Here is a 288,358-nt window from a genome sequence, read left to right as displayed (position 1 = left end):
AGCTCTGTTGTTACTCCTAACCTCAGTCATCTAACTTACGTCATCTAAGGTAGAGCTTTGCGGCCTTTAACCCCCCCTTTCCTTGCATGGAGCATTGGGAATCCTAAATTCACTCCACCTAGCTTGCTCAGAGCTCTGTGCAGATCCTTCCCTATGCTACTCAGGCCTTGGGGTACCATATTTTACTCAAATATTAGAAGGTTTTACATTATAGTGATTTTTGTAACGTACTGTTTATAGAAAAGAGGATTTTCTAATAAAACTTGGTAGTGGAAGGAAACGATTCAGGAGTATAATTCTGTACCTGAGAGCATGAAGTGCGTAAGTCTCAAATCCTTGTTTTCCAGAAAACAGCAAAAACATTGACTTAAGCACTAAATACATATTGGACATACTGCATTATATACTTGATTAATTACGTCATCAACCCGTATAGAACAAACTATAAACAATCATTTGTTGCAGACCTCCGAAAGGTATACAAAATTGGTTTTAACTCATTTTCGCCAAAATTGGACTTAGACACTTCATGTTCTCAGGTACAGAATTTAGCTCTACCTATGGTCTACCTGTACTTGCATAAGTAGAATTTTACAATATATTCACCATAGTGAATTCGCTTGTTCCTCCTTGTTCGGTTTGGCGTAAGTTCGATGTCCATCTGCTACCAAAGATTTTAGATTTTTCGTATAGCTGAATCGGACATCAACAAAAATGAGAACTATTCTAGTGCACCAATATTTGTCTCACAATCGTGAACGGTCAAGCCTTTTTTCCTGGAGGTACAGTCGTGCGCCATTAATTTCCTCAAACACCCTACAACAGAGCCCAATAGCAGAAAAATGCGGACTACTGGCACTGAACAATAAAGGATCAGATTGTGTTGCGACGTCTTCTGTTGCATTTATTGAAAGTTGTTCCAACACTTCTGGGATTTCGTGAAAATGATTCTTCTTAAACTTAACCAAATCGTTTGGTGCATTCCAACGAGTTTCAATCAAGCGCTTAAACCTTCTCTTGTAACAGAAATAAGAGCAAGCCACGTATGGGTTGATGAAAAAAAAAATAATAAAGCACGGTCTGATGTTCAAAAAATGTAACAGAACCAACCATGACGGAAAAAACGTACCTGGGCAGATTTAGGGAATGATTAGTGCAGGCTACCTCCTGTGCTCTAGGATTCACCTCTTCAATGAGTTATTTGACTCCAGTATGTACAGAGAGCTTCTTCGTGGTTATATAGCTATCGTACGTGTCTTCCGCGAGGGAGACCCAGGTTTGATTCCCGACAGGAGCTCATGTGATTCGGATCCTGTGTTAAGCTGTAGGCCCATGTCTCATTTAGCCTCACAACTGAATGGGACGTTGAAAACTAATTCAACCAACAGCTCCAGTATGTGCCCTCCCCCAACTTTATCGTATGTTTATCCTCTACAGTCCTGAATATTTAATCCATTTTTCTTGATATTGTCCAGAACGAATATCGTCAGACCTTCTGCATTCTTTCCCTCCATTTCCATGGGGTAAAGCATAAACATAAAATCGATGGCGGGATAGCGTAAGTTCCACTTTCGCGCCATTCATTTTCACATGGCATAAAAATTGACATATTGTCAATATTGCTTCCTTTACTTGCTGGATAAACTATCTTTGTAATGTCGCCATTGTACTGTACCATCTTGATTTCAAATTGTTATTCTATTGTTATGTTACATAATTGTTAAAATGTTTCAGTGTAAAATGGCTTAGTGCTGTATCTGAAACCTATTATAAATAAATAAATAATGTTAATGGATAATGTTGCACTTCCTCCCCCCAACACATTGATAAAACAAATTCATAATTTTATTTATTTCAAACAAATTTACATAAAATGTCTAGAGTGTGAAACGAAACAAAACTTTATTTATTTTAAACAAATTTGCACAAAATCAAAAATGGAAAACAAATATAATGGATTTTTTTTTCAGAGGTACCGTATGTTCAATGTAGTCACTTATGAACCAAACTAACTGCTACGAAACTCCAAAGACTTTCAAGCGACCAGTCGACAATTTGAAAAAGCTCCTTAACGGTTCTGTCGACATTGGATGAACGGTTAAAACTGAACAGTTTCTTGCCCTCAACAATCTTTTAAATACTGACCAGACCTAATACTGTTTAAGTTCTGTCATTCTACGGAAAGAGAAAGATCAGTGCATTGCCTTTAAACTATTATTATTATTATTATTATTATTATTATTATTATTATTATTATTATTATTATTATTATTATTATTATTATTATTATTATTATTATTATCGAGCTTTCTGTATTGCTTCTATTACTTCGAATAAATAAAAAGAAAATAACCAGATGTTGATTTCGTCCTACGCCACATATGTTCTTTAAGTTTTTATTTTTTAAAACTTAATTTTAGAATCACTTCAGTAACGCAAGTAAAACAAATAATTATACAGTACGAAGTCAATTATAGTATACTGTTTATTACGTGTAAAGTGATGAAATCCGCATAGGTACTCGAGTTTATAACCGTGTGTTTGTAAATGTAGTGAAAGTATATCCACATACAGTATACATAATAACCAGACAATAGCCTTTTAAAAGATTTCACACCTGAGTTATTACTTAGCACCATGAAGTGTAAAATAGGCACATTATTTTTTTTTTACATAATGCTTAATTTAGCATTAAGTACAAGGACATGGTTTTATGAAATTAGATAAAAAAAAAAAAATAATAATAATAATAATTGGTTGATTCGGTTGGAGTGTAGCGTCCCTTTGAGCAGCATCGCTAAATGAGACATGGACTTACAGATTAAGGTAGAATCTGAAGCACCATATTCATCCAAATTTCACGGTTCTCATCAGCCAGGATGGGCTACTACTACTACTACTACTACTACTACTACTACTACTACTACTACTACTACTACTACTACTACTACTACTACCACTACTACTACTACTACTACTAACAATAATAATAATAATAATAATAATAATTAGTTGAACCTGCTCTGTCTACACAGCGCATCGTTCACATATGTGCATGAATCTCCTTGTCATTCCTCACAACATCTGTACATGTCCATTTACAGACACAAATGAAAGACGTCTTGATAAAAATCGGCAAGAGGTACTATAAAGGGGACATTTTTCGATTTTTTTCAATATCTCGCACTGTTTGCAAGATTTGAGCCTACTTCCGGTTGGAGTTGAGTTGATTTTGACTTTAACGTCCCTTTCAGCAGCTAGGCTATATGAGACAGGACCTAGTGATTAAAGTGGAATTTGAACTACATAATCTCCCGACGGGAATCAAACCTGGCTCTCCCACGCCATACTTCCGGTTGGAGTTTCTAATTCAATTATGTTCAAGTGTTTTCTTTCTACTTGCGTGCATTATGTAATAAGCAAACACATTACATACACAATTGATTATAATATCAGTGATATACGGTGTTCATTGGGCAAAACACTCCAAACGATAAAGATTCATCTTAGACTGGAGAAATGGTTATTCTTCGTTTTTTCATTATCATTTGGCCATGAATCAAACGCCTAAGAGATATACAACCCCAATATACAACTATGTTGTGTTCGAATGTATAACTCATAGAATATGATGCTTGACTATATTTCAACACTTCCAATGTACCCCTTAAAAAGGTAATAAAGAAATGACAGCCACGTTTTTAAAATATTCAAGTAGAACTGGGCAATCTACACAAAATTTGTAATCGACCAGAGAAAACGGCACGTTTCTTGCACTTCTGGTTTTCGAGATCTCATTGTTGAAGGATTGGAGACAAACATGTAAACTTAGCATTTTAATATATACTAGCCGAACATGCGCTCTCTACACAGCGCATCATTCACATATGAGCATGAGTCTCCTTGTCATTCCTCACAACATCTGTATATGTCTCTTTACAGACACAAGTGAAGGACGTCTTCATAAAAATCGGTAAGGGCCATAAAGGGGATATTTTTTTCGATTATTTTTTCAATATCTTGCACCATTTGCAAGACACGAGCCTACTTCCGATTGGAGTTCCTAATTCATGTGTGATCAGTTTTTCTTTCTTCTTGTGTGCGGTATGTAATAAGCAAATACATTACATAGACAGTTAGTTATAATGTCAGTGATATATGGTGTCATTGATCAAAACACTCTAAACAATAAAAATTCATCTTACAAGGGAACCTTCCGAAAATGATAGTTGCAGTGAAAGATGTGACCTATGCCAATTGAAAGAGTTGTGACAGAGATGTTCATTCCCCCAAAATTAGCTGCCCATAGCAATAGGTTCAAGAAATATAAGGGTGGAAATTCGGGAAACAGCAAGGTTGGACAAGGGGGAAAAGTGCAAATTCCGCAAAAAAGGGGGCAGGGCAAAATACAATGCTGACAAGTGATGTATAGAAAGAGACTTGCCACAATAGGGAACAAATGAAGGCCACAAGTGGGGTTAACAGTGTTGCCAACTGCAATGAAAAGTACATGTTTTGCAAAGAGCACTATATGAAGTGAGTGCAATATTCAGTGTCAACCTGTCATGTAGAACATAAGATATGGCCTGTATAATCAGTGGTACAATCTAACAAAAGAGAATAGAAAAAACAGAAGTACGAAAAATATGGAAAAGACGGAGTTGTCCACAATGCGCCACATTTAATCACGAGCTGTGCATATTAGGATGAACAAAACAAGTTCCAAATTTGGCAACACTGGCCATGAAAATCCAGACAATTCTAATATAGTTAGGCCACTCGCTTCACAAAAAGAAAATTCCGGTAACAGACAATAGTCTTCGCATCATTTGTACATGCTCGTCCACATTGTACTTGTAATTGTTCCATGAGACAATGGTCGAAACAGAAGATACTTTTGCAGTGAGCACAGCTGAATACTGCCAATCCGTCACACATGGTACAATGATCGCCTGTGAATGTCTCGAAACAGTACTCTAGAGGTGTCGGAACCTTTGGTGGTCTTTCTATCACATATCCACACCTGCAGAAAGCAAACATAATCAAAGGCTTGATCTGCTGTGTGTTGCTGTCTGCAGTACTATCACCGCCTATATGATATATCCAGAGTATCCCACCTAACTCTGCGACTGAAATAGTTTCAAAGCGAAAAAAATGTGACACATCCAGTTGTGCAGGAATGTACCCATGTCAGTGGGCGACAAACTTCTGTGAGACGCAAGTGCCCCCAAGTCCCCCATCATAGGGTCCCAGGGTCCAACTTCAAAATTTCAAATAACACAATCGGTCGAGTTATATTTCTTTCGATAAATCTTGGAATATGCAACAACGCATATCAGAAATATTTACTATATGGGATTTCAAAATGGCCGCCAAAAATATCTGCTCGGTGACAAGAACAACGTGCATTTTTGGCGGCCATTTTGAAACCGGTGCTTCATATAGCAAATGTTTCTTATAGGCGGTGTTGTATCTATCCAGAAAAATATCATCCGCCCCCTGTTCCCATTTGAAATGTTGCGGTTGACCCCTCGAGCCTTATGATGGGGGCCCTGGGGGACTTGCTTCTTACAAAGTTTTCTTGGCCATCGACATGTGTACATCCCTGTGCAATTGGATTTGCAACATCTCTTTTCGCTTCGCAGCAATTTGAGATCACAATGTTCGATGCCATGTTAAGAAACAACATATATTTGTGGCGGCCATTTTGAAAATATCTGTGGTGGCACTTGCTTCTCACAGATTTTTATCACCCACTGACATTGGTACATTCCTGCAGAATTGGATCCGTCACATTTTTCTTCGTTTCGCAAATATTTCAGGTCACAAAGTTTGGTGGGACACCCTGTATATTCCCACATACGACCCAACCATGACATAATGTTCACTACTTCTATTATCAGTTGTTGGCTCAACCCAATCATTTCATGTTCCCCGAATTGACATTGCCTCAATCACTCTAGCATTGATGCATTCCGAGTGATGCCTGTTGCCGGAATTTTCTTTTCGTGAAGCTAGTGGCCTAACTATTTTAGAATTGTCTGGATTTTCATGGCCAGTGTTGCCAACTTTGGAACTAGTTTCTTTTCGACTCTAGGTACGTCGGTTTCCTGCATAGTCGGTGCTTCTTGTTTTGTTTATCCTAATATGCACAGCTTGTGATTAAAGTGGCGCATTATGGACAACTCCGTCTTTTCCGTATTTTTCGTACTTCTGTTTTTCTATTCTCTTTTGTTAGATTGTACCACTGATTATACACGCCATATCTTATGTTCTACATGACAGGTTGACACTGAATATTGCACTCACTTCATATAGTGCTCTTTGCAAAACATGTATTTTCATTGCAGTTGGCAACACTGTTAACCCCACTGGTGGCCTTCATTTGTTCCCTATTGTGGCAAGCCTCTTTCTATACATCACTTGTCAGCATTGTATTTTGCCCTGCCCCCTTTTTTGCGGAATTTGCACTTTTCCCCCTTGTCCAACCTTGCTGTTTCCCGAACTTCCACCCTTATATTTCTTGAACCTATTGCTATGGGCAGCTAATTTTTTGGGAATGCTCATCTCTGTTACAGCTCTTTCAATTGGCATAGGTCACATCTTTCACTGCAACTATCATTTTCGGAAGGTTCCCTTGTTAGAGTGGGGAAATGGTTATCTTTTATTTTTCATCATTTGCCCATGAAACTAACGCCTGAGAGATATACAACCCCTCTATACAACAATGTGGTGTTGGAATGTATATCTCGTAGGATATGATGCTTAAAATTTGAACACTTCCAGTGTACCCCTAAAAATGTAATAACGACCATGCATTTTTAAAAATATTCAGTTAGTACTGGGACCATATGTATATTTTAAGTACTAAATAAAGGCCTACCTATATAATGTATTTGAGTATTAATTTTTCTTTTTAAAAAATGAGTTTAAAACATTAAAATCACTGTAATAAAATATAAAACTTAGGCTATGACTAGGGGGGTGACAAAAAGTCACTTTGGCCGGATGAAAATTTTTGCCTTGGTTCGCCCCAGGCGCCCGAGTAACCTTCCTGTTGGGATGACATGTTGCCAGTTTCGCAAAAAAAATTGTAAGAACAAGTGCTTCAGAAGTTTAAAAAATGACCTATCTAGTGGTTGTAACCAATGCGTACTATGATTCGGAAGACACAATAATATTACATCATTGTCTGACGCTATTTCCAACATGTCTGAATCAGTACAATGTGACGAGTTCCCATCCAACACCAAAACCACACGTCTGGGAGGTTTTCTGGAAATGAAGTGTGTTTTGCAACTAATGCATAAATATATCAGAATTAACATAAGCTGCTTTCTGATTCATAATGATTTGTGCATCGTTCGGAAGACCAGCTTCTCTCTTAGGTTTTTTATTCTTCCCCTTCAACAGCGGTAGAAAATAATCTGCATTACAACACACAATCAACCTTTTGCCATTGAAGTTCCTTGATTTACGTGTTTTTAACCATTTGCAGCAATTATTGTTTCAAGTTTGAAATTTGCCTGTAATCCCGTTTCGTCACAATTATAAATATGTCCAGCAATTTCCAACAAATTATTTTTTTTTGTAAGAACATCCAACAATAGCTCAGAATATTTCTCAACATGTTCCCGATTCATAGCTTCCCTCTGCTTGTGGAGAGTCCTTGTGTTTTCCGCTTTACAAGAAGAGAATAGCTCTTAAGAAATGTTTAACAAATCCTAGCCAGCCATACCTTTCTTTCGATTGAATCTGTGTGGTATCTGATTTCCTCCTGCAACATTGAGCGCAACCATTCTTAAATCTTGCAACATTTTGATGGTGCGCATAGGAGTTCCTCATTTTAATTTCCACGGGTACCTGTAATGAAAAATGATATGGAAATTAAATAGGCTGTATATATTGAAAACACTAGATTTCTCACTTGATCCTCCTAGACTACCTGTAATGCAGGTAAAATGGAAACTAAATAGCCTCTAGACGTTGACAGCTCAGAATCAGGTAACGTATAATTTCCACATTGACAGTAATATTATATTTTAAAAAGTCTTTCGACTTTATTTGAAACTAACTCACTAAGTCGGTTCCTAAAACTATTTATTTTATGTAAACTATATTTATATTAGGCAAAAATATTGAGAGGAGAGAAATGATGGAGAATTAAGAAAATCATAGAGATGAAAGTAATAGTCTTTACCGCTACCTTTCTCACCTTTTGAAAATGCTAGTATCATTCAACAAACGCATGTATCAGTTATAATACTAATATCTCTATTTGATCTATAATGTATATGATATTCATTCTAACTAGTAATCTTTTCATTATTTCTTCAATAATACTACTTTTAGTACATACCTTCTGGCCCCATTACATGCTCTCTGAGAAAATCTTTCTCTAGACGTCTTTTAAATGTTCGATAAGCAATCCCGTAGAAATTTGACAGCGTGGAACGCAGTCATTCCTCCTGTAGCAACTTTGCTCTGTAGTCATCTGAATTTTCATTTCACATCATTGGCCACGATTCGTAGTTGTGAGGCATTGTGGACTCGAGAACAACCTGTAATAAACACAGATAATCATAAAATGGACATCTGCTCTACACACGTACATTATTTTGGAATTTTAAATGATTTTGTGTTACTAATACTTACATTCAATATGATATATTTCGTCAATCAGAAAATGTGGGCTCCTACGACTATCTATGCAGTGTGTCTTTTCCTTTTCTAAAAAGATAATTGTTGTATCTTTCCCAACTGTCGGGTCAACACGCTACTATCGCCTACCGCACAATAGTGAAAAATCGACTGCTAGAAACATTACTAAAGGAACAGAACGATATTACATCTTTGGAACTTTATACAACCTGTTACTAACAATATTCACTATTTGGAAAAAATAATAACATTTTCTTTTTGCATTTATAGCACATCCTGGTGCATCCTGGTGCACCTATTGAACACTATTAACCCTTTGGGGATCTTATGGTACATTTTGTACCATACGCGTTTTTCATGGTACATTGCGTTATTTCTCTTCTATTTGAGCTTTTTCGTCTGGTTTTTTTTTTGTTGTTTTTTCAAGTCCAGAGACATTGTAAAAGACATTACGTATGGTTTCAGACCGTCCTGCGTCCAGACATGGGAGGTGATGACGTCATAATCTTAAAATGTATTTTTTTAAGCCTATGTTCATTATTTTTTGGCGGGCTTATTTTTGAACGTAGAAGATTGAAATTTTGCACAAACATTCAGTCCACCGAGTAGTATTTACCAGATTTTTTGTTCCGATGTCAGTGCTAAAACAGGGGGGGGGGGAACCAGAGGGGCAAAGGGGTAAAAAAAGGGATATTTTTACCCCCAAAATCCCGTTTGTCGTCATTTTCCCGCCTCACATACATGATAGGACCACGTGAGTCATACCGTCTGAAAGGCCGTTCCATTCTGAAGAGAACGACGGTCGAATTATTATTCTAGGGTAATTAGGGCCGTCTCAGTGAATTTTTATCCAAATATACTTCTGTATAGGGTAAAAGTGGGGCATGGTAGGGAAATTTTTTCTGGCGGGCCTATTTTTTCACGTAGAAGATTGAAATTTTGCACAAACATTCAGTCCACCGAGTAGTATTTACCAGAAGTTTTTTTTGCGATTTCTGCGTAAAAACAGAGGGGTCCAGAGGGGCAAAAGTTGAAAAAAGGGAAATTTTGCCCCCAAAAATCCCTTTTTCCAGGAATTTCCCGCCTTAGATACATGATGGAGACATGTGAATGGTACCGCCTGAAAGACAGTTCTATTCTGAAGAGAATGATGGCGGATTATAGTCCTAGGGTAATTAGGGATGTCTCAGGATTTTTTTTTCCTGAGATCATAGTGTTTTATGGTGATTTTATAACGAAATACTTTGGATAGGTTAATAATTACCTGTACCTTGGGCAGAAAGTGCTCATACATGTGCACTATACTTAATAGAATGTTAATTTAATAATAACAAAAGAAGAATGTTTTTAATATATGTAAAATTATTATTATGGGATAGTTGTTGCTATGTAAATGTTTTATGGATACCTAGTCAGCAAGTTTGTGTGCTTGACAGTTTGAAGGAAAATATATTATAAAGTATATCAGCTAATAAACCATTTTAGCAACGTTCATCGACGTTATCATTCTAATAGAAAAGGTGAGAATAATGGTATATAATTATTAAAGATAATTTTTACATGCAAACAAATACTACCACTTAAGATTTATATATCTTACTAAGCCGAACCAGGTTGACGACTACCCTTGGTGAGTCGTTATAAAAATTTTGGTGCCTTCACACCGGGATTAGATAAAAATTTTGGTTTACCTCACCCGGGATTTGTTGTAAATTCATATCCCGAAGCAGAGTAAGGTTGAATTTACTTTTGTCATAAAGTTAATGAGTACAAAGTTCACCATATTGAGAAGTGGTAGAATAATTATAAGGAAAATGGACACTGAAATAATGGAGAATGAATCCACTAATAGTGACAACGGTGAACCTAGTGTAACATCAGGATTGACATCAGAAGACCGAATCTTGCTAGTCTTACAGCGGCAATTGATGCAAATGTCTACCGAGTTAAAGCAGACGATGAAGCATAACTCTGAAGAATTAAGTAGACGAATAGAACAGAACTCTGATGAATCTAACAAGCAATACGAAGAATTGAAGCAGACGATAGAACAGAAGATGGAACAGAAGTCGGATGAAACGAAACAATTAATTATCCAGACGATGAGCGATATCACCTCGCAGTTCGAGGAAAAGTTAAAAGGAATATCGGAGGAATGCCAGGGTAATCACAATCACCTGAAACAAGAAATCAGTGATGTAAAAAAGGATTTAGAAGTAACAGAATCTTCTGTTCAACAACAAAAGATCCAGGTCATCAATAATTCTAACAATATACGTGCAAATACGCAATTGATAGCTACGTTACAGGAAGAAATTAGAATGCTACAGGTTAAGGACAACACATACCGTAATAACATGTGTAGTGATCGCATGGAGTTTCCCCACTCACCAGAGATGAACTCGCCTTCGCCGGTGTCTGATGAGGATATTATATTGGAAGAAATACATCCGAAGGGTACAGATGGGCGAAACATAGATGGTGTAACGACACATCACGTCATGGATAGGAACTATCACCCAATAAGTACACGGAATGATAAAAGGAAGGTAAAATTAAGTGTTAAGATGAGTGAAATTCGAGCTATGAGCAAATTCAGTGGTAAGTGTAACGAGAATGCTACTTCTTTCTTAGAGAAATTCCAGGACGAATGCAATATAATGTGTATAGATAGATCACAATATATGAAATTAATCCCTCATGTATTACTCCCACCTTGTTCATTATGGTTTAAAGCAGTACGTGATCACATCAGTACATATGAAGAATTCAAAGCGGCACTGATCGCCAATTATGAAAATGACTTTTTGCTTGCGAATAGAGATGCTACCATTAGAAATCAACACTTCAATCCTCGATTGCATAAATCTGTTGTAGAGTTTGTTGTAAATACCTACAACGAATTAAAGGTCGTTAATCCATTGCAATCGGAATCGAGAATAATAGCATCGATTCGAAATTTGCTTCCATTTAAATTACAACAGATCTTATTTTCCACACAGTGTATGAGTTTCAACCATTTATTAATGCTTGTCCAATGCTATGAAACTCAATACCATGCCATGAATCAACTAGCAGGAATAGGTAAAAATAAGAATAATTCAGATCATTTGGTGCCTGTTCGGAATTTAAATATCCGAAGTGTGAATAATACGGAACATAACCTAAGCCGAGTATACTCTAGCAATCAAAATGAGCAAAATAGGCAAAGTTATGTAGGGAATTCGCCTAACCTAATTAATCGTAGCAATCCATATGTTAGACCATATAATCAAAATAGGTTTAAAAATAGACGAAATGTATGGCGAAATTCCAGGAATACAGCGAACTTCGTGGATAGACGTAATGGAAGGACAAGAGATGGCACTTCGCATCAAGATCCAGGTATTGAAGTAATTTCTGTACAGAACAATAATACGGGACATAATCATGATTGTGCTGTGCAATGTACTTTATTAGAATCGTATGCAAGTACGAACGTAACCTGATTACCGTTAATGAAATTAGGTTAAATTCATATCAGCTATAGATTTTCATGAACATTTATTTTATTTTTATTCAATTTAATTTTCTTTAATTCTCATTAATCAATGATAATTCCCAAATGTTTTTAATATATGTAGGAATTATAATTTGATTCATAAATGATTAAAAGCAAAGGTTATTTATATTAGATTGATTTGTGTTGAAAACTTAACTGTCAAAGATTATGTTAAGAAGAAGATCTATTCTATAAAACTAATTATTCGACGACTGTTTTTATGAGCTATCCTATATATTATCCGAACAAGATTCTTCTTTATTTTGACTTCTTAGTGCTACAATGTATACATTATAATACAACATCTAACTTATTTGTTATTTAATGCGCCCTAAAAGATCAAAACTATTAATCATAGTAATTTGTGTTTCACCCTCGTTAATTATATTAATAAGCGACGATGTTTTTGATAATAATGAAATAAATATAATTAATGTAATAAAAGATAAGTATTAATGAAGCATAAGATTTGTTATAAATGTATCTATATATATATATGAAATGTAATGAAGATGTATACGAGGTGTGATCAAAATATGAAGAACATATGTAATTTAAGAACACTATTGTAAACGGACCAGTGGTTCTTGAAGATAAAAGCCAAGCTCACTCATGACTTTTATATTCAGTCCATTTGTCGGGAGACATTTTTATATAACGAAATACTTTGGATAGGTTAATAATTACCTGTACCTTGGGCAGAAAGTGCTCATACATGTGCACTATACTTAATAGAATGTTAATTTAATAATAACAAAAGAAGAATGTTTTTAATATATGTAAAATTATTATTATGGGATAGTTGTTGCTATGTAAATGTTTTATGGATACCTAGTCAGCAAGTTTGTGTGCTTGACAGTTTGAAGGAAAATATATTATAAAGTATATAAGCTAATAAACCATTTTAGCAACGTTCATCGACGTTATCATTCTAATAGAAAAGGTGAGAATAATGGTATATAATTATTAAAGATAATTTTTACATGCAAACAAATACTACCACTTAAGATTTATATATCTTACTAAGCCGAACCAGGTTGACGACTACCCTTGGTGAGTCGTTATAATTTGGGGCATTGTGGGAATTTTTGATAAAAATTCTCCCGCCCTTACTATTCAAGATAGAAACTTGAAATTTGGCACACACATTCAGTATACCAAGTACTATTTATTAGATTTTTTTTAGATGGCTACGATCACACAGGGGGGGTCCAGGGGGGGGGGCAAAGTTCGAGAAAAAAAATTTCCCTCCGAAATTTTCACGTTGACAATTTTTTCCCGCTTCTGGTATATGATATGAGCATGCAAGTGGTATCATTTGAAAGCCAGCTCTATTCTGAAGAGAATGAGGTATGAACCATGATCCTAGGATAAATAGTGAGAATGCAGTAGCTGCTTGACTGAAAGTCTCAAAAATAGCCCAAAAAGCCAAGATCTCCAAAGGGTTAATAGTGAAGGAGATAAAACAAGACATGTTACGTTTCTGTACAAATTCTGAACATCTAATTGCATTTTTGCATCTTTGAAAGAGATTAAATTTGTTTTTAACCGAATAAAAGCGTAAGCTTTTACTTACCAGCTAATGTAAATATCAGGTATTGTTATAATTTATTGTTTAATTTTAAATTTATAATATAACTGTTTTCTTAATCATTTATTATTTTCAATTTTTGTTTCATATTATACGTGATTGTTTCATATTAAAATTTAAAATTACAAAATAATAACAATATAAAATAACAATTAGAATTTATAACAATAATAATTATGACTTATCTCTTCCAGTCAACATCTGATGAAGATAACCTTAAATTATTGAAACTGTTTCACTTATTTTTATTTTAATAAATAATTATAAACTTTAGTCACAAAAGTATTAATTATTTATGTATTATTTTCACAGTTGAGATGGATTGAATAGATTTCATTTCATTTTATGCTCAACAATTTCAAATTTCATGTGTAGTACCGTGTAGTATAATCGATAACGCTCTCTTATTTGGTGCGAACGGTCTCGGGTTCGATTCCCGGTGGGAACACTCGGTCGAGAAAGTGTTGAAGCTTTTTCAGGACAACCATCCAGAGTGAAGTTTTCATTCACACCAGAAAAATGCAGGGATAGTATCTTACATACAGGTCCCAGATCGCTTCCTTCCGTTCCCAATTCTTTGTCCATTAACTTTCCTCAGATATTGTGACGTCATCCCTCATACGTGACGGATTAACATGGCCATAGATGCAGAAAGCCCAGAAATCCAATTTCTTATCCCTAATCCAAATTTCATGTCTTCACCTCTTGGCACTGCAGTTTCAGTGCTTGTGCATGGAAATGGTAATTTTATGTTATTTGTGTTCCTTGATTACCGGTACTAATTCAGTTCCTACTTTATATGTACGCAACCCATCCCCGTTCGACAGTTGTGAAGAACATACTAAAGATATGTTATTTACAGTATACATATATAAAGATTAATACCATATCATTAGGGTAGTTAAAACATGTTACTGTGCATTATTTATATAACCCGAAATGGCCGTCTATCATTATTTGATCTGTTCTGCACATTACGTGTACAGTGGATTATTCAAAAGTCTAAAGGTTATGGCATGAATAAACCTAAAGACCCGCAATTGCGTTGGGATAAGCACATTTTGTGAATTCAAGCTATGTAAACCTTTATTATCTGTGGTAGGTATTATATGTAATTTACACTTAATAATTAGTACTAAAAATTACTCTCCTACTTTAAAAAAAAGATGTTTCTTTTACTGTTAAGATGAAAATAAGTTTTCTTTTTATTTTCCGACAATAAATCTTGTTTTGAAATGATATACCGTTGTTTTCTTATAGGTGAATACGTAGTAACGTCCTTCACCTCATAACGTAATAGGTACCCTATAAAACACGCTCTTTTTTCAATAATTTTTTCATTGAAGAAGATTCAAATGTTGAAATTACCAGCCAAACTGTCAGCTACGGAGAAAGTAAATAATAGATATTTGATAATATGGAAATTTTATTATACAAGCATAGCAAATACGTAATAAAATTTTTGCCTTAAAATATTAATATATTGAACGAACTATGGAAGTTTCCAATCGGTGGTAGGCATCATGCGTTCATGCTTTGAATAAAAATAAAATTATCTTCTTCCTTTTATGCAAAGTCTAGTTGAAATACTCGTTTTTCGCACGGGAAGGATAAGGTTTATGCAATATATCATATTTGAAATTAATGAAATGAGTAGGAATGGGGACGAGTCGAGCTAAAACTCGACTCGACTCGAATTAAACTCGAGTTTTGAGTCGAGTCAAAGGTAATTTCTTCGAGTCGAATTCCGAGCCGCATCACTGTTTTTGAGGTCGAGTTTCGAGTCGAGTCAAGATTCATAAATGGCTCGCTCGTTCAGCTCGTTTTAACTTGTTTTGAAATCTTCGTCTGATTAGACTGGAAAGCGAAAGCTATGAAAAATGTAAGCAGCAATGTGGAATACTTTTAGTGTTGCTCACGATAGGGGACACTACACGTATCGTGTCTCGTACTTTTAGTGCACATCGTGTGGTACTTTCAGTGCATCTCGTCTTGTCTTGATAACTAGACGACAAGAGATTTTTTGTACTGAGACAGCCTCAAATGTCGTGAGCACCAATATAAGTACATACTGTAGTTCTTACCATCAAGGCTGAGACCTGTATGGTCGAATTTATGAGCAAAAGCAGAAGCCCAACCCCGGTAGTGAAGTCAGCTAGCTCGGCTAGATTCAACTGAGCGAACAGCTCGAGCCGGCTAGTTTGGAATGAGCTATCGACTCGGTTCAATTGAGCCGATGGCTTGAGCCGGCTCGGTTGGGTGAGCTGTTGGCTTGGTTCACTTCTCGGTTCGGCTTGTTGATGAATGAGCTGTGAGCCGAGCCGCATGAGCCATTGACGACCCAGGCCGAGCAGTTTCGAACATGTTTGGCTGGCGCCCTCATGTATAACTTTTAACAATTTTTGGCTCACGCTCGAATACTTGCTCCTCCGGAATTCAAACCCAGAACCTCCTGACCGATGTCCTTGCCTCCTGAAGACTTCTGGACTCCCGAGATCGACAGTCATCTAGTTTTTAGTATTCAGATGTAAACCGCCTATATTTCATGGTTATACACAGTATTGTTATAATAATAACAATAATGCGTAATATTAAGAGTACGTAATAACAATAACAATAACAATAATAATAATAATAATAATAATAATAATAATAATAATAATAATAATAATAATAATAATAATAATAAGTAGTAGTAGTAGTAGTAGTAGTAGTGGTATTGATAATTAGATTGTATTGTCTATGTAGGATACTTGAAGAGAGTACTTGGAACTACACACAGGATTCAATTCGAATTGGCTCGTTTTGGCTCGACTCGACTCGAAACTCTACCCGAATTCGAGTCAAGTTGGAGGAAATTTTTCGAGCCGAGTTCTCTAGTTGAGCTCAAATACGTATGTCTGTCGAGTCAAGTTTCAAAGAAAACTCCCTTGAAACTCGCTCGTGCTCATCCATAGAATTGAGTGAAATAAATAAATAAGGAAAAGCAGCGCCTCCGGCGATGCCAATGGTTAACATGAGTGAAATACATAAATAAGGAAGAGCAATACCTTCGACGTTGTCCCTGTCAATATCACCGAAATAAATTTAAGAAAGATTAACGCCTTTGTTATTACCCCATATCATATTTTTTATACCACATATATACATGTATATATATATATATATATATATATATATATATACAGGGTGGGCCATTTTAATTAATCCACGGAAATATCTGAAAAATGATAAAACATAGAAGAAATGTTTGAAGTAAACGTTATATATTGCTAAGGGGGAAAACCATTTCCGCCAAAAGTAACCCTCCCCATCCCCCGGAAATGGGGGTAACGGGGGGTAACTTTGAAATGTCAAATGGGAACATGGGTCGAGTAATACCTCGTTCGAAAGGTCTTGGAAAACTAAGTAACGCTGTACCAAAATTTGTTTCATATGGAGCACCAGTTTCAAAATGGCCGCCATGATATAGTTCGGAAACTTCAGTAGCCGTAGTATGAAAACCATGGGAGGTAAATGAATGGAACAAAATTGAAATACGTAAATATCATAGGGCATATCGAATGATGTGACTCCTGCGATCCCAGCGGCTTCCGTGAAGGGATCTTGTGAGCTAACTTCAAAATTTCAATGTCCGACCGGACAACGGTTCGGGCGTACGCTTGACCTACCCAATGCTGTTTGGAAAATAGACTTCAGGGATAGAGAATTAGTGCACTCAGTTAATGCGGATGGCCACAGTTAAGGGCGCCCATAAGGGCGGCTCTCGCCCCCCTAGAGGAAATTGTGCTTCGGAATATCGAAAACTCAATAGAATTTTTAGAATAGCTACAGCAAAATTTGAAACTATATTTGAAATGTCGCTTTTTCTTGCCTCCCTTGGAAACCACAACATGGACGCCCTTGGCCACAGTTACATTTTGATTAACTATTAGCACTCATCTCATATTGTGAGGTTGAGGGACGAAACAGTGTGTACGTATATCCCCGAAATGCTTTCCGAATAACCAGCTCGCATTGCATAAAAGTTTCTGTGGCGACGGAGATTAGCAAATTCACACGTTTGTAAGTTCCAGCAACTGCATTATTCGACAACTTCTTTCGTATAACGTTCCTTCTGTTTTCACATCAAATCATACTTAGCCATACAGATATGCGTTACCATTCAAATAAAATTTCACCTTTTTTTAGTCACTACAGCGTCATCCTTACAAACAAATGTTTCAATCATACCATACCTATTTGTAAGGTAGCCTTAATTTGCGAATTAAAGTAGAGTTCTCATTTGAACTTTCACTGTTACTTTCCACCCCACTCACATACAGAGCACAGGAAAAGATTATTTTGCAGGACTTGGATATCTCACTATACATTATGGCAATTTTACTCTAACATTTTTATCTCTGTTGTATCATTCTCGAGCCTTGGAACGCCTCCGTGGTTTTCCTATTTAATTTTCGTTATTTTCATTTATCTCTACCCGTATTCATACTATGGGCACTAGACGTTTTCTTAGACACATTCACCATGTCTTGGCGATCATTTTGAAAACGGTGTCTCATGTCGAAAATATTCTTACAGAAGCTGTTTGACATTCATTTGTCTATGTAACATGATGTTACTCGCTTCAAGTTGCTATTTGAAATTTTCAAGTTGGCCCCGGATACCTTTCAGTGGAGTCACCCCGACAACACCTCTCGATGTGCCTTACGTCAGCTACCTACTCCAGTTTTTCTTCTATTGATTTATCTCCAATCGCTTTCATACTATGGATACTAAACCTTTTCTCTGACACTGATACTATGTTTCGGCGGCTTTTTGAGAACACTGCCATTTCACCTCAATCGTTTTCTCCTGCAAGATGTTTGATTTTGCAAGATTTATCGAACGAGGTACCACTCGACTCATGTTACTATTTGAAATCTTGAAGTTAGCCCCCAAGACCCCTTCAGGGAAGCTACTGGGATCACAGGGACCACACCATTCGATATGCCCTATGATATTTACGTATTTCAATTTTGTTCCATTCATTTACCTCCCATGGTTTTCATACTACGGCTACTGGAGTTTCCGAACTATATCATGGCGGCCATTTTGTAACTGGTGCTCCATATGAAACAAATTTTGGTACAGCGTTACTTAGTTTTTTAAGACCTTTCGAACGAGGTATTACTCGACCCATGTTCCCATTTGAAATTTCAAAGTTACCCCCCGTTACCCCCATTTCCGGGGGGTGGGGAGGGTTACTTTTGGCGGAAATGGTTTTCCCCCTTAGCAATATATAACGTTTACTTCAAACATTTCTTCTATGTTTTATCATTTTTCAGATATTTCCGTGGATTAATTAAAATGGCCCACCCTGTATATATATATATATATAGGGCGAATCCAAGGGGTCTATAGCCCCCCCTGGACGCTCAGATTTACACTGGATAAAATGGGCTTCAATCGTGCTTTACACTGGATAAAATGGCAAATTATGGTTTACCCCCTCCCTTGATCATACCCTCGACCCGCCACTGTATATATATATATATATATATATATATATATATATATATATATATATATATATATATATATATGGTGACTGGTAATTCGATGCATTCTTTGCAAGGGGATATTCTACAAATACTTTGGAACATTTTCACCTATATGAGCCGGGGAAGCAATTTGAGAGGTGGGGGAGAAAGTTTTACCCATATTCAGTTCCACGTATCGTATAGCGATGAAATTTTACATGTATAATCTTGCATACCAATGTAGGCCATGTGGTAATATACAGGTTATAACTCTGCGCTGTTGCTGTGTTATAGGTCCGAACGTGAAGTAAGGTGTAGCGGTCCAAAATCCATTACTTCATCTCAGAAAGTGGCGTGGCAACATCGCAGAAATACGTGCCCCTAGGAAACGAGTGCATGGTTGGGAAGAGGTGGAATGAAGATAGTGTGCGGTCAAGAGAAAACGCGAAGTACGACGAATTTCATACCCACGGCCATGCATCTGTCTGGTCAACGTTCGAGCAATGAACGGGTGTGTTGATGTCCAGAAGAAGGATAACTTTTGTCAGCATGCCATGCTCCTGGATTTCACAGAGTCCCGCAACGCACTTAGCAGTGAGGTGTAGTATGCCCTCTTAATTGAGGTACCATTTGCCTGGAAAGCAAGTATTAATACCCCATGCCGATCCCAAATAAATGTAATCATCACTTTGGTCTCTTAGAGTTGAACACGGACTTCCTTTGGTGAAGATACATCGGCACACTGTCATTGGTTTGACTAGGTTTCCCTGGATTTCTTCACTCCTAGCAGGCGATGGCTGGGTGGTACCTCCTAGAAGGCAAGGGTCATTCCTTCCCAAATTCTAGACCCACCTAAAAGACCGATGTGATCTAGGAGTTGGAGGTTCGAACCCTTCCTTGAGTCCTTGCATAAACACATAAAGAAATAGCAATCAAATACACCGACGTACTACCACCAAAGGAAGTCTGTGTTCAACTTTAAATGACCAATGTGATGGTCACGTTTATTTGGGATCAGCATGCGGTATTACTACTAGCTTTCCAGGCAAAGGGTACCACAATTGCCATGATATATTATGCATCACTGCTGCGTTTGTTGCAGGGTTCTGTGAAGTCCCAGAGTGTGACATGCTCACCAATGGTGTCCACCTTCTGGAAAACAACGCATCCGTTCACTTTTCGAATGTTGGCCAGACAGATGCACGACCATAGGGAAGAAATCTTTCATAGTTCGCGTTTTCTCTTGATAGAACACCATCTTCATTCCACCTCTTCCCAACCATGCAGTCGTTTCCTAGGGGCACGTAATTCTACTCCACTACTCCACTTTCTGAGGTGTGGTAATAGATTTCGGACCACTACACCTTACTTCACGTTAGGTCCTATAACACAGCAACGGTGCAGAATTACAAGCTTTCCATTACCACATGGCCTACTTAAGTATGCAGAATTATACATGTAAAATTTCATCGCTATACAACACGTGGAAGTGAGTATGGGTAAAAGTTTCTCGCGCACCTCTCGTTAGCCGGCAAATTTCAAAGAAATCACACATGTACAAATTACTCAGAAACTATTGATCTGCGACCCCCGGTTCATGTACGTGAAAATATTCCAAATGTGCTTGTAGAATATCCTCTTGTAAGAAATACATCGAATTACTAATCACCCTGTATTTATTTATTTCAGTATCAGTTTCATCTTAATACGTATCTTAGTTATGATATTTTTAGATTTGGAAACAAAATTTGGTTATGTTGATTTTCTCGAGAACTCCACATGAGAATTTATGCTTATCTATATTATTATTATTATTATTATTATTATTATTATTATTATTATTATTATTATTATTATTATTATTATTATTATTATTATTATTATTATTATCTTAAGATCCTGTGATTATGCACCAAAGATATATGAGACGTCATTCTTACAACTTAACGTAGGATCCGAACCACATAAACTCCACCGGAAATCAAATCCAGGTCTCCCACGCCAAAGGTACGTATGCTAACCGCTTAGTCATGAGGAAATAAGAAGATGAGATGAATGATAATGCTGCAATGATGAAAGTGATTGAACCACGAGAGAACGTGTTTGTATACCACAAAGCGCACTCTTGGTACATGCTGGGAAAATACTATTTAGTATTGAAAATAAAAGACTCCTCTTATTGTATGATAAGGCATAATGATAAGGTATTCTAAATTATTTCAATTGAAACGAAAATAATCGTTGTTTAAGCATATTTATATTCAACACTTTCAACCACGGGCGTCGTTAGATAGGAGACGGGAGGGATATGTACCACCCAATAATTTTTTGTGTCATATCTAAGGTTGGCAACCGGCCGGTATTTTAAATATAGGGCCGGAGAAAACTATTGCTGCTACTTTGAGTAAGGCTGGTTTATATTATGAGCAATTTATTAGGGAGTGTCAACAATTTCACTTTCCAGAGTTAGCAACCATGTTCATAGCCCATGTCCATATCGACTTTGGACAATGTTTATAAGAAGGGGTCCAGCTATTTTCTCTAAAAAAGTATTACAATTTCGGTAGTTACTGTTCATATTACGTTAGTTTAGGTTATTTCAGGTTAATTTAGGTTAGGTTAGGTTATAGGTTAGTTTCAGTTAAATTATATTAGTGTAGGAGTCCTGCATAATTTTCGAAAAAAAAATATGAAATTTCGCTTATTTCTATTAATACTAGGTTAGTTTAGGTTAGTTCAGGTTAGTTTAAGTTAGTTTAGTATACTTTAGGTTAGATTTGGTTAGGTTATGCTATGCCTAAGTACTTGCATCTTCCATTTCTCCCATAAATTTTGCATTTTTTACGTACTTCTGGACCCCGTCTACTGAACATTTACCTGGACTTTTTTTTAACGATATTAGAAATAAATGTGGTTTGGGTAAATTATAGTACTGAAATTTGAAATAGACGAATCAGAATTTCGCCATAAAATTCGTTGTTCTGCGTCCCCATCTGCATATTCTGATATACTAGCTTATTTGTTTACCTGGTATTCTGAAACGTGCTATTGCCAGGAAGAAGTTTATAACTGAGTTTAGCCGGGTTAGGTTAGTAGTGAACTGCCATTTTTTTTTTTTTTTTAGATAGGTGAACAATATTCCATTTTAGGAGAAATTATTGCTTTGTAGAATGTCACTAAGGAAGAGAGGTTCTGTATTTCTGTTAATCTGTACAGAAATCTAGAAGATACATAGATTGCTTAGTGATACTGTTTTTTATGTTCAGTTAATGTTAGTTTTGTGTCACAAGTAACTCCAAGGTCCTTATGACTATTGAGTCTCGTGATGAGCGAACCGTTTATGTTATATGAGGTGTGTACAACATTTTTCCTTAGGGAAAATTTATGTCAGGATTCACTTTTAGGAGCCATGTCTCTACTAAGAGGAGAAATTATGTATGTCGTTTTGAAATAGGTCGGAATCTTCTATATCGTTTACTTTCCTGAAGATTTTACAGTCGTCTGCAAATAACAAGATTCTACTGGAGATTGAGTTGAAACAACAAGCCAGGTCAACCATGTACAATATGAATAAGAGTGGTCGAAGTATACTTCCTTGTGCTACTCCGGATGTTACAGGCATAGGGTTTGAAATTGATCCATCCAAGATGACTCTCTCGATGCAACTTTGTAGGTCCATGAATACTGAATCTCTTGGAGATTTAGTAAATTAGATAAAGATGGTTAATGAAATCGAAGGCTTTAGATAAATCGAAATAGATGGTGTCAAGTTGTGCATCGTTGGAAACACTATTTATAACATGATTAAGCATGTTACTTAGGTTAGTAAGTCTTGAGTTATTTGACACGAAACCATATTGGGCTGTGTTTATATAGGGAGAGATAAATTTGAAAAGTATGTCTTTGATAATTTTCTCGCAGACGACGTATATGTTTGAGAAAAGCGGAATAGGCCTATAGGATGACACGTGATCTTTCGGGCCTGATTTATAGATAGGGAAAACATGGGCTGCTTTCCAAGAGGAGGGAAAATATCCTTCTGTGAAACAACTGTTAAACATGGACGAAATCGGTTTTGATTTTTAAAAGAATTATTTTTTAAAAAATGCATTGAAGTCTTCAAAGAGAAAACAGAACAGCTTGTTTGCTTGCTATTAATGCTGTATTAATTATGCCTCTCAGTTAGAGGGCACTAGCACGATATTAGTCCAAAATTAAAATTAACTCTTATACTTACCATTTTTTAAACCATGATGTTGTCTAAAGATTAATTACACATGAAGACAAAGATTAGGATTAGTAACTAAATTTTTGGGCTTTTCAGCAGTTATGGCCATGTTAGTCAGTCATGTATGAGAAATGACGTTCCTTGGCGATCACACTACCCGGAGAAGTGGGAAAGAAAGGAAGGAAGGAAGCAGCCTTGGATTATTGTTAGGTACCATCCCAGCATTTACCTGGTGCGAAAGAAAAAACTAGGAAAATCTCACTCAGGATGGCTCGTCTGAATAAAGCTATTAACGTTTTTGACCGAGTGTTATTACGGGGAATCGAACCCAGGACCGCTCGCACCAAAAGGCAAGAATGTTAATGACCAAACTACGAGAGGTCACTCATCTAGATGAAGAAATGACACGCATTAAGTTAAATTCTCGTGTACTGTAGGTTTAAAGAAAAATTAATTTCTATGACTTTAAAAATAATATTGTTCTTTTCAATCTGATGCAACTGATATTTTTTATTCTGCTCGAATAGAGTATTCTATTTATTTTATTTACGCTTTTGTATGATTCCAACTTGATGCAAGTAATAGTTTTTATTATTCTGCTGGAATAGAGTATTTATTCTATTAGGCATTTGTATGATTCCAATCTGATACAAGTAATATTTTTTTATTCTGCTGGAATAGAGTATTTATTTTATTTACGCACTTGATTCATTTCTTCAAAAAGTGACAAACATAGTCCTAACAGTAACAGATATACTCTTAAGAGTGACAAATAATTCTAACAGTAACGCTTACACTACTTGTAAACAAAAAATAAATTTAGGCTTAAAAGAAGGTCTGTAGGATTTAACCAGGGGCGGATCCAGAACGGACTTCTGGGAGGGCGGTGAGTTGTAATACAGCTACTTTATAACAGTACATTGTATATTTGTAATTTTGGGCCATAAGATATTCTAAATATGTACTAGGCTGGCTGATTTTACTATCAGAAGAAGAGAAAGAAAAAGAAATACTGTATAATTATAATGTTAATATATATAAAGATATGCAAATGTTTTAGATAATAAGATTATCGATAGGAGGTCGTCAAGACAACCAGATATATATATACAGTAAATAAATGGAATCAAGAAAAAGGGACGGAGTGTGTATTATTTAATGGCTCAAATTTATTACAAAAGGGAACCAGTGAGTGATTTAATCGTTGTAACTTAGAGCTACTTTTAAGAGCTCCAAACTCTGGGATGAGTTTTATTTATATATAAAATAACAAAGTTTCCTCTTCTGAGGGGAGCGATCGCCCCGATCGCCCTCCCTGGATTTAACTCTTTGATTTGCACCTTAACATAGAATTAAATATATTGCATAAACTCTCTCTCTCTCAGCTTAATTTTCCATCTCTAGTAAGTATTCAGGTCTAATCGATGTAATTGGCATTTCGTGAACGAACTGTATTTATGCAAAGTTTTGCCCTTCCGGGAAAGTAATATAATCTCCATTTATTATTCAGATGGAGTGGATACCTTTTCTTCATTATTGTTGAAGGCAAATCCATCTCTCTCTCTCTTTCTTTTTAGAAGATAAAGATGAGGTGCATTTAATTCAACAGTTGCATCTCCCTAGAGTACTGCAAGTGATTGTATTGTGTGAAAGAACAGCTGTAGTAGTCGCACTCTGGTAACGTAAAGTTGAACAAAGTAGAACACTTTCCTACCTTTCAATCCCGAAGGCCCTCCTACGAATGCAGTCACGTCACAGCAAAGAAACAGCTAAGTCATTCGTCCTTGCCCCCTCCTCCCAACTCTCTTCATCACTGAAACGGTGAGAGTGAACGAGATGAGGGGAAAAAAAAGATATGAACTTAAGATTTCATACTTTCTTTTATGAAATTTTCAATATTAGAGCGCTCATCTTTGATTCGATCACTGATCATGTAAGTTTATTATTGATGATATCATGCTCATGTGTTTCATTCCTCCTTCGTCCCTCTCTCGTATTTATTAGGATCCAATAAATTAACGTTATTAGGATCACGCTATTGGGCCTTATAACATTATAATATTATTAGGATCATGCAAGTGGGCCCTATAAGTTATGAATATTATTAAAATTATGTTAGTGGACCTTATCAGATTGTAATGCTATTAGATTTGCGCTATTGACTTTATAAGATTATGAATGTTATTAAGATGACGCTAGTGAGCCTTATAAGTTATAAATATTATGAGGATTCTGCTAGTGGAACTTATAAGATTGTAGTGCTTTTAGGATTACGCTAGCGAGCCTTATAAGATTCTAATGTTATTAGGATCACCTTAGTGGGCCTTATAAGATCGTAATGTTATTAGGATAATGCTAGTGGGCCTTATAAGATTATAATGTTGGTAGGATCACACTAATGGGCCTTATAAGATTTTAAGGTTATTAGAATCACGCTAGTGGGTCTTATTTGCCTTATAAGATTGTAAGATTATTAGGATCACGCTAGTGGGTCTAATAAGATTGTACTGTTATTACGTAGAATTACACTAGTGGGCCTTATAAGATTATAATGTTATTAGAATCACATTAGTGGGCTCTGTAAGATTATAATGTTACTAGGATCACGCTAGTTGGTCTTGTGAGATTGTAATGTTATTAGGATCACGCTAGTAGGCCTTATAAGCTTGTAATTTATTAGGATCACGCTACTGGGCTTTACAAGATGATAGTGGTATTAGGATTACGCTAGTATATACATACAAAATGATCCAAAAGTATGGGTACACCTTGTAAGTTGTAAATACAGAGATTGGAATGAAATCTCCACTATGGCTATTGAGAACAGGGCTCTACGGAAACGCAACATAGCAAATAACCATCATGGCGGCAACCTCGAATTCCAACATATTTAATCTAATTGATTTCTCTTTGATGGAAAGAATATTATATGATTACATTGAGAGTGAATAGGATTCCACCCCAATAGCCATAGGGATTTCATCTTAATTCCTGCAGGAGCTACTTCCAACTTATTTGGATGTATCCAATCTTATCCTATATATATATAATATAATAAATAAAGTATTTATTTATTTAAGAAACCAAAGGTTACACACGAACAATTCATTTTAATCAAAACTATACCCAGAGCAGGGAGGAGGAAATTCGAAATAACAACCAATTACGCTCAAAAGCAGGAGCCATTCCTTTTTATTGTTGTTTCCTGGTACGTGGATTGGCAGACGAGGATCAATTGAATGGTCAGTCAGGTCACCAGATCTTACGCCACTTGATTTTTATCTTCCCCACAGGCAACCTTAAAGGCATGGTTTATGTTGTTCTGATGCGTAACACAATCACCGAATCACTGAGGTCTAGCATTCTATCATTCAAGAAACTTTGTTAAATGGTTGGCATTCATGGGAAGATTCGCTTACGTCTGTGGTTGCGAGTGCACGACAAGAACTGTGAATCAACAACTTTTCACAGAACAAAAGTATGTAGAAATTGATTTCACTATTGCATGTCTCATAAAAATTCTAGTAAAAAATATTTTATGTGGCCCTCTTCCCACTAAAAAGTGGACTTGAATCCATGATGGTGGTACCACAAAGCTTACCTACGCCAGCAATGTTCTTCCTTGCCAAAGCACCTTCCTACAATGTTATACGTATTACGATTATTTCTGACCTATAAGTCTCTAACAGTTCTTATGATACTTTTGGCATGCCCTCTCTCTCTCTCTCTCTCTCTCTCTCTCTCTCTCTCTATATATATATATATATATATATATATATATATATATATATATATATATATATATATATACAGGGTGTTAATAAACTATACCGACAAACTGTAAGAGGTGATTCCTTACACCAAAATAATAAGAGAAAAAGTTCATATGGACCTGTGGGGAAAAGTGCATAGTTTCAGAGCTAGGGTTGTCCAAAATCGCTGCTCCCGACTCCCGACAAACAACGTGTGCATAGGTTTCCTCGGGGTTCTCCCGTTCCCCCCCCCCACTTTCTTTCATTTTACCATTTCATTCATTGCTCATCATCACCATCTCCCTTAGCCTAGCTGGCATAACCATGGGACGTTAAAACTCAAAAATTTCATTTCCAATACATTGCAATGAAACTAATTTCTCATTGTTACTGCTGGTCACTGTTGCGCTGTTGTTCTATTATCTACAATTGTTTTTATTTCGCCTTATTTATAAATTTTAGATTCATTCAGTCAGAATTTTCTTTTTTTTCTTTTTTTTTTACCTGATCCTAGGTAAACAATTTGAATAAAGCTAGTATAACATAAATAAATATTTTATTAATAGCTCTACATTATAACATAAGTACAACAAGTACTGGATACTTGTAGAAATGTGGGTGTGGAAAAGACTCGAAAAAATTAGAACAGGAATCGGTTGTGTCATTAGCTGAAAATAAGCTGTATATTGTCACACGTGATAGTGGATAAGGTACGAAGGAAAAAGAATACAATGTGATATAATTATAACTACTGGATACTTGTAGAAATGTGAATATGGAAAAGAATCGAGAAAAATTTTGTACCCAATTTTTTTTCTTAATTTCGTCTAGAACTTATCAGAATCGTTTCACGTCACGACAAATCCACGAATGGTAAATTTATTACTGTAGTTTATTGTGTAATGACCTGAATATCTTCAAATGTTGTTAAATCCTCTTTATTATGTTCGTACGATCACGTTATCACTTTAGTTTTTAAACTATGAATTAGGTAACACTAAAACAGTGTTTGAGACCTAAATAATATCAATTGGGTGAAGTAGTGTAACTCACGGGACTTGTGAAATTTCTCGTTTCGTCTCGATTGTCATGTTTGTCTTATCATCTTGAATTTGAATATATACTTCTCGACTTATTTTCAAGAGGACACAAGAATTTTCTTATTTCATAGGCAACACTAATTGGATAAAATGAAATATTTCAGTTTAACGTCCCACGATTATGCCTTTTAGGCTTAGAGAGAATATGATTAACACAAGCAAATGATGAGGAAGAATTGGTGGAATGAGAAAGTGGGAGGAAACGGGAATACCCTGAACAACCCACGGACATGATGTTGTCCATTATAAACTTATTGGGCGGGGATCGAACTAGGTACCGCACGCACCAGAGGTAAACGCTCTACCACCGAGCCACCATGCCCCTACAACACTAATTGGGGCTTAGCAGTGAGATTATGTGGTACATGAACCTACATGGGATCCGAACCACTTGAATTCTCTCCAGGAGCCTGTATTGATGGAATATATCAGGGCGCAAAATTTCGAAGTCAGACGCACTTGCCAATCCAAAAATTATAGTCGCCAGTATCTCTCAACGTACAAATTATGAGAGGTACTCCCCCACCCCTACCCCACGGGATTTGATTTGACAAAGAGGTTATATCGGAGCATAAAATTTCAAAACCAGACAATTAGATTTAGGATAATCAATTTTGAATTGGATAATTCATATACATGTTAAAAATATATTTGTCTTTCGATTGAGGGTGGGAAAGGAGGGGTAAATTACAACGTTGTGAAGACTTCATTTTCCATGTCCGTTATGAAGATTTCACATTCCGTATTTTATCTCACTCAGTGACAATTATTTCGTGCGAAACAGAAACTACGCAGCCTTGTGAGTTTAAGCAGAAACCATTCCTACTGAACACTGGTCGCCAGCTCTAAATTTCTAGTCGCCAATGGCGACCTGTCGACCGGAAATTTTGCGCCCTGGAATATATATTTTGTTGATTATGATGTCATGCCATAATTTGTTTCTCTGGTAATAAAGCACCTAAATGATACTTTACTGGTAGTGTAGAGGTGTTCAGTTTTTCGAAGGATTGAACTAGAAAGTTAGGTCTACCGCTTACTGGCAACTTTCTTTCTGTCGAGCAACTATCTTGTTGCACTGGATAAATGCATTGAGTTATATGGAAATCCGCTCATTGACTGGACACTGACAGAGAAGTTGTCGAGGTGTCGCCAAACAGGGCAACAGCTAGGCAACGGAACAGTTGTGCAACAACTAAAACTGCATTGAGTCTTATGGGAGTCCGCCCACTGTGGCGACGGCGAGAGAAAAGTTGCCGAGGTGCTTCCAAGCAGGAAGATAAAATAATAATAATAATAATAATAATAATAATAATAATAATAATAATAATAATAATAATAATAATAATAATAATAATAATAATAATAATAATCATCATCATCATCATCATCATAATTATAATCATAATAATAATTTCTACAAGCTTTTCGCATAACAGTTCATTATGCAAACATGTCCTACTGTGTCCAACCCAGCCAAATTGTGATATCAAATGTCCGGCAACTTTTCTTTTGCCGTCATCAGTGAGTGCGGAGTTGGCAGCAAAAATGTTTTGTCTCCGTGAAGTTGCTGACTGTATACTACAGCGACGAAATAGTTGTGCAACTGTTTTGTCGCCAGGAGTGGTAGGCCTTAATATGGCCTTCTATTACTTTTTCTTTTAAATAATTTTCTACAAGAAGAGGGAGAAAGAAATTCCAAAAGATATTGCACATCTTTTATATATATAATTTCAAGCATCGAATGACAGCTTCAACATCTACAAAAGTCTCAACCAGAAGAAACGTGCTTAGCTATCTTTCACGCATATGTATTCAAGTGATCTGTAGTAAGTGTACAACCATATTCAAGCTTCAATTTTGTAATCAAGGAATTGACAGCACTGAGGTAAACCAAACCAAGAAACTCTTCTGTAAACGCCTTTATTGCCTTTCGTACACAGTACGCTGAATTTTCCATGGTTTACTGTTCCGAACCACACACACTCTTCATCATTCTGTTTGCTTATTAAGAAAAAAGAAATATATTCCACGCCTACGGTGTAAGAACTCATGACTTCACGTTGCATTAGTTTAATGACTAATGTGCTAACATACATACGGTTTGAGAAAGAGCTGGTGAAAGTGAGGGGTTCTCGTAATAGCTTGGATGTTAATTACACGTGCACTTGCAACAAGAACAAGAATTTTTGTTTCGGAAAACTCGTTTTGGAATTTAATTCCTTTCAATAACCTTTGACTTATTATAATCAAGACGACACTCTTTCTTTCGATTTATAACTCATGCTTATTTTGTTTAATCTATTTGTCATGTTGTATAAATGTGTTTAATCTATTGGTCATATTGTATAAATATAAATTAACAGAACATTGAATTCAGACAGCTTTTTATAACGCATGTTTATTTTCTTTAGTCTATTTGTCATATTGTATACAGATAAATTAATAGAACATTGGATTCAGACAGCTTATTATAATGCATGTTTATTTTCTTTAATCTATTTATCAAGTTATGTATAGATGTTTAATCTGTTTGTCATATTGTATAAAGATAAATTAATAGAACATTGGATTCAGACAAATTTTTATAACGCATGCTTGCTTTGTTTAATCTATTTGTCATATTGTATAAAAGATATGTAATCAATATTAACAGAGGAAAATCATATCCACGAAGAAATTAAATGTCGTCTAAAAGCAGGGAATTCGTGTTACTATTCGGTTCAAAATCTCTTGTCGTCGCGAATTCTGTCGAGGAATTTGAAGCTTAAAATATACAAAACGATAATCATGCCTGTTGTTTTGTATGGCTGCGAAACATGGTCACTTACTCTGAGGGAAGAGCATAGACTGAAAGTATTTGAGAACAAGATCCTGAGACGAATATTCGGACCCAAGAGGAACTGGAATGGGGAATGGCGGAAACTTCATAACGAGGAACTACATAATTTATACGGTTTACCCAACATTGTTAGGGTCGTCAAGTCTAGGAGGCTTAGGTGGGCGGGTCATGTAGCTAGAATGGAAGAAAGTAGAAACGCTTTCAAAGTATTGACTGGAAGACCAATCGGAAAACGACCATTAGGAAGACCTAGGCGCAGATGGGAGGACAATATTAAGATGGATCTCGCAGAGATTGGAATACAAAGTAGAAACTGGATGTAGTTAGCTAAGGATAGAAGTCAGTGGAGAGCTTTTGTGAACGGGCATTGAACCTCCGTGTTCCATAGGTCATAGAGTTAGTTAGTTAGTTAGTATAAAGATATGTAACCTATTTGTCATATTGTATAAAGATAAATTAATAGAACATTGGATTCAGGCAGCTCAGAAGCGGAGCTAGAAGAGGATAAGAAGGGGCAGTTTCCTCTTCCCAAAAGTTTTGATCTGTCTGGTAATTTTTTTTTTCAAAATTTTTATAAATATTTTCTATACATGTGTCTAATACATTGATTAACTTTGTTCAGTACCTGTGTCATATTTGTTCCTTTAGCCCATTGATTTATATGGAGAATTATTTCTCTCTTTCCTTTGAAATGAACTGGAATTGTGGTGATTTGGTTTTACTGACTTCTTCTTGAAACTTATTTAACCCTTTTGGGATTTTAAAGGCAAATTTTAGACTTTCAATGAAGCAGCTACTGCATCACCACTATTTATCCTAGAATCATGGTTCAAATCTCATTCTATTTAGAATAAAGCAACCTTCCAAATGGTATCCTTCGCATGCTTGTAACATATACCTGAAAAGGGGAATTCGAGGAAAATGGAGAAGTTTTTTTCTGAAAAAAAAAAAAAACTCTTTTTCAAAAATTTATACCTTTCAACGCTTTGGTGTTAGCATACAGATCTCAAAATCAATTTTGAAAAATAGAGGAGAGAAGAAGGTGGAAAGAAGCCATAACACGCTTACTCTGTCTGATAATCATGCCGACAACATATGTATGTGTTCTTGGATCCCATAAAACCTTTTAGACAATATTTGCGAGAAAACAAAATAAGCCTTTTGCATTGTACTTTTGAAGGCTAAACAGATGACGTCATGACCCTCACCAACTTGATGAGCTCCTTCTCAAAACACATGTGACCAGTTTCGAAATGTATGTACGACTGAACAATAAAAAACAATCCAGCAGTAATAGATATTATATGAGCGTTTTAAAACAATACACACGTATGGTATATGTATACTATAAATCTCGAAAGGGTTAAATTCTCCTGACTTTGTAAGAGTTAAATTTTGTTGTTTTAAACTTTAATACAATAGGAAAAGCAATTAAAATTTTAGGTTCATGACGGGCAACTAAAATTCTCAAGTGTTACCATTTTCAGGATTATAATTTGACGAAATATCTATTAGTATATCATTTTACTAAATTAACTTAAATTCCAGAATCTGAAGATCAGACAGTAATACGATACACAGAAGTTTGAGAATAAAGTAATAGGAAGTTAGAAATCAACTTGACCAATAGAGTAACAGTATTTTCCATGAAAACAACCGTTCTAAACTAGGACAGATAATCGGTGAGTATGTTAGTTATGATTAGAGGTGGTGACACACGCAAAAGTTCTGCCGGAATCCCTGAACAGGATTAGACATAATTATTAAAACTTTTTTTTTCCCACGGATGTTTCATGGAAAATCCTGCAGATAGCATTATTTGGCAACATTGCGAATGAGTAATAGGTAAGTCCAATGCAAAGAAAGTAAAAGTATTAATGGGGAGGAAGGGGCGAAAGGAGAGGAAAACCTGTAATTCTAGGTGTTGTTAGTCCACTACTGAGTAGATATATGATGCTTTGCTGGTTATAATGGAACAACGCTTTACTTAGCATCTAAAACACGTGCAAGGCATTTTGTGTTGTTCACGTAATGGATTGGTCACCAGTACATGTATCCGGATAGGTAAAACAATAAACAAAAGTAATGTTCTACAGTGAGTCTAAAGTGAGTCATTTTAACATTTATAATGGACTTGACTATATTCAAGTCAATCAAAAGAATCAAAGTTCCATTCCAAGAATTTTTGCTATTGTTTTTCGACAAGCCATATAAAATCCCTAATAATGTAAAAGAGAATATATAATTTCGTAGTAATGTCAAGAGCAGTTAATTATTGAACTTCTTCGTAACTAAGTATCGAGCAGTATGAGTTCTCATGTGGATTGAAATGAAATATTATGTAAATATACAAATATGTTCCTCACGATAAAACTTCTATGAATATTAAGTTTAGAAAATAAATTTAATGGTGGCGTGGCAAATTGATGGTACGATTGGGCTATATAGTAGAGTTATTTTAAATATGAAAAAGCTGTTCCTTAACATATTTGTTCCGTAATCGAGAGATCCTTAGATCGACTCCCGGAGCTACCCGTTCTAACTTGTGTTTTCTCTAATATTCCTTTGTACCACAGAGGAGATATATAAATGCACGGCATGGATACGAAAGCATTAACCATTAGCTAGCTTTGTAATTATAAAGGTAACCAAGAAAGTTCTGTCGCTTTTTGTGGTGGCCTGTGTTCAACTGGCCCTCATACCGTGAGTTGAATGCGAATGGAGATAAGACCAAAGTCAGTTGATGATGTGGGCATATCCAACATACTATTTGGTTGTGGCAGTTCAGTTACACCGTAAACTTGCGTAAAAACAGAATGAATATGAGACCTTCACAGAGCGTCATAAGGGCGTGTATGCTGTACGAGTTCAAACTGGAGCCAAATGCCAACGCAGTGGACGGAAGGTATGACAGGCCTTTGGAGAGGGTGTCGCGACTACGCGTAGAGTGCAGCGGTGGTTTATCAAGTTTAAGGATGGTAACGAAACACTCAAAGACGTACCACGTGCCGGAAGACCAACACATGTATAAAATTAAGATCTTCAGGCAGCACAGTGATCAGACATGTGAGGAACTGGGCTACAATTCAGTGTGAATAAAGAAACCATTCGGCAGCATCTCGATCTATTAGGAAGCACTACAAGTTGGGTCGATGGGTCCCACATGATTTAACTCCGAACCAGAAGACAACGCGAGCAGACACTTGTGTTTCTTTGCTGTCTCGTCTGAGGAAGGAGCCATTTCTGGACAGTATGTTGACATGTGATGAGAAGTGAGTCCTGTACAAAGCTCCACGGCGCCGTCATCATTGGTCAGCATTCCATGAACTGATTCCAAAACAGACGAAACCAGCACTGCACCAGAAGGTCCTCCTGTGTGTTTGGTGAACCGGGAACTGCTATCAGCTGGCCAGAGCATCAATGCAACTGTGTACTGTCAGTAGTTGAGCCGTGTTCAAGAAAAACTCAAAACTCTGGAGCCAGAACTTCTAAATCGCAAAGGGGTCCTCCTGTTACAGTGCAACGCTAAGCTCCACGTGGCTAGGATGATCCGGGATACCATTCTACGCCTTGGATGGGAACACTATTGCATCCGCCATACTCTCCGCACCTTGCACCGTACTATTATTACCGGTTCCATTCCTTGGAAAATCACCTTAGAGAACACTCCAGATCGTTGACAGAAGGTCTCGATGTTGATTGGGTCTATTTTTGATCTTCCAGGTACGTCCTAGGTGACATATCGACGTTCGAAGGTAGTAGGGTGACAAAGAAATAGAACTTTCTTGGTTACCTTTATAGAACCGTCTTGTTGTGCCGCAAGAACGCACAGCGTAATAAGTTAGCGCAGAGCTAAGAATGTCAGAACCACTGCAATACCAGACAGTATCAGAAGAGTTGGTGACACAATCAGGAATGGCCAATTGATTTATGAACATTAACATAAAAAATTAACATTTTGCACGACATATCATATGGTATTGCATATGTTAGATTGGGATTTCATGAAGTCATTGGTCAATGAATGCCCAAGAAGGTAAATAATGAAGCGCAGGGTCAGAAAATGTAATTCATGGATCTCTTGGTATGTTACGCACACAAAGGACAACTATCCTGAACGAATAGTGACGGTTCCAGGTCCAGCATGTAATTGTAACGTTCTGAGTGTCTGCCTCCCAGGAAATTCAGAGTCAGTTACTCTGCTTAAAGAATTCTTTCTGGCAGTGTTCTAGTACATTCATGGAGTTCTCTGGTGAAATTTCATAAATTAGAGCCCGTCACTATCCCTTCTGTCCATTATCCCTTCCATAGATGTCTAATGATAAATGTAGTAATACTTCAGATAGTTACTAATTTGGTCCCTAATATATTTTGTTACAAACATCAGATTTTCTTTCAAAGAAATACATTTTTGTTTTATTTTAATTATTTTTGGATTATTTTATTTCTAGTTATGGCTGTTACTGTATTTTAAATTTTCATAGCCTAGCAAGATATGAAGTAACTGATATGGTCTTTGACTTGTCATTATGGATCAATTGATGAAATACTGGTGTCTGATTTGCAAGAAAAAAATATCCGATTTAAAATAAATTTATTTTCAAACGTTGGTGGTGGGGCCATTGCTAATGGATCAGTCTGGTGTTTCATTGCAGTATCAAGAAGAACTCCCTGACATGTAATTGTTGCGTCAGCTGAAGTTTTATTCAATATATGGTACTTGTACCGATTATGGCCCGGGTCCCTAATATGGCCCACCCACCATATCTCTGCAGATTCACGTTGGTGCTACTAGATGACAATATAAACTATGTCTTCTGAGCCGCGCAAATATGTTTACGCTTGCCATGAGGACATAGTTTATATTGTCATCTAGTAGCACCAACGTGAATCTGCAGAGATATGGTGTGTGGGCCATATTAAGGACCCGGGTCATAATCGGTACAAGTACCATATATGGGAGGATGGCATGAATTTGTGTTGAGACAGAAACTAAATAATCAAATTCAACTAACTTTTGTAAGAAAACCGTTGTGACCGTTACCATTTTTGTATGAAGCTGAATGTGGCTATAGCGCTGTAAATGATTTGTTACTGAAGAATAGAAATTCAGTGGGTATTACCAAACGAGGGGACTTGATACTGAAGGTAACTATATTGGACCCTAATATAAAATCCCTTTGCAACAGCCTTGAAGCAGAAACATCTCACGAACTTTTAATCTGCTTATCTTGAAGTGACTTCAAAGTATATATAATTAAAATGGTCATAATATTACAGATAAAGCTATTATTAAAATTATGAATATCATATCTCTTTTTATATTTGCAAATCTGACCATATTTTGCTGTAATTTTATATTATATTGTATTTTAAAACAATTTCTTGGTAATTTCTTTGCCAGTGCTTCAACTATTATTTTACCATGTTATTAGAAAACTTTTTCAGAGAAATTATTGCCCATATGAACTTCCTCTACATTAATAGTTTACTTTTTCAATAGGTAATAGTAAGAATATGTCACAGTGGGGGACTTCATGATTTCATTGGGGCCTAGGTAGAACGTGGGCAAAATATGGTTGGAAACCTAGTCTATAACAATCTGTTCATGTTATACCCTGCGCTGTTGCCTTAGAAAACTGAGGAAGCACTGAAGATATCCCAATTTGGATTTCAGATCGCGAGAATAAAACCCAAGACCTCCCAACCATGATTCGAAAGCACGTAGCCCTATCATTTATCTGTGGTCATTTGGGTTAAAAAAAAAAAAAAAGTTTTATTATGAAGGGAGTTGGTAGTAGCAGCATGCAAAGAAAAATTGGTGTGAAATAATCCGTTTATTGACAATAATTTACATGTAAAGTAGCTCAAGGCAGACTGCATTTTCTCACTCATGCATATGAAACACTTTACTACGTTTTATAGTACGCTGCAAACACCGTAGCCACGTGTGTTTTTGTTGTATACACGGGATGCATTGAAAAAAATCTTTATTTTAAAGTTCAGTTGGTGGTAAGGTCATTGGAATTCTCATAAAACGCAAAAGGTTTGACTCCTAGTTACTCAATTCATTTATATACATTTTTTTTTTAAAAAAAAGGACATTAGTGACGACTAATTAGAGATTTTGTTGCCTTGTTTTTCTTTTTAATAATTATAGTCGATGTGATGAATGTTACCTTTATCTACCGAAATAGTAGGTCCATTTAAGTTTCCCTAATGGCAAAGAAGTTAAGGTTAAGGTTACCTTTAATGGAGGTCCAGTACTAAGTATATATCGGATACTTTTGAGAAGGAGTAATGTCCATTATTTTGCTAGTGATCATAATATTATTATTAACATAACACTTTAATAAGTACATGTGTAAAGAAACAAATTAAAAAAAAAACACACACACACACACATAGTCACTCCTGAAAGCACTTAACTATACAAGATTATAATACACAGTTCAGGGTTGACTTAAGGTTTAAGTATGGACAGAAGATTTTGCTAAATGAAACTTTATTATGCTTTTATCTAATTACCCTCTCCGCCACATTAAACTGTATTATGCTTTTATATAATTACCCTCTCGGCTAAATTAAACTGTATTATGTCTTTTTCTAATTACCCTCTACGCTACATGAAACTGTATTATGCTTTTATCTATTTACCCTCTCTGCTAAATGAAACTTTATTATGCTTTTATCCAATTACCCTGTACGCTACATGAAACTGTATTATGCTTTTATCTAATTACCCTCTACGCTAAATGAAATTGTATTATGCTTTTATCTAATTACTCTCTGGTTCAGGGTTGACTTAAGGTTTAAGTATGGACAGAAGATTTTGCTAAATGAAACTTTATTATGCTTTTATCTAATTACCCTCTCCGCCACATTAAACTGTATTACGCTTTTATCTAATTACCCTCTCTGATAAATTTATTTAATTACAATCTCAGCTAAATGAAACTGTATTATGCTTTTATCTAATTGCCTTCTCCGCTGCCAGTGTGGTGTAATGGTGGCTGCCGATGTGAGGAGAAACCCATTTTTAAAGTATGGCTGCTGCACATGCCTTTAGCGAACAGGTTCCTGGCTTCCATTGCCAGTGGAAAAGCATTGGCCGCATTACGGGAGTTCGAATTTCCATTAAACTATAGGATCACGTTTCACATAGTCCCCGTGCTGAAAAGGGATGCTAAGTTCAACAAACACATATTTTGCTAATTACAAATAGTTAAGGAGAATATTTCAGTGTATTCCACTACATAGTGGTGTGTATATATTAATTACGTGTATTATTAATGCAGATATGTACTAGGTATCTTCGAACTTCTTATTTGTTATCCAAGAAGACTTGATCCATTTCTACACACTCGATGTAATTTTTATCTTTCTTCAAGCTATTCTGTATTATACGTATTGCGCGATATAAATACATGTAGGATGTACAGGCTCCTGGCTGGTATTAACACTAAAATATCCAATAAATTAAATTGCTAGTATATTATTATTATTATTATTATTATTATTATTATTATTATTATTATTATTATTATTATTATTATTATTATTATTATTATTATTTTGTAGATTAAAAAAACTCAAAGTTCGAGAGAAGTGGTGATTTTTTCATAGCGGCTCACTCCATGAACACTACGGACATAGTTATTTCGTACGTTTTTTTTCTTTCTTTCTTTTTAGATATTTATATAGAATTGTTGGCAGTGCTCAGGTAGTTATGAATCTATGCGCTGTATATTTCAAAAGCTATCAACTCTATCACTAATGGTCTTAGTTTGCTGGTCACCACCGCCTTCGCCAGAGCCGCTGTTTCCTTACTCTACTCCTTGTCTGCTCACCGGTTTGTTGAGAATAGGAGAACAAAATATGACGTTGGAGCACCAAATCTTTTACAAAAACAACCTAAATTAGCAGTACAGACTATCTGGTCAGTATTTTGGATGAGTGACCAACTAATTGAAGCTGTGTTATCATTTCGAGTTATCAACGCTTCACAAGAACGAATTTTCAGTTTGATGAATACTTCATGGAAAAAAGCTAGAGATTTTAGAGAGACAAGTTTAGTTAGAGCTGAACTTCGTGTGAAGGTCAACTATGCAATGTCTTGTGCTGAATTCATATGTTATATGAAAACCAAACACAAACTGCTTATTTTTGTTCCTGAAAACCAGTAATAACGGGTCTATTTCAATGCAGGCAGTAGTGGATTCCGCTCAACTAGACACAAAATACTTATTTTAGTCTGTGAGAAACAATCTACTTACATCCCCCTCCCTTGCAATGCTTCAAGAGTACATACTGGGAGAAAAATTTTTAATCAAAGTAAAGCTTAAATTTCTGACATGAAGTTCAAGCCAGCCAGACGGTGATTTATCTTTTAAGTTGAAGTATGTGTGAACAGTACATCGAAATTGTCTTCGTTATAGTTATTAGTTTTCTTTTTACCTACTACTGCCTTCATTCAAGTAGATCTTCAATTGTCTTCATAACAGTAGATGTATACCCAAACTAGCAAAACCACCTCGGTAACATATCCAAGTGCTGACCGAAACTCTGCACTGCTTGAGTTTCGAAATGAAATGAAATCTTATGCCTGTTAGCTAAAGAAGTGAGGGAATGATGATAGAATAATTGGTGGAATGAGAAAGTGGGAGAAAATAGGAGTACTAAAAGAAAACCCACAAGCACATTGCCTACCACAAATTTACTTGATCGGGGATCGAACCAGGAATCCCACGCACAAGAGGTAAGCGCTCTACCACTGAGTCACCGTGCCCCTACAATACATCTCCATTACTGCAGGAATGATGAACCATTCCACCATTCAATAATATAATACAGTATATAACGTTTTTTTATTAAGCACAAACAAATTCCACTACTTAAAACACCTAAACTGGAACTTTGAAAAACTTAAAACGTCTAAACTGGAACTTTGGATGGATACTCTGCTGCTCCGCTCCCCTGCCCAGTAACTAAGGCAAACATAACACTAGGGCCTTCAGCCAGAAACAGCATTGCTATTCTGATCAGGATATAAAATACGAAGCTTTTGTCAAAATATGTATTGTGAAATATGAAAATTTTTCTTTAACGCAATGAGGTCTTATGACTATCACAAAGCGCGTTGATCTCAAGTTTTTTGCTGTCCAGTAAAAATTAAAGAGTATGGCATTTTATTAAAATTATTTCTCTAGCACGTGCAATTTGGCAGCAAAAACACTTTTTCCAACATATTTCTCACACATTACTCTTTTGTAATATTAATTTATTAGTTTCTCCTAAACTTATAGTTATTTATAATTCTATATAGGTTGAAACCATTATTTTTAGACTGGTGTAACACTGAAATTGATAATCGGTTATAGTAATAAGCACGAGCGAGTTTTCTTTGAAACTCGACTCGACTCGAATCAGACATTTTTTGGTTTGACTCGAGAACACGGCTCGAAAAATTTCCTACAACTCGACTCGAAGTCGGGTCAAGTTTTGAGTCAAGTCGAGCCAAATTTTGTGTGGTTTTAACTACTCTCTTCAAGTATCCTACATAAACAATACAATTATTGTCAATGATACTACTACTACTACAACTTTTATTATTATTATTATTATTATTATTATTATTATTATTATTATTATTATTATTATTATTATTATTATTATTATTATTATTATTATTATTATTATTATTATAACACCGTGTATAAACATGAAAGATAGGCGGTTTATATCTGAATACTAAAAACTACAACTGCCGATCTCGGTAGTCGTGAAGTCTAGGAGGTTCCGGGTTTATATTCTGGAGGAGCATCACACTCGTTAGCAGACGGAGTCAGGGGTTGAACACTACCTTAAGGTTAATTGACCCCCCTGGAACTGTGAGTTGTGATAACGTGTGTTTGGAAATTTAATTAAAACATGAATTTGCAATAGAAACTAATTTTGCTTTCATGATTACTTTGCGTAATATAGTCAAAACGAGCTAAATGTTGTAGGTAGTTTTAAGTACTGTGGACCAAGGAGAATAGAAGGGACGAACATACGAAGTATTAAGGGTGACACCCAAATTCGATGTCCACCCTCCACAACGATGACGTCATCATCAAAAGCGAGGGAACAGGTACAAAACGGAATTGAATTAAATTTAATTACAGCAAACTGGCATATTGGCTTATGCTGTTCGGGGGAAGTTAGCTGCCAGGTCAGAGCTTTTTAAATATAGGTACTATCCCAACATCTCCTCATAAATGAAAACAGCCTACTGTCCTTTTTTCCTATGTTAAATTAATGGTATCAGGAGAAAGTACTGCAGTACAAGTCACCTACTCGTTGAAACATTCCGTAAATGAGGCAGTTGTAGTAAATGTTCCAGGTATTGTCCATCTTGTGCACATATGGACACATGATACTACACACATGCGCGCCGACTACGTGGGTGCTCCGGGGTTCCAGCACTCCCACAAATAATCTTGTGGGTGCGGAACAAAATAGAATAAATATTTGTCATTTGCCATTATCAAAAATAACAAGCAATTAAAACATTGAGATGGAAATTAGAAATTTTTAACCTCTAAAACATAATTATTTGTTTCAAATGTGTCTGTGCAAAGACAACCAAGAAAAGAATTTTAAAAAAAAGAAAAATGGAACTGTATTGTGAATAGAACCGAGCACAGCCATTCATGACAGTGTTCATAACAGATTTAAACTAAAAGGAAATTAATCAACAAATTTCGAGACTCCCCTGAAAACATATAGCACATGCAGCCACATAAATTTTGTAAAGTCGGCACGATTGACTACACATCTTGTTCTGCACAAATGGCCCTTGCTGCTATCTTTCCACATCATCCATTTTTAACGGCATCAGTCATAGATGTCACTTTGCTATTAGCAAGGTGGCCAGAATTTTCACTTGCGAAAACGGGACGCATACGAATCGGCTACGGAGGGGGGGATATCTGACTTCCAGATTGCATTTTGGGACTCAGCAATGTTCTCAATTTACAAAATACACAAATAAGACCGATAACACACCGTTTCTAACTTTACGTGTACCACACAACAAATAATGGTTCCCGATAGCAAGTTCTACCCAACAATTCTTTTAACTAGTTGAACACTCAGAATTCCCTCTCAATTCCCACTTGAACTACGAACATTCAATTCCCATTTGAAAATTCAGAAGTTCTAGACACGGCTGAACCTTGGCAACGAGTGTTGCTACGGAAGAGAGTAGAATTTGCATTGACGATTTATATTTTGAATAATAATTACGGGACACCTAGGTCATTTTTACTTAAAAACGAGACATTTAGGCGTCCCGTTCGAGAATCAGAAAAAACGGGACAACGGTTGGAAAAAAGGGACTGTCCCGGCTAAAACGGGACGTCTGGTCACCTTGACTATTAGTAAATATAATTCTATTGTACAGGGTTTTCATAAAGTCTGGACGGATTTAATTTGCTCATAATTTTCATAAAAATGCTCATAATGAAATCAAATAAAGTGCAAACGGTAGCGGAAGGATTAAATTTTTAGTTGGCAACATTGTTAGATAAGCGGCAACTCTGAACACGTTGAGAGAGGGAGGGGGAAGGCAAGGGTCAGTTTCTTACCAAATTCCATCCATTGTTGTTTTCATTGTTGTTTCAATGTTGACTGTTAAAAGTAAGTTGTAAGCTGTATTGGTGTGTCTGTCTTTTAAAGAAATAAATAAATGAAAAACTCCTCTGAGAAGACTATTTTTTTACCGTATCAAAGATGGCGTCGGTGAAAGAGAAAGCGTAATGTGTTCTGTGGTACGCAGAGCTAAAATCACCAATTCTGGTGTGTCGAAAGTTCACCAAAGAGTGTGCAATCCGAAAGTGGCATGCTAAGTTCTTGGAGACAGGAAGCGTCCTGGACCGTCCTCGAAGTGGGAGGCCGCCAACATCGTCTGCAACAGTGAGCAGGGTAAGGGAAAGCATCATCAACAGCCCACAGAAGTCGATTCCTAGACGGTCCATGGAACTCGGAATTCCACAGACAACCGTGTTTAAGATAGCCAAGAAGAAGATCAAGGCCAAAGGTTAAAAAATCAAGATAGTCCAGGATCTGCATGATGAAGATTTGGACATTCGGTTCAACTCCTGTGACGCCATGCTCAAGCAGTTGGAACATGGAGACGTTCTCCTTTCAGCCATCATGTTCTCAGATGAGGCAACCTTCCATGTCTCCGGGAAGGTTAACCGACACAACTGTCGCGTTTGGGGCACGGAAAACCCAAAGGAATTTGAGACACATGAGAGAGATAGCCCTAAAGAGAACGTTTGGTACGCTGTGTCCTATGATCATCTGATTGGACAGTTCTTTTTTGAAGAGGAGACCGTGAATGGAGATTCGTACCTGGATATGTTGCAGAAATACCTCATTCCGGAACTGGAGGCACGTGGAATCCAGAACGACATCGTGTTCCAACAGGACGGGGCACCCCCTCACTATGCAATCAAGGTGAGACAGTTCCTTGATGAGAAATTCCCTAACCGATGGATTGGCCGCGGTGGCCCGACCGCTTGGCCGCCAAGATCACCCAACCTTACCCCCTGCGACTTCTGGCTTTGGGATCATGTGAAAACGGAAGTTTATGCAAAGAAGCCAAGTGGTTTGGAGAACTTAAAGGACAAAATCAGGGCGTCTGTGACCGGCATTTCGGATCAAACACGGCGGAACGCTGTGAGTGGATTCCAGCGCCGTCTACGAGAATGTGTGGACGTAAATGGCGCCCAGTTGGAGGTGTAGCGGTGAATGAACTGAGCTGGTACAGATTACAGGTAAAAATTTAATCCTTCCGCTACCGTTTGCACTTTATTTGATTTCAATATGAGCATTTTTATGTAAATTATAAGCGAATTATATCCGTCCATACTTTATGAAAACCCTGTATTTTGTACCTGCCCTCTTCCCCTTGGTGTAGGTTGTCTCGTTATAAAAATCTATTGTCGTCTCGTTATCATGCGAGCAGTGTCCCCTCTCGTGAGCAACACTAAAAGCATTCCACGTTACTGCTTACATTTCTAATGGCTTCCGCTCTCCAGTTTAATCAGGATTTAAAACGAGCTGACTGAGCGAGCAATTTATCAAACTCGACTCGACTCGAAACTCGACCTCAAAAACAATGACTCGATTCGGAACTCGACTCAAGGAAATTGTGTTAGACTTGACTCGAAATTCAAATCGAATGAGCTCGACTCGTGCCCGCGGCAATAGCTGAGTGGTTTCGAGCGTTCAGTTTCGGGTCATGAGGCGCAGTGAATAGCGAGTTCGAGTCCCACTACAAAGATGGCCATTTTTATTGGTCCTTGAAGTTTCTTTATTCGTATCTCTGTCGTGTTGGATTAAATAGAATATCGAACACAGTTAATTAGAAGACCATGGATACCGGTTGGGGAGACTTCAGGTAAAAAGGGTTAAGTTTAGAGTTGCCCCTCCGTTTTTTTTACAAAAAATTAGGAAAAATGAGGTAAGAAATGATAATTTGGGGCTTTTATGTGATGCTTAGGTGTTTAAATTTGGCAAAAGTTATGTTTAATTCGAGAAAAGATTGAAGTGGATACTATTTGCAAGACTCGTAAGGTTTCAGTGATTCAGCACCATGGTAGTCGTATAGGATGGCGAATCGGTGCAATGAATATGATATTTCTGCTTTAAGTTTTATAGAATTATATAAGAATAATGAAGAGAATCTATTAAATTTTTATGCAAACCACGGATTACTGAATTTAAGTGATAATTGAAGCTTCTATGAAAACCGGTTCCAGTCACTGTTCTAGTCTAAGTAAAGTCTTACCGGGTAATCTAACCTAACTTAAACTAACCAAATCTAACCTAACCTATCCTAAACTAACCTAACCCAACAATGTTTAACGTTTTAATTGCTTTTTAGTAGGTTTGAAACTGGAGGGATAACTAATCTTAAACTGGTAAAAATAATTAATAACTCGCTAGCGCACGCATGTGGGGCTGGGTTCGGATTCTATCTGAAACTGGAAGTCCACATCTCATATACAAGGTGGAAAGACACGCTAAGTTTTAATTTAAAAACTCCACCAACAATAGGACCTAATATTAATACCTAATACTAATTATAATACTATTTTAATCAGGACACTATATTTAGCACTTTAGATAAGAAAGAAATTCTCTTTATATATAGTGGCGGATCCAGGATATGATCAAGGGAGGGGCTAAACCATAATTTACCGCTTTATCCAGTGTAAAGCAGGATTGTAGCCCATTTTATCCAGTGTATATCTGAGAGTCAAGAGGGGGCTATAGCTCCTATAGCCTCCCCTTGGATCCGCGCCTGTATATATGAAAATTGAACAAAGTATTTACTGTATTATACTACTTGGAAATCCCACCAGAATTTTAAGATAATCACTTCTATAGTAAAATCTCTCTCTCTCTCTCTCTCTATATATATATATATATATATATATATATATTACATGTGGTTGTTACGAATTACCATGTAAAGATTGTGAAGAAAAAAAACCAAGTAGGTATATGCAACATACATTTCCCAGGACACGCCCCTTTCGTATAATACAAGAACTAGCGTGAAAAAAATAAATATTTATTAATATACTTCGTTATACTTGAAAAACTTTACAAGAGTACTCATATTAGTGAACAACCTTTGAAACAATAAAAAATAAAGATAAATATACATTTCAAACATCAAAATGCTTTTGGACTCAATATGTATAAACATGTGTTATACATACCTGTTTCTTCCAATTATACAAAAACCCACGTGCTGCGTTACGCAATGAGTAATTCTTGTTTTTATTTCACCTTGTCAAGTACCTTGAATTCCACATGGGTAATACATCTTTAAGCCTTGTCCTGGCCTTCTAGTATTCCTTTAATTAATGTCGCAAAGTCATTCAAGCTCTACTAGAAAGCCTTTCGTTCAAGACAAATTTACTACTTTTTTTTGTCTTGATTTCAGTGTTTATTTACTTAAAGGAATCCGGTTATGAAATCACAAAGTAAAATATAAAGTCTATGTTAAGCATAAAGTGTCAAGGTATAGCTGGTGATCAGTGGAGGATCTGAAAGGAAGTCTCATCAATAAAAGTAAATTATTATTACGAGCTAAAAGAAGCTTCAAGAGCCAACACTACTGGCGACAATTACGTATACTCATATAGATCATACTTGACTTAGGAAAAGTGGCCCCACGTAGTAGCCATTAACGCTCTCGCTTTTCATGTGAGCGGTACTAGGTTCGATTCCCGGCGGAGACACTCGGTCGAAAAGGTGTAAAAGCTTTTTCAGGCCAGCCATCCTGGGTGAGATTTTCCTGGGTTTTCTTCATTCACATCAAGCGAACGCCGGGATGGTACCTAACATACAGGTCCCAGGCCGCTTCATTCCTTCCCTTTCCCCGGATAGTGTGAGCGCCGAAATACGTCATCCCTCATACGTGACGGGATAATATGGCCGTAGATGCCGAAAGTCCAGAAATCTAATTCTTAATCCTAATCCTAGTGACGGCCCAACATGGCCATAGATGCCGAAGATCCAGAAATCTAATTCCTAATCCTAATCCTAGTGACGGGCTAACATGGCCATAGATGCCGAAGACCCATAAATCTAATTCCTAATCCTAATCCTAGTGACGGCCTAACATGGCCTTAGATGCCGAAAGCCCAGAAATCTATTCCTAATCCTAGTGACGGCCTAACATGGCCTTAGATGCCGAAAGCCCAAAAATCTAATTCCTAATCCTAATCCTAGTGACGGGCTAACATGGCCTTAGATGCCGAAAGTCCAGAAATCTAATTCCTAATCCTAATCCTAGTGACGGCCTAACATGGCCTTAGATGCCGAAAGCCCAGAAATCTAATCCCTAATCCTAATCCTAGTGACGGGCTAATATGGCCTTAGATGCCGAAAACCCAGAAATCTAATTCCTAATCTTAATTCTTGACTTATAAAAAATGGAGTTTTGAAGAAGCCACCACCACCATCGTAAGTATTTCTGCAATTAACAATGTGTTTGTTTATTTTTCAGTTTTGTTAGTACACAAATATTGGCAATACAGTTCGTTAGATCATTATAATCATAATAAGTTCAGAACCATTCGATGTGGATGTTTTGATGGCTGAAATCTATGTACTACAACGAAGTCGATCTGGAACTATTCAAATGTCTCATAAGCAGCAACCATATATAGACAATCAAATCATAGGGAGAAAAAATGTTTAGTTCTCCTTTATCACAATTTCAGTGAAATTTCTTGAAGAGATCAATGACGTACCATCATCATTATCATTGATATTCTTCCATTATTGACAGGTTACTTGCCGCGAATTGTGAAGCTTCCATGTACTTCGATCTTCAGTTAACCTCTTTGTCTTCACGCTCCAATTTTCTCTTTAAATATTATTCAACATTAATCTCTTTCGCACCTCTCACTTTTTTCGTGCCACTGTACTTTTAGGACATCCCTCATCACGCAGTTCATCCTAAGCCAACTAAACGGCGTGACAAACATCTTGGCATTTGAAGGCGGCGCTCCAAGTTCCGTTTAAATGCTGCTAGCAAATGAGAGGCCAGCGGTATTGCCACGTTTATTTTGCACACATCCACGTCTATCCCCTACCACCTGATCGAGCTGTAGTTTGTCTGCTTACCCATAGCCACACCCCTTTACCACTTGGCAGCGTCACGCCAGAGCTTGCGTTTTATTCGTTTAGCTGAAATGCCAAGATGCTTGTCACAGGCCTTAGTTTCCCTTTCTTTTTTAATTACATCCAATACTGTTTTTTTCCCTCCCTTTTATTATGCTTAACACTTCCTCATTCAACACCAGCTAATTTCCTAATTCAATATTCTTCTTGACACCCTCAATTCAAAGGCTTTCAATCCTTTTTCATCGCTTTTGCGTAGCATCCATGTTACTACAGCGTAGAGTACAATACTCTACATGAAACATTTTATGAGCTTTTCTTTCCTAAATAATGTAAGTACGAATGATACAGGTGCGTTTATAACAACATCCGTGTTACGCTGCTCACCACACATTTCGCAAGTACATGTCTGTAGCTTTTTAATTGATCTAGCGTCCTCCCTATTCACCCAACTTAGCACCTTCAGATAATCATATTTTCCTTGCGATGAAAGTACACCTGAAGGACCAAGATTTATGCACGGATGAGGTTGTTAGCGGATGCTGTAAAAAACTGAATATACACCCAGATACTTTTTTTTTCAATGTGTTAAAGAAACTGGAGCACCGTTGAGAAAGGTGTATTTAATTATGCATAAAAACGCACATAAAATTTCACCTCGCAACTACGTCGTCTTTTCTGTCAGGTCAGAAACTTTCCAGCCGACGCTTGTAGGTGTAAATATCTTTAAAATGCATTGGAGGGGTGCAATGTTCCTACAACAAAGTTTTGTGAATTTTCACTGAGATTTCTGTTAACCGTAGGTTTTACAAAATAAACGCAAAAAAGGCAGGAAACATGTAAGTTAAGAGGCTACGGTAGTACAGTGATAGATTGCTCACTTCTGGTGCGATCTGTTATGGTTTGATAGTTCGTGGCAAGTAGCACTCTGTCCGTGTGTGATCGCGGGTTTCCAGTTTCCTCGCACAGTCTCATTTCACCAATTATTCGATGATCATTCGCTTTCATAGATTATCTGTCTCTCTCACCCTAAAAGGCTCAATTGTCAGTCATAAAAGTGCAAAATTTTCTTTCATTTCTAAAAGAAGTTACGTAATCCTAGTTTCCATTGCACTTACTTCAAAAATATACTTGAAAAAATACTTGTAGTCAGGGATAAAAGTGAGGGGAACGTGGGAGGATGTCGTCCCCCACTTCCAGAAAATATCTGTGGTGTCTGCCCACTTTCTAAAAAGAATTACAATGGTTAAAGATAGGCACGGGGACTTTGTGACGTCATGCCTCCCCCTACCTTTTCAGATCCACTTTTACTCCTGCTTGTAGTAAACAAAATGGTAGATTCGTCGATTGTTACTGAAAACAACTTCAATTTCTTCTATTTAGTCATACATTATAATTGAAATAATTAAACAGTTTTGTCAGTTAAAATAATCAGGCTCTAAAAAACAAACCTCTTTATGACTTATCTCAGAAGGTCCAAATTTATTTTGGCCCTGTTTCAAAAAAGTTCATATTTTGGTCTCTTTCTCTTTTTTTCTTTTTTTTTAAAAAAAAGTTCATAATTCAGTTCTAAAAAGATATGGGAAAATTGACAAACGTTTCACTCAGTTCCATATGCATAATTTGGTAATGAAGGTCATTTCGATGTCATGACGTGTACATACCAATTTTGTTCGATTTTTGTGAGAATATCATTCGCTTTTTTCTATGACTGATCGCTAGAAGCATCTTCGACATCGAAAGTGAATAAATAAACGAAGCTAAATAAAAATATATTTATATTAGGTGTTATATATATGTATGTATATATATGTATATGTATATAAAGCTCTCACTGATATCGGTCACTTTCGATTATTTTTATATATCTTCCCCCTCCACCAAAATGCGGGTCTGAATTTGGATTTAAACGGCATCGGAAGTGTCACTGTTTATCTCAGCGACCCCGAAGTCTAGGGATTCAAGACTAATATCGGTCATTTTCGGCCATTTTCATACATTTCTCCCTCCTCCTACCTTAAGTTGCACCGTCAAAGTGAAATGATAAAACTCATCCCAGGCCCAAACCTCATCTATGTTCAAAATTGAATCGAGATCGGTCGGGTGGTTCAAGAGTTACTAAGACACAAAAGTAGTCACTTTCAGTTTTAGTTATTTTTATCTATCTCTCCCCTTTTTATCCCCAAGTTGCACCATCACAGTGAAATCATAAAAACATCCCAGGCCCGAACTTATCTATGTTGAAAATTTGATCGAGATCGGTCAAGTGGTTAAAGAATTATTAAGTCATAAATATAGTCACTTTCCTTTTTATTTATATAGATTTGTTTTAAAATGTTTATTTAAATTTTATTTTATGATAATGCGTGCATCTCTACAATCACTGTTACGGATCAGTAGCCAAAGACAAAATAATTACAAAGTTCTTTGTATGCGACACTGATCTGATATTTAGTTCTTAAGTTACACTCTTCTCTATAGCCTATCGTTTCGGAAAAAGTTTCTCGAGTTTTAGCTCCAGAATGATTCGTGTGGGCACTTCAGTGCCTTAAGTAGTGGGGAACAGGAGACAACTGCCTCTATTTTATTTCCTCGTCTTTCAAGGAGGCCTCAGTTCGAAATGCGAGCGAAATAGCTCAAATGGTAGAGCGTTGGCTTCGCATTGGCGAGGTCGTGGGTTTGATTCTCGCTGCCTACCATCCCCTGACTGGGGTTTCCCAGGATTTTTCCTCAGTCCTACCAGCAAATGCCGGGATGGTACCTACTAAACAGGCTCTGGTCGATACCTTCCCAAATCCTTTTCATTGCTATAGTTGTTGTTGTTAGATATCCAGTATAAAATGGCTTCTGAGTTGTATCTGATGATTGTTAAATTAAATAAATAAATGAAAATGAAACTTTCTTACTTCCTATGATACGATACGAACATGAATGTATAAATGGAACAGGGAACAGGTTCACTTCCTCCCTAGAAAAAAGAAACTCTTGAGTGAAACAAAAATATGATCTGAAGTCTTTTCTGTAAAATATTAAGATCTCAGAAATAATAATACTTCTTAAGGCTTAAAGTTGTGTCAAATGTTGTTTCCTCAATTTAATTTGGCGAACATATAATGGATCCACCATATTCCATTTGAAAAAAGAATAAATAAATAAATGCTGCTACTGTCTCATCACCTGAACAAAATATATTTACCTAAGATGAAACATAAACTGGGGCTTCAAGTTTCGCCCATTCAAGATTCGCTAGTACCTCCTTGCTATCCAAACATCACTGTAAGCCATGACAGAGAATTTTTTGTTATTAGGCGAAAGTTGATTTTTTTAAAATCCAATATGACTGCCATATCTAATTTGACCGTCACCGTCCTACCTGACCTACAGAGATGAATTATATACGTATCAAGCAAATGAAATTTTATTTACAAAATATTTTGCTGAAAGTTCCAAGATCGTACAATTGAACCTAAAGTAAAAAAAAAAAAATCAACAAAAACATAATTGATTCTGTAGACGTTGGCGTACAAATTAGGTATGGCAGCCATAATGTGTGATCTTTGAGGCAGATATCTGAGTAGTTTTAGGATATGCCTATATTTGATGGAAAGAAGCTGTAATTACTACAAGTTTCATTAAGTTACTGATTTTTTCTGGGTTCCGACTCCTACATACTGGATTAAAAATTTGCACTTAATTAAAAATTATCATTTCTAATGTCGATGCTCGATGTCAAGCGTATACTATCTATTCATATAACGTAATTGTGCTTATTTCGATTCTTGGTACTTTGTTTCATTTTATGTTTTCCGTAATACATTTTGTAACTTCATGTAACATTTTCATATCTCGATGTCAAACATATAACATCGAGCTATATATTATATTTGTGCTTATACTATTTTAATATGTACATTTTAAATGTATGTATATATTTTTAAAATTTAGAAACTACAAATTTTTACGTCTTGTCAGTACTACCAACATAATCTCACATCAGGCAAATCTTGAAAGGCGAATCTCGAATTCAAGATTCGGCTACACTTTCTCTTGAGTTAACATATCTGTAAATTCCATTGCCTGAGGTTATTAGGCGAATCGTGAATAGGCAATAGTTGAAATCACAAGCATAAACGTAATCTGGGCCCATTCAAACACCCACTGGGGACCCTCAAGGAATAATAAAAATGTTTAAGGTTTTAAATTCTAAGAAGTGTGGAAATTTTCATGTTTTTTTAAAGTATAATGGAACACAGTTTGATAATTTTCTAAGGTATCCAAATTATTAATGCTTTCCTCCTCAGGAAAACTTCCAAGTTACGGCAGTACTACACTCATGGTAAGTGTGTAGGTTTTGTTTCCAAACAGACCCTGTATATCTAGACAACTACGTTTCAAAACCTTGTAATAAATATAGAAGGAAACGTAACACGATAATCAAACATTATAATGCACTTAAAAATAGGTAAACATTAAAAAAAAAAAAAAAACATGTATATTTATTTCCTTTAGCGTATATTCCCACAACTTAAAACAGAAGAAGTGTTAGCGGCATGAATAATCATGTTATTAAACACAATGACTACGAGAATTTATCACTTGCTTTTTAAAAAACTAAATATTAGTTTTTTGTTTTTGTTTTTTGAGTGATCTGCAAAATAGATGTTAATCTTAATCAACATGAGAACTTACGATTGCTTTGAGCGATATTTATCTTAAATCTTGACAACAAGTTTGCCTTCATATTGATGTGGGTTATATAATAATAAAGGAGTTTACTCTCGTTTATGAGCAAAGCCGCAATTACATTTTATATAATGAAAGAATCAGAAGGACACAATACCATCAATAAAAAGGAATTTCTTCTAAGGTACACGAAAGAAAGTAACAAATGACTTTATATACATTTTTTTTTAATTTTGTTTTGTTTCTTAACATGTAATTTGAGGTAGGTCAAGTATTTTTCGTTTCCGAAATGATTTTAAGAAATAGTTAACTCTGTTAGAGACAGTGAAAAGGATCACGCCTAGAAGTTTCAATTTCGTCCGGTAGATGTCAACCGCTGAAGGACGTTTGAAGCCAGCTATCAGTGCGACTTCTATCATCGGTAGTAGAAAATAGAATATGCATAGCCATCGTTATGCATGAAGATGTTAATGTATTAAGTCAATTAACGAATTGGACCGAGATAACTACTCTAACTATCCATTGAAAAAAATGTGTGAAGTAAACAGGAGCGGATCCAAGACGGACTTCTGGGCGGGCGGTGGGTTTTAATATTGCTGCTTAGAGCTACTTTTAAGAGCTCCAAACTCTGGGATGGGTTTTATTTATATATATAAAATAAGAAAGTTTTCTCTTCTGTGGGGGGGGGGGGCGATCGCTCCCTGGATCCGCCACTGGAAATAACGGACAAATGGATGTAGGCATACTAAGTTTACAATTTTATAAGACCCACTTGCGTGATCCTAATAACGGTATTCATATGTATTGTCATATTCAAATATATATTTGAAATTAAAGCGTGCGTTCGAACAATGGAATAATCTGCAGCTTTAGCAAAACTGAAATTATCAATAGAACATCGAAAATTTAGGACACCGTACAGCAGTAAAACATCATCTTCCTCTATCTTATTTTAGTAGCTCTAACTACTGGTTATCATCCCAGATCGCTCTGTGTGTATGCAAAATGAGTTGAAGCCTTCTAAATTGCCTCTCCTGTCGTTCTAGGAGTGTGTGTGTGTGTGTAAAATAAGTCGAAGCATTTTAAATTGCCTTTTCTGTAGTCCTAGGTCGGTTCAAAATGAACTAAACCCTTTTAAATGATTTATCCTGTCCGCCCTAAGTAGACGCAAAATGAGTTGAAGCCTTTTAAGTTTTTCCCTGCCTTCCCAGAAATGAGCTGAAGCATTTTACATTTCCTTTCCTGCACCTTTTCCTCGACGGCGTTTGCCCCGTTTTTGCCCGCACGCTATCTCTTTCTATCTAAAGAATGTAATCCGCAGTATATCTGCTCGAGTTCTGTTCAATGGCACCAAAATTTCTGTATACGTTTGGAAGAGGCCGCTCAGGTGTGTGTTTATTTGTTATTCAAACAAAGACATCCAAGCAATCTTTAGATGATCCCTTGGACCTCCCAGGATTGCCGCCCGTGATTCTATTTTCGGTGGTGGTTATGTTAATTCTCAATGCAGCTCAGAGGTTCATCAATTTTTTCTCTAAATTGGTTACCAGGGAAAAACTGACGGGTACATACGGACAGAACGTGGTATTGACTACATACATGACACTCTGTACTTGCCTAAGTTGAATAAGTATAGAGACTTTTATACACACCATTATGGGCCTAATTGGCCTATCCAAAATAAAAGGCGTTTGCATACATAGACAGTAAAGCTATTTTTGCCAACGGATTTGGTTTTACTAAAAGCAGAATGAAACCTTGTGGAACGAAAACAAGGAAAATTTTGAAAACCTCATTTGAGTAGTTAGTCAAAACGTACTATAGTCCGCGTCACTCGCATTGGCGTGTGGCATCAGCCAATAAGCTCGCAGTGCGTTGTTACCAAACTTTCAGAGAGGAATCTAATCGTTAATAATTGTCCACAAATACGGACAAAATCGATTATGAATTCTTAGATTCCTCCCTGAAGGTTTAGTAGCAGCGCACAGGGAGCTTATTGGATGATGCCACAGTCCAATTCGGGTGACGTGGACTATAGTAAGACAAAATAAGTGATCCTAGCGTGCGTAAGTATCGGACACTCCCGTCTGCCACATTTCTATTACTGCCCTTTGATAACCGTTCATATTGTGAAAGCGTCTCGTTTCGCTGAGTATTCGGCATATTTCAGCAGAATGTTCGGGATACTCAGACATCAAGATTCAAGTTTAGGACTAGGCATAGCTTTATTTTAATAAACCGTATTCTCGCTTGTATTCAAACTCTCCAATTTATCAATATTCACTGAGTACGTTGGGTTTTTATATCTTACCTGTTTAGTTTCATCATTATTTACTTTAATCTTTTAGGAACGTAAAGGGTAAAGGTTAATAATATCATGATATAGGTAATACCGTGATGCTAGTTGAATCCTTAAGAGGGAGGGCGTAGTGGGCAAAATCACAAGAATGACAATCCTAAGCTCGGTCAGTCGTTTGTTGGTGACAAGGAAGTAGAGAGTAAGCTAGTGTCATATATGATTGATATGCAAGAACTAACTGTGGATTAAGTATCTGACGAGTGAAATAAATAATGTTAGTTGTCTGAGGCGATATCAAAAAAGGGGAGTGGTGCGGAGGGAATAGAATGTTTGATCTGTGCAACTGGGTTCCCCGCACGTGTACTTAAACATGTTATACGCAATTCGTTTGTAATGAATGTCCAAATGATGATTTTTCGAATTAAAATGACTGGAATATGAAAGTACTAATTTTCACATACAAAATAGTTGGGGACATTGTTTTGTAGTATTTATGGTTAGTTCTGTTTATATAACAAGTACATTCGATATTTTGAGACAAATTTTGTGCGTTTATTAACTAAAGTTCTGTTTCTTGCACTATTTGTTGTATCACGAAATTAACAACTACTTATCACGATATTGTTATACAATATGGCGCTAAATTCGTTGTACAAAAGCAGAGGAGTGATATCTGAGAGGAAAACAAACAAAAAAGTTCCAATAAACATAGAGCGAAAACCCCATCGTTTAAGTGTTATAGGCTGCCGAAATCATGAAAAAATGAATTTTAAAGATCCATAGCTCCAAAACTATGGGACCTACCGTAGTCGGGTCAAGACTTCACTTAGGAACTAGTATGTGCCCTATCCAAAAATGCGTGTTTCAGAATCCTGAGGTGCTTCCATAACAATTTTTATAGAGGGAGTTTGACTACGAGCCTATGATATGAAGTACTCTCCAACTACCTCCATAAAAATTGTTGCGTAAGTACCTTAGGATTCTAAAACATGTATTTTTGGATAGAATACATACTAGTTCCTAAGTGAAGTCTTGACCCGACTACAGTAGGTCCCATAGTTCTGGAGCTATGGACCTTTAGAATTCATTTTTTCATGTTTTCGGCAGCCTATAACACGTAAACGATGGGGTTTTCGTTTTATGTTTATAGGAACTTTTTTGTTTGTTTTACTCTCAGGAATCACTCCTCTGCTTTTGTACAACGAATTAAGCGCCATACTTTATATTCCACCGTTTTACCATACTCACAAATAGACACAATAATGTCCACAAATTTTTCATTGTTGAAAGTTATAACGGTGCCTCTCTTACATAATACTAGTTTAAGTTAAAATCTTATTCATGTGTTATTTCCACTTTGTAATACTTATTCTACCTGGCTGAACATTTTTTTTTTTTTTTTTTGTAAAAATTGTCATGATAATATTATTCTTTATTCTATATTTTATTTTATGTTCTTGCTACTTGCTTTTCTATCTTTTACTACTTATAACTTGAAGTTTATAGTTTTAAACTTGGCAATATATCGATGACGGGTCAAGTTTTGTACTTTAATCCTTATCATGATGGTGACAAATAGCCACGATACTGAGATCCCCATTCTACTCCAATCAATCAACCTTCTTCCCCTCGCTGCATAAAAATGTGACCTCTAATTGAACAAATACAGTAAAAAAATATATGCCGCAGTTAAATAGGTTTGGATTTGGTTTCTAAAAATTCAAAACTGGACATTTAGTTTCACTTCTTTAATAGATCTATAATACTTCATCTATATTATAATACTAGGGCTGTCCAGAAAATACCACACGTTTTGGCCTATCGCGGCAGAGTCGCCATCTTTGTGTCAGAACGTTGCCACAGTCAGTACGCATCCAGCTGTGGTAGTGTGAGAACTGTGACACTCTTACTGTGCTTTCTCTGACATGTTACAACGTGCACTACAACAGAAAACCCCGCCTCTTGTGAGATGCGTTCTGTGATTAGGTTTTTGTTGGCAGAGGTATTGTGAAACACTGAAAAAGTTAAGGCGCGTGATTCAAAACAAGCGCGGGGAAAACTTAGCGCGAAGGTGTTTGTTCACGACAACGCACGTCCACACCGGTTAAGCGTACCCAGGAGCTCTCGGATGGTTTTGGATGGGAGGTGTTCGATCCCTCACTATACAGCCCGGATTTGTCGCCAAATGACTACCACCTCTTCCCTGCGATGGAGACATGGCTTGCTACACAACGCCTTGATACTGACGCAGAACTGCACGCCAGTGTAAGCAGTAATTGAAATCGCAGATGGCAAATTTCTACAGCGACAGTATTGAAAAACTTGTGCTACGGTATGATAATTGTCTTAATTTGCATTGCAATTATGTGGAAAAATATATAGTTTATGTGGAAAGTACCTTTCAAAAGTATATAAAACAGTTTGATTTTTCATTCTGTTACTCTTTTATTTCAAAACGTATGTTACTTTCTGGACAGGGCTCGTACAAATTGTTTGGTGGGGGGGGGGGGGAAGGCAGTCGGTGAGCAGAAAGATGTCATTAGCGGCGACTCCTTGACACCCCTCTAGCATCGTTACTGTGTCTATATTTTCTATATTTTCACTGTGTCTAAACATTTTCTTAGCATGAGCCTGGTGGTTGTTAACTCGTAGTCGGGAAATTATGAATTTAAATCCTGTTACCAACAGGGCAAAATATGCCCAATTTCGCAGTATATTTTATGTTTTGACATACATCAATTAGAAAGTTATTAAATATTAACCGACCAGATTCTTTTATGGGTCCATTCTAGTTTGAATAGATAGATATGTGTTGTCATTTAAAAAAAAAAAAAATTGGAAATCTAGTAATTTTGCGTTAAAGATCTCTCACTACAATTGTTCCCAATTTAGTAGTTGTATTTCCTTATTTTGCACTAGAGTTGCCTAATTTCCAACGTTACCTTTTTGTCTGTCCGAACCCCCTAAAATCCCAACTTTTCTGAAAATTTAATCTAATTTTAAGGGCAATTTTACAAATTTTAACATAATTTGTTCTCATTTTGAATTTGAACCTCTCCCCTAACCTATGGACTCCTCCCGAAATAAATTCCTGCGTACGTGTGCCTACTTTTTCTTATTGATTTTGCGATATATATGTTATACATAATCCAATTAATAATTTTATTACATAGGCGATACGTGAGTGCTCAAATTCTATCAACACCATACACTTGTATTACTCATTAAATGCACATTATCTTGTTATTCTAACTAGCTAATATAAACAAATTGTACCCACACCAGAAAAACTACTCAAAAATAATAATGAAATACACATTGAACAACAGAACATAAAAAATAATTGTATACTGTTAATGAAATAAATAATGGAGACCGAACGGAAACCATGTCTACTCTAGAGAGCAGGTCAAGTTAGTAATGAAAAATGTCCGACTTCCCCATAGTCTCCCTGTCACCTTAATCTCACAGAACTCTCAAATTTCAGTTATAATCAGTGGTGTATTTTGGCTTTTATTTCGGGGGGGGCTATGCACATTCTCCTGAGTGGATATATATACTGGGTCTATGTAGGTATACAGTTTTATATATACTATATATAAATTTATTTATTTTCTAAATACGCCACTGGTTATAATTGTAAATAAACTGTATGTAGATCTATGTGTAAGATGTACACTGTAAATCCAAGAATTGTTTGAATTCTGACAAAATGAACATTTATTTATTTAATTATTTATTTCGGAAAAACGACAGGCCAATTCCTAATTACAGTTTTCCATCATTGTATGGTAATACACTTTAAAATACATATATAATAACATAATAATGTAATAGCAAAATATATGTTTTTTTTTATATGTTAAAATACACATAGCACGATTATACAGCTAATTTATTTAGAATGAAAATTTTGTTTATACGAGTAATTAAAAATTCTGTATCTAGGTGCCCTTGTGGCATTTTATTATACAATAAACACACTTTTGTGACAGGCGATATATTCAATGCATTGCGCTGAGAGATGGAAAATGCCATTATGGGATCTCGTTGCTCTATGCGGGATTTCTGATAACAAATATTCTGAATCTATTGTACTATGAATTATTTTATCTAGGAAAGATAAAATAAAATGAGCTCAGTGAACCCCAACTGGCTTCCTCAGGCTACACTCCCTTCTTCTCGCAGTTGAACAGGAAAAAATGTAATAATAATTTTAAATGTAAAATGTTTGAGAATTAGTGAAACAAAATAACTAATTGTTGAAATTTCGTTTTAATCACCAATACAAATACTTTGATACATTTTTAAGTTATCTAAGAATACATAGATTATCTGTAGCTATCATATTTGTTCCAAAATAAACATCGGACAAATAAACAATATCATTCGGGTCTTTAACGATTTTGAGTAACAAAGTAAAATCTGTAGATAATGTTGCTACCACTCCCAAATTTACCGGTATTAGCCATGACTTCCAACAATGTATCCAAACTGGATTCAAAACATTCTTCATGAACATAGTCAAAGTGGTTGTCAGCCTCCTCGGATATGTCTCCTTCCGTCTTATTGTGTGTTATAGAAGAAAAATCTCGTCCAGTTCTTTACCAGGAGGCAATGTGCCTAAGATCGATGACACATTCCCGCGCTGGATGGCGATGCTGATACGTTGGAAAAGGAATGCAGTAGCTCGGGGGTCACCAGTTTTGATTGCTATTCGATGACCAACTTCATTAATGAAATTAGATCCTTCGTGACCCCAAGACCCACTGATTTCTATTGCTACTGTTACAAACCAATATTTGTCCAATAGATTTGAGTATTTTAGTCTTTTGTCTGATTCTCTGTGAGCGGCGACGAGACCTGCCTGAATTGAAGAATGGGGTAAGTTGGAAGGAGCAAACGTATCGGAACATGTGAAATCCCAGACTAGTGCTTTTCCATTTTTCCACGGTACCAAGGTCATGCCATCAGGCCTTTTACCATCAGAGCGGCAACAACCATTTGGTTCTTTTATTGAAGGAACTCCCGCTGAAACGAGGGCTCTACAAATAATGTCGTTTACAATATGAGTCGAGATTGTCTTCCCGCACTTTTTTTACATGAAAGGCCATGTAATCCTTTATTATCAACATATGCGTTGCAAGCAGGACAAAAGTGAGGCTCACAAATATTAGCACCTAAGCGCAGAGCTGTAGCAATACGAAAGCTCTCATTAGAAAGGTGTAGGCCTAGTGTGTGAGAAGGTAGGGCTTGAAGCCATGCTCCGTTTTTGGAGGAAGAGACAGCTAACAGCCTGGCTTTGTCATCTGGGTTATTAGTTGATGATAGGAGTGAAGATAAACGAAGCTTGACTATAGGTTCATCCCAAACAGACTGAACATGTCTTTTGTCGATAGGTGGGGGATCCATTCCAACCAGACTAGTCCATTTATCGGTGCATTCTTGTACATCTCGAATCGAGTCTAAGTCAACCTCCTGTTGAAGAAGAGATCCAATTAGTTCTCGTGAGCCATAGAATGATGCGAGGAAAGAAGGTATGGCGATATCCATGGCTCGACGAACCCCAAGGCCTCCATTCTCAACTGGTAAGGAAGCTTGTAACCATGAACTGTCTTTCAAAGAACAGTTTAGAATGGATTCCAGTCCTGTTCTAAGAGTGTGGTCGAATTTGTCAAGTAATTTATCATCCTGCCAAGAAGGGGAGCAACGGAGGAAATACAGTAATCTTGGAAGTGAGAGTGAAGCTCGTATGTTGAAATTGTTGATTTAGACGCCCAAGGTTTCATTTAACGCCATGAAATTTGAGTTTTAATGCAGAAAGACATGTGAATTGGTGCACTAAAGTCATATTTCTGGATCATTGAATATCTAAGGATCAATTTCGCGAAATCCACGTTTAAATTAGTTCAGGAGAACCGATTTTATTAATATCAAAAGTTCAGTTAAAATGTCGTCATACGTTCGTTAATTTTTCAAATATCTTTTGAAATTAAAACAACAATGCCTATATTTAATTTTTTAAAAAAATAAATGTTAACAAGTGTTTATAGGGTTTATATTTCCATCATACATGTTATGTGTTTTATTTGACTATATTACTTGTAAAAGTTTATTTTATCTGTTTCTGTTTTTACTTATACCAGAGCTTTAAATATATATATATATATATATATATATATATATATATATATATATATATATATATATATATATATATATATATATATATATATATAAACTTACTAAAATTTAACCTTTAACTGGCTGTCAACTATGGGTACGAAAATTTTCACTATACCGTACCATTAAAATTCTTGTCGTCTCTCTCTACACGTACGTACAAATGATTTAATGAACTCTTCTATGTTATATATGGCTAGTGAAATGAGGAGCTAAGTTTCAGGTCCTAACAGACCAAGTAAATCCCATCATTTGTTGTATTTCATCTAGTTTCTTAAAAATAACCTAGATGACAGAAAAGAATAACATTCCATCGTATAACGGAATATCTCCTCTCAGTTATTATTAATGATAAGTGTTTCCGCAACTTTTCACAAATGTTGTATTATTTCATTTTATAAAGTAGTACGAAATTAGGAATGATGCGAAATTGGGCATTAGATACCCCAGTGGCGTATTTAAGATTTTGTTTCGGAGGGGAGCTTTGCTAACTTTTGGGGGGGGGGGCTTTGCCTGAAAATGTGAAAATTCTGCAAGATATTTCATATACTTTACTATAGTAAGTAAGATTTCGGGGGGGGGGGGCTTAAGCCCGGATACCCCCCGAAATACGCCGCTGAGATACCTTATTTTCCTAATGACTTCTACTAGGCAAACGTCAGGGTAATATCCTTAATATAGTACAAGTTCTAAGACGCAAGTATTTCTATCATCATTTTTGTTTGTTTCATTAGTCTAATACCAATTCACCTCTTTAACTTCATGTAATTTGATAAATAGTAAAACTGGCAGAATATATGAGTAAAATTGAAAATATTCGAATTGTTTAGACGTTGAGAAAATACAATTTTCTTACATTATCCAAAAATGTTTTCACAACGTTGTATTTGACCTTCATTTATAATTTTGAATTTTTTGGATGAAAAAACACAAGTCGTCCCCCAGAGATTGTGTAAAAATGGTAGCCTGTTTCATGTTAAATACATGATGAATGATAACAAATAATAAGGCGCTAATTTAAGAAACCTATCAATGTTTATCTGAATACTTATTTCATAGGTAACACTGGTATACAAATAATAATAATAATAATAATAATAATAATAATAATAATAATAATAATAATAATAATAATAATAATAATAATAATAATATAAAATAAATTTTCTATCACAAAAACAAAGTTTCTGGAAGATAATTTGGCCCTGAATCCAGATCAAATAGCAGAATTTCTCCTTCGGCCTCAGTTTTCATGTGAAAGTGCTTTTTGTGCTTGCCTATGGCAGCTTACGTATTATATGTGTTTACCATGATCTCGCAACAATAGTTTCTTACATAAAGTTTTTAAAAAATCGGTATTAGTACACAAAAGAATCAAAGGAATGAGTAGCATAGAAGTAAGTAAAAATTAAGAAACTTACCTAAAAAGTTTTCTACCAGATTTCCTGCGAAATTTTCTCTCAGAAAGTCCTGTCGTAAAGTCCAGCAATAGTCAGACAACATTGCTGCACTCCACTTCCCTTGATAACGCTTTTCCATTTGATGAAAGCATACACAATATGCGTTATTAATGGTATCAAGGTAATCCGGGAAGAAGTCCAAATGGTCGTTCAGGAAATGCAGTTTAAATGACATGTTATATCCCATACGGTGATATGATCTCACTAGTTCATGTACAATATCGCCATAATTCTCTGCCTTATGGTTGCCTAAAAAGTTCTTGCACACATTTGCAAAGGGCAGTCATACCATTTTCTCAACATCACTCAACAAATCAACAACATTCTTAACATTCATTAATTCCCTAATTTGCTGTTCTACAAATATTCTTTCCTTTATTTTAGCATCACTGATCTTTGAGAACTTCTGTCGCAAGTACATGAGTGCACGTGATGTTTAGTCCATACTTTTCGCAAAGTTTTTGATAAGTCTCAATTTAATGTGCACTGGAGGTTAATACACATTTTTAGGGTCAACAAGAGGACTGTTCGCCACATTTTTATGTCCAGGCAGCGGTTCATTACGAGTAGGCCATTTTTCTTTGACACAATGGGTGATTATTTTTTGTTCCCGCTGACCCACTCGCATGGAAAGCAGCAGTACTTTGTGAACCCCGGCTGGACGCCAAGCAGAGTAGCAATTACCTTTAGATCTCCACAGATATTCCATTTGTATTTGTCATATTGGATAGGAGTGAAAAGCAGTTTAAAAGTCTCATAAGCTTCCTTAAGGTTAATTGCGTGAGCAATCGGAACAGAAGGAAATTTGTTCTCATTGTGGAGAAGAACTGCTCTGAGACTCAATTTGTTAGAATCTATGAACAGACGCCACTCATTTACATTGTATGCATGGCCAAGAGTCTCCATAACGGATTCGATATTATTACAAAAAACCACGTCACCCTCCTTCAAGAAATATTCAGAAAAAAAATACCATGGCGGTCACGAAAAACACTCGCTTTTGCATCGGGAAAAAAAAATTCCATCTTTTCAATCGCGAAGCTAAAACCTCTGATTGCTGCTTAGACAAATTTAAATCTCAAACAAGATCGCTGAGATCACCTTGTGTCAAGATGTGTAGGGTATTTGATTCACAGGGCAATTCAAATGTTGGGTCGGCATGAGTTGATCTTCCATCTTCTGAACCTTTTTCATGCTCGTTACCAGATTCATCATCACTCTCTATCACATTTTCTGAAGGCACTGGTAGCGATAATTAATTACTAGGAGATACAGGTCTGATAGCAGATGGTAAATTCGGGTATTGTACACTCTTCTTTGCTTTCGATGTGATTCCAGCTATTTTTGTTTGACAAAAATAACAGTCTGTTGTTTGATCCGTCGGTTTCCGCGAAATCATGGTAACAGCGAATAGCATATGCCATGAACCCTTTGCTCAGCCTGTCAGGAGTCTAACACATGTCAAGCAGCATATGTGGGAGGCCCATTTCTTGTCTTGGTCGCCAACCTTACACCCGAAATAAAGTTCTTAGCACTTCTTTACGAGCGGGGTCAATGGTCATTTTTTCGACTTGAGAGTCACCTCTCCACTGATATAACAAAAAGAATTTGCACTATTGAAACAGGTACGAGGCATTTTCTCCTCCTGAATGATCACAACACTCAAATTTCATTAACCTGGAACAACTTGCAACCACTTCTCACGCTACGCTACGAATGTTGCGACACATGTGGCGAGAATCACAACACAATTTTATGTGATTCAATATGACTCATCGGCAATGTTGCCAAACGTCACTCATTTCCTGGAGTACGTTCTTTGACCTCAGGGACATGCATCGGAATTCCTTGCACTTTTCTCGATTTCATCTCACTTTCTCTCAACTTTATTTCAATCAATAAATCTGCAAGTTACTTAAATTCAGCCACGACAGAATAAGCCATTTGCAGCGATTTACCGATTTTCAAGGATTTCAATAAAGAAGAGTAGCATGTCACAAGAAAGTTGAGCCAGATAGACAAAAAACTATTTCATTTTCAAATTTAGCACCCTCAACTTAGCTTAGAAAACTACTCAGAACGCTTGTGATAAAAACCTTTTGACCAGTGTAATTTGATGAAATCGTACCGTATATAAATTTCCTCTGTATCACAATATACAATAATGCTTTTTTTTTTTTAATCAACATCTTCCAACCCATCTACACAAGCATATGCTAAATGTGTAACATTTCCCACCCAATAGTAACAATTACTGGTTGTTTGTGTGATTGCAGATCTTAATTACATAATTTGATGACTAGCTTACTTTTTAGTAAATATATTATTACTGTTACAAAAAAAAAAAAAAAAAACTACGCATATGTTTACAATGTTGTATAGATTTACAGAAATTCAAAATTTGATGGTGTTAGCTATTTATTATGTCTTAATTTCTCCTGTAGTCAAATACTGTTCCCCTATTTGGTGTATGAATACCCAACACATCTTTCCAACTTATATTCTGTCCTCTCAATTTTCTTCTAGTCATTGTTCGTTATAGAGTTCCAGAGCTACGTAGGTTCAGTAAAGAACCCTGATACATTCTAGACTCAACTCTTCCACGCCAAGTCTGTAGGCTTACATAAGTTTGCAGACCTTACCAAACTTGCTAATTACTCGATTGCAAGCTTGTTTCAGGTTTGAAAGTAATATATAATACAAGGATAGTCTTAAAACTCCTTTAAATTGACACATTTGTCAAGCATGACTTACAATTTACACTTGGCAAAGCCATACACAGAGAGAGAATTTCTAAGGTTAAGTCTTATCAAGGAAAATTAAGGGCAACCTTAGACTTATTGTAAACGTGCTTGCTTACTGGGAAACCATCCTAAAAATATTCAGTACAGCATCATACAGTATTCGTCGCCAAGAAAAATGATATTTGGTTTTTGCATAGAATAGTTAAACGGAAAATCAACTTTTATTTTTTACTTCCCTCACTTAATTTCAGAGTACCCATTTGTGCAAGACAGTATACCAATGTTTTCTATATTCCAAAACCTAGACTTAGAATAGAATGGTCTAAAAGTCACTTATGCACAGGCTTCCTGCTGAATTCAATAAACTTCGAGCTACCACAGGTATATTTAACCACCTGAAAGAATTTTCCGATTCACATTGTGCAAAATTAAGTGGTAACTATTGCTATGATTTTTCTGGGGGGAGGGCCATTACTGTTGTACACTTTTCTTCTTGATGTTTTGTTTTTCCCTTGTCACATTTTCAGTGTAAAATGGCCAACATCCTGTATCTGAAACTATTCTATATATATATAGCTAAATGTCCAAGATTTTAAATATGGGAGATGAACAGAAAATGAATGCGAGAATAGATTAAGGTTAGTATAGAATGAAAACGAAATAAGAATGGCATAATATAAAATAAACATATAACAAGACAAATACAGTCTCCGCTACGGAATCATTTGACCTATACAGGATGCACAAGGAGCTTTTCTGATAGAAGTTTCCAAACCACGAATTTCCAAAGCATGTTTTGTGTTTTGGTCTGATTGAAGCAAAATGTCCTGCTTCAGTGAAATATTTTAATATTTATTTTTTTAAACAGTACATCTCAAGTCGCAGTATTCTTACATTCCAAGAGGTGATGATGTCATGGGGGTAGCCCGGGAGGAAATTTCCTTCCTTCCGAGGTCATACCTCCAATCGTGCGCAATGTGTGTGTTATTATTATTATTGGAGTATTATACTATTTTTATCAGTGATTCCAACCTGGAACCTTATAAAATCCCATTTTGAAAGGCAGAAAACCCCATTTTGCTCTTGAATTTCCTACGCGCTCGTAATTATAAAATTTATAAAATATGAAAATTGAGACTACTATTATGTTATTTACTTTCTTCGATATTTAAGTGAATTATTCGTAAATTTCCAATTAGTATTGTCCTTAATTAAAAGAATCTATTGAAATTATTAATGAAAATGACCATATTTTGTTGTTAGAATTTAGTATTTTCATCACGCTTTTGTGCCACAATATTCTACTGAACTTCTCCAGTTATGCAGTGTGGAACGTTTTAGAAATTGGCTATTTCTCGTGTGGTAATATACTTTCTTCTCTTCATGATTTTTTACAATTTACGTTTCTTGTTATTTGTTTTTGAGATTTACAAGTTCCAAAATAAATCACTTTTACATTAACATGCGCTTTCAAGTAACAAAATTAGACAATTAACACTGATTCCACGTTTATTCAAGGGTCATTAATCTACTTCTCGCTCATAGAGAATGTTGTTGGCATTGATGAAATAAACTTATGAAAAATCCCATATATGCTGCCAATTTTGACAAAAAAAATCCCTTTATCCCTTTCAAAAAAAAATAATGTCAAAAATCCCACAAAATGGGATTTTTCCACGGATTGGCATCACTGCTTTTCACTTTCTAACCCTTGTATTGAGGGTGAATTTAGATTTATATCGAAGTCGCACCATTTGAGTGTGATATAATGTCACTAGATATTATCATGGGGCAAAGGTGGAATAAAACGAGCCCTGTGGGGCTTCTAACCCGCTTCGCTAACTGACGCTCGTTCAGCTAATGTTGTGTGTGCAAAATAACTAATTACCACGTGACATTACGTCACGATCGGATTGTACAACTTTAATGTAAATTTAACTACACCCTGTATTGAAAGTTCCCAGGGAAAATCTTAAATAACTGATCGCAAGTTGAAAGAAAAAATATGTAAGAACTAATATTTTCAATATATCATGATTGAAGTTTGTTTTAATGTTAATGTTTTAATATATATTTTTTTTCTTTTAATTAATACTACTCACTTTGTTCGTTTATTTTAGAGCTGTCCTGTGTATGGAACAACTCGTCACTGAAAGTAAGTAGTTAATTTATCTATATATTAATTTATCTATTAATTTATATTTATTATCTATTAATATCTATTTATCTATTAATTAATTTATCTATATATCAATTTATCTATATATATTAATTTATCTATATCTGGATATGCCTTCCCCATCTATTAGAAGGAAGACACGTGTCCGTGTGCCATCTCCGTCTATTGTCTAAAACCGCACAAAGTTCTTCTGAACATCGTTTTCTGAATAACTAATAAAATGTATCACTTGGAATACGGAAGTCACAGTGCAAGTCTTTTTCACAAAAGAAACACTCAAGAAAGGATTGCGTCAAGACAGGTACAAAAAATTAAACAGTGCTTTACTTCGTAAGTCACATAATGGTAATGTTTCATATAAGTTGTTTTGATGCCAACATACATCTGTGCTTCAAATCAATGGACAATATTTAAAAAGTGAAAGTTATTGGTTGAAACATATACGATATACAATGACAATTATATGTGCTGCATCGGCTACTTTTCACAATAAAGCTTCTGCCTTGACAGCCCGGTCATTCATTTCTCCCAAACACATCTAGAGTTCGCACGTGTGCTGGTTTCTACAATTGTGCACGTGCGACAGATTGGGCGATCGTAAGTGAGAACCCTTCACTGATTCAATTGTAATTTAAAAAAAAAAAAAAAAAAAGAATACAGCAAACAAAGTAAGTTAAAGATATTGTCCACCTTACTTGTCATCAAAGTTCTTTCAACTGCACGTATCAGCGGTGATATTAAAAACGTCTTTTTGTTGTTGAGTCCATATCTAATCAAGCAAACTTGCTGGAATATCATTCTTGTTGACATTATTATGTTAATTTTCTACCTCTTCAATGACATAACGTTTAAAATCACAAGTGTATCTCACATAGAACTCAACTGGAAGGCAAAGGTTCACGCCTGGAATTTCGCAAACTAACACCGCCCCCCCCCCAAAAAAAAATGCCGTTAGCCGTAGGGATGCGCACGAGACAAGATTTGTGGCTGTCTCGTCTCGAAAATGTGCTGTAAAAATGATGTCCTCGACTCGAAAAATGTACATCTTTCTATTGGAAGAGCCTTGTCTCGACTCGAATTTTGTCAGGAAAATCCTGTCTCGACTCGTCTCGTGCGCATCACTAGTTAGCCGTTTATCTAGGAAGCGAAATAATAATAAATGTTCTGTTTCTTTCGTTCAAAGTTGATCTAAATTGCCATAAACTACCCAACATTAAGTAAAATATTCCATGGCAATACCTCACATGGAAGAAAAGGTGTTGGCTTGTAAAAGGTGTCCCATTACAAGCAGTAGATTTAATATGTTAAATAAAATACTATATACTTACAAAGTGGTAAGTATTTTTACATCATTACAATGGATAAATATTTCAATTTAAGTATGGAACGACATTCGGCATTTATTCCCTACGACTTGCTCTGATTTCATTATCTCGATTGAATTTATATTAATTACTTTTGCACATACACGTTTATTGTAGGCTAATAAATCATTTAATTTCCTCCTTGAGTTTTCGCACTGTTCGGAATTTATTTGCGTAGCACTTTGAGATTTCGGAAGTCCCGAAAGGAAGTTGTAGCAAGGAATAAGGTCACATAACCAAGTTGCCCAATTCTGGTTATCTCTTCAGACCTCCGAGAATTTCTCACGCAACGAGACAATCGTTTCGCGGGAGGTAGCGTCGTCTTGTCGAAACCACTTGTGTTCCATACCAATTTCGTTCAAATACATCTAAGTGGTACCGTTCTCCATTAGTCGTCAAGACATTCACATTCTCACCTTGAAAAGAAGTAACAATCCTATTACTCCACCAGTTCAAAATCCATACTACACGATTACTTGTAAGAACAATGTTTTCTACCCAATCACAAGACCAGAAAACCAACTTAGCATTATTAAATTAGGACACTTACGCGTTGTAATGATGTAAAACTAATTTGTCATTATTATTCAAAAGGGTATCCTACGGTATCCTCCACAAAAATAATAAACTTTTAAGTTATTTGTATGAAATGTATTATATATGTATTTTTGTTGTTGTTTTAATGTTTGATTATGAAGATCTTTGTAGTTTTAATGTGTAACCGTCCTTTTTTTTTTCATTCTAGGATGTCTCAGTAAACTAGTTTCCAGCGCAAGATGATTGTCCCCTTCAAGAAAGAACATCCAACGTGGAGATGGACGAAATTCAAGTTCAATTTCCTAGAGTTCCTTAGTTCAATAAGTAAAAATTGGTTTTCCTGTGTTGTGACTGTACTTCAAACGGAAGAATCACCTGCTTCATTTCTTTCTTTCTTTTTTCTGTCAAAGTGTATCTGAGATGACCAAATAAATTAGTACACCTACTAAACAGACTGTTTTATACTTTGCTTTGACACCACTAAAGCAATATAGAAGACTTCCAGTCAGTGAGAAATTTTACAGAAAACTAAACTTATCCAAGTGTTCAGTGTTTCGCATTATCAAAAAATCGGAGTTTGAAGTGTTATAAGAGAATAAAATACAATGTTCTTACTAAGGGATATCAAGTAGCACGAGAAGGAAAAAGTGAATCATTGATCCAACTTTTACAATGATACGTGGAAACAAATTTGGTTTTCAGTTGAAGCTAGTTTCAGTCTTAATGATTTGAACCAGCAAATGATCGCATTTACCGTGCTATTAAGTTAAGACAAACGTTTCGAAAAATGATCTGCTGTTAGAAACCTATATGCAATAGCCATCAATCATGTAATAAGATGTGCTGGCATGGCAAAACAGAGTTGTAGTTTGTTGAAGCGTCGCTGCCGCTGGCTGCCGAGCAAAAACATCCACCAAGATATAGAAGATAGAAGAAACAATTAACTACGTTGGGTATAGAGATGAAATATGTATCCAAATATTCCACGACATAAGCAGAGTAATGGACCGAGATGAATGGACGTAGTAACAAGATGAAGCAAAGTTCCAAACAACTAGCTAGACTGTGGTATGTCTTAGAGCCTATACTTCTAACTTTACTGAACCCAACACCTAGCCGTAACGAAGTTCAGATCTTAATGTAATGGATTTTGACATTGACTTCTACTGTTACGCCAAGTTCAAGTACAGAAGAGAGAAATTACAGAGATTGATAGCATACAAACTGTGTTCACAGAAGCTTGGAACAATATTTCCCTTGAAACTATCCAGAATGTCACTGCAAGTTGGTTACGTCGTCTACGTCGTTGTGTAACAGCCTATGAGAAGCATTCTGAACATTGGAATTGAACATGTCAAATTGAAACACAGACGGTCTTATTAAATAAACTGAATTTTTTGAGACGGCACTCCGTGTTAAGTATATTAAATTAGTTTTGTTGGGACATTCTTTTTCAGCCTTCACAATTTTTGGGGAAAAGATTCCCTTTGACAAAAAAAGAATTTATTTTCAAATTGCGAAAATAAGCAGAGATCAATTCAAATGAATACTCAAGTTGAACATTTTCGATGCCAAAAAGGGAACATGGATGTATGGTGCGCTGTTCTATGAACTATCCAATGCAGTCATTTCCAACTGACTGTTATATGGTGTAAGAATGCATTTGTACAATCAAGGGAAACTGCGGTGAGAAACACATAAAGCAATGGAAGGGAGGGGATGACATAGTGTACTTAGGAATCCACGAATAGTATCCCTGCAACACCATCGACTCCGCTATCATTGCTCTTGATTACCTGCCTCCACTATCTTTTATCAAAACGTCAGGTAACATGCAAGATCCTCCCCTCTCTGTTGTGTTGTATACCGATAAGGAAGCCGCATTCAGTTATAAATGACTTATCTAATCGGACATTTCTGATTCGCGGAAGATGATGTCGTGATGAATGTTGCCTAACTCAACACGCTATTATAGACGTCACTCAGAAACTTTTTTGGATCAAAGATGTGTGGAGACAGGCGAATTAGCAGCAGCGGATCCACATAATGGCTTGCAATGTCGCCAGACCTGACTTCATGTGACTTTCAATTGTGGTAATATGTATGGTTAAGGCAGATGTGTACACGGAATAACCAAAAGATCTGGATGACCTCAAAGTAAAAATATCTGTAGTCTTCTTCTCTGTTACAGGTGAGCACCGCCATAAAGCTGTTGCAGGAATGATCAATATGAATTGTGCTCAGTTGCAATGTGACAATTAGAACGACAAACATGCAATGTTTTCAGATACAACTTTCGAAAATGAAATAAAATTAAATATATTTCAGTTCAACCTCCCTCTATTATACCCTTTAGGCTAAGGGAAGCAGATGATTAAACCAAGTGAATGATGACGAAAGATTTGTGGAAGGACATGGTGGGGATCCACTTACTTGTCCGGGGATCGAACCAGGGACTTCAATCACTAGAGGTAAGCGCTCTACCACTGGACCAAGGTGCCCTCTGTGAAACTTTCGAAACTGTTGCGAGGTTTAAACTTTAATTCATTTAAATTTCTGTAGTGAATTGAAATGTGGGAGGAATTTCCTTTCGGGAAACCCGGTACTTTGTCTTCTTTTAAGTTTACTTCAGACTGATTTCTTCACATGCTGGTAATGGAAAATTTGTATTTTGTTACAGCTTCGTACTAAAAAAAAATCCTTTTAATTTGATCGTGCTCCTATATGACTAGACCTACTACCCTTAGTGTGCAACTTCAATTACTTCTATGCATATAGAATTTTGAATGTTGAATATTATACAAAGGTAAACGCCTTAGTCTGTCAGTCACGCTGCTTAATAATTCACAGTGGGTTAATAGTTGTCACTAGTTGTACTGCCTTCTATCTCACGACAAGATTTTTCGCTAGTATACAGGCAGTTTTCAGACGAGCTGAATTCTTGGTGGGGGGTATAAATTAAATATTTCAGTTTAACGACCCATGATTATGACCTTTAGGTTAAGGAGAGACGTTGATTAAGGCAAGTGAATAATGATGGAAGAATTGGTGGCATGAGAAAGTGGGAGAAAACGGAGTACCCCGAGGAAACTTACGGACACGAATATTCCTATAAGATGAGCATCGATGACTAATAAAAGAGTAGAATATTCCTATCAGTTGAGAATCGATGACTAATAAAAGAGTAGAATTCCCATCAGTTAAGCATCGATGATTAATAAAAAAATGTAGATTATTCCTATCAGGTGAGCACCGATGGCTAATAAAAGAGTAGAATATTCCTATCAGTTGAGCATCGATGACTAATAAAAGAGTAGAATATTCCTATCAGTTGAATATGGATGACTCATAAAAGAGTAGAATATTCCTGTAAGGTGAGCATCGATAACTAATAAAAAAAGTAGATTTTTCCTATCAGTTGAGTATCGATGACTAATAAAAGAGTAGAATATTCCTATCAGTTGCGCATCGATGACTAATAAAGAAGCAGAATATTCCTATCAGTTAAGCATCGATGATTAATGAAAAAAAAGTAGATTATTCTTATCAGGTGAGCACCGATGGCTAATAAAAGAGTAGAATATTCCTATCAGTTGTGCATCGATAACTAATAAAAGAGTAGAATATTCCTATCAGTTGAGCATCGATGACTAATAAAAGAGTAGAATATTCCTATCAGTTGAATATGGATGACTCATAAAAGAGTAGAATATTCCTGTAAGGTGAGCATCGATGACTAATAAAAAAAGTAGATTTTTCCTATCAGTTGAGTATCGATGACTAATAAAAGAGTAGAATATTCCTATCAGTTGAGCATCGATGGCTAATAAAAGAGCAGAATATTCCTATCAGTTGAGCATCGATGATTAATGAAAAAAAAGTAGATTATTCTTATCAGGTGAGCACCGATGGCTAATAAAAGAGTAAAATATTCCTATCAGTTGAGCATCGATGGCTAATAAAAGAGCAGAATATTCCTATCAGTTGAGCATCGATGATTAATGAAAAAAAAGTAGATTATTCTTATTAGGTGAGCACCGATGGCTAATAAAAGAGTAGAATATTCCTATCAATTGAGCATCGATGACTAATAAAAGAGTAGAATATTCCTATCAGTTGAATATGGATGACTCATAAAAGAGTAGAATATTCCTGTAAGGTGAGCATCGATGACTAATAAGAAAAGTAGATTTTTCCTATCAGTTGAGTATCGATGACTAATAAAAGAGTAGAATATTCCTATCAGTTGCGCATCGATGACTAATAAAAGAGTAGAATATTCCTATCAGTTGAGCATCGATGGCTAATAAAAGAGCAGAATATTCCTATCAGTTGAGCATCGATGGCTAATAAAAGAGTAAAATATTCCTATCAGTTGTGCATCGATGACTAATAAAAGAGCAGAATATTCCTATCAGTTAAGCATCGATGATTAATAAAAGAGTAGATTATAGCTATCAGTTGAGTATCGATGATTAAGTATAGCACGAATGATATTAACTTGTATTTCAGAGAAAACGTGAATAATTTCAAGTTTGTTTTGAACAATTCTTTTGGGATAGATTACATAAATCGGGGACGTGTTACAGGCCTGCTTATGTAGCCTCAGTGCTGAAAAGGGACGCTAATACTTCAACAATGAAACAAACAAACAAACAACTATCACTTAATAAAACTGAAAGAATTGTGTTGTGGTAAACCAGACCACATATTACTAGGAAGGTTACAATTGAACACTTAATCAATGTATTAGAACATAACATAAGAAATATCTGGATCGTAAAAGAAGGGGGAGAGGAAATTGTGACTGAACATCGAAGTACTTTTCCAAGGACGTTATGTTTCTAGTTTCTAATACTTTTCAGTGCTGAATAACACTTTCCTTTCTCACATATTTATACTTTTTTTTAAACGATTCCCTCGCTATACATACTATGACCACATTCTTCACGTACTCAAATCATTGAACAAAAGAGCCAAAGCACGGCAAAGGATACTCGTCTCCACAAGCATTGATGTCACCTGACGCAACCAGTAAGTATCACGTGGAAGTTGTGTCGTTTACTTCCGAGGCCTGAAGGCAGAGAGCCAGGGAAAGTGTGAGAGAGCCAAGCGGTGGAAAAGAGTGGTTTTTTGGTTGTCTCTTCATCATAACTATTTAGAGAGTGATGCTTTTGCTGGTACGTATTCAGTCACTCGCCTCGTTCCAGCAGCTTCAAGCGAAAAGTCCTCGGGACACCGCCCCAATAGGAACTGGAAGCAGTTCTCTCACTAAACTGACCAAACAGACACCTTTTTTTTATTCTTCTTATAGCAATGGAATGAGAGAAAACTTGGCAAAAGTAGATTTCTGTGGACACTACATGATGTATTGTAATAACAATAAAACAGCATTTGAGGTGTCTATAATTGATAGGCAAGCAATCATCCAGAGCAAACCATCTCTTGAAATTCTCTTAATTACCCACTGTATGAACTTGAAAACAAAACAATAGAAGAGATTCTTAATTCGACCCGTTTATATAGGGTCTATATATTATGGATATGTTCACACATAACTTCAATAGAGATTTACCGACTTTGATTATTCTCTTTCTTTTCTTTATATTTGAAAAGTATACTTCCCTGGTCATCATCATCATCATAGATAGGTCACTTACCGCAACTGAGAAGCTTCCATGTTTCATAGTCTTCCGCTAAACTCGTCGTCTTCACGTATGATTGTTCTGTTTTGATACTGTCCATCAATTGTATCAATTTTGATATCGTCCTCTTTCGTCCCCTCCCTCTCCTTCCTGTCACCATATCCTCTAGCACGTCCCTCATAATACAATTCCTCCTTAACCAATGTAACAACCAATTTATCTTTCTCTTCTAAATAATTTCAAAAATTGTTCTTTTCTCATCCACTATTTCTAACACACTCTCATTCGATTTTCGCTCGACCCAACTAATTATTTCCATTCTTCCTTCACAACCACATTTCGAAACCTTCCAGTCTTTTTTTTTTTGTGTGTGTGTGTGTGTGTCATTCTTTCTGAAGACATTTATTGAAAAAAAAAGTGTATGTTGTATTTATTGATTTAGAAAAGGCTTTTGACCGCGTGCATTGGGAATTGTTGCTGGTAGTTTTAAAAAAGATTGAATTAGAATGAAAAGATCGAAAGACTCATATGAAACTTATATATGAACCAACAAATAAGTGTTAGAATAGGGAAGGGAATAACAGAGGAGAGTGTAATAGGAAGAGCGGTTCGACAGGGATGATGTCTTTCGCCAACAGTATTTAATACCTATCTAGAAGAGATAATGAAAAAGAGCCTACATAATCATGATGGTATTTTGATAGGAGATAGAATGGTTAGGTATATATGGTTTGCAGATAATATGTCACTCGTGGTTGAATCTGAAAAGAAAATCAATAAAACGTTAGAAAACTTGAGAAAGGGCTGTGAAGAACTTGGGATAAAAATAAATGTTAAAAACACAAAAGCAATAGTGATTGGAAAGAGGAGATCGGTGTCAAATATAGAAGTAGGAGGGAAGAAAGTAGAACACATTACAAGTTTCCGATAGCTGAGTTGTATTATTAGTTATGAAGTGAAGTGTAAGAATGAAATAGAAGCAAGAATAGGAATGGCGAAAGAAGTCTATAGGGGGAAGATCGAAAACTCATATGAAATTTATATATGAACCAACAAGTAAGTATTAGAATAGGGGAGGAAATGACAGAGGAGAGTGTAATAGGAAGAGCGGTTCGACAGGGATGCTGTCTTTCGCCAACAGTATTTAATACCTATCTAGAAGAGATAATGAAAAAGAGCCTACATAATCATGATGGTATTTTGGTAGGAGATAGAATGGTTAGGTGTATATGATTTGCAGATGATATGTTACTTGCGGTTGAATCTGAAAAGAAAATCAATAAAACGTTAGAAAACTTGAGAAAGGGCTGTGAAGAACTTGGGATGAAAATAAATGTTAAGAACACAAAAGCAATAGTGATTGGAAAGAGGAGATCTGTGTCAAATATAGAAGTAGGAGGGAAGAAAGTAGAACACATTATAAGTTTCCGATAGCTGAGTTGTATTATTAGTTATGAAGTGAAGTGCAAGCATGAAATAGAAGCAAGGATAGGAATGGCGAAAGAAGCCTATAGGAGGAAGAAAAATCTGTTTTCTGGGATCTTAAATAAAGAGTTGATAAAAATACATGAAATGCTTCGTATGGAGTATTTTACTGCGTGTGGCAGAAACATAGACATTATACGAAAGTGACAAAATCTGGTAGTTGTGTTTTAACTTCTCCGAGATACAACTATCATCTTCAGATCTTAGATCAAGAATTAGAATTGTAAGGGAATTAGAATTAGATTTCTGGGCTTTCGGTATATATGGCCACACTAGCCCGTTACGTATGAGAGATGGCGTTCCTCGGCGATCATGTTCGGAGGAAAGAAAAGGAAGGAAGGATGGCCTGGGACACATATGTTAGGTACCATCCCGGCATTTGCCTGATCTGAATGAGCAAAACCCAGGAAACCCTTATTCAGGACGGGTGGCCTGAAAAAGCTCTTACACTTTTTCGACCGAGTACCACACCGAGAATCGAAGCCCGAACCGTTCACAGCTAGAGCGAGAAACACTTCATCGGTTGCGGTGGGGCGACTGTAATTAACCTACTTAAATATATGTATGTTCAGTATTACTTCAACATAGGAGCACCGATTTTCAACGAACTTAAAAAGTTCGTTACTGAATACTCTGTGTGTCTGTCTGTCTGTCTGTTATTTGCATTTTTTTTTCAATTTTGAACCCTACATTCGATAGAACATTAAAAATTATCTGAGAAACTGACTAGATTTTTCGCTTCACTCTTACCGTTCCCGAGATATTGGCCAAAAAATGGCCGATTTCCAGAGATTTAAGGAGCCATATCTCGCGAACCGAAAGTCATAGAGAGATCATATTGGTGTTAATCAATACCTATGAAGATGGTAAATATTTTAGTATCAAATAGTAACCAGTAGACACTGCCCAAAGTTACTGGTGGATGGCCCCCCAATTAATGTCGTTACCAAAGTATTTACCATCCTCTTAGGTATTGATTAACACCAATATCATCTCTCTATGACTTACCGTTCCCGTGATAGTGGACAAAAAATAGTTCCGATTTCGGGAGATTTAAGGAGCTAAATCTCGGGAACCGTAAATCACAGAGAGATCATATTGGTGTTGATCAACACCGAAGATGATGAACATTTTGGTACCAAACAGTAACCGGCGGCCGCTGATCAACTGGCTACCGGCCAACTGGCCATCGTTTCCCAGATATTGGCCAAGAAAGATCGAATTTCGGGAGATTTAAGAAGCCATATCTCGGAGATTGAAAGTCATAGAGAAATGATATTTTGCGAATTTTTGCGAGAAAGAGGACAAGCTGCGGTAAAAGGATTTACTTTTACATTTAGGAACAATCACAGTTATCCTTCCCGCTGCATCTCTCCATTCTTTTTGAGTTCATTCTGGCAATACTCTTGGAGCATTCTCAACTGGTAATTAGTTCTGTTTTTGTTTAAAAAAGTATTCTTCTCCGGTGATTTGTTGTAAATTTCATAAGAATCTGAATATAGTAATCAGATTTAGATCATGAAACTCCTCAGTACTTGACTGTGTTAATATCGTAATTTGGTATAATAATCGACATCAAAACAGAAGGCGGTTCTCAATTCAATCCGTTTAAATATATAAGCAGCTCGGGTGAACATAATGGTGTGTCAAATTTTCTAATTTTGGAGTAAACTGTATTTAAAAAAAAAAAGCCCCCCTAACATGCAATTCAATGGAATGACACATATCAAACAAGTTTTCTCTGCCTTTTGCAGCTACGTTTCCGACTTAAAATCGCCTACAAACTATTCTGTTGTTCGATCACAATACATTCCACCTAATATCTCAATTTCACTGCTTATCATTATGTTCGCCCGATCCGGTCATATGCCGGATTATTACAAATGATTGACTTGATTTCATAAATTCGCTATAATTCTATTATTTGATACATTGTCACAAAACTTTGCAGACGTATTGAAAATCTCAAAAAGGTTTTTCTATTGCAAGATCGCTTCTGATTTCTGCCACGAGAATGCAGCAGTTAGCGCATTTATTCAAGATGGCGACAGACACAGAGAAAGCTTATGTTATGTTTGAGTTTCCTTCACATCAGTCTGTCCTAACAGTGCAATGACACTTACGAACGAAGTTCAACAAAGCTCCACCAACTACCAAGTCCATTCGGCGATAGTATGCACAGTTTATAACTACAGGATGCTTCTATAAGGCGAAATCAAGTGATCGGCCTATAGTAACTGGAGAAATGGTTAAGCGCGTGCAACAATTCCTTCATGGCCTCCATGCTCTCCGGATCTAATCCTATTTTTTTGTGTAGAGTTATGTGAAAGATATAGTGTTTACGCCTTCTCTACCATCAAACATAATAGAACTGAGAGCTTGCATAAACGGTGCTTTGCAATGGATTAATAAGGACATGCTGCACCGAGTCTGGGCAGGACTTGATTATCAATTCGATATTTACAGAATTACTAGGGGGCATACATAGAGCACTTGTAATATGCCACTGAAAAACGTTTTGAGTTTTTAATGTTTTGTGCAAAGTTTTGTGATAATACGTCCAATAGTAAAGCTCCAGAAAATTTATGAAATTGGGTCAATTATTTGCTGATATGTTCACATATAACCGAATAGGTGACCGATTTTAATGATTCTTTTTTGTTTGAAAGAATATACCTTCCCAGAAAAATGAAGGGAAAAATTCAATGAAACATTATTTTTTTAGTAAGAAGCTTCATATTAGGTGATAATCAACAGTCAATGATACACATACAGTAAGTTCAGGTATCAATGAACGATTACTATATTCTTGAGAAATTGTAAAGCAGGTACTCCATTAAAAACATTTGTTTATTGGACAAAAATTATCATTATCTACAGTAGATTCGGCGCCATTAAAATTGCATTATTTCTGCTGTTAGCAATGATTACAGTGTAAGACATACACTTAAGTCACGATGTGAAAATTTCGAAGGTTTCTTTCAAATTTCCACATAAGCAAAAAAGTGAAAAAAAAAATGTGGGCAACTCCTAAATAGAAGTTTAGGCTAATAACCGAGAGTTAGATTGCATTTGTTTTCCTGAGGTTAGTCGTGACAACTTCAGTGCACGACCTTATAAACACAACGTGAATTCACTTGCAGCTATAGAAACGCGCTATGAATGTGCTTTAAAAAAGAAAAAAAGAAACTCTCACCATTCAGAGATATTAACAAAGTGGACATCAATACACGATCCATACAAAAGATATCCGGAGTTTCATGCACTTACCACACAGTCCATATGAGAAACATAGGATTGTTGGAATAAATGCGACGAAAGGATATATCTGAAAGATTTTTTCGGCTAATAGATTTCAATATGTGCACCTTTGATCACCCTGCTATGTCCGTTGGCCTGGATTTGAATCAATTAATGTATAGCTTCAGTCAAACAAACTTAGTTTTGAGAAAAATAAGATAAAAAAACATTGCAGTTTTGAAACTATAAAATCAAAATCAACTAATTTTTGTTTCGTGCAGATATAAATTACATTAATCGAATGCTGTACAGGAAAAGCATTTTTATGCTTATTGCCATCGTAAAAAGAAAAATGGTTTCCACTGTGGACTGAAGCCCTTCTTGCATATAAATTAACTGACAGACGAATCCCTGTATGCATGTAATTTTATTTAGTTATTATTTTTTGCTCTTTTTTTTTAAAACACAAAACTGTTAAGACGTTTTCTTGCCAGATTCCAGACGTTTGCAGGTTTACCAAAAGAATGGGACGAAATCAATAGCTATTGCCACTAACATATAAAATAATAATAATAATAATAATAATAATAATAATAATAATAATAATAATAATAATAATAATAATAATAATAATAATAATAATAATAATAATAATAATTATTATTATTATTATTATTATTATTATTATTATTATTATTATTATTATTATTATTATTATTATTATTATTCTCCATGCAAAAAGGGTTTCAGTCAACTTCGAAGTTGACATCTGTTTATAAAATGTTAAACCAATGAAACTGAAGCCCTTCATGCATAGAAACATAGGTATATCCAATAGGAACAAAAATCCGATGTTAACTTAATTTCGCCATTTTGGTGATTCAAGCCCTTTTTGTATGAACGAATTAATTTAAAGTTTTGCAACCCTTAGTCCGATAGGTGTTTTACACCTTTCGTCCCGATGTACCTATATTTCAACATTTTTGTATAAATTTTAACGAATTTTCATTTTGAATCTGCTGCAAAGAAAGATTTGGATTACGATTTCTTTTAAAAGAAATAAAGCTACAAAGAATGGTTAGTTTTAATTTTACTTTAGAGGGACGATAGAAGAGAACAAAACATGATTGTCATTATTCGACAAACTTAACACTTTTCATGTTCCAACATGCCAAAAAAATGACTTTTGGATGTCTGTTCGCAAGTTCCTCCTTACGTTACAGTTAGGGATGGGCACGAGCGAGTTCGAGCGAGTTTTCATTGAAACTCGACTCGACTCGAAAGAAAGATCTTTGAGCTCGACTCGAGAACTCGGCTCGAAAGATTTCATTCAACTCGACTCGAAACTCGAGTCGAATTTGACTAGAGTTTCGAGTCGAGTCGAGCCAAAACGAGCCAAATCGAGCCAAATGCTGTGTGTAGTTTCAAGTTCTTTTTTCAAGTATCCTACATAGACAATATAATTATTACCAATGATACTATTACTACTGTAACATTATTATTATTATTATTATTATTATTATTATTATTATTATTATTATTATTATTATTATTATTATTATTATTATTATTATTATTATAACAACACCGTGTATAAACATGAAAGATAGGTGGTTTGTATTTGAGTACTAAAAACTAGTTGACTGCTGACCTCGGTAGTCATGAAATCTAGGAGGCAAGGACATCGCTCACGAGGTTCTGGGTTAAGTTCCGGAGGAGCAAGTATCCGGGCTCCAACCAAAAATCATTAAAAGTTAGAAGGCGCCGGCCACATATGTTCAAAACTGCTTGGTCCAGGTTTAGGGTTCTCAACGGCTCGAGTGGCTCGGCTCACAGCTCATTCCCTATCGAGCCGGGCCAACAGCTCACCCACCCAAACCGACACGAGCCGAAACAAACCGAGCTGATGGCTCACCCCAACCGAGCCGGCTCGAGACGATGGTTCACCTGAGCCGAGTCGATGCCCCATCTCAACGAAGCCGGCTCAAGCTGTTCGCTCAGTTGAACCGAGCTAAGCCTATACGGGTTGGGCTTCTGCTTTGCCTCAAAACCTCCACCGTGCAGGTCTCGCCTTGGTGGTGAGAACTACAGTATATACTTATGTTAGTGCTCAGACATTGGAGGCTGTCACGTTATAAAAATCCATTGTCATCTTGTTAATCGAGACGAGGCAAAATGCGAGTAGTGTCTCACCTCGTGAGCAACACTAGAAATATTCCACATTACTGCTAACATTTCTCATAGCTTTCTCTTTCCAGTCTAATCAGGCAATGATTTCGAAACGAGTTAAAACGAGCGAGCCATTTTTCAAACTCGACTCGACTCGAAACTCGATCTCAAAACAGTGACTCGGCTCTGAACTCGACTCGAGAAAATTACCTTTGACTCGACTCGAAACTCGACTCGGATTCGCTTCGAGTTTCGAGTCGAGTCGAATTTTAGCTCGACTTGTGCCCATCCCTAGTTACAGTGTTGAATTCAAACTTTTGTACAGGGGAGAGCAATAAAACTTTAAGGGGGAGGCTATGTTCTAGATTGCAATAGAGCAGCAGGAATCTGTCGCAACAAAACTCGCAACTTGTTATTGTCTAATTGGCTGGAATAACTAACAGATTACCATTTTTCCCTAACGTTGTAAAGCATTTGTGTGTGTCTGGATCTAAGTCCCAAGTTACAAGAACACGGTTTGTTAATCAGAACAATTAGGTTGGCCAAAAAAAGAAACAAATTGTCTTTAAAAAACAAAAAAGCTTTGCTTTTAAGACTCTTTTATTTCCGAAAAAAATAAACAGAAGAAAGCAAATATTTCAATGCATGTGAATGGATATTCTAAGGGGGCTCAGCTCCCCTTGAACATGCCTGAATTCAACACTGCTTATGTAAAATGTTTTCTCTCGCCTTGAAGCCATACTGTTCGACGTATCCGCACTAAATCTTAAACTTAAGGTTTTCATAAGATTTTTCATGTGCAAAGGGTCGAAATTTCTTTCTACTTACAAAAATAAGGATAGTTTACTGAAGGGTGAAAATTTAAAAAAGAAAATTCATTTTCTCGGAAACGGCTTTAACAATTTTGTTTATATTTTATACAGCAACATTTTATTATCAACCCAGTATACTACTTTGGTATTCATCATTTCTCTGAGAAAATCATTCAGAAGAAGTTGTTTACTCTTCGGCGGAGAGGTTTGTTTTGACGATTAAAAAAGAAAAAGGTTTAGTCTATTTTGTCCATATTTTAGAAATAAATGTTTCATTATTAACTTAGCAATATTGCGTATAACTCATTTGTCCTGAAAAAAAGCCACAAGAGGGTAATTTACTCTTGGGTGAGTTCCATTCGGACCATTTTCTCAAAATGACACAAGCGATTTTGTTGATATTTAACAAGTTTTTCATTAATAACTTGAAAATATGAAATAACCAGTGGCGTATTTAGGAGGGGCTTCCGGGCTTAAGCCCCCCCCCCCGAAATCTTACTTACTATAGTAGAGTATATTAAATATCTTGCAGAATTTTCACAGTTTCAGGCAAAGCCCTCCCGAAAGTTAGCAAAGACCCCCCACCCCCGCGAAACAAACTCGTAAATACGCCACTGGAAATAACACACTTGTTTTGATAAAATTCATAAGGGATAGTTAAGGTAGTTTGTCCTTAGGAACGATTTTCACAAAAAGGACGGGCGATTTTGTTTATATTTCTTAATTTAAAGTTTCATTAAAAACGCAAGACAACATGATAAAAACTATTTTTCTTTTTCTGAAAATAAATGCACCCAAGAGGTAGTTTATTCTAGGAAGTGTTTCTTTTCAGACAGTTTTCTCGAAAACGAATCAGGGTATAGAAGTATATCGCTCATATTTCAGAAGCAAATATTTCATTATCAACTCTATAATGTTGTATAAATCAATGCTCATGAAATTCGGGGGCGGAAACGGGACGGACTTCTGGGGGGGGTTGTAATACTGCTGCTTAGAGCTACTTTTAAGATCTCCAAACTCTGGGATGGGTTTTATTTATATATAAAATAAGAAAGGTTCCTCTTCTGACCCCTGGATCCGTCCCTGATGAAATTATCCTCATCGGTAGTTTACTCTCCGAGGTAGATTTTTTTCTCACAACTCGTTCGATCTTGCTTGTATTTCAAAAATTAACATTCCATTAATAACGCCAATTTATTTTGATGAGTGATTTCTCATTAAAAAAATCCACAAGGGATACTTTAGTTTTGAAGATGAGTTTTCTTTGAACATTTCTGAAAATACCTTATAATTATTTTTGGTATTTCACTGACAAGGACGCCCATCAGGGAGCAAGGTAGGGTGCTCGCTCCCCTCTAGAGGAAATTGTACTTCAGAAGATTGAAAACCCGATAGATTTTTTAGAATAATTACCGCAAAATTCTAGACTACATTTGAAATCTCGCTTATACTTGCCCCCCCCCCCTGGAAACCACAACATGGGCTTCGTTGTTCACTAATATACATATTTTTAATACCTGCAGCATTACGTGATTTACTTTAAGAAATTGGAGCGAGAAAATTTAGTGCGATCGTCCATACCTTTTATTACAATATGCGCTAGTACAACAATAAAAGAAAGTTGTTTTAAATTTTCATGCAAAATGGTGTGAATGTCAACTACTAAAAAATATTGCAAAAATGAATAGATTAATTATTTTGGATGTTTCAATTTATGTTTCTATAGTAATATAAAATAATTATTTTGATTACAAAAACTAAAACCACCTTTTTCAATGTTATCATCTTTTTTATTCAAACTAAAATCATAGAAGTAAATGAAACAGGGACAAGGAGTATTATGAAACAGTACAGAAAAATTTATTTATTGTTTCAATATTATTATTATTATTATTATTATTATTATTATTATTATTATTATTATTATTATTATTGAAATTTGGGATTTTTTCCACGTACCCCCAAAGGAAAAAAATGTCCAAAGGAGTCAGGTCAGGCCTACGAGGAGGCCAAGCAATTGTTTCTCCTTGCCGATCCATCTGCCAGGAAACCATCTGTCAATAGGTGCACGAACGTAACAATTGAAAATACACTTCCTGTTTCTTTGAATTGTTTCAGCCGGTTACGAATTTTCTTATATGTTGGTGGAAATCACCTGTACCCATGTTGAAAGTTATGTTGCACTGTAATCACAGATTTAGTATCAATTAATGAAATGGTTCACTATGTTTTCTTGACTGGATTCGCCATCGCACTGCCCAGCCGACACCTCCACTTGACTCGTGGCTGAAACTCGAAAAAAAAATCTGTTAACCGATAAACACACATTCAAAACATAAACGCAATCATCATAATGTTTATTGAGCCTTAATCATAACTTGATCTAAACTTACAAGATATGGCGCAATTCTGTAAACTACGAATTCTAAATTAATCTAATCCCAGCTCGCGCTAAGTGGGCTTTGTGGTGGACAAACACCGTGTGCGTCGGTTTCCTCGGGGTTCTCCCGTTTCCTCCTACTTTCTTCATTGCACCATTTAATTCATTTCTCATTATCACCGTCCTTTTAGTCTAGTTGGCATAACCGTGGGATGTAAAATTGAAATATTTCGTTTCATTTTCATTTCCAAATTAATCTTCTAGTCATTAACATTGATATTTCTGCCTTTTATAAGTTGTCTCTTGTTCTACAATGAAATCGAGTAAAAAGTAACCAACTTGTATCCAATTAGTTTAATGCACGGTAAAAACTCACTGAATTGTCGATTGTGTTACGTTGTTCTTGCATTAGCAATTCCCTTGTATATTGCGATCAATAATACAGCTTCATGACAGTAGGAGTGGTGAACCATTCCTACATTCAATACCTGTAACAACTATATAATTTATGGCGTTCTTTATTAAGCCGAACCAGATGAGGTAACTTATAACATCGAAACTGCAATTTTGAAAAAAATGTTGTATATACTGCAGTAGCGATACTCTCTGCTCTCCAATTCTACCGCGCTTAACCAGAAACTGTGGTAACATAACACTGGCGCCCTCAGCCAAACTTGGCATTGCTATCTTGGTCAGGTTTTACAGTTGAGGCGTTGGATGACAAAGTGGCGTAAGTTATATATATATATATATATATATATATATAATGAGATTAAGTTCTTTCCGTGAGCTTGAAATCATAACATGTTGAATGGCAACGTTGCGTATCTCAGAGTTACTCGTAAAAGACCAGGCCATAGGCCAAACGATGGCACCACAAAGAATCGATTTTGTCCGCTTTTTCTATATCGATTCTAATATATATATATATATATATATATAAAAAATCTCACATGTCAGCATCTCACAGTGCCTCAAAACTGACTTAACGCCACTTTGCCATCCAATGCCTCAATTAAAGAAAGAAAAAAGAAAACGTTGATCGAATTTTTGTGAAAAAGTAACCAACAAACTAGTAAGTACAGAAATTTACTGTTTAATAAGTCATAATTGTACACTAGTCCTTACTATAAATAAAAATTGTTTTAGAAAAACATTTTATGTCAATCTGTATCTTTTTTCTTCAATAATGCGGACTATCGGCGACAGGGCCATAACTTGTGGGGGGCAGGAGGCATTTGCCCTTGAGAGAAGCTTCCCGCCGTTCGAGGGGGGCCCACTTTAAGACAAAAATTTTGTTACTCCATATATCATACGAACATGAAATTATAAATGAAGCATCAAACAGGTTCACTACATTACATAAACAAAACAGCACAAAAAAGGTAAATAAAACAAAAATGAGTCGTGGGCTCATTTCAGTAAAAAATGTCTACTATTAGGAGCCTAGAAATAATATTTATTCGTATGTCTTTGAGATTTGTTAACATTGTCCCCTTAATTAATTTCTCATGTATGGAACGGGCCCAGGATCGTAACTAACGACCCTTCAGATGCCGTGCGGGAGGGCCCACAGGCTCCAAGGGCACATAAAGAGTAAGATAAAGATGGAAAAAGGGGGACCAAGAATTGGAAAAACAAATTCTTCTAGGGGACCCAAATACACGTATTAATGTTTACCCCCAGAAAAAATCTAAGTTACGGTGCTGGTCGGCGGGATTCGCTTATCCGCTTTGCTAGCTCCACCCTATTTCACGGATAATCGGTAGTTTACTGTAAAGGAATATCAAAAGAAGCATTTAAGAAGAAAAATAGTTTGTTTTGTGGGTCTTGGAATAAAGAGTTAAGAAAAGATGGGTGCTCCGATGCCAAAACGTACTAACTACGTACATTTTTGGTGAAATTGAGATAAAGTGACATTTGGTAAACTGAGAGTTTTATCATGTCAGAATGAACCAAGTTTGTAGCTTCTTTAGTTTCCCAAGGGATGGAGCAAGTTGTTGTGATGAGTGGATTCTATGACGAGTGATGAACTTTTGAGTTCTCAACACAAATGTCACTCTATTTCAATTTAATCAAAAATGTAGTTTTGATCAAGGGTAAAAGTGCGGGGGGAACGCGAGGGGACGCGTCCTCCCACTTCCAGAAAATATCTGTAGCGTCCCCCCACTTTCTAAAAAGAATACAATAGGCAAAGATAGGCACGGGGACGGCGTGACGTCATGCGTTCCCCTACCTTTCAAGATCCACTTTTGCCCCTGGTTTTGATGGACTGGAATTTGACATCAAAAAACTTGAATTTGATCCATGTCATTTGATCTAAAACTTAAAATTCTAAACGAACTGTTCCTAATCGATATTTAAAAAATACCCGATTTGATTAGATACATGTCAGTTTGTGTTTATGATCAATATTTAGGTTAAATATGCGGCTGTAAATTAATCAAAGCCTCGGAATAACATGTTTAGTGCAAATTCCAACTTTATCATATTAAAATTTTGTCTCCGATATACAGCTTAAAAAATAGGTGAGAAACAACAATTTACGTTGTAATGATGACTATCTCGAACAGTTAATGTTAACTTTGGAAACAGCTCTATGGAATTGAATGTTAATGAAATATGAATTATTTTAATGTAATGAAAGATATTCTACGATAATGGGTGTATAATGAATATTGAAAGATAATAATAATATTTTATGAATATTTGTTAGTGTAAAATATAGGGCTCTAATATAGAAAAGCTGTTCAACATTAAGGAATTCGAGTAAAAATCAAATTAACATTCATATGTTGTTATTCGTATGCACCTATACTGCATGATCGGATTGATCTACTACATGACTTAATGCATAGGTTGTACCAATTCTTCGTATGTATGCATCGAATGGTGTAATCCTGTCCATTACTACATATGTGCAAGTTTCTCATCAGTACACCGAACATTCAATCTGTTAACAATGGAATATGTACCTGTGTGAGGAGGTTCATTTCAGAGGTATTGAACTTCATGGTGGATCAACACTAGCACTGCAAAAGCGACTAGAAAGACTGGAAACTTTCGAAATGTAAGTGTGGAAAAAAAGTGAAGAAATTAACTACATCGATCGGAAAACGAATGAAGAAGTGTTAAGTGATAGTAGGAGGAAAAAGAACAAATTTAGATGAACTTTAAGAAAGAGGAGGAAACACTAATTTGGACATTAGGTAGGAAGGAACTCTATTCTACAGTAGGTGGAAGAAAAATTAAGGATAGGTTGAAGGGGATCAAAAATGATAATATCAAAACGGGAAATTGCTATGTAAGAGATAGAAGCTAACGCAGACACAAGTCTGTAGTTTAAGGACTTTCTATTCGTAATACTTTTGTCAAAGATCCAGCATAATTTTACTTAAAAATATTCTGTAGCTTCAATATTACGTCTACACTGAGTATTTTTTTTTTTCAGAGTCCAAAAAAATAATAGCAATCACATGTGAATGTACCTATTTCTGCAATGCCTTTAAAGTTGAAGGACCTCAAGTTAATTCACGAAGAGTGCAAAATCCTTGACATGCATTGGCTTCTACTACTATGCCCATCCATCCATCTATACCGCCTATAATAATACCATACGGTGGTTGTAGTGTTGGACGAAGCTGCTGGTCATTTCTGCCCTTGACATGTTTGCAGAGAAAGCACCAATGAAATGGCACTGAACAAACTTCCAATATCTGCAATAGTGCCCCGCCTGTCATGAGGTCATACCAATTACTTTTTCTTGCTTTCCTAGAAGACAAAAAAATGAATATGTAATTCAGATATCATGATGACGTCGACCATTATGAAACAAACGATAATGAAAAAGGTTATAATTGCATAATGAGTTTAAATGAATCAATGTTCTCTTCTTAAAATCCATATTACGAACTGTAAAACCAAAAGATAGAGAAAGAGAGAGTTTAATTATAGTAAATAGGGGCGTTTCAGACTGGAGTTCTGGGTTCAAGGACCGCTGAAATATAAGTTAGTGTATTTTATATTTACTTTCGACATGATTATTCCGTAAATAGGCTTGTTGTGCCGGGGGCTAAGTGAAATATTTTTTACAACCTTAGAAACAAATATGTGTAATTCTTTCAAGGTTAAAAATAAAACTACTGTAGTATTTAATAATTTTATTTTTAAACAATGTTCAAGTATTTATCATACAAAAGAATTAATGCGAAAGTATATTAGGATCATCTCCTTAGTCTAGTGATCACGGCTCCATTTTTTTTATGCATAGCATTGGCAACAGGTGTCTCTTTTTAAAAAATGTTAAGTGGTATATGTATTGTGGATAAAAATGGCTAAATGTAAAAATATAATTAAATTTGTGGCTAACAAAATACTTCATAAAGCAAATTATTATTTTTTCTAGCTTAAGCAAACTGACGTAACTGTTATTCTATCAAGAACTCTGTAACTTTACATCTCAAAATTTTAAATCAAAAAATTTAAGAGAAAAGTGGCTTTCATAAAATAAAATGAAATTTTTGAGAAAAGTGGCTTTCATAAAATGAAATGAAATTTTTGAGAAAAGTGGCTTTCATAAAATGAAGTGAAATCTTTCAAAAAAGTGGCTTTCATAAAATGAAATGAAATCTTGAGAAAAGTGGCTTTCATAAAATGAAATGAAATCTTTCAAAAAAGTGGCTTTCATAAAATGAAATGAAATCTTTGATAAAAGTGGCTTTCATAAAATGAAATGAAATCTTTCAGTTTAAAGTCTTACGATTATGCCTTTTAGCTGAGACAGGTGATTAAGGCAAGTGAATGGTGATGGAAGAATTGGTGGAATGAGAAAGTAGAAGGAAACGGTAATACCTCGAGAAAACCCACGAACACGATATTGTCCACCATAAACTTACTTAGTCGAGGATCGAACCAGGGATCCCACACACTAGAGGTAAGGCTCTACCGCTGAGCCATCGTGCCCCCAAGTGACTCTCATTTGTGTTCTTTCATTGCATTCGATTTTTAGGGACCGTTCAAAAAGTTGGTGTTCCCTGATCCAAAAATGCACCACAAGATCCAAAATATTTCAATCAAAAATTTTCTTGTACGCTTTATATCTGGAGAACTACATACAATGTAGCCAAACCCAAACTATCACTTAACTCACAAGGAAAGGACATGAACCTGTCAATGGGACTTTCTAAACAAACCTAGTCCATTCGATAAACATAACAAAAATATGTTCATGCACAAAAAAAAATAGGTGCCATGGACAACGGAGTAAGACCCTGGGGACCATTAACCCTGGAAGTATAAAGAAAATCGTAGACTCGCAGTGAAATAGCTATTACATCAACACTGTTCATTGGAAAGTTATGGTTTATAGTTCATAATCTTCAGCATGAAACAAGCTTTCCAGAGGTGCTATGTATTGGGGTCCCTAACGTACTTGAACAGGGAAAACTGGGAGAATGTCGGGAAAATTCTCTCCAGAAATCCCTCCCATCAACTTTGGACCTCTTTGAAGTGGCCCAGGGTAAAAGCACACAATCCAAATGTATCTCAAACAATAGTGTAGGGAATAGGAAATGTGTATACCAAGTTTTGTATTGATAAACAAAATAGATATGAGGGTAAAACTTGTATACCAATACATGATTTCTCCTCAAACCTATTCTGTCTAGCAATACAAAACTTGTTACACACCTCTCTTATCCCCTATAGTATTTTTCAAGATTCATTGAAAAATACTCCGGAATTGATTGTGTACTTCTATCCCGGAGTTACTCGAGAGGGTCCAAAATTGATGAGAGGGTTTTCTCGAGGGAATTTTCCCAACATTCTCCCAATTTTCCCTGTTCATGTACGTTATCAGTCCCATATATAGCACCTCTGGCAAGCTTGTTTCATGCTGAAGAGAATGAACTGTAAACCATAACTTTCTCATGAACAGTGTTGATGCAATTGCTATTTCACTGCGAGTCTACGATTTTCTTTATACTAGGGTCAATGGGCCCCAGGGACTTACTCCATTGTCCATGGCACCTAGTTTTTTGTGCATGAACATATCTTTGTTATGTTTATCGAATGGACTAGGTTTGATTAGGAAGTCCCTTTGATAGGTTCACGTCCTTTCCTTGTCAGTATTATGTTCTTGTTCCGTAAAAAAGAAATACAAAAACTCGATTTAGGGACCGTTCAAAAATTTTGTGGTCTCTGATCCAAAAACTAATTACTAGCGATGATCGCAATCTTTTGATGCATTTTGTTGTCATTTCTAAAATTCTTGGCCAAGATTGTAATCTTTTTATCCATTTTTTCGAATCATTCCTAAAATTCTTGCTTTCCTAATATTTGCAAATAAAACACTTCCACTACTTTTATATTTTATTCATACATAAAATATTTACAACACGTTTCGCTCTGATTGACGACAGGTACTAACAAAAATCTCTTGAATCATTTCTTTCGTTTTCAGTTCTTGCGATAATGCTGACTATACAGTATTATGATATCATTATTCATGTATAGTACAACCGTTCTCATTGAGCTTACTTTTAGGAAGAGGAGAGTTTCCGGAACACAGATTTGCCGTTCGCGTAGACATGAGAATGTTACAAGTAAGATAAGTATATTGTAATGTAGCAGAATAAGTCTTGCTGCAAGCAGAAGGTTTAGAAATATAGCTCATTACTAGGGCTCGGAAGTTGAAGACCTAAAAATAGTCTAAAAAGGACCTATAAAAAGACTTTAAAATATCTAAAGAGGACCTAAAAATTTGAAAAGAGCACGTAAAGATAATACCCAATTTAATTAGAATTACATATTTAATGAATACAATGCTCAAGAAATACAAGCTTCTGGTAGGTTACTGGTCTGTGCTTCTTCCACAAACTGAAGTACAAACTAAGAAAATTTCCCCCTCACCCCCCTCCTTGCTGGAAGACATTGTTACGCCTCCTTATCTGGCTTGTGATTGTTGCAGATCTGGTTTTATCACTCCAGTCGTTGAAGAATGGGCCGCGGTAGCTCAGTGGTAGAGCGTTCACCTCTGGTGCTTGGGGTTTCGGGTTCGATCCCAGCCCCCGCCAAGTGAACTTTGTGGTGGACAAACACCGTGTGCGTGGGTTTTCTCGGGGTTCTCCCGTTTCCTACCACTTTCTTCATTGCACCATTTCATTCATTATTCATCATCACCGTCTCCTTTAGCCTAACCGGCATAACCGTGGGACGTAAAACAAAGATTTCATTTCGTTGAAGAATGTATTATTATCATTGGAATTTTCTTTACTAAAGAAAAGAGTTTTTAAGAGGTGGTGGTGATTCGAATCAAGGGCCAGTAAATTTATTGTGGAAAGGTGAAGTGCAAAAAATGACGTTAAGACCTATGAAAAGGTTTTTAAAAAAGAACAATAAACAAAAAACGCCGAAAAAGGCAAAAAGAGACAAATAAAATCTACCATTTTCTGGCCTACAATGACCCAAAATGAATATATATTATATTAAGCCTCGTCTTCGGTCACTCATAAAAAAGAGGATATTTCCTCAACTTCCGGACCCTACTCATTACACGTTGTTTGAGTTCAAATCTTTTTTGTGAATGAAGTTTTGATCGAAAAAGAGATTCAATTGCACAGTAAAAAGAAATTGACGTGTTAATTTAACACAATGGCTCTGCGTTATCCTGTGCTAAACTTTGACACATATTTGATGCTACTTCAATTTCATCGGATTTGGGGGTAACTTGTTAAAAATGATAGTGGGGTATATCAAGTACCTGCCCTGGTTTTTATGGGATGAAGAGTCAGTGAGAATAAGTTTAAGAACAGCAACGACAGATGCTAGCACTTCTTAATTTTGTCAGAAAATTACTGAAAAGATTACATAATACGTTGTTCCTTACTTGGTGTAAGTGTCAACTATACCACGCAAACTTTTTCTCATAAGTGAAAACGAAAACTAATGCAAATTCTCAATATCAGTTCTTATCCGTACAAGATAACGTGCAAGTTAAAAATTGCACTATAGCTGTATCTATCTGACACAGGAGTTTTGAGACGCTTGTGATTCCTTTGCTAACTCATTGTTCTTAGGATATAAAAGATTTAGCTGATTGTTGAAGAATGATAGAGTTCTCAATACTCGTGCTGCAATGTTTTGCGTTCACCATTCAGGCTAAGGTATTGCTGATAACACACGATATACTTTGTATATTGAAAGAACACCTTAATACTGCTCCTTTTTCCTGAGTTTCTTCGTTCATTCATCGCCCAACGTCAGCTCTGTGTCAAACCGGTAACACCAGACCTGTGTTAACCACAACACCAGGCTTGTGTTAACCACAACACCAAACTTGTGTTAACTGCAATATCAAACTTATATTAACCACAACACCAGACTTATGTTAACTGCAACACCGGATTGTGTGTGTTGCAATTAGACACTAAAGTGGCAGTCATAGAGAGACCACTGTCTGTATTAAAATTGAGTTGTATTGGCATCAATCATTTATTGCTATCTACTGCTAAGAACAAATGGCTAGAAATGGGGGATTATAAGTAAAGAATTGGCCAAAATTATAGGTAATAGGTAAATCATAATCTTACTGGCTAATCAGTACATGAAAATATCTATATTTAGACCATAGAATGATTTAGCTTGCAACACTGTTGGTGCAGAAGATGCCGGGTACAGCATCGAACCTACTTAAAGTGGTGACAAACGACGTACAAACAAAGTAATAAATCAAAACAACATACTCATAATATGTGTCCTCATATCAGTGGCGGGTAAACTGACTTTGCCCTCATTGTAACTTTAGCAGACTGCAAGATCTCCCTCTCCCTTCGAGTTTAAAACTTCCAGTTTTTTTTTTTTTTTTTTTTAACTTTGAAGGAATTCTTTAAATTCTGATGTTCTGATAGTTTCCGTTTCAAGATGGAAACTAATAGTTTTTCTTCGTTTCTTCAATAGCACCCATAACACTTATTTTTTTAAATACATCATTTAAAACATTTTCCAATTCCCATTCCCCATTTTCCATTCCCTGAGAAAAATAAAAATAGGTTTGCAATTGATAATGTAGGCCAGGGTTTCTCAACCTGGAGATCGCGAAGATAAACGGAAAAGATAAATATAATTGGAATCTAATACCGGAAAATAATTTTAAATATTATTTTGAATTTGTTCCGGTAGCCATATTTTTATTTTCATATGTACTGTTAAGAACAAAAAAATAGGTCTACTAAACATTTTCAACAATCAATTTAAATTAAAGAGGAACAAAATGAAACTAATGGGAACTGCATATTGAAAAATACAATTGAATCATTGAGTTCGGAAACCGGTCATCTCCATCGAAGCTAATTTGAGAGGAGTGAAAAATAAAACTAAATTAGTCAATATGTATCTGACATATAGGGTTGTTTTCATTTTCGGACCGTAGAACTCAGTAACTTTTTAACGACTGTCCAAGTTTTAAAAAAAATCAAAATTAGAAATCACTTTATTTTTTTATCATATGACCCAAAATTAAGGGAGTTGTGAAGTTTTAAAATTTTCAGTCGGTCTCCATTTTGAAACAGTATGATGGAACGGATTCGAGGTTTGTGATATGAGTGAACTGGCCAAATTTGGTTTTAATCCATTCGATTTTAGGGAAGTTACTGTATCCACTATATACAAGAAATGGATTCTACTATTATAGAAATAGATGGATATCATGAGTTCTCTGCAATAAGTATATTAAAAATCCCATACAAGCTTATTACAAACCAAAAATTATGAGGTGGTCGCTGGCAAGAGGATGTCATAAAATAGGGGTCGTGATAGGAATTAGATTGAGAACCACTGTTGTAGGCAATGGAGTAAATTCAGAAGCAATGGCTTGAATTCACTTCTCTATACTACGAGTAATATCTTAGCTTTAATGAAATCAGAAAATGAAAAGTCTCCAAATACGATGTTCCAAGAATCGTTTGATATACACCAACGTATGAGGCTGGGAGCGGGTATGGCAAATTTTAGAACTGGTTGCAATATCCATCACGTTTCGTTGTGTGTGTGTGTGTGTTTTTATTATTATTTTTTTCTTATTTGCACCCAGAAAAGCTTCATGTACAGTATTTTCTTTATGAAATGAAAATATTAACTTTTCATATATTTGTTCTCTAGTAGCTAAATCATTAAGAAGAAATAATAATAATAAAATAGCTTATAGTTAAAAGTATGTCGAAGTTGTGGACTGAAGTAAGTGAAAGGAAGCAGAAGAAATCCGAAAAAACGAACGCACAAAATGTTTACTCATCATAAAGCCCACTTAGCTCGAGCTGAGATCGAACCAAGGTACCCAAGTACCAGAGGTAACCACTCTAACTCTGAACCAACTATGGGCTCCAGTAGAACCGTTATCGCTACCACTGTCTCAAACTTAATGCTTTTATAAACTCAGACAAAATAAATTTTGGATTCCAACTTGGACTTTACGATTCATGGTGCCAACAGGACAATGACGTTTTATTTCTAAGTTATATAACAACAATGACATTCCCACATGATAGTTTCGTTTCTTTGTGTTTGCTAAAACAGAGAAATATTGCGTTACGTAGGATACTTTGTATTTTTCGAAATATCCTAGACAGACAGGAGAACTTGGTAATATTCATTTCCCATTTCCGTCTGGCTGGCATTGTTAGCATAAAATTTACCTTCTGAGGGTCAAAACAAAAGGAAAGAGATATATTCACAGATAACAACAGTAAGTTGTATTTATTTTCATTAAGCAGTCTTTTTTTTATCATTGTAACCAGTCAGACATTTTAAAAAGCCAATTTTCTCATTCCCAGACATTGTATCTTTCCATTTTCTCAAAAATGACCTCAGTTCCCTACTGAAAGTAAAAGTCATGATACGAAGTATTTTCCTATTTCTTACAAAAAAGTCTCTTTTTCTTTTTACTGCCTATTAAAGAGATATGCATACATATACAAACACGCACAGCCTTACACACCTACTCATACAGACATAAGAAAATGTCTCCTTCTGAGGTTCAGTTCTCTTGTGGTCGTCCAAGTTAAATATCGTTAATTTTTCTACTTTTCTCTTTGAAATCAACACATATTTGTACTTTTTCTACGACAAAACTTTTCTAACAAGGTACATTCACGAAGTGCCCCCTCGGGATTCGTGTAAATTAGGGATGCGAAGGAGACGAGTTGAGACAGGATTTTAGTGACAAAATTCGAGTCGAGACACGGCTCTTCCAATAGTAAAATATACATTTTTCGAGTCGAGACATCGCTTTTACAGCACATTTTCGAGACGAGACAGCCACAAATCTTGTCTCGTGCGCACCCCTAGTGTAAATTGTTTCAAATGCAAAGTTTTCGGCGGCCCAATGTGTATTATACTAATTTTAGCGGTCCATACCGGTAATTTGCATATTTATTGGCCTTCAATTATACACTTCTATAACGCTCGGACAAAAAATTACTTGTGCAAAACAATTTGGATCAAATACTGCTTCTATGATATATGTTATCCATCTTGGCTGCCATCTTGAATCTACCATGTTGGATTCAGCTTACGTTTTTTTAAAAAAAAAAATAGGAATAGATGCAAATGATAAATTCATGTACAATTTTCTCGGAAATTCACTGGAGAACTTTGCATTTGAATCAACTTTACACGAATCCCGAGGGAACACTTCGCTAATGTACCTTGTAAGATTTTTAACTTTTCTTGCCATTAGATTCGTCATTGTGTGTGGTTAATTTAGATTTTTTTTGACACTAGTAAAAACATGGAATGTTGTTATGACGTGCAGGCTTTCTCAGTGTGCTGACCTGGTACAAACCATAAAGTATTCTCAGTGGCGTACGTAAGAGGGGATCGGATTTTTTTTACACCTCTTTATCCAAAATATTATGCAAAAATAAACATTTAACATATTAAGATATGTATACAAACATCTGAAATCATATGAACCTCCCTTGAAGAATTTTGTGTACACCACAGCATATTCTACTATAGTGGTAATTATTGTTTGTTTTGTTAGTTAATAAGTTGAAAAAGAGCGCCATTAATAAGTCTCAAAACTTACCAAAAACATAAAATAATAATTGTTGAGGATGAAAATTTTCTATATTTCATATCCTACATTTATCAAAAACATACCAAAAGTATTTTAAAAATTAACCAAAAAATTACTATATGTTAGACTAAAAAATATTGACTATATCCTAGGCCAAAAATGTTGACTATAACATGGGCCAAAAATTAGCTTCAGTTTTCGAGAAAAAACGAATTTGTTTCTAAACCTAATAACTTAAGCTGTAATACAACCACTCCAATTCATTAAGACTAAATTGATATTGAAGTATACACTCATCAAAGATTTTTCATTATGAAACTAGCAAAGTGACAGTGTACAGTATGATTAATGAAATATAGCTAAAATCATGATTAACTCTTAAAGTTAACAAAAAAATAAAAGTTAGTCATAATTTTTCAACTATTATATTGCTCAAAGGATGTTCAAAGATAGGAATATATTATCTTGTTCAAAGATGTTCAAAGATAGGTATATGTTATATTGTTCAATTATGATATTGTTTAAAGATGTTCAAATATAGGCATATATCATATTCTTCAACTATTATAGTGTTCAAAGATGTTCGAATATAGGCATATATCATATTCTTCAACTATTATAGTGTTCAAAGATGTTCAAAGATAGGCATATATCATATTTTTGAACTATAATATTATTCAAAGATGTTCAAAGATAGGCACATATCATTTTATTCAACTATTATATTGTTCAAAGATATTCAAAGATAGGTATATATCATATTGTTCAACTATATTGTTCAAGTATTATATTGTGTCAAAAATGTTCAAAGATAGGCACATATCATATTGTTCAATTATCATATTGTTCCAAGATGTTCAAAAATAGACATATATCATATTGTTCAAAGATGTCAAAGATAGACATATATCATATTTAATATTGTTCAAAGATGAGGCATATATCGTATCAATTGATAGACCACATCAACCTGAAAAATGTTTGATGTTAAGTTTTGAAATGCAGTTTTCGAGAAAACTTAAAAGAAACAAATTTTCATGTCGTTAAAAAGTCTGATGTTCGTTGCCAATCCGATGCAATTATTATTCTGCTAATAATAGATTATTTACTTATTTATATACTGTACATGAAAATTATGCTCTGTTAACTAGAAGACTGTACAGTGGCGAATCTAGAAGGTAGAAACTGGGGGCAGCCAGAGCCCAGACGACTATGATAGGTATATCATGAGTTTACTATAAACTTTCAAAAATATATAAATAATAGATTAAATTTTTTCGCCACTCAAAAAACCGGGGGGAGATAGTAGACCCTGGCTCGGATCTAGATCTCCAGAGATTGTATTTATTCTTAATTGATTTCTTCTAGCAGTGACTTATATTCTCCTAACCATGACATCCATACTCCTAATAATAACGTATCTAATCTTAATATATGACGCACCTACTACTTTGCATATTTTGAAGTTATAATAAATCAACTAATAGATTCTACCTTTGAAATATGTGCTTAGGGATACGCACGAGCCAAGATTTGAGGCTGTCTCGTCTCAAAAATATGCTGTTAAACTAATGTTTCGACTCGAAAAATGTATATTTCTCGTGGACTCGTGGTCATCCCTATATATGCTGAAGAGGGAGTTTCAACATGGTTAATCCCAGCGTAATGGAAATCAAGGTTCGGAAATTCTTCTCTATTCCCGAAAAAAAAAATTATCTCAGTTTACATTGGACAAAATTGCATTTGAAATCTTTTTTAAGCCTTTCTCGTAAACGAATTACTTTATTTAAATTATTCCTTACGTAAGCTTTGTGCTCTGTGAGCGAAATATTTTCTTTTAATTAAAACAAACTGAGATATCCAATCATAAGAACAGGAAGAATCTAGAGAACTTTTATTTAACATTAATGATTTCTTAACGATTTCATGATTTTTTTCTAGTGTCTAGAATTTTGCTGAAGGTTTTATACGTGTGCGATAGTGATGATGTCAAGATCAAATTGTGACATTTTTAACGTATAATATCCTTTGACAAAGATTTTTTGCTTTTCTCCAACATTGTTAATTACTTCCTCTTCCGTCGCTTATGTTTTAATTAGAAAGTTAATAATAATTATATATTTTGTGATTTCTTGACTTGTAAGACAGTGACAACATTATAGGGATAAAAGTATCACAGACAAGGACAAGGATGAGATACGGAGACTAACTGCGTAATGAGTGGGTATCTCTTATTGAAAATGTCCTTGTGAGTGCGTTCCAAGCGTAAACGTCATTTACTTATTCAAAGAATATATGCTTAGTTTGTTTTCCCTTTTTAAAAATCTCATATCCTTTCTCCTAAATGTTTGCTAGGAAATGAAGTTGCAGAATCCTTTTTTCCCTAAAGAAATGTGAGTGTATAATTGTACATTTTAAGCATGCATTCTGTAAACATTTTGCAACTGAAAGTGCAACAATAGAGAGATGTACTTTTGTCCTTAATCGGCTTTGCAACTCCAGAATTTTATCTACAGAATGAACAGTCCGATTTTTCTCGTTTTCTATATGTTTTTAACTTATTTTTACCCGCTTTATGGAAATGAAAAGGTTAATTGATAAGCATTTAGTGAACTATTTTTCTTGGTCAGTGTTTGATTCTTTTGGTAGGACTGATTTTGGTAAACGTTTAAACATTTTTGGTAAACGTTTAAATATTTCTGGGTAAACATTTAAATATTTTAGTAAATATTTCAACATTTTTGGTAAACATTTAAATGTTTTTGTACACGTTTAAATATTTTGAAAAACATTTAAATATTTTGGTAAACGTTTAAAGATTTATTTAAGTATTTTTAATAAAATCGGAAACTTTTAAAGATTTTAGTAAATGTTTAAATATTTTGGTAATCGTTTAAAGATTTTAGTAAGCATTCAAATATTTTTGATAAACGTTTAAACATTTTTGTAAACATTTACATATTTTTTGGTAAGCGTTTAAATATTTTTGGTAAACATTTTGGTAAATGTTTAAACACTTTTGGTGTACATGTTTAAAGATTTTGGTAAAAATTTAAATATTTTGATAAACGTTGTGATAAAGATTTGTTTAAACATTTTTAGTGAAACTTGAAAACTTTTAAATATTTTGGTAAACATTAAACATTTTCGTAAACGTTAAAGCATATTTGGTATATTTTAGGCGTCAGAGGTTCGCTCCTTTCAGTATATAGTTACTGATGCAACCGCCGACCAGGACGAAGGGGATAGTGGTGGTAACTTGGGGTTGTTGTTCCGTAAGACCCCCCCCCCCCATTGGCTCATCGCTGGTATTACACTATTTGTCTATTTTTGTAGTTACCTTTAGGTTAGAAGATCTATACATTAGTCCTTATGAATTACAAGATAATTTGTATAAAGAAAGAAACAAAAAGAGACGAAATTTGAGAACGGTACGAATAATCATTTTACAGCTTTTAGGATAGCTTTTGCCCTGCTGATTGATAGAGATAGCATCACGTCTAAAAATATTAATGAAGATTTTGAAAATTACAGAATTCTGTAGTTTTGATTTTGACTGCCATTGTTTTAGGCATTGTTCAAATTTAAGGGGAAACTTGTTAAGAACTAGTTGTTCATGCATGATATAGCATATGTAATAGTATTTTGGTATTTTCTCATTTCTACTACTACTACTACTACTACTACTACTACTACTACTATTATTATTATTATTATTATTATTATTATTATTATTATTATTATTATTATTATTATTATTATTATTATTCATTGTTCCCCTGAATCTTCGGCTAGCTGTATGCTACAGGTGATAATCATGATTAATTAAAACTTCTAATTGTTTACATTTATTTTTTATTTTAGTTTGTCCAACTAACTTACCATTACACACAAAAAAGATGGTCAAATCTAAACATGATTACTGCCTCTTAATGATAGTAAACTATGCTTAATGTGAGTTGGCGGTAAATTTTGTTAAATATTGCATTGTTCTAAAGATAAACGACAACAACTGTAGTTTATATGCTGTGTTTAATATTATTGTTTAGTTAATACATTACACACTGAGAGAAATCCGTTATCCAGACGGTGGTATATTGTACAAATATACTGAATCCATCTGTTTAATACGAAAATCTGTACGGATCATACGTTATCCATATGCTACATACGTACTGCCATTTTCCCTCTTAGATGTTACATCATGTCGTTAGCAGGATGTCTGATATCTAACAGTCTACCATATATTACATACGTATACGTATGTTACATACATCAGTTATATGTTATATATATATATATATATATATATATATATATATATATATATATATATATATATGTCCATCTGTATGTGAGATCCTGTTCCCTATATACACTTCTTTCTTTCATACGGAAAGTACGCATAGATGGAATACTTATGCGGAAAGTATTATAAAACATACGTTTTCAGTTATACGTTTGCTGCAGGATTTTACCCATGGTCGTACGTTAAGTCCAACAACTACAAGATTTACGCATGTAACCTACGTTTTTACGTACACCACATAGTTTTTTCTCTGTGCATTGTGCTTGAAATGGAATGAAGACTGTATGTGTGTTCTTTTTTAAAATATAAGTAATCACTACCTTATTTATTTAAATTTAATACGGCTCTTGTCTTAATAATACACAGCGAAATATGTTCATGTTCAGTATCATCATTAACAGTTTCAAATAAAGGCAAGCAGGTAGGCAGGTAGTGAACGTAGCGAAGCGGTGATTGTAAACTATTAGGAATTAACATTAACACACAGACTGAGATGATTTTGTATTATGAGTAGATTATTATTATTATTTTAGGAACACTTTCAAAGTTTTAACTGGAAATCCAATCGGAAAAAACTAGGCGCAGATGGGAAGACAATATTAAGATGGATTTCCCAAGAAGTAGAAACTGGATCCAGTTGGCTAAAGACAGAAGTCAATGGAGAGCTTTTGTGAACGCGGCATTGAACCTCCGGATTCCATAGGCCATAAAGTTAGTTACAGTAATTAGTTTAATGAAAATGTCAAATTTTCCTGAAAACTGTCACATATAAAATCTTTATTTCTGTGTACCATGCATTAAAGGATTTCAAGTGCTTTTATGAAGATTAGGATATTATCTTCTGGACTATTGACTTTTGTATTATTTACTTATGAAAGTGTTATTCATGCAATATTATGCTTTTTATATATATATATATATATATATATATATATATATATATATATATATATATATATATATATATATATATATATAAAATATGAGTATTTCCACATGCAGTCTAAGCAAAATGATTCATAACCAATCTCGCTTTTACGAGTATGGAAGAGTTGACTAATATTGTCGACTGTTGTGTATGTGTTTTGTTAATGAACAAAGGTGAAAAAGTCCTTCCTTAAAAAAAAAAAAAAGTGATTAATAGAAAAGCAGCTTACAAGTCATACCACGTACAATGTATCATAGTAGGAATCACAGAATGATAACAAATGAAATTCATATTGTCACGTTCAATCAACCTGTTTATCTACTATGATGCAAGCTAACGCGAACTAGAAGGAAATTAAGGAGTTATAGAGATCAAAGTACTTCATAGCCTATATACATACAGATTTTAAATCAAGGTTCATGTATTGTGTGGATCTTAGGCATCCTGTATGGAAATGATTCACAACCCTAACAGCACAATTACATAGCAGGCATATGCCTATCATGTTCCCTCATGTATTTGGGAATGTGTCCAGTATGTGACTTATGTACATCTGAGTGAGAAATCACACGGATGGCAAGTGATAGTCACAATCTATGTCCGCCCCTAGTCACATACCTGACATGTACCTGAGGAATGTGCCTAGTATGTTCTAGATAGGTCTATGTTCTCCATACCGTAAGCGTCAATGAACCAGAAAATTACTCCCCCAAAACATGTTAAATTGCTTAAATGCGTAATGTGTTTACAATAAGGTGAGTCTTAAAAAACACTTTAAACAAGTATATATACGAGGGCCGTTCGGAAAGTAAAGAACGATTGCGTATCCCGCCCGATGCCGACTTCCACCACTGCGATCGACTGCGGGGCAATTAACTCCTTCCTTCACCTCAGTGTGAGCCGAGTCTCAATGATGTGCGGTCACGCTACTTGTTTTTGCAGAGATTCAAAATGCCAGAGCCAATCGAAAATCCTGCCAAATGTTAAGTACGGAGTTCATGCCAAGAGGAGCAACAATAAACTCAGAAGCCTATTATGAAACTCTCCAACGACTTCGACGCGTCATCCAAAACAAGAGACGTGGAATGCTGTTGACAAAGGTGTTGTTGATCTATGACAATGCTCAGCCTCAAGCACCAGCACGAACACAGCAGGAACTTCAGCGTCTAAACTGGGACACTTTTAGTCATCCTGCTTACAGTCCTGACTTGGCACCAAGTGGTTTTCACTTATTCCCAAAACTTACGGAATTTCTGGGTAGAAAACAATTCGTAAACGATGAGGAACTCAAGCAAGCAATGGGACAGCCTGTCTCAAATCTTTGGCGGCAAATGAGTATGACATCAGCATTGAAAAACTGGTCCCACGTTATAACAAGTGTCTTGACAATTATGGCAATTACATAGAAAAGTAGAGTAAGGTCCTGTAGCTTTGTAAATAAAGTTTTGTGCTGATATCTTTTGTTTTTATTTAACCATGCAAAAACGTTCTTTACTTTCTGAATGACCCTCGTATATATATATATATATACCCCAAAGTGGCCACGAACCACCAAACTTTGGAATAATAGCCGCGTCCTCTTCCGACTTGGCCAGGGAGGCGATTAAGAGAACGTCGCTTGTAGAAAGATAAATTATTGAGGTCTTTTGAATTTGGCTAATCAGAGTGTTCCTTTAACCGCGTATATCCGACGATAACCGTTTGGGGATCAGATAAAATCTGCTCGCCATGCAATTTTATATAACAAAATACCGAGTATCTATTTACTTTATTTCATGGTTCTTCCATATTCACTTTCAAATGATCGGCGACAGTTGCCATGTAATGAAGTTGATGCGTTTGTTGCTTCTAGTACACAATCGCTTAGGAAAAAAAAGCAACAAATGCATCAAATGTGGGACAACAATTTTGAACACCTAAATGACGAATGCCTAGCACATCTTGTGCTGTTAGGGTATCTGAAACAGTATGTATCTAAAGGATGTACCTAGAATATGACAGATAGGCCTATATGTCCCAAGTGACGACATAAAAACAAATGACTGTTAGAGTGCGAAACTGAGCCAGGTATATAAGTGCTATATTTGTGGTACATAGTTGCAAATATCAATTAGGCGTAATAAGTATCTAAAACTGTAGGTAGCTGAAGTACATACTTAGCACATGAATATCATATGTTCCAAGTGTCGGGTACCTAAAAAGTAGCTGGTACACCTAAATGGCACATGCTTAGCACATCTTGTGCTGTTAGGGAAACGGTCTCAGTGTGACGTAGGAGCACCGTTTTACAATCTGACAAATAACAGAGAAGAAGAAAATGAAGTAAAATCTTTCAGTTTAAAGTCTCACGATCATGCCCGTAAAGCTAAGGGAGACAGATTACTAAGCCAAGTGAATGATGATGGAAGAATTGGTGGAGTGAAATGTGGGAGGAAACGAAAGTACTCTTTAAAAAGCTACGGACACGATATTCTTCATCACAAGCTTGTTTGGCCAGGGAACCCACATATGAGATAATAAGGGTTCTACCGCTGAGCCACCAGCTCCCCAATACAAGAGAGGAGCACGGCGAGCAAAGGAAAGAAAGAGTGTGTGTAGGCAGGGGGATAATGGAATAAAACAAGTGAGTTTCGTTTCAGAGTGTCAAATTACGTTATACTTTAAAACTATTCGAAATTAATAATTGCACTTTAAGTTCTACCCTGTAATTCCTACTGGCAATAGAGGCATAAGATCGGAGATAGAACATTTCCTTCTGATACTGAATAACTAACTAACTCTATGACTTATGGAACCCGGAGGTTCAATGCCGCGTTCGCAAAAGCTTTTCACTGACTTCTATCCTTAGCCAACTGGATCCAGTTTCTACTTTGTATTCCTATTTATTGCGAGATCCATCTTAATATTGTCCTCCCATCTGCTCCTAGGTCTTCCTAATGGTCGTTTTCCGATTGGTCTTCTAGTCAAGACTTTGAAAGCGTTCCTACTTTCTTCCATTCTGGCTATATGACCTGCCCACCTAAGCCTCCTAGACTTGACGATCCTAACAATGGTAACTTCTGATACTGAATACATATCGAAAAGCCACAGTTCACTATATCTGACTGTTTTCTTTTTCAATGGAGATAAATATTATAACCGGAAGTAGTAACAAATGTGTACTACTTCCGGTTTTAGTAAAGGGATGTGAGTCAAGATAGTATCTTTCTTCAGACGATAAATCTATTCTCCTCCACAAAAAAAAAAAAACTGTCGGTATCTATTACTGTAATTGTTCTATGGCAATTAACGTTGAAACCGAGAAATTATTGCTCGCTTCCATTCCTGGTTTGAACAGAGGGTTAATGGGGAAAATATAATGTATATTCTTGGGGAGCTTAATCGATTTCAAAACATCGGTTCTCGATATTCGTTGCCGTTTTTTATTCTACGATTATCATAATTGAAACCGAAAATGATTAATTTCTACCACTTACGGTTTGATTAGAGGGTTAATGGAGTAAATGGTATCCATTGTTGGGATACAGAATCGGTTAATTTCTACCACTTACGATTTGATTAGAGGGTTAATGGAGTAAATGGTATCCATTGTTGGGATACAGAATCGGTTAATTTCTACCACTTACGATTTGATTAGAGGGTTAATAGAGTAAATGATATCCATTGTTGGGATACAGAACCGATTAATTTCTACCACTTACGGTTTGATTAGAGGGTTAATGGAGTAAATGGTATCCATTGTTGGGATACAGAATCGATTAATTTCTACCACTTACAGTTTGATTAGAGGGTTAATGGAGTAAATGATATCCATTGTTGGGACACAGAATTGATTAATTTCTACCACTTATGGTTTGATTAGAGGGTTAATGGAGTAAATGGTATCCATTGTTGGGATACAGAATCGATTAATTTCTACCACTTACAGTTTGATTAGAGGGTTAATGGAGTAAATGGTATCCATTGTTGGGACACAGAATCAATTAATAAACCACTCTTCGCTTTTACTGTTTTAGCTTTATAGGGATACCGAAAGTAAATTTCTTCAATTCCGATCTTATTATGAGATCCATCGTGGCTAAGCGGTTAGCGTACGCGCCCTTGGCGTGGGTGACCCGGGTTCGATTCCCGGTAAGAGCGCATGTGGTTCGGATTCCACGTTAATCAGTAGGTCCCGTCTCATATAGCCTAGCTGCTGAAAAGGGACGTTAAACTCAAAATCAACTTAATCAACTCAACCTGATCTTATTATCAATAGAGATGCAAGTAAATATGGTGCCTTTGTATCAGACTGACTGATTTAGCCAGCGGCTGATTTAGCCCAGGGCCGGGAGTCGTAGGCCACCCCAGATTTTTGAGTGACAAAAATAATTTAAGCTATTAAATATAAATTTTTGAAAGTTTACAGTAAGTGTTGCGTTTTATACTTCATTGAAAAAATTTTGAAAAATTAGATATATTTTCAGTTGTAGGTTTTTTGTTATGCAGTGTGTAAAACAATACCCGTACTTGAAATACACAATGTCAACGTCCAACCTAGCCATAATACCCACCGGGAGAGAGTTAAATTTAAAACTTTTGCAGGACCCATTAAAAATTGTAAACTCATGATATGCCTATCACAATCTGGGTTCTAGTTGCCCCCCCTTCCCAAGTGTTTACCTTCTAAATCCACCACTCACTTAATTCCAAAAAGTCCTTGTAATTATTTGTTACTCTTTTGTTCTATGATGATCAACGTTGAAACAGAAAGTGCTTAATTTTTCAAACACTGTATTTTATTCTATACTTCCCCACCAGAATCAAAGCTGGGACCTCGTGCACAATGTACTAGTCATTTAGAGTTGCCAGATATTACGTTTTTCCCGTAAATTTTACATTCTTCTGACATGTTTTATGCTATACAACTTTATTTTCCTCGTAAAACGATTTCGTACAGTTTATTTTAATAGGCCTAAATCAAAGAAGTGATAGTCCTGAATATTTTTAAACGTTTTTATATTAGTGCGTTTTCTTTTCTTTTATTATTATTATTATTTTTTATTATTATTAGAGGCACTGATTTCTCACACATATAGTGTCAGCAACGCAAATGTTTCAGAATAGTTCGGTTTTTAGCATCTTAGCCTTCGGCTGTCAAAGCTATCTTGATCGTATAGCAGCTTCGATAAAATAACATAAAATACCAAGTCTTTGATTAAAACTATTCTACTTTTCTGTGTAAAATCATTTATGTGTGTCTATTATGTGTAAACTTTCAATACTGTACATATCACTAAAAAACTCTTAAAAAATCTGAACATTTTCTCTTTGTTATCTCTAGAAGAGCTAAGATATATAAAACGATAATCATGCCTGTTGTTGTGTATGGGTGCGAAACATGGTCGCTTACTCTGAGGGAAGAACATAGACTGAAAGTATTTGAGAACAAGATATTGAGCCGAATATTCGGACCCAAGAGAAACGGGAATGGAGAATGGCGGAAACTTCATAACGAGGAACTACATAATTTATACGGTTTACCCAACAGTGTTAGGGTCGTCAAGTCTAGGAGGCTTAGGTGGGCGGGTCATGTAGCTAGAATGGAAGAAAGTAGAAACGCTTTCAAAGTCTTGACTGGAAGACCAATCGGAAAACGACCATTAGGAAGACCTAGGCGCAGATGGGAGGACAATATTAAGATGGATCTCGCAGAGATTGGAATACAAAGTAGAAACTGGATGCAGTTAGCTAAGGATAGAAGTCAGTGTAGAGCTTTTGTGAACGCGGCATTGAACCTCCGAGTTCCATAGGCCATAGAATTAGTTAGTTAGTTAGAAGAACTACTACCATGCTTGCTTTGCGCAATAAGGAGAATCAAATTAAAGCGCGTATTCAAATGAGCGCCAATCATATTGATATGGTTCTTGAACTATGTAACTTGAGTTTTTGCTTACTCTGTACTTGTCATTAACATGTAATTAACTGCATTAAACCAGTTGAAAATAATTGACAAGAATATTGCTACTTCATCCATCTTCATAATGGAACTGGTACGTTGTTGCACTATGAAAGTAGTAACATAGTACTAATGACCTATACAGTGCCTTAATACAAAAACCGTTAGCAATTACATTTTTTTGTTAATTAGTCCCACTTCTAGTAAATAACCTTCACTCATGACAGGTAGATAAAGCTTCATATGGTTCAGAGAACCTACCTATCATTCAAATCTACATGAATATAAATGTCAACAAAAACCATCAGGAGATTGAAGGATTTTTTTTATTAAGAAAAAGAATATATTATTGTGGATATTTTTTTGTTTCAATTTAATATTACTGGCTTACTCACACTGTGTTCAAGGTTGACCTTTCGGAATCACACAATTATCTAACGCAGAGTGTAAACGCTGCAGGGATTCAGCGGTGTCCTTGAGTTTAGAATTTTTTATATATTTATACACTTTGTAACTAGTGGTAAGTAGCAGATATAATGACATGAGAAATACATTAAAGAAACTATGATTATTTTTGCTATATCTCACAGATCTAAAGACTTATTTTCTTCTAGGAAATAATTAAAAATACGTATATAGGGAGAAGGAGGAGATCAGTCATTAATACTGGTGTGGGAGAAGAGGAGAATATTGTCATTAAAAGCAGGTTATTTTTCAGTAACTAGAGAAACGCCACACCCATCAAAGTATACACAATGTTTCATAATGCACTCAGCAAATTTTGGGTCTTGGGAAGTCATTAACGAAATTCTTCAATACCATTGTTGGTAGAAAACATGGGGTACCCGAATTTAATTCGTGGTGATTGCTCATGTGGTTCGAATCTTAACTGTAAGTCTACTTTTCATGGAGCTTCAGTCCTGGCAAGGAACGTTCAACATCAAATCACCGAAAATCTTAGTACTTCTTACCTACTACTTGCATAAATTAGAAGAAAAAAATTAGTTGTTTGATTACGAAATAAAAAGCCCAAGAAAGCAAGTGTAAGTAAGGGCTCTTGAGGGAAGTCTCATTTGTAAAAATTATAATTTTGTTGCTACAAACTATGAGAAAAACACTTTCGTAGTGTACTAATTCTTTTGTACATTACAATGTACTAATGTTCTTTTATCTTAGTTTGTTGCAACAATATTTTAATTTTTACCGATGTGACTTTCCTCAAGGGCCGTTACTATAATGAGTTTGATGCTTTTCCACCCACAATCGAACCCGAAGCCTTCTAAAGCCAATTTATCAGGGGCGTCATTTCAGACTTCGCTTGGGGGGAGGGGGCAAGAGCACCACCGACGTAAGACTTTCACGTTTTGTACTAGTATATTAGTAGGCAATCTATTAAAGTATATGTATTCCTCAAACTCTTGGAGGGGGGCAATTGCCCCCTCCTGCCCCCCCTCCTAAATGACGCCCCTGCAATTTATCCACATGGTTGCCCAACTGCCATTGATCCGTTAGTCTCCTTGTCGCTTTTTTATCCACGTGGTTTATCGACCGCCGTTGATCCGCTAGTCCTCTTCTTGCTCCTTTATTCCATGGGATTGCTCGACCACAGTTGATCCACTATTTCCCTTGTCACCCTTTTTATTCACGCGGTTGCTCGACACAATTGATCTGCTAGTCTCCTTGCTTCTTTTATCCACGCGGTTACTCGACTGCAGTTGATCCACTAGTCTCCTTGTTGCCCCTTTTATCCACGCGGTTGATTGACCACTGCTGATCCATAGTCTTCTTGTTGCCCCTTTTATCCTCGCGGTTCCTCGACTTCAGTTAATTCACTAGTCCCATTATCCACGCGGTTACTCCACCACCGTTGATTCGCTAGTCTCCTTTTCGCCCCTTTTATCCCTGCGGTCCCTCAGCTGCAATTGATCCGCTAATCCCCTTGTCGCCCCTTTTATCCACGTGGTTGTTCGACCGCCGTTGATCCACTAATCCATTTCTCGCCTCTTTCATCCACGTGGTTGCTCCACCGCCGTCGATCCGCTAGTCTCCTTTTATCCAAGCGGTTACGCAGCAGTTGTTCAACCGCCGCCTCCGCCTTTTTTCTAACCATATTTGAATCAATTGAGATTTCGGCACAATTGAAACCGTTGGCTAGAAGGTCCCATATGTAATAGAAACCGTCCAATCTTAACTACCAAGTAGGATTTTCAGACCGTGGCCGTTGAAGATCCGTACCGGAGTGGATAAAAGCATTAATTTGACGCAACGTAGTTAGAAAATGCGGCAGTTGAGAAACCGACCTAAAGATCGGATGGATGAAACCGACCTAAAGAAGACTAGAATTGAGAGACTGTATTAAAGCGGGTAATGAGCTTCTACATCAAGATGAATAAGAAAGTACTTAAGAGACCTTATCACTGCGAAATTAAAATACCGCTAATTTTACAGTAATTATGTGATATCTTCAAATAGATAAAAGATAATCGAAAAGTGGAACAAGACCTCCCTAGACAATATTATTTTGCGTGAGATACCGTTATCATAACTCATTTATCTGCTTTCGATTTCCAGCCATATAGAAAATCGGCATTTATTTTCGCGTTTCTAAATAACTGCAAACGGAAAGCTACTAGGTGACTCGTGATAACGGTACCTCATGCAAAAGAACATCGTCTAGGGAGGTCTTGATCCACTTTTTGATTATCTTTTATCTATTTGAAGATATCATATAATTACTGTAAAATTAGCGGTATTTTAATTTCGTAGTGATAGGGACTCAAACATCTTAGCGCACGGAAGGATCTCAATTTGTACCGAATCACCTGGAAGTGATAATGACAACGAAATTATTTGGAATAAGCGGTAGCTGAATTCAAGATGCCGCTTATTATTATTATTATTATTATTATTATTATTATTATTATTATTATTATTATTATTATTATTTGATATGAGTGAGGGGTACCACAAAACTCTCTTAGGATACAGATACCGATGTCTTTTGTTAAAAGGCTATTATTATACGTGCTTTTAGCGTATTGTTTTCCTAGATAACGAAGGTAAGTTTGGAATTTTTTGTGAAGCACTTTCCATAACTCCACCATCGCAAAGAACAGACGAAGCACCGCAAGATCAAACAGGTTTATCTGTTCACTTCTGCCAAATGTGTTTTCGTACTATACTGAATACACAGATACACACTTACAGACTTACCCATATTTCGTGTATGTATCTCCTTGAGACAATAAGAAGTATCCATGAAATATAAACGCGCAAGGGAACTCTGCATGATGGGTTTCTTTCTTACTTTTTTCTTCTTTCTTTTGTACTGGGTCGGTTTTTCCTTGTATATGATCAGCATTAAACAGATACTAAAACATATCTGACGAAAGCTTGACTTTTCATTGGCGAACAGAAGTTGCAATGGACTTGCACGTGTTCCAGCCGTCGAAGTATTTTTCCCCATTTCTTTCTTTCTTTCCTTCAGTCTTGGCTGTCAGTGTTGCCACATAGTTATGGAGAAATAGTCATAATGTGGTCCATAAAAAGATTTTATGAAGCAAATTACGTCATTGATATTTTAGGTAGTTGAGGAAATAATAGTTCAAATATAAAACCTAGTTATACAGAAATGCATACAGAAGTGTATTATTGAAGCTGTGCAAATTATACAGAAATAGTAGTAGTATCACGCGTACACCACGTAAAGGAGTTTGGTTTGTATTGTGTGGTGATTTTTCAATTGATATTGAAACCGGAAGTAGTAGTAGTAGTTATCATTTCCGGTTTTAGTACATAAATTAGAGTGGTGATAGTGTATATTCTTCGGACGCTTGGTTGTAGAGAACTACTTCTCGCTATCTATTAGCGTTTCTGCTCTTTAATAATTAACATTAACACCGGAAGTAGTTGAATTCTGCCACTTCCGGTTTCAATAGAAGGTTATAAGAGAAAATGGTATATTTTCTTAGAATACCAATCAATTCTTTTAAAAGAACAGCTTCTTTCCATCTCTTATCGTTTTTGTTCTATGTAAATCAATATTGAAACCGGAAGTTTGTGTACGCCGGCTCAAACCCGATCCAAGGAGTATTTTTTATTATTTTTAAAATCTTCATAACACTCTTTCCATTAAAATAAGATTGAAAATAATACTCAAAAAAGTGATTTTCCGATTATTTTTTTAAAATTTTCATAACTCTTTTTCATTAAAATAAGCTTGCAGTTTTCCTATACGGATCCACAGTAAAAGTAGTAGTAATAGTAGTAATAGTAGGAACGGGTTAGAAGCCCCGCAGGGGTTAGTTGGGTTCTGTTCTCTACATCAAATGGGCAAACTAAAGACTTGCCCAATTTTTTTCTGTACACCTTACATGACCAACTTAAAACAGCTGACTAGAGTGTCGCGCGAAAAAAAAATACAGGGTAACGCTTGAATACTGAAACGTTTGGGATCGGCAAAAATGCCTGCTGCTAGTAGATTATAGCTGCTTGGTAGGCTCATCGACTAGATAGCAACGTTGCAAGTCTGTGGTGTGACGTTACTCGGGTGGCTGTGTGTACGTTATCCAGAAAGTTCTGTAGGGGACGCTATCATAAGTTGTAGTAGATATTTATAGCTCGGGTTTAGTACAGATTTAAGAAAATACTTGGAACGTTAATCCATTACCAGGAAACCACTTCTTGTTGTCTCTTACCAGTTTTCCTCTATAGTGAACAAGTAAGAAATCGCAAATAGCTTATTTCTACTACTTCCGGTTTGAATATCTTCTCCATGAATGAATTCGGTTTCTAATTTTTGATCCTTTACATAACCTGACCAAAATTCATGCTAATGTATAAAGTATTTCTTGAGATGTTTTGTCTTTTTACGGATGAGAACATGAACAGAGTAAATAAGGGAACTGTGGTAAACCAAATCTTTAAAAATGAATAAAAGAACGAGAACACAAATTGAAAAAATTGGATTTATAATACACACAAAAATAATAACAATATTAAGAATGAAAACGAAAATTATTATTATCCTTATTATCAAGTTTATTATTATTATCCTTATCGTTATTATAAACTTCTCATTTAAGTTCTTTTATTATTATCCTTATCGTGATTATAAACTTCTCACTTAAGTTCTTTTATTATTATCCTTATCGTTATTATAAACTTCTCACTTAAGTTCTTTTATTATTATCCTTATCGTTATTATAAACTTCTCATTTAAGTTCTTTTATTATTATCCTTATCGTTATTATAAACTTCTCATTTAAGTTCTTTTATTATTATCCTTATTATTATTATAAACTTCTCATTTAAGTTCTTTTATTATTGTCCTTATTGTTATTATACACTTCTCATTTAAGTTCTTTTATTATTATCCTTATCGTTATTATAAACTTCTCATTTAAGTTCTTTTATTATTATCCTTATCGTTATTATATAAACTTCTCATTTAAGTTCTTGTCCGGATTATCCTACAAAATTAAACGTAGTTCGTTTCTTTTAACAGTTTGTGCTAGGATAACTGAAACAATGAGACATAATTCTCAAATGAGACGATTCTAGTTTGGAAAGTCTTTGGAAAAGACTGTCACTTGGTTGGTTAAGAGTTTAACGTTCCTTTCCAGCCACATTTATTTTTTGTTTGTTGTATCTTTATTTGTATTTTGTATATTTTTATCTTTTTTTTATCTTGTCTCGTTTTGTCTGTAGCTTGCTTATTTTATTTTACTTTCTTGTCTATTTTATTTTAGAATAATGGTATCGTATTAAAATATTATGTTAATAAGGCTATTGTAGGATTGTAATCCTGTATGCCTTTTACAAATAAATAAATAAATATGTGAAGAAACCTACCATTTAAAGTAGCATTCGATCCTCTTCTCGGGTTTGTATTTGCTGCAAATACCCTCACTTCGACTCAAACACAGAACAACTTGTCTTAGCAAATTCCCCACGAAATTACACCATTTGAGAAGGAGGTTTTCCTCTTAGATATAGCCAAAAAATGACAATGGACAATTGATGTAAAGAAGATCTCGCAGAAGTTGATGGATATTACTTATGGTTCACTTAGTGAAGGGAAGAGTATAAAATATAATTTTGATTCTGCAATTATTTACTTCTGGATGTCTATACCATTATTATTATTATTATTAAGTATTCTGGCTGTCGGCTGGTCCTGGGTCTTATAATTTTTTTCCTTAGGTTCGGGTCTGAAAATATTTCTTCCTCACTTCTCGATCTTTAAGTTCCTCTTTCAGCTTCTAATATTTCCTACCATTTTTCACATCATCAATCAGTTATAGCGTTCTTCTTATTATTGTTCGCTTTCCTCCCATCTTTCTCTCTATGGCATTATGAAGAAGACAGACTTTCTTTTTTTCTTTTTGCAAGATGTGTTCAATTAAATTGACCTTCCTACGAAGAATACTGGCTAAAACCGTCATCCTCTTCTCCCCTACCTATTTTAAAATATCTCCATTTATTAATCGCTCCGTCCACTTCATCTTTTTCCGTCTTCCTCAATGTCAGTATTTCATAAGGTACAAGTTTCTTTACTACATCTTCCATCACACTTTCTTAAGTTTGGTGAGTAACTCGAGTAACTCATTCGCAAGAAATAATATAAGTGTGATTTTCTTGTTCGATATCACCTCGGACCAAATGGACTTTGCGGTGGGTAAACACAGTGTTCATGGGTTTTCTCGGAGTTTTCCGTCTCCTCCTTCTTTCTTCATTTTCCTATTATTCATTATCGTCATCATAATCAATTATTATTGGCATAAGCCGTTCAAAGAGAATATTAGAAAAGTAAGTTTACCTCTGGTCAAAAGTACTACTACTCTACATAATCTTCACTTTAACCAATGTATTTGCAACATCACCACTGAATCTAACTCTCGAATCCTACTCGAAAAAATGTTAGGTGCTGTACTCAATTCTTCATGGTCATTTTCTCCTCATCAATGGCATCAAATGGTATCTTCTTTCTTCTTCTTCTTCTTCTTCCAAATTCCTACCCTCGAACAGAAGATTCGGGCTCAATTACTGATAAGGCTACCAACGGGAGACAAAACTTGACATAAATTTGTGACGATATATGAGTTGAGTCTGTTAGAAAGCGATACGGTTTCTAAGACTACACGTTTTCGAGATAAGACATCCTCAACTCTTGTCCCTTTGGCAACCTTACCAGTGGGAGCTCATATTGTACTCAGGGATGGCATGGGTCAATAAAAACTTGACCTATGACCCACAACAAAACGTGACCCACTCTGACCCACCACCCAACACAACCCACTCTAATCCACCACCCGCCAAAACCGATCGTCAACTCTGATCCTGATCCACGCCCTTCTCCACTTCACTGACTACGTTTGTAATAAAACAAGGCTGTGAAATTCTCACTAATCGGAATTTGAATTTCTACGGTCAATCGCTCAAGCACTCTCTGTTACAATAACGGAGGATCTAACCTTTACGATATAAAATGATAAAGTGTTTGTCATGGATGATGCTAAATTACGATGAGTTTCAATTTAATTATCGCATATAATTATTTCTCTGTAGAACTACAAATACTTTTCAGGGGAAAATAGGATGAAATTTGAGTCTCAAATCAAGGTAAAGTAGGCGAACGTAAAGAATAAAAAATGTAAAATTTGACTGTACCCCGAAAGCCAAGTAGTAAGTCCTATTGCTACTATATATTATAATTACAAATATCAATATCCAAAAGTATCTGAAGTTAGATACTTTTCAGTGATTCAGTGTTTCAGTTAGATATACTCGTCTCAGGTAAGTGAATAGAAAAAAATGAAAAATGAATAAAATGCAGGTCTGGTGAAAGTAAAACAGACAAATTCACCAATGTTCAGAAAATGCTGTCTACAATGCATTGACTCTTGTGAGCAGTTGGTCGATAGGTCATTGTGGGTCGGTGGATCAGAGTATGTCGGTGGGTCACAATGGATGGTGGGTCGCAGTGGGTCCCTTCCTAACCCAAGACCCACTGATCCACTCCATCTTTGGTAGTACTTCCACCCAGAGGTAAAATTGCATCTGAAAAGGTAGGGGAACGGATGACGTCATCCCATCCTCCGTGCCTATCTTTGCCCATTGTAATTTTTTAGGAAGTGGGGGACGCAATAGATATTTTTTTTGGAAGTGGGGTAACAGCGTCCTTCCGCGTTGCCTCTCACTTTTACCCCTGCTACCACCTTAAGCCGTAGGTTTACATCTCATATAACATCAGATGTTTAATTCCAAACTAAGCGCACACTGACATACACAATTTGAACGATCTACATATGCCTCTTAATATATATATATATATATATATATATATATATATATATATATATATATATATACAGTGGCGGATCCAAGGGGGGGCCGTAGCTCCCCCCTTGACGCTCAGGTATACACTGGATAAAATGGCTTCAATCCTGCTTAACACTGGATAAAACGGAAAAATATGGTTTAGCTCCTCCCTGGATCATATCCTGGATCCGCCCCTGTATATATATCAAAGTATTACCGTATGTCCTCATTTGTATTACTTTCAATATCCGTTTCATTTGACAATTTATTCATTAACTGGTCATAATATACAAGACAAACCTTCATTAAGGGCGGGGAGATTTGCTGTGGGGAAAATAACCTCTGGTTTTTAGTAAAACACTAGGTATTTGCCCCCGAGGTATTTTTGCGAAAACCCGGGGTTTTTCAGTGAAGAGATTTGCTCATTATCAACCGTGGGGTGTAATACCCAGGGTTTTTCTTGAAATCCACCGACTTGCTGTACATGTGACTGAAAAGTATTATTTTTCCTGTCTGTCTAATCGAATAGAACCCAGCGAACGTTTCTAGCTTTCCTGTGAGCACGGTTATATCTTTCTTCTGCAGCGTTTTGAGGATTTGGAATAGGCGTTAACATGTAGCTTGTACAGCGGGGGACACTTCTAAATGGTACAGCCATATGGAGATTTACGGCTAAGGTGTACCATTTAGAAGTGTTCCCCGCTGTACAAGCATAACCACCGTCAGCTATAATCCAGGAAGGTTTCTTTCTTCAGCTATGACTCTCAGGGAACAGTTCCTCCAAACTGTTGAATCGTGGGTGGCGCCAGACCAACGTGCAACGATATTTAATATTTTCATGTTAGAATCACAAATTAGCTGTGTATTGATACTATGTACCCCTTCCCTGTTTCTGTACAACTCTGCAGTTGGACCAGAGGGTGACAGAATTGGAATATGCGTTCAATCAATTGCTCCAAATGCACCAGGAAATTGTGAGTTCTCATAGAACTTCAGTTTCACTGCAGGCACTTCTGTTCCAGCAGGCATTTTTATGAACTATGGTCTTCTTCTAGCTATAATTCCAACTACACTGTGAAATTGCAGTTGTGGAATGTACATTTACCAAATCACCACCAACTTGTTGAAAAGTGCCTGTGTGGAGAATGCGTAATGGAATCAATACCTGTAAATCTGCGGAGCAGTCATGCTTACGTACTGGTTTGTGTAGATCTTCTTCAATCAAATGCATTAATGGTCGGAAAGTTTCTTTGGTATAGCCAAAACGATCTCCAAATTCTTCATTACTGTAGACTGCCAAAGGATCTACTCTGCCACATATTTTATAATTTCTTTTATGTGGATGGTTCTCAATAACATCACCAACGTAATTGATATGGTCTATTTCGTCTATGTTTATTACAGGAAATTATTCCGTCTGAAAAAACACTCCTACCAGTAGGATAAATTTCCTCCAGTAAAGTGCTAGGTATTTAAACCTTGGGTTTTTTCACTGTAGACCAAATATCTTCATTTTAAAAACCCAGAGATATTTAACTCTTCAGACGAAAAACCACTGGTGTTTTGCTGATGTTTTTTACCAAAACCAAGGGGGCAAAAACCTCGGGTTTTCTTGACACACACAACCCAAATCTCTCCAACTTTAAAAACCTAAATGAGAAAACCCAGGGGATTTGAAAACCACTAAGCAAATCTCCCCGCCCTAAGAGTTTAAACTGAGCTACTAGGACAATAAGCAAACCATTATAATAACAAAAATTGAATAGAACAATTAGGCATACATGACAACAATCGAATAATAAAACAAAATAATATGACTATAGTAACAAGTTAATATATCATACAATATCAGGTACAAGTATTTACGTTTGGAGAGGTTGTATTCTTGAGTTCTATGAAATTCATTCACTTAGTTCTCTTTTTTGCTTAAAAAAGTGTCTGTGTTCGCAACTCATTGTGTATAACTTGTGAATCATATAAAACATTGCACGGTGACTAATAGAGAACTTAGGTCATAAAGATGATAAGTACATCTTGAGGTAAAGTATTATATGCATAATTTTGTTTCCACATTTTTTTTTTTTCTTAAAGTTAATTTATAGGTAGCGTAAATTGTATGTAATTTCTCTACTTCAGGCTAATGTGTTAATGTTAAAACAAACGACTGGTTTTTACTAATGATTTTGAAGAACAATGTACAACACCGCAAGATGGCAAATAACCACTATTTTTGTAATTTTTGGTACTAGTGATATGATTAATGAAACCCATATACTATTATTGTGTTAATCAATATGTTAAAATGGAATTTGGGTTATGCTGTAAATGAATATCCCAAAATACTATTTGGCTAAGTAGAATCGGTTCTTTTTACATATACATATACACGTTATAATGTTGGATCCAGAATTTTCTGACTGCGGGTGTACCAATAAATACCAGTATATTTGAATTAAATTTGATGTTTAAAAAATCCTTTAGGCATCTGTTGTATGTGGTATAGATGAGGAATTGTTCTGGAAATGCTCAATGTCTGGTCTCTGGAATCGAACTCACAACTTTCCGAATGCAAAACCGACGTTTTACTAACTGAGTCACGGCCGCTTTGTGTCGGTATAATATTTCAGTAAATAGCTTACTGCTTTAGATCAGGAATTTTTTTTTTTTTTTTTTTTTTTTTTTTTTTTTTTAGTTGTAGGCTCTTAGAAAATGATGAATACTTGTGTCGTACAGAAACCATTACTATTTTCACTGCTACCTTCTTATTTTATATATATTTAAAATGAAGGGAGGGTGTACGTGCACCGGTGTACCCCAAACGAATCTGGTCCTGCGTATATACTACTTCAGTGATTGGTTGGTTGATTGGTCAGAATCTAGCGTTCTTTTTCAGCATTGAGGCTATATGAAACGTGGATCTACAGTACTCATTTCCAACTCCCGAATGTATAACGTATGAGTAGGCTTTCAGGATCAGAAGCAAGCCAAAGAGAACAGCTTTAGTAATAAAGGGGAAGGAAATAAAGTAGGTAAGATGAATGGAATAAAACAATGTTGGCACTGCTTGATTAATTATGAATTTACGAGTAGTGTAGCTGAAAAAAAAAAAAAAGACCTATACCTTGTTTGTGAGTCGCCAGTATCTTCTATCAATTCTAGGTTTGCTGCCTTATCGTTGTTCCGTGTGAATGGCTTATTGACAAACTCAGAGGCAAAACGGAGCATTCAGTTAAGAATGACTGATCTATAATTTGAGGGGAAATCCAGACCACCATAATGCGCTAAAATTACAAGAGTCTTTCATGGGAAGGTCGAAGTCGGGACCCAGTGTGCTAAAAGCGGGCACATTAATTACTATATATATTTTTCTATGCATAATAGCACTGGTTTAAAAGAAGGAATAATAGTATATATATATATATATACAAGGGCGGATCCAAGGGGGGGTAAGGGGCTATAGCTCCCCCCCCTTGACGCTCAGGTTTACACTGGATAAAATGGGCTTCAATTCAGCTTTACACTGGATAAAACGGCACCCCTCCCTTGATCATATCCTGGATCCGCCACTATTAAATCAGTTGTACTTTGTTTAATCATAAGAATATAGTCTAAAATTTCCTTTCATATTATTAAAAAAAAAAAAAAATTATACACTGCAAAGAGTTGAGGAAAAGACTAATTAAATGCTACGTGTTGAGTATTGTACTGTATGGGTCAGAAACACGGACATTAGGCAAAAATGATGAAAAGCGATTGAAAAACTTTCGAAATGTGGATGTGGAGAAGAATGGAGAAAATCAGCTGGGCCGAGCGGAAAACGAACGAGAGGGTCTTAGAAATGGTGGGGGAAAGAACAATTGAAAATATTGTCAAAAAGAGAAAGAGAAACTGGCTAAGACGTTGGGTAAGAAGGGACTGTATCATGAGGAGCATATTAGAGGGTATGGTGGTAGGAAAGAGAGGGAGGGGGCGAAGGACACCAATTAATGGACGATATCAACACAGATAAATCGTACGTGAAGACGAAGTGCGACAAGTGACCTGCCAATAATAACAATATCTATGATGATGATGATGCAGTTTAATTATTGTAGATTAGCTCTAATCGCCCGTAGTTGCCGTGGTTTTAATTCAGAAACTGGCTGGAAAGAGTGGGACATCCTAAGAAGAAAGCAACTTATTGTACTAATTTCACTTGTGAATTTCCCAGCAACACCGAATGAAATCAATATCGAAGACTGTCCCTGTAAATTTCCTCTGTGTTGAGACTTAGTTCTCGGGAAGCGCCTTCGGCATTACCACCCCTCTCGAAAAGAAAGAAGTTTCTGAAACAACAATTAGCAATACATGGTTCATCTTGCTTAAACTTGTTCTTAAATGTCATTCACATACACAGGGACACACAAACACACATACACACACGTTCTTTTATATATTAATATGGATAGATATGACTACGAAATCTATCCTAATAAAGCAACAACCCGCATATCAGTAGAAGAATGTTGGCTGTATGATGTAGAGGAGCTGTCATAGGATGGTTTGTTAAGGATAATAGGATGGTTAATAGGATAATAGGATGGCTTGTCCTCACAATTCCCACCTCCCCGAACCGAAAAATGGTTTCGTACGCTCTTAGATCAATCTATTTGTATACAAAATTAGGAGGGTATAGTTGACTTCTTCGTGTGCAAGGGTAAAAGTGCGAAGGAACGCGGGTGGACGTCGTTCCCCACTTCCAAAAGATATCTATGGCGTCTCTCCACTTCCTAAAAAAATTACAATGGGGAAAGATAGCCACGGGGAACGGCGTGACATGAAGCGTCCCCCTAAATTTTCAGATCCACTTTTACCCCTGTTCGTATGTAAAAAGCTGGTGACAGGTAGATACATTATTTTATGTTGTCTAAGAAGTATTGAACCTTTTGAAGTTAACATTCATTGTGACTTGAAAATAACACCATGATATCACATATGCTTCACTTTGTTCGATAACGTTTCGCCATTTTTTCGGTAACACTACAATTTCCCCTTGCTATAGAAGTTACATGGTTTCTTGTCAAAAAGAATTGTGACGTGTGGTTTTCACAGGTCTCATTTCGAACTAACGTAACAGTATTCAGGGAGTTCTGTAGAGACTGAAGCAAATTAAAGCCTGACGGTGCCAGATCCGGGCTATATGGTAGAAGCATTAAAACCTCCCAGCCAAGTTCTCTCAAATTCTGATGATTCGTTAAAGGTGTATGTGATTTGGCGTTGTCAGCGTGGTACACGACACCATTTTGACCAGTTTCGACCACTAATTGTTGATTGTATAGTTTCGAAGGAATCGTTCTGCTCACCGGCAGCATCTCGTGCTCATAGCCTTCCTGAGCGTCCGTGTGGTCTTTCCCACAGACTGTGCAGCTTCTGATCTTTTTTCTCATATTATTGTCGTAGCTTATAAAGTTTTCATCGCTCATGATTAACAGCTTCAGAAATGAATAAGTTCGTTACATTTCAGCAGAAAAATTCGTAGATAGAAATTCAATTAATTCTAAATGAATCAATGAATGATAGAAAATCAATAAATTCGCAGCTTTCTCCGAACAGTTTAACACTGTTTGCTGAAGGATATTTAGATCATTAGCGATGTCGTGGCGGCTTACATGCCGGTTTTGCTCGACTTTTGCCAGAATACCCCTCACCTTTGCTATAATTAGTCGACCACTACGAGGAGAATATTGGACATCGATTTCTAGAACGCGAGCGACTGAACTGTCATTTCACTGTAGCTTTCGATAACGTATCTTGCCCATAAACAGAACAAATTACTCAACGAGTTTGCGCAGCATTTGAGCCTTTATTGAAATGAAATTGTAAGAAGTAGCGAAGTTCTGCGGAAAATTCACTCATCTCCTAGGCGCAATGTAAAAATTCCAACACTTTTTTTGTTCATCTACTACCTTTAAATGTCAGATGTCAAATTACGTTAAGTCTGACCTGCTGCGGCTGATATACCCTGAGATTTAAACGCAAACCCCACCTTTTCTGCAAAAGGCTAAACACATTTTTGGATAACCTGATATGTTAGTATAGATCAGTGATGGGTAAAGTACTCCCACGAGACAGATGTGGCCCTGTGAAAGATTCTATCCAGCCTGTGACATGATTTCTTACCTACAGAATGAAAAGAAGAATAAGATTATTTCTAATGGATTTTATTATAAATAGATTGACAGATGCGCATTAAGCTTCATTTCTGAGAATCAATGCATCCAATTCTAATCAAATTATGAGAAATTTCAGTCATTAACAGTGGTTAGTTCTGAAATGTATTACTATTGTTTTTTTTTTTAATAAATTATTTTGGTCCGCCTAAAATCTCATTCATTTTTCTTTGTCCCTCACCTAAAAGAAAAAAGTTTGACCATCACTGGTATAGATAAACTTAAATATAGGAAATTACGGAACATTTTAGTTGTTTAGGGGGCCAGAGTTAGAAACGTACGTAGGGGTGGGCCCTGGGGGTCCGTAAAATTCACCCGAAATCCTGACTTTCCTGTAATTTTAGTCTAATTTTAGGGGCGAGTTTATAAATTCAATATAATTTATCCTTATGTTGAATTTGAACTCCATAGAAAAGCTTTTGACTACCCATCCGAAATAAATTCCTGCGTACGTGCCTGGTAAGTGTATCATTCTTTTTCATTGTGGAAATCTGACAAACTCTGATATGAAAACAGAATTAGAAATGAAACTTTCTTTAAGGAAATTGGAAAATTACGGTAAAGCAATTCAACATTCACGGACATCATGAGAACTCCCGAAAGACGAAGAATCTAATAAAAAATATCCTTTCTCCGGAGATCGTTTTAAATAATCCGAAATAATGATCGTTTTAAATAATAAATGAATCTACAAACATTTCAAATTTAATTTTGATGTGGCAACGTTGTGCAAATTTATTGATATTGGTGTGAAAAGATATTAATCAATGTTTGAGATTACATATTGTAGTTATCATGATGTGAATCAATATTAAATTATTTTTGCATTGTATCACGCCTCTTCTTGCGATGCTTCTCATATTGTTTAGAGTTTTTTCCGTCATGAATTCCAATGAAGAAATGTAAAACATTAGGTATTAGATGAAATTATTGTTTCAGTTACGTTTTCTTTTTCTTCTTCTTCAAAAGCACCATTTTGTGCATGGATTCAGCATCCAGAAAACGCATCAATTACTCTTTTAACTTAGATATCCTTATAAAAAAGAAAATTAAATAATAATTTTGTACAGATAGTTGAAATAGATTTTTCATTTTAAAGACTCGAGCAGGCCCGTAGCCAGCCCGAAAATATAGGGGGCCCGGTGGAAGTTAGGGTAGGCCCGATCCAAAAATATTAGTTCATCCCATATTATAGTTAATTTGCAAACCTACCGTGAAAATTTTAGAGGGGGCCAGTAAAAATTTAGACCCCCCTGAATACGGGCCTGAACTCAAGGCTCAGGTTATGAGCGATTGACAATTGAGCTGTATGAAGCAAGAGCTAACTAAACTAACTTTTCTTTTTCGTGCTGTGGGAAATTGGCCTTTACGGAAACAGTAACAATTTATCACGAACTGCTGTCAGTTGGAACTGTGTTTCACGTGAGTGTTGCGTCAATTTCTACACTTATTTTGTTGTGGCGCGGGTAAACTTGAAAATTTAAAAGTGGAAATGGATAAATGTAAAGTGAATGTAGTGGCCTTGAGTGAACTGAAATGCCAGGAAAAGTGAGATTATATCGGGTGACGTTAAAACCAAGAATGATGTGGCGATAGCGATAAAGAACGAAGTAGTTAGATGGTTGTAAAACTAAGTGCAAAACCAGCAGATATTGTGATAATACAAGTGTATATGCCAACAACCGACCATGATGACAATGAAGTAGAATTAATATATAATGAGATTAGTGCCATATTGTATCCGAAGGGAAGAGGTAAGGTCAACGCCATAATAGGAGACTTTAACAGTGTAGTAGAAGAAAAAGACTCATAAAATGCTTCGTGTGGAGTGTTGTACTGTATGGGGCGGAAACGTGGACATTACGTAAAGGTGACAAAAATCGACTGGAAGCCTTCGAAATGTGGGTGTGGAGAAGAATGGAAAGAATTAGTTGGGTCGAGCGGAAAACAAATGAGAGAGTGTTAGAAATGGTGGGTGAGAAAAGAGCACTTTTAGATATTATTAGGAAGAGGAAGAGAAACTGGTTGGGACATTGCCTAAGAAGAGATTGTATCATGAGAGACGTCCTAGAGGGTATGGTGGCGGGAAAGAGAAGGAGTGGGCGAAGGAGACTACAGTTAATGGATGATATAAAAACAGAAAGATCATACGCGAAGACGAAGAGGTTAGCGGAGGACCGTGGAGCATGGAAGCTTCGCAGCTGCGGCAAGTGACCTGCCAATAAAGGCAGAATACCTATGATGATATGATGATAAGAAGCAGCAGCTGCGAATAAAGTGGAGAGAGAATTTGGACCAGGTAGAAGAAACGTATGGGATAAAATGCTTTTCAACTTCCGTGGGCAGCATAATATGGTGATGACAAATATATGGTTTAAGAAAAAGAAAAATCAAGTACACGCGGAAAGTCCAGGAGATAAGAAACGCTACCAAATCGATTACATGATTGTCAAGCAACGTTTCAGGAATAGTGTACGAGACGTGAAGACATTACCGGGAGTGGACTTCGACTCGGATCACAATCTCCCAGTGGCCGAAGTGCAAACCTGACTTAAATCAATCAAGAAAAATGGAAGGAGAAATCGAAAATGGAACTTAGAGCAACTATGAAGTATGACAGTGCTGTGAAAAAGGGGATTGAAGAAAAATTCTGCGCAATTAGCGATATGGTAGGAAATGTAGAAAATAGTTGGGTCAAAGTTAAACAGATTCTACTTAACACACTCCACAATAACATTGGTGTGACAGAAAGAGCACCGAGAAAACCATGAATAACTGAAGCGATGCTTAAGAAAATGGAGGAATACAGAAGCGCTAAAATCACGCACATCAAAGAATTTGGAATGCTGAATAATGAATTGAGAAGAGAGACAAAGAAGAGTACATGAAACAGATATGTGAAGAAATAATGGAATTTTAAAGATTCGGCAGATATGATCTGATGTATTAGAAAGCACAAGAATTAGGAGGGAAAGGTAACAAAGGTATACGCACGTTTGTAATCGAAGATTAAGGTCACGTAGTCACTGACCATCAAAGAGTCCTCATAATTTGGGAGGAATACATGAAAGATCTATACGATCAGAAGAAAAGCCCCAAATATATTGCGATCGAAGCAGAGGAAGAGGTGGACAATGAAGAAAAAGGACTCAATATATTCCAAAGTGAAGTAGTACAAGCCTTCAAAAATATGTGAAGGAGGAATACCACTGGTGGCGACGACATACCAGCAGAGTTGCTCAAGGGATTAGGAGATAATGCAATGAAAGTACTGACTTCATTTATTAACAAGATCTACGGTACATGAGTAGAAAATGGCCAAAGGATTTTCTCACGTGGAGATCCCGGACCTTTTAATACACTACAGCTTAGTGACTACTTTTGAACGTAATGAAAATGATTTTTTTCAGCTTAACGTCTTACGATTGTGCCCGTTAGGCTAAGGAAGACTGATGATTAAGTCAAATAAATGATGATGGAATGATAATGTGAGAGGAAACGGAAGTACCTCTAGAAAACCCACGGACACGAAGTTGTCCACCATAAATTTACTTGACCGGGGATCGAACCAGGGATTCCAGAGCCACCGCGGCCCCCCTCCAGCTATTGAATGTAATCTTAAATTTTTCTTTGAAGAAAACAATTTCTTTGTGACTTTTGAAACTACTTAGAGGTCTCAGATACCATTGACATCGTTAAGGGTTAAGCTAAATGGCATCAATTGGACTCCAGCACGCAATTAGTCCTTCCTTGAATTTGAGAGACAGTTTAATGAACAAAATAACGATATACCAATGAGAAACATAACACTCTACGTATGTTTAAGGGTTTCTTCCCCCCTCCCCGAAATAATAGGCAAAATCTGAAATAACATTGCTTCTTAACCTTTAAACTGCTGCGTTATGGCTTTAAATCTCAATAGCTCAGCGCCTAATTAAGGTAGAAAGATGATTTTGGTACTAGTGTATTATTGAAGGATGCAGCTTTTCGCTGGTGTGCATATTATGTATGTGGGAGGGTACCACGGCTTGGGAAAGAGGGCGAAGGTCGTGATTTTTGTTTTTTCAACTTTTTGGTGCGGGGTCAATTTTCCTCCTTGGGGGTACACTCATAAAAATTGGTATGTGAAGCAATGAAGTAGGCCACTACATGATAATATCCTGTATTTGTACTTCTTGCTTATATGGAGGGAGTAGGGAGGGGGCAAAGTTGGCCAATTTTTGGAGTTTCAGTTTTTTTGACGTAAATTACATTTATTTTTACGACAAACATCAATAGCTCAGCCCCTAAATTATCTAAAGAGATTATTTGGAACCAATGTATTCCAGAGGAATGAACCTTTCCACCAGTATAAGCTTTCCAATGGTGTATGAATAATGACTGTGATAATTATGGGATGTCACCAGGGCCACCAACACGAAGGTCTGCAACAGCCGCAGCTCTTCGAAAATGATACATAGGGCGTTTTTATAGGAATTTCGTTATGAATTTTTATATCGCTTTTTATTGCAGCAATCGCTAACATTTCTATTATTGTCACAAGTATCTGGCCAATACATTAGCATCATTTTGTCAACGTAGGGTGACTGCAAGGGTTGCCAGGGCCTCGCAAAGTCATTTTTTATATTTTTATGATTTTCTGTTTCTTCTTCTTCTTCTACGAATATGCCGGAAATTGCAGGAATGTTATCTCGTTGCAATCTTTGATCTATAGGCTTTCCAACGGTGTATGAATCATGATTATGTAATAAATAGGGAGTCACCAGAGCCCCAACTTGAGAGCCTACGATTTTGTTAAAATCCCTAGAGGGATTCTAAAGGTTAAGCTTTAACCAACCAAGAAAAATCTAAACCACTGAATGCTTAGCATCAGGAAGGCCACTGCTAAATTATGACATATAGTGGCAACACTGTCAGTACAGTGCAGAAGAACGATATAGCGGCGCGGCGGAGAAACAAGCGAGTCTCGTGCGGCGAACAGGTGGAATTGGAGGGGGGAATCAGGTGGCGGATAAGAAAAACGAAAGGGAAAATACTTCCAGCAAGCAGAGGAAAGACAGGGGAAGGCGAGTAAAAGAGAAAAAGAGGGAGGGAAATGATCCAGGAGGAGAAATGTGAAACAGAAAAAAAAAGAAGTTTTAAAAAACAAAAATCCCTTTCCACTTTATCAGAAGCAACATTCACTTATAAACGTCTACTTATTCTTGGCGGGTGTCGCAGTGTGGTTGTGGATCTTGTAACGTACCGACCGACAGGATCCGTTCTTCTCTTCTGTTGTGTTGAGCGAGCACACCTTCCCACCTCTATTCTTTTTTTTAGTTAGTTTTTTCTTAAAAAGAAGAAAAATCAGACCTGTTGTGTGACGCTCGCAAAACACACAAAATACAAACTTCTCTTCAATTTTTAAGGCCATAGTAAAATACACACCGGTAAGTAACAGAAAACATTTCTTCTAATATAATCTACCACCCCGAAAATCCATTATGTATGTGTGGAAAATGAATTATTACTATTAATAATATTTAATGTACACATGGTGTGTGTTTTCGCATGATTGTGATATAAATTCCTTTCATACTGCTTGCATCTTTTGATGACTATGTGTGCGTTTATAAGGGCGTTTACTCTCTCGCATCAGAAATGTTCTGCACCAATTTATCTACTTTTAAACTCGAAAATGTGAGATTGTTTATTATTGCACCAATTTTTCTACTTTTTTAAACTCGAAAATGTGGGTGAATTTATTATTTTTAGTAAGATTGTCAAGATCGTGAACTAGAAACATGATAATCAGGGAAAAAAATGCTGAATGACTGTGATAATAGTGACAAAATAGTGAAAAATCTTCTGGAGAACTGTGATACATAACAGAAAAACAAAATGAAATAAAGAAGTGAAATGTTTTCTGAGTTTCCTGAACGAATAGAAAGAGGATAAAAAAGAGACAAAAGTGAATTTTCGTTTTTTATAGTGTCTGGCAATTGTGGCTTAGAAGTTATATCTTCAGTAAGATCATAGCACAAACCAGTACGGAGTTGTACATGGCAGAATTTTTGCTTCTGTAGTGTTTCTGAGCTTTTTTTGTAAACTTATTTCTTTTGCTCAAATTGAGAAGATAAAAACGAATCAAATGAAAAGAAATGAGTCGAGGTTATTACAGAAATACTACTAGTTCAGTGTTTCCACACGTTATAAGCAAATTCTTTCCAAAAATTAGCATGGAAAATGTAAGAAATGACTTTTAAAATGTCTATAATGCTTATTATTTACTTACTCCTTTCTATGGTACAGTCGCTAGTGAAAGTGAAATAATTGCATATCATTATAAACTTCCTGGTGCTATAAATCATGGAAGGCGATGGCTAGTCAGCAAATGTTAGTACATTCATTCTAATGTGGCCATGTGTGGTCAGCGCATCGGTTCTCATAGATAATATTTCTCATTTTCTAAACATGAATTCTCTACTTCACAGTTGAAGTAACTTGGCCTAGCGATGCTGGTTCTACAGCTAGAAATCTGTATCTGGGAATCGAACCTTGAACCAGACTCTCTAACCATTTGATCGCAAGCAATGTTTCTTCCAAGCGTGCTTTCGGGAAGGTTGTCCACTATACAAGAATAGTGTTGCAGTGAGCCGGAAAGTATTTTGATTTTTTGTCTTCCGTCTGGACAAAATTTTCTTTAAGAGAGCCTGGTCACAAGGAAGGTCTATGTGCTCACTAAATATTATCTTCTGTGAATAACTGCGAAACTAATTAATCAATTATAATTCAATTTTCGAAAGTTTTGCTCTCTCCTTCCGCGTATATAGGGAGTGTATCTTAAAAACGCCAGTTGTTTGAACTTACTTTGCAAAACTACGAGTCTAAATTTTCTCAGAAAAAGACTTGTTTTTTAAAAAGAAATAAAATGTCTATTTTACATCCCACGATTATGTCAGGTTATCATTATTTGTAACCTTGGTTCCAATGGCATGTTAAATCTGAAAAGATATCAACAGAAATTCATCCAGATGAACTTTTATATAATGATATTAAAGATTTCTAACATATTTAGTATGTCAACTTGGTTTCGTCCACTCTAGCTTTCCTTTTAGAGAAATTTTAAACGCGTATAGCATGAAACAAGGCCGTACCGAGGGGTTAAACCCGAAAATTTTCAAGTTTATACTGTGTAAATGACGTTAAGCCATTTTTGTTTGTCAATTTAGCAAAGATTCTAATTTCGTAAAAAGATGTTCGTACACTCACAATGTCCATTTTTAGTTAATGTTTTGCAATGCTGATTTGCAGTAAGGACGTATTGGAAGAAATAAAGTGCTTACTGAAATTTTCAGGGGTTGGCTATTGGGATTTCATGTCTATGTTCCTTAGCAGGGACGTACGCAGGAATTTATTTCAGGAGGGGTCTAAAGCATTTCGGGGGTCCAAATACAATTTGAGGCTAAATTATATGAAAATTTTTAAAATTGTCTCTAAAAGGAGACTACATTTACAAAAAAAAAATCGGGATTTCGGGGGGTCCGAACCCACCCCCAGCGTACGCCTCTGTCCCTTAGGTATGATAAATGAGAAGGACTAGTTATGAGATATTTGGTGAATTGAAGAGAGGAAGATTTTTTTTTTTAAAAAAAAAGAGGAGGTTCCAAGGAAACTTTACGGACACGACACTGCCCACTGGGATCGAATCATGGATCTTTCGAACCAGAAGAGAGTTTTCTACCACTGAACTAACACCCTTCATAAAACGCTTATAGATATGTCTTCTGAACACAAGGAAAGTTAAAATTTTGGCTTTTGTATGTTTCTGTGTGTGTATTCGGTTGGATTGTCCAAACACATAAGGAGAAATCAAGAAAGTATTATATAATATTCTCTTATCTTGATTTCTTCTAATGTGTTTGGACAATCCTGCGGGAAAGTTGTAGCTGGTCTTTTTCGATACATATCATTGATAACATAAGCAATGTGTTTTTAAATGAGACAATTATCATCACTCAAACCTTTAGTATGACACTAATCACACGAGAAAATGTCTCTAAATAAGTCTTTTTAGTTTCTGTTGGGTATCAATCTAATAATTTAAATCTTATGCCGTTTTTTTTTTTCCTTACTGAAGGGGGACATTGCTAGTAATACCCTAAATTTATCCTGGTGGCAAAGTGGCTCAGTGGTAAAGCGCTCAACTATGGTGCTAAAGATCCCTGGTTCGTACCCAGACTGAGTTTGTGATGGACCCTATTGTGTCCGTGCGTTTTCTAGAGATTCTCCCGTTTCCTCTCACATTCTCATTCCACGAATTATTTTGTTATCATCATCGTCATCATCTCCTTTAGCTTACGGGGCATAAGCGTGGAATATAAACATAGAAATTCTCATTAGAAATATTCCACAGAATTGATACTCCTAAAATTAAACTTAGTCGTACCGTTCGCACTCGGGTTGGGATACCGGTATCACATGTAAGATATATCAAGTCGAATTGGAGTATCAAGTGTTGCATGACCTTCAATAAGCTTATCATTAGTGTAAATATATCGTATGATGTATTTTGATACGTTAACATGATATATGATTTGTGATTATTAGAGACCGGATGTTTAGGCATTAAAATCCTGGAAAATAGGCACTTAAAATTTAAAGAATAGGCAATAAAATAGGCACTAAAATGTGACTCGCAATAATGAAGATAAATACTCAATACAATTAAAAAATAAATTCAAGTCATAGACAATGTTCAAAGAATATAGAAACATGCCTCTTTGTTAATATGTTCTTTTACTGTATATATAAAAACGAAGCTCGACATGAATTCCATGTATATTTGGTAAATACATTCTATACAGCACTTTATCACTACACATAACAGTCCAAATTTTATACAATTATCAGTACACACAGCAGTACAAAGTTTTACAACACTTTATCAGTACATATAGCAGTCCAAAGTTTTACGACAACTTATCACTACAAACAACACTTATATTTCTTGGGAGAGGCAGAATCTTTTCTTGAAATACTAAACTATATATTTTCCTCCAATAAAGTCTTATTTTGAAGAAAATGTATAGAATAGGCATAATTAGACACTAAAACTATTAATTTGGCAGCAATGGGCGAAATAGGCAAAATAGGAAACATAAAATTGGCTTAAATTGAAACTATAGCCCCCCATACAAATTTTAAAACGTTATTTTTGATCATATGTTTAATATTAAAGATTAGGCATTTTGCCTAACATCCGGTCTCTAGTGATTATCTATAAATAAATTATTTGATACTCGAATTGTGATTGCTTATACGATTGTACTTCTATATGTATTGAAATGTAATTCTTGGGCACGGAACTGCTCCAGTACGTATGCAATCATACTTTTTCAACCGAGGCGTCAATGAAGATGGAAGACAATAGAAAGCAAAAGAAGTTGGAATAATTAAATGTGTCCAAATTACAAATTTGTTGGTCTTTCGTCACTATGACTTTCAAACATACCAAATTTTGAAAGAAAGGAAAGAGAGATAAGGATATTTATCCCATCTGAATGTGACTGGATATTTCAAGGTCGTAGCTAGATCTTCTTTAATAAGAGTGCATCTAAAACAAAACTGTCATTATACACAGAAACTAAATATATAAATAAAGAACTTGTACTAAAGTGCTCAAACATACTTCTGTATTTTAATGAATACAGTTCTTGCCTTTTATGTGTGTAGTCGCAGGCTTGATCCCCGGTGAAAGTATAGATTTTTCAGTGCTGATTCAGTATGGTGATGCAGCAAAATGGCAGAAAGACGCTAGTCCGGTCAATGGTGGTGGAGAGTTAAGTGTCCCTTTCAGCAGTGAGACTATATAGGACGTGGGCCTACAGCTTAATGTGGGATCTGAACCACATGATATCCCATCTGCAATTGAACCCGGGTCTTATATCAGTCCCGGGATATCGGGATGTCCACGGGATAAAAATGGGGCTTCCTGTGGACATCTTGTAGAAATTTAGATGTCCATTTCTGTCCTGAAAACGAGATTTTATGTCCCGTGACAGGCACATCCATTGAAATTAAAGGAAAATTCCGTGAATATTGACATTATTCTTAAAGTTTCCTACTCCTAGACTAAGTGCTTCGAGACAGGCACATCCAATAAAATTCAAGAGAAATTCCATAGATATCCTTGAAGTTCCTGCCTAAATGTCTCGAGACAGGTATTGTACCTATGGGACATCAACAGGACGTGCCGCGGACATGTGCTACGTGACAGAAGCGAACTTCAGTCTAGCAGATGAGAAATACCAGCAAGAAACTCGATGCGCTAACCACACATCAACAAGCTAAAAAAAATCTTCTTCCATACGTTTCCACCAGCATAGTTGAATATAAACTACAGTATATTATTATTATTATTATTATTATTATTATTATTATTATTATTATTATTATTATTATTATTATTATTATTATTATTATTATTATTATTATTAAATATTTGAGTATTTTGAAGCAGAATTAGCTTCAAACCTAAACCATTAGGTCACGTGTTCTTGATACGTTTGATTTTCTTTTTCTTTTTTAAAGTTAATTTATTTTTAAAACTACGTTGGCAACTAGATATAGCTGACTCAGTGATGAAATAAGGACCATTGTGATAGATGTATCACTTTTTTTTTTCTTTTTTTTTTTTTGTTTCGAAACAATCGTTCGGCCTTGGAGAGGTGACAAACTGTTGTTTACAATACCTCCATCAGGTTTTAGAATACCAGTTGTGTTGTAATGTAAAGACTATTAATGAATATATGTACGTATGTGATAAGTATGGAATGAAGAATCATTTTTTTTATAAGTGATATGGCGTTTATTTAAAAAGAAAAGATAAAATCCTTTATATATACACAAAAATGTAAATTTCATAACGCAGAAATTCTAATAAAGCGCGTCATCTGTAGTTCAATCACCTACAATCATCGCGAGTGACAATGTCTCATGTACTATATATCATAAGCTGTGTGATTGCATACTCAACCAGAAAAGCAATTCGAGCAAGATTTGAAATTTGTAAGTTTATTTTTTTGATTTGTTTCATTGAACTTGATTACTTTGTATTTTTCTGGTTTATTTCTCTGTACTGAGAACTTTCTCAAGCTCAAGTGAATTTACGAATCAAATCTTTTAGTTAGTGCTACAACGCGTGGTCTGTTATTTCTTTGTCCAGCATTTTCGAAACTTGACAACAATTTGTATACCCTTATGAAAACTGTATGAAATGAGGTATTCATTTTAGTAATTTGTATGCCAAGTGTCGTAACTCTTTTTGAGTTATTCGCTTTGATATAAAGGATTATTTCTATTTGCGATTTATGACTCATTCAGTTATTATTTCAGAAAAAATGTTCCGGGGGGTACACTTAGTATTCCGGGAGGGCACTGCTTCTAATATTCTATTTATTATTATATAACAGACGTATTACTTTGGTCTCCTCCAGGGGGGCACTCTCAGAACTCCGGGGGCAGTGCCCCCCAAAAAGCATTTTTGAAAAAAAAAAACACTGGACCCATTCGTGTTGAGAAAATGAGATCTTTAAGTTTTACGACCCACGGTTATGCCGGCTAAGCTAAAGGAGTCGGTGATGATGAGAAGTGAAGAAAATGGTGGAATGAAGAAAGTGGGATGAAACGGGACAACTCCGAGAAAACCCACGCACACGATATTTGTCCACTATAAAGTTCAGATGACACGAGCTGGGATCGAGCCGAGAATTCCATTCATTTTTTCTTTTTGGTCATTTTTTTTTACAATAGTACTTCATTCGTCAACTATTAGAAAAATATCGATTTAGTGGCCAGAATAGAGTAGTTTGTTGACAATTTGCAGTTTTTTAATTGTAAATCGACAAATCTATATTAAAAATTTGCAAATTAATCCGAAACCACTGATTTCAGACTCCCGGTTCATATTGACAAATTTGTTTTAAATTAATTGTAGAATAACACCTTTCAAAGACGCGGTCAAATTACCAATCATCCTGTGTAATTTTCTACGCAAAAACGAATGAAAAATGAAATGAGTTTTTTAGTTTAATGGCCCACGTTATGCCCTTTAGGCTAAGGAAGACGATGATTAAAGGAAGTGAATGATGATGAAACAATTGGAGGAAAGAAAAAGTGGAAGAAAACGGGAGTACTCTGAGAAAACCCACGGACACGATGTTGTCCACCACAAACTTACTTGGCCGTGGATCGAACCAGGACACCACACACCAGAGGTTAGCACTTTACCACTGAGCCACCGTGCCCCCTTTTCTATGCAAAATGTTAAAGAGATTTATCACATTTCACTTAGTCTTAAAACGATTGATACAAGTTTAAACAACAGTTTTTACCACTAGTCTGGCGGCTAGCGCTCGTGCCTTTGGTGTACAAGATCTCGGGTTCGTTTCAGTCGTAAAATTTTGACGCATCACAGTGGTTAGATTTTATCTTAAGTTGTAAGTCCAAATCTCATAAAAGCCTCGGAGCGGAAAATGGAACGCTATACTTTAACCAATCATTTAACCAAATTTATATAACTGCTCATATCAAATTTTATTCTATTGTCGTTATAATATTTTTGAATCATGATCACACGAACGAAAATAAAATTCAAGGCTTTGTCGAGTTTACAACGTTTTCTGACTCGAGAAAAGTGAGTTTTGAATGGTCGCCTTCCTATTCATTGCTGAGATGCACAATTAGTACAAATAATAATCAGCAAACTCGTTCAACTAATCGTAATGAATGCAGACCAAATTACCTAACTACCTTTGCATAATCCCTTTGAAATAATTTCTTTTCCACACTCAGTGAATATATAAATTAAATAACAACCTCAGAGTAGAAACTTGTAGAGTTAAATAAAGCGCTCATAATGAGGCTCAATTGATGTGTTTTTAATTATGTATTGTACTTTATTACGATTTAAGGAGTAAACAAATACCGAACACGGAAAAGGAAAAGCTTATTATAATATTCAATTTGTTATACCTTTTATAACATTTTTTTTTAATATGAGTAATATCACTTAAGTGGATCATAAATATCCTAAGTATTAAATAAGATTTTTATTTGTACACGGACCTACGATATAAGTGGATCAAACGATATTTAACAATGGAATCACATCTCTGTATTAAATACGCATATTTTATATTTGCATAATTACATTTACAAGTTAATAAGGACAAAACTTAAAAAAAAAAAATCACTTAATTCTGTCTGTAGAGTTTCCAGACGTCCGGCTTTTGGACATAGAAGTTGATGTCCAGCTTTGTACCCAAAACGGACGCGCTTTCTTCCTCCTTTTCGAGTTCGGAGACTAATTAATATAACAGATCCAGAAAGTTTCAAGATTGCCAGAATGGAAATAGAATAAATAAGTTATTAGTATCATGACTTAACGAACCAAGTTCCTTCATTTGATTCCTTGCTGTCTGCTGCTAGAAAGCTAAAGATTGATGATCTTAACATGGATGATGAATATTGTTTACTGAAGGAAATAATTTCCTCTGGAAATCTTCAGAAACTTGTATCTGATGAAGAAAAGTGTGCACGAATTTTTAAGAAGTGTTCATCGTAGCATCTTACATTTCCTCCATATCGAATTGCAATGGAGAATGTGAAAGAATATTCTCGAGAATGAAATTACATTGAACGCATGTTAGAAATAGACTTGGTGTTGATACTGTGAAGGCTGAACTTCAAATCTATATGAATATTATAGCAGTGATGATGATTCTGAAACATGTTTGTGTGCCACAATGTATAATAGGTTTTTAAGTGACAAATCATTGATAGAAACAGCTCAAACGGATAAAAAGTATCATTAGTATTGCTGCCTGCTAGTGAGTCATAATTTTGTAGTATTTTTTGTATTAGTTTACTTTAATAATGTATTAATTTCTATATTACAGTATTATTTTTTCTTTAAAATATGCTCTTTGATATAATCTGGAAGCAAACTTAAGTTTCGGTAAAAGCAAATTTTTTAGTGATTTTTTTTTGAAGTCAAAATGTCCTCCTTTCTGATTTTACAAATCTGGCAACTCTATGTGTCTGGTTGAAAAATGAAAACGCGTTAATCAATGATATGATAATCAACACTTTAATAAACTGACATGCGTTGATGGGGAAAAGAGAGGCATTCAAATCGATCTATCAAACTAGATTTCCGAGTAATTGCAAGACAAGTTGCGCATAGATTACAATTTTAAGTCATTGTTTGCTTATTTTCAATTTAAAATAAAGTTCCAAAAGCATTGTAATATGACAATACTAAACTTGTTCCTAGTTTAATGCCATACTGTTCGTAGTTTAATGTTTAATAAGTTTTAATGTTTACTCGTCTCTCAGCCAGTGGCGGCGTGAGGGTGGGGCTAATGGTGTCACCCCACCGGGCCCCACATTCTGAGGGGTCCCGGTCAGTAGGTGTATAAGTTATGATTGTTCGTGGAAGGGCTCCCAGTTCGCCTTACGCCGTCACTGCTCCCAGCTGCTTTTTCTTTTCTTCTTCTTCTTCTTCTTTTTTTTTGGGTGCTCGTATTGTTAGATTTTACACAATTTAAATTCTCAATTTACATTTACTTTGACCTTGATCTGATTAAATTCATTATTTAGTATATGTCACAGTTCATGTGATGATTAAAAAAAAAATCTTTGTAGTTCTAGCTGTTTGGCTGATACGACAATCCTTTCGTGACATCGTTTAGGTAAACACTACATGTTGGTCTTCCATATTGGGTTCCTTCTTCAACTTTTGATTCTAAATGTACGTTAGACCATTCTGATTGTGAGCATCAAATTAAATACACAATTACGATATTCTTTTCTTGCCCTATTTTTATTCCGGTCAAAGAGTACCGGGTTTGATTCCCAGTAGGAGACAATTGAACCCATTACGATGATTCAGATTTCAACTGTAGATCAATATCTCATGATGGCTCTATGTTGAAAAGGAACGCTAAATTTCAACGGCCTGTGCAGCTATGTGTCATCTCGGTGTACATCTCATCAGTACATTTCGTTACTAAAAGGAGGCTAAGTTTCAAGAAACTGTGGTTCACATCTCATATAGTAGGGATGCCCAACCTTTTCATGTTTGAGAGCTCCTTTTCATTCTTGAAATCACTGGCTATCTACTATTCTGTTGACTAGACGGAATCAAGATAATAACAATGATCAATAATATACAGTATGACACTAGCCACCACGATCTACCTCTCACGACTTGTCGGCCAATTAGTAAGCCGTCATTGACTGGTTGGTCACCACTGTCATATAGCTTCAGTGCCGAAATGGGGTGTTAAAGTTTAACAAAGAAACAAAATGATACAGTGGGTAAAGTGGGTTTGGTTTTGGGTCGCAAATGTAATATTCAAAATTTAATTGAATGTGACTGATTATTTTGATCGATTTATTATAGGAATTTCATTTTTTTCTTATAGAGATAGGCAATTAATGCAAGTGAATAACTATGAATGAATTTATGGGAGGAAACGGAGGAGCTCTGAGAAGATCCAAGAACACGATGTTGTCCATCATAAACTCACATGACCTGGGATTGAACTCGAAACTCCTCGTTCCAGAAGTGAGCGCTATACATTGAGTCACTGTGCTTTTTTTTTTTTTTGTTCGAAATATCTAATTATGCAGATTTTAATTTTTTAAACTTATTAAAGTGTATTATTTCGTTGATTAACGCGTTTTGTCGCTTCATCCGGACACAATTACATGATCTTTTCAAACGTTACATTGTTATTAATGTGTAAATACAAACTGGTAGAAATGGGATTTAATTGTTAAATTTTGTTTGATCCACTTATGGCTCCATGTACAAACAAAGTCTTATATAATACTAAGGATATTTACAATCCACATAAGTGATATTACTAAGATTAAAAAAGGAAACTAAAATTATAAGAGACATAGCAAATGTATTATTATAATAGAGCTTTCCTTTTCCGTGTTCAGTATTTGCTTACTCCTTAGATCGTAATAAAGTACAATACATAACTAAAAACACATCAGTCAAGTGTTCCAGTGAGAGTTCCTTCATCAATGTATGCACATGGTAGCTTCAAGTAACCACCTGACTTGGTTATTATGCAACAATCCCTGTCGTTTTTATTCTTACATCATCATCCACTTTATGTATTATATTGCCTGGGTCGAGCGAAGCGTGATGCAGCAGTTTGAAGGCTCGTGTTACTTACGTTAGTTCCTATGAGAAAAGCGTGTTGAGATAGCTTAACCACACATTATCCAGCCAAACCTCTAGTCACTAATAACGACATGCTATTCATACATTCAGAGACAGAGAGGGAGAGAGAGAGAGAGAGAGAGAGAGAGAGAGATGTTTCGTGAATTTAGTTTGTTTCTCTTCTTTAAATATAAAATTCTCTTGTGCTCATTTTGACAAAATTATCATACCTAATGTTTGTGGATAAAGTTGATTTACTATATAGGCAGATTTGCTGCTTTGATTTCTCAATCATACGAAAGTTGATGTATATATACATACTATATGCTTTCGTTTTGTTTGCCCAATCGCTTTCATTTTCAGTAACGGAATATTTAACGGGTTTTCTTAATCTTTTTTTTTTCTCTCTCTCTTCTCTGTCTGTCTCTCTTAAGGTAAGGACAAGGCCCTTTAGAGGCAAGGGGGCCGATTTCTCTGTAACTTTGGGGGTGCCCATTCAGATGTGTGTTTGGTTGCAGACAAGGGTCTAACAAGGCATACATGAGGATTTTAAGACAAATTGAATTCAAATTATGCCAAATGTTGTATATTTATAAGAAATACTTAACAACAAAAATACTTGGGGGTTCCCCAGAATCGGCGCCCTTGCTTAGGGGCCCTAAGTACTTACAAAATTTTGGTTCCTCCCGTAGATACTTATGTAATTCAAAATATAAACAATAAATAAACCATAAAATAAAATTTTATTTATCGAATTTAAACAAAATTAACAGTAAAATGGAAAATAATGTTTATTTTTGTATAGTCCCTCTTTATTTATATTAAAAAAAAATATATATATATATTTTTAATGGCAGTCTGATCATATCCTCAATCATTAATCAACCATTATCTCTATCAATACTATATTACTATTATTATTATTGCACCAAGGAGGTTACGTTTTTACCGAGTAGACCCCCTATATGTGGTGTATGTGTCTCTGTATTTTTCCATTGATGTTATACCGAAAGTATTCAAATTTCACAGACTGCATACAAAGTTTCTTTTGTTTTCATTTAGGCTATGTGGAGGATATTTTTCCTTCAATTTCATGATCTTTGACAGAGGTCTGAGTGCTCTTGTTATTATTGAAATGAAATGAAATCTTTCAGTTTAACGTCCCAGGATTATGTCCTTTAAGCTAAGAGGGGGCGATTAAAGCAAGTGAATGATAATGGAAGAATTGGTGGAATGATAAAGTGGGAGAAAATGGATGTATACTGAGAAAAGTCACGGACACCATGTTGTATACCACAAATTTACTTGATCGGAGATCGAAACAGGGACCCCTGCAGCAGAAGTAAGCGCTCTATCCATGAGCCACCTTGCCCCGTCTCTTATTATTATGGTATATATGGTATATATATATATATATATATATATATATATATATATATATATATATATATATATATATATATATATATATACAGTACATCTATATGCAAATTTTCTTATTTATATTTAATGCGGACGTCCCTTTTATGGATCCTTGTGTTGTTGTATCATTTGCAATATAGCACCATATGACTCACGGACCATGGTAAATTCGACTATGGAAAATTTCTGTGGTGCCCTGGGTGTCCTAAGCACGTGCTTATTTTAGTTGATGATCAATCCACCTCAGACAACGAAATTTTCTTACAAACGACTTGACGTGACATTGAAAAACAGGCTTATTCTTAAATCATCAGTGACAAGTTCTGGATAATCAATGCTTAGGCCAAACTGCTTAGGGAAGGGTTTTGAAATTTGGACAGTACGTAGGATTTGTGACGTAATGCACCACTAAGGAAGGATTTTTTGCAAATTCCGCGTGGAATGGAGGAAAATACGGATTGCAATTATTAATAAAAATTATCCATACCTCAAGATCTCTTATCATTGGAGTCATGAAATTTGATATTTAGAATATTCACTTAAAATAATTAAATGTGTGTTTCAGTGTTGTTTGATACTAGAAAAGAAGAAAAATGGGTGGGGAGAAAAGGATGCGAGGTTCGAATTATTATATTAAGATGACCATATCTCGGAATTCCTTAAGACTAGAGACAAGTGAAATTTGGTATTCAGTCTTATCATTTAAAATAATTAAACATGTGTTTCAATCTTTATTATTTTCAATCTAGAAGGGAAGATAAAGGGATAGAAGTACTTAATTCACTAAGATCCCCAAACAAGGTGTTCAAATTTCATTCGAGACTTCGAGTTAATAGGAATTATATATGAAGACGCAGAAGAAAATAGAAAATATTGCCCTCAGTAACGCATGGGTGCATTTATTAGTTATTTATATTTTCTTAATTGCTTAAGCTACCATGTAGCCACATGATTGATTGATTGATAGTTTCTTAATTTCTTTTCCTACCATGTTTTCACATGACTGATTGAATGATTGATTGATATTTAACGTATCTTTTCAGTGCCAAAGTGATATGAGAACATATCATTTAAAGGTGGCATTACAAACCACTACTCGGGTTTCTGTTTGCAGCAAGTAAATTTAATCGAATTTGGAACAATGTATGCAGAAAACACGGAAGTTTGCCACTTTGCCGGTAGCCGAATGTCTTTGACTTCGTTGTGTATAATGCTGAAATATCGGTAGAACTTAGGTATATATACAGGGTGTTTCAAAACAACAACAACAACATTTTGAAAGTGATTCCCGACTCCAGGATAAGACAAAAAGTATAGACCAACTTGGGTGCACAAATGCTTCCTTTCGAAGTTATAGGGTGCCGAAAACATGAAAAAATGAACTTTGAAAAGTCCATAGCTCCAAAACTGTGGGACCTACTGTAGTCGGTTCAAGACTTCACCTAGGAACTAGTATGCGCCTTATCCAAATTGCCATGTTTTAGAATCCTGCTGTATTTCCCCAACAATTTAGATGCAGTTGGTGAGTATTTCATATTATATACCCATAGCCAGACTCCCTCTACAAAAATTGTTGCCTGAATATCTTAGGATTCTGACATATGGGTTTTTGGATAGGGCACGTATTAGTTCCTCAGTGTAGTCTTGACCCGCCTGCGGTAGCTCCCATAGTTTTGGAGCTATGAACCTTTAAAGTTCATTATTTTTTCATGTTTTCGGCAACCTACAACTCTATATGTCGCGACACACTGGTGGGTCATGCAGTACCCAAAGGTATATCACGAAATTTTAGAATTAAAAAATCATGAAGAATTTAATAATAATTTGTTAAAATCGAGATAGACTGTACCAGTCAACATCTCCAGTTGTAGCAATAATGCTCAATTCTATATCAAGTCATTATAAAAGCTAATTGGTTTCACTATTCTATATATATATATATATATATATATATATATATATATATATATATATATATATATATATATATATGTATAGGCTATTATCATTATTATTATTATTATTATTATTATATGTTATATTAAATATTTATTGTATTATAATAAAAATATGAAACAGGTGGTCTTGATGTCCTGGATGTTCAGTAAGTGTGTCGTGAGTCGAAAAAGGTTGAGAACCATTGGTCTAGGTCCTTATTGGCCTATTATAAAAAAACAAGAAACATGTTACGCAGAATATGAATATAACATGTTCCTAAATTGCTAATGCTGTATGTGTACTTTTTTATTTAACTATTTATTTATAATTTATCTTCCTCTCTCCTTTAGCAAGGTTCTTATTTTTGCCCTGATCCGTCGTGCATTATAAATTGACCCTGAGTGGTAGGTTATAGACCAACCAGGAATAATGGAATGGAGTCGGTGCCCTAAGGCCAGTTGAACATGGCTACATACAACCCTTCGTGAGGTGGAACACACCTAAGAATACTTATTAGTTTATTAAAATCTGTGCTTCCCCGCTTTTTCGTGACTGACCATACACATCACTGAATGACCTCGAACATCGCAATACAAGTTAGGTTAGGATAGGTTAGGACTGAGCAGTGCTGTAGCTGTTCGTTACAGATGCTGACTGGTATAATTTACAATCTCAAAACCTTCATCCATTGTAGAACTGTTTTGTTGTCTAGTATACATATTTATTTTCTTCTGACCTAAGCTTTTCTTTTTAATTTGTTTTATCATAATTAAAAGGTATAAAGTCTAAACTTAATAAGTTTTTTTTTCTTCTAAAATTTCATGTTAAAGTACGTGGGTCTGAGCGACATAATGGTTGGAAAATTGTGCATTAGACAACAATTTACTTTATTTTCTTAACAGTGTTGCTGGGGCCACGGAGGCTCAGTAGTAGAACCTTCACCTATGGTGTCCCTGGTTTGATCCCAGCTCACGCCAAATGGACTTTGCGGTGGCCAAACACCGTGTGCGTGGGTTCTCCCGCTTCCTGTTACTCTCGTCATCCCATTCATTTCTCATCATCACCGTCTCCTTTAGCCTAGCCGGCATAAGCGTGGGGCGTAAAACTTACAGATTTCATTTCAATTTGTATTTTTTTTTTTGTTTTGTTTTCAGTCAGTATGATTTTTCTATTTTGACATCGTCCGTTAATTGTAGTCTTCTTCGCCCCCTCCTTCTCTCTCCTGCCATCATACGCTCTACCATGTCCTTCATGATACAATTCCTTCTTAAGCAATGTTCCAACCAGTTTCTCTTTCTCTTTGTTAAACACAAGTAAGGTAATTACTTATCAATGTTGCCATTTAGTGTATGATTCTTTATCGTATGATTTTAATTTGTTTTTATATCTCAATGAACAATTTGCTTTGTAATGGTATGAATAATATTTCTTTTTCTTAAATACTCAAAAGAATCGGTCTTATTGAGCAATAGTGACGTAACATATTATAGTGTTCGTACTATAGCTACGAATACTTGATTTAAATAAATTACTCAATAATTATTGGCATATAACAAAAAAAAAAAAAACTCAAAGATGACTCACTTAGTAATTGATAGATCATGAGCTGATCAAAATGATATGACTAAATCCTCATGCTCAGTTTTCGAAAATATCAAGCATTTTTTTTTTTACCTTATAAATATGATGTTATACTTCAATCACGACACCCATTAGCGTAAAACGGATGCTGAACTATACTGAAGTGTACATTCATTAAGTTTTTCATTATGAGGGTAGCAATGACATAAATATACCCTACAAATTATCAGTTATTGTTATATGTATATATAATGAATAGATAACATAGAGTTGAAGAAAACGAAATGCTTGGTTGTGAATTCTAATGCGTGATTTTTCAAGAAAAACGATTAAAAAAACGAACTTTTATGGCATGGCGCTAAAATTATGCCATTAGTTATCAATAATGATGAGAAGGCACATTGACTCAGCGGTAGACCACTTACCTCTGATACGAGAGATCTCTCGTTCGATCCCCGGACAAGTAAACTTGTGATGGACATCATCATGTCCGTGGATTTTCTCGGAGTTCTCCCGTTTTCTTCCACATACTCATTCTACCAATTGTGCCATGATCATTAATTAGCCTACAGAACACAATCATGAGATGTAAAAAACCAAATATGTCAATTTATTTCATTTTTCCTATCCCTGAAATCTTAGGAACCAAATACGAAGCACGGTTTCAGCCGGTTTCACTTCTGTTTCCTCCCACATTTTATTCCACCATCATTTTCACTTGTCTTAATCATTCATCTCCGTTAGCCTAACGGACATATAATCGTGCGACGTTAAGCTGAAAGCTTTCATTTCATTTTAACTTTTACCAATAATAGCTTTTTATTTTGCTGGGAGAGATTAGTTATTCACCATATTTAATTACTGTATTGGAGAGTTCACAGACTCACATTAATTAGTGGGTTACCTAACAAACCAAGTCAGTGTCCAGAAGCATTTGCCTATACACAAACGTTTCTTGTCATGTGATATTCTAAACAGCAAAGTAGTTTTTTTTTTCTGCTCCAAATAAATTATCTTACCAAATTATCTTATATAATAACAAAATGGGTTCAACACCTGAGATAATAATAACTTCTATGTTTGTCAAACATCTTTAATTCTTACTTCTTTTCTTTTGTCTTCTTTTTTAAGTAGCTGACATTTTCCTTGATCTCGATATTTCTAGTGCTTATTTAACCTGTTTGCTTTCACTCTTCTTGTGTACGATCTTAATGACCCCGACTTCCTTTTGTTGTTACGTGAAGATACGTCACACACACACACACACACATTGCAGCAGCTGTTAACAGATCCGAAAGATCCAGAATGCTATTTCCATTATTTCAAATAGAGATCTCTCGTTAACTCGAGCTTCAATATCCCGAATAAATCGGACAATTTTATTCCGGAAATAAAATTCTATTTTGAGTTGTAAATATGAAATTAACAAGTATCGTAGTGTGTAAGGAGTATGAGTGTGAGTTACAAGAAAATTAATAAACTACTCTAGACACATTCTGTTAGTTAGGAGTGTAATTTGATACACATATAGCTAACTAACTAAATAACTAACTCTATGGCCTATGGAACCCGGTGGTTCAATGCCGCGTTCACAAAGCTCTTCAATGACTTCTGTCCTTAGCCAATTCGATCCAGTTTCTACTTTGTATTCCTATTTCTGTGAGATCCATTTCAATATTGTCTAATATTCAATATGCTCCTAGGTCTTCCTAATGGTCATTTTCCGATTGGATTTGTAGTTAAACTTTGCAATCGTTCCTACTTTCTTCCATTCTGGCTACGTAGCCTGCCCACCTAATCCTCCTAAATTTGATGACCCTAACAATGTTTGGTAAACGTTTTAAATTATGCAGTTTCTCGTTATGAAGTTTCAGCCATTCCTCATTCTCCATTCTCGTTCCTGTTGAGTCCGAATATTTGTTTCAGGATTTCATGGCTACAGATGAACTTTTATAAATTTTCACTTCATTCAGCCATTCTTCTTTGTAGCCTTGTTTCCCTATTTCCTTCTCCGCTGAATTCCAGATATTCCGTTTCCTTTCTAATTTCTCGGCCTCTTTCTTCCAAAGATGTCCTCCCAACATTCTACTTTCTTTTAACTTCGTCCCTATTTGTATTATGTAGTACACCTAGGAGGTATAAATAGCAACTTTGTCAAATTTGTTTTTTCATGATAAGGGGGTTTGAAGGTATTGTACTATAAAGCACTGGCGCAACTCCCGGGGGATGAAGGTGACATGTCCCCTCCAATCTTGGAACTGGGGGAGACTGTCCCCCCAATAATTTGGTTTGAAATATTTTTTTGGGTGGGTGGGTGGGGGGAAATGTGATGATTTGTGTCCGATTGCCACAAAGGATAGTGAGATGACATTGATCTCCCTCCGAAATAAGCCTCAAATCTGCCTGCTTCCCAATGTTGAAGACAACTGTGCTCCCCTGATCCTTCACAGCATTGTTTTTCAACGTCATAAATATTTTCAACAAAGCTTAAAATATATATATATATATATATATATATATATATATATATATATATATATATATATATATATATATGGGAACGGTCTTACCCCTTCTCCTCTCCCCAATGTTGAAGACAGATTTGCGCCGCTGAAATAAAACAGGGATTCACGACTGCGGTTTCGGTACACTCTCCTTTGTTGAGTACCCTGAGCGAACTAACATACGTGTTTGCAACACTAAGACAGATTCTTATTAATAGCATCCATTCTTGAACATCTCTGGAAAATAAATATATTTTAGACCTTTAGAATAATTTTCTTTTAATTTTTCTCCTCAAATTTATATTGAATAATATTACTTTTAGTTATTTCCCCACCTTCATTGCCATACCTATCTCGAAAGTTCCGCAACACAGACCAGTGGTGGATCTTGAAGGTAAAAACGGGGGGGGGGGCAACCAGAATCCAGACTATGATAGGTATATCATGAGTTTACTATAAACTTTCAAAAATATATATAAATAATAATTTCAAATCTTCTTCACTCAGAAAACTGGAGGAGTCTAGGCTCCCTTAGCCCAAGGCTAGATCCGCCACCGACACAAATACAAAACTTTTGATACACTAGTGTACCGCGACATACCGATTGAGAATCCCCATTATATATAAAGTGACCAAAATATCAGTCAGTGGTATTTCGCTTAATACAGATAATAATCTTATAGCTTTTATCTTACATGCAAATATATATATATATATATATATATATATATATATATATATATATATATATATATATATATATATATATATATATATATATATATATATATATATATATATAATAAGTCGTGAATCTTTAACCGGTTTAACTAATCAACATGTGTGGTTAAACAGACAATATTTCAATGTTTGTTTACAACAAAATTACTTCCGTCACTCTTTCTGTCTTCCCGTTAATATTACACTTCCGTTTTGATAACTGTTGTCTCTAACTGTTCAAAGTAAACCAGTCAAGTCGATTCATGTTGTCCACAGATATCTTCAAGATATACGTAGTGTCTACAAAGCATACGTGTAAAAATTATAATAATACACTATGTGTATAGAAAATTTCGTAGGAACCAGTTTGTTTGTTGCTGTTCTCGATTGATATACAGAAGTAAGTTTTCTTTATATACTTCTTCCTTTTTAGTAGAAAATATCATGCATAAGCAGTCAGTATGTGTTGCTATGTTTAGATTTGTTTTCTTCATTTTTGATTGGGGTTTACATAGTGTAAAAGTACTAATATATTCCATTCGATTATTGTCATTATTTGAGTTGATTTTTTTGTGTTTTGTGTCCTTATGAAACGTCCAGGTTACAAAGAATGAAACATTGAGGTTACTGTTAATGTGGCCTTCGAACGACGACCGGAATTTGAATCCAGTAAAATTGGCGTGTGCCGAAAGCATCATGACAGATAAACTTTTATAGTATAGACCGTTTGTCATGATCAGAGCTTGAATCCTGTAAATCAGCGTTTATAGTGTAGGCCGTTTCCCCATCACCTTCATTAGCAAAACTTGAATCCGCAACCCGTTGAAGTTGGCGTGCCAAAAGCACCATGGCAGATAGGCCATTTTTCAATCACTCTCTCTACTAAAACTTGAATCCGGTGAAGTTGGCGTGTGCCGAAACCATCATGACAGATCAACCTTTATAGTATAGGCTGTTACTCCGCTACACTCACAACCAGAACTTGAATCTGGTGAAGTTGGCGTGTGCCGAAACCATAATGACAGATAGGCCATTTTTCACCACTCTCATGACCAGAACTTGAATCTTGTGCAGTTGGCGTGTGCCGAAACTATCATGACAGATCAACCTTTATAGTTTATCCCGTTTCTACACCATTTTTACGAACAGAATTTGAATCCGGTGAAATTGGCGTGTGCCGAAAGCATCATGACAGATAAACTTTTATAGTATAGACCGTTTCTCATGATCAGAGCTTGAATCCGGTGAAGTTGGCTTATGCCGAAACCATCATGACAGATCAACCCTGATAGTTTAGGCCATTTCTCCACCAATCTCACGACCAGAAATTGAATCCGGTGAAGTTAGCTTATGCCGAAACCATCATGACAGATCAACCCTGATAGTTTAGGCCATTTCTCCACCAATCTCACGACCAGAAATTGAATCCGGTAAAGTTGGCATGTGCCGAAACCATCATGACATATCAACCTTTATAGTATAGGCCGTTTCTCGTTTTGCAGGCAACACTATTCAAGATCCCCATAGTTTCATTCCTAGTGTTGTACAATCTTTTACTAACATGAACTTTGGCATTGGATGAGGCTTTAAAATTATTATTATTTATCATGTTAAATGAACCGAGGTGAAATTTCTCTTTTAACGTCAGACGATTACGTTCTTTATGCTAAAGGAGATAAATTATTAATGAAACGGAATAATTATTAAAATGGAATGAGAATGTAGGAGCAAACGAAAAACACCGAGAAAATCTACGGATACCATGTTATCCATCACAAACTCATATAGCCTCGAATCAAACTATGGATTCCTCGAAGCAAAAAAGTGAACGCTGTACTACTGAACATTTATATGTAGTAGTAGTAGTAGTAGTGGTAGTAGTAGTAGTGGTAGTAGTAGTAGTGGTAGTAGTAGTAGTAGTAGTAGTAGTAATAGTAATAGTAGTAGTAGCAGTAATAATAATAATAATAATAATAATAATAGTAGTAGTAGTAGTAGTAGTAGTAGTAATAGTAGTAGTAAAAGTTATTACTTGATAATTTATATCTCATTGTTTGGAAAGTGTTGAAATGGCTATCGCAATACAAACAATGTAATCTTAACAGTGAAGACATAAATATTAATAACAATACCTTGCGTAGAAACATGCCAAAATGTAATTTTTACCGTTTATGGCTCTGATAATACTCAGTCGGTTTCTCTTTGAATATCATCTCATATTGTTCTGTTTTCTTATAGATCAGACTATGTTATTGATATTTCTTTTACTGGTGTCTTGGTATCCACAATATTAGCACACCCAAAACAAAACAAAAAAAAAAGAAAGAAAAAAAGAAAAAGAAAATGAAAGAAAAGAAAAAAACTGTCAAAACTACAAGAAAACTTGGATTTTCGTAGAAGAAAGTTGACAAATGAAACGAAAACAATTATGATAATATTCAAATATGAAAATTATGGTTATCTTAAGTACCAACCACTACATTTCTCTTATCATAGTATTTTAAGTATTATTAATACGTATGGTGAAGTGCATAATGTTTGTAGACTGTTTAAAAATGCTTCAGTCACATCACAATGAATGGTCGACAAATATGTTGTTTTGACGCTGGTAAATTACAGTTAATGTAACGCGAGGAAAACATTTGAATTAGAATAATGATAATTAATATTACAATGGCATTCAATCATCGTTTAGTTTGATAAAAACCTTATTCTTCATTCTGATGAACATAGTTACCGATAGTGGATCGGGTTTATGAGCACAAGCCTGATGGTGGGTAGGCAGTTGTTCGTGGAACGTGGAGGCACGGTCAAGGGCGCCGATCCTGGGGGGCCAAGGGGCCCGGGCCCCTCCAAAGCTCATGTGGGCCCCCACTATTGTATTTGTGAATATACAATATTTGGCATAATTTGAGTGCAATTTGTCTTGAAATCTTCACATGTATACCTTCTGCATCTGAATGCCCCCCACCCAAATTTACAGAGAAATCGGCGCCCTTGGGCACGATGGCTCACATTGTCACTGGTATTTAGGGATGCACACGAGAAGAGTCGAGACAGGATTTTCCTGACAAAATTCGAGTCGAGCCACGGCTCTTCCAATAGAGAAATATACAGTTTTCGAGTCGAGACATCACTTTTACAGCACATTTTCGAGACGAGACAACCACAAATCTTGTCTCGTGCGCATCCCTACTGGTAGACCACTTACCTCTGGTGCATGGAATTCCTTTTCGATCCCCAGCCAAGTAACTTTGTGGTTGACAACATCCATCCATGGGTGTCCATGGGTTTTCTCAGGGTACTCTCGTTTTCTCCCACATTCTTATATCACCGATTCTTCCATTATCATTCACTTGCCTTAATCATCCGTCTCCCTTTGCCTAAAAAGTAACCGTGAACAGGGTAAAAGTGGATCTGAAAAGGTAGGAGAACATGACGTCACACCGTCCCCCATACCTATTGCCTATCTTTGCCCATTGTAATTTTTTAAGGAAGTGGAGGGACCTCATAGATAGTTTTTGGAAGTGGGATAACGGCGTCCTCCCGCGTTTCTCCTTATTTTTACCCCTGATTGTGGAACGTAAAATAAAAGATTTAATTTGATTCATTTTTTCACCTAATTATAAAGGGGTACGCGATCTACAATAGTTATCCAGTCAAAAATGAAGTGGAAAAAAATAAATAAAAGGAGCAAACGACAGGCCATAAGATGATACTACTTACATATTTTTAATTTTCACATGATTTATTTCGAGACTATTGAGACAAGATCGAGACTTGGCCCTCGAGACCGAGAATGAGGCGCCGATACTTAATTCGAGACGAGACCGAGACAACTGTTTGTCTATCGAAACGAGACCGAGACGTTTCGCTACCATTCCTACTCTGTACTCGCGGTCATCTTCTGTTTTGATCAGACGCTGTATGGTGTATCGCAGGGACATTGGCAAAGTATAGCCTACGTCAGGGCCGGATTTAGGCGGTTAAGTGGTAGAGCGTTCACCTTTGGTGCATGTGGTCCCTGGTTCGATCACAATTCGCGCCCAGTCTTCTTTTTGGTGGACAAACACCATGCTTGTGGGTTTTCTTGGAGTTCTCCCGTTCCTCCCACTTTATTCGTGTCACCATTTCCTTCACTTCTTATCATCACCGTCTCCTTTAGCCTAGCCGGCATGAACTTGGGACGTAAAACTGAAAGATTTCATTTCATTTCCCGGGAATCGAACCCGGGATTCATGGGCTCCCGCCGGGAATCGAACCCAGGTCTCGCAGGCCGAAGGTGTGTACACTAACCGCTTAGCTACGAGGGAGCTATCTATCAATTGGTATATGCTTCAAATTTGGATTTTTGTTGTTGTTGTTGTTGTTAAATGCTAATATTATTGTAATAATATTTAAGTATTGAGATGAATTCCTTGTTGTTCATTTTTAACAAGTTATTTGTTTTCTAAATCCTTGATTTATCTTTTATATCCAGAAGTTCCTTCCACAATGAGGACCTTGACAGTGTTGTCTTTTGCCTTCGTTCTTCACATAGCTCTCTGTTACCCAGTCAATGAACAAGTCTACCAAGTAGTACCAGTAGAACAAGAACAACCACAAAAGGTAAGTACAGTAAAATATTATCTTTCCTTTTCTTAAAAAAAAAATCTCAATGTAAATTCATTAATAAGTTGTTTCGGCCTAGGAGAACCGACAAAGAGGGCTTCTAGCGTACTTAAAATTCCACAATGCTAACTAATCCTCCCTCAATGCGAATAAATCATCTTCTAAGCAGAAAAGAAAAAGGGACAAATTTCGTTCAAAGGTACACAGCAGCATTATGAAAATAAATCTCGTTAATGGTGCTTATGATTTTTTTTTTTTATCTTTTGTTAGCGTTTGTGTTAGATTGTTTACTTCTTATGCGTGTGATCCCTGGTTCGATACCCGCTGATGCCAAGTGGGCTTTGTGATGGATGAAGAACATGTGCGTGGGTTTCCTAGGGGTTCTCCCGTTTTCTCCCACTTTCTTCATGCCACCATTTCATTCATTCTCATCATCACCATCTCATTTAGCCTACACGGCATAACTATGGTACGTAACTCTGAAAAATTTTATTTCATTTTCACTATCCTCAACGGACCCCAAGTTTTGTGTGGGTTTCCTCACAAACCTCATTGGGGCTCGAGCTTGCTCAAACTGAGGCGGGCTTTATCATCAACGGGACTTAGTTCCTTTGAGTTCTAACGTACTTACCTCATTGCGACTATCATCAACAGACTCGAGCTCCTTAATTTCATTAAGCTCAAGCTCGCTATCAACAGACTCGAGCTCCTTAATTTCATTAAGCTCAAGCTCGCTGAAACTCATACTCGGGACTCACTATCCTCAACAGAACTCGAGCTCCTTTGTGCATTCCCTCAAGGGTTCGCTGGAACTGAGGTTCCGACTCACTATCTTCAATCGGGCTCGAGCTCCTTTGAACTTTGTATTCTCTGAGGCTCGAGCTCGCTCAAACCGAGGCTCAGGATCACTCTTCTCCCTTAGTAACCTCATTGGGTTTCGAGCTTGCATAAACTCAGACTCTGACTCGCTACCCACTTACAAGATACACGCTCAGTTATTGAGCTCCAATCCGATTGACCCTAAATGCCGGGCTTGCGAGTTTCAACATCAGCCTAGATACTGAAAAACTTGGCTAACACCAAAAGAGGAATAGGTCTAATACTACCCATAGAGGTTATTCTGTAAGTCAAAGCGTCACTGGTAGGGACGCCCGTAGTAGGATTTTTTCCGGGGGGGATAAATAACTGATTCCAAGGAAGTGCAAAAGACCAACATGCGAACTGAGTGGTGAATATTTTTTCTACATACACAATCCGTATTAACTACAATAAACAAACTATAGTACTTTATATAATACAATATATTAAGTACTGTAGTATGTAAGAACGAATTTATATATTTCGGAATAAAGAACTGAACACTCTTCAAATGCTCCCTTGCCTCCTACTCCCGGGCGGCCATGGTCACTGGATGGAGGAACGTGGTAATTGTTGAGCAGGTATTATAGAGAAAATTTTCTAAATTCATTTTCCGCCCCTTCTTCCGTTCTTCTGAGGCATCCAGCAAAGCACTATAAGCAGATAAGGTCTTTATTTTTCACTTTCTCTTTCGACAACCAGTCACGTGCTTCTTTTAGAAGAAAGAAGAAAAAGAAAGAGAGATGGTTTACTGACCTCCTCATCGCATCTTGATTTACAACAAACGTTCACTTCCGCTATCTCTGTCCACATATACACATACAAATACCTTACTTTATTTTATTTTGTTTCTTTTTTTTTTTTTTAAAAAAAGAAACAAAAATACGAAACATATATGCTCACACAAATACAAACACACACACACACAAGATGTATTAGCAGGCAAACAAAACAACCTCTTCTGCATTTTAAGTAGGAGAAATACTGAATTCAAATTTTCTTCCTTCCGTTCAGGCATTTTTTTCGTAACTATTACATCAGTCTGGGCTATATATGAGGTTTTAGACCTTCATTTTGTTGTTTCGAAAATCTCACGTGTGTTTAGTTACCGTACATTGTCCATAGTTTCTCTTCTGGAACACTGACCAATGCAACATAAGACAGACGGTTGATAAAAATTCAGCTTCCAAAGAGCAACATTTATTTTCTCTTCGTAATGTTGATTTATTTCCAGGATCATAGCAAATACACAAGCTCTGCATTATTTGATGAATTTTTATTCTACCCGCTCAGTGGCGTAGCAGGACAATGACCGATGCACCACCAAATTATATTTTGTCTCAAATTTGAGTGTATCAAATGTTCTCTGTGTGTGTGTGATGAAGACATTGATATATATTGCCGGAAAAGCAATACAGATTAGTAAAATAAATATTTGCTTTGGTCAAATTTTATGTTTGGTTCTATAGCAAAAGTGAACAGTAGACATTATTCGCATACTCAATGTTTCTAGAAATATTTTATAACCGTTTCGATACTAACCGTATTTTGAAACTCCATATTTATTATTAAAATGGCTTAAAATTAAAATTAAGCCATTTCAGAACGTCAATTGTATATGAATTTGGAGTCATTCAATTATTTTTTTGATTTACTACGTCATAATCAGTTACATATTAAAGTAACTTCAACCGTATCAACCCGAGAAGTGATTTCAACATTGAAAAATATAAAAATAAATAAATAAATCTTTATATCAGGGACGGACAACTGTTTTAGGTTTGTTGGCTACTTTTTATTTCAGAAATCACTGGGAAGGTCTACTTATCTGTTCAGTAGTTTACTAGAGGAGACCATAATGTAATAACAGTACAAACAGTATATCATAGACCAGCGTGGGCTACCTTTCACGACTTGTCAGGTGACTAGTAGACGGCGGTTGATGAGTTTTCCACTCCTGTATTTATGGGAACATGCAGGAACGTAGGCAGAAATTTGTTTTTAGGATTCAAAGATTTTTGATCCAAATGCAATATGTGGATAAATTATATTAAAAGTTGTAGGAATCGCCTCTAAAAATAGACTAAATTTACAGAAAAAAACGGTATTTCGGAGAGGGGGGTTTCAGATCCCTAAGACCCATTTCTCGTATATATCACTAGGCAGATACTATACCTCTGAAGTGGTATCATTATGAGTTATTTCATCAATAAAGTTTTGTTTGAATTACTGATACATTTTTGTTTCAAATTATTGATTTGAATTTGACTTTAGGGAAATACTTATTATATCCAAAATTATTTTTAAAATCATTTTCCTATTTTTTTATTTTTTTTTTTATTTTTTATTTATTTATTTTTTGAACAATAATTGCTAACAGAATAAAAGAAAATATAATAATTTGAATAAAATTGTAACAATTGCATTAAATAAATTTACGAAACACTTAAGAAAAAATAATTAAGTCAACAGGAAACATATTTCGATAGTCGAACCAAAGGAAGGGGTAGAAAACCACCTATCAACGGCATCATATCTAGTGTTACTGTCTGCTTTTCTACCCCATCCAATGATATTAATTATTTTCCTATTATTATTATTATGATTATTTTTTTTGGCATCACTCTTTGAAGTTAGCCATATTAATACGAATTTCTTCATCGGGTTTCATTAAAGAGTATGACAATAAATTGGTTTATTTTGTCATCTAACCTCCGTAAGCTAGTTTATCTTAAAATGTCCATGTTTCCGATATTTCACGAGTTTGAATTTAAAATGTTAGGCTTTTCAACTAAAACTATCGATTGCGCTTTGTGCAATCATGGGAGTGTCGCGAATTTGTGGGAAGGATTTTCCAACGGAACTTGAACACCACATTTGCATGTCAATTTTGATTTATATATATATCCTGCTTCTGTTTTTAAATGGCATTATAAAATCAAAAATGTAAAGTGAAATCAATAACAATTCACATGAGCTTGTCTGTATTAGGCAATCAATTAGAAAGTGTAAATATAAAGGTCAAGTTGAATATTAAGGGCTAAAAGGCGTGCTTTCCTTTACTGACCATCTTGGAAAAGAATACACAAAAGATTTGATGAACAGCAATAACTTTCAAGAAGGTTATATTCATTTCATATTAATTTAATCGTTTACAAAATCTAACAATTTTTGGACTGTGGAAAGATCAAACTTATAAATTGTCTTTGGTACATAGCATCTATTTAAAGTGCTCTCAATTCGTGCTATTTTAAATTATCTTAAATCAATATGATATTATCATTTATGAGTGGCTACTATCAAAGGCTTCCACTTGATAAGCATCTCTTTCTATTAAGGAAACTCCTGTAAATTTTACTTTTTAATGGAACCTCAAAATTTTGACTTGTCTGAGACTTCCACTGATCTTGAAAATGAATTAAAATTTTTAAGACTTTAAATCCAAAATTTTCAGGATTTTTGTCATGTACTGCGCTTTAAGCATACTCACCAATGGTACTGAGTCACCATCATCATAGGTATTCTGTCATTATTGGCACACCACTTGCCGCAACTGAAAAGCTTCCATGCTTCACGGTCTTTCGCTAAGCTCTTCGTCTTCACGTACAATTTTCCTGTTTTGATATCGTCCATTAATTGTAGTCTCCTTCGCCCCCTCCTCCTTTTTCCTGTCACCGTACCCTAAGCACGTCCCTCATGATACAGTTTCTTCTTAGCCAATGTCCCAACCAGTTTCTTTTTCTCTTCTTAATAATATCTAAAATTGTTCATTTCTCCCCTAACATTTCTAGGACCCTCTCATTCGTTTTCCACTCCATCCACCTACTTCTCTTCATTCTTCTTCACACTTACATTTCGAAAGCTTACAGCACAATATTCCACAAGAAGCATTTTATAAGTTTTTTTTTTTTTAATTCTTTATTCAAAGCCCCACAAAATAATATTTTACTCCTCCTAAAGGCTTCTTTCGCAAACTTAAATTATTCTCAACTTGTTTCCATAAAAGAAATGGAAGCACAGTAGCTTAGTAGTACACATCTTTGATGCGAGAAGTCTTCTGGTTCGACCCCAAATCATATGAAAATATGGCGGACAACATATTTTCCCTCGGTTCTCTTATTTACTCGCACATTTCAGTTTCATCAGTTCTAAAGGGCATAATGTAATTTCATCTTCCTATGAAAGAAATAGAATTTTGATTAGTGGATGGGATCTTTAACTATTCGAATTCCTCTTGCTTTTCTGAAAATTTAATTTACAATTTGTATATTATTGTATGTTACACTATTTTAATTTAGGTATGTGATGATGTGAAAAAAGTTTGAAATGGCAATATTATTGCACCATATTTATCAATACTAAAAGAAACGAGGAAAAACATGTATATATAACATTTTATTATGCGAAAGAGCAGGAAACTGTGAAATCTGTAGTTTTCTTACAGACTTTATTTTTTCAGTTTTACGTGATTTCCCTTGCTGAAACCGAAAGAAAACCCGAAGATCTTGTTCCTATGTAAGGATATTGCGTAGACACTTAATTTCTTGTGTATGCTAGGGATGTCTGCCAATGGTCTCTATATGTGAATGAATGCGATTGTTTTTTTTATTGCGTTTATTCCACATGCGTTACATAATCCATTGAGTTGCGTAGGATCTGCATGACACTCGTTGTGTGCAAATGAGGACCCGGTTTACTTATTCTTGTGTTTGAAAGTCAGTCTTAACTTGTGAGTTTTACAATACATAAGTTTCGGGGGCAATAAGATAGAGACCCTTCAGTGATGACGTTAGCTGTAGAGAACATACACACACCTATATATATTCAGTAAATTTTTATTGGTGTGTGCAATGCGAACATTTCGTGTGTACACTGCGACCCGGGTTCGATTACCGCTCGGAGTTCATCGTTAAGCTATAGGCCTTTATTTTATGTAGCCTTGGTGAGGAAAGGAGCGCCAATTTCAATCTAACCAACAACTAGTAGTGAAACGTAACTATGACAAACCAACGGAATTTTTTATTCATTTACTAAGCAACATTGATTAATTATGCTGGAGGATTTAGGGATGTACAGTCACGAAAGAAAGTATTCTTCAGTTGACACAATTTCTTATCCTAGTAACTGAACAACAAATTAACCTACTAGAGTACCGACTTGAGCAAGTTATCAAGTTATAATCATTCTAAGGACAGCAACAAAAAGATCCAAATTAATTCATTTGCTCGCGAGTTATTGGCAAAATAAAATTTGTCAACTGTCAAATACTTTCTTTCCCGTGTGTACAAATAAAATAAACGCGCAGTCTATCTATATTAAGATAAGTAAATATAATCGTTTTCATTCTTCCCTATTTATTTACATTATGAACATGTAATTTATTATATTTTCGATGTTCACGTAATTTTCGGACACATACTGGATTTAAAATTTTTACTGTTTATTCAGTTTTTGAACTCGTACTAAATTCAGTTTATTTTTATTGTTTATTCAGTTTTTGAACTCGTACTAAATTCAGTTTATGTTTATTTTTATTGTTTATTCAGTTTTTGAACTCGTTCTAAATTCAGCTTATCTTTATTTTTATTGTTTATTCAGTTTTTGAACTCGTACTAAATTCAGTTTATTTTTACTGTTTATTCAGTTTTTGAACTCGTACTAAATTCAGTTTATCTTTATTTTTATTGTTTATTCAGTTTTTGAACTCGTACTAAATTCAGTTTATCTTTATTTTTTTTGTCCCACGTCCCACGATTATGCTCCAAGGCTAAGAGAAACGGTGATTATGAACGAAACAGTTGAATGAAGTGAATAAGAAGTGACAGGAGAACCCCGAGAAAACCTACGCACATGATAATTGTTCACCACAAAGGTCGTTTGACGTGCGCTGATATCGCGTACAAGAAAATAAAATATAACATCATGCATGCCTTAACAACAACAAAAAAAGAAAGAAAAAAAGAAAAGAAAAATAGGAAATAAAGAAAGAAAAGAAGAGAAAGAAGAAGAAAGACCAAAACAGTTGGAAAACTTTTCGGCATTAGTATTTCTAGTATATCTTAATTTTAGGATTTCTTTTTTCCTTCTTCTAAAGTCACGGTGTTGAATTAATCCTATAAGCGGTTTTGGTCAATGTAATAATGAAAGTTCGCTGATGTGTCACATATGCCTCTAGATGTAGAAAAGTATTGAAACATACATACATAAAAGTTTGGAACAATACAATACAGGTATATCAATGATCAAATATCAGGAACAAGAACAAAAATGAAGGCAAGTTTAAAGTTTATAATTTTCCTTTGATTTCTAACTGACAGAAAAGAAAATACTTCCATATAGGATAAATAAGCATCTTTCAAACTTTATTTCTAATGGAATCCATCTTTAGTAGAATTTTCTATAAACCACCGCACTCTTGTCCCCTTCAGAAGTAAATTGTGCGTTTATTTTTTTTCTTAAACGTTTTGAGTATACGTATAGCACTGTGAGTTGATTTTTAGTTTAGCGTCCCTTTCAGCAGCGAGGCTATATGAGACGTGGACCTACTGATTAACGTGGAATACGAACCACATGAGCTCCCGCGGGAATCGAACCCGGGTCTCCCACGCCAAAGGCGCGTACGCTAACCGCTTAGCCACGAAGGAGCTCCGTATAGCACTATACACTTATACTTAACCACTGAAATGTTTACGAACACCTTGGAGTATCTATTATGAACACCTACTGTGAATCCATTAGAAAAAAAAATCGGTACAAGAACTTTGCCACCGTGTGTCAAAGGTAGACCTGGCAAAAGCACAAAATTTGACGACAGTTGAATCGAGACCTTCGAGATACTGTAGATGATACTGTGTCTAATTTAGTGGTGGGCACGAAAACCGGTTTCTAGGTTTTCAGGTTTCAGGAAAATCGAAACCGGTTTTTGAAATTTTTTAAGTGAATGTATTAAAATCAAATTTGATCAGTTCATTCATATTACAAATAGCGACTCCGATCCGTCATACTGTTTCAAAATGGAGGTCGTTTGAAAATTTTAAAACTTCCTAACTCTCTTAATTTTGAGTCATATGATAAAAACGTAAATTGATTTCTAATTTTGGTTTTAAAATACTTGAACAGTTGTTTTAAAAAAAGTTATTGAGTGTTTTAAATGATTTGATAATGTGCGTCAGGAAGATTGAACCAGATTGCCGTTCTAGTGAAATCATACCATGGTCAGTATCTCATTAGCTTTCAATTTTAATTGTATTTCAATATGCAGGTTTTGTTGCATTTGTATTTTCCCGGTATTTCAATATGCAGTTCTCATTAATTTCATATCGTGCATCTTTCAACTAAATTGATTTTTAAACAACACTGCACTTGTTGAAAATGTTTAGTAGACCTACTTTTTTGTTGTTCTTAACACTATATATAAAAATAAAAATATGCCTATCAGAACAAAATTCAAAGTATTTAGAAATTTTATCCGGTATTAGATTCTAATTATATTTATTTCTTCCGCTTATCTTCGCGATTCCCATGAAACCCTCTTGCGACTCTCAGGTTGAGAAATCGTGATCTATATCTTTTTTTTTTTTTTTTTTTTGTCTCAGTTTTAAGAATTACAATTGAACATACTATGTTCAGTACCTCTCACATCTCAATTCAACTATCCTGAAATTTTACGCTTTAGACAACAATATATATATATATATATATGCTTTCACTCAAACAGACGAAAACCATATTCACGAAGAAATTCAGTGAAGACTAAAAGCAGGGAGTTCGTGTTATTATTCAGTTCAAAATCTCTTGTTGTCGCAAATTCTGTCGAGAAATTTGAAGCATAAAATATATAAACGATAATTATCCTGTTGTTCTGTATGGCAGCGAAACATGGTCACTTATTCTGAGCGAAGAACGCAGACTCAAAGTGTTTGAGAATAAGATCCTGAAACAAATATTCGGACCCAAGAGAAACGGGAGTGGTGAATGGCGGAAATTTCATAACGAGGAACTACATAACTTATACGGTTTAGCAAACATTGTTAGGGTTATCAAGTCTAGGAGGCTCAGGTGGGCAGGTCATGTAGCCAGAATGGAAGAAAGTAGGAACGGTTTCAAAGTTTTAACTGGAAGACCACTCGGAAAACGACCATTAGGAAGACCTAGGCGCAGATGGAGGACAATATTAAGATAGATCTTGCAGAAATAGGAATACAAAATAGAAATTGGATCCAGTTGGCTAAGGATAGAAGTCAGTGGAGAGCATTTGTGAACGCGGCATTGAACCTCCGGGTTCCATTGGTTATAGAGTTAGTTAGTTTTTAATCTATATATATTATCAACTAGTTTTTTCTCAACTTTTTTTTTTGGGGGGGGGTGTTAATATTTAATTTGACAAAATCACAAGTGATGGCTTCGTGGGCTACTTGTTGTTCACGGCTCACAAGTTGAGAAAAACGCTAATATAGATATTTAAATATTTTCGTTTAACCAATCTACTTTTTTTGTGTGTGTATGTGTATAATACAAAAATATATACATATTGCTTCACTATGTAACAGAAGTTGCTTAACAATCATTTTACTACTTTCACCATCAGAGCATGAGCAGTTGAGTGGGAGAGAGAGGAAGTAGAGATAGCTTCCATTTGAGAGAAAAGGAGGTTTACACTATCGGAGAAAGTAGAAAACAGATTTAGAAATAGCCAGACGAGCACACTCTTTCTTAGAAAGAAGCGTCTTCTCCAATAAAAAGGATGACAGAAAGGAAGGGAGAAATGAAAAAAAAAAGTGTAGTAATAATGTACCAGGTTGGACAAGAGTAAACATCTACACATATACATATACACACACACACATAAATTTAAAAAAAAAGTCGGTAATAGGGAGGGGAAAACGGAAGTAAACAGTGAACCATCTGACATAACCATTGGCAGTCATTACGTTAGGTAAAAGTTACGTTACTACCTTTATAACCAAAGAGAACTATGTTATTTTGTTGTTTTGGACTTGTTGTAACTTTTTTTTTTCTTTCGTTGCCTTTCTTAATTACTAGAATGTGTTAATCACTCAAAGAAAGTTTGGACAAAACGAAATAAAAAAAATTGTATACATAACAAATAAATGAACAAAGAAAATGAAAAGAATGCATAATACTATGCATAATCAAGTAAAAAAAAGAAAAAGAAAAAAGACGTTACATTTTCAATAATATACAATCTCTGAAAAGAAATATTTCTGGTCTTTTGAATTTGTTAAATACCGTGTTTTTACACCATGGTGGGTTTTAAGGTGCAGGTTGCACTTTTATGAAAATATTTGGGGGAGGGGGTATACATTTTTATTGAAAAAGGTACAGACAGCAACAAAAGTTATTTCCGTTTGATGAAATTAGGTTCCTAAATGACCAGAATAGAAGGACAATTTGAGCACATTTTTCAGTAAATTAAAAAGGAATGTAATTTTTCTGTACGTTCCATCCTTGAAACTCAGTGAAACTGAGTACATTCCACCATTATTCCCAAAATAATTTTTACCAAACGGAAAGCATTTTTGTCGCTGACTGTACAAGTAAACTAAAGTATGGTAAATTTACGAGGGCAAGGCATATATTGGGGAGGGGGGCTAATGATAAATTTGGACGAAGGAATGGTAGACTTGGGGTAGGGAATGATAAATCTGAATGGTTTAGCCCAAGCTCTTGGGGTAAGGGGGGAGAATGAGCACCCCCAGTGAATACCTACGTAATCTTTATTTTTTATTCCGTTGATTTATTTGAAATAACTGTGTTTCGGTTTTTTGTTTTAAATGGATAGGAATCTTAATTTATTAATTTAACTGATTTATTCTTTAGATTTATTTAAATATCCTTTACTTGACAAGAATTACATTTTCTGAAAAATAGTTTTATTTAATTGTCAAATTTCGTTTAAGTAATACCAATTTTGTATCTAATGCATGTACATTTTTTTAAAAATAAACAATTAACTAAAGTTCAAGAAAAAATCAGTAAAATCTCATAAAAATCAGTAAAATAGAGACCCTCAATTAAACTTCATGACATTGTAAGAGAGAGTTATACGATTGTCTGTTATCATCTCGATAAGGCTTTTGTAATATTTGCAGGGCCGTAACTTGTAGGGGGGAACAGGGAGGCAACTGCCCCCCAGGAAAACTCTCTGCCGTTCGACGAGGGCCCATTTTAAGTCAAAACTTTCTTACTCCATATACGATACGAACATGAAATTATAAATGAAGCATCAAACAGGTTCACTACATTACATAAACAAAGCAACACTCAAAAGTTCAATAAAACAAAAATTAATCGTGGACCCATTTCAATAAAAAAAAATGTCTACTATTAGGGGCTCTAGAAATAACATTTATTCGTATGGCTTTGAGATTTGTCAATATTGTCCCTTTCATTAATTTGTCATACATGGAACGGGCCCAGAGGCATAACTAACGACCCCGCAGACCTTGCCGTGTGGAAGGGCCCACAGGCTCCTGGGACTCATATAGAGTAAGAGAAAGATGGAAAGAGGGGGCCCAAGAATTAGAATAACAACTTTTTTAGGGGGTCCAAATATGCGTATTAATGCTTGCCCCTCAGAAAAAATCTAAGCTACGGCGCTGAATATTTGGTATCTGCAAGAGAATAGTTGTGCAAAGTTACTTAAACTTGGTACCTATGATAATTAAACATCATTCAATCTAAAACATGCAGCTTGTATATAATTTTGTTTCATGAGAAATCTCTCCTCTGAAAAAAAAAAAAATGGCATTTTGATTCAATAAAAGAATATATAGATTTTCTGGCATTTCGACTTTAACGGGGAAAAATAACGTACTTTTTTTTTTTAAATTTAAATTTAATTTCTAGTGAACTCAATAAAAGTGTACTTGTATAAGAGAGAAATGATTGCATAAAGCATGAAAATTTGATCTTACACTTCATCTATACGTACTCTTTCTCTTATAAAAATAGTCTAGTTCTATCATTTTCTGAAAATATAGGTGGAAATAGTTATCGTCGTTTCGGGTACAGAATAGTACCCTTTCAAGACTATATAGACGTAGTGACTTGTAGTTTTGGACACCCTCCCAAAGCTGGGACGACCCCCCCCCCTAACAAAAATTTCTGGGTGCGTGCCTGACATGCAGTTTTCTTCCCTTACTTTAAAGAGGAAACATTTAATTTTTTTACCGAGACAAGTCGTCACCAACATGTGATTACAAACCATGAGTGACGTATACATGTGTGTTACCAAGGAATTAAACCTTAAGTATCTATCCGTGTTTGTTGAAAAAAAAAAAAAAATAGAAAAATAAGCTCAGATCACGGATACTAGAAACGTCTATCTTGTCTTCAGCATCCATTTGTTTAAAAGTAACTTCACATCCTCCTTTAAAAAAAAAAAAAAAATCTACATAATGTTGCAAAATAAAAGACACATTGAAGATACAAGCTTCGGTGTCAAAGGCCAACACAACTGACGTAACAAAATGAGAAAACTTGTTTTTCGTAAATTGGCCTTGAATCTATGAGTAAAAGTTGCTGTAGCATCTCTCTCTCTCTCGCTTTTGTTTCTTGAGAAAGACTATTGTTAAGCGACATACAAGGAAAAGTCTGTTCGGTTTTATCTCAAAAAATTAATTAACGGAGTCAAGTTCCGGGAAAATAAAATTAATTAGTTGTAAAGTACGAAATTTTAAACGAATTTATGATCTCAAATTTCATAATTATGAAATATAATTACTACTCTCTTGTTGCTAACTGCTTTATTTTAGATACTTTTCCTTCTGACATTCCTCCTACAGCTAACACGTATAATTTCTCCACGTCTCAAAATCTATTCGACAATTCTATTTCTTCCTTTGCAAATTGTCTTAAGGTTGGTGTAAAGGGACACGTTTCGCCGATATATGTCACTACGGTCTTCGTATCTCATGTATTTTTACCTTTTACTAAAATTTACAATTTCTCTTACAAATTTCAACCTGAAGACTTCAAATTTTTAGAGAAGGAACTTCATAATCTATCAAAGGCAACAATAAGTGCCGATTTTTCATTTAGAATTTTCTTCATTGTTGAAACAGTTCCATTGTTAAAGGTTTGGTTATCTAACTCAACAATGGAGCCATTTTAACAATGAAGAAAATTCTAAATTTAAAATTTGACACGGATTGTTGTCTTCAGTACGTTATGAAGTTCCCTCTCTAAAAATTTGAAATCTGTAGGTTGAAATTTGTAAGAGAAATCATGTATTTTTTTGGAAGGTAAAAAAAAAAAAATATTAATAAAATAAAATAAAACGAGACACGAAGACTATAATGACATCTATCGGCAAAACTTGTCCCTTTAAATCAACCTTAAGTATGATGCTTTCTTATCATTTTCATTTCTCTTTCATTTGATATATAAGCCACCTATATAGTTTTCAACATCCTTCCATTTCCAAGGTTTTCACTTCCCGCTTTTTCTTCTTCTTCTTCTTCTTCTTCTTCTTCTTCTTCTTCTTCTTCTTCTAGAATCCATGTCTCACATCCATACAATGCCACATATGCTTCTATGGGTGTTTCCGTTTTAAAACCTTCTGTTTCCCTTCGACTGCCTTTTTCACCTGAGATATTCTGAATTTTAAATCTTGTTTGCACTTACTAACGCTCATTATTTTACACCCTAACTAACTCTATGGTCTATAGCACACGGATGTTCGATGTCGCGTTCACAAAAACTTCCCATTGACTTCTATCCCTTGCCAACTGGATCTAGTTTCTACTTTGTATTCCTATTTTTGCGAGATCCATCTTAATATTGTCCTCCCATCTACGCCTAGGTCGTCCTAATGGTCGTTTTCCGATTGGTCTTCCAGTTAAAATGTTGAAAGCGTTCCTACTTTCTTCCATCCTGGCTACGTGACCTGCCCACCTAAGCCTCCTAGATTTTGATGAGCTCAACAATGTTTGGTAAACGGTATAAGTTACGTAGATCCTCGTTATGAAGTTTTTGTCATTTCCCATTCCCATTCCTCTTAGGTCCTAATATTTGCCTCAGGATCTTGTTCTCAGATAGTTTCAGTCTACGTTCTTTCCTCAGAGTAAGAGACCATCTTTTGCAATCATACAGCACAACAGGCGTGATTATCGTTTTGTATATTTTAAGCTTCAATTTCCTTGACAGAATTATCTTACAACCTAAGTAACAGAATTACTGCACCTCTTCCATCAAGATGATCTCCTTTGCTCTTCATTTTACTTGTAGTTTCATTTCTTGTGCATGTTGTAACTTTTGTTTTGCTCTTGTTTGGCTTGATATTAAACTTGTTGCTAATCATCTGTTGTAGTGTTAGAAAATGGAATTTTTAACACGTGACTCACAGTTTCGATTTATCCTTGTGTGTTTATCTATAAAGTGTGTGGACCTTGTTGTAAGAGTGTGGGCTGGAGGTAAAAGAGTCCAGGCTAGGGGTAAAAGTGTGGGAGAACGCAGAGGAACGTCGTTACCCCACTTTTAAAGATATCTAGCATTCTCCCACTTCCGAAAAATTACAATGGGCAAAGATAGACATGGGGGGACAGAGTGATGTCATGTGTTCCCCCTACCTTTTCAGATCCACTTTTACCCCGAACGACATTTCCAGAGTATCTGTACAAAAGTTTGGTACTTTTCTTGTTTCTTAACGTTATTCGTGATATTTATTACTTGGTAAATCTTACGCCAAATGGCACAACACCAAGAAGTGGAAAAATGACTAATGCCATAACTCACTTCTATATATAGCAACCTTCCTCAAAAGATTTTCATAAATATAAAAATATTAGATATTAAACTATTTAATTATGGTGTTGGTTGCCAACATAAAAATGTGAATTTTTCATGCGGTGTTGAATTTAAGTTTTTAACTTAGTCCTCTTGAAATCCAAACAGTTCATTCGCTATTAGGTAAAACTGTATCTAAACTTAGGACAACGTATCAATACTAAACTACAACTGAGTACTCTAATTTCGTTATTACACTTATATTTGTGACACTTCTTGACTCCAAATGAAACAAAATTGAATGAGCGTGTAATCAAGGAATGCACGAAAACAATGTTTTCTTTCCATAATTACGTCTTTTATATATATATATCTTCAAACATAGTTTCTTTTACACCAGATTTGCTTTTTTCTTTCTCTCTCTGTCTCCACATGAACACTACCGGTAACTTTGTGACGCAACGTGAGAAAATTACATCATACTTACTTACATTTCCGCTTTGGTGTTGTTATGACGTCCAGAACAAGATTTTTTCCCCTCTAAAGTTATATTATTACAAGTATAAATTAATAGTGTAGACGGGTTATTGCTTTTTCGTGGTTGCTATGTGAGTAAAATCACAATTCGTCATCTCTAAAAATGGTTAAAATTCAATTCTACGTTACTTTCCATATTAATATCTCTTTAGTTACAACTAACTAATGGCAGGTCAACACGAGCCTTTTGCCTACTGTACAAAGTACCTCAAGTGGTGGTGCGTTGGCTTCGCATTCGGGAGATCGTAGGTTCGATTTCCGCTGCCGACCATCCTGACTGGGGTTTTCCAGGGTTTTCCGCAGCCCTACCAAGCAAATGCTGTGATGGTAGCTATTAAACAGGTCCTGGCCTATACCTTCCCAAATCCTTCCCATTGTTGTTGTTCTTTTCAGATATCCAGTAGATGTCCAAATGTCTTCTGAGCTGTATCTGGTGATTGTTAAATAAATAAATAAATTTATTCTGAATTGTAAGCTCTAATCGTTTATATTTAAGAAATTATTAACTGAAATACCCGTTCTTCGCATGGTGAGAATAACGTTTGTGCAATATATCATATTTTAAGGTAAAGAAATCAGTGAAATAAATAAATAAATAAAAACGCATTTGGCGTTGCTCCTGTCAATATGATTATCAGACTGGCTGCAATGTCCCTTTTTGCCTAAACTTAGACTCAAATGTCATCAAGACTGTGTAAAAACAGCTTAGCGATTCCGAAAACTATACATTCGACACTACCCTAATAACATTGTAAACTTTTAATAGCCTTACTGAAACCTGCATGGTCAAGTTACTCTATACTTGCACAAGTTTGCATTTACATTGCTGCAGACCTAATCAAGGCTATAGCAGAGCTAGTTCCTCAATTGCAAGCTTGTTTCATACTTGGCAATAATACACAATATAAGGCTAGCCTTAAAATCCCTTTAAATTGACACACCTGTCAAGCACGACTTAAAATTTACACTTGGCAAAGCCATACAGACAGATAATCTTTAAGGCTAAGTCTAACATGCACGAATTATTGTACAGCCTTCATTCTTACATTTGGTCTAAGCATACACAGGTTTGTACGTCAAAGCTATCTGGACCTCAAGCATGACTTGAAATTTACACTTGGCCCAGCCATACACAGAGATAATTTCTATCAAAGCAAATTAAGGGCAAACTTAGGCTTACCGTAGATGTGCTTGCTTAATGGGTAATATCTGTCATTTCGTACATGTTATTTTTCACGCCTTTCAATTCCTCACAGCAATGGGGGTTAAAGTAGGACTTAAACGGTGTTGGGAGTTTTAATATTCATCTCAGCGACACCAAAAACTATGAATTTGACACTAATATTGGTGATTTTGACGTGTTATTTTTCACGTCCCTCCAGCCCCAATTCCCCATGATGATGGGGGCTAAAGTTGGACTTGAACGGCGTCGAGAATATTACTATTCATCTCAGTGACCTCTTAAACTATGAATTTGACACTAATATCCGACAGGTATAGCTTAGCTTACGAATCTCTGCCGCGATTGACGCCAACGAAAAATTAGAATCGCGGCAATAGTTCCATCACGTATGTTCTTGGTTTATTGAAATGAAAGTCTGTTGATAGTTTACATTTTGTTTCCAAGAAAAAGCGCACTCAAAAATATTTACAGTTTACTTTGTGGCAGAAAGAAAATGTTAGTTCATAACTATGGTTCAGAATTCTAATAGAATACATAGAACAACACGCAATCTGAGAATATTCAAGATCTTTTACAAAATGAAACCTTGCAACCCTTAGTACGCAGAATTGTGAACAACAGTCATACGCTACGCAGTTTGGCTATTTAGCATTCAAACATCGAAGACAAAGTAAACAAAAATAAGCCTGAAATAAGCATGAGAACATACAAAAAATTTACACAGAGAAAAATTTAAAAGCACACTATCTTTGGCTCATTCTTGATAGAATACAAACATCAATCGTGTAGCTGCATAGTCTTTGGTTTTGACGACATTTTCGTGGTCGTGTGCGCAATTTGTGGCTAAAAAACAAATCCCCAGAAATACAAAAATCGCGCATGAACCGAAATTGCGGGAGAGGAGGGTATTTGCGTTATTTCCCCATTTAAAAGACTATCAAAATTCAACTTCAAATGTTATATAATGCCAATATAACAAACAGAATTATCCCATCGGGGTCCTCGTTGGTTCAGTGGTAGAGTGTTCTCCTCAAGTATGTGGACTCACTGTTTCGATCCCAGTTCGCGCCAAGTGGACTTTGTGGTTGACAAATACCGTGTGTGTAAGTTTTCTCGAAATCCTTCCGTTTCCTTCAATTTTACTCATTCCATTTATTTATCATCATCACCGTGGGACGTAAACCTGAAAAATTTCATTTCGTTTCATTTTCGATTATCTAATCGAAAAATAGTTCATTGTTCATGTTAGAAAATAATCACAATATTTACATATTTTATTTAACTACCTGGAAAGTATATTAAAATAAACCCAGACAGTGACAGTTTTCAACTTTAAACTGAAAGTCTCTTGGTAAATTAATTAACTAGTTACCTATTCTCCTCCAGTGAAATTTAAGGTATATTTGGGATTTCAGACAGATTTAGATCGATCCTTAACACCAAAGTGATGAATTACAAGTTTTTCTATTTTTATATAATCCTTATACTTAAAAGACCTATAATTAGTTGTAATTGTTTAATAAATAATTATAATTAAAAATAGAAATACAAAGAGAATTATAATAGTATCAATAATATCACTTCCTAAAAGTAATCTTCCGCTTCCTCTTTGGAGTTTCTGGGCCTTATTCAGAGTCGTTCTGACGCGTGATTAGTGCCATACTAAAGAGTTCTACTAACATATGTTTCGTGCAGTAGTCAGGATTTTAGTATGACGCTAATCATACGTCAAAACGAACTCTGCATAAGGCGCTCTATCTTTTTTTAAAAAAAATCACAACATGAAAGTGTTGCCAAGTCATCATCTTAGAAGCAAAAATTGTAACAACCTTCTCACCTTGACTCCTCCTGCCCTTGGAAGTAAGGGGCTCGTGAGTTGCCTAGTCATTTCCCTTTCCACAAACACACAACAACAAACCTTCAATTTCTTTCAAATGAAAAATTTCTCTTCCTCTTTAGAGAAAATCTCAAATATTTTTACAGACGTAAGTGTAATATTCAAATCGTGAGCTCTCCTTTTATCTTCTATCGATCATTTACCTACGATGATCTAAATGTACGGAAAGAAGCAATGACTTCTCTTAGAAAGTGAAAATGCTTTCTGACCTTTATGAGTTGGTGTTTAATTTAACATAAGAATAGGTTACAATCTAATTTTCTTTTCTTGTGATTCAGATTATTCTATCATCAAATCTTTTCTTTTTCCTCTTTTTTTGTGTTTCTTTTAGCTATTTGTGTAAATGTTAAACAGTAGGATTTTACGTTGGAAAGTTAATAAATACAGCCTGTTTCGTGATGAATTTACACTATACTCAATTGCAGATACACTTTCTTCAATGACCGATAACCTTTTATTCAGAAAATATACTCGTTTACACGTACATTTCATGTAAATACAGAAAACCAGGAAGTAATTCTTTCGTTTCTTTCATATATATAAGTTTAACTTATATTCAAGCATGCTATTTATGAATATGGAAAGAAAAAAAATTGTAAATATATTCTTGGTAACTATTTTGTCTCTTTCCGTTTTGTCAAGGAACCCTTTTGTCGCGTAACCCTATTGTAATAAGTCTGTTGTATTGCTTGATTTGCTTTAGTTTTCCCTTTCTCTCTCTCTCTCTCTCGTTTTTTGATGTGATCTGCTCTTTTTCCGTCATTTTGTCCATGTCCTTCTGAAATGTAATTGATGTTTATTACGAAAAATACTACTTCGGAAAACTATCACAGTTTTAACAATATTGTTTTAAACATATGTTCACAGTATTAATAAATAATTAGAAACATTCTGTTTTTCGTTGCGATGAAAAATGACTGAAAGCTCCCAAAATGTGGGAGTGGAGAAGAATGGAGAGAATTAGCTGAGTCGAGCGGAAAACAAATGAAAAGGTGTTAGAAATGGTGGTGGAAAAAAGAACAATTTTAAATATTAAGAAGAGGAAAAGAAAGTAGTTGGGACATTGGCTAAGGAGGAGCTGTAGTTATCATGACAGACATGATAGAAGGTATGGTGGCAGGAAAGAGGGGGAGAGGGCGAAGGAGACTACAATTAATGGACGATATCAAAACAGAAGAATCGCATATGAAGACGAAGAGGTTAGCGGAAGACCGTTGAGCATGCCTAAAAATAGTGAGGCAGCATAGAAATTCACCCTTCCCTCTGACGTCATAGCCCCACAAGTGCTTGTACCACGGAGAAACCTAGTATTAATACATTATGTTTAGGGGACCATTCAAGAACAGACGGAACCCAAAAAAATATGTTTTGCTGAATGTATAGGCTTTTGCATCCTGTCAATTAGGGAATTACCTCCATAGCATTGCTCTCTTGCGATGGTACACCTACAGGGTTAAGAGCTGAAATTTGTGAAACATACCGATATGGGCCTAACACGTAAAATTTGAATTAAACGAAAAAAGTATCGTTCTCCAAACTTTAATTACTACGTGGAAATTATATCAAAGAGACACACACACACGTAACTTTACATCATATGATATAAGTAGCTTATTTATCTATTTGGTGGATACAATAATACATGTGAATCATATTTACCAAATGTTGATATTCTTCTTCATTTTCAGTTAAAACGTTGAATTTATCAGTATTGTTATTGTACTTTTACCACTTTATTTTTGGCAAATTTTATTTGGAAAGAACAACAAAACGTTGGAACATTAATTCTCCTACAGAAACATAAGAAAATATAGATCAATATGGGTGCATAACTGCGCCATCTCGTAACTATGGCGCGCGGGAAATTGGCCGGAACGATAACATAAAGGACCATTAATTTGACAACGAAATGTCAGGTCAATGTCAGGTAAAAGAGCATAGTGATTATTTTGAATCTAGATCGGTTTAATACAGCAGTATATGTGGAACAGGGGCGGCAGCAGGGTTAGCCTTGAAGCAAGGAAGAAAAGGGTCACGAGGTCTTTTTTCGGTCCTCTATTCATTGTCAAATACTATGATCAGTATGCAGAAACTTGCTTGAACTTTGAATATAAGCATATTTCCAATTACAAAATAATAATAGCATTGGTTAGCCAAAATACGCTAGACAAAAATTGCAAATGTCCTTTAATTTGTCTACCGATAAAGTGAGCTGGTTCTGGAAGTCCAAAATAGCAGTTTAACTAATCAACAATTAAAAAATACAATCACTACATAGATATTTTAAACACAAACTAAATACAACTTTCTTACAAGGCTGTCTATAATGTTTATTATAAATTAATTAGAAATGTTACAGTTTCGGAAGTATATCACTTCCTTCTTCAGACTACTAATCAAACTGAAATCCTCTATTTTAAAAGCAGAACATATTTTGCTTTAATAATGATACAGTTAAGTGTATTACGTGACATTTCTAATTATTACAGCTTTGTTTATGCATTAACTAGCAGAATGTCCGTTCTTCGCACGGGGGGAGTGCTTTGTTTTTGAATACAAAAGGCACCGAAACTGCCACCAATCAACTTAGTGACCCCAAAAACTATGAATTTGATACTAATATTGGCCATTTTCAATTATTTTTATGTCACCATATTTCCTTAGGACTACTAATAGAGGCTGAATTTGGATTTAAACTGCGTCGGAAGTGTCACTGTTTGCCTCAGCGACCCCGAAAACTATGAATTCGATACTAATATAGGTAATTTTCAATCATTTTTTTATATTTCCCCTTCCTTCTTTCCTAAATTGCAAGAGTGAATTTGGATTTACACGGCATCTGAAGTGTCAGTGTTCATTCAAGCGAACCCGAAGACTATAAATTCGACACAAATATCGGTCATTTTCGATCATTTTTATATATCCCCTCGCCCCCTCTCCTAAGTTGCACTGTCAAACTGAAATGATAAAAAACATCGAAGGCCCAAATCTCATCTATAATGAAAATTTGATCGATATCGATAGGGTGGTTCAAGTGTTAAGTCACAAAACATAATCACCCTCGTTTTTATATGTATATGTGCAAGTTTCTGGCTGGATACATATAAAGGCTTGACTCAATGCTTTTATGAGTGTAAATACGTCCGTGGAACGTAATCAGTGTTCTTCTGCATATAGCTTCCTGTGTGTTTTTTTCAAGAAAAGGCTCACAGTTCTTAGCGTATTACTACATGTTTTCTCGTAAAATAAATAAACAAAAATTCCCTTATAGTGTGCAATTTCAATCTATTATTACAGTACTACTATACACACAGTATGTAGCTTATTCATTTTCTCCTTGTAGGCATATTTTTTTTTATTTATTTTCTTTAAAAAAGCTTATCTTAATAAGAATAGTAGTGTGAAAGTAGCTAAAGCATTTTAACAATCCTATTTTATTTAGCAAAATAATAATGAAAAAAAAAAGAAAGAGAAAATATATTTCCATGAAGTAGTACGTAATAACTATTTACTACAGCAAGCAACCATTGGGTTGCATCTTATATAAGAAACCTGTTTTTGGTTAACAATACTTATTAGGTTACAAGACAAATAAAGTGTTGCTTTTTTTAAAAAAGTTAAAAAAAAAAGTAAATCAGGTCTTTTTTAATGATTCATGGAGCTTTTCCTTGTTGAGACGCTAGTTTTAATTGATTTGAACTCACAACAAACCCATACTGGTACAATGAAATGAAATTAACATTTTCAGTTTAACTTCCCACGATTATGCGTTTTAGGCTTGTAGAGATTAGGAATGTGCACGAAACAAGATTTGTGGCTGTCTCGTCTCGAAAATGTGCTGTAAAAGTGATGTCTCGACTCGAAAAAATGTATATTTCTCTATTGGAAGAGCCGTGTCTCGACTCGAATTTTGTCAGGAAAATCCTGTCTCGACTTGTCTCGTGCGCATCTCTAGTAGAGATGATGATTAAAGCAAGTTGAATGATGATGGAATTATTGGTGAAATGAGAAAGTGGGAGGAAACGAGATTATCCTGAATAAAACCCACGTACACGATGTTGTCCACCACAAACTTACTTGGTCGGGGACCGAACCAGGGACCCCATGCACCAGAGGTAAGAACTCTACCACTAGGCCACTGTGCACCCACTGGTACATTGTACAAATTAAAAGAATCCTGTCATATACACTCTGAAATATTTTTTTAGCGTTTATCGTTTAGTCCATGGATATACTGTACATACACTAATCGATATTTCTCTTCGACCGGAACAAGATGAGATACGCGAGTTCAAATTCTCACGTGTAGTTTTTGAGAAACTTGAGAAAAACTAATATTTTTGTCAATTTAAAAATTGGTACTGTACTATAACCGTGCCCTCGTATAAAGAAAGAGGCCCAAAGTTATGATTATTTGTTAATTAAAAAAAATGTTTCAGTTGAATATTGTCCAAAATTGAGGCGCATATTATATCAATCAATAACTTATATCTAATTCAGTTCAATATAATTACAAACTACAGAATAAATTCTCATGCAAACTACAGAGCAAATTATCATGCAAACTACAGAGTAAATTCTCATGAAAACTACAGAGCAAATTCTCATGAAAACTACAGAGCAAATTCTCATGCAAACTATAGAGTAAATTCTCATTAAAACTAGAGCAAATTCTCATGCAACCTATAGAGTAAATTCTCATTAAAACTACAGAGCAAATTCTCATGCAAACTACAGAGTAAATTCAAATGTGAAATAACAGTGTTTGGTATCATATATTTCCTCTGACACTAAAATCCTTGCATTTATAGCAGAGTACTACAAAAAATGATAAGCTAAAGATCATTCTACACCCTTTGCGAAATATATCATGAAGGCCTAAGAACTCTGTGTGTGAATCTAACCGCTCCACTCTTTCTTGACTTTGGCACTCATCGAGTAATGTAATGAACACTACGCACTAGTCCCATTATAACTCAGATACTCACTTTAAAGAGGCCGGGAAAACCTCACAGTCGCATTGGATTAAGAGTAGGGGAAAATATCCGAGGATCAAAGTCGAGCCCTTCAAGTGGCAGGTAGATGCCCTACCAACTAAGCTACACTAGCTCTTTATACTGTAGAGGAGCAAATCAGTTGGGATGCGCACGAGTCGAGACAGGATTTTCCTGACAAAAATTCGAGTCAAGACACGGCTCTTCCAATAGAAAAATATACATTTTTCGAGTCGAGACATCACTTTTACAGCACATTTTTGAGACGAGACAGCCACAAATCTTGTCTCGTGCACATCCCTACAAATCAGTTGGATATATGAAAAGAAAATTACGTACGAGTGATGACCAAAATAGTTACAAAGCCTATTATGGTATATGTGTAAGACATAACTATCAACACACCTAATGACAGAGGGCACTTAACAATAGTCCTCGATTTAGCCACAGTTTTTGTTCAACTGCTTATCACAACGGCAGATAAAGTTTTCTATACCATTTGCATAAAAAATCGCATCAAGTTCACGTAGCCAGCGTGAGTCAGCCGTTTTGACATAATCACATGCCATATAATGGTGGACAGCCATTTTTTCTTTAGAACAGGGAAAAGGTGAAAGTCACTGGGACTAGGTCAGGGCTGTAGAAGGGGTGCTCTGGTCGTTCCAAGCATAACGTCAGTGGTTCAAGTGCTGTGTCCAGGGTTGTCATTAACAATATTGGTCCATCTTTCTTTGAAGGCACAACACCACTTCCCTACATGTTGCTTTGAAATTTAGCCCTCCCCGTACATCTTTACAATCTGCTATGAATGTCTGCAGGTGTCCTGTTTTCGGCCCACAGGAAACACACTGCTGACCTCACCTCTATTCTTGTTTAATTTTCCAGACGAGTCATCATTTTTAATGTCATCTTCTCGGGTATACATGATAAAAATCCGAAATATTCAAACCTGCACCAAGACAGACATGTTATTAATCTACAAATAAATTTTCATTATGTTATAATGGATAACATGAAAGTTTTATGTTTTGTAACTTTTTTTCGATTATCCCTCGTATATTACACTTCTAAGATATACTTTTTTTTTCCTCATGTGTGGTGCAATATGCATTTTTATATTGACAAACAGAGGATATGCTCTGACTCCATAATGAGAAAAATATTCAATTATCTAACAGTACATAAACTATTCACTCTCATTTTTCTTTCTATATACAAAAAAAAGTCGTTATCCTTGGCATAGTTTAGGAAGCACTTGCTTCTTGAATTTCTATCTTTTTATTAGTATTAATCAGGCGAAAAAGAAAGAAAAAAAAACGAAATCGTTTAAAAGTAATAGGAACGTGTGTGGGAGGATATTACGTTGCACACGTATGTAGTAACGCATGATAAATTGAAGTCATGATTGAGTTTTTTCTCGTGACTTCAATCAATTCGCGAACGTTTTATGTCACATTTTTTGACAAAAACATTTTTAAAAAAAGACAAGATAACTATGTGTAAACATAACCTTCTCAGTAAATGTTACAAGGAATTTGCTTTGGGGATTTTTTTCTTTTTGTATTTACTTAGTAAAAAAAAAAACAGAATTTAAATTCTAATATTATAAGGGAGGAGTTGTGTTTTGGACACAGTTACTATTAGAGACATTTAATTTGGGACGTGTCCTTTGAATCTTGAGTGCTTGAAGCGATTGTTGTCCCTTGATATCACCCTAATTTATAGATAAAGATGGTTTCTTTTCACATCATCATTATCATCATTAGAAAGCCAATTTGTCACCAGAGCCGGATCTAGCCCGAGGCCGAGGGGACTTAGCTCCTCAGTTTTTTGAGTCACAAAATTAATTTAAGCTTTATTTATATTTTTTTGAAAGTTTATTATTCTAAGGAATAAAACTGGTTTGAAGAATTTTGTCAATAGTATATATTGTGGGTCATTGAACTAAAAGAGACAAAAGTACATTTTTATTTACCAAGACTCTTTCACTCTGCCAAAATCTTAATAATTTACATATGTAGTAAAATATTGTGCAATGCTCGGAAATACAGTCATTTTTACTCTGTGGAAAGATAAACCAAAACTAAACTAGCCACGAATTATATTCCTTGCCTTTTTCATGCTCTAAAAATTCAACTTCTACCTAATAAATATAAAAGTAATTTGAACTTCAATATTAAAACTTCCAAAATGTTATATCTAGTTTTACCTTCATTTTGAAGAAACTTTCAACTAAAATAATGTTTCAGCTTACAGTACTGTCCCATATTTACTGATCAGCAACCATATAAACAAATTGTGTCACTGATGATAGTATAAGAGCCCATCTGCTCACTTCTCGATTATTTTATTCAGTGTAGTTTCGTCCACAATTTTAGTTCAATCATTCCTTTTGGACTTTAGTAATTACACTTCAGGTGTATAACATACCTTATTTCTGCTAACAGCATCGAAATATATATGCGAGAACAGAAATTCCGTTATGACTGACTCCATTTAAATTTACCATCGATGTACCTAGCCTCAACCGCAGATGTTAAGCAAATCAGGGGTTCACACGCCCATTTTCATGACAACGATACATTAAAACATACGGGAATGTAAACTTATACAAGACTATGAATATAATCCTCCTATCTCTAATACTCATCAAAGTTTTTGCGTAAACAAATTTTGAAAATACTTATCCCAATTTACAGAATCGAATGTTTAGGATACGACAATACTAGAATAATATAAATTGACATAATTTAAAAGAGTTTTCCTAAATATATTACGCAGTTCAGTGGCTAAACTTGATCATTTGTATCACTACGCCCACACATAAGCTAGTTAATTAACGATATGACTAACTAATTGACTTAAACGAAACTTTGGAAAAATTAAATAAATATTATTAATATATGAAATTGGCAACAAAATATGATAATATTATAAAAAAATATAACACCGTAGGCAAAAATAAAAGTGAGATTTCTACAAATACATATTCCTAACAGTGACACAACACTTTATTTTTTTTATCTGAAATACTGTGTCACAGTGATTAAAATACTTTTAGTATGTTTGTTCTGTATTTGAATTAAATCAATTTATATATTTTTTAAAAAACTCTTAAGAACAAGTTAAAATGTTAAAATATCAAGGTTATAATTGTCTTTATATTGTGTAATACGATTTACAGTTCACTTTCTCAGGATATTTGTGCTTATTTAGAAAAAACAAAATCAACCATGGCATCCTGCACCAGACCTTCACCTAGTATTAATTAGGTAATGCATAAAGAGACGAAGAGAAGCTGTCTTAAAACATACCTACATACATACTGGTTCACCTTCATACTCTCTCTAACATGTGGCTTACTTTCTTCTAAGCTACTGCAACAACTATTGAAGGATATTTCGTACCTCGAGCTGTGTCGATTACTATAAGATATGTCGATAAAAAAAATAATAAAAATGAAATTAATTTTTAATTAATTTTAAAGTCATTTTTAAGATCATATTGTCTTGCAACTTTGCAAAAATATATAAGCTAATTCAGAAGTCTCGCTTTTCACTGGAAGATATATGTTTTAGAGCACAATTGACTCAAAACTTCATTATTTCTAGTTCACTTGACTCACAACCAGTATTTCTTTAAAAGCGTGCCTGTTTATTCATAAGAGAAAGGAGAGAATAAAATGCAACTTACCACACTCATAGATAATCTTATTCTACAACACAAAATATGAACCTGAAAACTTTTCAGTGTTGTCAGAATAACATTTCCCCCAAAATCTAAGTTAAAGCAGCGACTAGAGGAACGAACTCAATTACATTTAATTACGTATCATGTTGTTTTGGTATCCTGTGAACTACTTTTTAAATAATAGTTGTACTTAGTTTGTAATAAACAAAATAATTTTAACATACAGTTATTAAAATTAAATAATTATGTTATTTAAAAAGTAGTTTGGTCAGAATTTGGTCAAAATCGAATCCTTTTATTTGATTTTTACTTTTATAGAAAAATAATGAATGAATGGCATTGAAATATATCACACTTCTCGTCGGTACGTCTTCTAGCACCATTATGTTACAGGAATATTTTTTAATCTTCGCCCAACCACAGAGAAAAGAAATTTAATAGCAAAGATTTTGAGAAAGTCGTTAATTTTTTTTAATCATTATGGGAGAAATTGGAGTATTACATGTTATACTATACATATACGGTACATAACATTAACGTATGAAAATCATTCAATTGATAACATACCATAATGCTGTATATATATATATGTTGAACCATAAACAAGTAGATCTACCCTATTAATTAAAAAAAAAACTTTGAAAGCCAATAGCAAAATAATGAAGTACATACAGAGTAGACTTTCTTAAAAGACAAATGAACCGTAGAAGATATATTACCTTAATTACACAATTACACATGATGATTGGAATTATTTTCATTAATAAATGTACGTACATTTTCCGTTTTTTTTTTTTTTTTGTTTTGTTTTCCTATACAGCTATTTATTACGTTTACCAAATTGAAAAAAAAAAAAAAAAACTGAAAACACTAAAGAAAAGAGATAGCCAACACATAAGGAGCAATAAACCGAAAGAAAACTTCAACAAAATAACAGGGAAAAAAAAGAATAGAAAAAACCGTTTAAGAAAGTCAATGACTTAGTATCGCCTCAGTCTTATTAGAAAGTACCTTTGCAATTGCAGCAGCCTAAGAAATTATTAAAGTATGCTAATAATAGTGCACCAATCGATAAGAAAGAAGTATTTTAAACTGTGAAGTATACTTATTTAAAATCATTATTTCTCTTTAAAATGCTTTATATAACATATATGTTTATAAAATTTTCTTTATCTCATTTTTCATAATTACAACAATTTAGTTTTTTTGTTAAAGTTCAAGCTAGTAACCTCGTTTGTTTTCATAATGCTTTAACTGATGTAATTTGGCCATTTTAATACAATCATTTTAATCCACTTGGGTTAGACAAAAATGAATAATATGTAACACATATCTGAATAGAATGTAATAACCTCGAGGTCGTCCCCGTACACACATATGTGTTGAAGTTGAAATTGTACCACGGATTCAAATATAGTGTGAGCAGTTTCATTAAAAAAAAAAAAAGTCCATCTGAAAAGGTAATAAACGTTGTCTTAAATAAGCTGTTTAACACTATTGCAAATAACTTAGGGTTTTGTTTACCACAACCTTGAAAGGACTTACCTACACCAATAACTTATAAGTTATAAATCATCTTACTGTATCGTAATAGCTTGGAAATTCCCAAGACACATGTCCGGTTTCTTTTTTATACTCAACTGCTATTACGTTCAATATACCAGGTTTCAGACCAGGTCCACTGCTTATAAATCACACAAAAGCTTGGCGTTTTATTTATTTATTTATTTTTTTAAACTGTTATGTCTCATGTAGATGTCAGAGGTGTCAGGTCGGATTACTAATGAAAATAAGTTATTATAATCATCAAGCCCGTAGCCAGCCCAAAATTTTTGGGGTCCCTGTAGAAGTTTGGGGGGGGGCGACCCAATCATATTATACTTGATCACCATATTATACTTCATTTACAAGCCTACCTTGAAATTTTATGGGGGCCAGCCAAAGTTTAGGGGACCCGACCCCCCTTGATCCCCCATGGATACGGGCCTGATAATCATCATAGGTATTCTACCATTATTCGTAGGTCACTTGCCGCAGCTAAGAAGCTTCCATGCTCTACGGTCTTCTGCTAACCTCTTCGTCTTCACAAACGATTTTTCTGTTTTGATACTGTCCAACAATTGTAGTCTCCTTCGTCATCCCCCTCTCTTTCCTGCCACCATACCCTCTAGCACGTTCCTAATTCTACAGTTCCTTCTTACCCAGTGTCTCAATCAGTTTCTCTTCCTCTTCTTCATAATATCTAAAATTGTTCTTTTCTCCTCCACTACTTGTAACAAACTTTTATTCGTTTTCCGCTCGACTCAGCTAATTCTCTCCATTCTTCTCCACGCCCACATTTTCAGAGCTTCCAGTCGGTTTTCATCATTTTTGTTTAATGTCTATATTTCTGGCCCGTACACTACAATGCTTCTCAACTAGTGAAATGAGAATATGGGTGAAAATGTGAGAATTCACAAGAAAATCCACGAATACGATGTTTTCTACCAAAATCTTAAATGAGCTTGAATCTAACCAAGGATTCCTCGCCCCACAGGTGGGCACACTATCACTTTTTCAATATGTCAAAACAAGTTTCGAGGACAGTTAAAATGCCAATACTCTTCAGTGGGACTTGACCCCAGAAGGATTGCGCCGCGTGATACACAACCGAATACCCGAGATAACTCGGGTATTGCTACCGGTTCTACCATTGAGCCATAATTTGGAGATGAAAGAATGAAACAAAAAAAAGTAAGATAGGGAAATACGTTGGCAATGTGAATTTATGCTGTATAATACAGCATGTATCAAAAGAACTTTACAGCTTTGAAAACTCGTATTGATTTATCATTTGACATGGTTTTGGTGTCACTTTGTAGCAAAATATACATCAAGTTTTGACTCACGCAGTACATTAGTTCAGAAACAAGCCACCACAAGCGCTAGCGGCAGTTGCAACAAAGATGGCTGCCGTTGCTAGTCCCGAGCGTGTCTAGCTATGTGTTTTGGCTCGAATAATCCAAATTTGCGAACAAGTAAAGATATCCCAGTAGGTCTACTATTTATTAGTGGCAGAAGTGTTTTATTGAAACTTAATGTTCGGTAAGACACAACAAATCTTCAGATCTCCCCCGTACGTCTGAAGACGTTGGATAGCAAGTGAGACAAAGTTTAGTGTGTTTCACATCACCAGTAGAAGCCACATCCTCTTTACGTATTAGATTTTAAAAAATCGATGTATCTTGCTACGAAGAAATAAATCAATACGAGTTTTCAAATTTGTAAAGTCGTTTTTGATACACCCTGTATTGTGTCCATGAGTTTTCTTGGCATTCTCCCGTTTCCTTCCATATTTTTTTTTATTTTCCACCAATTCTTTCATAATCATTCATTTTCAATTTATCCACCTTCTTTAATCTAAAGGGTATAACAATGGGACATCAAATTGAAGCTTTCATTTTTTTTTCTTCTGCAATGTACTAATAAGAACACAATGATACCCTAATGTAGCAGATATTGAGGGTGAGTCTCAAATCTTAGGCAATGACGCGAAACATACGTCTTTTAATAATAATAATAATAACAATAATAAGGTACTCTTTCTCAACACTAATAGTTATACAGAGTAATTGAAATACAAACCTTCTTAGAGATGCTGACGGTCAAACCTAGTTTCTGAGATATGAATTCACATTTGAATTACGTTCTGAATTTCCTCTCTCGCTACCTGTCCAGAGTTATGAAAATAGAGGAAGAAAATGTTAAGTATAAGAAAGTGAAATTTATAATAGGAATAAAATGTGGTATCTTAGCAAGGAATGAAGCAACATTGTGTAAAGATAGGAAAAGACCGAAAGAAAGCAAAATGTCGACTCTTTTATATTATTATTTATGTGAATTATCCTACTTCCTTCAACAGCAGTTTCTCATGCGTGGGCCTTGTTTGTCGCTGAAAATTTGTATAAATATTCACACGAGATAGTTGGACATTGCTTAATGTTTACACAAGCTCAAATAACAACAAATCGTGTAACTTAACGTTGTGAACGCCACCGCCCATTTTACTGTATAATAATAATTATTTTTTTCCCTTTTTTCACTTTATCATAATACAAGTAAACTACCGTATTATTTTTATTGTTGAAATTCGCGTAAGGTTTTGTCATGTGCTCGCTGACATCATAGAAGGTATTTTTTTTCTCCCTTGAGCATGTGTTATTATTACTGCTACTACACAGCTTTTTCCCTCTGAATTTTGTGTATTACCGAAGTGAAAAATGAAATCTTTAAGTTTTACGTCCCACGATTACGCCGCCGGCTAGGCTAAAGCAGAACAGTGATTATGAGAAATGAATGAAATAGTGGAATGAAGAAAGTGGGAAGAAACTGGAAATTTTACTTAAGAAATATCTTTTTTGTAAAATGTCTTGTTAAAAAATTTTCAATCCAAAGAACTGAAGAAACTTCATAAACATACATGGAAAAGACTCTTCTTCTTCTAAACCTTTTCCCCAGTTAGTTGGGGTCGGCTTTTAGGATCTCTGTCACCCACCTGTTTTTACCTTATGTCATATCCACTGTGACACCACATTGTATATACCATATCTTTCTTCACATAATCTCTCCACTTCTTCTTTGGTCGGCCCCGATCTCGTTTCCTTTTAGTTCTATAGCATCCTGCTTATAAATTCCTGCATACGTCCTTGGTCATAGCAAAGGATGCATTATTCTTTGATCGAAAGGACAAAATTGTACCGAGAGGTGTAAGCGGGTAGTAAGGATTGATTTTGTATGGAAAATGAGAACACTGGCTACCAAACTAAGTATTGCCTCCTTTCTATATGATGTGCAAATCAGTGTAGGAACTAATTATCTTTCTTTGAGGAGGAGGGGGCAACTTAGACACCATTTTTGGGAGGGGGTCTGCGCCCAAGTGCTTGGCTGGTGATGTGCTCAGAACTAAAAATGCTAAAGAATACGATGCAAGATAAACTAACTAATTCATGTGCACAATTTTCGAAATTCAGCATAGAAAATATACAGGGTGTTTCAAAACAACACCGACAACGTTTGGGAAGTGATTCCTAACACCAAGATAAGATGAAAAGCATAGGCCAACTTGGGTAAACAAATGCTTCCTTTCGAAGTTACAGGCTGCCGAGAACATGAAAAAATGAATTATGAGGATACTATGTGACCTACCGTGTCGGGTCAACACTTTGTTTATGAACTAGTATGTACCTTATCGAAATATCATGTTTCAGAATCCTGCGGTAATTCCGCAACAATTTTAATTGTTGCAGTTGGTGAGTACTTCAAATTATATGCTCGTAGCCAAACTGCCTCTATAAACGTTGTTGCGTGATTGCCTTAGGATTCTGAAACATGTATTTATGGATAGCGCACATAATATTTTCTAAGTTAAATGTTGACTCGACTACAATATCTCATAAATTTGGAGCTATGGACCTTTAAATTTCATTTTTTCATGTTTTCGACAGCCTATATCTCCGAAAGAAAGCATATATGCATCCAGGTTGGTCTGTACTTTTCGTCTTATCTTGATGTCAGGTAGGGATGCACACGAGACGAGTCGAGACAGGATTTTCTTGACAAAATGCGAGTCGAGACACGGCTCTTCCAATAGAAAAATATACAGTTTTCGAGTCGAGACATAACTTTTACAGTACATTTTCGAGACGAGACAGCCACAAATCTTGTCTCGTGCGCATGACTAATGTCAGGAATCACCTCCCAAACGTTGTTGGTGTTGTTTTGAAACACCCTGTATAAATGGAGTGACCATGGTCTGTGTTTCTTTATGTGTATGATAGTACATTATATTATATACAGTAATAACAATACTTGGGACTTTTTTTTTTCTTCCTTTTGCTCTTTGGTCTTGAGAAGGACGTTTCTTTCACTTTCTTTTATTCTTCTAAAACTAAATTTTCTCTCCCCACCAAAACAAAGAAAAAGTTTTCTCAATATTGTTATGAAAGGCAGCCTCTTTCCCTTCGCAATACAATACTTAATAGTTTTACATGTCGTACTAGTATCATGTGCTTCTAAGTTCTCTAGATAAGCTATACAGAGAACATACTTTGTGTACTCTCTTGTGCATGATACAAAATCACAGTTCATTGCACGGCATCTTTGTATGGGACAACAGTACTTTGAACTCAAATCATTTAAATACAATTTAATTTAATTAGAAATAGTTTTCCGGTCTTTTTCTTAATATAGAAGAAAACGGCGAACGGCGAATGAACATAAAACGTAGAGGAAGGAAAGAAGAAAGAATATTATGCATATATATTCATCTTTCCTTCCTCTGCGTTTTATATATATGAAAAGCGAAAGTTAATGATTGATATCAAAATAACAGCAAATGACCCTAGAAAATGATCCATAATGACGGGGAAATATTCAAGAAAGCTATTTTACCACGGAAACTCTTTTGGATAATTTGAAGATCATGAATCACCATGAAAGCAATGCAATGTAGAAACTTGAGGTTTAAAAAATGACGGACAGTTACTTTGTGCACAATATATATCAAATCTGAATTTAACACATTACTGTGTGAAGAGAGTTTTATGTATAATATACCATCATTAATGAATCCCAACCACTGTATTGCGTTGAGATTTGAAGACTATCCCAACAGGAATCGAACTCAGGATCTCGTGCATCAAAAGCGCGTAAAGTAACCATTAAACCAGCAGGGAGGCGACTTAGCGTTACATTCGATTCGATTTCAGTTTAGCATTTATTTCAGCAGCGTGGCTATATGACGCGTGAATCTACAGCTTAACTTGGAATCCGTCCGAACCACATGAGCTCCCAACGGGAATCGAACCAGGGTCTTCCCGCCAAATGCGTGTTCTCGATACATATAACCACTGAAGCTCCATCTCTTAACGTGAGACTCCATTCGTTAACACTATACATCAACTGACGTTTCCCTTTTCCCACTCATTTATCTTCTACCTGCTATTAAGAGAGGAGTTCCACAGGGACGCTGTCTCACACCGACGTAATTTTAGTATAATATCTATGTAGAAGAGATAATGGAGAAGTTTCTGCATAATGAAGACAGATATTCGGTAGGAGTTATAAGGATTAGGTATATAGGAAAGAAAATTGTGGTCCTGCGTACTGTCGTAATCGCTACCCCTCTTGCTTTTAGTGCAAGCGATCTCAGATTTGATTTCAAATGGGGACTCTCGGTCAAAAAACTGTAGAAATCTTTTCAGGACAGCCATCCATCAGGTTTTCTCTTACTCATACCAGGTAAATATTGGTATGGTATCTGACATAAAGAGCCCACATTGCTTTCTTCCTTGTCCATTTCTCGAGTACTGTGATCGCCACAGGCTAAAAATGGCCATAGATGGCGAAGGCGCAGAAATATGATCCCTAATTTCTGCAAATATATTAGAAAGCACGAGTTAGAACTTTGAAGAATATCTAATGAATTACAAGAACAACAATGCTAGAAAGACAAAAGCAATGGTAATTGGAACGAAGCTATCGGTATCAAATGTAGAGTTAGACGCATGAGAAACTTTAACAGTTAACTAGTTTTCGGAACCTGTCATTAGCACACGAATGTTGTGTATGTTGATAGAAATATATATATACAGTAATACTATTCATGGCTTTGGATTAATTGTTTTAACAAAAGAGACACTGACCAAAGCTTAAAACTTTACTTTATTTTAAATTATAATTTGTTACTGTTTCGGATATCTAGCATATCCTTCTTCAGACACTATCGAAATTAATGAAAATTGTTGTTATAACAAAGTTTATATAAATGTTGTTATAACAAAGTTTAAATATATATATATATATATATATATATATATATATATATATATATATATATATATATATATATATATATATAATTTTAATGGTTCGTTACTAAACAACTGTTGAGATTAGTTAACAAATAGGTGAGTTTGGCATTCCAGATATGATTTACTTATTCATTACTTTAGGGTTTTCTAACAACTTAATTTCGTTCTCCTTCATGTACTTCTGATACTGTTATTATTTGTACTTTTCATTTACATCGATTGACATCCAAGGTCTTTCTCATACTACACCAAAAGAAATTTTGCAAAGTAGTATTGCTTTATTTCATCTACGATCTCTCAAGTTTTCCATTTAATTTTCGATGACACAAATTACGTATCAGGCCAAACAATATTCCTACAATAAATTCATCTTCCCAACAAGTAATTAGAGACATCTTGCTTGCCACAGAAACTTTGTTTTAAAATTATTGTATCATTCCTATAGTTATATCAATTTAAAGCGTATTTATATATATTCCACCACCTTTCAAACTGGATTTTCTTTGAGTATTTTGCACTTTCAACTTCTGTCAACTTAGACATTTTTTCTTGTATTTCGAATTACGTAATGACAAACCGTCAATACTTTTTTTTTCCGATTTTTCTATCACACACTTAACCTATTGCACTGCTGTAGATCTGACCTATTCTTCATCCTCTTCGTCTACAGTCTCCTATGAGTTCTGCTTTCTCTTCTGACAGAACATGTATCACATGTATGTAAGTAAAACATCACATTTCCCCACTTTTCCGCTTCTACATAAACTTAGAACAAGAGTTGCCTTTACAGGATTTCTCGTCTTGTACATATAGCACTAGAATTTTTATCCCCACCTACTTTTAGTCACTCAATTTCATTCAGAACAACTTACTTCGGAACACACCCTTTGACCGTATTGTCATATAACACAGACACAAGATATTCGTAATATTTTCTGTCAAGCAGGGAGTTGTATTTCAACTCCTCCTAAACAAGAAACCTCTTATGTATGTTTGAAGTGGGTGGTGGTATCTACTTGTTAGAAACTGATCAATAACTAAGCTGCAAAAGCAACTAAACTTGTACCTATATCTAATATATCTGTTTCCAGTTTTCGATATTTTTGTACATTATGAGATTTTGTGTTGCCTAATTCAAGTCTCAGTTAGTTTGTTTTTTCACTGTATTAATATGATATTAGTACCCTTAAGTGTTTAGGGAGTGGGAGGATCATGGTAACACTGCGGCACAATAATCCAAGAGTTACCTTTAGAGTGCTGATGAGCTAATTAGAACTCTAGTGGTCGTACCATGTAAGCTTTATTACGCAAATCACTTAGTCAGTACTGTTGCCCATGAGACGAGACAGCATTTTCGGGACAATATACGAGACGAGATAGAACTTTTTTAAATGGAAATAGATGTTCTTATCGAGACGAGGCAGCCCCAAATATTGTCTCGTGGGCATTATAATTTGTCAGTATACGCACATTCTAGATATTTCAGTTTTTATCTAGTTATACTATTTCGCAACATTTTATATTTTTATTTTGTTCAATATTCTTCGGCTTATACTCATATTTTCTATTCATATCTTTTCTCTTAATGACAAGTTAACTTTAACAATTTCTGAGAAAAGGAGTTTGAAAATTACTGTAATGTGTTATGAAAAAAAAAAGATGAATTTTTAGTGTCAAATCCAATTGTTATGCCCTTTAGATTAAAGGAGAAGGATTATTAGTGAAAGATTATGTTTGGCAAAATTAAAATTTTTGTGTTCTTCTACTGGAAATCGAAAACGAGATCATGTGAACCAAAGGTACACACGCTAGTCATTAGATCAAGGGAGAGTTCGTGGAGAGTGTTCTTTTCATGTAAGTCTGTGAAATGTTTACGTTCTTATAAGCAAGCGAAAAGAAATGAGTAAAAAGGGAAAGGAGCACCTGTGACCTTCAAGTGTGCTAATATTTCAAAAAGGAATGAGTAAAAGTAATCACATAGGTGTATATGGTACGTTATGCATACTATTTAAGTGTTGGGCTCATGAATCGTGCGTGGATTACAAATAATAAGCGAACTAGGCAAAGACATACTTTGCAATTATGTTACAACGTTACAAGTGTAGCATGTATAATTTAACAAAATGGCCATGTTCCAAGATAAATATTTCTGACGACAATCAAAAGACTATAATATGTTTTGTGCACTTCCTTGATGTAGTAGTTTTAAATAAATTTGTCATGATCATTGTTTGTTTTTTATAGGAAAGAAAACAGAAAAAATGCTCATGTTTGTAGTTTTTTGTTAAGCAATTAGTACATGTGTATGTTAGTAGGTCGAGTTAATTTTTTTGTTGTGTTATTATTATTATTATTATGACAAAACAACCTTCCCATGAGTCTTTAATATATTCACACCATAAATTTCCTGGTAGAGTTTTTTTTTAACGTATCATTATAATGTAATTTATGGGATTATTTCCCTGTATAGGGTTCACTATGAAAAGAAATGTACTGTACAGCATAGCATATTCACACCGACATAACTTCACTTCCGCTTTTCATCATAGAGCTTATACAGAACTATACGCTGTACTTAATAGCCTTAAAGATTAGCTAATTCAGTAAACTCGCGATTAATCACGGAATTAGGTGGCGCGGTAACCGCGGGCAACCTGCAAAATGGCCGTAAAAAGAACACAAATCAACGCGAAAATGCTGTAGAACATTATTTATCAAGGATGCATGCTAGGAGATCCTGGGGGTCCGTATCTCTCGGTAATCACGACTTTTGTGTAAATTTTGTCCAATTTTAGGGGTTATTTTACAAATTTTAATTCATTCTCATATGGAATTTGGAAGCCTCCGAAAACTTTGAACACCCGAAATAAATTTTTACATACGTACCTGGGGGCCTACATATATATATATGATTTAATAAAAAGTAGTTCACCGTACTTATAAGTTTATTAGTTTACTTTTTTAAGAAAAAAATCGGTGAGCTGTTTTTATTTTGCCATGTTAAAACCTCTTGTTTTTTTTATTTGATTGAAGTTCATTTTTAACATTTTGCCACAATTCTACCGTTCCACTTTTACTACTGTCTTAGATTTTTTCTTTAGTACCATAATATATAACAATTAGTACAGGAAAAAGAAAGAAAGAAGAGAAAACGAAAGGAGTATTGTACATGATCCGGAGTTTAGTAAATCTTTATTTATAGTATTTTAATTTTTGCTAAACTCTGGTGTTTTAATTTGAATCAAGTGTAAGGCGATATTTTGCCTTTGAAATTGCTTTAGGTCATTGTTTGAGGCAAACTTTCTCTCTCTCCCAGTTTCCTATATTAAATTATGTCATTCTGCAATTTATTACGGAAATATTTATTTATGAAAAACAAAGAAAATCGTATAAGATTCATTTTCAGATAACTTCGTCGGAAGAAAAATTTATCCCTAAAGTACTAAAGTAATACTGCCCTTTGTGAGTGTTTTATAATTAATGCAGTATGCCGAGAATTAATTAAAATTATGTATTGTTTTATCTTCTTAACCATATTATGTAGGCCTACTGTTGTCTTGCTAACGTTGTAATTAAAAGAATAATGAAAGTATACACATCAGTTTCATTTGAGTTTGAGTTTGAGTTTAATATCCCTTTCAGCAGTGAGGTTATATGAAACGTGGACCTACTGATTAACGTAGAATCCGAACCACATGAGCTCCTGCCGGGAGTCAAATCGTGGTCCCCCAATATCAGTTTCAGTTTTACCTCGTGGTTCTTGGAGCATTGTTAATTTTTAGGTTTTATTCGGTTTTCTCGAAAAACTACGCATTAGTATACGTCTCGTCTTTCGATTGTTTTTAAACATAGTAATATTGTAAATTTTGTGAAATATGAACAAAATCGTCTGAATCCTTTTTCAGAATATTGTGTGAAAAGAACTCACCCTCAAGGACAGGGCCATATCTTGTGAGGGAGCAGAGGGGCAATTGTCCCCAGGGAGGCTCCCTGCAGTTCCAGAGGGGCCCATCTTAAGACAAAATGCTCTTATTCCATATGCGATACAAACATGAAATTATAAATGAAGCGTCAAACAGATTCACTACATTACATAAACAAAACAGCACACAAAAGGTAAATAAGACAAAAATGATTCGTGGGCCCATTTCAGTAAAAAAAAAAAAAAAAAAAAAAATCCTACTATTAGGAGCCCTAGAATAATATATATTCTTATGGCTTTAAGATTTGTCAGTATTGTCCCCTTAATTAATTTGTCATGTATGGAACGTATCCAGAGGCGTAATTAACGGCCCTGCACACCCTGCCGTGCGGGAGGGCCCACAGGCTCCGGGGGACCCATAAAGAGTAAGAGGAAGATGGAAAGAAGGGACCCAAGAATTAGAAAAATAACTTCTAGGAGTCCCAAAAACGCGTATTAATGCTTGTTCCCCCAGAAAAGATCTAAGTTACGACGCTGCTCAAAGGTAGGGATAAAAGTGGTTCTGAAAAAGTAGGGGAACGCATGACGTCACACCATCCCCCCATGCCTATTTTTGCCCATTGTAATATTTCAGGAAGTGTAGAGATGCCATAGATATTTTTGAAAGTAGGGGAACGATGTCCCCCGTGTTCCTCCTCACTTTTATCCCTGCTCAAGGGCGTAAACTACCCCAGATGGATTTATTTTCACAATTAATGAATGATGTCATGTTATAGGATTTTAGTGAAACATTCATTTATAAAGTATGGAAAAAATAACCTCACTCGTTTTTGAGAAAATTAACCGGAAAGAAATCACTCCTTCTTTCCTACTCCCCCCCCCAAAAAAAAAAAAAGTGATGTTGAATTTTAGTTCTGGATTTGGATCAGCAACAATCCTCAGCGCGTAAGCGAAACGAATTACGGTGGATATAAATAATATGTTTTCAATATTTACAGAACAAAATCATATTCAGGAAGGAATTAAATGTAGACTAAAAGCAGGGAATCTGTGTTACTATTCAGTTCAAAATCTCTTGTCGTCGCGAATTCTGTCGAGGAATTTGAAGCTTAAAATATATAAAACGATAATCATGCCTGTTGTTCTGTATGGTTGCGAAACATGGTCGCTTACTCTGAGGGAAGAACATAGACTGAAAGTATTTGAGAACAGGATCCTGAGAAGAATATTCGGACCCAAGAGGAACGAGAATGGGGAATGGCGAAAGCTTCATAACGAGGAACTACATAGTTTATACGGTTTACCCAACATTGTTAGGGTCGTCAAGTCTAGGAGGCTTAGGTGGGCAGGTCATGTAGCTAGAATGGAAAGAAATAGGAACGCTTTCAAAATTTTAACTAAAAATTCGATCGGAAAATGACCATTAGGAAGATCTAGGCGCAGATGGGATGGATGTCGCAGAAATAGGAATACAAAGTAGAAACTGGATCCAGTTGGCTAAGAATAGAAGTCAGTGGAGAGCTTTTGTGAACACAACATTGAACCTCCGGGTTTCATAGACCATAGAGTTAGTTAGTTAGTTATAAATAATATATTTTAAACAGCCATAAATAATAAATATATTCATTTGAAACATATTTGAGAAGAGTCTAGGTTTTAAAGCCTCAAGGACAGTTAAATTATCGTTAAATCCTTATATATATAAAAAATCTTAAATTCATGATCATAAGTAATACTTCCGTCTCGTCTGTATTATAATTACTTTTTTATATTTGGAAAATAAGCTACTTCCTAGTATTTTTCTAATTATATTCATTATGCTTTATCATTTTTCGGGCGAGATAAGATGGTCAAGGTTTATTGTAATGTTTTGCAGTAAAGACAGCACTTGACATTGTGTTGAAGGCTGTAACAATTAACTTCAAAGTGTTTCTATGCTTCCTAACGGTAATGTGTGTAAATCAGATTCATTAATGTTGCTTTTTCTCAGGAACATGTGCATACGATGTAAATTAAAATAGTATTTTAAAGAAGGTTTGGCTAAATAAAAACTCATTTATACATTTCCCCTGTGTGTGTGTATGCCGTCCGGGAAACAAAAAATCTTAGGAATTATTTGACGGATCACCATCAATTTTGTCCAGGATGTACAAGGTCAAAAGTTAGGAGTTTGTTAGTGGAGGTGATATTGAAAACCGGAAATTTTAGAAATCAACCACTTCCGGTTTTAACGTTGATAACTAAAAGGTTCAAAACGGTCATAGATAGCGAGAAAGGGTTTCCTGCAATAGATTAAGTGTCCCAAGAATATAGTCCATCTCCACTCTTTTTTACTAAAACCAGAAGTGATAGAATCCATTACAACTTCCGGTTCCAATATTAATTTAGAGAAAATATCAAGCCTTACGAATCAGACTTCTTCCCGTGGTGTACACGTGACACTTCTAGTTATGTTATTTTGTTTTTCATTATGTCTTTGGGGAGACATGGTAGCTCAGTGGTAGACCTCTTACCTCTGGTCCTCGGGGTCCCTGTTTCGATCCCCGTTCAAGTAAGTTTGTGATGTACACTCATGTCCAAAATGATTGTCGCATATCTATAACTGTCTTTTTGTACGATTATAATTTGATAATGACTTTGCAGAGTACTTTCAATATTGATACTATGTGCATAATCGGAAGATGTATATTTGTGGTACATTTCATAGGAAAAGAATTATAAATGCGAAAATTAGAATGAGTAAAACAAAATGTTGGTAAATAGAGAAGAGAGTTTTATTTTCATTTTATTGTTCTTATTTACTGCTCTTTTGACATGAAATTTGCCATATACATGTCTCTGATGATTACACACATAATAACATTATTAAAAAAAATACCGGGTGAATTCTTTATCAAATTATATTCCTTACAAGAACATGTTTATAGACATGCGACAATAATTTTGGACATGAGTGTACAACATCGTGTCCGTCAGTTTTTCTCGGGTTTATTGCCGCTTTCCTCCCACGTTCTCATTCCACCGATTCTTCCATAATCATTTACTTGCCTTAATAAACCGTCTTCCTTAGCCTAAAGGACATAATTTTGGGGCGTTGAACTGAAAAAAAAAATTCATTTCGATATTTCTTTGTCATTTAGTATTATCTTGAAATCATGACAATGTCACTGAGAAAATGTTTTTTAAGTGTTGTAGGTCATGGTACACGCAAAGGAAAAAAAAAAGAAAGAAAATAAAAGAAAGGAGAGAAAACAGCAAAATACCATTTGAAACGCAAAGTGGAAGAATAGTAATATTCGAAGGTATAATGACGTCAAAAAAGTTCTTTCAACTCTGAGTATACTTGAAGCAAATGCAACTTTAAAATCAAAACACTAAAAAAAAAAAAAAAAAAAAAAAAAAAAAAAAAAAAAAAATCGTATGAGAATACGTACTCTGAGTTTGTACCGGTAATTGGTCATTTGCATTCAAGGTTACTCTGATGTAAGAATTGTATCTCAATCCAATATACGCGAAAGGTAAAGGAAAGTCAGAATGGGAAATTGACGACATGCAAACTCCATTCATGTAATCACAGGAAAGAGGCGAAACAAGTATATTACTTAGACTACAGCATGTTACTAGTACGTTGTATTCTCTTTGGATGTCAATTTTTATCGTTGTCATTTCCCTTATATTGTAGTAAAACATAACAAAGAAGGAATGATTATGGAAAAATGAAATCTTTAAGTTTTACGTCCCACGGTTATGCCGGTTAGGCTAAAGGAGACGGTGATGATGAGAGATGACTGAAATGAAGAAAGTGGGGGGAAACAGGAGGACCCTGAGAAAACCCACGAGCAGGGTGTTTGTCCACCACAAAGTCCACACGGCGCGAGCTGGGATCGAACCAGGGACCCCAAGCACCGGAGGTGAACGCTCTACCACTGAGCCAGCGCGCCTCCAGGAATGATTATGGAGTTACATGAAAGCAAAATTTAAGTATTTCAAAATTTAAATTAATTTTTCGTTTATTCACATCTGCAATTAGGAGTAAGTTTAGAAGTAATCCTTATTTTCCTATGGACCTACAATATTTACATACGTGCTATTAAAAAGAAAAAAAGTTTAACTTAATAAGTACATATTGCTATTATTATTATTATTATTATTATTATTATTATTATTATTATTATTATTATTATTATTATTATTATTATTATTATTATTATTATTATTATTAATATTATTATCAAGTTTAGAGCTAGTGCGTTCATTATTGCTACAGGACATTGTAAAAGAAGTTAGAATCAGAACTTCTTTTGTCGAAAATATTTGGAAATTGACTCTCATTAAAAAAAAAAAAAATAAATAAACGCTGATAAGCTTGCAAACATAATTTTATTGAACATTAAATGTGAAAGATAGTCAATTCACAGTTTTAACAGATCAGGACCCGCAATTTAATTCAACATGAAATATGATAGACAGTTACTTAATAGTTTTAGAGAAACACTGGTGAGCTTGGAAGTACAATTCAATTTAATATGAAATGTGAAAGATAGTCAATTCATAGTTTTAAAAAATGCTGATAAGCTTGGAAATATAGTTCTATTCAACGTGAAATGTGAAAGATAGTCAATTCATAGCAGCGGCGGCTGCTGAGGGGGAGCCATTAAAAAAAAAACACTCTTAAGCTTGAACCCACAATTCAAATGAATATGAAATATGAAAGATGTGTAGTTAATTAATAATTTTAGAAATACACTGGTGAGCTTGGAAATATTGTACAATTAAATTTAACATGAAATATGAAATCTAGTCAATTCATTTTTAAAAATAAAATGCTCATAAGCTTGGAAATACAACCCTATTTAAAATGAAATGAGAAAGTTATCCAATTCATAGTTGTAGAAAACACTAGAAGAGCTTGCAATTCCAACTCAATTGAAGATAAAATATTGAAGATGGTAAATTAATAGTTTCTAAAATACGCTAGTGTCTTGGAAGTACAACTGAATTTAACATGAATCATAATTTAAAAATGCTGATTAAGTTAAAAAAAAAAAGACATTTTAAATAGCACATTTTTACTTTCTTCCAGCTTCGTGTTTTATTGTTTTCTTTGTTGCAATAGTTAGCTCATACCCGAGGATATCCTTGGCATTGTAATTCTTATTATGTATGCTACAGACATGAGTGGTACATTGATGACATGAAACTGCCCAAAATATTCTCTTTCTCTCTTTTGTTGCCTACTAATGGTTACATGGATCACTAATCCTTCACCTGACCTCAATGAGTTTCCTTGACTTCCATGCTCTTTTGCCTTTTCACATTTGCATAAAGCAAATATTAAAACAACAACAAGAAGAATTTTTTTCAAATATGGTCATATATCATGTGCTGATGTGATGTTACTCAATCATTCAATAAGAATCGTTAAAGAGAAACTCAATTCATCGTTCGTGTGATTGTCCAGCTATTTCTTAAGAAAATAATAATGCTTTTTTTATAATTAAATGAATTTTTTAACATGGGTTTATCTTGACTTGTAAATATAAATCCATTATATTTAATTTCACACGAAATGTGAAAGATAATGAATTTATTGTTAAAAAAAACTGGTACAAAGAGAAAAATACGTATATGGCGTGTGTGAAAACGTAGGTTACATGCGTAAATCCTGTAGTTTTGGACTTAACGTACGATTATATGTAACATCCTGCAGCAAAGGCATAACTGAAAACGTGTTTTATAATACTTTCCGCATAAGTATTCCATCTATGCGCACTTTCCGTATGAAAGAAAGCACCGTATATATGCGGTAAGGATCTCACATATAGATGGACATACATAAGGTATAGCAGAAGCAATGTATATAGGCGGTAAGGATCTCACATACGTATAGGTATTTTACATGCTTCTGCTATGCGTTATATATGTCCATCTATATGTGAGATCCTTACCGCCTATATGCACAGTGCTATCTTTCATACGGAAAGTACGCATAGATGGAATACTTATGCGGAAAGTATTATAAAACATACGTACGACTATATGTAACATCCTGCAGCAAAGGCATAACTGAAAACGTACGCATGTTGCATATGGATAAAGTATGCTTTGTACAAATTTCCGTGGTAAACATATGAATTCCGTATATTTGTACAATATACCGCTATCCGGATAACAGGTTTTTCTCAGTGTAAGCTTGGAAATACAACTCAATTGGACATAAAATGTAAAAAGATAGTAAAGTCCTGTCCATTTATTTTAAAAGTGAATATAACTTTAACTATTGCACAAAGGCAATGTGGTGATATGCAATGTTGCCAGAGACTAAAATCATAGGATAATTAAAATTGATCCCCAAAAGTTTCAAATTATCCTCAGGTTGTTAACAGCAAAGGAACCGAAAATGTTTTGAGTTTGTGCCGCTGAATGTGAATAAACGTTTTAATTCGAGGTGCTTCGGGAAGAAAACAGGAATGCATTTCGACATATCAATTCCATTCATAAAACCGAAAATCATAATTCGGTGTGTTTATAGTTTGAGAACCGTAATATATTTTGACATCATCATTTGCAACCTTCATTAGCTAAAGATCTATTCTATTACTATTAATTGGATGGTTTGAGGTTTAATGACCTTTTCAGCACCGAGGCTATATGAGACATGGAGCTGCTCTTAGTGGTATCCGAACCATATGAACTCCCACCGTTAATTGAACTTTTGTGTACTGTGTCAAAGGCGTGTACACTAACCATATAGTCATTAGGGAGCAGTTTCTTTACTCCCCTAATAATATAAAATATGCATGTATAAAGGTAACCAAGAAAGTTCTGTCGCTCTTTCTCCCATCACCTTCTAAAATCGATATGCCACCTAAGACTTACCTGGGAGATCAAAAATAGTCCCCATCAGCATCGATCACATTCTGCCAACGTTCTGAGAGGCCATGGATTCCATAGCGGTAGAACTTTCTAGACCATAAAGCGAAGAAAGTATCAAGTGCATTTTGCATCTCTACTAGGGATTTGAACTGGCGTCCTCTAAGGTGATTGTCCAAGAAATGAAATAGGTGATAATCGGACAGTGTAATGTCCGGGGAATATGACGGATGCAATAGAGTTTCCCATCCAAAGCGTAGTATGATGTACTGGGTCATCCTAGCCACGTGAGGCTTAGCCTTGTCCTGTAACAGAATGTCCCCTTTGCGATTCAGAAGTGCTGGCTCCGCAGAGTTTTGAGTTTTTCTTGAACACGGTTTAACCACTTACAGTACACAGTTGCATTGATGCTCTGTTCAACTGGTAGGAGTTCCAGATGCACGATCCGTGAGCAGTCCACCAAACACACAGGAGGACCTTCTTCTGATGCAGTGCTGGTTTCGGCTGTTTTGGAATCGGTTCATGGGATGCTAGCCAATGAAGACAGCACCATGGAGCTTCGTACAGAACCCAGTTCTCATCACATGTCAACACCCTGTCCAGAAATGGCTCCTTCGTCAGACGAGACAGCAAAGAAACACAAGAGTCTGCTCGCTATGCCTTCTGGCACGTAGTCAAATCATGTGGCATTCATCGACCCATCTTATAGTGCTTCCCAATTTGATGGAAGTGCTTCCGAATGGTATCTCCACTCACACTGAATTGTAGTCCCAGTTCCTCACGTCTGGCCACTGTTCGCCTCTATTCCTGCCTGAAGATCTTCATTTTGTACATGTGTTGTTCTTCCGGCACGTGGTACGTCTTCGAATGTTTCGTCACCGTCTTTAAGCTTGTTAAACCACCGCGGCACTGTCCGCGTAGTCACGACACCCTCACCAAAGACCTGGCATATCTTCCGCCCTTCTGGAGCGCGTTTGATTAAAGTTTGAGCTCGTACAACATACACGCCCTTATGACACTCTGTGGAGGTCCCATGTTCACTCTGTCCTTACGCAAGTTCACGGTGTAACTGAACTGCCGCAACCTGGTAATTGGACATACCCACATCGATAACTTATCTTCGCCTTATCTCCATTCGCATTCAACTGACGATGTGAGAGCTAATTGAACACAGATATCCACAAAAAGCGACAGAACTTTCTTGGTTACCTCTATAACAACACATGAAGTGTCAATAAAGGATCTTCCATATATAACAAAATACAGTATTAATGCATCTTGTGTTGTTGTTATGGTAGCATTGCAATCGCTTTCAATTCCAAAGCATGTTATCCACAAAATAAAATGATACGTTGTCATCGCAGAACTTTCTCAATCTCATTATTTCACGCTCGTCAATCAACAAAAAGAATATGAAGGATGTGTTTTGATTTACTCCCTTTTTCTCGTTGTCACAAAGAAAACGTTAACATCCGTTTGTTAGCCGTTGGCCCATTGTTGGTTAGTGTATGCTTCAGTGACGACTTGACTTAACACAGATTGGATTTGTTGAATGATATCATATACGTCTGTTGCCACATGTCTTCAGAAACTAAAGGAATTATTTAAAATTGAAGAACATGAGGCCTAAAAGGTCTTTTCTCTGGTTTTCACCACATTTAAAAAAGAAATTAGTAAATAACTTGAAGCCAATATATATATATATATATATATTATTAGGAAAATCCAATTAATCTCTACAGGATGTCCGCGAAATCCCTGTACCATCTTTGAGTATCACTAGTGTAATTTTAGTCTATTCATTTAATAGACACTGTAGTTAACTTCTTACGATATGAACTATGTATCCAGTTGATCTGTACGAGATGCTCCATCATATTGTAAACACATATGTGTTCATCTCCACGTCATCCTTGACATATAGTGGAGCATGTGAGGAGTTACGTTTCGAAAGGCTTAATATACTTTCGCGAATTGCTTCATCTGTCCTGTACCGCTGGTGAGAGAGTCTGACTTGATAGTTCCCATTAATGAGTTGCCTTTGTAATGTCTGGGTTTCGTGGGGACCATTTCAATAGAGATGGACAAGAGCCATGCCAAATCACTCACATTAGTATGTCTTCACAACTGAAACTGACCTTAAACGCAGAGTTACCAGACAGTTCTGTCTGTAACCATGAAAGCAGTGCTATCAATACCACAACGAAAATTACACAGATATTGTATTTTTGTGATATTCAAACCTAGGGATATTAGAACACTTGGACACCTTGTCTCCTATATAAAAGAACACGTCTTGACGGACTAGCTGATGAACACCTAGGCCAAACTATTTAAGCCAGAATTTGAAATATGGATAGTACATGAGATTTGTGACGTTTCGCGAATTGCTTCATCTGTCCTGTACCGCTGGTGAGAGAGTCTGACTTGATAGTTCCCATTAATGAGTTGCCTTTGTAATGTCTGGGTTTCGTGGGGACCATTTCAATAGAGATGGACAAGAGCCATGCCAAATCACTCACATTAGTATGTCTCCACAACTGAAACTGACCTTAAACGCAGAGATACCAGACAGTTCTGTCTGTAACCATGAAAGCAGTGCTATCAATACCACAACGAAAATTACACAGATATTGTATTTTTGTGATATTCAAACCTAGGGATATTAGAACACTTGGACACCTTGTCTCCTATATAAAAGAACACGTCTTGACGGACTAGCTGATGAACACCTAGGCCAAACTATTTAAGCCAGAATTTGAAATATGGATAGTACATGAGATTTGTGACGTTGAGTACCACTAAGGAAAGATGTTTTAAAATACGTCGTGGAAAGGGGAGAAGAATGGGGATTACGGTTACTATGAGATGACCATATCTCGGAATCCTTTGAGTTAAGAGACATGAAATTTTTGCAGTATAAGAGGATATATAAAGCATAAAATATATATAAAGTATTGTTGTTTGGCATTTCTCAAACATAAGAACCTCAAACCTAAGAATATTTTGGCCAAATTCCAAAAACTATTGGTGTGGTTAAAACCTCAAATACTTGGGGCATGAGAGCGAATATAACAATAACCGTTTCAACTAACCATCATAGATTGATTCATAAATTTCGCGATATCTTCTTTGTTATCTTTGTCAGAGTTCATAATTCCTTTAGCTGATCTCAGCGAATCTGGTTGAACGAAGCTAGTTAGTTATAAATACATTCGAAATCAATGCAATACCTGTATTATTGAAATGTGAAATGGCAAGTTTTAAAAAAAATCTTACATCGGCATCAAAAGAACGAAAATATAAAACATCTTAGTGCAAACTTGCCACCTTGTTCCGGTGGAAGCTATGCCACTACGCTTCAGTAAAGATGCGTTTCCATTCACGCTGGTTTCCTGCTTAAATTGTGTTTGTCATCTTCACCAAGGCGCGACACTAAACTTGACCTTGTGAAAATTTTTCGTTCTTCCCTTCAAATAAAACTTTCTTCTTTTGGGATTTTTCTTTCACTAACCTTTGTTACACTACACAAGTTTTCTCATCTGAAGATTAATCAACATTTTCAGAAGTTGTTTCTATCCATGAACTTTAGTTCTCCCTCCTTTCTTTTAACATCATTGTTTTAGCTACAACTGTAAGTAAAAAATTGCAACACAATTTTTTTTCTCGTTAACATTAATGCAATTCTACGATATCACTAGTATTTAACCAAAAAAAAAAAAAAAAAAAGTCCAGAAACGAGACAGAATAATCGATAGATTTAAACGCACTGGACAAAATGATACAACTCAGTGTGAAAGTTCATGTGTAGTTTTCGGGGGGGGGGAGGGGGAATCGAGAAAAACTAAGTTTTATGTAATCCTAAAAATTGAAACTGAATCACACTACTTTATTACTACGATAGTCCCAAAAGTAAGATCTCCAAAGCAATGACGATGCAAGGAAACTATTCGTGCGGCTATTGGTACATTATTGTTTCCCACAATTCCAAACAAGCCTGTGCGCACACTTCGCTGGGACGCTCTGTCTTAACTTGACAACCGATTGTAACCGAATTAAGGCCCCGTTTGGCGCTACCGCCAAGTATGAAGTTCCCGTAGTTATTAAGTTTTGAATGCAAAGACGATTGACATTCATTGTCAATTGACAGAAATTTATGATGAGTCGTGCATGAATGTCGGAAATGTCCGTAAGTAGGGCCTTTCTATTTCAACTGTGCCCCCCTGGCGCTGCTATCAATGTGTGTTTTCCTGTACCTCCCTCGAAAAAGGACGAACAAATTGCTGTGAGTGAGATTTTTCAATAGTTGGATGCAGACTGGATTACTACATTGAATTATTTCACGCGTTTTGCTGTGCACTGACTTGTTAGCCATTCTAAGTAGCCAACGATCTTCACTCGCCAAAATTACGCGACTAAATAACAAGTTAGCAACACAGCCTAGGTAATTCACTTCTTTCCCTAAAGCAAAGATGATGGCGGGGGTGAAGCCGAAATATGTTTCACATATTTTTCGAAGGTACACTTGAAATAGAAAAAGACTCTAGTGCACGGAGTTTGTAGCGGGTCACAGTGATGATTTCAGGGGGTTGTCCGGGGTGGATTTCCCCCAAAGCTGCGAAATTTCCCCTCGGAGCAAATCCTATCGTGCCGGGTTCAATTCCCGGTGGGGGCACTCGGTCGAAAAAGTGTGAAACGCTTTTTCAGGCAAACCACCCTGAATGAGGTTTTCCTGGGTTTTCCTCATTCACACCAGGCAAATGCCGGGGTGGTACCTAACTTATAGGTCCCAGGCTGCTTCCTTCCTTCCCCAATCCTTTCTTCCTTTCCTTTCCCCGGATTGTGTGCTCGCCGAGGGACGTCATCCCTCAAAACGTGAAGGTCTAAATGGCCTTAGATGTCGAAAGCCAAGAAATCTAAAATCCTAAATCCTCAATAACGTTTATCAGTATTTTTGCTGTACCATTTCCCCCCCCCCCTTGTGTATTTAAATCTGCCCTCGGCGGACATCATCACTGGCTGGACATATTAAAATTCAGGACAAAGAAAGGGGCGAGAGACCGTCAATTTGCGACGAGACAATCTCGAATATTGAGCAAATCATTGACTAGAACTTATTTTCTAAAAGTTGAAAAAACTAGGTTGGTCGGAACTAGGGATGGCCACAAAGTTCCGGTTCCGGCGGATCATAGGAACCGGTTCCAGACCTGGATTCGGAAATCCGGCTCCAGAACCGGATCTAAACCCGGTTCCAGATCTGGATCTGAAAACACTATATATTCACTTTCAACATATATCTTGTTTGTCACATTAAAATATTTTAACATTCAGTCTATACAAGATGGCACTTCGTTTTTTCTATCCTTCATAGTTACCTTAATAACGACATCAAACAGATAAATAAATTGTCATAGCAACGAAATTAATAAATATTTCAATATGATACAAACATTTAAATTATTTCTTTATATTTTTCTTCTTCTTCTTCTTAATTGCTTGTGCTTTTAAAATAGCACTTTTGCCCGTAAATATTAACAATACTTAAAAGTACATACAAAAATATACATTATCGTTTATTTATTTAAACTATTAACTATCAGATTTTGTATCTAATGATGTTTGATTACCCTTAAGAGTGACACAAATACTATTTGTAAAAATAGATCATGTCAAATAGCTTTGAACATTTCTTACTTATACAAATTAATGTATGAATTATATGCTGATACGGATACACAACTCTCGAATATCTATCTACACGTAAGTATCGAATATTCGTTTGGTTAATACCGAATTTATTTTATTGACAAGGTCATCATCCCGTTGATCTCCAGGGTCTAGGATGAAAGTTAATATTGGGACAATGATATAAGTGAGAACTCAATGTCTAGCATGATTATTTTGCGCCTACTTTGATTTTTTTTTTAATTCAAAGACAGTGTTATGCCATTTCCTCATTAATAGTCTTATAAAAATGAAATATTTGTTTTACGTCGCACGGTTATGCCGATTAGGCTAAAGGAGACGGTGATTATGAGAAATGAATGAAATGGTGGAATGACGAAAGTGGGAGGAAACGGGAGAACCCCGAGAAACCCACGAACACAGTGTTTGTCCACCACAAAGTCCACACGGTGCAAGCTGGATCAAACCAGGGACCCCAAGCACCGGAGGTGAACGCTCTAGCATTGAGCCACCGCGCCCCCAATAGTCTTATAAAATGATGGTTCATCATCTCGAAATATTTTGAATTTCGTGAATAGATTAGGCATAGTCAACATATGAAATGTTGGTTCATCATCTCGAAATATTTTGAATTTCGTGAATAGATTAGGAATAATTAACAATATTTTTTTTTCTAAAAAAAAAAAAAAAGCCTTACTCTTTCTTCTTATGGCACGGATCTCTTCAATCTAGGGGCCAAGGACGACTTCCTCACGTGTCCCACTCATAGGATAATCCTTGTGTATTCAGTCTTTGATAGACCAGCCTGTGTTGTAGGACGTTTAAAAATTTGTATACAAGTTTCCGTTTAGTACGGTGTAACTACGTTATTTAGGAGCTCAAAATGGTTAAAATCTTTACGTTTACCTCATCAAATGTTAGTCTTTTGTAAAACATAATTTTCATTGTATAAAACAAACAAATATCTGAACGTCAAACGTCTACGTGCTCTTCCGTAAACAAGGACTTTCCATCTTTATATTTTATGTTTTGTATGTTGAAATCCTTTTGTAAGGGTTTTTAGAGTTCACATGACGCACAGTAATTAATTTCACACATTATATGAACAATTTTGTTAGCATTTCTTCCGCAACTCAGCCCGTTATTGCTTATTTGGGAGAAGAAAAAAAATAAAGCGGTTGCACTAATGAAGTACGAAGTATTCTCTGATGTCCAAAGGTCACAACCTTATTACTTATGCAAAAAGTGAAAGTGATGAACCAACAATACACGCAGAAATATGCGTTTTCATCTTCACATCTTTGATGTTTGCTAATTGCAAATGATAGATTAACACTGAACATTTCCTAATTCAGAAGTTTTCGACACACAACAGTTATCATTTATAAGTGATTAAGTAGGACAGAAGGTAGTTTATGTTTAACTGTTGAAACATGTAGGTATTCACTCTTTCTTATGATAAGAATTAAAATATTTGTTTATAATCAAAACATTCATACGAAATTCTTGGAAACAAACGAAGAACATCAAACACAGAGTAGTTTAACTTAATCTTGTAATTTATAAGTAACTAGCTGATTAATTGGCTTTGCCTGAATGGATTCAAGTGTCATCGGAGCTGTCACCAATCAGCTTAGCGACCCCGAAGACTATGTATTCGACACTGCTCTTATTCATCTTCACCCCTTGTCACCACTATGCCGATGGGAGATGAATTTAGACTTTAACGACATCGGGTGAGACACTATTCATCCCAAAAACTGTGGATTGAACACTCATATTGGTTGTTTTCGATTATGTTTACTTGTCACACCCTTCTTCCCCTCATCCTAGGAGTGCTAGGAGTGATAATAAAATTAATTAATTTTCTTCAAATTATGAAAGAAATTATTTTCTTAAGCTGTTGAATAGCTGTGCCATCTAGGATTTTCAACCCCCAACAGGAACTCGAACTCGAAACCACGAACACAGAATGCAGGAACATTACCCATCCGACTACAAGAAGGCACAACTAGTAAATCAAGTTTTAGCTGGTCTCCGGTTTTTCAATATGTTTTCGATATTTCATTTTCGATTTTTTATATTTGGATATTCGATTTTTAATTTTTCATATGTAATATATTTATATTTTTGAATGTGATTCTTTTTTATATATGTATTTCGATATCCAATATTTCAATGCCTTTTGATTGATGTTGGATGTTACATTATCTTTTGATATTTTTATGTTCAAATTTTTTTTTTTTAATATTTCGATATCCGATATTTCAATACTTTCCTATATTTCGATATTTCGGTATTTGATATTTCCGTGCTCAATATTTTGGATATATATATTTTCTGGATATTTCAGTATTCGATATATCGATCTAGTTTTGATGTTTCATCGATTTTTCTATAACCAAATCCGATTATCGTATTGCCCTATTTGGACTGGGCATCCATATAGTAGATAAGAATTACTGTAGTCCTAGTCTTGACAGAACACTCATACCGTAGATAAGGATTACTGTAACCCTAATTTGGAAAGGATATTCATACAATAGATAAGAATTACTGCAGCCCTAGTCTAACCAGGACATTCATACAGTAGATAATGATTACTGTAACCCTAATTTGGAAAGGATATTCATACAGTAGATCAGAATTATTGTAGCCCTAGTTTGGACAGGACATTCATACAGCAAAGAAGAATTACTGTAGCCCTAGTCTGGACAAGACATTCATACATTAGATAAGGATTACTGTAACCCTAATTTGGAAAGGATATTCATACAGTAGATAAGAATTACTGTAGCCCTAGTCTGGACAGGGCATTCATTCCGTAAATAAGACTTGTTGTAATATAATACATATTAATTCTTTCGACGTGAGAGGAAAAGAAAAGTGGTTAGCAGAAACTGAGATCCGTAGTAGCCTAAACAATGAATTGGTCGAAGAGATACTGGTGAACGCTTCACTTGGATTAAAAAAAAAAAAAGTCAGGCTGAGACGACGACTCACGCCTCATTGGAGACTATGGGAGTGGCTTATTAACGGGAAACAGAGTGAAACAGACCGCAGCTCTCGTGTAAAAGTAAGATAGTATTTGTGTTAGTAGTAATGGTAGAATAGCTTGAGAAGGACGAACATATGGAGCGTCTTACTAATTGAGGAACTTTCTACGTTCAAACGGCCGGCGCAGACCACGTCATAAGGCAATTGTCTGCTTTTTTTTTTTGTTTGTTTGTTTGTTTACGGAAAGTTAACGGAAGAATACAATCTTGTCCATTACCCTATCCAACTAGGAAACGTGAACGAATACTCTGATGTAATACTTAGTACATTCTAGACGACTCATTTCTTTAGAGTACTGCAGACATACTTTTCTTCTTTCTTTTTTTTTTTAAAGCGAAGTTTGTTGAAAATTAAGAAATAAATAAATAAAGAAAAATAGTTTACGGAAAGAGGAAGGCACTTCTAGGTCCAAACGAAACAATACAAAATTAAAGAATGTACTTGACGTTTTAATTAAGACAGACATCACGTATTTGTGGGTTTCTGAAGGAATGGGAAGCATGATTTAGCAATTATTATTAACACTGTTAAAGCACTGTAGCCCTATATACAGCATTTTTGTTTACTTTTTCAACGCAGATGTTTTTTACATTTTAGAAGCCTGTCTTTGAGAAAACAATGAATTTTTAAATTCAAGAATATGTGAATATAAATTGAGAAGGCAATGAATTAATTTGGAAAATTAAGACGATTTTATTGAATCTCTTCATAGATTACTGAGAATATTCATAATACACACGACAATACTAAATAATTCATTTATTCATTCGTCAAGTCAAGGAAGAACAAATGAAAAAGTTGAGGAGGAAAAGTTCGAATTCAGGAGAGCCAAGGGCACAAGAGATTCAACTGGATTATTAAGGGTAATCGGCGAAAGTTTTTTTTTTTTTTTAAAAAAAAGGGAAAGCGATATATGTTGTATTTATTGATCTAGAAAAGGCTTTTGACCGCATAAATTGGGAATTTGTTGTTAGGAGTTCTAAAGAAGGTTGGATTGGAATGGAAAGATCGAAGACTCGTAAACGAAACTTATATATGAACTAACAAGTAAGAGTTAGAATAGGAGAGGAAATGACAGAGGAAAGCGCAATTGGAAGGGGAGTTTGACAGAGATGCTGTCTCTTGCCAAGATTATTTAATATCTATCTAGAAGAGATAGCGGAAAAGAGTCTTCATAATGAAGACGGGATTTCGGTAGGAGGTAGAATGATTAGATGTATATATTTTGCACATAATATGGGTCTTTGAAAAGAAAATCAATAAAATGTTAAAACTTGAGGAATGGCTGTGAAGATTATGGGATGAAAATAAATGTTAGAAAGACACAGGCATTGCGATTGGAACAAAGCAAATATAGAGAAGTAGAAGGGGGAGACAATAGAACAGGTGACTAGTTTTCGATATCTGGGTAGTATTATTAGTGATTGTAGGAAGTGCGAACGTGAAATAAAAGCAAGGATAGGAACGGCGAAAGAAGCCTTTAGGACGAAGAAGATATTATTTCGTGGGATCTTAAATAAAGGGTTGAGAAAAAGGCTCATAAAATGCTTCGTGTAAAGTATAGTTCTCTATGGGGCAGGAGCCTGCACATTACGCGAAACTGGTGAAAAACGGCCGAAAGCTTTGAGAATGTGGATGTGGAAAAGAATTAAGAGAATTAGCTGAGTCGAGCGGAAAACGAATGAGGAGGGGGTGTTAGAAGTGATGGGGGACAAAATAACGATTTTGGATATTATTGAGAACAGAAAGAGAAACTAACTTTGTACTAGAAACAAATAACATACAGCAGTGGTTCTCAACCTAATTGCTATCACGACCCCCATTTTATCACATCCTTTTGCCAGCGACCCCCTTATAATTTCTGGTTTATAATAAGCTTATATAGGATTTTTAATACACCTATTTGCGGAGGTCTCACGACATCCATCTATTTCTTGTGTATACTGGAAACAGTAACTTCAATAAATGCGAATGGATTTAAACCAAATTTGGTCAGTTCATTCATATTGCAAACATCGAATCTGTTCCGTCTCACTGTTCCAAAATGAGGTCGGTTTGAAAATTTTAAAACTTCATATGTATTTTTCTGGTATTTCAATATGTAGTTCTCATTAGTTTTGTATCGTACCCCTTTCATATAAATTGATTTTTAAACAATTCTGCACCTGTTGAAAATGTTTAGTAGACCTGTTTTTTTTTTGTTCTTAATAGTATGTATAAAAATAAAAATATGCCTATCAGAGCAAAATTTAAAATAGCTAATATTTAAAAATATTTTCCGCTTATCTTCGTGACCCCCATGAAACCCTCTCACGACCCCTTTGGAGTCGCGATCCCCAGATTGAGAAACCCTGAGATACAGGTTATATCCCATTAAATTTCTTGATGAACTGCTTTCGTTATTAGATTCTGACTAAAATTTCTGCAGATTTTCGTCAATTCTACCAAACAAACATTGGGATAGTATCTTTATACATAGGCCCTAGCCAATTTCCTTCCACAATCTGCTTCCGTATTTAATTTCTAATTACATATAGTATAGAATTTCTCACGGCTGTATTTGTGGCTTTCTTAAGTAATTAATTAAAAAAAAGAATGACTAAAATTAGTTTCAAATTCAGGAGCCGGGGTTGCAGATGGTTAATATTGTTTGTTTATTATTCGAATTGGTTTGAGAATTGTAGGTAATATGCTTTTAACCAAGAAAACACGATTAATTGATTTTATTTTTTTGAAAAGGTTGAACAATGTAAATATACAGTAGGCCATATTCGTATGTCATCTACATAATTTCAATGTTAACAGAGATGTTTAACCTTGTATAGTGAGGTTTGCCTTGAATTAGGAAATATCTCATTTTAATTAGGCAAAGGAAGTCTCACCTTGGATGCCAAGAGGCACAGCTATCAATTCCCACGTGAATAAAGAATGTTGTTCAGCTTCATTCCATACTTATTGTGTGTCAACTACTACTACTGCTCTACTACTACTACCACTACTGCTGCTACTACTACTACTAATAATAATAATACGTAGGAGCAGTAGAAAAATGAAATTTTTCTGAAAAATGAAAACTAGAAAAATGAAGTGTTACGTCCCTCAATTATTCCAGCTAGGCTAAAGGAGACGGTGATGAGAAATGAGTGAAAATTGTGAAATAAAGAAAGTGGTAGGAAACGGGAAAACCCCGAGAAAACCCATGCACACGGTGTTTGTCCACCAAAAAGCTCACTTGACGCAAACTGGGATCAAACCAAGGACTCCATCAACCACAGGAGAACGCTCTACCACTGAACCTCCGCGGCCCTGTATAGTAGTATAGAGTAGAAGTAGAAATATATATATATAGTAGTAATAGAGTAGCAGTCAATGCCTCCAGCGGCAGCAACCATGTTCGCAACTACATAGATTCATTACTTCATAAACTTTACACTATTGTAATTGATATTATTAATAATTGCGTATGCGTTCAGAAAAGTATGGCGTCAGTCAAAAAAGGTTGGGAATGGGAACCACTGGTGTAGACTACAGGGAGTGAGTAACCAATTGTAATAAATACTACAAAGCCTTCAAACCCCAATATTAATTTTGAAACTTTACATGTAAAGATGTTCTGAATAATTAAGCCTATTAAGAGATTCATTGGTGTGTAAAATCTATACTTCATATTGCAGTGTTACACCTGTAAATGAATGTATCTTAGGTTTGTTTGTTTATGTGTTTATGTAGTTTGTCTATTTTTGTTTAGAATTTGTAATGACTTGTTTTAGCATAAAGTTGTACGAGACAAGGACCTACATTGTCTTCCCCACTGGTCTATTGACTGCAGCACACGATTTTGATGCACTGGAAGGGGGCATTGAAATTTGAATGCATTACAGAGGTTAAATTTTATGTCCACTTCTCATATAGCCTTGAAGCTAAAAGAGGGACGCTAAACTCAGTGACGGACCTAGACAACAAAAACTGGGTGTGGCTAGACTCAGACTATGATAGGTATATCATGAGTTTATTATAAACTTTAAAAAAATATATATAAATAACAGTTTAAATTATTTTGTCACTCAAAAAACTGGGGGACCTAGGCTCTCCGGCCCTGGGCTAGACCCGCCACTGGCTAAACTCTAACGAAGCAACTAGTAAGATCTAAAATTTAACATTGGATGCAAACCATTTCCCCCACCATAATCCCCCCCCCAAAAAAAACTAAGCATTACATTTTGATGGTTGTCATAATCTAAATGATCTTTTAAAGGAAGATTGGTCATGTCCATAAGAAATGGTGACCAAACAATTGTTCCATATTTTAGCATTATTACCAGCAGTTCCTTTATGTCCGAGACGAATTGCTTGGATCACATGCATAGAAAGCATGCACGATAGCTACTTGGCCAAGAAGACACACTGTTATATGAATCAATCAAAGAGTGGTGGTCAAAACACTGTTTCTTACACAGCATTTTATTTCCTTTCTAATTAAAGTTAACGGACACAGCTTGAGCGATAGTGAGCAACGAGACTGCTACAAACAGTAAGCAGGAATTTGCTCATTAAATTCAATTTTGTATTTCAAACGAGTCGATTCCTTGTTATATTTAGTCACCTTTTCTTGTGGACGGAGGAGAAGTTAAAATAATTGCGTAAACGAAGGAACCGTGAGAAAACCATAAAGTTCTCCTTGATGCTATACTGCTATCCTTCAAAAATTGGAACCAGGAAACAATATTTGTATAAACATAGTACCCGTGGTAATGCGGAAAAAAAGTCAGGACAAGAATAGATGACATTTGTGGTTAAAATGTTCAGTTTATCTATAGAACATTCCTAAATATTGCCTAATTAAGAGCAATCAGAAGTTTAAAAAAATAAAACCGGATATCTATATTGTTATGGTTTCTTCACCGGTTTGGGATAATAGTATACTCCTTTCAGCATAAGACTTAAAAAACAGACAAAAAAACGCATTGACACTGTAACAGTGGCACAAACAAGAACAACGTGTTTGTATGTGCCAGTGTGTCTAACATCGTAACAATGTTAATCTTACAAAATGGCATTCCAATATGTTATTCTTTTTTTTTCTTTTTTTTAAAATTCTAATTGATAAACCAAAGAAATACATTCACTATATATCTATTTTCTTTTTTCTAACCATCTGAGAGTTGCCAGGCCAGTTTATACAGTTCTACTATAATAGAACGAGGAATGCTATCGTTCATGTATGGAAGCTTGTTTTGCACGTGGGTCTGCAGGGCTATTGATCTATATATATATATATATATATATATATATATATATATATGTTCGCTTTGCGATGGTTTACATCTTAAGACAATTTTCACGCACGATTCTTAAGATCACAACTTTCACTTTCACTCCGACATAATTTTTTTCTTTTTTTGTTCTTTTCTTTTCTTCTTGTTTCTTTCACATAAGCTTGTTACTCTCTTTGTATCACTTGGTATATTTTCAAATTATGATATCAAAATGAATTTTGATCCTTTACTCGAAGCACGATGAATTAAAACACTTATTGGTAGTCCTGAACCGGAATCCAAGTGATTTTCGGTTCCGGTACCCGTGTCATCTGTTATTGATGTTACTATCATTTAATATTCTTGGAGTAATTGTTCGAACAGCTTTATTTCCATTGGTTGAAATATTTGAACTTGAATCATAATTTGAACAAGTACGTGCTGTCTCGTGTAACCTCGTTGTGTTAAAGGAACATAATCAGTTAATGAAGTATTTATTTGTTTATTCTTATAATTACATCGATATTTTTTATATTTTTCGTTTGTTCGAATAAATTATTTTAAAAATACTTGAATAGTTATTTATTTGATATTCAAATTTTAATAACTTATACAGAATTTCTTCCTGCGTTCGTTTCTTTGACCTGGGTGTCCCCACTTTTATTTCTTACTGAAACTTATAAAGTTTGGAACACACGTCTCGTACATATCTGTAATTCCATGTCTCATATACATTACTCTTTAAAATAGGTATTAAACTGTAACGAAACTAGGTACCCTTCACGAAATATTAGGCCTGCTGCGAGATTCGAACCCAAATAACCTATTTTTGATAGTAGTCATGTTTTAATTTAGTCAAGCATAAAAAGATGCACTCTTAATACATCAACATTATTTTTTAAAAAAGAGAAACAGATGATTAATTTTTTTCATTTTAATATTTTCACCACATATTCAAATATTAAACTATTTATGTGAATCTTCTTCTGGACACATGTTAACATATTATGTTCTCTATATTCAGCTGTTAAAGACTCAAGGGTGTGGAATAATGAACATTTATGAAAATAATTGACGACAAGAATAGAACTAAAAATGTTTAACAAATGTGTCCTGCCAATGAGAATCGAACCTAAGAGATAACATTTTCGTCAATAAAATTGGTGATGTCATAAATTGAAGATAATTTAAATACCTTGAGATCATGTATAATGTTTTCCACAGATTATTCTAAACCAAATAAAGATGAAACATATTGACATAGGTACAAGTAACTTGTATAAATGCGTTAATATGTCATAGTAAACTGCAAATGTTAGTCATGCAGTTGGATATGGTCAAACACATCCTTTAGGTATATTAGAATGCATTGCTTTAATGCATTACCTAGATTAAGGTGTTAGTGCATACTTAGGTATGTAGTTTCTATGAATAATAAAGCAATATGAGAATTATAATTCACGAAGAGGGTGTAGTGAAACAGTTCGTGTATTAGCGTCCTTCCTTTGAAATCGAGAACAAGTTTCCTTCCAGAAAATTTTGTCCGGGGAAGGAAAGGAGGTAAAATAAAAATGTGACGTGTTATATATACTCAAAAATTTGCGAATGCAGACATTAACACAATTGGCCGAAGCAGGGACATAAGAAATCGTTCTTTCGATGTTACATGCTTTGCATAAAAGTTATATGTAAAGGGGACCGCGGTGGCTCAGTGGTAGAGCGTTCACCTCTGGGATGTGGGATCCCTGGTTCAATTCCGGCTCACGCCAGGTGGGCTTTGTGGTGGACAAACACCGTGTTCTTGAGTTTTTTCCGGGGTTCTCCTGTGTCCTCCCACTTTATTAATTGCACCAATTAATTCATTTCTCATAATCGCTGTCTCCTTTAGCCTAGTCGGCATAACCGTGTGACGTAAAATGAAAGATTTCATTTTCAAATGACATGTAATTGTCATTTATCTTAGCTTCGGGTGTTCGGGGCAGGGAGAAGTTATGGGGCCGAAAATCTCAAAAATATGTCTGAAAGAAAATTGATCGAAAGATTCCAGTTTCGAATACTGTGACCGTCATCCTGACTTATAAATTTTTTCTCAGTCCCAACGGATAGTAACTGTAACCAACACACGTAACTGTAACAAGGAATCGAAGTCACATTGATTAATTTCAAAGACAATAATGGTGTTTCTGATCTTCAATGATCACCACAATTTGAAGACAAAAAAATTGCTCTCTATAACAATTTTTTTTTTTTTTTTTTTTTTACACCATAGGAAAGTGAAATAAACATTAAAAGTATTGGCATGAGTGGAAAACCTCCTCGTGCTTTTCCCACAACCACAGAAAGTAATAGAAGGGAGAAATGAAATTTTCAGAATTGAGTTTGTGTGATCAATGAACCGGAGAAAGAATCATTTCTTTTGTGTTTTGTATTACTCTCGAGCAGTATTGCAAACCATACCAAATTCTGAGTGTTATGTAGGATGTGAAGAAAATAAATTATTTTATATAATGACAATCAACAATTGTTAGTTTATTTGGGTTGAAAATATCTCTACTTCTTCACTTTATCTTGGATTTTTTTCCCACGTTACTCCGCAGTGTGTCTTGATTTCGTCACACCATATATGAAGACGCCTTCTAGGTTGCTTCTTTGTCTAGGATTGTTTTCGTCCATCCATCATTATTTTTTCTTCCAATATATCCACTGTACTGCCGCTTCAAGAATGACATATATTATACTCATATATTTGGTCTAGGAATTAATTCGTGCGGTTGGTACGCACACATTGAAGCTGTAGTACAAACACAAAATACATAAATACCTTCAGAAAAATATTGTCCATCGCTAGCCACCACTTTCGCCCATCTGTCAGGCAATGTACGGATCCCGTGGCGAAAGAAGTCCTCATCCTTGGAAGCGATCCAGTCAGAGACCCATGTTTCGATATCTTCTGAAGAAGTAAACCGCTGTCCAATCAAATCGTTGTTCATGCAATCGAACAAGTAGTAGTCCGAAGGAGCAACGTCTGGTGAATACGGCGGGTGGGGTAAAACTTCCCATCCGACATTTTCTAAATAGGTTTTGACCGGTTTTGCGACATGTGGGCGAGCGTTATCATGTTGAACAATAAGTTTATCATGTCTGTTCTCCCATTCTGGTCGTGTTCTGGCAGAGCTTGCTTCAAACGCATTAATTGTCGTCGATAACGTTCTCCATTCATAGTTTCACCCGGTTGCAGCAGCTCATAGTACACCACACCTTTCATATCCCACCATATGCACAGCATAACTTTTGCACAGTGAATATCTCGTTTTGGTTGTGATGGACCTGGTTCACCTGGTTTCACCCAGGCCTTTTTTCGTTTAGGGTTCTCGTAATGGATCCACTTCTCATCACCCGTAATAATTCGATGCAGAAACCCCTTTCTGCTCTGTCGTTGAAGCAGCAATTCGCAAATGGTTTTTCGTCTTTCAACGTCTCTGTCTGTCAATTCATGTGGAACCCAATGTGACATCTTTTGAATCATTCCCATGGCTTTCAAGCGTTTGGAGACTGTTGTTTGATCAACGCCTAATGCTACTGCAAGTTGTTCCTGCGTTTGACACGAATCCTGCTCGAGCAATGCTGTCAATTCTTCGCCTTGAAATTTTTTTGGCTGTCCAGCTCGCTCTTGGTCTGCCAAGCCGAAATCACCACTTCTAAACCGTGCAAACCACTTCTGACACGTTCGCTCAGCTAGAGCATGGTCACCATACACTTCCACCAAAATACGATGACTTTCAGTCGCACTTTTCTGCATGTTAAAGTAATGCAGCAGGACACCCCGCAAAAACACTTTATCAGGCACAAATTGCGCCATGTTCACTTAACTACAAACTGGTGTTGTTGACGCTTTAATCCACTGCCCTATACTTCGAACGATACGTGATGACAGGGGTTTGCAACACATATGTGGATACACGGAACTGTGGGACGCTCCGTTCGTTGCGCCATCTCTTATCCACCCGCACGAATTAATTCCTAGACCAAATATATATATATATATATATATATATATATATATATATATATATATATATATATATATATATATATATATATATATACTTTTGTATGCCTAAATATTTCTTTCCATATTGTTGTTAGGGAGAGGCACGGTGATTCAGTGGCTAAGCGCTTACCTCTGGTGTGTGAGGTCCCTGCCTCGATCTCGGCCAAATAAGTTCGAGGTGGACAACATCGTATCCGTGGGTTTTCTCGGGATACCCCCGTTTCCTCCCACATTATCATTCCACCATTATTCCATAATCATTCACTTGTCTTACTCACCCGTCTTCCTTAGCCGAAAGGGCATAATCATGGAACGTAAAACTGAAAAATTTCCAAACTGTTGTTCACACATTGTAATTAATTTTGTGATTATTTACTTTGGTTCTTCCTGACGGACAAAAGTAAGCACAAAATTGAGAAAAGACATTATTTATAACCCAAAATAATTTACGGCCTCATCTCATTTTATTTCCGAAAATACATAAAACAGATTTTGTCCAGATTATGTCCCGATAGAGATTTGTTTGTTTGAGTGTTCCCTCGAATGCAGGGTAAAGCCACTTATCTGATTAACCAGTTAGGATTAATTGTGTGCACAAATATCTATTTTTCGGTTTTCTGTTTATAGAAAAGAAATTGAAAGTGGTTTCTCAAAACTAAAGAAAAAAGTTTTCAAAGCAGTCCAATATTCTATTAAAACCGGTTTCGATTTTTCCCAAAACCGATTTGATTATATATCAACAACCGGTTCGATTTTCTATCAAACCTGTTCGGTTTTGTATCAGACCGGTTCGGGTTTCATTCAGACTAGTTTGATCTTCTGTCAAAAACATTTTGCTTCTACGTTAATTTGTTTGGAAATGAGTACAGCAAAAATAAGAACAGATATCTGCTTGGGTGAAAATCATACTGGTTTCGGTAAGAACTCAAAAGTTGTTTCGACGCCAACTGAAACCGATTTCGGTTAAAAACCGAATCGAGTTTTGGAAATTAGGCCTGAAAATTAGTAGTAGTGTATCTTCTTCCATCTTCATCCAATTCTTCCATCATCATCCACTTACCTTAATCATAGTTTCCCTTAGCCAAAAGGACGTAATCAGGCAAAAGGACAGAATGAAAAAATAACATAAAACATAATATCTATTGTTGAAATAAACATGTATCAAATCCTGACTGGATTCATTTTCCACTGGATAGAGTTAGTTATATTAGAGCTAATAACAAATATCTACTAATGCTGTTAAACATTAAAGAAACATTCTTCTAATATTTGAATAATGAATTCGAATAAGGAGTAACTAGTCGAACTATATGTTCGAATATTCGAATAACAGCTGAAAAATTATTGTAGTAAGGAATATTTGAATATATATTCGAAAGAATTTAAAAGCATTAATATCAACACATCTATAAAACAGGTCGGGGGCGCGGTGTCTCAGTGGTAGAGCGTTCACCTCCTATGCTTGGGGTCCCTGGTTCGATCCAGCTCGCGCCGTGTGGACTTTGTGGTGGACAAACACCGTGTTCGTGGGTTTTCTCGGGGCTCTCCCGTTTCTTCCCACTTTCTTCATTCCACCATTGCACTCATCTCTCATCATCACCGTCTCTTTTAGCCTAACTGGCATAACCGTGGGAGGTAAAACTTAAAGATTTCATTTCATTTTTTCTAAAAACAGGTCACAGAAGTTTCTTCAAATCTAAGTAACTAGCATTCGTATGTTTGATATGGAAGATCTGAGATCAAATTCCGGTGCTTCGAATTCCACGTTAAGTTGTAGGTCGTAGGTCTCATATAGCCTGAGTGCTAAAAAGAGAAAAAAAAAAGACGTTATAAACTTAGAACAAACTGAACCACAAACAGAAAATTACAAGAAAAGGAAAAGAATATTTGAAGTATGTATAATTACACGTTTAAAATTTGTACAGTGTGTTTCTAAACTCTCTGTATAATACTAAATCGATTTGAGACAGCCGTGTAATCATTTGTGTAAGCCTTTGACAAGCATCAAGAATTGGGAGTTTTGCAGACTCATTTTCTATTGAATAATTTTTTATTTCCGTCAAAGAGTACCACTAGGTCCTTATGATAATGTACAGAAATAAGAAATGTGCAATAATAGAGTAAAAAAATTTAAATTAAAAGTCACTTTTTCTATATATATAAAAAATTAGTGATTGGTTTGCCTGTGGAAAAACTAAACTTCACAAACGATAGAAAAAGTTAGACGAGAAACCTGGAATGTAAAAAGAAAAAGAACTTTTAGTGTTTAAAACTCAATTACTGATGCTGACTGTCAAATTAAGAACTTTACCATAGTAGTTCTTGTAGTGGAGGTACAATGTTGTTTCAAAATCCTGAACATCACTCTATTGTCATTTTAGAAAGCTCTATATTGTTAATTGTTGATAGAATTAAGTCAAACAAATGCAAAACTTCTATGGCAAATTATTATTTCAAGACAATATATTAAGATTTCCTACGTGTGATTCTGAGAATGTAACCCTTTAATTTAAGTACCCAGTATATGCACCGTGTGCGAATTGCGCATGCAAGCCACGTGTAACTCCCATTTACAAACCTTACTTTCAGTTTCCGTATGGTATGATATGGTAAGACAGTTTTTCATATTTGTAACTTTTTTTTCACATATTTGTGACTTTCTTTATACATCTGCAAGTTTTCTTTCATACATAAATTTTTACCTGTATATGTATATATTTGTAACTTTCTTCATACATTGGTAACTTTTTCTTTTGAAATGTATGCAAATTTATATTTTTTTTCATATATCACTATCCCTACAACTTTTTGATTCACCTTTATCTTTCTTCATATATACATCTGTAACTGTCTTTGAGCATTGATAACTTTTCTATTTCTTTATACACTTTGTAATTTCTGATTTTTTTCTTACATATCTGTAACTTTCTTCATTCATTTGCAATTTTCTTCATATATCTGTTAACTGCTTTTATTTCTTCATACATCTGTACCTTTTTCCACATATCTCTAATTTTCTTCACATATTAGCTTTATACATCTACTTTCTCTATACTTTCATAAGTAATCTTTTCACAATGTATTTTCCTCTCTTGCAATGTGATAAAACCCACAAATTAGGTAGTGTTTAAATTACTCTGCTACAATGCAAATAATAATAATAATAATAATAATAATAATAATAATAATAATAATAATAATAATACTCACAAGTACGAATGTATTCTACTTATTACAGTTAAGAACTCGTAACATTTTGGGATGTAAACTTTATCAGAAACTTATTAAAATATGGCACTTCACCTAACAGTGGAAGATGGTTTTAAAACAAGTGACCATTTACAATTTCAAGTCATCTTTTATATTATTGTTATTATTATTTGTTAATATTTAAACATTTTAAAATGCAAGTTATGAAGAAAAACGGACTTCAATGTTTTTCTCCAAGGTTTTCTTGTTCTTATTGTTTTAGATCTTTTTTATATGAAAAGAATTTCTTAGCTTGTCGTCATTTTGCCGTGTCTATCAGAGCTAGGAGCATCGACCTCAATTTCTAGAATTTTTCCATCTTTCAAAGAAAGACGAATACTTTCGTATACATTGGCTTGTGCGAGTGATGTCAGCGAACGAAAGGATATTGGTTAAAAAGAAAGAAAGAATGAATGAAAGGAAAAATAAAAAAACACGTTCAAAAGGAAGATTCCGTAAAAGTACTTTGTAATGTTGCAAATGAAACTTTATTTTAAAATAATTAAAAGGTACGGCTTATTGTACAAAATCTTCTCTTTCCATTTCTTAAATTAGATTAAATTCTGTCACGTTGCAATTACTGTATTACTCAACAATTTATTTATGAAACATAACTAAAATATTAAAATGGTCGATTTTTGAGGAAATTGTTCGAAAAAAAAAATGCTTTCCCCGAAGAGTAAACTACCCCCTTCTGTATATTCTCAGCAAAATGACATGCCTTATTATGTGCTGTTAATGAAATATTGATTGATGCAATATAAACAAAATTATTACAACTGTTTGCCAGAGAATTACAATGTTTGATTTTCGCTCTGCAATAAACTATCCCTAAGTACTTTACTTAAGCACTTTTTTTAAATGTCCTAATATGATTGGCATCATAAAAATTGTTGCACAAGGCTGCTACGGAATCTTTCCAAATCTTTTTGGTTTATGATCCATATTCAAACCATGACACCTGACGAACTTCTAGTGACAAATATTGCGAACTGAATAGATCCAGACGGAGAGTATGATATCGCTACTATTGATAATAAACGTAAAAAGGCTCTGTGTTATATTTTCCGTTCTAAGTTATTTCAGGACTGACTGTCTTTCCGTTGAACATCACCAAACTGTCCTTGTTTGAAGATAACTAAGTTAAAAACCATGTTAAGCGGGCATGATACTAAAGCTAATCATTTTCCTTTTGCCTGTTTTACGTAAGTAGAAAGAGATAATGAAATGTAACTTACCATAATAATGTTATTCTACACACGAAAATGTAAATCTAAACAATTTTCAGCGTTCCGATCCATAGTAATTACAGTATGGCCAGAATAGAGTTTCCGAAAAATCTAGGTTAAGGCAGCGACTAGAAAAATGAACTTAACGGTAATCGAGAACTTATCATGTTGTTTGGTTCTTTGTTAAATACTTTTTAAATAATATTTTTGTTTAGTTTGTAATAAACAATACAAAATAAATAAAAAATATTATTTAAAAAGTAGTTAACAAGGAACCAAGACAGCATGATAAGTCGTCGATTACCGTTGAGTTAATTTTTCTAGTCGCTGTCTTAACCTAGGTTTTTTTTTTCGGAAATTCTATTCTGGCTACACTGTAATTACAATGGATGGGAACACTGAAAATTGTTTTTATTCATATTTTCGTGTGTAGAATAACATAATCTATTATTGTGGTAAGTTACATTTCATTATCTCTTTTCACTTACGAAAAACGGGTAAAAGAAAAATGGTTAGCTTCTGTATCATTTTGGTAGTCTGCCCCCTTAAATCTATTGTGGCACTCCGTTTTTACGTTTTTCAAGATTGTGATTATTAAGTGTTGAGGGAAGCTATTGTATTTTTACATATTAAGTCTTCACTTTAAGAAAAAAGTTTGATTGCACAATCTGACAATGTATTTTTTTTCTGTTTCTTGAATCAGATCTATATACAAGCTTTTTACGTAAGTGTCAAGCTTTCTCCCTCAATTTTAACCACGCCCATTTTGCAGAAGAATGGTCATACGAAACATTTCACCCAGATACGCAGAAGTCTGATAAGAATACAGATGAAAGACTCATCCTGTTACCCCTTTCTTCGTTTTTGACGTTTTAATTTATTGAAACACGCAGACCAATATACTATCAGCAAGATTGTCTTCTTTGTATTGTATATTTAAGAAAGTGGAAATAATTAGCAACAAAAGTTTACTTTATTACGCATAAAAAAGAACTGTGTATAACATTGTTTCTGGAATTGCTAAACATTTACTTAAAAATCGTTCTGCTTTACCAATTTGTATCCGGAATTAAGAATTACCGTTTAATGATAATGTTCCGGTTATTGTCTTAGGGAAGAATTGACGCGTCTGCATAAAGAAGATGTTCCTTCTCTTTGTTTACGGTATCGTGAATAAGTATTCTGTAAAGTAGCTTCATTAAATTAGCTGTTATGTAATACTTCGGTGGTGTTTATGTCTTTACTGTATTTCTCTGAAAATAAGACCGAGTTTATATATATATATATATATATATATATATATATATATATATATATATATATATATATATATATATATATATATATATATATATATATATATATATATATATATACAGGGTGTTTCAAAATAATACAATGTTTAGGAAGTGATTCCCGACACCAATATAAGACGAAAAGTATGGACCAACCTGGATGCACAAATGCTTCCTTTCGGAGTTATAGGCTGGTCCATAGTTCCAAAACTATAGGAACTAGCGTACACGGGTCAACACTTCACTTAGGAACTCGTGTGTGCCCTATCCAAATTTCAGAATCCTGTTGTACTTCCGCAACAATTTTTATATAGGTAGTTGGTGAGTACTTCAAATGATATGCCCGTAACCAAACTCCCTCTTTAAAGGTTGTTTCGTGAGTACCTTAGGATTCTGAAACATGAATATTTGGATAGCGCACATATTAATTCCTAAGTGAAGTCTTAAATCGACTACGATATGTCCCATAGTTTTGGAGCTATGGACCATTAAAGTTCATTTTTTCATGCTTTCGACAGCCTATAACTCCGAAAGGAAGCATTTGTGCACCCAGGTTGGTCTATACTTTTTGCCTGATCTTGGTGTCAGGAATCATCTCCGAAGCATTGTCAGTGTTGTTTTGAAACACACACACACTATATATATATATATATATATTGCTCAAAAGACATTATGGTTCATCTATTTACATAAATACAAATACAAATATATGTATACATTTATTATGTGTAAAGTAATAAGTTGTTGGTAGTCTTGTATCTACCAGAGTGTGTTTTAGGGATAGAACTTAATTCTGGAGTATGGGTCATGTTACGAGTAATCTGAATATGTTAGGGTTTATTTTCTTGTTAGATCTTAATTTCAAGGAAACGCGGTATTAGCATTATCCGTGCAGTTGTATACTGTATAACTTAAACATTCTATATTTGGCAAATATTATTCATTCCAAGAACTAAATTTTTAATTAAGTCATATTGTGATATTATGTCCTTTAACAATTCGTTAAAGCAGTATATACTATAATGAAGCATATTCATGGCCGTAGTTTGATTTTTCAACTTTGTAATGTAGATATCCATGAGTACTGTATGAATTCCGTGTTGATATTAAACGAATTGGCTGTACTACTTACTACAAAATTAGCTGTCCGTGGTTATTTACTACGTTAACGCTATATAATTAAGAGTAACTGCCCTATGTCAATGCTACATATATTATACTGTAGAGAACAATGTTCTCAGGAAAGTTGTGTGTGTGTGTGTGTGTGTGTGTACTGTATATTCTTTCACATTTATTAAGTAATGATTAAAAAGGATGGAAAATCCATCCTGTTGGGGCTACTTTTCTCAGAATTACTGCAAAATCTAATTAGGGGGAAACCTATCTAGCTAATTACTGAGGACAAAAAATACGAACAATAGCAAATAACTATTAATAGGCATTAAAGAGAGATTTTTGTTTCGGTGGGAAATGAATTTTCAGTTAAAATGCTAAGCAGTACAATTAAACAGGCGTTACAATTACTATCATAATTAGAAAAAGGTTCAGTATACTTTACCAAAAAAAAACAAGGCGCCAAATTTTCCTGTATTGTGTCCTTCAGAAACAATAACAACAAAAATGTAAGTTCAAAACTTCACTAACATATGCAACTTTAATTGTGGGAAAAAGTAACAACGAAAACACATTTCTATCCAGGTAATAAATTTGCAAGTCACCTTCACAAGCTTGGTTCCTCTAGTGTACTTGACCCTTTATTGCTAAGGTCAGAGTTTGCATAATTATACAAGAACTTTCAATATACATATTACATTTTATACTGCTTTAATTCACTTTAACTCCAATTATTTTAAACTATTTCATTTTTGTTTTGTGTCTTGACATTTAAAAAAAAAAGTCGAGAGTGCATCACGTTTTGTGAGAAAGTGCATTTTTGATGCCCTAATGATAAGACATCTACAACGTTTTTTTTTCGTTAAGAGAGTGTGTGAAATTATTTTTTGTTTATTTTATTTTTTTCGTTCTGATGCTTTCAACACGTCATTGTCCATTTTAAAAGAAACTGGGAAAATTTGTATAGTCACCTCTTAGCAGGAAATCAACGAATAAGAAATATATTCCCAGAGATTTTCATTTAAAAAAAAAATGTTAACAACGAAGAGGCAACCAATAAACTCCGGTAAAGACATGGTAATGCGAAACTTACATTTTTGGTTGAATTTATGCTGGTAGTTGAAGTGGTCAGTACAGGGTGAATCAAAATGATGTCCCCATTTCAATGATTTTTTTAAATAACACATATGTAATCAGAGATTACACATACTGATTGATCAATTAAAAAAGTTTGTTTTCCTAACATTTTATAAATGTTCAATATGTGATCCACAAGTTACACGACACTCATCTAGTATATAATCAAGTTTCAACAAAACTCTTCCTAACTCAAAGTCTATATCGGTCACAGCTGCAGTGATGAGCTCACGCACTCTAACCACAGTTGTAGCAAGTGGCGGCAGAAATGCGACATCTTTGATGAAGCTCCAGGTGAGGAAATCGCATGGGCTGAGGTCTGGGGATCTTGATGGTCATTTTATGAAAATCAAGTACACAGAACGCGTTCTGCTGGCCTGTAGAAGCCACATTTCTCACTTCTACTAACCTGCCCCTTTGTAGGCAACTACATAACTACGCCTCTGCAATAGAGAGGGAAAAAACTTTTTGGGATCATATTCCAGAAAAAATAAATATATTGGCAAGAGGAGCTCATTACTGTTCGAATAATAAATTAACGAAATTGAGAACACCATTTTGACTCATCCAATATTATATACCCTCTCATATTACAAGTATGTGAGGTTTTAACCTCACTAATATCTTTGAGAAACAAATAGACTACTTAAAAAATAAATTATGCAAATTTGTGGAAATCAGTTTAATTGGCTGCAATGAATTTAAACTATTGTTATTCTGAATATACAAAGTATAGGAAGTAAACGATCTACAGTAAAATATTCTAGAAAAGAAAAATTGTCTATGTTGTTACTCACCCTGAGCGTTAAGACAAGTAAATAGATTTTAAAGCCAAATATAAGCAATTTCAATGCTTAAGTTGTATTTATCACATGTTACAATCATGTTAAATCATATTCATCTCATGACCTTGAAAACATTGTAAACAATAAAATGTTATTACGGTAATTCCCATAAGAATTTAGCACCTAATTAATTAGGTTCTTATCCCTTTTTCATGCGACAGTTGAGATATAATCACACGCAAATATATTTACAATTCTTGTCATACATTACACAGTGATTACATATTAGCAAGGTAGACATCCGTCGTCTTTATGACTTCTTCTCCTTTAACAGACTCCTTAATTACAGTGGAACGAAGAAAGGAAAGAAAGTAATATATAATGATAGTCATGTGAACGCATCGTTCGTACAAACGGAATTCAAGGCCGGTACTTCTCATCCGTGGAAATTTTGACGACCTTAAGCTGGGCTCAAATTCCCAAGATAATATTTGTGAGGGAGGTAGTACGTGTAGGTAGATGGAATTGTAAACATTTGAAAATTTTAAAGCCTAATATACGTACTTCAGAGAGTTCGTATCCAGAAAAAAAGAAATCTGGAATTGTTTACAACAAAAGAAGAACGTATTAAATGAACTTGAAACGAAGTGCCTAGTAAATACCATTTTATCCTGTGTTAACTTGAGAATTTGAAAGAAAAGGGCATCTGATCCCACATCTCATCTCATCTGTACGGCTATGGTAGATTTTAATCCTTTTCTCATTTAATAGTCAGTAGTAGATTTGTTTATCTAAATGTTTGTTTCGCGATTGTACCCTATAAGCTAAAAAGAGACCATTAAATAAATTGTAAAATGGCCTATGGACTATCGTGTCTGAAAATAGGACTTGAATGCACATCATGTAATCTCCAACCATGAGTATCCTGCAAACCATTCGGCTATGAGCATTGAAAAATATACGTCCACTAATTACACTAATTAATAAATTATACATTAGTGCTTGTTTTGTGCTAAACGCTTGCAGGGACATGGGTTTAGAAGTAAATGCCGAGAAAACTGAATACATGGAAGTGCGTTGGGACCGTAATACAGCAAATTATGGATGCGTTAAAATATTAAATAATACTTTTGATAAAGTTGATACTTTCAAATATCTAGGATCAGAGATAACAGAGGAAAATCATATTCACGAAGAAATTAAATGTCGACTAAAAGCAGGGAATTCGTGTTACTATTCGGTTCAAAATCTCTTGTCGTCGCGAATTCTGTCGAGGAATCTGAAGCTTAAAATATACAAAACGATAATCATGCCTGTTGTTCTGTATGGTTGCGAAACATGGTAGCTTACTCTGAGGGAAGAACATAGACTGAAAGTATTTGAGAACAAGATCCTGAGACGAATATTCGGACCCAAGAGGAACGGGAATGGGGAATGGCGGAAACTTCATAACGAGGAACTACATAATTTATACGGTTTACCCAACATTGTTAGGGTCGTCAAGTCTAGGAGGCTTAGGTGGGCGGGTCATGTAGCTAGAATGGAAGAAAGTAGAAACGCTTTCAAAGTTTTGACTGGAAGACCAATCGGTAAACGACCATTAGGAAGACCTAGGCGCCGATGGGAGGAGAATATTAAGATGGATCTCGCAGAGATTGGAATACAAAGTAGAAACTGGATGCAGTTAGCTAAGGATAGAAGTCAGTGGAGAGCTTTTGTGAACGCGGCATTGAACCTCCGGGTTCCATAGGCCATAGAGTTAGTTAGTTAGCTTGTTTTGTGTAAAAATTTATTTGTTCTCCACAAGGAATCGTAGCGACAAAAAGTGGTGCCCTTGCCAAAAAATAATATCTGACGGTATCTACTAACCATGCTCAAAGGTTTTATTTCTGACTAATTCTCATCTTATTTTCGTATCGAGATCCAAAAATGAACATGTACGTATCACCATACATAAGTACTTGTTTAATTCGCACGTTAAAAAGCCTATAATTCTAGTTAGATTATTAATGATTCCTCGAATTTGTTTATCATAAGACTATAGGATGAATTGCTATTAGGCTCTGGGATATTATCCCAGTAAATGTGCCGGAAAATGTGTAGAACCAGTCCTTTTATGCCCCTGGTCACCCTCTACGTCGCTGGTCTTTAATACCAGGCTATGCAGAAATAAAAATGTATCAAACACAGAACTTTCCCTTAGGATATATTTAGATCTGGTTGGAGTCAAGTTCCAAATATTGATATAACATAGGTATCATCATTATGAGAGTTACAAGAAATATTGTAATCAGCAGAAAGTTGATCACGAGATTCCACTCCAGCATCTGCAGGGCATTGACCATTGAGGTGCAATGAACCTATTCTTTAAATACTAGATCGTTTTGGTTTTGCAAGCTCCATTTTTTATATATATTCCGTTGTGTTTAAAATTTAGAAAACAAGTTTTTGAGAAATTAAATTATTTGAGTATTAGTGACATGTAACATAGAACTATTGTAAGTGAAAAAAAGATATAATAAAACAAAATACATAGGCAAAATCATTTAGTTCGAATTAACTCTTATTTGCCTGAAGTTTCTCATAGGTGAAACTCCGAAACATACGAATAAAAATGATTCTCACGTACTTTAAGAACTGTCCTTGACACACAAGGTCATTCACTTTAGCCGATGATTCCCCCTTCCCCATTCGTATAATACTAACAACATATGGAAATTACTCTTTTTATGTAGCTATAGGGTATTCTTTTTCTGTCTGACAACATGCAAAGTTAAGCAGGACCTATAAAGACATTGGCCTACATTATCATGTTCTCCATCAGAAGAGGAAAAACCAACGTGATTCTTAGAATCACAAGTCGCGTTTGACCTTGATGAAAAGACGGGTCATGACCATCTATGTAAAACTTCTTTTAAAAAAGAATGTTATATTCATAATTTATGTATATTAGATCTTACATGTTTAATAGTATTTAAAGGATTGGATGAACATGGAAATCACTATACTCATTGCAAACTATTTGGAACATGTAGGTTCCTTCATGGTCGAATTACTAGTGCAAGTGATGCCTGCTTGGTACTTATTTTTCGATGTTTATTTAGCATCGTGTGGTGCGATTTGAGGAGATGAGCAAGCTCAGAGGTTGGCTCTGGAGTTTACTATGATGTGTAACTTACTAGTTTATGACGCCATTGCCACCCATCCAAGAATGAAGTTGAAAGCAGAATACACTTGATGCATCAAATGCTAATGTCTCCCTTATAACTAATAGTCAGGTTGGGATGATTTGCTGTGAACTTACTTACTATTATTCCTAAAGACAACTTTTCCCCCATTAATAAGACGGTAACAAAACACCCTTCCGAAGAATAATAATAGGGTTTGTTTATTGTTCGAGAGGCCGTGGTTCATCTTCCTGTTACACCTACTGTTGAAGAGAATTTCCCTAACAAGCAGGACTCTACCGAAATATCTTGTGTCAACCCGGAAGAGTTTCAGGCAAGCTCACTCCTCTAATAGCATTAGGCGGTATCCCAATATTATCAAGTAACAATTTCCATTGTTTAACTTTAATCTGGTGAAGTCGAACTAACTTCGAAAGCATCCTGATGCCAGGCTGGGGCTCGAGTCCAGGTCTACCTGTCTGGTATTACTGCAAGGGTTACCCTGCATAGTATCCGAGCCGATGATAAACGCAATTTGTCCATTTGGGAGTGGACCGGATAATGAGATTCATAGAATCTGAATATCTATGTCATTTCTAGATCTCTCGTTGTGTGATAGGTATGTATCCTACTTTAGAAGATCTACCAGATAGCTTATGGCTGGCCTGTGATTTTTAGGACTTCGCGGTAATTGCTTCTCTCTTCTAATTACGCATACAACACTCAGAATCTTCGAAGAAAGTAATGGGTAACGTATGGGGTGGATAATGGAGTACCGAATGATGCCTCCTGAAGAGGGATAATAGGAGTATTGAATGATGCATCACAAATGATAATGGGGCATCGAATTTCAGTCAAATAAGGAAATCAGAAACTGTATTGGTAGCCAATGCAATAAACACACATCACCCAATTAAACGTGCGGTCCTGGCCGAATAAAGAATTTCGTGTCTTACAGAGCTGGGAAGTTTAATTTATGTACTCATAGCACATGAAACACATAATCAAAGAAGCGTATCGTTTTATATTTCAGTAAGGAATATAATATTTAATTAAAGTTACCTCATTTCTTGTGCAGAGTGCTCGACATTTAATTTCAAACCAACAGTATCTTGGACTGTCCTGTTTCTTTCCCATCTAGTTTCATCACCAACGACTCGAATTTACCATCCGCTTCCGTTAGCCTATGTAAAAGTTTTCATTTCATTTCTTGAATATAGGTATACATATTAACTCATTATTGTATGTTGCTCAGCCTATGAAACTCTGGTTTTGATGTTTAAGAGTCAGTAAGAACGCAGAAAGAATTATAATAGAAAACTGATAAATTTTGTTATAGTGTTAGAGTACAATTAACAACTTTTGATATGGCAAATTTTTCTTTATGTAGTTCAAGTACAGGGAACAGTTACTTTTGCATATCGTGTTTAAGTACAAAATATTGTTAGCTTTTGGTATGATGTTGAAGTGTAGAAAACGGTTAATTTTGATATAGTTGATACAGTACATGATGTTAAAGTTCATATTTTTTATTTATATGTTCAAGAACAGAAAACGATTAATTATTGACGTTATGTTCAAGAACAGAAAACAGTTAAGTTTAAAATTGTGCTTAAGATCAGAAAACAATTAACGTTGGTTGATGTTAGTGTATAGAAGAGGGTTAATTTTTGACATAGTGTTCAAGTACAGGAAACGATAAAGTTTTGTTATGCTGTTTGATATTTTTTTTTCATTGAGTACAATCAAATAACTTATTGCATCAGTGACATACATAACAACATGCTTGTCAAAATTCTTGAAATCTGAAAAATCTTTGAATCGAAGTCATAATAGGAAAGATATGTTTGATATGAATGTCCCTGATGTAACACTGTAAAGAAAACTTCGTTATCAACGAAAAGATAGTTGAACCTTAATATTTTTCATTCTATAAGCTTTGCTTTAATAGACTTAAATCCGATTCAAACTACTTTCTGAGCAAAATACTACATTTATAATAACGTGTGATAGTTTCGCCAACTATTCACTTGACATCATGAAACACTATAAATACACAGGTAATGACAAATCATATATGTATAAGAGATAGTGAAACAATTTCTCAATGTTGATTGGCTACCACAGGCTACTTCAGCCAATCCCCTTCAATCACAAAACCAGAATATAGAACAGAAAAAAAATCGCTAATTTCCTCCCCACCCCATCCTCTGTTGACACCGTATACATGCATATCTAATTTACAAAATAACCTTACAAATAACTCTTAATTATAAATACTAAATAAATAGTTAAGAATAAATAAATAATAAAAAATAAACAATATAGAATAAATAAATAAATAATGAAATTTACAAAAATAACCTGTAAAACTAACACATTCAACCTTGAAGACTCTTTAATAATAATTTATCCTACTGATCTGTTATTGTTAAGAAGCCTTAAAGATTGAATATGTTAGTTGTACAGGTTATTTTTGTAAATTTCAGTATTATTTATTTATTTATTCTATATTATTTATTTTATATTATATTTATTTATTCTTTACTATTTATTTAGTATTCATATTTAAGAGTTATTTGTAAGGTTATTTTGTAAATTATATATGCATGTATATGGTGTCAACAAGGGGAAAGGAAATTAGCAAATTTTGTTTTTATTTTATATTCTGGTTTTGTAATTGAAGGGGATTGGCTGAAGTACTTACTCTGTGGTAGCCAATCAGCATTCAAGAATTGTTTCGCTATCTCTTATATATACAATCTGTCATTACCTGTGTATTTATAGTGTCTGATGAAGCCAAGTGAATAGTTTGGGAAACTGTTACTCGTTATTAATTTTTTTAACAATAAACGTAGTGTTTTGCTCAGCTAGTAGTTTAAATCGGATTTAAGTTGAACCTTATGTTAAACAAGTAACCGTATTCTACCGGAGTTCTCTCCGAAGTAATGCTTGCTCATAACTGGGATTATTGTGTGGTAGCTATATAATTTTTGTCTTCTTTCTCTTTGCAGTTAACATTAGAAACTTTAGATCTTGGAGAACCAGGATATGATGCTCAAACGTTACGAGATAAACGAACGATAGGATTTCTCAGAACTTTGTTCCCAGGATTATCTGAGGTAAGTACATAGTTAGTTATGTGCTAACTTAGAACGAATCAATGTTGTTATTTTAATTACAATGTAAACCATTTTTGTATAGTATCCCTGCTTAAAACTTTTCTACTTTATTTCGAAATTTAGTTGGTCCTTTAAAAATTTATTCACATCGTTTTCCTTCTCGTCCCTAGAATATGCCTGTATCGCCTTGATAACTGTCGGGCAATTTGTATATTGAACCTTTAGCTCTTTGATGGCATATGCAGCAATTATCACGGTTCTTTTCACTAAATGTTTAAACTATTATCAATGTTCTTAGAGTGGAAAAGTTACGAACGCGGCTACTATACAATGTTTTTTTTTCTAAAAGACTATAAAATGAAACATTCACAGTTAACATTTTAATAATATTTTAATATTAGATTTCGATCCGTTGAATGGTATGGCAGGATAGTCTCCGCAAATGCAGACGGGAGTCTGGGCATCCTAAAATGTATAAGGTCTCAATAATGTATGAACTTGACTGTATAATGTCTGAATAAGGAAGGATTTAAACTAGTTTTTTTTTTAATCTCGAATTCGATTACTGTTTTGCCACTATAATACTTTCTTTTCTTGATCGTTTAAGAGTATAAAAGTATGGACAGTAATTTAATAAAATATATATATCTTTCTCTTCTTTTACATCTCTTTTCTGATTAGTTGGGATCGGCTTTTCAGATGGTCGTCCTCTACCTGTTTCTATCTTGTGTCATATACACTCTGACATCCCACTGCATCATATCGTTCTTCAGACAATCTCTTTACTTCTTTAGCCAGCTTCGCGCTTTTTCCCATTCAATTCTGTAGCATCAGCTCGGTGGGCTAAGTACTCCAAACGTCTTCTTACATATCCAAATCAGTTATATAGCATCCACTGGTGAGCTACGTATTCCAAAGGTTTTCTTCTTTCATGTTCAAACTATTTCACTCTACTTTTCTGCAGTTTTTCTACTACTTGTCTCACATTTAATGTTCATCGGATCACTTCACTCTTAATCCTGTCTTTCCACATCACCCTACACATCCACCGCAGCATCTTCGTCTCAGCAACATGTAACCTTTGTTCATTTCTCTTCTTCGTCGTCCAACATTCCGTTCTGTATAATATGGCAGGACGCATCACTGTCTTATAGTATAGTTTTCCTTTAAGTTGTATTGTTATCCTCTACGGCAGCGTTTCCCAACCGGTGTGCCGCGGCACACTGGTGTGCCATGAATGGGCCGCTGGTGTGCCGCGAGTAAATCGAAACAAAATTATTAATTCCATAGCAATCAAATTACAAAACGTAGGGAAAATTGTACATTTCTATTTCACACTACTATGAACCTCTACTATGAACCTACAATTTTAAGTTTTATACCGTGTTACTTTTTGTACATTTTTAATGTTGAAAAAAGTATTTATCATTGTTATGACCATTATTGTTTCTTTATTGTTGCAGACTATGTCGAAACTTGAAATTTTAAAATATCATTCAATCTCTTCGACAAAGCAAACATGCATACAAATTACGTACATTTGTGTTTTAAAAGTAAAAGAGATTTGTTCGTTCGTTCGTTATATAGTGATCTTCCTTCTTAGTGAAAGGTTGGATACAGTTTTCGAAAAAGAAAGCGTATTTTTAAAAACCTGAGTTCAATATTTCATTGCAATTGTTTTCTATTTTTAAATTACAATGAAGAATAAGCATAATGGTTTACCACTGAGGAAAACTAGTGATCGAGCTTTCTTCTCTGTGAGAAGAAGATCAGTAATCACAGAAAAAATATCACTGTGTTTTATGTTTACAAATAATAATATCTGTAAGTGTGCCGCAAGAATTTAAGTTATACCCGTAGTGTGCCGCAAGTTGAAGAAGGTTGGGAAACGCTGCTCTACGGTCACAAAAAAACTTACGCCTCTTCTCTCCATATTTCTTTCATAAAGTAGAATTTTGTATTGAAAATACGAAACGAGACATTTAAACTACAATATTTAATTTTATATTATAATAAGTAGTAATAATGAAATGTTTCATTTTATGGTCTTGCAATTTTAATTTATGATTGAATCGGCAGTTGCAAGTAGAAAATTTGTGTTGCCAAATTCAAAATCTAGTTTCTACCCTGAATTTATTTCCTTTGTGCGTCTTTAGGAAAATTTGTGTATCTTACTATACTATACCAGCGGGAACCTTAATTCTAGTCTTTGAGTAAAGTTCAAAAGTGTTTGTAAACCACGAAATAAAACTCAGGGCAAAACTCGATATTCAATTTGGCGTTTACTTTATTTTTTCCCTTTTTGTTTTCTTTCTTCTTCTTATTGTTACAACTGCCGATTCAAATTAGATTCTATGTACAGGTATCACTGGTATACGTCATTAATTTGTTCTAGGAAATATCGTACAACCGTGATTTGTGCAAACTGAATAAAATTTCAATTTCTTAGTTATATATAATATAATATCCAATATTTATTTCAGTGTTATAGCTGTTTTAGCATTTTTGATCACTATTGCTCTCCACTTTGTTTTGAAGAATTAGTATGTACAATAGCAATACTGCAACAACACAAGTTTGCAGCTTGACATCTTCAGATAGACTAAGTAAATTCTTATTTTTATGTGCAATTTTATTTCAGAGCCAATTTCCAACCAAATCGCATTATAGTGAAATTGCGTGAATTGAGAACTCGTATAATGAGTCATACCTGTATATAGTTGCTTTAAATTTGTATTATTTCTACGTAACGCGTTATAGAAACGTAAGATGAAAATAATCTCTAAGAAATTCAGGTGAATTGAAATAAGTTAACAGTCGTGCCACATATATATATATATATATACAAAATATGTAACACATGCTGGCCTGAGTCAGAAATATGAAGTTGGAAGGAGTATGGCCGGTCAGTTGGCGCATTTTCAACCGCGTGATACGTGGTCATTGCATCCTCTCACAGGCGCCATTATTACTGGCTTTCTAACTCGGAGTTCACTACCTCTTAATTCTTATCTCCCCAATTGCTTTATAATGCTGGATCAGCACTTGAAAGTTTCCAGACCTCTACCGAGCATTGAGTCAGTGACCACTCACACTAAAGTCACGTGTGACAGTCGTGAAAATATTTTTTAAAAATATCTTGAATGTCAACTTTCTTGTTTAATGCTTTCTATTCGCACTAGCAATAGGAAATTTTTCTAACAAGAAAGAACTTTAAAAAGGTTAAGATTACATCATACCTATAAATAATGTGCTGAAATCTTAAGAATAGAGGGTTAAAGATAGAGATTCTCCGAAGTAGATGATATTGAATTGAAACAATAGTTCATATATCGACGAAAACATGTATTGTAAATGCGTGGCCTTACTCAAAAAGGAAATTGTAGAGGTTAGAATATCCTTCGTCGGACGAAAAAAGGATAAAGTTATGCTGCATTGGAGAGAATTCCTTCTAAAAAAAAATCCCTCCAACATACTATAGATGATCTTTTCGGGACACAGTTCCTCCTAATGCATAGTAAAGGAGAAAATAATTGCTACAATATCACATAATTAAATCACCTGGATTTCTAAGAGATTTAAATGATAAATCAACTAATTTTTATGATATTGCGAAACATTATCTTCAAAATACAATTGTTCTTTAAAACGTTACATATCAAAGTATTTTTTACATTTAAATTGCATTATATACAAATATTTGTTATTTTTGTTAATGTACAAAATATGTAAATAATGTAAAATATTGTCAGTTTTTGAAGAATTAATTTTGTAGGTTTTTATTCAAAACTTTGCATTGCAGCTTGTATTACTTTTTTTTAATATTCTTACTTTTTCCTAAAGCCTACTTGTACTGAACACAAATCTAACTTGTAAGTATACTTACGTATTGGTAGAGAGTAATTTCTTTCTTTACTTACTAGTGTAATGGGTATATAATATGGGTAAGCATTCGATGTATATTACATATGTATTGTATTTCGTAATCAATCGTGTTTTTATGCCTATTTCAAGACCCTAATTGAAATTTGAAATCGATTTTTTCCGTTTGAGAATTTCATACGCATTCATTCTTCTAATACACGTAATTCAAACAAAATATACGACTAACACCTTGAATAAGCTCTTATAGCTATTGTGCTCACTATTTTCAACAAGGTGTTTTCTTTCATTAGCAAACCTTAAAGAATTTTACATTAAAGTTTTTGTACTTATAGCGAACACATTTTATCTAACACATCTAGCGTACGCTCAAAAATATTTACCTATCACACTTTTTAACTATCTACCACATTTTTCTTTGTAGTTCTCTACTTCACTTGATGTCTCAACTGCTACAATGTAATCTTATTCTGAATAACATTGTGGACAACTTTCCTTTGTTTTCTATCAATTTCTCTTTCTCTACCACAACTTTTCTCTATTCCTTCCTCAACCCCCAAACTCTTTCTTCACAATTTTATAATATTTCTTTCTTTCAACACTTTTTCTCTCCCATCTAATACAATTCCAACAACTTTTTTCTTTCATTTCACCTTATTTTCAGCAAATGTTTTTTTTCTTTTCTGTCATTCTTTTCCAACTCTTATTTGTTTACCTACAACTTCAAGAAATTTGTTTTCTCTGAATTTCCTAAGCTTTCAAAATTTTATAGTCATCTGTATTGCACTTTCAATTATTTTCCCCATTCTTTTCTACTTGTTGTTCAACTACAATCTATTCTATATATAGAAAACTTTCTATAAAATCTTTATTTAACATTTTCAGCTATTTTTTAAATAAGTTTCTTCCCTTTCTTATCACTTTCCTTTCTTTATTTGCGTTCTTCTTTGTTTAATAATATTTATCTGACATTATCATTACGACTAATTTCCTTCTCTGATATGCTTACATGATTACATTTCTTCTGTTTCTCATTCAACAACTACTTTTCGGCATCTGAACTACTTTGCTGCACCTTCAACTGTCTTTTTCTTCATTTTAAGATAACATTTATCTATATTTTTCTCTACAATGACTTTATACTTTTACTTTCAATCTCTTTTTTAAAAATTATTCTGTGAATTTACTAACATTGTTTCAATTTGTTACAGTTTCTCTATTACAATTCTATCAGCACGTTTCCTGTCTATTTATTTCTCTCTTCTTCGTCCAGACAACAAAAATTATAGTTTTCTGTGTTCCCTTTTCTGTTTTAGCATTTCTGAAAGTGTTTATGTTACTCTACAATATTTGAATAACTTTTTCTTGCTCTCTCTTTTTCTTTAACTATATTTTTTTAAAAAGTGATTACGTATCTCTTCTTCTGCCTGTCCTTCACTATCTCAAAACTTTTTTATTTTGTATCTCCTTATCATCCTCTTACAGATTTTATAGAGTATAAAAAAACTATTTATTTTCACCTTTCTAAGCTATGTTATAACATTTGTCATCGTTTTAACGAAAGTTGTCTTTTTAAAATATTTCCTTATCTTGCTTTGTTGTGATTCACAATCTTTGTCTCCTTTAACGTATTTTCAACTACTTTTCTGTACTATACGTGCTACAATTATTCCTACAAGTCTTTTAAATTCTATTTCTATTTCCTCAACTTTCTCGTTATCTCTCTCATTACCCTTGCCTCTGTTTCCTCAACCATGTTTTATAAGCAGTTTTACTGTTCATACTACGTCCTCCACATTATCTCCACCTTTTTCACCTTCAGCATCAGTTAACTGTTACAAATCACTTTTAATTATTCTCTATTCTTATTCTATCAACATATTGATAACATTTGTGCGTTGATCTATATTTTCTGAACACTTTTTAAGTCACAACAATCATTTTACTTCCCTTATGTTATATTTTCATGATCGTTGTTTACCATCTCTACATTTTCAAGAATATTCTTCCTGTTTCAGTTCCTTCCTCTATATTGTTGAATTTCTTTTATCTTTCTTAGCGGCACTCTTAAGACTATTTTTTTTTCACCGAGCTTTCATCAAAAACATTTTATTTTTATCATGTTCAGTCATACTCTCTTTAAACTTTTTTTATTTCTCTGCAATTTCAACAACCTTAAGTTTATTCTCTCCCACTGTTTTTTAAAATACTTTCTTTATGTTCATTGCTGGTCTCCTAGTTCTCAATAAAATGATTCTTTTTGAAAACCTTTCTCTTGTAACTTTTTGTGTCCCGCTGCAAGTAAAACAATATTTGTTCTTTGATTTTCGTATTATGATCTTACAATCTTTGTTTTTGTTCTCTCTACACTTTCAGCAATACCATTCCTTTCTTTCTCAAATTTCTCAACTAGTTGTCTTTTTTTTTCTAAATCTTTCTTCACTTTCAATCCAATTGCTTCTATACTTTCAAAATTAACTATTTTTTTTTTTTTGTATTTCATACTCATTTGCTTCTAGAACTTGTTTTCTTTATAATTATCACGAATTACGATCTGTTATATCGTCAATATTTACAGTAAATTATTTGTTTGAAAATTTTCGTCTACAATGCACTGTTTCAAAAAAATCTGCCAGACATGGTTTGCCTCAATAAATGAACTGATGACTTTTAGGAATAGGATTTTTTTATTGTACTTTCCTTATGTTATAGTAATAGGCATAAATGAGGAGGGAAATTAATACAATTCATTTCAGTGGTAATGAATATAGTCTTGAAAGCAAAATGGGTATTCGGAATATGAATATTTTTAAATGAAATGATTCACTCCGATTCGAAATTTATTTAGAAATACTAATTTGACACACAGTTATTAATCTAGAATGCAGTATAGTTAATCTAGAGTGCATGCAGACAGTTAACACGCATATATATAATTGTACTGTCAGTGTAATTATATCAGTGTAATTACTGTCAGTGTAATTTAACTGTTTTCTTGTTATTGATACAAATGTGAAAATAAGAGTTAATAAAACGAATCCGGACCTGTTAAATTAGATTGCTGGAACTAAAAACCTAAAAAATACCACTTCGTGTTTGTAAATGTATATTTGTGTATATGTAAATATATATTGATAACACTATGTAGCACTATTTATTAAGCAATGCAGCACTGCAGCATTAACATAGACGGTCTAATTTTTATACTTTTCTTGTAAATATTATCTTTTTTCCTCTCTCATATAATTGTCTATCGACATTACAATATGACGTTGACCTGTGACTTGTTGACAAACTAAATGTGAATGTTGTTGAACGAATTTAAAACTATGTTAAAAGTTACATGTCTTATATGTGTTTGACACTAAATATCCTTTATAAGAAGTTTGAGGGGGAAAAAATATTCTTACATATAGACAGAACACAGTGAAAGATAAATAGATGTTGATTCAACATATAATTGAAAATTCGGCCAAATAAAACAGGAAAATCATGGGAAAATCCTAGTATATGTTGTTGGTTACTATTCGACTTTTGACGCTGGAATCTTGCTCTCACTGTTAGAATGCTTTTTTTTTTTTTTTTTTTTTTTGAAAACATGATTTTAGGTTCAAATGATACTGGAAATACAAAATCTCGTATAAATTCCAGAGCTGTTGTTAAGCTTAGAATCTAACTTGAATAGTATATTCCCTCTTTCATAGCGTCGATAATGAATAAGACCGTAAGGAAAGATTGAAATCATAAGAATAAATTCGTTAGCATTACAACATTTATAAACTCAAATCAAAATACCTAGTCGCTGATGCTTGCATGAGAATTAATTTTGTGCAAACAGTTACTCTCGAACGCGGTGGTCGCAGTCACTGTGTCTTGTACGTGACCAAAAAGCAAAAAAAAAAAAAAAAAAAAAAAAAAGTATGTTTAACCTTTGAGCGACCACCGGGTACTTTAAATTCATGATCTTAGATGCTACTTAAAAAAATAGTCTTTAGTAGTAATGAGTAAAATAACGAAGTTTTCTTGCGTATGTCTCGTTTTTTCTATTAGGGGAACATGGTGGCTCAATGGTAGAGCTCGCGTCTTACCCCACGCACTTGGTTCGATCCCCGACCAAGTAAGTTTGTAATGGACAATATCGTGTCCGTGAGTTTTATCGGGGCACTCCCGTTTCCTCCCACTTTCTCATTCCACCAATTCTTCCATCATCATTCACTTGCTTCAATCATCGTCTCCCTTAGCTTGAACGACATAATCGTGGGACGTTAAACTGAAAGATTTCATTTCATTTTCGTTTTTCATTAGTACGAGAACATCCATACACTTTAAACATCAAATTAGATGACCATATCGGGATTAAATAGCACAATTTAGGAACAATTTAGGACAACACATTTGGTTTGAGGGCTTCTACGTGGCTAAACGGTTAGCGTACGCGTCTTTGGCGTGGAAGACCCGGGTTCGATTCCCGGCGCGAGCTCATGTGGTTCGGATTTCATGTTAATCAGTAGGTCCACGTCTGATATAACCTCGCAGCTGAACGGAACGTTACACTAAAAATCAATCAATCAATCAACAAAAACTTCGTCTCGTATATCCTCGGAGTTTAAAGGGACAATAAACTCAAATCCTATTTAAAAAAAAAAAAAAAAAAACACGGACAAGAGCTGTACTGTTGTGCCATTGCTGCGTAATGTTTCTTGAAAGAAATATAATCCTAAAATAACGTGCATTTTTAGCATATCTATCAGCGATACAAACAATTGTTTTTATTTATTATTTAAAGAATTTCCAGATAAAGAAGTAAAGACATTTTACACTAGAACTATTAATAATAGTACATGGAGAGAGAATTTAGGAAAGAAGCCTTCCAGGGCAAATATTCAGATAGATATATTATTCCTACATTCACCCAGTAGATTTGAAGAAAGGCCATGAAAAAAAGCTCACTCAGGATAACCAGCTATGGCATTAATCCTGGACTTCTCTTGTTTGCTAAAAAGAAACGAAAAGAAAGAATTCCGTTGGTTTATATACGATAATTTGTGTACTGCAAGAAATTAATTAACTATTATTATTATTAGGTTTTGATTTTATGCGGTGTTTCATGTTACGTTATACTTTTTGATGCTGCTGTCTTATAAAGACAACGCACTTATCTACCGAGCATCTTCATCTTTATCTTCTCATGTAGGAAGATATTGCCTGACTTCAAGAACGAGATTCTCCTAAATTATGATATCTTATTTGTTGGTGTCACTGCCTGTACGAAACAGCAATAAAAGTTATTCTATGTAAACTAGACCACAACATACTGGCATTGGTAGGAATGTGTGTATGACATTTCGTGTTCGTGTTTAATGAGCAACTAGAGCATGTAATTCAAAGATCAAAAAATGTCATGTTAAGAGAAGGAAACAAATGCTCCTTTATTAATTTTTTAAACTTCTATACACTGTATTTTCATCTCTATTTCTGATCGAGGTGGCTCAGTGGTAGAGCGCTCACCTCTGGTGCAAGGGGTCCCCGATTCGATCCCAAGTAATGTATGTTCATGATGGATAGCATCGTGTTCATTGGTTTTCCCTGAGTTCTCTTATTTCCTCCTTCATTCTCATTCCATTATTTCTTTCATTAACCATCTTTCAATTTCCATTAACCATCTTTAGGGCATAGGCGTGGGACGTTAAACTAGAAATTCCATTTAATTTCGTTGTTTTTTCTATATCTGTTGATTTGATCTCTAAAGGCTTCTATCTACTATATTTTGTAAGCTATTATATCTGTCTTCGTCATACTTTCCACACATGAAAAATAGAAAACAAAGGGTTCTAATTCTGTTTATGGAGCTAGTATAGATACATTTTGTTTGTTCGGTGAAGTTTAGCGTCTCTTTTTAACACCGGGACTATATGAGATGTGGACCTATATTCTAAGGTGGAATTCAAACCTCCGTAATGTATTAACATTTTAGTGCTTGAAAGTCGAACCCGGGACCACATGCGTCAAAGGTGCACACGCTATGGCCTGGACCAGCGAGGAGGACTAGTACGGATGATTATCGTAACTAGAAGGTGTTGAGTGTAATTGCACATCCGGTCATCTTGATTGAGATTTCACCTCAATTATCTACTCCTTAAATGGAAAATTGACTATATTTCCAAGCATTCCTTATCGTTTTCTGTTGTTAATATTTTAGTTTCACTTAACCTCATACCAGTTGAATCTGGAACTGACATGAATACATATATAAGAAAAGTAGCAAATGTTATAACAATTACCTATTAATGGCATTCTACAAAGTCCTTGTTAAATATTTGTATTAGTGAGACTAACTATTGGTCAAACTACTAATCTCCATTTTTTTTACGTTTTTTTTTCAATATCTTCCTTTTGGTTGTATGGTTACTTTCTTGCTGTTGGTTCGATTACTGCTAAGAATACGTATGATTCAGATCCCAGATCAATCTGTAGGTCCATATTTCATAATAGCTTTGACTTGGAAAACCGACATTAAAATCTGAACACTGAAATCTGCTTTCCTCTTTAATTTCATGAAAGAAACACAAGAAATATACTCTAAATACGCTACTCTGGACGCGTATGATTACCTTATTGTAAAATCTAGATATGACAGAAGAGTGGTGTTCTTCAAGGATATGTCTTTGGACCACCACTGCTTTAGTAAGACATAAAATCAATAAATTCAGTAATAATAATTTAGGTATTTCCCTTATGCTGGTTTCATGATGTTATATCACCTTCCTGGACAAGAGATTATGAATTAAGTATGAAAAATACTTCTCACTTGTTAATAAAACATCATGTATAAATAATCCTTTCACTTCCTGTCGCTGGAAACGCTTTTTTGCAATAACTTATTTGTCTTTAAAATGAATTATAATTAACAAGAAAGAAATGCTTAAAAAATTCTTGCTCCAATCTGTTTTTATATGCAACTAGGCAAGAAAGTAATTGTTCATATTATAAAACATTATTTCATTTCTTGTTTGAAAGGCAGGTTGCATACACTAAATGGAGCATATAAAATGTTATGAGTAAAATGGTTAAAATCAACATTTTAATGAACATATATTTCTAAATGAGAGACCTGAGATACCAATATTCTTTAAATATTAAGATCAATATTTAAAGATTTAAAAGTAATTGAACAAAAGCAATTGAATTGTAAGTAAATTTAAGTCTTATACAATTCATGCGTAATCCTACCTTGGGGATAACAAAATACTCTAATAAGAGAAAATCGAATATGATTGCAACACTGAAAAAAATATCCTGTAACAAAAATGTAAGTTCTGGAAAAATAACGTCTCTATCAGTCCAGTACATATAATATCAGATACTTCTTTTTTTGATATTTTTGCAGTCCATCCGCATACAGGGCTATTCAAAATGATCTTCCCGATTACAAATTTTAATAACTCACGTTTATTAACACGCGCATACGCGAAAGCAATATCAAATGAAAGAAAAACTCAAAAAGTTTTGTTTCATCACATGTGTTTAATATGAACTTCTTTTGTAATTCGACACACATCCAGCCAACACATTGGTTGCGTAATCCATGCGAAACTCAAGTTTTTTTTCTCTTTGTCGCCAGGATTCAAGGTTTGCAACAATATCAACCGATATGGATAAAATTTCAGTCACTTATGGATAATCCTCCACACAATAGGCTGCAGTATCTACAATTCTCTGCTTGCTTTCACGATGGATTTCTGTGAACTTCTCGTGAAACTGGCCCGAATATGCTCCACTGTTTCTGCACATGCCGGGTGGTTTCTTCTTGCAGATGCATCCTCTGCTTTAAAATCGAGTACCATTTACGAATACAGTGCCCGCTAGGACAATCTTCTCCAAATTTTGTCCTAAAACTTCTTTGAGCACTAATAACAGACTGGTTACTTTGAAAATTTAGCATAAGCAAAGCTTTGCTGTCTTCATTTGCTGCCATCTTGTGTTACTGTCGCCCTAGTGGCGAGAAGATGGCAACTAATACATCAGTTCCGTCAGAAACTTTTTGAGTTTCTCTTTCATTTGATATCACTTTCATGAATGTACGTGTTTAAAAATGTAAGATATTAAAATTTGTTTTCGAGATCATTTTGAATAACCCTGTGTAATGAATGATGTCGTTGCTTGAACATTTATGGACATCCGGGTTGTAAAAAGTAGAAGTTGCACAATGAATCTTACCGTGAGCAACTTATATTTTGATGAATAGTTTATAGACATGATAATAATGGACTATATTATGTTTGTAGTAGAATTACAAAAGATCTTCATAAAATTGAAGATCATGTAATGTAAGTTACTTTGAAATTCGTAAACAGTGAGTATCCCAGACGCACTTGTGTTATGTGATCCCCATTTCTATCTAGTCTTGTAAAAATAGGAACAACAGTTGTGGTCTTTAAGTTAAAATCCATGATAATAAATTGATAGTCGGTCATACTATATATAAAAAGAAAGGACTGCTAAAAATGTTAAGAAATGGATGTATTCTGAACAACACTATGGATATATTCCTTGCTCATTACAAAAATAAACCGAGAAAATTTTGCAACATTGGCTTAGAAACTCGAACTTAATATTTATAGGTGAATCCATTATCATTAACCCTTAAGCACCTAATTTCGATTGGACAAGATCATAGTTTACCCTAGTTCATCTCACAATTCGCGTAATACAATGGCTTAAATTTATTCTTACCATATTACTTGTCAAGGATGGATTTAGAAAATTAAAACTTTTTAAGAGTTGCATGAACCAAAGTCACTTTTTTTTTTAATATGATAAGATCAACCATTTAATATTCGAACAAATATCAGATAGTTTTAACCGAGTCAGTAGCAATCCATGTATATATATATATATATATATATATATATATATATATATATATATATATATATATATATATATATATATATATATATATATATATATATATATATAAGACAGATCATGGGACATTTAAGCCAACAAAAACCACATAAATAAGTGAAAGGCGATTCTTTCAATGAACACTGTTTTAATTTATTATGTGTATATGTAGGAGGTGAATGCTACAATTCAGTAACAATAAAAAAAAAATAAGCCGAAGAAGAAAAGAAAAAGAAGTTACATAATATTGTGATTTTTACTAATCAAGTGTGCCAACTTGTAAAAAAGCCAACACATTGCTTGCGTAATCCATGCATACATATAAACATACTCATACCTACGTATACTGTAGTTAAGGAGAAAGTTGACTGTTGAACCTGTCCATGTACACACAAAAAGAAAGGAAAGAAAGAATATGTCCTATAGCCTTTGTAAATCAGAAGAGAGCTTCTAATACTGTGTATAGTATATTTTCTTCTGCTAATAGTACGGTATAGTAATTGGACTATTCGCCGCCAAATTTTTTTCACAATGAATCTCACTGTCACTAATATTTCAATACTGAATTTTCATTTACTTGAAAATTTGTACTCATCTTGCAATGGTAAGCAGTTACATAGCCTCTACCTTTGATGCACGTGGTCCAATATTTCATATTCCGTCTAAACAATTGATGGTATGACAATTGAAAAGCTACTAGATTTAAAAGCGGTTAATTTAAGTATAGGTAAGAAGCAGCGGTAATGATAAATTAAGCTAACAAGCTCTTTTGCTGATATGAATTCCTCTTAAACTTTCTATCTAACTTCTTGAACTATCCAGTGGCGGATCCAGGGGGCGATTGCCCCTTCCCCAGTAGAGGAAAGTTTTTTTTTTAATTTTATATATAAATAAAACCCATCCCAGAGTTTGAAGCTCTTAGAAGTAGCTCTAAGTAGCAGTATTACAACCCTTCCTCCCCCAGAAGTCCGTCCTGGATCCGTCCCTGGAACTATCTAAGCACGCTTAGATACTTTAAATTTTAAACCTTTCCACATATACCACGTAGTTCAATATTTTATTTTAGGAGAAAGTTACGGACTTAAGAAAGATAATTTGTTTTCTGTTCACGAATTCTTTGAAGTCCCTTCACTTTCAATTTGGTTAAGCAAATGGTTTCTGTTCATGTTGTCCTGGGTTTGATAAATTGTGAGGTTAATTTTTCTGTAATACATACTCGAGTAGTAGTTCCGGTGCAGGAGAACAGAGTTCGATTCTCAGCGTGAATCATATTTCTTGGATCCCACATTAAGCTCTAGGTCTACATCTCATGCAGTTTTTTTTTCTGAAAGGGATACTAAACCCTAATCAATAATCGAGTAGTGGCTCGGACCCAACCTTAAGTAATACAGACTCTGTGTTGAAAGGACAGAATTTTTCTATTCATAATCCTAAATTCTTAAACTCTAAACCAGTAATTAATCTGCAAGAGTATAGATAATACCGTTTATTTGAATGAAATAAACTTTATTTCCAATTGCCGTATGACATTATAAATCAACCTTACATACGTATTAATAATATTTTTTGACGCTAATCTCTGAATAGAGCCGCTAGTCCAGTGAAGAAGGGGCAGAGTGCGCAGTATTCCCTTTGTTTGCAAGAATATGTATAAAAAAAAACTTAGTAACTAGGAAATTGAGTGAAATGCTAAATCGAGAATTAGCACTAAGAATATATGCGCGACATCTTAGTAATTTTGATTACATTATTTTTATATTCATTTACGCGACATTCAATATTCCAGTTAATCGATCTTTTTCTATGAATATATGTCTTAATCACTTTCACTTATTCAATTAAATGACTTAAATACTGGAAGGGACACTAAAAACTCATTGTGGACATACAATTCTTTTACATCACACATTAACGAAATTGTTTTTTTTTTCTTTCTTAGCCCAGCATATTAACACTATGAAAACTATTCACTGTATAACGAATTAAACCAATTGTATGACGTAACTTTTTATTAAAAGCCCTAACATTTGTTTTATTTCATCTTTTTAAAATATCAATAAATACATTATATATTTTACAGGGTGTTAATAAACTATACCGACAAACTCCAAGAGGTGATTCCTCACATCAAAATAAGAGAAAAATTCATATGGACCTATGGTGAAAAGTGCATAGTTTCAGAGATAAGGCTGTCCAAAATCACGAAAAAGCCAAATTTCCAGACGCCCTAGTTCGAATTCCAGAGACTGTGGATGGTGATTCTTATCAGCGTAAAGGAAGCCACGCATATACAATCTAAAAGTGCGTATTTCATTAATTGTCAATAGGTGTAGAGGGTATTCCACAGGGTGTAATTCTCAGATATGTTTTCAATAGAGTTTTCAGATATACCCTGATTTCAAGAATGGTCCAAAGTGGCAGGAGGTAAGCCTTGGCAACAATGGACATCCAATGCTTTGGAGGGAAGGCAGAAGTGTTAGAAACCGGCAGCTTCATGTTTCTTTGTGTTCGGAATAATGCGTGATGATATGTATTTCGTCAGGGTATATTTCACGTTTTCTTCACTTATAAGCGTGAAACAAAACATCGCACAATGCGTTTTCCCGAATAGGAGAGACCGTGCTGCTGACGATCCTTAACACTTCCGACATTGCGCCAAAAGATTCCGTGTTCACTGCTATCAAGGTATATCGTTGGCCTACTTTGGACCAATCATAAAGACAGAGCATATCTCAAAATTCGATTGATGGCTTGTTTGGGAATTTCACCCTGTAGGGAATAATGTGTACACCCATTGAACATTAATGAAATATGCATTTTTGGATTGCGTATGCGTGACTTCCTTTACACTGATAAGGACCACCATCCACATTCTCTCGAATTCGAAACAGGGCCTCTTGAAATTTGGCTTTTTTGAGATTTTGGATATCCCTAGCTCTGAAACTATACACTTCTTGCCATAGGTCTATATGCACTTTTTATCTTATTGTTATGTAAGGAATCACATATTACAGTTTGTCGGCATAGTTTGTTAACACCCTGTATATGAAAATTAGGGTAAACGATCCCTCAACGGGACATGTTATCATCTCCATGATCTTCAAATACACTCTCAATAATTAGTCAGGTTTCTAGCCTCAGCAAGCCATTATCGCACTTCACATCTCTCAACAACTGGCGTTTCATGGTTGAATGAACTTTCTCTTTTTCCTGAAATCAGCATTGCAACCTTCTTTCTTAAGATAAAAAAAAATTAAATCTAAATGTTTAACAGAATAAGGAGATATCACTAATAAATTTAATTTCGAGAGTACACTAAGTAATACGAAGTACATCACACATAATATTATTAACTTCCTAGTAATGATAGGAGACAAGACTTGAAACTTAAGGCTTTTATAAGATTCAGGAGTAGTAGTTAACTCTTGCGAGTGACATCTTTCTGGACTATCTTTTCAAACGTGAATCAGTTTTATCAAAAACGACTCAGGAGATTCTGCTTATATTTCATAAATAAATATTTAAATCTAATAACCCAAGAATAATGTGTAAAACAAATTCTTATATAAAAAATATGCAGGAAAGGTAATTTCCTGTTACGGCTGTTTCTCTCTCTCTCTCTCTCTCTCTAATACGGCATGCGATTTTATTGATACTTCCTTCAACTTGCAGAAATAACTCTGTTTGGGATAGCGATACATCAAGTTTACGTGAGGTAAAAGGAGTAAATTCTACCCGATGTTGCACGTTTGAACATGCTCATACAAAATAATTTACCATTGAAGAGACCATTGAAGTTACCATTGAAGAGACTTTCAAGTGCCAGCGGAATGATCTACCTAGGATTATCCCCATTCTTCACTAATTTAAATCGCAAGCAATATGTATATACACTACGTTGTTCAAAAGCGAATACTTTTCACGAAAGTTATCGTGGAAATAACTTTCAGACTATCGGGAGAATAAGGGGGTCTTGATCTATTTTAACTACATGCATTGGAATGTTTGTTAAGCCATAAACAAACTATACTCTTTATTATGTCAAAATCTATCAATTTTGGCGAACATCTTCATAGAAAATTATTTTCTTATTATATTATTTAAAATATGGAAATCTCAAAGTCGGGTATTTGTTCCCGTTTACCCTACTATTTTCAATCGCAACAAGTGAGGATTGTTTGAATACGATAAAGAAGATAACTGTAAACATATTTTAATAAAATCGAATAATTTATTCGGTAGGTTTCACTGGAAAATTATTTTGTATGAGCATGTTCAAACGTGCAACATCGGGTAGAATTTACTCCTTTTACCTCACGTAAACTTGATGTATCGCTATCCCAAACAGAGTTATTTCTGCAAGTTGAAGGAAGTATCAATAAAATCGCATGCCGTATTAGAGAGAGAGAGAGAGAGAGAGAGAGAGAGAAATAGCCGTAACAGGAAATTACCTTTCCTGCATATTTTTTATATAAGAATTTGTTTTACACATTATTCTTGGGTTATTAGATTTAAATATTTATTTATGAAATATAAGCAGAATCTCCTGAGTCGTTTTTGATAAAACTGATTCACGTTTGAAAAGATAGTCCAGAAAGATGTCACTCGCAAGAGTTAACTACTACTCCTGAATCTTATAAAAGCCTTAAGTTTCAAGTCTTGTCTCCTATCATTACTAGGAAGTTAATAATATTATGTGTGATGTACTTCGTATTACTTAGTGTACTCTCGAAATTAAATTTATTAGTGATATCTCCTTATTCTGTTAAACATTTAGATTTAATTTTTTTTTATCTTAAGAAAGAAGGTTGCAATGCTGATTTCAGGAAAAAGAGAAAGTTCATTCAACCATGAAACGCCAGTTGTTGAGAGATGTGAAGTGCGATAATGGCTTGCTGAGGCTAGAAACCTGACTAATTATTGAGAGTGTATTTGAAGATCATGGAGATGATAACATGTCCCGTTGAGGGATCGTTTACCCGAAAATTATTTACTTGTAAATAAAATACAAAATTATCTAAAGTATTTCTGGTAACTAGTTTTGTGGTGAAATATAAATATAAAAATAATTTTAATATAATTTTCAATTATTTTATAATATTACATCTCTTGTGTACTAACAGTTTTATGATTTTAAAAGCCATATCATAATTGACCACGAAGTATTAAATGGTGAAGGTAACAGGAAAAGGTATTAATAATACATTTTTCTAAATTTTATGAATGTTTGCCAGGGAAGTTACATTCTTTCGAAACTGAAACATCATATATGTCTGAGAACGATATGACTTACCCAAGTTCGTGCTCCGTGAAGTATTTAGTTTATTATACTCCTTCCTATAATGTTTATACTGGTTTGAACTTGTGTTAAATTTTAATGCAAGCTTGTATATTGGAGTTGTCACATTGACTTCGCAATAAAATATATATATTTTTATAACGTATTTCTTGTTTTAAATTTTACTTCAGGTTTCGAGATTACGGCATAGTCCTCTTGAACTGTAATCATAAAAGACTATATTTCAATAAGAAAATCCTCGGCCAAAATTAGATTTGAATCCAAAATCCACACCGCTATGAAATGAGAACTGAATTCATAGAAAGAAAGAAAGAATATACTTACACATGTACAATTGTGTTCAGTTTTACGATTTGACAGAATTTACATTCCCTGCCATATATTGCTAAACTAGTTAAGTCATAGGGCAGAAGCAATTTTGAATACTTGAAATTTAACAATTGAAAATGTTCAATTTCAAAATGATATGCAGCATATTTTTAAAAATACATAAAATATTACCGTTTTAATGAAATCGTCATATCAACAAAGTAATATCATACATTTGACCCCACCTTTGAAAATAAATGTATTATATGCAATAAATTAATATTAATACGATATTTCGACTATAATATTTTTTGTCATAAAAAATAAAATGAATAATAATTACTATGTTGTAAATATTGTATTTGAAATTGTAAATACAGAGAAATTACTAGTTTTGTATAAACTAAAATTCAATACTTTTTAAGAGCAATTATAAGAATATTTTAAAAATTTTGTCATTACTATATGAAACAGTTCGCGAATTATACGAATTTCATAGTTTATTTGAAACTTTTCTTTTTTTAAAGATCCCGCATTATAACCATATTTTTAAATTCATATACTAACACACAAAGTTCAAGTGTATAAATTGTTTATATGTAATTTATCTACTGAGACAAAGTTCAAGTGTATCAAAATTTTCAAAGTACATTTTAGTAAAAAATAAGTATGTAAAATGTTGTGTTAATGTAGATGTATCACACATATTATTGTGATATACATATATTTAATTAATATATTACACACACACACACTAAATTTGAACAATACATTCAACAAGACCTTTAATTTATTTTGTAATTCCTGAATTCATACGTATCTGAAATGCGAACAATGAACTAATTCTTATTTGCATCAATTTTCGTTCATAACTGCTGTTTTTATATTTGGCAGTGTTTGTCTGTTATCATGATCATGACCGAGTTTTCTTTTTCGATACACGTATGTTATTATTCTTTTTATTCTAGTTAATTGATAGACAAATACAAAACTTGACCCGCTACCTATTCAGGCTGATCGGTCGTCTAGTCTTAGGTGGGGGTGGTGGGGGATCCTCTACCTCAGATTCGTCGTCCTCTGGTGGATCCCAAGGAAATCGAAGAATCAGCATCACTCTTCCCACCTACCCCCCAGAGCTGGAGGATGAGGACGAGGAGGAAGAATCATCGGTAATCATAAACTCTCGTCACGACATTCAATTACTTAGTTCTCCATCTTTGCAGTTATCTTAAAAACGAAAGTCCTTAAAGTGTCGTGAATAGTTCCACCCTCTCATCCGACTAAACTCAAATATATACACTAACATTATTCATAATTCTGCCATTACTTTATTAAACTTTAATTGTAATATCCTAATAATATTTGCAATTATTATGCTGCCTGATGCTACATTCTTTCAACAAATGTTTACGGATAAATTTAAGAATGTTTATTTTGCAGTGGATGCAAGTGTCAAGAAAAATGTGTTTTTAACTTCACTTTAAAAAATTGTTCATTAATACGTCGTGATTTTGAATAGTATAATATTGAATATTTGTCATAGATGAATTGACAGTGTTTGTATATGAGGACAGGTCGTCAAAGATATACGAATTTCTGATATAGATAAAATAAGAATTCTCGTAAAATAAAAAATCATTGGAAGAATATGTATACCTAAGAAATATCTTCAATTCTTATGTACAAAATTTCGGTCATAGAATGATCATGGTTACGCCAGAATATCTTCAGAATCTTTTCAGTTATATTTTTAAGAATACCCAAATCTTTCAATATGATTTTTATTTGAATTGTAAATAAATTTTAGTAGGAAATAAATACTATTGAAGATTTTATATGAATTAACATTGTAATTTCAAAATGCAATGCTTGTGATCAAAATATTAAATATATTAGTATATCATTGAATGATGCTTTAAGATGTAATACAAGTAACAAGAAAATGAAGTCCTTAACATCATACAATACTTCGAGTGAAACTAGAAACATAATTACATGTTCTTATAATTCATGGAGCTTAGTTACTGAAGATTTAATAGTTTACCTTAAAGAATTAAATCATCTTTTTGGGTATTTGACAAGAAAAGTATTGAATTAAAATTTGTTAAAAAGTAATAATTTAGTGAGTTAGGTCAGGCAGTATTATAATTCAAATATTTTATGATATCTTCATTTCATTAACCTAACTTTTAAGCTTATATTCTAACAAGGAATTATTAACATTTTGAATTAAATTTTAATATCAATATTTTATCATTAAATAATAATTATGTTATCTACACAACCTATACTTAATACTTAAATAAACTTTATTTATTTAATAAGAATACTGATACCGACATTGAAGTCAACTTTATTTTTTGATAGCCAATGTGTTTTGAAATATGGGATAAGGTAATACCTTGATATATATTCAGATATCTACGGATGATATATTTTCTAAAATGTTTACAAAATGTGTTACATACGGACATAAGATTATTGAAATGTCACGAATAGTTGATTCAAAATAAAACAAAAGCGATCAGTATCAAGATAAATTTAAGTTTTTTAAAAGTAGTATTTAAAAAGCTTTATGCTTATGCTTTGTTGCACTAGCACACTTCATGCTGCTGTTTCACCTTAAGCACTATGCTTTAAGCACATCCAAAGCTATAAATAATGCTTTTTATATATGAAAAGCTTTTGGTATATAAGTTGTGTGCTTAAGTTGCTTTTGTTATGTAGTAGCTTTTAATATACTGAACTAACCTAATGAATTTGATTTCTCAATTATTACTATTTACAAAAATTAAGAAAATAAAGCTTTCAACAACTTTAAAGATCAGAAACACATCTTCGGAATAAGAAGATCCGATTAACTTTAGCAAGAATATCTTCTATGATAAGAGCGGTTCATTATTATGACAAATAAAATATGAGGTAGGCAAGTTGCATATTTCGGTGTATGCACAAGATTAGAAAATCTCCAATATTGAATTTTAATAAGAATTCTATCTTAAATGTAACCAATTGTAAAGGAGTTCTTTCTGTGAATACAGTCATATGATATAAAATTTGTCCTTCTGTTTATTTAAGTTCGACGTATATATTAATGGATTAGAGTAAATGCTATTGCAAATTTTAACGAATATATTCTCTGTTAATTCAACAGCTTTATGAAACAAACTCGTCAGGAACATCAAATCATTCTATGCATAGATTTATTTTAAAATTGTTTAGAAGGACTTTAAAGTCGTATTTTATCATGCGCTCTTGTAATTCAAACGGTTTATTCAACGAAATTTTAAATTAAAATGACATTTCCAATCTAGCGGATATTTACAAAATATTTCTTTAATTGTACTTACTTGAAAATTTGATCACTGATCGGTTAATTTAACTAAAGGGTTCCGAACGGCTTGAGAGTTGAGATGGAGAATCTTTTGATGTCCGTATATTTTTCATTGGTTAGCAATTGATATTTCATATTTGAAACTAGTATATATTCCATAGTGTGTTAATATAATGCACAATCTCGTTTCATTTTCCTCATACGTGTAGAAATACAGTAAATTAAAGAGATTATGTGAAATAGAACATTTTCTTTAGTAGTTTTCCTTTCTAAAATTCCAAATAGTGGATTTATTCTTGAACTTCTGTCGGTCAATGTTCACAAAGCATGCTTCTTTCAATTTCACTTTATTTATTGTTTATCTGTAGTGGGTAATGGAACATGTAATTTTGAAATATTTCCCATGTAACGATCTTCGTAGAATGTTAACCTATGTTGGATAGTAAAGATGTTATTGTCAGTAGTTTTGTTTACAAAGTATTTGGTGAAGTATATGTATAGGTGATGTCATATTTCATAAAATTATGACCAATATATGTAATATTCTATTTCAGGATACATAAAAGCACTACCTTTTGAATGATGCAGCAACTTAAATATATCTAAAGAAATATTTGTTACAACATGACAATAAATTATACATCAATATTTAAGCTACTTTCAAGTTACTATTTAAAACAAATTATATAATATATAAGATATTCTAGGAATCTCTATATTTATTTATATATATTATACTCAATAAAATCAAAAATTAATTTTGATTCTTAGGGAAAATATAATTATAATGATCTATGACTTATATAACTTATATTAATTTTATTAAATTGAGATTTTGACTTCGTAATCATATTTTAGTAACATAGAATCTCCAAATTATAGTTCAAAGGTTATTGTTGCTAAAGTATAGTCATGTCACAAAATGGATATATATATATATATATATATATATATATATATATATATATATATATATATATATACAATTGTATCAATATCTACCTTTTATTCTTCACAAATTACAGGTTAAATCTAGATGAAAATAGGAAGCTTTGTTATACATCTAATAAATAAACTGAACTGCTAAATTATTCCCAATGAAAACTTCAAATATACTTTCATTTATCGGTAAACTACATCAACTTATATCATATATCCATAGTATTATTCTAAGTACACTAAGATTTTTAACGCAGATTATAGTTATTTGAATCCCTTTTCGAATTTATAGAATAACGAGTTGATCTGAAGATGAAATTGGAACTTTTGAATTTACAAATATAATCAAGGTGCGAATTAGAAGGCTCAATTCATTCACTGTAATTGAATTTTAAAAATCTTGTTAATTATATGAATAATTTAGAAGTTGAGCGATTTGCTCATTAGAATATTCTAACAGCTTAACGAATAATAAAGGAAATAAATAATTCAGTAAACATTCACAAAATGTGTTTACTTCTATTTCGCCATTGTTTCTAATTAATTCGAATATAAGGTTTATATAGTAAATTTACAAGATCATCTATAAACCACTTGTAGTAATACTGTATTTTTTCATATAATATCCAAGCTACAAAAGTCACAACGTACGAGTTACGAAATTACTTTTTATTCTCAATTAATGAAAATATTTTATTTTTGTTCTACCACTTATACATAAGTGTCCTATTCAGCGTACTATTTTTTCTTATTCGTTTCGTTAATGTTTGCAATTACTACAAATAGGTATATGATTAACGTATTGTTCTGGCAGTAATTTGCACCCTGATTATTACAACAGAAAATACTTTCTTTATTTGTATCTCAAATAATATTTTATTCTATGTGAATGACAATGACGTACATATAACACTATGTATATAATTGTTGTTTGTTTGTTTTATGTATTAACCCTTTATCTATATGTTGTAGGATGACGTAAAGGTTGAAGAAAACGAAACCAAGAAACGTCAAGTGCGGTCACCCTATGATGAACAACAATACCAATACCAGTTCGGACAATATCAAAACGACCAAGCAGTAGCGGCATCGGAAAATGCCGAAACTTATCAGCCAGCTGATTCTGTGGCCGCTGCTTCCGACACAAATGGCAACGAGGCCGAATTAGATGAAAGTGAAAGAGAAAAACGAGGATTTTCCCTCGGTGGCAGCGGAAACTTTCTTTTCGATATCATTAGGGTAGGTGGTGTTTAGTACGTCATCAAAAAACTGAACTAGTTCCCTTTTCTCGTAGAAAGGGCAACATCTTCTGCGTTTCTATATATAGCCTCTATTGGTACTTCGAAACGATACATGACATTACATATAAATATATATTGTTGGCTTCCTTTGGTTGGTAGTTTTGGATAAGACAAAATCGCTTTTGTATTATATTTTTAATTTCTTTAGAAGAAAGGATATGGTCTATTTTATTTTTCAGCTTTCTGCTGGTGATAGAGTGTTCATATCGTACGATTATATATGTAGGTACGCATCCATATCATTATATATATATTGAACATAATAAAGATGGAATCATCTGAACTTCGTTTAACATCGAATCATTATCACGTTTCTAGTACTTATTGTAAAATTGTGTGATTCTTATATATTTTAGCATGTATAAGAAACCATTTCCTTTTATGAAGATATCAATCTATAATTTCTTCCACCAAAGATTTTTCTGATTCAAAATTGAAGTTAATATAGCACAATAATGTGATTTCAAAGCGTCGTAATTATATTCTTTCATCAAAATAAATAGCATCTTCGGGACTAGATGACAATATTGTGCCAAATTAATTAACAATTATTATAGTTTTACATCCAAATTGTAAACATTGTTAAGTGCTAATGAATTTAGAGTTTGCAGATTATAGGTCAAGTATTCAATACCAATATATGATTCTAAAGTAGATTCCTTGGAAAAGTTTCACTTTCAACTGCTATTATTACTATTATTATAAAGAGTACTCATGACAAGTTTTCGTGTTCCATTTCATAAACATAAGAACTATACGTAATTTAATAAATACTTTTCTATGTACAAAATTGTATTTTCTTTAATTAGAAGAAAGTATTAAATTGCTTTGACACCTCCTAGTTGTTATAATTTCAGCCGTCTCTTTCAAAATTAGTTTACGTTAGGGACATGGGTGAATTGCATTTTCAAAGCTATGAATTTAGTTCCTTCCCATTCGAAGCCGATGTGGTATACAAAACTCAGCAATCATTTATACACCAATCTTGATATCCATAAAGTAAACTATAAAGAATGAAAGACGTGGCACAATAATTATTCAAACGCTTATATACATTTTTCTTCAAGTCTACTCAAATCTACTTAGATACTAACCAAGTATAACATTTACTTTTATTTTCTAGTTTTATAAAAATAGAATGAATATCTCAGGGAAATTTGTTACTGACAAGTGAGTATGCCGGAGAATGTATAATGAATTCTAATATCTTCTATCCTATTATTAGTTACTTAATTACTATTAGCCTGCAGTATGATAAGCATGTAATAGCTGATTATTTGGGTGTTCTTCTGATATTACTTTTAAGTTTTTACTTCTTGCATGTATCTTGATTTGAGTGAAGAATTGCTTTCAAAATCTTGACAAATTGTACAGTATATTACTTTAACAAGAGTTGGTACAGGTTTGAGAACATATTACTTTAACAATTAGTCTGCAGAACTCACTATACGAGATCATCAGTGTGAAACTTTTTTAATAGGAGGTAGGTATATTTTACTCAATGCTGAATGTAGTTTACTTTTACTGGTCAAACAAAACTTACGATATTGTTTGTTTATTATATACAGTATTTGATAGCACGTCATTTTACCTGTTTGAATGAAACAAAACGTCTTTCAGAAAGGCAAAACTTGGGCTAATGTAAGATTTCGACTGAGTCAAACGATGCAATATCATCAATTTTGAAATTTCATTTCCTATGGAGATCAATTCACATTAGAATTCAAAACACTTTTTCTTTATACAATTTCCGAGAAGTTCCTTTATGTACTTAAATTAATAGTTATATTATTTAATAGTCAAAACATTGATATTTTACTTATAATACAAGTACATATCTATCCTAAAGATACTAACCAAGTATAACACATTAAACTACATTGTTGTCTCACAAACAGAAATTAAAATTTTAATTTGATAATGAAATTGATTTCATATGTAGATATCTTTGCATAATGTTTACTGTACTTTAGTTAATTTACATATTTCGTTCATTTAGAAAACTTCTAAAAAGAAATAAATCTATTCAAAGACTAGCAGGAATTTAGTCCTATTTCAAATAAAGAGGTATTTCACAAATTCCGACACAAGCACAAATATTTGTATCATTATGATATGCAATTTAAATATAAATTGATGCTTGTTCAAATCCTGATAGTTACATTTTATTTTCTTTCATAAAACAAATTATGCATTTTTAATTATTTCTTATAAATTTCTTTCGTTTTATTAGATTTATGGGCCAAAATTGTTTATCTATTCTTATTACAAATTTCACTTAAGAAAAATAATATCTTCATTTATTTTCTTAATGTAGGAATGTTTCTGAACATCAACAATCGCGCTAAAGTAAATAGTTCCAAATTGATTCTCCACTAACATCTTCTATTAAAGGAATCTTCAAGGTTACTTATATACAATCATTTTTTGCACTTTTAAAGTAATTAACGGTGCATTGACAACATAATTTAAGTATTGTGAAAGTTAATTTGTATTGATCCCCTAAGGATAAGTCTTTACCATATAAAACAATGACCAGAAAATTGTAATATTTAATGATTACATTTCTTTATGACTAGTAAACACAGGAGGAGAAACTTATGTTTGCTTCTTCTTCTTCGGATGAAATTGATGATGATAAAGATTCTCTACTATCCTCATCATTCAATCTATGTCTTCTCTTCCAAACTTTGAACAGAACACTGTTGACAGCACGGCCAGAGCGGCTGGTAACATCTTTCGAACTGTGGTGGGGATAGGTGGCCAAAATTCCGCCAACGTCACGACGATTATGACGCGAGTGACCCAACGAAATCAGTCGGTAATATTTTCCTAATCAAAAGCACAAAAGTGTTTAGATATTGTTTTCTCACCAGTATTTGCAAAGCAACCTTAGATGTTCACGTACGCATCACTAATATCAGAGGAAATTTTACCGAATATCAGGGATATACCGATGGAAAAAAGACACAAATATTTCGATCAAAAACTTGTGTTACCTTCATGATACATAAATTCTTCTTGAAGTTACCACCATTAACGTCAATTTTCAAAATTGTAACATTGTAGTCCAACATTCGTATAAAGTATTTTGTCTTTAAGTTGTAAACATAAATTCAAGTAATACGCTTTCAATTTACAAACAGAGTTACTTATTCATTAATTATTCCTAAATTGAAGTTGTTATAGAACTTGAATGATCAAATTAAATAGATTTCCGGGATTTGGTAATAAACAATACGATTATGTCTTCATCATTGACACTTCATTCACTTCGGTACGATTTAATTTATGATAGTGTTCTACTGTAATTTTTATTAGCAACATTTTGTAGTTTCATATTTTCAGTAATATCTGAATATTTATATCTAGAGTCAGATCTATATACACAAAAGAAATAGTTATGATTATACAATATTTTCTTTTGATATCAAATATTGGAATTTTAAGACACTTCGAAATCTTCACTCAATGTTTCTCAATAGTAAACTCGTAATTTATAAATCAAACTATTATTTGAATGTCGGTATATCCCTGTTTTGCTTCGATTACGTATAGCCTCAATATTATATTGCTAATAGAACAATAATATCATATTGTTAGAATCTAACATTCTTTTAATAACAAGTTAAATTGTGTTCATATTGTGTACAGTTAAAAAGCATACGCTTCTTTCTGAATTATTCCTTCAATTAAATCCTGGCACAAAATATGTTTTATTATCAATCACCGTTGTTATAAACTCTGAAGAAACGTTTGCTGGCAAATTAATATCCAAAGTGTGAAATTTTATAAGTTTAAAGATGCTATTTACTGCAGGGTCATCAAAGATATGGAAAATCAAAACGGTGTTAACACTATACATGTTGAAACATATGAGTGCATGTTCTAAAACTTTCAAAATTCAAATTTCTAATTGATTATGCATTTTTGTATTTTCCTATTTTCTTTCGCCATTTATTTTCAATTTTTCACTTCTACATATTCATTCCTTTGGATACTTATTGTATTAAATGTTTTGTTAATTTGCTTGGTTAGTAGTTTCTGTACAAAAATTAAATATGCTTCAGTATATAAACTACCACAAATTACAATGAATGATCAATATAACAATAATTAACTATACATATATATAACACCCAGCATTTTAAGGTGATAACGACACTAATTAATTATTAACATAACTTTATAATATTTACGTCCATCAATCTCATATTCACTAGTATTAAAACAATTTTGTACCTTCATTATTCATAAAAGAAATATGGAACATAATACTAATTCAAGCTGATACGAGGCAAATTGGAGCTGATACAAACCTATATAATATAAATTAAACTAAAAAACTCTACTAAAAAACGAAATTTCTAAACAATAATCATATTTTTACTAACATATTGACCAACTTTGCATGAATTGCACATAGAAAAGACATACTATTAAATGTCCATTTCATTACTCATCAACTCCATGCATATTCCTACCATTTTCCTTGTTAAACATATCATCATCCCTTAATTTTATAAATGATTAAGAAATTTAAAAATGAACTCATATTTTAAATTAGCAGGTGCTTCAGAAAAAAATTGTAACGTGTGCTTTGCCTGGAATTATATATGATGAAAATATATTATGGATGTATATACACATGAATGATCTGATAATTGAGAAATGTTTACTTATTGAAATTCTCCAACTTCGTTTCTAATCCAGAATTTCCCGGCAAGGCAAACGATTTACTTTCTGACTGAACTAATTTTTACAAAAGCGCTTGAGCTTTGTTATAAATACTTTCCTCGATTAAAAAGAAATTGACATTGTATTGCATGACATTTTTAGAAAAGTGGTACTATATATATTCTTTCAGATATACTGTATTAAAATTATATCTGGAATAAAGATTTGTAAAATTATGTTAAGAAAAATTGTATTTTCTTTTTGCTGTAATTCCAACGCTTGAAAGTGAGGGTAACATTTGTATATGAAAGTTTATTACTGTTAACAATAAAATAAAAGTGCAATGTTGTAATTGAATATTCACAATAAAATTTAATGAACTTTGTTTCACCATTAAAGACTGTTAATGTCAATTTAAGCATACTTGTATTATTATTTGATCGCAAACAAAAGAAACACTAAGCTTCGGTATGCATGGTAAAGATGTAGCTACTTGCAGCCAAGGAATTTGTTAAAGGGAGTGTAGCTTCATGCTATTATATTCCATAGCAAAATTGTAAGTATATTTTGATGCTTTTTTGTTATTCGTATTAACAAGAATGACAGTATTGTTCTGTGGAATTGCCTGCGGACACTCTTCACTAATAACCATGAGAACTTGCTTTGTTATGTGGGAACAAAAGGTTGATTTAATCATATAGGATATTATTAATTCACACTAATATTATATGTAAATTATATGATTATTTCTAAATACATAATTTTCTTTTCAGATATTTCATTTCCTTAGTTATCTTTATGGTGTGATTAATTTCTGCTAGCAGTTGGGACTTCTAATAATGATAATTCTACCTTTGTTCTAATAACATACTCAATTAAAACACTCTAATGATGTGAATACATATATATATCTACATGTTTATAAATATATGTTTTATACTCCAGATCTTTAAATTTACGTGTGCTCGGAATTTAACCAATATTTTCCTTTTGGAAGTAAAGTTTCTGCATTTTGCAAAATGTTATTTTACTTGAATATTAATGTGGCATAATTAAAAGTGCATGATAGTGTTTCAGAGTGAAAGAAATATATGATTTCATTTACACTGACTTGACTTGGAGAGTAATATTTAATGGACTACATGCAATGTAGGTTCATCTTCTTACTCGCAAATAATTCGTACTTTCATTTTCTATTAACATGATCAAATTTTAAGTTTATATGTTAAATGCGAATATTAAGTAGCTATTTGAATTTTAAATTGGCGTATGATTTTTATTGGAGAATTTTTTACATATTTCGAGCCTTGTAGCTAGGATTTGTAATCAACTGAAATCAGATAATGTGATGTTCTGTTGATTATGTGATGATCAGATAATCTGTTCTGTGTTAGATTAACTTGCATAACGGTCAGTTCAATCACTAAATTCACCTACTTCAAATCCCGGACTTATACGTATCCATGCAACTGGTATATTCTGTTCTTCATAACTTCAATGCAGAAGTGGCATAAAACGTAATCAATCTAGTTAGTTTATGAGCAAAATATATGAAGATTTTGTACAGATGTTAAAAATTTTAGGAAAGTAATAACACTTTATTTGAAATGTAAAATCCTTTTTGTTAAATTTCCATAATACTATTATCTAATGCTTTAAATATGTATATTTCAGCAGTTATCGACATGACAGAAAAATAATAACAGAGTAATTTTATTATTTTATGAATTATAAAAGACATCACTTATACCGTATTACACGACCTTTTTCAACTTATTAATGCTACATTCCTACAAAACTAATAGATAACTCATGTACATGGTAAAAGAGAAGTATTATTCACATACTCAAAACATGTACCTTATATCTTAGCTAAATTGTTAGCTTTCTTATTCGAGCTCTGAGACAGATTATCTGTTGCAATATGTTAAAGTTCTTATGAAAACCTTATACTCTTGTAACTATTCAATTAAGAATTATTTCTAGGTATTGTACTAGCTCATTCGACTTCACTCCATTTATTATTAAGCCTGCTTGAAGCTTACTCAATGTTGCAAGAAGTTCTCATTTATCAACTGATCCTGCATTCATTTAATTTTGACTAGTAATTACGGATGAACTGTATGATAGTCCATTAAACATACCATTTCATTACGAAGTCAGTATTTCTATATGAGTGTCTTGGAAATGTTGTTATATTCAATCCTGATGAGTTCATGTATGCTTTTACTATATTTTAATTCCATTGCATGAACCAGACTAATTTCGAAAATGCATATGATATATGTATATTTGTTGTATATGTAGCTGATTGCTGGTAGCGGCTCCACAGAGGAAGCTGATGACAATCTTGGAGGAGGTGATGCTGGTGGTGACGCCAAGGCAAATGAAGATGTCCCTCCCGGTGGTGATGGATACACTTCTGGAGTTCCAGGACCCATCACAAGGCTATTCATCATTGCCAACAGAGGAATCTCAAATCTTTTGCAAGACTTGATCTTGGTAAGTGGTCGAATGAATGATCTCGTGTTATACAAAATTTAGATTCCAGGTACCGTTCATAAAGTTCTGTTACAACTGTTAATTGAGAACATCGTAGTCTCATAGGAGCTAATCACACAGATTGCATTTTCTCTTTGGAAATATATATTGGAAAACGTTAAGGAAACAAATGTGTCGAAATATATGTTTTGGAATGCCTAAATTTTGAATTTTGAATTCTTCAAGTCATTAAAATTTTATTTCAACGATGCACTAATATTTTTACGCTATAAATCATAGAATGAGCAACATACTTCTGTACTGCCGTAACACCTTTGCTTGAGTGTAAATCTCCGCCTCAACCATAAACTTCCCAGCCGTCTTAATTCTCCCGCCACTTGTTTTTCATTGATAGCTAAGTTAGTTTATCATAACTGAATTAAATATGTTTATAGCATGAGAAATAATATATAACTTATTTCGTTTCATATATTGTCCAACATCTTGCTTATGATATCTTAATATTCCTGGTAAAATCTTGCTCTTGACAGACCAGTGCTCAATGTGCTCTGAATTTTAATGCTTCTATGAAAAGGCTATTGAATTTTCCTTTTTTCCCTCAATACATATACAGAGTGCGGAAAAGCAATTATAATAGACTGCAGGAGCTGATTTTTGAACTAGACGAAACAAAAAAAGTTTTAATTAACAAGTGTCAAAAAATACATATGTCTCTATACCGACAGTTCGAAAAATAAGTTTCTGAGATGCCTGTAAGAATTAACTTCAAGAGGTTTGAGAAATTATATAGGGCAAATTATTTGTGTTTCAAACCACACCTTACTGCATCCATGTAAACCGTCTATAAAAGACTAAATTCTTAGAAATATACAAAAGGTTTATATTAAATATGTAACATTAATGGTTATATTTATAACTAATAGTATTGAGTTCCAATATATGAAGTTGAAAGATCAGTATTACGAATGAACTATGAGAAAGATATTGGAAGAGTTTTAATTGGATGTATATGAGGATTAGTGGAGAAAATTGGATGAGACGGAAATCTAATGATGGAATGTTGACAAAAATGTGTTGAGATGATAATTAATAGTGAACACAGTTAAAACAATACAAGAAACATTTTAGGTAATAAGTTGTTAAGAAATTATGTTAATAGAGATATTGTAGTCGACAAAAGTGATGAAGAATATTGTACTGATAAATGATTTTAAATTATATTGTTCTGTCAAAGCAATATTCATAGAAGTTGGCTGTCCATGGAAGTTTATCACTTGGCAGAAACTAGCCTGCATATTATTGCGATAGAAAATTTCCAATAGAAGTTACGCATGTTTATAACGGACATTTAGAAATTCAAATTCTAATAAAGTAAATCATATCGTCAACTTTACTAAGTTAAATATATTACTAAACTAGAATACAATTATTACTTATGAAAATAGAACATTAGATAAATAACAATTCTTTATCGTATATCTCATAAAGAATAAGAAACAATTTTCTGTAATGTAGTATATAGAAAATATACATTTAAATATTTATTAAATTCGGTTATATTTTTTTCTTTTCAGCGTCTTGCTCAAACTAGCGAAAGGATAGTAAACTTCAAAGCCAGACTCATCACATCCATCATCTAAAAGTAACTCACAACAACAAATAGTTTATAGGTATTATTTTTTAAAAAAACAATAAAATAATTCAATTGGAAAATACGTACAAACTAAACATCAAGTTCGTCGAATTATGAGAACTGAAATAACAAAAATATAAATTTGATAAGCCCAATAGCTGAAAATATCATCAATTTTTAAACCACAGTAAATGTTCTTAATTTTTTTTTAGTATTGAATCTCGATGTTTTGTTACTTCAAGGTATTTTGTATTATTTATGAATTCTTTTTAGAAAAAAAGGATAATGCATTTTTGTTACTGGTTGTCTTCATTGATTAAGGCAACAATTTTACTACGCTAGATCGACTGCAAATATTTGTTTTTGTTAAATGAAAAAGAAGCAATGGAATTTCATTTTTTTAAGAAAAGAAAGAAGCGAAATTTCATTTGTTTCTTTAAATATGTTTTCCTATTTATAGATTATATAGACTTTTAAGCTTTGATAGTGAGACCAAAGAGTTTCACATTTTGGACAAAGAAAACCTGCCTTTAAAAAGCTGCTACTTCTTTACACTGTAGAATAAATCTTTGCTATAAACTTCTGATCATATGTTAGTAACATATCTGCTTTATATCTGCTTTATACTCATTAGAATGGAGAACGAAACACCGTATAAAGTGAAGCTTCAAGAAATACAATTTTCATGTATTAAGTTTAGTCTGTGTAACTTCGTGACTTACACAGTACTTTCGTTATGCAGTAAATATATATTTTGCACATATATTTACCATTTTAAGCTAATAGTATTCTCATGGCTATTTGCTCAAAGTTAATTATCTGGTTACCATACACGAACGGATAAATGAGTTTTCACATCTGTACATAGTACGTTCCTACATTCTCATATCTTCATACACAAGTTTTCTTCCTTTCTTTTTCTTTATCATACATTTTCTTTCTAACATATCATTTAGTTTACTTGAATTAAAATATACTTCACTGTGATTTCTACCAAGTACAGCATCAAATTTACTTTATAAACGATAATAATGAAACAAAAACAGTCGTTTTTGTTCTCGCAATGGTTAAACAGCTAGTTTTTGTATAAAAGCCCAACTGTTTGTCCAATGCTGTTTTGTAAAAGTATTTGTGCTTCATTATTTTTTGTGTGTACATATAAATATTCTAAGTTAATAATAAAATAAATTGGATTTCATAAGTGACCTTATCTTTAAGTTCCACATCACTCTACTACATGTGTTTTCATATATTATTTGTGTAGTTTTTTGTACTTTAGTATCTAATTCTTTGCTGATGTTTCTATGTATGAGTCCATGTTCCTGTATGATTGTGTAATTGTTTCACTCTTTATTTTATATGTTTCATTTTAATGTAAGGGTCACTTATGAAATCCATAAGTGTTTTTTGAGTAAAAGATGAAATGAAGCTATTTTGACACTCTGTAAAATAAAATATTGAATACTTTAATTTGTGCATATTAATTAATATTTGAACTATCTCATATCCTCATATTTGCCACTCCGATTATATATAATTCAAATTTTAGTGCTTCTTATAGAGGATTAATATCTTGCATTTGTGTTTATTACAGGGAAATTTGTTAAATGCTTTAGTGTGTCAAGCTAGCCAAATGTGTGGATATTGAGAGATCCCTTTTCCCGATGAAAGATAAATGTTTTTTAGCAAAGTTCCTAAGGTTATTTTCCATTTACAAGTTATGTGTTCATCTACAGTTCAAGACATTATTATATCAATACACTATTCTACATTTCTTTAAACCTGGATAGATGCACTGAAGTTACGCAAAAATATATTTATTTGTTCAATCCAAGAAATTATAGTTAATATAATAGGATTATTCAAATAAATATCTTTACGTGCTAGGTGATACTTCTAAAAAAAAGAAAAAAGAAAAGAAAAGAAAATGTCATGTGTAGTTAAGGTCTATGAGAGAATACGTTTAATTGCACAGGTAAAGAGATAAAAATCAGTGTCTTACCGATATTGAAATAAGTTTATCTTTTCCTGATACTCAAATTTCTGAAAACCAAAAATATTCTTTAGTATTAAAGTTATAAAAAAAACAAATCATTATCGGTGTATTCTGTAGATAAAATTATTGCTCTCTATGTTAAACCATATTTCTTTGAAGTTAATATAACTTACAACTAAAGTTATATGAGCAATATATTTATTTATTTATACATTCTAATAATTAATCGTGACCACAGATATTATTGGAATACATAAATATTTTTCTTAGATATTCTTTATGTCCTTCATAGTTAAAGTTATTAGAAAGTAATCAATTTACACATTCAATCAAATCATTATTATGTTGAACTTTCTGTGAGAATACGTACATTATATATACTTTTGTATAACTTCAATTGTGATTCATATTCTCTCAATCTTTGGAAATACTGTATTTATTAGTATAAAAGGCATTCATACCCTATAAAAAGTTATGATGGTAATGACGAATAAGTATAACAATGTGTAAATTAGCGTGTTCGTTTATAATCAAAACTGGAGCATTTCTTACCACTTTAGTATCTGGGAAAAGCTTATAAGAAAATATTTTTTTTTTATTTCACTACTTTTCATTACATTATTGGTAATTGCAAATAACAAACATTTGCATATAAAGCGCAGTTTAGGAATGCATTAACCAGGTTTAATGAAATGCAGTACTTGCTCAGGTTGTAATAAGATTTTCAATTACCTATTTCCTTCCACCACATGCTTGAATACTATGAATCATATGAAATATGACAGTAAATTCTTCGAATTTGTGACTATAAACTGAAATACATTTCGTGAAGAAAACATGGCTAATATACAAAGAGGAAAATTATTTTTTAAAAATATATGAATTAGTGTTCTGAATAATGTGAATTCAATTAGAGTGTTGTTTTTAACGATATACCAACTTTAAAAAGGATGGTAATAATAGCTTGCTCGTGAATGAAACTTCATCGTTCAAAAAAGCTACAAAAGGTTTTATACATAAAAATGTAATGCATTTTTATATTGATACATTATTTTTATATTGATTATTTAAAAAAAAAGAATCCTTTCTCATGTATCCTTGAACCTAATTCCTTATTCTGTACATAAAGGTAATTGTAAATACCTTTGGATGCATGTAAAAAAATGTATAAATTACACAGTTTGGGGATCGGATTACATATTGGATTAAGTGGATGGATTTTGTATTAAAAAGATTAATCAACAGCATGTCAGGTATATTGGGAAATGCATTACTATTTATTCTTCCAGGGCTATGGATGGAATAGAAGACAATTCCAACGTGGCAGGAATAAGAACACAATATTTTAGTATCGAAAGTATCGAACTTTGAAGGATGAAATTATTATTCTATTGCAAACAATATCTGTCTTCGTATGAAATTTTGTGTAGTACGCCAAAAATTCGCGACGTTATAAAGAAATAAAACACTTAGGTTCGTGTACGTTATGTGATTTTTCATAATGATTTTTTTCTTAGCAATTTGTTTGAAACAAAGTAGACCAAAACATCAGGATCGCAAACAGACAGCTAAGTATTTGGAGGCTATAAAGTCCAACCTACAATAAATAGATCGCTGATAGAGTTGATAACCAAGAATTTTAGGGATGATCAAAAAATTGATTTTGACCAATAATTAGTTTTTGGACGAGGGGCCACAAAATTTTTGAACGGCCCTTAAATCGAATTCTCGTATCTTTTACGGAGTAAACACATCATACTCAGTTAAATGATAGGTTGGGTTTGGCTACATATATGTAGTTCTCCAGATATAAGGCATACAAAATGTTTGATTGAAATATATTGGATCTTTTGATCCAATAATATTAAAATATCACAAGCCATTACATAGTCAAACGTACAAGAAATTAATGAGATATTAGTTCACTACCAATGTAATGTTGCATTCCATGTATAATTCTAGTTATTTCATTGTCTTGGGTATCAAGTTACTGCAGACGAGCTGTAAGAATTATATATTATAAACACACACATATATATACATAAAATCTCCTATTAGCAAAATACTATAAAGTTCGAATTCACTGAGAGTACGTAAACCATTCACAAAATCGATCTCTTAACCATTTTAGGACTTTTGGTAACTTTTGTTACCATGGCGTAGAATCGTCTCTGACCGCTTATTTAGGTTCAATAATAGGTATTTAAGCCGGTTATTTATTAGTCAAGTCAAGGATGGACAAATGAACACCTCAGATGCATTTTGGAACCAGGTGATCCACTTGGCGTTGCCAAGGGGGCGGAGGGGCATGACATTTTTCTTTATTCTTAAGGCAAATTTTTAAAAAAATCACGCCTTTAGTTTTCAAGATATCAGATTGAAACTTTGCGTACGTATTGTGTGTACCTTTGGATATTTCTCAGTTTTTTCTTTGATATCCCTACGTGAAACTGGAGCCGAGCCCGAGGGCCGCAAGTGTTCCGAGGGGGTGATTGTTTCAGAAAAATTCCGGTTTTTCCCGATTTTTCCGGTTCAGGTGTATGATACGGGCATGTGAGGGGTACCACTGGAAAAAGCTTGTTATACTGAAGAACATGACTCTAAGTCAAATAATAATGACGCAGTACATTTTAAAAATATTTTTTATATGTATATGTATACATATATGAAAAAAAATGGTCACCTTTAGACTTTCAAAAATTCCTCCCAACCTCAGTTTTCAAGATACAAGAATGAAATTTTGCACACCTATTATGTACACAACGACGTATTATTTTTTAAAAAAATTCACGTGATCCCTACGTGAAACCAGGAGCGGGCCAGAGGGGCTGAAAATTTTCGAAAATGTTTTCTTTCGAAAAATCTCCCGTTTTTCCCGATTTTCCTGTTTCTGCTGCACAATACTGTCAAGCGAGTGGTACCGTTTGAAACATACTCTATTCTGAAAAAGAAAACGAGGTATGAACCATGATCCTACGATAAATAGCTAGGAAGCAGTAGCCGTTTGAGTGAAGGTCTAACATTTACCTAAAAAAGTGAAAATACTAAAAGGGTTAATGCCTTTTCAGAGCGACGAGAACTATCCAAATTACTACCTTACACACGAAAGCTGTAGCTTCACCCGTTACTCACGAAAACTGTTAGGCGGAATAGTTATTCGCCTTACCCTCGGATATATTTTTTTTAGAAACTCAGTATTAAGAATCACTATAGTCAAAGCCAAGGCCGAGTTATAAATCACTTTCTCACATCTGAAAAGATATAGTTGGCTGGAAATCATTATAGAAAAAATCACTATTATTCACAAAGTATTTCCCCCAAAACTCATTCTTAGAAACTTTTTTTTCAAAGTCCAAACCTACTTAAACCATTTTTCCCTACCCAAAAATGAAAGAGTGATTTGATAGATAATACACTTGGCTATCTATCAATCAATAATAAGTTACACTTAAAACTTGCATCTCAATTTTTACAAAGTTGAGATATATTTAAATCGCTTTAAAGCCCCTAAAATGATTGATCCTCCAAATTCGTAAGTTTCTCTTCCCCGAAATGAGTTTTTCCTTAATTTAGTCTTGAAAATTGAAGGAGAGGCTGCTAAATCACTTTTTTCGCACCTGAAGACAATAAAGGTAAACTTTTCGATGGATATCGCTACACAAATTAAATACGAGGATTATCACTGCTTCTTGGAAATTTTTATTCAAAATCTTAACTCTCTTTCCGAATTGGGGGCGCGGTGGCTCAGTGGTAGAGCGTTTACCTTCGGTGCTCCGTGGTTCGATCCCAGTTCGCGCCGTGTGGACTTTGAGGTGGACAAACACCGTGTTCGTGGGTTTTCCCGGAGTTCTCCCGTTTCATCCCGCTTTCTTTATTCATCTCTCATCATCACCGTCTCCTTTACCCTAACCGGCATAAAAGTGGGACGTAAAACTTAAAGATTTCATTTCATTTTTCTCTTCCCGAATTGAATTTAACCATAGTTACTCCTTAGCTCGAAACTTAGTGTTCAGTAAATCGCTTTTCTACACCCGAGAACGATAGATACTCTCCTTTTCAGAAGTTGTAACTAAAATATAACATGATTTTTTTTTTTCGTAATTCTCCTTTGAGTGATTTTCTTTCCTGAAGTCGAAAACTTGCAAACTCCCTAAAAACTAGATTAAGCAAAATAGGGTGGTTGATCTGCATTTTACTGTAGCCAACAATGTTGCTTGTACGGATGACGTACCTTCTATCAACATATAGAATTCCTAAAATTGAATAATAAATTTGTATTCTATGAAATAAAAAAAATCCAGAGACAGTAAAGTTAGTGTCGTTAAGTTCTCTGGCTCACGACTTAACTTCTAAGAGTTAAGAGAAAGTATCCATCCTGCTGGTGTCCTCTGGGTTATCATTCGTATTGAATATTTACAAGCGAGTGTGTACTCTTAAAACGATAAGCTTGATTTATAGGGTTTCGTATCATTACGCCCAGCATTTAAAATAAAAGAGTTGTGTGTATATTTAAACCCTTAAGAGATGATTAAAAAAAAAAAAAAGATCTATTTTCACAGCTAACTACAAATATCGATCTTTTCCAAGTTCATTTTTAAGCAGTTAGCGTACGCGCCTTTGGTTTGGGGGAACCGGGTTTAAGTACTAGCGGAAACTCATGTGGTTCAGATCCCATATTAAGCTATATGGGTCCACGTCTTATATAGCCTCGCTACTGAAAGAGACGCTAAACTGAAATTAAATCAAATAAAAAGAATCGCTACGTATTATCGTTTTTGTCCTAAAGTGATCAATGTAAACACTTGAAATAACTGATTTCAACCACTTCCGGTAAAGGATTACCTTCATCAACCAACTCGATTCCTGATATTTGACGAGACGACATATTTTACTGAATGCCTACGTCATCCTGTTTGATTGTTTAGTATTATTATTTTTATTATTGTTATTATTACCACTAATAATAATAATTACAATATAAATTATAACATTGGAAGACTATCTATAAGTTCATATAAAGTAGTGAATCTGTTTAATACTTAGCATCTTTTGCTGCCGTTGGGCATATTGACTAGTACAATCTGTCTCAAAATTGATTTTATCTAATTATTAAATGTTTTATTATTTTTTTTTAATTTTAAAATTTTGCGACACGCCCTGCATATGGGACTGCATTACACACTACGTATCGGGAACCACTGGTCTACACTGTAAATAATTATGGTCACATTTACTGACCGATTACCGCCAATTCTGGCTGCCAACCAATCACTGTAGAATTTAGGGTATTACTGTAAAATTGATGGTTATAGGCCATAAAGAGGCCGTATTTATACCCTATTACCATAACGTAAACACTAATACCATAAATTTTAGGGTAATCGGTTGACAGCCAGAATTGACGGTAATCGGTCAGTAAATGTGACCATAATTATTTACAGTGTACATCCTGGTGAAAATTGATGGAATCCATCAAGTAGTTCTTGAGTTTTTTTCGTCTCACGAACAGACAGGGCCAATGTATGAAGGAGTTTTGGTATACGAAACTACTGTAAAGAAAGTAAACGATATGTGGAAAGGCTGGGACGAAACTACCTTAGCATGCCTATCATTCGAACATTCAAGAGAAATGTCATCATGAAATAATATCAATTAGTACGGTTTAAGAAATCAGCACAGGCTTACACTTCCCTTCTCATGTTACATATCTTATGTACGGCACTTAGCATATATACAGGTTCCCGATTCTCCCGATAAACTCTCTGCAACCTGTTACTGCAATTTGTACACAACAGTCCTAATGTGCTGATTCTCTACATCCATAGATTGCATCAAAAACTCAGTCTTCTTCTTACTGCTGCACTCGTAGAATAAAACGTAAAAGACAATATTTCAGAAGCTACTTTGTTAAATACAGTTAGAATTTACGCTTATGTAGCTGTGTAGCTCTGAATATATTGCATCTTTTGTAATAGTACTGCACACGAAAGTGGTGTTCGAAGAATTTTGTCACGGAAAGAGTTCAAGCACTCAATCAAATATTCCTTTCAGGATAAGTGTGATCTTTTGTGTATAATTATATATCTTAACATATTAAAATGTTCATTTTTCATAATATATTGGCCAAGGGGGGAATTAAACATTGAAAGCCCCCCTTGCGTACGCCACTGGCATACACTATAATTTGCAAAGTGTATTTCGTAGGAATATGTGTTCCATGTGTAATCGAGAATATACTCTACTGGACGATTTTCATCTACGCGGTTCGAGCAAGTTTGAATTATCAATAGTATACACCAGCGTTTCCCAACTTTTTTCAACTTGCGGCACACAACGGGTGTTGCTTGGATTCACGCGGCACACTTATAGATATTATTATTTGTAAATATAAAACACAGTGATATTTTTCTCTGATTATTATTGATCTCCTTCTCACAGAGAAGAAAGCTCGATCACTGGTTTTCCACCGTGGTAAATCATTATGCTTATTTTTCATTCTAATTTAAAAATAGAAAACAATTGCAATGAAATATTGAACTCAGGTTTTTAAAATACACTTTCTTGTTAAAAAAAAAAAAAAAAAAAAAAAAAAACTATCCAACCTTTTACTAAGAAGGAAGATCACTAAATAACGAAAAACACAAATGTACCAGTAGGTAATTTGTCGAAAGGATTGAATGATATTTTAAAATTTCAAGTTACGAAATAGTCTGCAACAATAAAGAAGCAATAATGGTCATAACAATGATAGCAACCTACTTTTTTCAACGTTAGAAATGTACAGAACAGTAACACGGTGTAAAAACTTAAAATTGTAAATTCATAGTAGAGGTTGAGCTCCTCCGTGGCTAAGCGGTTAGCGTACGCGCCTTTGGCGTGGGAGACCCGGGTTCGATTTCCGGCGGGAGCTCATGTGGTTCGGATTTCACGTTAATCAGTAGGTCCACGTCTCATATAGCCTCGCTGCTGAACGGGACGTAAAACTCAAAATCAATCAATCAATCATAGTAGAGGTTCATAGTAATGTGAAATACAAATATACATTTTCCCCTACGTTTTGCAATTTGATTGATATAAGATTAATAATTTTGTTTCGATTCCTCGCGGCACACCAGCGGCCCATTCAGGGCATACCAGTGTGCCGCGGCACACCGGTTGGGAAACGCTGTATACACAATGTTTGGTATGAGAATCACCGCTATCTGGAAATTTGGGAGCAATTTGATGTTACACACATACCATATAATCAGCACTACTATTTTAAAAGAAGTTTTGGTGTATCAGAAATCATATATGTATTTACGTCTGTCTGGGTGTTCGTTTGGAAGACAAAAAATATCAAGAACTACTTGGTGGATCATCATCAATTTTTGCCTACGTATAGAGTGTTAGAGTATACGTATAGAGAAGATAAAACCTGTGACAAACTTCTTGACATCTCAGCTAAACGAATAAAACGCAAACTCTGGCGCGACGTTGCCAAGTGGTAAAGGGGTGTGGCTATGGCTAAGCAGACAAACTACAGCGTGATCAAGTGACAGGGGATAGACGTGGATGTGTATAAAATAAACGTGGCAATACCGCTGGCCTCTCATTTGCTAGCAGCATTTAAAGGGAACTTGGAGCGCCGCCTTCAAATGCCAAGATATTTGACACGCTGTTTAGATATAATGCTCGTAGATGGAAATCAATTCACCGAAAGTGGTGGAAATCAACCATTTCCGGTTTTCATGATGATCACTATAGAGTGAAAACGATAACGCTCTACTGAGAAGCGGTTTCCTGAAAGCGTCCTAAGAATATATTTCAGTTCCATCCTTAACTCTCTATACTAAAACCGGAAGTGATTTAAATCCGCTTCTGATTTCAATATTGATGTATATACAAAGAACAAAAACAATAAGAAATAGTGAGAAGATGTTTTATGGGATAAATTTAGCGGTCTTAGAATAGATATTATCTATCTTAATCCTATATTCAAACCGCAAGTGTTAGAAATCAACCACTTTTAATGTTTGTTACTAGATCTATATAGCAAAAATTGTTATTGCATAACGAGAAGTATTATTGTGCAATCTATTATATGTCCCAAGAATATGTTCCATTCTCCAATCTAATCGTTCTAGTAAAACTGGAAGAGGTAGAAAAAAAAAGTATGCTGCTACTTCTGATTTAATATTTATTGAGAAACTATCACTCCATATAACCAAACTACTTCACGTGGTGTACAAGTGGCACTGCTCCTTGTTTTAAATAAGTATTTTAATTTTTGACCTTATGAGAAAACAAAATAATTTTCAAACCTTCACGTCTGTACATTTCGGACGTGTTAAAAGGCATGATGGAAAGGAAACAACGAAGATAGTGAAAAAAATTACATTGTCGTAGTTTAGCGTCTCTTTTCAGCACCAAGGGTACATAAGACGTGGACTTATTACAGTTTAAAGTAAAACCTGAACCAACGTAATACGTTCAATGCTATCCCTTCAGGAATCGAATCAGGGACCACGTGCATCAAAGGCTAGCGCACTAGCTACTAGATCCGAAGAGAGTTTAAGAATTATACTAAATGGATGGTATTAAAGCAGGATAACTCAAATGTCAAGTCGAATAGGTTAGCTGAGGACATTAGTACGGTACATGAAAGTTTTTAAATGTACGGCAAGTGACCTGTCAAAATTGCAAAGTGGTATACTTATAACAGTGGTGCCCACCGCCCCTCATGTCCATGACGCACCCCCCTCAATTGTATATCCGTAGGTGTTCTTCCATGAAAAAAAATCTTTTCGATTAATTTTTACACCCCCTCAAACATATTTTTACCCCCCAAATATTTCAATGACGCAGTTTGCGTCATAGCCCCCCTTTGTGGGCACCCCTGCTTATAACACTCCTAATGATGATTTTGCATCATGTATAATATATACTGATTGTAGACCCTAATGCCCCGTTCTTTGTAGAATAGGTTTGTAGAAAGCATTTGAACCTACTAGTGAATCAAAGTGTAGTGATAGTGATCCAGTTGTCCTTTTGCCCAATGTAAATTTCAGTCACATAAGATAATTGCTATTCTGTTTTATTAGGGTCACGCAAGTGGGACTTATAATATTAGTGTTCTGTGTCCGTTACTCCACACTATAACCTTCAACGAAATCGAATGTTTGAATAATGTTCTTTGCAATAAATAGCTAGAGCGATTATCCCGGCTGAACTTATTAATGGAGTCAAACCGTTAATACCTTCAAGAGTAACAGTGATTTTAACGGTAGGTATCCATATCCCACTATTGAAACGGCATTATTCCGAAGTTTTTTTATTCGCCCGCCCGCCCATTATTCCGGTCGCCCGCCTAGTTTTTTTATTTTTGGCTAAAAGCGTAATAATTGATTCCTTTCTGTACCAAAGTTTAATATTTAATTCATATAGTATTGCCGAGCAAGCGTCAGCGAGTGAAGGCGGTTTGAGCCCCACAGGCACGTTGTTTTCTGTCTTTATTACAGCTAAATGGGAAGGGCACCTGTGTTCTAGAACCTTGCCACCATGTTGGTTACGGTATGTTTCATACCATTATCTTGAAAAGTATAACTTTCTTCATGTTTCTTTACAGTTATTTGCTTACCGCATTTTCTACAATTTTAGTTTTATATTTATTAAGCCATGACTTTTACTTACTTTTAATAATTTTCCTGCTTATCACCAGCCATGTTTAGAAAACAAATGCTCGTAACATTCCCATAATCCTGCCGTGAAGTTACCTTTCGCCAACTACTTCCCTCCGCTCGCCAAATAGTTCCATGTTTAGAACCGTTTATATAAGAAAATAAACACAACTTTCACTCTCCTTATACATTATCAAGCACACAAACAAGCAAATTATTCATTTCTTGCAGTAAATTTTCAAAATTTTGCTAGAAACGGAGGACCAACTTTGGAACTTAACCCATTGAAAGGAACGTAGTGAAAATTACTCATCCTTCAGCGGTTGACATCTACCGGATGAAGTTGAAAGTTCTAGTATGTGATCCTTTGCATTGTCTACTAGGGTTCATTGTTTCTACAAAGTATACCTACTTATAAAATGTACGCTAATAACTTGATATATCCTTTACACAATTATCCATCTACTCACCCTGGATTATAACCAAGAATTTTCAAATTAAACATACCTTGGATTTTGATATACTTAAAATTTTTGAAGTTTCATAGGCTATTTGCAAAGCGACAAGCACAAAAGCGGCACGTTTTATTTTCTTTTTTACAACACTTTCCGCGCTCAAATTCATCTGCACAAACTCCCAACCATTATTATTTTCTTAGTCAATATAATCTAGTAGTTGCATATTTAGAGGAAAATCGTAATTGCCATTAATTATAATATTACATAATCACTGGCGTAAAATCCTAAAAGTAACGTTAACTTGGTTTTTAAAAAATAAAAATGGTTGCTATGCAATTCAAATAAACAAAAAAGGAACCCATTGTTGTTAAATTTTACTTTATATGTCAGTATTCGAATGCCGTTGCTAGGGACGTTTCCTTACTCTAGGGAACCTTCTCGGGAAAACTAATTGTGATGAAAGCCGAAGTTAGGTCATGGTTTACTCATGTTCCCAAAATAATCAAAATTAGTGCCCCAGTCTAACGTAAGAGGAGTTGGCCTCCAAACATCGTTACATCCATTTTTATTTTATTTAGATTTAAATGTGATTTTAAAAAGCTTTATCTAACATTTCGGAATTACAAAGAAAAGTCACAAGATTAACTTCATTGACTATTTTCAAAATGATCCATTGAGGTGTTTTATCAGTTCCTAAATACCGTAGTCCTTCAATCGACTACATAGTGGCCGGTACGGTGTAGTCGAGACGTCTGAAGTATATTAGGCTGGCCGGTATGGTGTAGTCGAGAAGTCGTAAGTATATTAGGCTGGCCAGTATGATATAGTCAAGACGTTTGAAGTATATTAGGCTCGCCGGTATGGTGTAGTCAAGACACCTGAAGTATATTAGGCTAGCCGGTATGATGTAGTAGAGACGTCTGAAGTATATTAGATTGGCCAGTATGGTATAATCGAGACTTCTGAAGTATATTAGGCTGGCCAGTGTGGTGTAGTCGAGACGTTCGAAATATATTAGACTGGCCGGTATGATGTAGCCGGGAAGTCTGAAGTATATTAGGCTGACGATCGTGAACCAAATTCCATTTAATTGAGAGTTCAAGTCTCTCTTAGGTCTATTTAACTTCTCTTAACGTTTCTGTATTCGTGTCCCTGTCGAGTCATAAGAAAGAGAAAACTAAAAGTTGGTCAGAGTATTTTTAAAAGTTATAGATAGCTCACCTTTGTTGCGAGGAGAACTTGGTTCGATTCCATACCATATGATTTAGTGGTAGACAACATAATGTCTGCGTGTTTTATTTTATTTTCTCGGGGTTCTCCCATTTCCTCCCACTTTATTCATTCCACCATTGCATTAATTTCTTACCATTGCCGTCTCCTTTAGCCTACCGGGATAATCGTGGGACGTAAAACTGAAATATTTCATTTCATTTTTTTTTTCAAAAATAATGATCTTAGTGATTTACCAGATTTAGGCTGAGAGGAGGCATGATCATCCATCCAATCAAATCAATACATCCTTCGTCATCTGTATCTCCATCAAAGAAGAATTCATTCATAGAGGAAATGTATTGTAGATGTTATTCATAAAATAGTTTTTTAGAGTTTTGACTACTTTCTGTGCTGTGAAAGAACAATGTAGCGTATTATGTTTTCGATCTCCAAATGCTCCTGTTAAAACGCTCTCAAATATATATCGAGATCGAAAACATAATATGCTACATAGTTCTTTCGCAGCACAGAAAGTAGTCAAAACTCTAAAAACTATTTTATCAATAACTAGAGACGAAACTTTTTCGCAACAATTTTGATATTTTGTAGCATTAATTAGCACAATTTTCGCATTTATGTCGCATTTTTTTAAAATGCAGCCAAGATCTTTTTTTAAAAAATATGGTACCGATAAACAGAATATTTTTGGTAGTACGGTGTATCGAATACAAAAATGAAAATATACCTTTATTAGGTGCAAATTCTAGCTAATTTATTCACTGAAATATATAAATTAATGCAAAAAGTTAAACACTTCCTGTAACCTCATTCTTAGTTATAGGATAACATGCAGCAAGACATTATCAAGTCTTCTTTTAAGTTTGTTCTCCTGTCAGTAACAATCATATCATACTTGTAAAAGAATCTCTGGGCATCAACATTTGAGACTGACAACCATATTGAACATAAGGAGCTGACAGCAAATGACCTGTGTTTAACGTTTAAACTGTTTAGCAATGATACAATGTCAACTTCCTTATTCTCACTGTTGAGAACTTCAAGAACCTTACTTTAAAATTCACTGTAAGCAACCAACAGATCATGAACATTCTCCACCAGAAAACAATCAACGATTTAAACAACAGTTCAGTTTTGTTGATGTCTACATCTTTACGAAGCAAAACAGTTTCTGGATCAAATCACTCGCAGAGCTTTTCGTAACATTTCCACACAGAATTGTCGTCAATTGCTTGCGTGTAATTTTGCAGCTTCATCAATACTTTTGACACGCACGTTTTCAACTTTATTTCAACTTGAAAAGGTAAGACTCTACCCTTTTGAATTAACTTTGCAGTAACTGACTCAAATTTTCCTGCTTGAGCTAACTAATTTTCTTTCGCAAGTTTTTCGTTTTCCCGACAATAAGGTGAGCATAAAGGTCCCGGCTGGTCTTAGAGACCCACCAAGAGGCGCTGCAAATCCCAGAAAGTTACATCACGTCATGCAAGCTTACGGATTTTCTTTATGGAGAACTTAATTTAAAGTCGTGCACGTTTTCGGTAAAATGCAACGATTTTTAAGTTAAATAATATTGGAAATGTGCTTTTTAGTTATTATTAGCAACAATTAGCAAGAATTCTACAATTTTCGTTTTAATTCGCATTTATCTACAGTAATGACGAATTTCGTAAAAAAAAATCGCGATAATGTAAACGTGATTTCTGGCTCTAAAACGAACTCTTTGAGGTTTCCTGAAAAATATACGCTTTTTTGTTTAAAATTTCGCACATACCGCATTAGCGAAAAACTTTCGCTTCTTTCAATAACATCTACAATACATTTCCTCTATGAATGAATTCTTCCTTGATGGAGATACAAATGACGAAGGATGTATTGATTTGATTGGATGGATGATCATGCCTCCTCTCAACCTAAATCTGGTAAATCACTAGGGATCATAATTTTTTTAAAAAAATGAAATGAAATATTTCAGTTTTACGTCCCACGGTTATGCCGATAGGCTAAAGGAGACGGTGATGATGAGAAACGAATGCAATGGTGGAATGAATAAAGTGGGAGGAAATGGGAGAACCCCGAGAAAACCCACACACACTGCGCTTGTCCACCACAACGCTCACTTGGTGCGAGCTGGGATCGAACTAGAGACCCTACGCACCAGTGATGAATGCTCTACCACTGAGCCACCGTGGCCCAGCTAAATAGTTATGTTAGCGTGGGCCAGATTTGTTGGTAAAAAGCCATATATTTCGTCCAAAGTTAAATAATATTGGAAATGTGGTTTTTAGTTATTATTAGCAACAATTAGCAAGAATTCTACAATTTTCGTTTTAATTCGCATTTATCTACAGTAATGACGAATTTCGTAAAAAAAATTCACGATAATGTAAACGTGATTTCTCGCTATAAAACGAAATCTTTGAGGTTTCCTAAAAAATATACGCATTTTTTTAAAGTTTCGCACATACCGCATTAGCGAAAAGATTTCGCCTCTTTCAATAACATCTACAATACATTTCCTCTATGAATGAATTCTTCCTTGATGGAGATACAGATGACGAAGGATGTATTGATTTGATTGAATGGATGATCATGCCTCCTCTCAGCCTAAATCTGGTAAATCACTAAGATCATTATTTTTGAAAAAAAAAATGAAATGAAATAATTCAGTTTTACGTCCTACGGTTATGCCGGCTAGGCTAAAGGAGACGGTGATGATGAGAAACGAATGCAATGGTGGAATGAAGAAAGTGGGAGGAAACGGGGAAACCCCGAGAAAACCCACGCACACGGTGTTTTTCCACCACAAAGTTCACTTGGCGGGGACTGGGATCGAACCCGGGACCCCAAGCACCAGAGGTGAACGCTCTACCACTGTGCCACCGCAGCCCTCCGTATGTTTCTGAGTTAATAAACAAAATAAAATATCTAATATGTCAGAGTCCACTGTATGTCACTACACAATATTATTTTACATGAGGTACTGTTATCAAGACACTTATCTGCTTTCGATTTCCAACCATTTACAAAATCGGCATTTATTTGTGCCTTTATGAATAGCTTCAAACGGAAAGCTACTAGATGACTCGTGATAACGGGACTTCATGCAAAATAATATTGTGTAGGACACTCTTATTCCACATTTCGATTATCTTTTATCTGTTTGAAGATATCACATAATTACTGTAAAATTAGAAGTATTTTAATTTCGCAGTGATTAGACCTCTTAAATATAGTATTTTACCTTGAATTAATTGAGGTATACTTTAAGGTGTATCAATATTGGAAAATACATAGAAAATATTTAACTTTTGGGGTTTGTTGAAGTTGAATTGAAAGTCATTTAGTTTCATTTTAGCGTTACGTTGCATGGACAGATTAGTATTTTTGCATCCTGAGCATTATACTAACCCGCCAAATCTCAACAGTACTGCGGGTAGTCTATCATACAACGATAATATTCATAATTACCCCATTAAGAATACACGGAGATACGTTTTTTGAACGTTCATGTCTTGGGAACAAATTGTTGGATCACCTCCTAGCCTTTGATCTCTACATCTTGGTTAAAATTGATGGTGATCCATCATATTGTTCTTAAGATTTTTTGTTTGCCGGACGGACGGACACACGGGCAAACAATGCAAACATTTAAAACATTTTTTTGTTTTATAAATCAAGCTTCTTACTGAAAAGATATTTAACCAATCTGTTCTTTGTTTGCTTATAAATAATAAGTACTATCTGTCTTTTTTAATTCTTGTATTTAAAAAAAAATAATTCAGTGACAGCACTTACAGACAATCACACTTTTCTTAACCTCTCGAATTTGTTTGAGAAGCAATCAGACAGAGTATGTTGTTGAAATGATGTCATCCTACTTGCGACAGTCTTATGTGCGACAGGAACTGTTAACTGTCCTATAAGCGACCGATTCGATCTGATAACTGGCCTATGAGTTACCGATTCGTTCATACTAAGATAATGGAAGAAGATAAGGTTTCATCTTCTTTAATTTATTTCAAGCTAATGTGATATGGAACCTAACAAAATATACTATGGAACATTTACGTTCCTGGAAGTCTCAATTTCTTCCAGTCGTTTCACAGTTACAAGAAACATACACCCTTAACAATTAACAATTTAAAAAATTAAACCTTAATGGGAGACTTATAGGAAAAGCTTCAGTCCCCTTCCTTACTTTACATACCTTTACAAATAAACAACAGGACATAAACAATTGGTTAATAAACACCCTTAACAGAGTTTAGAGTGCATTACATTGAAATTGGTGGGATTGGTTGGGAATAGCTAATCAGATGTAATGTATCTCAAAAGCTGTCTTTCCTTATTGAAATGTTTTTTCTCATTTTATTCATAGTCTTAGGAAGTCTAAAAAGTAGATAGTTGGCAAATCTGTTACACGTTCAAGTTTTCCAAAGTAAAATATATTGCTTTGCCTAGTAAGTAATTAGATTTGGATTAAATTAAGTACAGAAAGCAAAGCTTTTGAAGAAAGTGGATATTACAATTGGATTTTCAATAATTAATTACATAGGAATATATAGCACTTATCATGGAAATTCCCCTGTTGTCTTGTTAAGTTATTTGATATGTTTTATGTCAAATCTAACTCAAAATTAACAAAGGTTTTATTTGCACTAACAGTAAAGGGAAAATATATTTGACGTAGGTCGTTTTTCATACCAAGGTTGTTCGGACGCTGATAACACCAGAGGCAAACATATTTTACGAGAAGAAATCATATCATCTTGCATCATCTCAATGTAAATGAATCTGTCGCTCATAGGACAGAAAACATTTCCTGTCGCAAATAGGACTGTCGCTTCTAGGACTAATTCTGTTGAAATAGTGAAGTAAAATTCATCACATCACATCTTTTCAATAGATCAGAAGCTTAGCTCAGCGAGTTTGGAATTTTTATACATTGAAAGTTTCGTGCAGACTTACTAAAATTATCATTTTGAGTGGTATAGGTAGGCACCTATACAGTATTACGTAATGTTTCATTGTTATTTGATTTTTCACATGACAGTCAAAAACCTAAATAAATGCATTAGCAGATAATTATAAAAAAGAGAGATTCTATTGGATTAGAAGTTAACTATAGTTTCAGTATCTACCAGTCATCTACAAGAGAATGGAGAAGCCATTGCTCTTCAAGAAGAGATGTTGACGGACTCTCCAAAAAGAAAGAAAAAAAAGTTGAAGGACATTTACTGTATAGAGACACACGCAGACATATCAACACACTCACACACGCACTTTCTTAGACCCACAGCAATGAAGTTTGTATGGGAAAGAATAGTGATAGATAGTGACGAAATGGCCTTGAACGATGATCCTACTATTAGAAAAAAAAAAGAAAATAAAAAACAAGAGTCTACCATTAACAGATTTCTGAATATGGGGACGCTCATCAAAGAACTATATACTAAAAGCAGAGGTCAATGTTATGTTAAATGCACGTGTCTTTAGAACCTTATTGGAGCTTACAGAAACTTTTAAATGTGCCATCGAAAAAAAAGAAAGAAAGAAAAGAAAGACCTTGCAACTCGAAATAAGTTAATCTACATATGGGACATCTTTATCAAGATCGGACGAGTGCACGCTCTTCATCTAGGAAGGACATCTGCATTCTTTCAGTTCATCAATGGACCACTTCTTAGTTTTCACTTTAGTTTCTGATTAACAAAACGTGATCTACCAATAAATTAAGATCTGGAACACCTAACAGAGTCAAGTAATTTCGTCACTTCCGATCCGTAAACAAATCAGTGATAGTAACCCATTGAAAAAAAAATCTTTTTGTGGGATTTTTTGGACATTAATTTCTCGAACAGGGATAAAGGGAATTTTCGTAGAAATTGGGAGGATATATAAGGATTTTTCATATGTTGTATTTACTTTATCAAGGCCAATAAAAAAATTGTTAATGGGGGAAAGTAGACTAAATCAGTCTTTAGTAGGCGAGAAATCAGTATTAATTCTAAAACTTTGTTATTGTAAAATGCATGCTGGTATGAAAATGATTTAAGTAGTGTCTTGAGAATCTCAAGAAACAAGTGTCAAAGAACGTGATTTTTAATCTGATTAAAAGAAGAAGAAGAAGAAGAAGAAGAAGAAGAAGAAGAAGAAAAGTAAAGTATCAAATGAGAAACAACCAACTTCCAAAACGTTCTACACGTAATGACTCAATAATCAAGCTTGTCTAATTTTGTTACGTTCGATAGAAAGATTACACCAGAAAAGTAAACTTAAAATATGAACTTTTGACAACAAAATGTACTTGTTTTCGTCATTTTCAATTGTTTCTTTCAGTTAAAGAAACTACTTATTCACAAACTATTTGACAAAAAAAGAGGATTGGAATATGTGATGCTATGTGGATGCTATTGGAATTTGTGGATGCTAGGAGAGAGCTATGCCCATTGCTCGTCATATTGAATGTTATTTCGACGACATGTATATCCCGTCACTCTACTGGAGAGATCTATGTTCATAGTTCGTACTATTAAATGTTACATATGTCGACGACAGGCATAGGCAGTCGCTCTACTGGAGAGAGTTATGCCCATAGTTCGTCCTATTGAATGATATTTCGAAGACAGGTATAGTTAGTCTCTCTACTGGAGAGCTATGCCCATAGTTCGTTCTATCGTCGACAGGCATAATCAGTCGATCTACTAGAGAGAGCTATGCCCATAGCTCGTCCTATTGGAGGTTATTTCAAAGACATGTATAGCCCAAAGCTCCTTCGTTGCTAAGCGATTACAGTGCCCGCCTTTTTCGTGGGAGACCCGGGTTCGATTCCCGGCGGAAGCTCATGTGGTTTGGATTCCAAGTTAATCACTAGATCCAGATCTCATATAGCCTCTTTCCTGAACGGGACATTAAACTCAAAATAAATTCAACTCAACATGTATAGTCCGTCGCTCTACTAGAGAGAGCTATGCCCATAGTTCGTCCTGATGAATGTTATTTGGACGTCAGGCATAGCCAGTCGCTCTACTGGAGAGAGCTAAACTTGCTTATTTCGGAAATTTACACTAAAATTACGATTTGCACAAAAATTACTTTGCAATACTTTGAGATAGTTGCAGCTTTCTATTCGGTAATGAACTCCATTATTAAGCACGGTATATACTGGTCTGAATTTCAAATATTTTCGTTATGAACGTACTGTATATGAAACTAAATGTAACGACTATAATACATCCAGTTATACGATTTCATTTCTAATAATATTAGGTAACCAAGACAAACAATGATAAAAACACAAATGAAGTGTTTACAAAACACTTCGAAAAAGAAGCACTACTCTTTTCACGTATTCTTCACAGTGCTCTCTACATAGCAACATTCAATTAAATACTTCCTTATTCATTACGAAACCACATCGAAGTTTACATTAGATTCTAATATTTATAATTAGAAACAACATTGCCGTTAAATAAATTATGCAATTTATTCTGGGTGTTGTTTTAGGTTATATTCGATATTTCTTTATTTGTTTTTCAATCAAAGTGCAATAAATCAACACAAAGGGATTTTTTTTTTATTGTGAGGTACAATTATTGAATTAAGAGAAAGTGTCTGTCTCTTCGCCTTCTGCAACGTTTATTAGCAAAACTTTAGTTCTTGTCATACTTATGATCCTCAAGCGTCTAGTGTCAGATTTCTATATATTTACTGATTCACTGCAGTGATGCTAACCTAAAATATTATGAAATTCCATCTTGAGAAGCAGAAATTCCTATTTTGCTTTCCCACGCTATACTAATAACAAAGTTTTCTAAACTTAGAAATCATGAACAGGGAAATTAATTCTCCTCACCTGAGTGTTCTTGTTCACTTCAACGATAGGTTAGTGGGCAAGGTGGACATTTTAAAACCTCTCTCTCTCCCTTGGGAGAGCTGTTTTATATTTTGATAAAGTCTCTTCTTCGTAACTGCATCTAGATATTCTATCCTTGGTCTTCCTCTTCCTGGTTTTCCTTCTGCCTTTCCCTCTATCAACACGGGGATCCAATCGGAGTGCCGAATCAGATGGCCAAGCATGTTGTTTCTTCATTTTCCTATTATTTTCATGATCTGTCGTCCTTCATTAGCTTCCTCTAGTACGTCTTCATTCCTTTTCATTTCGGTAGATGATATTCGCAGCATTCTGTTCCAACACCACATTTCAAATGCTTCCAGCTTACGTCAGCTATTTTCTTCAACATGTGAGTGAATCAATTGAAAATTCCGATCGTCTACTGTAATCAAACAGTTTATAAACAAGTATTTTTCCTTAATTGAAAGAGGTAATTGAAAATGCTGATGAAAATAATTACATACTATTTTGTGAGTTTCGTATTGTCATCATACTTTTGTGCTATAATCTTCTACTGAACGTAATAAAATTCGATAAACTTCATTCTTCAGTCATTTTCGTATGGAACGATTTGGAAGTTGGACGTTTCTCGTTTCATTTTCTTCTATTAATTCTGTTCTTTCTTTCATTTCTCTCTCTTTTTTAAATACCAGAATATAATTACGTTCTTTGTTACTTGTTTCTTGAGATTCAAAAGTCACTGTATAAATCATTTTAACGTTAACATGCATTTTATCCCTAGTAGCAAGAAAGCTATCGGCCTGTCGGCTCATGCTTGGATTTTGGCTTTCTACGCTTGCATTTGAAACGAATGCTTTCATAAAATCTGTCTTTTGTTGTACTTGCAAGCGATGCTTTACACCTCTCGCAGAACGTCATAGTATCACTGGCCGTTCATTGCATATTAACCTGACTTGAATTGTAGAACGCTTGAGTCAAGCTTGAATCAAACACTGAATGCAAGGTTGCTCCCATGTAACTTCGTTACAGGAATCCAGCTTGGCGCATGCTTGCACGTTTTCCAGTCAAGTTGCGTGCAAGCTTGGCCGACTTGCAATTCAAGCTTACAGCAAGCGATTTGCAAATTGTCTCTGTTACTAGGGATAGTAACAAAATTTGACAATTATAATTAATTTTAAGTTTACTGAAGAGTAATTTGTCTACTCTTCGCCCATTAACAATTTTGTTGACGTCAGTGAAATAGATATATGAAAAATCTCATATAAATCCTGTCAAGTCTTACGAAAATTCCCTCTTATCCCATTTGGAGAAATCATTATCAAAAAATCCCTCAATATTGGATTTTTCCCACGTGTTGGTATTACTGATTCACTGCCGTACTTTGCATCTGTATAGAGTAAACGTAAGCAAAAAATTGTTGGTTTGAGTTCACTTTTTTTTCACTACTCATTTCATGTTTAAAGCTCCCAGATAACATCTGCTATACAGCTAATATCATGTTATTGTTTCAAAGCGTAACAAAAAATGCATTTATTAACGTAGCTCTTAAATAAAGAAATAGATAAAAAAAAAAGAACTCGAATGTGTGTCGCTGTTCAACCATAATCATTGGAGAAGAAGATTAAAAAAAAAATTTACATACTTCCTTTCACTTCCTACAGATTGTCAACGTTATCTGATCATCGCTTGGTGTCCTTCTGCCACGCCTAAGTAGGTTTAAAGTTTTGACTCTAGAATCATCACCATCTCTAGTATATCTTGCGTAAAGTTTAATTCTTTATTATGCAACAACTGTTCGTTTCTACAGACTGATCAAAAAGTCACGATGCCCGTGGAGGTACTACGAAGTTATTGAAAAATGGTCACCACTCATAGCCGGATTTAAGATTGATAAGGCATATAGCTATTGAAGGTAATGAGTCCTTTGTATGTCCAGTTGTGTAACCAGTCGATAAAGAACGTAGGGACCCTGTATACAGAAATGAGCAAACCAGTGATATTTTAGGTAGTATGCTAGCAGAAAGGGGTCCCATTACTTACACCATACGAGGCTACACAATAACAAATTATTGTTGTTATATGTAGTTTTTTTTTTTTTTTTTTTTAATCTTATATAGTATATTTCGGAATTGAACATCCACCTCTCTTTTCCTTTAATGTTTTGGGGCCCCCAAGAAAGTAGGGTTCTAAGCTATTGCTTGCTTAGCTTATACGTAAATCCGGCACTGTCACCGCTATTACGAGAAATTTCTCTGGGTCTTACCTCCACGCATAACCTGGAGCTCATATGACTTGTCCCAAATAGGGAGCATGCGCTTTTAGAAAAACACATTAGTTACAGCTATAAGGAAAGGGGGGCAAGAGTACGCAAATTTCAATTAAACTTATATATTTTGGTAAAAAATCGTTACAACGGAAAACTTTTACATGGAACACAAAACTTGAACTCTCCTTTACGAAATGTGAACTCAACTTTTATACACCTCTGTCCTTGGAGGAACTATAATTCGTAAAATGAAAACATTCAAATTCGTACTCTTGCCCCAATATGTGGGGCAAGAGTACGAAATCAAAGGGGCAAGAGCACGCACTCAAAAGAGCATTAACAATTATTACAGATGATAGTGCCTACTCCTTCATATGATGTGCATTGTTCATGCCACCATTCATGGCATCTTGCGCACTTGATCCAGTCTTCTATTGGTGGATCACTGTAGATGATATTGCATAATGGACACTCGTACATTACTTCCTCATTGACCTGAAGAGTTACCTTCGGTTGTAGCTTTCTTGGTACAAGTTGATGTTTGCCTTTGCTCTTTGGAGGGCGCCGTTTCAGAAGTAAGTTTTGCTTGAAAGGAGAGGATGTTAGAATCACTGATTGGCCTCTGGAAGATCAAGATTTTTTTGTTTGAGGGTTTGGTGGCAGTCGGAGGAGGACTGACAACCACCAAAGGAGTGCATGATAGGGACGTTCCACATGGGCTCCTGCTTACTTCCAGTGAAGATCCAGGTTTACTAGTTGGAGGTTTGGTAACCGATGAACGAGCAGCCGGCAGAGGGGTGTTGGATATGGACAATCTGCGTGAGTTCCTGCTTGCTTCTAGTGAGAATCCAGCGTTACTGATTGAAAATTTGGTAACAGATGAATGAGAACGAGCAACCGGTAGAAGACTGTTTGAAGTGGACAGTCCGCATGAGCTCTTGCTTGCTTCTAGTGAGGATCTAGCGTTACTGGTTGAAGATTTCGTAATAGATGAGTGAGAACGAGCAACCGGCAGAAGAGTGTTTGAAGTGGGCAGTCCGCATGAGCTCTTGCTTGCTTCTAGTGGGAATCCAGCGTTACTGATTGAAAATTTGGTAACAGATGAATGAGAACGAGCAACCGGCAGAAGACTGTTTGAAGTGGACAGTCCGCATGAGCTCTTGCTTGCTTCTAGTGAGGATCTAGCGTTACTGGTTGAAGATTTCGTAACAGATGAATGAGAACGAGCAACCGGCAGAAGACTGTTTGAAGTGGGCAGTCCGCATGAGCTCTTGCTTGCTTCTAGTGGGGATCTAGCGTTACTGTTTGAAAGTTTGGTAACAGATGGAGGAGAACGAGCAACTGGCAAAGGAGTGTTTGATCTGGATGCGCCACATGGGCCCATTTTTACTTCCAGTGAATCATCCAATGACGATTTTGGGCTCTATTCAGGTCTGATGCTTGATTTGTTGCTTCAGGAATGCTTTCATCTTCAGAGCTGGCTTCTACATTTAAGTCTACCACATCCGCAATAGAAGGAAG

The 288,358-nt window shown here is 34.7% G+C and overlaps 1 protein-coding gene and 2 long non-coding RNA genes across 5 annotated transcripts in view; 2 read left to right on the top strand and 1 right to left on the bottom strand.

Moving 5' to 3' along the window:
* LOC145681446 (uncharacterized) overlaps positions 1-69,700 on the top strand; it is a 183,647-nt gene extending 113,947 nt beyond the window's left edge. Inside the window, exons 2-3 of the long non-coding RNA XR_014130780.1 lie at positions 67,419-67,453; positions 69,587-69,700. This is a non-coding gene — a long non-coding RNA (uncharacterized LOC145681446). The remainder of the gene's footprint in view (positions 1-67,418; positions 67,454-69,586) is intronic.
* Positions 69,701-84,676: 14,976 nt separating this feature from the next.
* LOC145680465 (uncharacterized) lies at positions 84,677-249,946 on the bottom strand. Its single transcript, XR_014130647.1, has 4 exons — positions 248,670-249,946; positions 178,422-178,532; positions 88,598-88,880; positions 84,677-85,015 (listed from the first exon to the last, which is right to left on the bottom strand). It is a non-coding gene; the product is annotated as an uncharacterized LOC145680465 (long non-coding RNA).
* On the top strand, positions 128,055-264,840 carry LOC145680464 (uncharacterized). 3 transcript variants are annotated; one of them, XM_081751027.1, is made up of 7 exons: positions 128,055-128,317; positions 151,759-151,886; positions 230,480-230,587; positions 249,953-250,153; positions 254,230-254,496; positions 261,543-261,737; positions 263,312-264,840. In XM_081751027.1, the coding sequence occupies exons 2-7, from the start codon at positions 151,773-151,775 to the stop codon at positions 263,375-263,377; spliced, it is 951 nt and encodes a 316-aa protein (XP_081607153.1). In that variant the 5' UTR covers positions 128,055-128,317; positions 151,759-151,772; the 3' UTR covers positions 263,378-264,840. The 3 variants fall into 3 exon arrangements, with proteins under 3 accessions (XP_081607153.1, XP_081607155.1, XP_081607154.1); XM_081751028.1 differs by lacking the exon at positions 128,055-128,317 and adding an exon at positions 147,532-147,678; XM_081751029.1 differs by lacking the exon at positions 249,953-250,153.
* Positions 264,841-288,358: the final 23,518 nt, after the last annotated feature.

This window comes from Thermobia domestica, chromosome 3 (genome assembly GCF_964235325.1).
Source record: "Thermobia domestica chromosome 3, izTheDome1.hap1.1, whole genome shotgun sequence".
In the NCBI taxonomy this organism is placed as follows: Eukaryota; Metazoa; Arthropoda; class Insecta; order Zygentoma; family Lepismatidae; genus Thermobia; species Thermobia domestica.
Note: the sequence above shows the minus strand (reverse complement) of the source record. Positions and strands in the feature narration are given on the sequence as shown.

Excerpts from the sequence above, each read along its gene's own strand:
- LOC145680464 (XM_081751027.1), top strand. The coding sequence starts at position 151,773 with ATGAGGACCTTGACAGTGTTGTCTTTTGCCTTCGTTCTTCACATAGCT. Across the intron at positions 250,154-254,229 it reads ACGAGGAGGAAGAATCATCG|GATGACGTAAAGGTTGAAGA; the intron begins GTAATCATAAAC and ends TATATGTTGTAG. Across the intron at positions 261,738-263,311 it reads TTTTGCAAGACTTGATCTTG|CGTCTTGCTCAAACTAGCGA; the intron begins GTAAGTGGTCGA and ends TTTTCTTTTCAG.